Raw genomic sequence first — 284,072 nt, 5'->3', positions numbered from 1 at the left:
ATTTTATATTCAACACATCAGATTCTCTTATAACTTGTTTTTATCATGAGAGTCTTTTGGGTTTTCTAATAACAACAAAAACAATAAAAAGAAAAAAAAAACAGTCATAAGCATCAGGAACTTTATCTCTTTTCCCTTTATTTATTCCGGTTTATTTTACTTACCTTTGATAGACTCACCAATACAAGTCATTAGAGAGATGCCTTTCTGATTTCTGGTTTTTAGTAACTTATTTTTTGCCATTTAAGGTAATGTTTGTTAGTGGACTTATTTTTATTATATAAGTAATTCCCCTCTATTCTTATTGAAGTTTCCTTTGGCATTGATCACTTGACCTTTATCTGATGTCTTATCACCACATATTGATAATAGTTGGTATTTTTTTCCCTTTAATTTTTAATTTTAATGTAATCAATTAGTTGATAAAATTCCTGGAACTGAACTGCCCTTTCATTCCTCTAATAAAGACTGTTTTATCATAGTGTACTACTTGTTCGATTCATTCCTCTATTAGGTTCCTCAATATATTATTTAAACATTTGGCTTCATAGTCATAGATGAAATCGGCCTGCGCTTTTGTTCTTGTTGCACTCCTTCTTCAGCTCTGGTATTGGAGGTGTTCACGTAGAATTAACTGGTCTCACACACACACACAAAACTTTCGGCCGTTTACTAAGACCCACAATAGTTTAAACAGTATTGAAAATTATCTATTCTTTAATGGTTAGATTAAAAATTCACATGTGAATCCATCTGCCTAATGCCTCTTTTGATAGTAGATCATTTATCACTTTTATAATCTCATCTATAATAATTGGTCTATTCAAGTTTTCACTTCTATCTCATTTGTGATCAGGTATATTTCCTAGGAAAAAAAGCCTTCTAGGTTTTTTTTTTTTCTTTTAAATACTATTCTAGTCAGTGTATATGCTTGGAATTTTTAAAAATTCTTTCCTACTTTCACATTGTTAATCTTGTCTAATTTTTACTGTATTCTCTTTTCTTATCATGCTCAAATGGTATTTATCTATTTTATTGGTCTTTTTTAAAAGAATAGATCTTTGAATTTGTTATTCTTTTCTGCTATTTTATCTATTTTAATAATTTCAGCTTTTACCAATATTAGTTCTTTCTTAAAAGTTTCTTTGGTTTTGTTTTTATTGATGTTGTTCTTATCTGTATTCATTAAGATGAATATTTAGTTCTTTTATTTTTACCTTTCTGCTTCCATACCTCTGAGTTCAGTTTTGCTGTTTCCTATTATTTTAGTACAAAGTGTTTGTTTTGCATTGCTTTTAGGAATTTCCATATTGTCTTTTCTATCATCTAAATGTTTATGTCCCCTTCCAAATTCATACATTAAAATCTTAACCGCGAAAAGATGATGGTCTTAGGATGTGGAGTCTTTGGAGAATGCTTCAGTTATTGTGGTGAATTCCTCATGATTGGGATTAGCGCCTTTATAAAAAGGGTTCTAGAAACATCCTATTCAAGAAATAAAACGTTCTATATTTCTATGTCAAATCAAGTTTATAAATTGCATTATTTATTTCCTCTGTCTCCCCTCTATAGCTTTTTTGGGGGAGAGGGAAATCCATCAAATTATTTCAATTCTTGGAAATATACTGAAAAATTCAGTACAGTTGGGTTTTTATTGTGTTCTTTTATAGAAATAAATGTCCTCTTGTAAGCCTAAAATTATTGTTTGTGTATATAATTTATTTTATTTAATGAAAACAGTGCATTTAATCAATTGGTAATCTGTGTCCTTATCCTCTTTGGTGTTTTTAACCTTCTATTCCAGTTTGCTATTAATGGTGCCTCTCTTGATGTCTTTCTATCCATTTCCAGTGTTTTGTTTGGTTTTGGTTTTCATGGTTCTTTTTTTACCTTTTATTACTGTATTTTAAATATGTATTTTGCAAAAAGCAAAAATCTGCTCTTGTTTTAAAAAAACTATAACAGACTTTTAAATAAGAGAATTTGAGTCCTATCACATTTTATGTAATGCTTGACATGCATCAGTTTATTCTTTCCATCTTATTTTTTACTTACTTAGATGACCATTATATCTACTACTGTGGGCAGGAATCCCTAAGAAGAAATGGAGTAGCCATCATGGTCAACAAAAGAGTTCAAAATGCAGTACTTGGATGTAATCTCAAAAACGACAGAATGATCTGTTTGTTTCCAAGGCAAACCATTCAGTATCACAGTAATCCAAGTCTATGCCCCAATCAGTAATGCTGAAGAAGCTGAAGTTGAATGGTTCTATGAAGACCTACAAGACCTTTTAGAACTAACACCCAAAAAATATGTCCTTTTCATTATAAGGGACTGGAATGCAAAAGTAGGAAGTCAAGAAACACCTGGAGTAACAGGCAGATTTGGCCTTGAATACAGAATGGAGCAGGGCAAAGACTAATAGAGTTTTGCCAAGAAAATGCACTGGTCATAGCAAACACCCTCTTTCAACAACACAAGAGAAGACTCTACACATGGACATCACCAGATGGTCAACACCGAAATCAGATTGATTATATTCTTTGCAGCCAAAGATGGAGAAGCTCTATAGAGTCAGCAAAGACAAGACCGGGAGCTGACTGTGGCTCAGATCATGAACTCCTTATTGCCAAATTCAGACTTAAATTGAAGAAAGTAGGCAAAACCACTAGACCATTCAGGTATGACCTAAATCAAATCCCTTATGATTATACAGTGGAAGTGAGAAATAGATTTAAGGGCCTAGATCTGATAGATAGAGTGCCTGATGAACTATGGAGTGAGGTTCGTGACGTTGTACAGGAGACAGGGATCAAGACCATCCCCATGGGAAAGAAATGCAAAAAAGCAAAATGGCTGTCTGGGGAGGACTTACAAATAGCTGTGAAAAGAAGAGAAGCGAAAAGCAAAGGAGAAAAGGAAAGATACAAGCATCTGAATGCAGAGTTCCAAAGAATAGGAAGAAGAGATAAGAAAGCCTTCCTCAGTGATCAGTGCAAAGAAACAGAGGAAAACAACAGAATGGGAAAGACTAGAGATCTCTTCAAGAAAATTAGAGATTCCAAGGGGACATTTCATGCAAAGATGGGCTCAATAAAGAACAGAAATCGTGTGGACCTAACAGAAGCAAAAGATATTAAGAAGAGGTGGCAAGAATACACAGAAGACCTGTACAAAAAATATCTTCATGACCCAAATAATCACAATGGTGTGATCACTGACCTAGAGCCAGACATCCTGAAATGTGAAGTCAAGTGGGCCTTTAACAAAGCTAGTCGAAGTGATGGAATTCCAGTTGAGCTATTCCAAATCCTGAAAGATGATGTTGTGAAAGTGCTGCACTCTATACACCAGCAAATCTGGAAAACTCAGCAGTGGCCACAGGACTGGAAAAGGTCAGTTTTCTTTCTTTTTTTTTTTTTTAAAGGTCAGTTTTCATTCCAATCCCAAAGAAAGGCAATGCCAAAGAATGCTCAAACTACTGCACAATTGCACTCATCTCACATGCTAGTAAAGTAATGCTCAAAATTCTCCAAGCCAGGCTTCAGCAATACATGAACCATGAACTTCCTGATGTTCAAGCTGGTTTTAGAAAAGGCAGAGGAATCAGAGATGAAATTGCCAACATGTGCTGGTACATGGAAAAAGCAAGAGAGTTACAGAAAAACATCTATTTCTGCTTTATTGACTATGCCAAAGCCTTTGACTGTGTGGATCACAATAAACTGTGGAAAATTCTGAAAGAGATGGGAATACCAGACCACCTGACCTGCCTCTTGAGAAATCTGTATGCAGGTCAGGAAGCAACAGTTAGAACTGGACATGGAACAACAGACTGGTTCCAAATAGGAAAAGGAGTACATCAAGGCTGTATATTATCACCATGCTTATTTAACTTATATGAAGAGTACATCATGAGAAATGCTGGACTGGAAGAAACACAAGCTGGAATCAGGATTGCCAGGAGAAATATCAGTACCCTCAGATATACAGATGACACCACCCTTATGGCAGAAAGTGAAGAGGAACTAAAAAGCCTCTTGATGAAAGTGAAAGTGGAGAGTGAAAAAGTTGGCTTAAAGCCAACATTCAGAAAACGAAGATCATGGCATCGGGTCCCATCACTTTATGGGAAATATGCTCTAATAAATGGGGAAACAGTGGAAACAGTGGCTGACTTTATTTTTCGGGGCTCCAAAATCACTGCAGATGGTGACTGCAGCCATGAAATTAAAAGACGCTTACTCCTTGGAAGGAAAGTTATGACCAACCTAGACAGCATATTCAAAAGCAGAGACATTACTTTGCCAACAAAGGTCCGTCTAGTCAAGGCTATGGTTTGTCCAGTGGTCATGTATGGATGTGAGAGTTGGACTGTGAAGAAGGCTGAGTGCCGAAAAATTGATGCTTTTGAACTGTGGTGTTGAAGAAGACTCTTGAGAGTCCCTTGGACTGCAAAGAGATCCAACCAGTCCATTCTGAAGGAGATCAGCCCTGGGATTTCTTTGGAAGGAACGATGCTAAAGCTGAAACTCCAGTACTTTAGCCACCTCATGCGAAGAGTTGACTCATTGGAAAAGACTCTGATGCTGGGAGGGATTGGGGGCAGGAGGAGAAGGGGACGACAGAGGATGTGATGGCTGGATGGCATCACTGACTCAATGGACGTGAGTCTGAGTGAACTCCGGAGTTGGTGATGGACAGGGAGGCCTGGCATGCTGCGATTCATGGGGTCACGCAGAGTCGGACACAACTGAGCGACTGAACTGAACTGATCAGACCACACTATTATAAGTGAAATAAGGGGAACCCATTATCATTTTATGCTTGCTTGTCTGATCACGTTTTATTCATTCATTTTCCCCTTGTTTAATGCAAGTTATGCCTTTTTGTAATTTTTTTCATAAATAATTGTCTTTCCTTCTCTTTTTCTCATAATCAGATAGTACTACTGGACTATTATATGACAGCAAGATATTATTTTCCTTACCAAGGCTCTATATATTTCCCCCTTTTCCACTTCGGTAAGGTCAGTTTTTTAGAACAATACTTTCACTTTCTTTCTCTTCAACATTTTTTCTCTCCTATACTCCAGTTCTATTTTTCTCTTCATCTTTTTCCATCTTGAGATCTCTATTTTGGTCTGTGTCTTGTGTAGTGAAAGCCTTTTTCTGTAGATTTGTCTCTGATGTAGTACATAAGCAGTAAACTCTTTTTTTATTATCTTCAAATATCTACTCTCATGCATGTCCAGGTATTAAATTCTTTGGTTGTGTTCCTATTCTGAGAAAAATCTATAGATACTCATTCACTCTTTTTTATAGCTTCCATTATTACTAAGAAGTCTGGTGTGTTTTTGTTTTTTGGATTTTTTTTTTTTTAGACAATTTCATCAAAAGAGCTAGGAAACTTGTCAGATTTTCCCCTATATTATTAGAATTCAGGAATTTGAGAAGACTTAGGTCTTAAAATAGGGAAGTTTTAATAAGAACAAATTTTAAATTTGTTCTTTCTTCTCCCTTTGAAATTCCATAGGTTTTAGATCCCTTGGACCAGACTTCCATTTCCTTTTGAGATTCACTTTGCTTTGCCTTATTCTTCAAGATATTTCTTAGCAGTTGATATTTCAGACCATTGATTCAGATTTTAACAGAGACTATCTTCTCCCTCAGTTCTTCTCCTGAATTTTTTATTTTAAAAGTCACGTTTTCAATTCCAGAAAGAATTTTTTATTCTAGTCTTGAATCTTAGTTCAAAATGTCACCATCATCTTCAATAGCACTCTATCAGTGGTGTGTTTATTCTGATGACTGCTTTTCTCTCAGCTATTGGGTGGATTTTTTTTTTTTTCTTTCTTTCTTTTTTTTTTTTTTAGCTGCACCAGGTCTTCACTGCTCCAGTTGCAATGCATGGGCTTGTTTGCCCCACAGCATGTGGCATCTTAGTTCCCAGACTGAGTATTGAATCCACATTTCCTGCATTGGAAGGTGGATTCTTAACCACAGGACTCCAGGAAGTCCCGGGTAGGTTACTTTTCTATGTGAACTCATTGGAGTTCAGATGCTAAATGACAAGAATCATGAAAGATGAAGCTAACTATAAGAGCCTGCCAGACCCTGCTGCTGGTCTTGAAGAAAACTCCCTCCCTGCTCTCAGATCTCTCTCAGCCTGCAGAACAGGGAGATCCAGTCTTCTTGCACAGCTTCTGCTTCACCTTGTGAAGGTAAGAGGATCTGAGCCAACATTGTCTTCTCTCCGGAGATTTACAGATCTCTGACCTCCCAGAATCTCCCAGTATTCACTGATGCTGCTGCCCTTCCCAGAAGGGAAAAAGCATTGGACTAATTTCCCTCTGCTAGAATCTCAGCGGAGCCTGAGACCTAACTTCTCCCCAGCTTCCCATGGAAGCCAGCAGCCATTAGAACTTTTGAAAGGCAGATAGCCTAGACCTGAGGCTTAAGGGAAGAGGAGCTGAGTTCTTGTCAACGTAATGACCAGACTCTCCCTTAAGCCTATCTATGTTTTTCTATAACTCACACTAACTTTTATTTAAGTCTCTCACTCCATCAGGTAATAAAGATTTAATCTCAGTCAACTCCAGATCCTCCCTTTTTTTTTTCCTCTGGAACTGGATCCTGATTCTGGAGTTCTTACATGGTGCTGAGATAGTTGAACAGAAGTGAACATCTGATCTGAGTCATCTATACATTTTGCAGACTCCACCTGTGTAGAGCCAGACTGTCTATGTTAGTGATTATTACATGTTCTAACACCTATTTTGTGTCATAAAAAGGACACAAAAAGAGCAATGAAACTGGGGTTCTTGGCTAAGCTCAGGTAGTCCGTGCTTTGAAGCTCAGTTAGGGCTTGTCTACAAGACAAATGTCTACGAAGAAGATACTTCACTGGGTGGACTGAGGAGTCTCCCAGTTAAAAACAGAGGGGTGGGGTTGAAGGGTCAGGTTCAAAAGCTGTTTCAATAACCCTGCCTCTGTGCCAGACTTCGAATGCAGCTTGGTATCTTTTGGTCACATTGCACCCCAGCCCAGCTCTCAGGTGCAAATCCTGGGAAAGTGAGGGCTCAATAAAAATTGTTTTACTGACAATTCAGGAAGATGTTGAAAGCATAAAACAGTAATAATTGGGACCTCCAAGGGAAAAAAGGAGCAGGAGTCTTTCTGTTTAATTTTGAGGTTTTTACTGCTTGTTTGTTTTGCTAATTTCAGTTGTGTCCATTTTGAGGACGCATTTTTGAGTCACCTATGACAGGCATCAGCAATACCAGCACTACAGGCAGCAATAGACTGATTTCTTGGAAACTCAAGCAGAAGGAAAGGAAAATGGCAAGTGCTCTAAGATAACTGGGCATCACAATTTTTCAGTCAACTCTTCACCAGTCCTATTTTTCTCCCTGAATACACTCTGAGTAAAACTCAACATATCTCAAAAGAAGATGGGTGAAAATCTTAGAAAAGATGGAGAAAGAAAGCAGAAAAATTTACTGTGTCTCTGTTTTTACACACAGCTCCTGAAACTTGAGGAATTTTATAATCACAGCTTTAAAATCACATTTTTATAATCAAAGCTCGATGGAGAAGGAAACTGAGTCACACGACCACTTGCCAGAGTCACATCAGAAGTCAAAGATGGTTCCAAGGACTAAAGCTAGTTCATCTATTTTGTTACCCATGATGTTACTCCTCTTTTACTTAAGGAAGGAATGATTCAACATAAATCACAACAAAGCAGATAAAAAATTGAAACCGTCAAGTGTTTGTCCTACTGAATAATTTTTTTTGTTTGTTTGTTTTGTTGTTTAGTCACCAGTCATGTCCAACTCTTTCATGACCCCCATGGACTACACCCTGCCAGGCTCCTCTGTCCGTGGGATTCTCCAGGCAAGAATATTGGAGTGGGTTACCATTACCTTCTCCAGGGCAGGGATTGAGCCCATGTCTCCTGCATTGGCAGGCAGATTCTTTACCACTGAGCCACCTGGGAAGCTACTGAATAATAGTTTCATGATTTTATAATTGGATTTGAAAAACTACAGACTCATCAGGCCTTCAAGCAAAGAGAGTGATTTCAGTCTTGCATAAGGTTTGCACACAACAGTGATATGTTTTGAAGAAGGAACATGGCCCTTCCTACCCAATGCAACCCCACCTCTTCACTGGGTCAAGGATGTGGCTTCAGGTTTTCTGTTTACTATTCCTAGTAACTGACACTTCTTATTATTACTCTTATAATTGTAATTTGCACAGTTGGTTGTTTAAGATTATAGCATTTCTAGTTGATAATGACAGTAAATCCATGTGTTCATAACAGAATTTCAGTGTATCAAGTTCATTTCCAGAATAAATTATAAGCAATTCAACCTAAATTATCCAGAGAGAATACCAGCCTGTTAGATTTTTATGGTAACAGAGCTAACAATAATAGTATTTTTTATTGAGCTTTCAAGTAAAATACACTACACTAAATACTTCATTTAATCTTCATTTAAACTCACGAAGAGACCATATTATTCTTATATTACTGATAAAGAAAATAAAAATAGGTATTAAATAGCTCCCACAGTGTTACAAAGCTAGAAATTGCCAAAGTGGGATTCAGGTCCAGGTTTGTCTAAATCTATTTTGTTCTGATTCCTGAGCTCCCATCCCACTCTCCCGCCTCACTGAAGAAGAGAAGCCAGTATATTCTGTCCAATTTGTGGACCCAAGTATCCTAGACATAGAACATTTTATCATCAGGCTTCCTTAGGAAAAGTTATTCCATTTGCCAAACAAATAATACAAAAGTAAACTTGCAAACTGTTTGGCCCATTCTCAAATTTAGAGAAGAATAATTTCTTTAGAAGTACAAGGAATGAAAATCTGACTCACTATAAATAATTCTATCAAATGTACTCCTGTACTGCCTCTGACCTTGGCCTTTTGCCCTAAGTCACTGCCAAGATTACTAGATCCTACAGTATTTTCAGAATATAGAGAATACTTATTGAAATTCATGTAATTATACAAAGATTTTTAAAGCATTTTTGTTTCTAGACAGAACATTTCTCTTCTAAAAGATATTCTGTCTCTTAAAATATCACATAATAATCTGCATGATACTTTCACATTTTCAGTCAGTAAAAATATGTTTCCTAGTACGATTGTTTCAGTTCAGTTCAGTTCAGTCACTCAGTCATGTCCGACTCTTTGCGATCCCATGAACTGCAGCACGCCAGGCCTCCCTGTCCATCACCAACTCCCGAGTCCACCCAAACCCATGTCCATTGAGTCAGTGATGCCATCCAACCATCTCATCCTCTGTTGTCCCCTTCTCCTCCCAGCATTAGGGTCTTTTCAAATGAGTCAGCTCTTCGCATCAGGTGGCCAAAGTATTGGAGTTTCAGCTTCAACATCAGTCCTTCCAATGAACACCCAGGACTGATCTCCTTTAGGATGGACTGGTTGGATCCCCTTGCAGTCCAAGGGATCCTTAAGAGTCTTCTCCAATACCACAGTTCAAAAGCATCAATTCTTCGGTGCTCAGCTTTCTTTATAGTCCAACTCTCACATCCATACATGACTACTGGAAAAGCCATAGTTTTGACTAGACGGACCTTAGTTGGCAAAGTAATGTCTCTGCTTTATAATATGCTGTCTAGGTTGGTCATAACTTTCCTTCCAAGGAGTAAGTGTCTTTTAATTTCTTGGCTGCAATCACCATCTGCAGTGATACCAAGGGAACATTTCATGCAAAGATGGGCTCAATAAAGGACAGAAATGGTATGGACAAAATGGTATGTTAATGGTAACAGAAGCAGAAGATATTAAGAAAAGGTGGCAAGAATACACACAAGAACTGTACAAAAAAGAGCTTCACAACCCAGATAATCATGATGGTGTGATCACTCACACTCACCTAGAGCCAGACATCCTGGAATATGAAGTCAAGTGGGCCTTAGGAAGCATCACTACGAATAAAGCTAGTGGAGGTAATGGAATTCCAGTTAAGCAATTTCAAATCCTGAAAGATGATGTTGTGAAAGTGCTGCACTCAGAATGCTGGCAAATTTGGAAAGCCCAGCAGTGGCTACCAGACTGGAAAAGGTCAGTTTTAATTCCAATCCCAAAGAAAGGTAATGCCAAACAATGCTCAAACTACCATACAATTGCACTCATCTCACACACTAGTAAAGTAATGCTCAAAATTCTCCAAGCCAGGCTTCAGCAATACGTGAACCGTGAACTTTCAGATGTTCAAGTGGGATTTAGAAAAGGCAGAGGAACCAGAGATCAGATTGCCAACATGCACTGGATCATGGAAAAAGCAAGAGAGTTCCAGAAAAACATCTATTTCTGCTTTATTGACTATGCCAAAGCCTTTGACTCTGTGGATCACAATAAACTGTGGAGAATTCTGAAGGAGGTGGGAATACCAGACCACCTGACCTGCCTCTTGAGAAATCTGTGTTCAGGTCAGGAAGCAAGAGTTAGAACTGGACATGGAACAACAGACTGGTTCCAAATAGGAAAAGGAGTACATCAAAGCTGTATGTTGTCACACTGCTTATTTAACTGATATACATCATGAGAAACACTGGAGTGGAAGAAGCACAAGCTGGAATCAAGATTGCCAGGAGAAATATCAATAACCTCAGAAATGCAGATGACACCACCCTTCTGGCAGAAAGTGAAGAACTAAAAAGCCCTGCAGCCTGTTTTGCCCTGGAGATCAGCACTCCCCACTACCACACACACTTCCAGGCTGAACGGGAAGACCACCCTATAAAGAATATTTTCTTTATCGTTTCAAATCAGGGTCCTCCACTTCCTCCTCAGACAGGCCAATACTCTTGAAGGAAACCCTTGCTCTGCCCATTTGTTTACCTCTTCACAGGGCACTCCACCCCTGCCATGACCCCTCATTCTTTCCAAAATTCAAAACCAAACAAGAAGTAAAGTACTTTATACCTTTTGTAATGAAAGATTTATGAACCATAAAGAATTTTTCATGTTTGTGCAATTAATTATTAAGGAGCTCTTTTATGTCTGTCAGATAAGCTATTCAGATAAGGGTTTTAGAGGGTTTTGTTTGTTTTTGCTGTATCATGAGTCCTGTGGGATCTTGCTTCCCTGACCCAGGCCCTCGGCAGTGATAGCATGGAGTCCTAACCGCTGGACCATCAGGGAAACCCCTCAGATTAGTTTAACATTTGGTTTGAGGTGTGAAGAAGAAAAGGGTTTTGTTCTCCAGCAGTGAGTCTTACTGTCAGCTTTTACTTTAAGAAAAATGAAGGAAAATGTGTGCAATTTTTTCTGTTTTGTGAGCACATTCGTGCTTTGCTTTTTAGTTGCATCTGTGGCTTTCTTGCCATTTTCAGGCTTGGGAGAGGAGGTGGCTGTTGTGATTGCTGATCCTGTGAGAATGTGAAACTAGATAATATATGAAATGCAAAATTACAAAGCATCCAAAGTTTATTAAAAAAAAAAAAAAAAAAAACAACAACAGAGAAAGTTCCACCTCCCAGGCCCAACTATGCAGGACCTGACAAAGAGTAAGGCTCAACAGGACCCCAGGAGCTCCTCCCTACCCCTGGGTAAGGGGCAGGAATGTGGGCAGAGACTGAAAGGTGAGGGAGGAGGAAAACCATGAGAGAAACTCTTAAGCCCTCTGTATCTCCTTCCAAGCATAAGGGAATAGTAGCCCAACTGTTAAAAGAATTTGAAGCCTGAGGTACACTGAAGAAAACAAAAGGAAAACAACACTCCAAACCAATTCAACTCCTGACTATATTGATTCAACCCTACACTAAAAGTCTGACAGAGGAGGTATTCCCATCTCCAGGACTCAACACTGTTTATCTTAGTCTCTACTGCCTTACACATGATATCCAACAGTCAACACAAAATTATAAGTCTAACTAGCAAGAAAAACAATCCACTGAGTAGAGATAAAACAATCAATGAAAAAAAGATTCAGAAATGACTCAAATGTTACAGCCATTTTTAGAATAATTATTACTAATAAACTAAAGGAACAAATGTAAAAGTTGCAAAAATCAATAAGGAATTTCAGCATAAAAAATAGATCAAGAGCCTTCTAAAATTTTGAGGAAATCATATTGCGAAAGAGATTATGAACTCTGACTAAAACAGTATTTAACTAACAGAAATTTAAAATCAACCTTCAGGCTCCCAAACTTGCAATCAGAAAAAAAAGGAGCAGCAAAAGCTGGACAGGGCTGTCCAGAAGAATTTCCTTATGTATTAGATGTGGAATGTGAGAGAAAGAGGGGAGTCTTGACTAATTTGATGCATAGAATAGAGAAGCATCAACCAATCTGTACAAGCATACTGAAGTAGAAGATTTGGTGATGGTGTGTGCACGGATTGGAGAGTGGAAAGACAGAGATCCATTTTAGACACATTAAGCTTGAGATATTTAATGTTGAGCAGTCAAGTAGAAAGGTACTTCTCAGGTAGCGCTAGTGGTAAAGAACCCTGCCTGCCAATGCAGGAGGCATAAGAGATGCAGGTTCGATCCCTGGGTCAGGAAGATCTCCTGAAGGAGGGCTGGCAACCCAGTCCAGTATTCTTACCTGGAGAATCCCATGGACAGAGGAGCCTAATGGGTTATAATCCATGGGGTCGCAAAGAGTTGGACACTACTGAGCACTTGCACAAAGATTTTTTAAATGTACATAGTAGTTAGGGTTGTTTTTAGGGTTTTTTGGCTATAACATGCAGTGTGCAAAACTTACCTGACCAGGGTCAAACCTATGCCTTCTATAGTGGAACTTCAGAATCTTAACCACTGGACAACCAGGAAGATCCAATAGTTAATTTTTAAACAAGTTGCCTTTAGGCAGATGTCATGCCATTTTATACATTTGTGAATGTAACAAATGATATAAGAAAAGCATAAATAAAAGTTTTGTAGTAGCTATACAAGAACTACTTCAAATGGTATTCAAGAAAGTAAACTTGCAGTTAAAATGAAACTATGACTTCCACATGGGTTTCCCTGGTAACTCAGATGATAAAGGATCCACATGCAAGGTAGGAGACCAGGGTTCTATCCCTGGGTCGGGAAGATCTCCTGGAGAAGGGAATGACTGACTACCCACTCTAGTATTCTTGCCTGGAGAATCCCATGGACAGAGAAGCCTGGTGGGCTACAGTCCATGAGTTGGACATGACTGAGCAGCTAACACACTATGACTTCTACATACTGATGAAAACTTCAGTGTTTTTCAGAGTTTTGTTTATTTTCAGTATGAATTTCGGCTGTGTTTTTTTAATTTTTCAGTTATTAACTATGACATGTTTCTGTGTAATTATCATATTTTCTACTTTCTGTATTTTGATGTTTGACATCTGAGATCTTACTGAACCAGAAAGACTGCCCCTCCCAGAGATAGTTAATTTCTAGAGACAGCAAGTAATTCACCTCCACTAGCATCATTACAAACAAAGCTAGTGGAGGTGATGGAATTCCAGTTGAGCTATTTCAAATCCTGAAAGATGTTGTTGTGACAGTGCTGCACTCAATATGCCAACAAATTGGGAAAACTCAGCAGTGGCCACAGAACTGGAAAAGGTCAGTTTTCATTCTAATCCCAAAGAAAGGCAATGCCAAAGAATGCTCAAACTACCATACAATTGCACTCATCTCCCACGCTAGTAAAGTAATGCTCAAAATTCTCCAAGCCAGGCTTCAGCAATACGTGAACCGTGAACTTCCAGATGTTCAAGCTGGTTTTAGAAAAGGCAGAGGAACCAGAAATCAAATTGCCAACATTCGCTGGATCATGGAAAAAGCAAGAGAGTTCCAGAAAAACATCTATTTCTACTTTATTGACTATGCCAAAGCCTTTGACTCTGTGGATCACAATAAACTGTGGAGAATTCTGAAAGAGATGGGAATACCAGACCCACCTGCCCTGCCTCTTGAGAAATCTGTGTTCAGGTCAGGAAGCAAGAGTTAGAACTGGACATGGAACAACAGACTGGTTCCAAATAGGAAAAGGAGTTCGTCAAGGCTGTATATTGTCACCCTGCTTATTTAACTTATATGCAGAGTACATGAGTAATGCTGGGCTGGATGAAGCACAAGCTGGAATCAAGATTGCCGGGAGAAATATCAGTAACCTCAGATATGCAGATGACACCATCCTTATGGCTGAAAGTGAAGAACTAAGGAGCCTCTTGATGCAAGTGAAAGTGGAGAGTGAAAAAGTTGGCTTAAAGCTCAACATTCAGAAAACTAAGATCATGGCATCCGGGCCCATCACTTCATGGCAAATAGATGGGGAAACAGTGGCTGACTTTATTTTTCTGGGCTCCAAAATCACTGTAGATGGTAATTGTAGCCATGAAACTAAAAGACACTTACTCCTTGGAAGGAAAGTTATAACCAACCTAGACAGCATATTAAAAAGCAGAGACATTACTTTGCCAACAAAGGTCTGTGTAGTCAAGGCTATTGTTTTTCCAGTAGTCATGTATGGATATGAGAGTTGGACTGTGAAGAAAGCTGAGCACCAAAGAATTGATGCTTTTGAACTGTGGTGTTGGAGAAGACTCCTCAGAGTCCCTTGGACTGTAAGAAGATCCAACTAGTCCATCCTAAAGGAGATCAGTCCTGGATGTTCAATGGATGACTGATGTTGAAGCTGAAGCTCCAATACTTTGGCCACCTGATGCTAAGAGCTGACTCATTGGAAAAGACCCTGACACTGGGAAAGATTGACGGTAGGAGAAGAAGGGGACGGCAGAGGATGAGATGGTTGGATGGCATCACTGACTCAATGGACGTGGGTTTGGGTGGACTCTGGGATTTGGTGATGGACAGGGAGGCCTGGCGTGCTGTGGTTCATGGGGTTGCAAAGAGTAGGACACGACTGAGTGATTGAACTAACAATGTGTCTTTCACATGCAAACCAACCAATCCAGAGCCCACCTCCACCCCCACCACTTTCTCTAAAGGGTTCTCACACTCAGGGATACCCTGCCCTGTCACCCCAGGGCCAGGGACCAGACAACCAGTCCCTGTCCCCAACAGCCTGCTGAAATGCCTCATACCAGCCAAACTTAAACCTGCTCACCCCACCTTACTTGTTTATTCCCTCAGAAACCACAATGAAGATTCTTGCCTGCATTTTGCCTTCTTCCTTTTACTTCCTGTGTGGCACCTGCTGTATCTTCTCTCTCCAGAGACCTAGGAGTGTCAACTCCCTTCATGACAACCATTTCTATGCCAGGATCTTACCATACATGATTAGAACAACCCAGGTACCTGATTTCACCTCACAGTATGAGCTTTACTAGCAGCACCAAAAACAAACAAATGGAAACTAGTTCAGAAAAGGCAAATCTTCCCAGTTCTAACTGTCTGGCTGGCTTCTTTCTCTAGAGAATAAACAATACATTGTCATCTCTGGTTTGCTGCAGGGAATATTAACTAGGAGAATAATGCTTTCCATATTCATCATGTAGCATAACTGAAGATCTCAAAATAAAAGGTTTTCAGGACAAATTTTGTCGTTTTTCCCTTTTTTTCCAGCAGTTTTTTATTCATCTCTGAAATGGTTTTGAACTTGCTACAGTACTAACATATTTTCCAGTTTTCTGATAATTCTGTGCAGCCACTTTATTCTAACCCCTCTTATGTAGATCTCAAATTAATGCAAGTTGAGTGTTATTGAATTGCTCCTTTGACATCCTTTTATTGAAGTCATTAATGGAGAGATTAATGACATTTTTCTACAGGGAAAGGGATGTGGAGAGCTTTTGCCCTTAGTTCATCTCTTGTGAGACAGGATTACAGGCAGCTTCAATGTTTATTTTTTGTGAGTGGGTTTTTAAACACATGAAAAAAAAAAAAAAGAATTGCCTGTAAGTCCTGTCATCATAAAAAAAAACCATTAACAAAAGATAAACATTGGAATGTTAGTTGCTCAGTCATGTCTGACTCTTTTTCGACCCCATGGACTGCAGACCACCAGGCTCTTCTGTCCATGGAATTCTCCAGGCAAGAATACCAGAGTGGAGTGTCATTCCTTTCTCCAGGGAATCTTCCCAATTCAAGGATTGAACTCAGGTCTCCTGCATTGCAGTCAGATTCTTTACTGTCTGAGCCACCAGGGAAGACCATCTTTAGCACTTAGAAGTTACTCAATAAAAGTTTTTTTTAATATTTTTAAACTCTCATAATTATGCAATATTCATTTTAAATCATATTCAAACATGCAATACATACACTGTCTCCAATGAATTCTGCCTTTACATATGTACTTCATGAGCTAAATATGCTGAAACAAAAATTTTAAATCCATGTGAATAGAATCCCCTTATGACATATGTTGGAGAAGGCAATGGCACCCCGGAGCCTGGTGGGCTGTAGTCCATGGGGTCGCTAGGAGTCGGACACGACTGAGCGACTTCACTTTCACTTTTCCCTTCCATGCATTGGAGAAGGAAATGGCAACCCACTCCAGTGTTCTTGCCTGGAGAATCCCAGGAACGGGGGAGCCTGGTGGGCTGCCGTCTATGGGGTCGCACAGAGTCAGACATGACTGAAGTGACTTAGCAGTTGCAGTATGACATATGTATCTGTAGAATCACAGAATATGGCCATTAGGAAACCATGTAGTTCTGTTCTCTCATTTAAAGATTAGGACCCAGATTGACTATGTGACTAGACCAAAGTCACATAATTATGCATAGCAGAGGTAGAACCAAAAGCCAGACTTCTCAGTTTGTGACCTTTTGAAGTCCACCTGTCATTAATTCAGTTGACAGTTTTCCATCTATGGAAATATAAACTCAGGGATTTTTTGATTACAGGGGGAAATATCTGGTCAGTTGCATTTCAGAGGACGTAATATCATGTGTACATTTAGAGAACTTAGGAGATGAAAAAAGTGTCAGAATAATACAGGCTGAATCCTTTGGTGGATTCAATACATTCAATGTCAAAGCATAGTGAAGAAAAGACCAGGTGCTGGCATAGGAGTGTTGGTAATAAACTAACAAAAGAAACATGGCCTTCTTTGTAAACAGAAAAGTACTTTTTCTCTTTTTAACTTTGCATTTAGCTCCCCTGTAGCTTCAGCACTGTGGCCATCATTGCATTACTCTACTTGAAACCCTTCCTAAACATCCAGCATACCTCATGAGGGAGCAGACGCCATGCCCTGTCTGGGTAAATAAATAGGAGTCCTGTTGGTGCTGGTGCTAAGACAAATACCCTGTGATCTGATTTCTGAGGGCCAAGAGAGCCACAATACTAAAAAAAAAAAAAAAAGTGAATCTCTAAAACATATTTGAGAATCCCCTACTTTCACTCACAAAGTATTCACTCAAAAGTGAAATAACTTTGAATGTGTGAAATTCAAAGTATAGATATGCACATTAGGCAAATGTGATGATTTCTGTACCAGAAAATTAGAAGTTAATTGTAGTCACATTTTAGACACCATCTTTAATGGTATATTTTAATCTTTTTAAAATGTGTTATTTTTTTTTTTTTTTTAGACATGCTGCCATTCATTTATCCTCTGCTTCACAAGCCTTGATCTGAATAGAACACTAGGGAATGAAGGTAGCTCATCCAAGAATATTGGGGTCGTAGAATGGCTCACCTCCTTAGGGATGACCTATCACAAGGTATCTAGTCACTTCTTAACCTCCCTCTGAGACAGGTGCCCAAGCCAGACTTTTTTTTTTTTTTTTTGCATCTCAGAAAAAGTCATTACTTTCCATCCATGTCTCAACTCAAACACCTAGGAGTCATTCTTGACTAATTTTTTTCCTCTTCTAGAATAGTCGATCTGTAAGTCTTAACTACCACTACCCCAAAATTATTTCTCTGATTTATCAACTTCTCACCAATTCCACTGTAATCAGCCTTGAGAGTGATTATTCTCTCAAGTGTAACAACTTCCCACCTGGACTCCCAATTTTCACTCTTTTTCTCTTTGCCATCCATTATTTTTTTTTTTTAATTTTATTTTATTTTTAAACTTTACAATATTGTATTAGTTTTGCCAAACATCGAAATGAATCCGCCACAGGTATACCCGCGTTCCCCATCCTGAACCCTCCTCCCTCCTCCCTCCCCTCCCCTCCCTCTGGGTCGTCCCAGTGCACCAGCCCCAAGCATCCAGTACCGTGCATCGAACCTGGACTGGCGACTCGTTTCATACATGATATTATACATGTTTCAATGCTATTTTCCCAAATCTCCCCACCCTCTCCCTCTCCCACAGAGTCCATAGGACTGATCTATACATCGGTGTCTCTTTCGCTGTCTCGTACACAGGGTTATTGTTTCCATCTTTCTAAATTCCATATATATGCGTTAGTATACTGTATTGGTGTTTTTCTTTCTGGCTTACTTCACTCTGTATAATAGGTTCCAGTTTCATCCATCTTATTAGAACTGATTCAAATGTATTCTTTTTAATGGCTGAGTAATACTCCATTGTGTATATGTACCACTGCTTTCTTATCCGTTCATCTGCTGATGGGCATCTAGGTTGCTTCCATGTCCTGGCTATTATAAACAGTGCTGCGATGAACATTGGAGTACACGTGTCTCTTTCCCTTCTGGTTTCCTCAGTGTGTATGCCCAGCAGTGGGATTGCTGGATCATAAGGCAGTTCTATTTCCAGTTTTTTAAGGAATCTCCACACTGTTCTCCATAGTGGCTGTACTAGTTTGCATTCCCACCAACAGTGTAAGAGGGTTCCCTTCTCTCCACACCCTCTCCAGCATTTATTGCTTGTAGACTTATGGATTGCAGCCATTCTGACTGGCGTGAAATGGTACCTCATAGTGGTTTTGATTTGCATTTCTCTGATAATGAGTGATGTTGAGCATCTTTTCATGTGTTTGTTAGCCATCTGTATGTCTTCTTTGGAGAAATGTCTATTTAGTTCTTTGGCCCATTTTTTGATTGGGTCATTTATTTTTCTGGAGTTGAGCTGTAGGAGTTGCTTGTATATTTTTAAGATTAGTTGTTTGTCAGTTGCTTCATTTGCTATTATTTTCTCCCATTCTGAAGGCTGCCTTTTCACCTTGCTGATAGTTTCCTTTGTTGTGCAGAAGCTTTTAAGTTTAATTAGGTCCCATTTGTTTATTTTTGCTTTTATTTCCAATATTCTGGGAGGTGGGTCATAGAGGATCCTGCTGTGATGTATGTCGGAGAGTGTAAAATGTGTTATTTTATAGTTGATTGGCACCATACCAGGCATTTTATTTCCTGCATTATAGTATCTTGTCATAAATGATGAAGAGACTGAAAAATATAGTGGCTGAAAGGAAATTAGTGCTCTCACATGTAAGAGTCTGGAGGTAGCTTGGCTATTAGTGGCTTTGCCCTACAAGGCCATCCAAGTCCTTAGGGTTCTTTATCTGTGCTTCCCTTGTTCACATAGTTGACAGTTAATTCTCATGAGAAAAGGAACAAGAAAGTGAAGGGCAAGCAGTTTCCTCTCAAGAATGTCACCCGGAGGCCATACTTGCCATTCATACTCTAGTCCTTGACCAGACAGTCACATGACCTAACCTAGCTACAGAGTTGACTGGGATATATAGTCATTGGCTGAATCTAAAGTCAGGGAGTCCTATAACCAAGAGAAAGAAGAGGAGAATGAATATTGAGGCATAAATATTAATAGCAACCATAGATATCACTCATTTTATGTATACAGAGTAAACGGATACAAACATATTTTTCCAGTTTGACTTTTCTATTTTGATCCTTTATGTATACCTCAAGAAATCTGAATAATCTTTAACAACACTTCAGCTGGTCATCTATCCTTCATCATCATCATCACAAAAGTAATAGCTGCCACATAGTCATTGTTTATCACAGGGTGGGCAATCCGTATTAGGGTGGTATTATGGTATTAAGGCTGGTGTGCTGCAGTCCATGGGGTCACAGAGAGTCAGACACTACTTAGCAACTGAACAACAACAACAAAGTATTAAGGTTAAATATTCTCTGAAAAGTATAGGGGTTTATTGTCACAGTTGATCCAAAATTTTTAAAACTTACTGCCGACTTTCTATGCAGTTTCTGCTACTGTTAAACAAACCATTAATCCTGAAATGTGTCACCATTCCTCCCCAATGGATGTATAAGATCTATACTAGTTCTGAGCACTGAGAACCTGGAGTTGAGTGAAGGCTCAAGCTCTAAGGCCTCTATTAAGGAACTAAAGAGAGAAGAAAAGTCCTCAAAGATAAGCATTTGTGAAATCAACTAGAATAGACACAGTGGCAAAATGAAAGGTTTTTAGCTTTCTTGTATAAGCGTTTCTTAGAATATCCATTTTGAAGCAAGACTGGCAATGTTCCTGATGAATTTCAGGTTCTTGCTTTGTTGCAAAAGAATTTGGAGATGAAGTGATAGGTAAAAAGGGGATTTATTTAGAAAGAAACAGCATGGGCCGTCTCAGAGGTGAGAGAGACTTGAAATATGGCATAGCTAGTTTTCATAGGCTGGGAAATTTGATAAGCCAATGAGTGGGAGGATTATTCCAATTACCTAGGGGAAGGGGCAATAATTTTTAGGAATTGGGCCACCATTCACTTTTTGACCTTTTATGGTTAGCCTCAGAACTGTCATGGTTCTGGTATGTAATTTATATGCTCATGTATTACAGTGAGCCTATAATGAGACTCAAGGTCCCCAGAAGCTGAATCTTCTGCCACCTTGTTTGGGTCTAATCAGTCTGTGTCATGTCCTATAGCTATATATTTCTCTTAAAGGTTGTGCCTTGCCTCCTTCCCTCCTGTTTCAGACACATTCACACCCTGTTGTCCATATGGCTTATCCATTCCAGGAATAAAATATCAATCTAGATGGCAGGCTGTCTATCTTAATGTGTCTGCAAGCCTCAAAAATGCCTTAGAGTTTCTCTGAAAGCTTGCACTGGTCACAGTGTGTAAATTCTCACAACAGCTCTATGATAGGAGTATTATTATCAGCTAAATTTTACAGATAAGGAAATGGAGATTGGCAAGATAAAATAACTTGTGTAAGATCACAAATATAAGTACCAATGAGGGCTTAACTCAAACCCTGATTTCTATATTTGCCTGGCTGCACCAAGGCCCAAATTTGGCAGTCGTCTGAGTGTTCCTTCTCATTCAGCCTCTCACCCATCAGCCAACAAGACCTATTTTTTTTACTCTATAAATAGTTTTGCATTTGTTCTCACTTTCTGTTACTACTACTCCTGGCCTACTTTCAGAGTCTTTCACTTCTAGCCTGCATTACTCTAGTTCTAATAGTTACCTAGTCTTCCCTCAAATTTTGTTCTATTTCCAATCCATCCTCCATATTATTGTCTGAGTAATTTTGATCCTGAATCTTCCCTGCTCAAAAGTTTCCATTAACTCTTTAGAACCTCCAAAGTAAATCCAGACTCTTAGTTTGGTATGAAAGAGTCTTAGATATCTTCCCTCTTATGTCTTTCATTCTGGTCTAAACCCAACACCAACTCCTCTACCTAGCTGCACAGCCCACACAAGAAGCAGGGTCATATCTGTCTGCCGTCACTCACAGTTGTGGTCATGGACTTCCAGAACATTTTCTGTCTCTGTGACTAATTATTCAAAATTTTATTTTTAAAGTACAATAAGTTTTACCAACTATGTATGGTAGCCATGGATATGAATATTCCTAAAAGGCAAGGATGAAGTAAAAGATTTTTTTTCCCTGCAACTCTACAAACATGCCTCCTGTGAATTCCTGGGAGATCCATCTTCTTTTTCTGCAGTGAAATTAGTAGTAGGTTTTTAGATTACTCGACCCTTTAACAAAAACACGCTTCCACAATATACGCTATTTAAAAAGTTTTTTCTTACTCCCTAGAGATCATTTCGGAGAAGGCGATGGCACCCTACTCCAGTACTCTTGCCTGGAAAACCCCATGGACGGAGGAGCCTGATGGGCTGCAGTCCATGGGGTCACGAAGAGTCGGACACGACTGAGCGACTTCACTTTCACTTTTCACTTTCATGCACTGGAGAAGGAAATAGCAACCCACTCCAGTGTTCTCGCCTGGAGAATCCCAGGGACAGGGGAGCCTGGTGGACTGCTGTCAATGGGGTCACACAGAGTCAGACACGACTGAAGTGACTTAGCAGCAGCAGCAGCAGAGATCATTTATTTCATTGTGTGGAATTGTCAAATATCAAACCATGATTACAAGATTTGATGTAGTACATTTAAATATAGTTAAAATATTTCCTCCCTTTCAGGGCAATTCTTCCTGCTCTTTTGATAGCAGGCTTAGCATAATATCTTGCTGTGACCAATGAATTGGAGTGGAAATGGTGACTTCAGCTCCAAGGAGAAGTTTTAAGAGCCTCTACATGGTTCCATGATCCCAACAATGTCTAGATACAGGCTTCTTTTTCATCCTGGATGCCAAGATTAAAGAAAGGTGTCTACATTTTTGTTGATCAACGAACATATAAGACGAGTAAGAAAAAAAAAAAACCTTTGTTATCGTAAGCCACCAAGATTTGGGGATTAATTGTAACTCCAGCATATCTTAGCCAAAGTGAACTGATACCCTTGGGACTTTGACATTTTCCTTCTCCATACTCCACCATGTGGATTATTTATACAGTGTCATCCATAATCATTTAAGCATCTTTGGTTGGTTTCCACACATAAGTATGTATCTTTAAAATTCTAAATGGAGGATATTGTTTCTCAAAAGTCTGATGTATGGGAGGGGCCCTAATGTCATTTGATCAGATTCCCTATACAGTTTGGCCCTTAGTCTCCTCAGATTCAATTAACCTGAGCTTCAAAATATCCATCCCCCCTAAAAAATTGCAGAAAGTTTCAAAAAGCAAAACTTAAATTGGCTGCACAGTGACTGCTATTTATATAGCATTTACATTATGTCAGGCATTTTAAGTATTTTAGAGATGATTATATCTGCTACTGTGGGCAAGAATCCCTTGGAGGAAATGGAGTAGCCCTCATACTCAATAAGAGTCTGAAATGCAGTACTTGGGTACAATCTCAAAAACTACAGAATGATCTCTGTTCATTTCCGAGGCAAACCATTCAACATCACATTAATCCAAGTCTATGCCCCCAACCACTAATGCCAAACAAGCTGAACTTGAATGGTTCTATGATGACCTATAAGACCTTCTAGAACTAATGGCAAAAAAAGACGTCTTTTTCATTATAGGGGACTGGAATGCAAAAGTAGGAAGTCAAGAGATACCTGGAGTAACAGGCAAGTTTGGTCTTGGAATACAAAATGAAGCAGGGCAAAGGCTAACAGAGTTGTGCCAAGAGAATGCACTGGTCATAGCAAGCATCCTCTTCCAACAGCACAAGAGACGACTCTACACATGGACATCACCAGATGGTCAATACCAAAATCAGATTGATTATATTCTTTGCAATCGAAGGTGGAGAAGCTCTATACAGTCAGCAAAAACAAGACCAGGGAGCTGACTGTGGCTCAGATCATGAACTCCTTATTGCCAAATTCAGACTTAAATTGAAGAAAGCAGGGAAAACCACTAGATCGTTCAGGTATGACCAATATCAAATCCCTTATGATTATACAGTGGAAGTAATAAATAGATTCAAGGGATTAGATCTGATAGACAGAGTGCCTGAAGAACTATGGACAGAGATTTGTAATATTGTACAGGAGGCAGTGATCAAAACCATCCCAAAGAAAAAGAAATGCAAAAAAGGCAACATGCTTGTCTGCTGCTGCTGCTAAGTCACTTCAGTCGTGTCTGACTCTGTGCAACCCCATAGACAGCAGCCCACCAGGCTGTCCCTGGGACTCTCCAGGCAAGAACACTGGAGTGGGTTGCCATTTCCTTCTCCAGTGCATGAAAGTGAAAAGTAAAAGTGAAGTCGCTCAGTTGTGTCTGACTCTTAGCGACCCCATGGACTGCAGCCTACCAGGCTCCTCCGTCCATGGGATTTTCCAGGCAAGAGTACTGGAGTGGGGTGCCATTGCCTTCTCCGATGGTTGTCTGAGGAGGCATTAAAAATAGCTAAGAAAAGAAGAGACGCAAAAGGCAAAGGAGAAAAGAAAAGATATATCCATCAACTAGAAAAGGTCAGTTTTCATTCCAGTCCGAAAGAAAGGCAATGCCAAAGAATGTTCAAACTACCACACAATTGCACTCATTTCATATGCTAGCAAAGTAATGCTCAAAATTCTCCAAGCCAGGCTTCAAAAATATGTGAACCAAGAACTTCCAAATGTTTAAGCTCGATTTAGAAAAGGCAGAGGAACCAAATATCAAATTATAACATCTGTTGGATAATAGAAACAGCAAGAGAATTCCAGAAAAATATATGTCTGCTCCACTGACTACACTAAAACCTTTGACTGTGTGGATCACAATAAACTATGGGAAATTCTTAAAGAAATGGGAGTACCAGACCACCTGACCTGCCTCTTGAGAAATCTGTATGCAGGTCAAGAAGCAACAGCTAGAACCAGACATGCAATAACGGACTGGTTCCAAATTGGGAAAGGAGTATGTTAAGGCTGTATATTGTCACCCTGCTTATTTAACTTATATGCAGAGTACATCATGTGAAATGCCAGGCTGGGTGAAGCACAAGCTGGAATCAAGATTGCTGGGAGAAATATCAATAACCTCAGATATGCAGATGACACCACCCTCATGGCAGAAAGTGAAGAGGAAAGAGCCTCTTGATGAAAGTGAAAGAGGAGACAGAAAAACCTGGCTTAAAACTCATCATTGAAAAAATGAAGATCAGGCATCTGGTCCAATCACCTCATGGCAAATAGATGGGGGAACAGTGGAAACAGTGACAGACCTTATTTTCTTAGACTCCAAAAACACTGCAGATGGTGACCACAGCCATGAAATTAAAAGATGCTTCCTCCTTGGAAGAAAAGCTATGACCAACCTAGATAGCATATTAAAAAGCAGAGCATTACTTTGCCAAAAATGGTCCATCTAGTCAAAGCTATGGTGTTTCCAGTAGTCATGTATGGATTGAGAGTTGGAACATAAAGAAAGCTGAGCACTGAAGAATTGATGCTTTGGAATTGTGGTGTTGGAGAAGATTCTTGAGAGTTCCTTGGACTGCAAGGAGATCAAACCAGTCAATCCTAAAGGAAATCAGTTTTGAATACTCGTTGGAAGGACTGATGCTGAAGCTGAAGCTTCAATACTTTGGCCATCTGATGTGAAGAGCTGACTCACTAGAAAAGACTCTGATGCTGGGAAAGATTGAAGGCAGGAGAAGGGGAGGATAGAGAATGAGATGGTTGGATGGCATCACAGAGTTGATGGCCATAAGTTTGAGCAAGCTCCAGGAGTTGGTGAAGGACAGGGAAGCCTGGCGTGCTGCAGTTCATGGTGTTGCAAAGAGTCAAACATGACTGAGTGACTGAACTGAACTGAACTGATATGGGAAGATGTGTGTAGGTTATATGTAAAGGCTACAAGATTTTCTGTAACAGACAGGATCCTGGAAACAATCCCCCATGGATACCGAAGGATGATTGGATAACATTTGAATATTTTATTTGATATCCTAGACAAATTTCTGCTTAACCAACTCTAGTGGTGAGGAATTCACTCCTTCCTGAGGCAGCCCACCTCATTTGAGAGACAGCTTTACAAGTTAGAAATTTCTTTCTTTCTCCAGTGGTATTTAGTTTTCCTTTAACTTCATACAGACAGTGGTTCTATTATAATTCTATACTCTCTGTGGTCATGTGCCTCTCACTACTCTCTCTCTCTCTCTCTGTTGTCCTCCTCATGATCCATGAAAACAATAGTTGATAAGCTGGACTTTATCAAAATTAAAAACTTCTGGACTTCACTTATGATCCGGTTGTTGGTCACCTGATGCTAAGAGCCAACTCATTGGGAAGGGCCCTGATTCTGGGAAAGATTAAGGGCAAGAAGAGAAGCGGGTGGCAAAGGATGAGACGGTTAGATAACATCACTGACTCAACAGACATGACTCTGAGCAAACTCCAGGAGATAGTGAAGGACAGGGAAGCCTCACGTGCTATAGTTCATGGGGTTGCCAAGAGTTGGACAGTACCAAACAACAACTATATGACATTTTGGAAAAAATAAAAACTATGGCAACAGTAAAAAAAAAAAAAAAAAGGTCATTGATTGCCAGCAGCTGGGGTTGAGAGAGAGATGAATAGGCAGAGCACAGAGGATTTTTAGGGCAGTGAAAATACTTTGTATGGTACTATAATGATGGGTATGTGTCATTATACTTTTGTCCAAATCCATAGAACACACAAAGCTAATGTAAACTCTGGACTTTGGTTGATAATGTGTGTCAATGTTGGTTAATTGATTGCAATAAATGCTCCAATCTGGTGGAGAATGTCGATAATAGGGGAGGCTAGCATGTGGGGAGAGGTGATATATGGGAGATCTATCTTCTTCTTAATTTTTCTGTGAACCTAAAACTGTTTTAAAACATAAAGTCTTCAATTTTAAAAAATATTTCACTCAAGACTCACTTCCTACATCTGTAATATTCACCACAAAGAATTGTTGACATCTTATTTCTTCTTCTTCAGGTATGTGCATATATGTGTGTAGACAGCATGGGTAGAGGGTAGGGAGATGTAGGGATGGAAGAGGGAGGAGTAAGTCCAGGTAAATTAAAATAAGCTGGACTGCTAGTGACTTCCTTATTATTCAGTTTTCTGAGGCAGGCAAGCAGGCTAGGCCAGTCCCCAGCTCCTCTGCCATAATTTGTTGTTGTTTTTCAGTCACTAAGTCATGTCTGACTCTTTGCAATCCCATGAACCACAGCATGCCAGGCTTCTCTCATAATAATCTATTGTAACAACTTTAAAAAAAAAAAAAACTGATGTTTAGGGAGGATCAGGATGGGAAACACATGTACACCCGTGGCTGATTCATGTGAATATATGGCAAAAACCACTACAATATTGTAAAATAATTAGCCTCCAATTAAAAAAAAAAACTGATGTTTTAAGAATCTGTGCTGGTGAACTAAAATCTTACTTTATGCCTTTCCACTAAAATATGCCATGCTCTGATGGTGGCTGACAAAACATTAAATGTAGTTAAATGGAATAATTTAACAGAATTTATAACAATTTGGTTAATAGCATTAAGTGGGCTTCCCTGGTAGCTCAGCTGGTAAAGAATCCGCCTGCAGTGTAGGAGACCTGGGTTCAATCCCTGGATTGGGAAGACCCATGGAGAAGGGAACGGCTACCCACTCCAGTATTCTGGCCTGGAGAATTCCATGGACTGTATAGTCCATAGGGTCACAAAGAGTTGGACACGACTGTGCAACCTTCCTTTTCACTTTCAATAGCTTTAAATAAACTAAGGAATAAGAGGGGAAATGGAGAGGAATACTTTGTTTAACTTGAATGGTTAGCCTAGAAAAGAAATGGTCACAGTCAAGCAAATATAGAGACTCCCCAAGGCAAAGGAAGTAATCCAGATGATATTGGAACAACAGGCAGGGATGAGGACTTGTTATGGAATACATGTCCATATGTGTGTCTTGTCATATGTGTACAGATGAGCAGCAGTACAATCATTTATTTGTTTGTAACCAAAATTAACTTTCTCTTTTCTTCCCCAAAACCCCATTTATGTCAATCAAGAGGAAAACACTCAATCTTGCCACTAAGTATTATAACACATCGATCCCCTGACCTGTGGCATGAGGGCCATGATGACAAGAAAAGCCAAATAGAAGCTACTAGAACTGTCTCTACCTAAGAAAATAGTAAACCAAAAACAATGATACATTCTTAGACTGATTGCAGAAATTAGTGCCACCATCAAGAACTTGAAGGATACAGGGGCAGTTCCCACCACATCAGCATGCAACGTGCCTATTTGGCTGTGAGGGGACAGGCAGCAGAGACCAACACTGAGCCTTCAACATGACACCATTTCCCAGGGTGATCAGTCAGCTAGCTGGTGGCAGGCTGACTGTTTTCTTCAAAGATTTTCTCCTTATTTCTCCCTTCAGTAGTGTTTGGATCCATAGAGGATAAAAGCCTGAATCTGCCAAATTCTAGAGATATACCATGAATTTTCTGTATTTTACTGCCTCATCTTTACAACAGAGATAACACTACCAATCTCATAGGTTATTATAAAATCAAGTTAGATAAAGCATATAAATGCTTAAAACATAGTAAATCCTCAGTAAATATTATCCAACATCATTGTAGTGGAAGCGGGGCTTTGGATCTCTTGATGCCCTCTGGTCCTTACTTGCCTCCCTCACTAATACTGTAGCTTGTTGTTTGATGCCTGGGAATGAGTAGGACTGCATGATTACCCCAGGCATCACTCTGGCTCTCACAGGCTTACTGATTCTTTGAGACTCAGATGAGCGCTCCATATGGACCCCCTTTGGAGTGGTCTACCTGAAGCTTCTGCTACAGTGTTCCCTTTCCTCCTGCAGTAGTGACTCCCTTTAGATACACTGATTTATTGATTGTTGGTTATTTCCTGTGCTTCCTAAGGTGCTAATATATTCAGTATTTTGCCTTACTCAACATTTATCATTTATAATATCTATGCTCTTGCAGGCTCTGGCTTTGATGATCCAAGCTAAATCATTTTAGAAATCAAAACAAACAACTTTCCTCTGAAGTCTAAGCCCTTGCATATCAAAAGCTCTTTGGTTTCAGACTGTTTGCCTGTTTGCCTGTTTAAAGAATGCCACTTAACATCTCTACAAACGTCTTTGTTGTAGAACCTTATCTGCTTTACCCTGAGGCAATGAACATTAGTCTAGTGGGTGGAGAATTTACGAACATAGAAAATAATTTCAAGGAAAAAAATTCCCAAACAATAGAAATTGGTAAATATGATGGACTGACCTTACATGGAAGATAGATACACCATATACATGCTTTAAACACATAGAAGCACTGCTAAAAATTAAAAAATGCAGCTTTCAATTTTTTTGTGAACTCAAAATTAAGAAAGGGAAAATGCAAAGGGCCAGAATTGAGCAGGAAATCAAAGTTAGAATAGTGAATAATAATTATAAGTTTATCAAGGCAGTGTACAGTTCATAAAAGCAGTGGACTAGAATTTTAATGTTTCTATAAGGAAGCAAATCCATATTATGGGTGCCATGCATGGATTACAACAGAGTTGAGGGAGTTACATTTGGCTGGCAGAAACTATATGCTGCCTTCTCTAAGGACTACCTCTGGTTTGGGATAAAACAAAGCATACATACTAATACATATGAAACAAACATGGAACCAAGTGAAAAACTCAGAATATATGGAATCTTGGTAAGTGACAAGTGGGCAATAAGAAATCATTGGTGGAATGACAGACTATTCAAAATATAGAATATCAAAAAAGGTCTTAATGAACCAGATAACCACGATGGTGTGATCACTTACCTAGAGCAGACACCTTGGAGTGCAAAGTCAAGTGGACCTTAGGAAGCATCACTACAAACAAAGCTGGTGGAGGTGATGGAATTCCAGCTAAGCTATTTCAAATCCCATAAGATGATGCTGTGAAAGTGCTGGACTCAATATGCTGGCAAATGGAAAGCAAAGCAGTGGCTACCAGACTGGAAAACGTCAGTTTTCATTCCAATCCAAAAGAAAGGCTATGTCAAAAAATGTTCAAACTACCACACCACCGTACTCATCTCCAAGCTAGGCTTCAACAGTACATGAACTAAGAACCTCCAGAAGTTCAAGCCTTTTTTAGAAATGGCAGAGGAAGGAAAGTTCCAATTGCCAGAGTCTGTTGGATCATAGAAAAAGCAAGAGAGTTCCAGAAAAATATCTAAGTCTGCTTCATCAACTGCGCTAAGGCCTTGACTGTGTGGATCACAACAAACTGTGGGAAACTGTTAAAGAAATGGGAATACCAGACCACCTTACTTGCCTCCTGAGAAACCTGTATTCAGGTCAAGAAGCCACTATTAGAACTGGACATGGAACAACAGACTGGTTCAAAATTGGGAAAGGAGTACATTAAGGCTATATACTGTCACCCTGCTTACTTAACTTATATGCAGACTACATCATGTGAAATGCCGGGCTGGATGAAATACAAGCTGAAATCAAGACTGCCAGGAGAAATATCAATAACCTCAGACATGCAGTTGACATAACCCTTATGGCAGAAGGCGAAGAGGAACTAAAGAGCCTCTTGATGAAAGTGAAAGAGGAGAATGAAAAAGCCAGCTTAAAACTCAGCATGGAAAAAACAAAGATCATGGCATCTAGTCTCATCATTTCATGGCAAATAGGTGGGGAAACAATGGAAACGGTGACAGACTTTATTTTCTTGAGCTCCAAAATCACTGCAGATGGGACTGCAGCCATGAAATTAAAAGACATAGCTCGCTCCTTGGGTTAAAAGCTATGACAAACCTAGATAGCATATTAAAAAGAAGAGACTTTACTTTGACCATAAAGGTTCATCTAGTCAAAGCTAGGGTTTTTCCAGTAGTCTTGTATGGATGTGAGAGTTGTACCATAAAGAAGGCTGAGCACCCAAGAATTGATGCCTTTGAACTATGGTGTTGGGAAGGCTCTTTAGAGTCCCTTGGACTGCAAGGAGATCCAACCAGTCAATCCTAAAGGAAATCAATCCTGAATATACATTGGAGGGGCTGATGCTGAAGCTGAAACTCCAATACTTTGGCCACCTGATGCAAAGAGCTGACTTACTAGAAAAGACTGATGCTGGGAAAGATTGAAGGCAGGAGGAGAAGGGGATGACAGAGGATGAGATGGTTGGATGGTATCACTGACTCGATGGACATGAGTTTGAGTAAGCTCCAGGAGTTGGTGATGGACAGGAAAGCCTGGTGTGCAGCAGTGCATGGGGTCATAAAGAATCGGACATGGAGAGAACAAGATGGCAGAGGAGTAGGTGGACGTGGAGTATATCTCTCTCCACAGATACATCAGGAATACACTGTCAGACACAGAAGTGCATGCAGAACACCAGATGAGAACAGACAGGAGTATCTGAGCAGTGGAAAAGAATATACAGAACCATGCAAACTCAGTATGACAAAGGAACTAGGGGGAAATAACAGGAGTGTTAGTAGGACTGGACTTGCCCTCAGCGGGTTGGGGAGCTGAAGCAGGGGTCTGATCCCCACATCAGGGGAATCGTCTGAGTCAGAGGAGAAACATTTAAGGCTGAGAGTGAAACAACTGACCTGCGGCAGCCTAAATGGAATGAGGCTCCTTGCCTCATGTATGGCTCCTTGTTGTAGCCATACCTACCCGGACACAGGTCCCCTGGAAGGTGCAGCGAGGAGCTGGGAGCTGGAGTTTAGGGATTGTGGAGCAATCCCAAGGCAAGGGCTGCTGTTGACTGTAGAGAGATGGATCAAGGGGATGTCAGGGAGGAGATTGTGGTGGGAAATGCTTGTTGAAGAAAGCCGGGCAGTCATGGAAGCAAGCAGATGCTGCTGAGTCACGTGTAGAGGGTGGAGCCATCACCATAGCCTCTCTCTCCCTACATGCCAGCATCAGCAGCTGAACAATAGACAGGCTGGCCTATCAAACACCTGATGCACTGAACTAAAGAGTAGGACCCCACCCAGACTGCTCCTTTAAGTGACTAATGTGCCAGATGACAGAGTAGGACCCCACCGAGGGTACCCGTTTAAGTGCCTGATGCACCGATCTACAGAGTAGGACCCAGCCAGGGGGGTCCCTCTATATGCCTGATGTGTAAAACAACAGAGAAGGACTCCAGGCAAGGGAGCCCTCTAAGTCCCTGAACGGGCGGAGCTACAGAGAAAGACTGATCAAAGAGGTCTTCTGATCACCAGCTACAAGAGGCTCGAAAAAAGATTCTGATAGGGCCATCACTCCTTCTGTGGAGGCAGTCCATGTCCCTGCACACTTGGCGCCGTCAGTGACCCCACAAGCCAAGCAGCTGTGCCACCTTCATGCTCAATTCTCACTGGGGCAGAGCTGCCACAGGCAAAAATAGTCTTGCGTCTATGCGCACAGGGTCACTTTGGTTGTGTCCAACTCTTTGCAACCTTGGTAGACTGTAGCCTGCCAAGCTCCTCAGTCAGGGGGGTTCTCCAGGTAAGAATACTACAACATATTGGCCAATACTGGTTGTCATACCCTTCTAGAGCACTATATTTCCTGCTGCCCTAACCCCAACTCCCCTGAGTACCTAGTGCTGCCAGAACCCCTGCAACCCAAACAGCTGCACCACCTCCACACCTGGCCCTCACAGGGGCAAACCCAAGTCCTCCAGAGCAGCCTCAGGAGCAAACCCCAGTGGACAACCCACATGCACAGGTGGAAATAAAACCACAGTTGAAACCAGGAGTAGTGTGACTAAGAAAGAAGACCCAAAACCTTCCCACCAGCTGTACAAGCTGCAGATTAAATCCACACAATCAACTAGGCAGACTCTATGTCTATGGAACATACAAAAGGACATTGAGAGCTCCCACAAAAGAAAATGCACTTGTTCTGATAGGTGTGGACATTGGAGGCAAGAACACACAGGAGCAGGACCAGATTAGAATCTGAGTGGCCCCCACAGCAGGTCCAGAGATCAATACAGTGTTGGAGGGCACCCTAGAGAGGTGTGGTGGACTGACTCCTAGTGAGGGAAAGGCCTGGGACAGCACTGACTCAAGAAAAACATTTGTTATTCTTATGTTTTGACTTGTTCTGTAGATTCTTTGAGATTTTTTTTTCTTTTTTTTTTTCCCCCTCTGTTGTAGTTGTCAACTTTATTGGCACTATGAAATCTAATTAAACTTTTGAGCTTTCTTTATTTTTTTTCTCACTTGTTTATTGTTATAAACCTGTGTAGTCACAGGTTTATATGTTGGACTTTTGCAGTTTTGTGCAAAAAGAAAAAGGAGTTTTCCTTTTTCATTTTTTTTCTTTTCTCTTTTTTAAATTTTAATTTTTAAAAAATATTATTTTTTTCTACATTTATTCCTTTGCTTGCTTCTCCTACTGTTCTTTTCTCCTTGCAGTTAATCTTTAATGTATATAAATCTTCTTTATCTACCTCTATTTAACTTTGCATATCTGTTCTTTCTTTCTTTCCTTTCCTCTCAACATATTTATTAGTTTTATTTTCATTGCTTTTATTCCCCAATGGGCACCTTACTTTAATTTTGTTTTATAGTTTGTGTTTTAATTATTTTGTTAACTGGTAAACATAATTTTTGGTTTCCTTTGTTAGCCAGGTCAATCTATTGTACTCTATTTTTGTTGGATTGTTTTGACTTTGCTTATGGGTGTATATGTATATGTGTATATTCAGTCACACTTTTTATTGTTGTTATAAACCTCTGTCTCTACATTGGGTTTTTGGAGTTCTGTAGAATTTTCCTTTTTTTTCTTTTTCCTTTTTTCTTCCATTTTTATTTACTCTTTTTTATAATTTTAATTTTTAATTTTTTCAAACCTATTATTTTTTTATACATTTATTCCTTTTTTTGCTTTTCCTACTGTTCCTTTTCCCTTGCAGTTAATTGTTAATGTATATAAATTTTCATCTACCTCTATTTAACTTTACATATCTATTCTTTCTTTCCTTTCCTCTCAACATATTAGTTAGTTTTGGTTTCATTGCTTTCTTCGCCACTGGACACCCTGCTTTAGCTTTGTTTTACAGTTTGTGCTTTAGTTAGTTTTGTTCTTAACTGGTAAATATAATTTTTTATTTTCTTTGTTCGCTGGGTCAATCTACTGTACTTTATTTTTGTTGGGCTGTTTTGACTTTGCTTATGAGTGTATATGTATATACACCATTATTTTAATTATCATTTGCCTGATTTTGTAACTGCCATTTGTCTAGGCTTCCACTTTGGTTTCTCATTTTTGCGTATTTGTTTTAATTTCACTTAATGCCATGACAAACTACTTGTGGAAACTTCATTCCTGACCAGAGATCAAGCCCTGAGCCTTTAGAGTAAGAGCACTGATTCCAAGACCCTAGATTACCCAAGAACTAACCCTAGGGAATATCAAATAGTAAGAACTCACACAAAGGATATCATTTGAATTCAAGACCCAGCATCACCTGATCACCAGTAGCACCTGACCACCTGACCACCATCCCTATGCAGGATGCCTCATCTAAACAACAAACAAAACAAAAACACAAACCCAATCATCAGCAGACAGGAGTACCACTGCACTCAGCCTTGACCATCAGAGGAAAAACAAACAAACAAAAACTCAGCACAAATCTCAATGTATACAAAGCTTGCACAAACCACTGGACCAAAATTCAGTTCATTCAGTTCAGTCGCTCAGTCGTGTCTGACTCTTTGTGACCCCATGGACTGCAGCATGCCAGGCCTCCCTGTCCATCACCAACTCCCAGAGTTTACTTAAGCTCATGTCCATTGAGTCGGTGGTGCCATCCAACCATCTCATCCTCTGTCGTCCCCTTCTCCTCCTGCCTTCAATCTTTCCTAGCATCAGGGTCTTTTCAAATGAGTCAGCTCTTTGCATCAGGTGGCCAAAGTATTGGAGCTTCAGCTTCAGCATCAGTCCTTCAAGTGAACACTCAGGACTGATCTCCTTTAGGATGGACTGGTTGGATCTCCTTGCAGTCCAAGGGACTCTCAAGAATCTTCTCTAACACCAGAGTTCAAAAGCATCAATTCTTCAGTGCTCAGCTTTCTTTATAGTCCAACTCTCACATCCATACATGACCACTGGAAAAACCATAGCCTTGACTTGACTTGACTAGCCTTGACTAGACGGACCTTTGTTGGCAAAGTAATGTCTCTGCTTTTGAATATGCTATCTAGGTTGGTCATAACTTTCCTTCCAAGGAGTAAGCGTCTTTTAATTTCATGGCTGCAGTCACCATCTGCAGTGATTTGGAGCCCCAAAAATATAAAGTCTGTCACTGTTTCCAGTTTCCCCATCTATTTACCATGAAGTAATGGGACCAGATGCCATGATCTTAGTTTTCTGAATGTTGAGTTTTAAGCCAACTTTTTTCACTCTCCTCTTTCATTTTCATCAAGAGGCTCTTTAGTTCTTCTTTGCTTTCTGCCATAAGAGTGGTGTCATCTGCATATCTGAGGACCAAAATTTGGAGGGCAGAAATCACAAGGAAGAAATAATTCAACCTTGAAGCCTGGGAAAAGGAGACCTCAAACACAATAAGTTAAAAAAATAATGAAAAGGGAGAGAAATACTACACAAATGAAGAAAAAACTAAAAACATAGATGTGCAAATAAATGAAGAGGAAATAGGCAAACTACGTTAAAAAGAATTCAAAATAATGTAGTAAAGATAATCAAAAAACCTTGAAAACAAAATGGAGAAAATGCAAGAATCAATTAACAAAGACCTGAAAGAATTAAAGAGTTAACTAAAGTTAGTTAACTAAAGTTAACTTTAGTTAACTCTAAAAGTTAGAGTTAAACATACAGAGACAAACAACACAATTACTGAAATTAAAAATACTCTAGAAGGAATCAGTAGCAGAATATCTGAAGAAGAACGAATCAGTGAGCTGGAAGACAAAATGGTGGAAATAACTCCTGAAGAGCAGAATAAAGTAAAAAGCTGAAAAGGACTGAGGATAGTCTCAGAGACCTCTCAGATAATATCAAATGCACCAACATTTGAATTATAGGGGTCCCAGAAGAAGAGAAAAAGAAAGGGTATGAGAAAATTTTTGAAGAGATTATAGTTGAAAATTTCCACAACATGGGAAAGGAAATAGTCAATCAAATCTAAGAAGCACAAAGAGTCCCATACAGGATAAACCCAAGGAGAAACATGCCAAGACACATACTAATCAAACTAACAAAGACTAGACCCAAAGAAAGAATATTAAGAGCAGCAAGGGAAAAGCAACAAGTAACATACAAGGGAAACCCCATACGCTCAACAGCTGATCTTTCAGCAGAAACTCTCCAGGCCAAAAGGGAATGGCAGGATATATTTAAAGTACTGAAAGGGGGAAAATCTACAACCAAGATTACTGTATCCAGCAAGGATCTCATTCAAAATTGATGGAGAAATAAAAAGTGTTCAAACAAGCAAAAGTTAAGAGAATTCAGTGCCACCAAACCAGCTTTATAACAAATGTTAAAGGGACTTGTATAGTCAAGAAATACAAGAGAAGAAAAAAGATCTACAAAATCAACCCCAAACAATTAAGAAAATGGCAATAGAAACATATATCTCAATAATTACTTTAAACGTAAATGGATTAAATGCTCCAACCAAAAGACACACACTGGCTGAATGTATACAAAAACAAGACCCACATATATGCTGTCTACAAGAAACCCAGTTCAGAGCTAAAGACACATATAGACTGAAAGTGAGAGGATGGAAAAATATATTCCATGCAAATGGAAGCAAAAGAAAGCTGGAGTAGCAATCCTCATATCAGACAAAATAGACCTTAAAATAAAGAAGATTACAAGAGACAAGGAAGGACACTACATAATGATCAAGGGATCAATCCAAGAGGAAGACAGAACAATTGTAAATATCTATGCACCCAATACAGAAGCACCTCAATACATAAAACAAACACTAACAGACATAAAAGGAGAAATTGACAGTAATACAGTCATAGTAGGAGACTTTAACACCTCACTCACACCAATGGACAGATCATCAAAACATAAAATTAATAAGGAAACACAAGTCTTAAATGGTATATTAGATGAGATGGATATCATTGATATTTTCAGAACATTCTATCGAAATGCAGAAGAATACACCTTCTTCTCAAGTGCACATGGAACATCTCTAGAATAGACTACATCTTGGATCACAGATCAAACCTCAGTAAATTTTAAAAAATTGAAATTGTATCAAGCATCTTCTTCAACCACAACACTATGAGTCTAGATATCAATTGCAAGAAAAAAAAAAACTGTAAGAAACACAAACACATGGAGATTAAACAACATATTTCTAAATAACCAACAGGTTACTGAAGAAATCAAAGGGAAATCAAAAAATTTCTAGAAAGAAATGACAATGAAAACATGACAACTCAAAACCTATGGGATGTAACAAAAGCAGTTCTAAGAGGGAAGTTTATAGGAATACAATCCTACCTCAAGAAACAAGAAAAGCATTGAATAGACAACATAACTTTGCACCTAAAACAACTGGAAAAAGCATAAAAAGGAAAAAAAATTACTAGAAGGAAAGAAATAATAAAGATCCAAGCTGTAATAAATGAAAGAAACAACAGTAAAGATTAATAAAACTAAAAGCTGTTTCTTTGAGAATATAAACAAAATTGACAAGCTTTTAGCCAGGCTCATCAAAAAAAAAAAACAACAACAACAAAGAGAGAGAGAGAAGAATCAAATCAACAAAATTAGAAATGAAAAAGGAGAGGTTACAACAGACAATGCAGAAATACAAAGGATTATAAGAGATTACTATGAACAAATATATGGCAATAAAATAGATAACCTGGAAGAAATGGACAGATTCTTGTAAAAGTTCAATCTTCCAAGACTGAACCAGGATGAAATTGAAATTATGAAGAACCCAATTAGAAGCACTGAAATTGAAGCTGTGATAAAAAAAAATCTCCCCAAAAACAAAAGCACAGGACCAGATGGCTTCACAAGAGAATTCTATCAAATATTCAGAGAAGAGCTAATGCCTATCCTTCTAAAACTATCAAAAAATTGCAGAGGAAGGAACACTTCCAAAATCATTCTATGAGGTCACTATCACCCTGATACCAAAACCAGACAAAGACCACACAAAAAAAGAAAACTACAGGCCAATATCACTGATGAACATAGATGCAAAAATTATCAACAAAATTTTAGCAAACAAAATTCAGCAATATCTCAAAAAGCTCACACAGCATGATCAAGCTGGGTTTATTCCAGGAATGCAAAGATTCTTCAGTGTACACAAATCAATCATTGTGATACACCATATTAACAAATTGAAAGATAAAAAACCATATGATCATCTCAGTAGATGCAGAAAAGGCCTTTGACAAAACTCAACACCCATTTATGATTAAAACTCTTCAAAAAATGGGCATAGAAGGAACCTACCTCAACATAGTAAAGGTCACATACGATAAGCCTATAGCAAACATTACTCTCAGTGGTGGAAAACTGAAAGCATTCCCCCTAAGATTAGGAACAAGACAAAGGTGTCCACTTTCACCACTATTATTCAAAATAGTTCTGGAAGTCCAAGCTACAGCAATCAGAGAAGAAAAGAAATAAAAGGAATCCAGATCAGAAAAAAAGTAAAGCTCACTGTTTGCAGATGACATGATACTGTACATAGAAAACCCTAAACATAGTATCAGAAAATCACTAGAGCTAATCAGTGAATTTAGCAAGGTTGCATGATACAAAATCAATACATGGAAATCACTTGCATTTCTATATACTAACAATGAAAAATCAGAAAGAGAAATTAAGGAATCAATCCCATTTACCATTGCAACAAAAAGAATTAAATATCTAGGAACAAAATAACTTAAGGAGACAAAAGAACTGTATACAGAAAATTATAAGACACTAATGAAAGAAATCAAAGATAACATAAACTGATGGAGAGATATTCCATGTTCCTGGATAGGAAGAATCAATATTGTGAAAATGACTGTACTACCAAACTCAATCTACAGATTCAATGTGACCCCTATCAAATTACCAATGGCATCTTTCACAGAACTAGGATAAAAAATTTCACAATTCATATGGAAACACAAAAGACCCTGAATAGCCAAAGTACTCTACAGAAAGAAGAATGGAGTTGGAGGAATCAACCTTCCTGACTTCAGATTACACTACAAAGCTACAGTCATCAAGACAGTATGCTACTGGCACAAAAACAGAAATGTAGACCATTGGAACAAGATAGAAAGCCCAGAAATAAACCCATGCACCTTTTGGTACCTTATTTTTGACAAATAAGGCAAGAATATACAATTGGGCAAAGACAGCCTCTTCAATAAATGGTGCTGGGAAAACTGGACAGCTACAAGTAAAAGAATGAAATTAGAACACTTCCTAACACCATACACAAAGATAAACTCAAAATGGATTAAAGACCTAGATGTAAGACCAGAAACTATGAAACTCAGAGGAAAACATAAGCAGAACACTTGATGACATAAATCAAAGCAAGATCCTCTCTGACCCACCTCCTGGAGTAATGGAAATAAAAACAAAAGTAAATGAGTGGGATCTGATTAAACTTAAACGGTTTTGCTCAGCAAAGGAAACTATAAGCAAGGTGAAAATACAACCCTCAGAATGGGAGAAAATAATAGCAAATGAAACAACTGATAAAGGATTAATTTCCAAAATATAGAATCAGCTCATATAGGTCAATATCAGAAAAACAAACAACCCAATCAAAAAGTGAGAAGATGTAAACAGACATTTTTTCAAAGAAGACATACAGATGGCCAACAAACAAATGAAAAGATGCTCAGCATTACTCATTATCAGAGAAATGCAAATCAAAACTACAATGAGATATCACCTCACACAGGTCAAAATGGACATCATCAAAAAGTCTACAAACAATGAATGCTGGAGAAGGTGCGGAGAAAAAGGAACGTTCTTGCACTGTTGGTGGGAATATAAATTGATACAGCCACTATGAAAGAATGTATGGAGGTTCCTTAGAAACCTAAAATAAAACCACTGTGTGACACAGCAATCCCACTCCTAGGCATATACCCTGAGTGAGTGAGTGAATGAAAGTTGCTCATTTGTGTCAGACTCTTTGCAACTCCATGAATTCTATAGCTCATGGAATTCTCCAAGCCAGAATACTGGAGTGGGTAGTCTTTCCCTTTTCCAAGGGATCTGCCCAACCCAGGGATCGAACCCAGGTCTCCCACATTGCAAGCAGAATCTTTACTAGCTGAGCTACAAGGGAATAATCCCAAGCAAACCAAAACTGAAAAAGAAACATGTATCCCATTGTTCATTGCAGCACTATTTACGATAAATAGAACATGGAAACAACCTAGATGTCCATCGACAGTTCAGTTCAGTTCAGTTTAGTCCCTCAGTCATGTCTGACTCTTTGGGACCCCATGGACTGCAGCATGCCAGGCTTCCCTGTTCATCACCAATTCGTGGAGCATACTGAATCTCATGTCTATTGAGTCAGTGATGCCTTCCAACCATCTCATCCTCTGTCTTCCCCTTCTCCTCCCACCTAAAAACTTTCCCAGCATAAGGGTCTTTTCAAATCAGACAGTTCTTTGCATCAGGTGGCCAAAGTATTAGTTTCAACTTCACATCAGTCCTTCCAATGAATATTCAGGACTGATTTCCTTTAGGATAGGCTGACTGGATCTGCTTGCAGTCCAAGGGACTCTCACAAGTCTTCCCCAACATCACAATTCAAAAGCATCAATTCTTGAGTGCTCAGTATTTTTTATATTCCAGTTCTCACAACCATACATGATCACTGGAAAAACCATAACTTTGACTAGACGGACCTTTGTTGGCAAAGTACTGTATCTGTTTTTTAATATGCTGTCTAGATTGGGCATAACTTTTCTTCCAAAGAGCAAGCATCTTTCAATTTCATGGCTCTAGTCACAATCTGCAATGATTTTGGAGCCCCCAAAATAAAGTCTGTCACTGTTTCCACTGTTCCCCCTTCTATTTGCCATGAAGTGATGGGACAAGATGCCATGATCTTAATTTTCTGAATATTGAGTTTTAAGCCAGCTTTTTCACTCTCCTCTTTCAAGTTCATCAAGGGGCTCTTTAGTTCTTGTTCACTTTCTGCCCTAAGGGTGGTGTCATCTGCATATCTGAAGTTATTGATATTTCTCCCGGCAATCTTGGTTCCAGCTTGTGCTTCATCCAGCCCAGCATTTCACATGATGTACTCTGCATATAAGTTAAATAAGCAGGTAGAGACATTATTTTGCCAACAAAATTCCATCTAGTCAAGGCTATGGTTTTTCCAGTAGTCATGTATGGATGTGAGGGTTGGACACAGTGAAGAAAGCTGAGCGCCAAAGAATTGATGCTTTTGAACTGTGGTGTTGGAGAAGACTCTTCAGAGTCCCTTGAACTGCAAAGAGATCCAACCAGTCCATTCTAAAGGAGATCAGCCCTGGGATTTCTTTGGAAGGAATGATGCTAAAGCTGAAACTCCAGTACTTTGGCCACCTCATGCAAAGAGTTGACTCATTAGAAAAGACTCTGATGCTGGGAGGGATTGGGGGCAGGAGGAGAAGGGGGCGACAGAGGATGAGATGGCTTGATGGCATCTCTGACTCGATGGACGTGAGTTTGAGTGAACTCTGGGGGTTGGTGATGGACAGGGAGGCCTGGAATGCTGCAATTCATGGGGTCACAAAGAGTTGGACAGGACTGAGCGACTGAACTGAACTGACAATATACAGCATTGACATACTCCTTTCTCTATTTGTAACCAGTCTATTGTTCCATGTCCAGTTCTAATTGTTGCTTCTTGACCAGCACACATATTTCTCAGGAGACAGGTAAAGTGGTCTGTTATTCCCAGCTCTTTTAATTTTCCACAGTTTGTTGCAATCTACACAGTCACAGCATTTGGCATAGTCAATAAAGTTGATGTTTTTCTGGAACTCTCTTGCTTTTTTGATGATCCAACAGATGTTGGCAATTTGATCTCTGGTTCCTCTGCCTTTTCTAAATCCAGCTTGAACATCTGGAATTCCACAGTTCACGTACTGTTGAAGCCTGGCTTGGAGAATTTGAGCATTACTTTGCTAGCGTGTGAGATGACTGCAACTGTGCAGTAGTCTCAGCATTTTTTGGCACTGCCTTTCTTTGAGATTGGAATGAAAACTAATCTTTTCCAGTCCTTTGGCCACTGCTGTGTTTTCCAAATTTGCTGGCATACTGAGTGCAGCACTTTCACAGTATCATCTTTCAGGATTTGAAATAGCTCAACTGGAATTCCATCACTTCCGCTAGCTTTGTTCATAGTGATGCTTCCTAAGGCCCACTTGACTTCACATTCCAAGATGTGTGGCTCTAGGTGAGTAATCCTAACATCATGATTATCTGGTTCATGAAAATCTTTTCTGTATAGTTCTTCTGTGTATTCTTGCTACCTCTTCTTAATATCTTCTGCTTCTGTTAGGTCCATAGCATTTTTGTTCTTTATTGTGCCCATCTTTGTATGAAATGTTCCCTTGGTATCTCTAATTTTCTTGAAGAGATCTCTAGTCTTTCCCATTCTATTGTTTTCCTCTATTTCTTTGCGTTTATCACTGAGGAAGGCCTTATCTCTCCTTGCTGTTCTTTGGAACTCTGCATTCAAATGGGTATATCTTACCTTTTCTTCTTTGCCTTTTGCTTCTCTTCTTTTCACAGCTATTTGTAGGGCCTCTTCAGACAACCATTTTGCCTTTTTGCATTTCTTTTTCTTGGGGATGGTCTTGATCCCTGCCTCCCATACATTGTCACAAACCTCTGTCCATAGTTCATCAGGCACTCTCTCTATCAGATCTAATCCCTATTTGTCACTTCCTCTGTGTAATCATAAGGGATTTGATTTAGGTCATACCTGAATGGTCTATTAGTTTCCCCCACTTTCTTCAATTTAAGTCTGAGTTTGGCAATAAGGAATTCATGGTCTGAGCTACAGTCAGCTCCAAGTCTTGGTTTTGCTGACTGTATAGAGCTTTTACATCTTTGGCTGCAAAGAATATAATCGATCTGATTTAGGTATTTACCATCTGGTGATATTCCATGTGTAGAGTCTTCTGTGTTGTGGGAGAGGGTTTGCTATGACCAGTGTGTACTCTTAGCAAAACTCCATTAGCTTTTGCCTTGCTTCATTCTGTACTCCAAGGCCAAATTTGCCTGTTACTCCAGGTATTTCTTGATTTCCTACTTTCGGATTCCATTCCCCTGTAATGAAAAAGACATCTTTTTTGAGTGTTAGTTATAGAAGGTCTTGTAGTTCTTCATAGAACCATTCAACTTCAGCTTCTTCAGTATTACTGGTGGGGCATAGACTTGGATTACTGTGATATTGAATGATTTGCCTTGGAAACAGAGATCATTCTGTTATTTTTGAGATTGCATCCAAGTACTGCACTTCAGACTCTTTTGTTGACTATGATGGCTATTCCATTTCTTCTAAGGGATTCTTGCCCACAGTAGTAGGTATAATGGTCATGTGAGTTAAATTCACCCATTCCAGTCCATTTTAGTTCTCTGATTCTTAAAATATCAATGTTCACTCTTGCCATCTCCTGTTTGACCAGTTCCAATTTGCCTTGATTCATGGACCTAACATTTCAGGTTCCTATGTAATACTGCTCTTTACAGCATTGGACTTTGCTTCTATCTCCAGTCACATCCACAACTGGGTATTGCTTTTGCTTTGGATCCATATCTTCATTCTTTCTGGAGTTATTTCTTCACTGATCTCCAGTAACATCTTCGGCATCTACCGACTTGGGGAGTTCATCTTTGAGTGTCCTATCTTTTTGCCTTTTCATACTGTTCACGGTGTTCTCAACACAAGAATACTGAAGTGACTTGCCATTCCCTTCTCCAGTGGACCACATTTTGTCAGAACTCTCCACCATGACCACTTTGTCTTGGGTGACCCTATAGGGCATGGCTCATAGTTTCATTGAGTTAGAGAAGGCTGTGGCCTTCTCATGTGATCAGAGTGGTTAGTTTTCTGTGATTGTGGTTTTCATTCTGTCTGCTCTCTGATGGAGAAGGATAAGAGGCTTATGGAAGCTTCCTGATGGGAAAGACTGACTGAGAAGGAAACTGGGTCTTGTTTTGACAGGTTGGGTGTGCTCTGCTGCTGCTGCTACTGCTGCTAAGTCGCTTCAGTCACATCCAACTCTGTGCGACCCCATAGACGGCAGCCCACCAGGCTCCTCTGTCCCTGGGATTCTCCAGGCAAGAACACTGGAGTGTGTTGCCATTTCCTTCTCCAGTGCATGAAAGTGAAAATTGAAAGTGAAGTCACTCAGTCATGTCTGACTCTTAGAGATCCCATGGACTGCAGCCCACCAGGCTCCTCTGTCCATGGGATTTTCCAGGCAAGAGTGCTGGAGTGGGGTACCAATCTTTAATCCAATTTTCTGTTGATGGGTGGGGCTTTGTTCCCTCCCTTATTTGACCTGAGGCCAAACTATTGTGGAGATAATGAAAATAATGGTGACCTCCTTCAGAAGGTCCCATGCACACATTGCTGCACTCAGTGCCCCCAACCCTGTGGCAGGCCACTGCTGACCCACACCTCTGCTGCGGACTCCTGTACACTAACGGGCAAGTCTGGGTAAGTCTCTTGTTGGGATCGTTGCTCCTTTCTCCTGGGTCCTGATGCACACAAGGTTTTGTTTGTGCCCTCAAAGAGTCTGTTTCCCAGTCCTGTGTAAGTTCTGGCAGCTCTATGGTGGGGTTAATGGCAACCTCCCCCAAGAGGGCTTATGCCATACCCAGGTCTGCTGTACCCAGAGCTCCTGCCCCTGCAGCAGTCCACTGCTGACCCGTACCTCCACAGGAGATACTCAAACACAGTTCTGGCTCGGTCTCTGTGGGGTCTCTGCATCCTGGTGTGCACAAGGTTTGTTTGAGTCTCTGAATGTCTCTGGCAGGTTTGGGGTTTGATTCTAAACACAGTTTTGCCCCTCCTACTGTCTCGTTGGTGCTTTTCCCTTGCCCTTGGACATGGAGTATCTCCTCAAAGTTGCTCCATCAACAGATAAATGGATAAAGAAGTTGTGGTACATACATACATTGGAATAACTCAGCCATAAAAAAAAATGCATTTGAGTTAGTCCTAATGAGATGAATGAACCTAGAGACTATTGCACAGAGTGAAGTAAGTCAGAAAGAGAAAGATATCATATTCTAATGCATATATATGGAATCTAGAAAAATGGTACTGAAAAATTTATTTACAGGGCAGCAATGGAGAAATAGACATAGAGAATAAATTTATGGACATGGGGATAGGGGAGGAAAGCGTGAGATTATGGAAAGAGTAACGTGGAAACTTACATTACCATATGTAAAATCAGTAGCCAACAGAAATTTGCTGTATGGCTCAGGAAACTCAAATAGGGGCTCTGTATCAACCTAGAGGTGTGGGGTGGGAAGGGAGATGGAATGGAGGTTCCAAAGGGAGGGGATATATGTATACCTATGGCTGATTCATGTTGAGGTTTGACAGACAACAAAATTCTGTAAAGCAATTATTCTTTAATAAAAATATAAATTAATTAAAATAATAATAAAAAAATAAAAATAAATAAAAGAGTCAGACATGACTGAGTAACTGAACAACAACAATTCAGTAAATGTTTCTGAAAAAAATTGCTACTCATATGAAAAAATTTCGTATTTACCTACTCCATATATTCAAAATAGAGTCAATTCACTAAGAGGGAAAAACTCTAAAAATACTTTAAAGAAAACATGAAAATAATAGGTTTTATTTTATGTGAGGCTGAGGATTTTGGATTCTGTCCTGTAGGTTGAGGGAGACGTTGGTGTGTTTCAAGCATAGGAATGACATGCCTCATGGAGAATGACAGTGAGCTATTGTGAACTTAATCAGATGATAACAACAATTGCAGCTCCTACTCTGTATGAAATTTTGTTGCTGATGCAAATCACACATCCCTAATGCTTTGCATGCAATTTGTTCATCAAGCTTATGTTTTTATTCTCTAAACCTACTAAGAAAATTATCAGAAACTGTTTCTTTTTAACTACTAAGGCCAGCAATACACCTTCATGCTCCTATCTCAAGGTTATAGTAACTCTTCAACCCATGCCAAGATTTGGTCCTCAAGCACCTTGATTGCCCCTGCATTCCATGCTGCTGCTGCTAAGTCACGTCAGTCGTGTCCAACTCTGTGCAGCCCCATAGACAGCAGCCCACCAGGCTCCTCCATCCATGGGATTTCCCAGGCAAGAGTATTGGAGTGGGGTACCATTGCCTTCTCCGCTGCATTCCATAGGATAGTATAATTAATACTATAGTCAGTTTTGTTGATGATGTCATGATGATTTGTCTGGTATGCAGGAAGTAGAAACTCTTCTAGACACTTTGGTAAGACGTATGAATGTCAGGTGGTGAGAAATAAAGTCACAAAAACTCAGAGGCCTGACACTTCAGTGAATTTCTAGGGCTCCAATACTTTGGGGGACACACTAATCTACCCCTTTCAAAGAAGTAAAGGACAAATTGTCTCTGGCCCCTTTATTTCTAAGAAAGAAGTGTAACAATTATTAGGCCTCTTTGAATTTTGCAGGTAATGCATATATTCACTTGGGTATACTATTCTGAAGTATTTACTGTGTAATGGGAAAAGTTGCCAATTTTGATGCAGTGTTGAAGAAATAAAGGTTCTGAAATGCGCCAGGCTGCCACATAAGCTGCTCTGCTCCTTGGGTCATGTGACACAACAGACATGATACTTAAAGTATGTGTGGCAGGCAGGCATGCTGCATGGAGCCTTTGACAGGTGTCTATAGATGAATTACAAGGCAGACATTGAAGATTTTGGAGGAAAGCTATGCCACTGTCAGCACATAACTAACTTCTTCCAAAAAAGACCATCTGGTTTGTTATTGAGCCCTTGTAAAGATGGGATATTGACTTATCCTGAATCACACTTTCATGCAACGTAAGCTGCCTATTATGAACCTCTAAGTCATAATATTGGACATGTATAATAGCACTCTGATGGAAAATACAAGTGGTATATATGAGACCAGACTTGAGAAGTTCTTGAAGGAATAGTAGTTTGTGTCAACAAGTAACCCGGGTTCAAGGCCCTATAGTTGCTATAGTTCCTTCTTCCTTTTACAGGGTGTTTTCCATTGCCAGTTAACTTAGGGGAAAAAGAGCTTCATTTTACATTTGGTTCTGCATGGTATCTGACACACAACAAAAGAGGACTGTAGACAATTTAGCGCTAGTGTCCCATTCTGGAGAAGCCTTGAAGGGAAATCCTTCCAGCAGGCAGGACTTCAACCAATGTACTTGTTTTTTGTATTCTTCCTTGAATACCAAATGTAGAAATCTACTCTAAATCATGGTCAATGGCTAATAATTTTGTTGGGTGGTCAGGGAAGTGATAGAGACACAGCTGGAAAACTGGTGACAAGGAGATCTGGATAAGAAGTCGGTGGATAGATGTTTTTGAAAGCAAAGATATTTTTGTCCTGCTGCTGCTGCTGCTAAGTCGCTTCAGTCGTGTCCAACTCTGTGCGACCCCATAGAGGGCAGCCCACCAGGCTCCCCTGTCCCTGGGATTCTCCAGGCAAGAATATTGGAGTGGGTTGCCATTTCCTTCTCCAATGCATTTTGTCCTAGGTACTACTAAATGCTTATTAAAGAAAAAGCTCAGCAGAAAGTTCTGTTAATTATCAAGTGGACAAGATGACCAATTCTGTAGCCATCACTCAATCTCTTTCCCTAGCCACTACATCTTTGCCCAGTGCAATCATGACTGTCCAAAGCAGCAAGAATTTGCTAAGCAATAGAGACGTTTGATCAACCCAGCTGAGGCTGGGTTGGCAAAGTAATCTACCAACAGTAGGGAGCCACTCCCCGTGAAAACCACAAAAAATCCTGATTGATCACATTGCCTATTTCTCTCATTGAAGATAGAACACTTTGTTTTCATTGTAATAGATACTTATTCTGACTATGGATTTGCTTTCCCTGCCTACAGTGCTTCTGCCAAGGCCATTACCTATGAATGTGGAAAACACCTTATTCATCAACATTATATTCCACACAACTTTGCTTCTCACCAAGGAGTTCACTTTATAGCAGTACTTCAACAAAGTTTTAAAAAATAAGTCAGTGGAAAACTACAACAGCCCAACATAGCCAGGGCTCCTAAAGACAGACCATTTAAGAATGAAAATCTGAATCACCCCACCAAAGAAGGAACCATGAACTGCCAAGCTACTTGCTCTGGGCAAATAGGTAGCCAAAGGAGATACTATACAGCTATAACTATGTGACTAGTTATAGAAAGGAACAATATAACAGTTATTAGTATTTTTCATTATGTTTGATATGAATATGTTTGTGTATATATTGACTAAACTTTTCCCCTTCTTCCATTCCTCTTTTATCTAACATAAGATGTTTTAATAATAGTCTGATATCTTAGAATTTAAGTTATAAGCTAACAGAAGTGTGTGATTCAGCTAGAAAAGAAATACACAAGATCTATTAAAATATATGAGGGGAATTTTCATCTTCTTTATAAAAATGGTTTGCATAACAGGAGATATTTGCATCATGCTTGATTGGTGTTTGATTTTGCTGTCTCCTAAAGTTTAAGTATAGTTTTAAAGAAGTGTGGACAAAATACCAGGTCTCCCTGGTGGCTCAGATGGTAAAGAATCTGCTGCAATGTGGGATACTTGGGTTTGATCCCTGGGTCAGGAAGATCCCCTGGAGAAGAGACAGGAGGTGACCTGTGGTGTTTTTACTGTTTCAGCTTAGTCAAGCTGGATCTGTTTTTCCTGATAATCCCCTTCCCTGTGTAGTACCAGGTTAGGAATGGTCACAAAAGCAATTTGCTTAAAACTTATATGACAGAAAAAATTTTAAGCTGCCACTTTAGTGTTCTAAAGTTTGGTGTAGGGTGTCAGGGAGTATGGAAGCTCACACTCGTTGTTACTGATCTTCTAGTTAACCTTGTTGGTGTGGGATACTTCTGGAGCTTACAGCTTCTCCAGCTGTCCCCAGATCTCTTCTCACTGTCTGGGGCCAGGTATGTCTGAAACTCCACCATAAAGAACACCAGCTTTTCCAGTAGGTGCCTTACACCATTGAGGTTCCTGGTATCCTCACAGAATCCAATTTATTATCATGGATTCCATTTATATTTCCAAGATGTAGTTTGTCCTTATTCTCCTCTCCCCTCCCTGCTCACATCGTTCTCAAACAATTCTCTTCAACTGCTGGTCCAGTTAACCTACACTGACTTTGGTCCCAACACCAGGTATAAAGGCCATATAGGCTGGCATAAACTTCCTGGCTAGCTTCTGCATTTGTGTAAGGCCTATATAATCCATATAATAAATCTCTTATGCTGTATAATTCATAGTGGCTTTTCTTCTCTGAATTAACTTGGTTGATGCAGAAACCATAGTAACTATGCTGGCAAAAAGTAACCGACATTTTTATTTAGCATTTACTTAGCTCAGACGGTAAAGCATCTGTCTACAACGTGGGAGACCTGGGTTCGATCCCTGGGTTGGGAAGATCCCCTGGAGAAGGAAATGGCAACCCACTCCAGTATTCATGCCTGGAAAATCCCAGGGACCAAGGAGCCTGGTGGGCTACAGTCCATGGGGTTGCAAAGAGGCAAACACAACTGAGTGACTTCACTTGCCTCAGTTATGCTTAAGCACTTTGCATGATTTATCCCATTTTAATCTTTTCAACAGTATCAGAAAGTAGGCACTAATTTCTCCCATTTTACTGATGAAAGAGATGAGGGTTAGACAGTTGATGGAATAGAAGTGCAGCGCACCTGATCCAGCACGAAGACTGGCCTTGGAAGCAGTCTGTATCTTTGACTCTAGAGTTGCATCTCTGTACTTATGCCCCACTCATCTGCACATTTCTCCTGTCACTTTCTCAGTTTAGCAGACTCTAATTACTTCTGAAATTTCCAGAACTAGACACAGCCTATGACTTTGTGCCTTTAAAGACTTGTTTTGTAGAATACTTTACCTAGCCTTCCAGACATTATCAAGGTTCTTTAGGCCATGACCCATGCGCTACTACATGGTCAACTACTTGCTACCCCAGAGACATACTGGCTTAAAAATACCATCCTAAGAGGATGCATGAACTAAAAATTCATGAACCAGACCTCATTTTCTTTATTTTGTAGAATGTTTTTTTAGTTATTAATTCTGGCCTGGAGAATTCCATGGACTGTATAGTCCATGGGGTGGCAAAGAGTTGGACATGACTGAGTGACTTTCACTTTCACTGCATGGAAAAATTATATATAATGTCCTTTCTAAAAGCAGAATGTTTTTCTCTAGTTGAATTATAATATTCCAGATATGTTGGTATATTAACACTGTTCCTTGCCTTGATATTTCTAGAGAAATAGATTTATCCAAATTTTCTTATTCTAGAAATTGTTATTTTTCTATTTTTCCCAATTATTTAAGCCACTTTTATTATCTAAAAGATAAAAGTGGAAACTTTTGGTATTTTTAGAAAAACAAAAAGCTATATAAATTACTTACATATTCTGTCAATTTATTTCTTGAAGAAGCTAAAAAAAATGAACTTAGCTTTCAGAAATTAGATCCAGCAAGTCCAAGAAATCACAAAATCACCACTCTGAATCATTTTTCTTATAAATATTGTGTGTGTGTGCTCAGTCCTGTCTGACTCTTTGTAACCCCATGCATGGACTGTAGCCTGCCAGGCTCTTCTGTCCATGAAATTTTCCATGCAAGAATACTGGAGTGAGTTGCCACTTCCCACTCCAAGGGATCTTCACAAACCTGGGATCAAATCAGGGTCTCTTGCATCTGCTGCATTGGCAGGCAGGTTCCTTACCACTAGCACTACCTAGGAAGCCCCCTTATAAATGTGTCTTTAACTGAACTCTTGACCTGTTAAGCCCAAAGAATACAGAAATTTTATTTCATTCAAAAACTATTTTTCATCAATTTAGCAAAGACTTTGAGATTATGGAGATGCAAGTTGTCCTAAAGTAGTTGACATAATACTGCAAAAAAAAAAAAACCTTCAAAAGCATTCTGTTCTAGTTAACTTTAACGAGTATCTACATTAACTAAAACCAAAACTTTCCTGCCTTTGCAATTGTCCTCAGACCTGGAGTCACTCAGTCGTGTCCAACTCTTTGCGACCCCATGGACTATTGCCTACCAGACTCCTCCATCTGTGGGATTTTCCAGGCAAGGGTACTGGAGTGGGTTGCCATTTCCTTCCCCAGGGGATCTTCCTGACCCAGGGATCGAACCCAGGTCTCCTGCGTTGTAGGCAGACTCTTTACCATCTGAGGCACCAGGGAAGTTAACTAAAGCCAAAACTTTCCTGCCTTTGCAATTGTCTTCAAACCTAGTATCACACACACATACACACTCCACTCTCACACACACACTCCCAAAATGATGAGTAAATCAGTCTTTATGCTTATTTTTAAGCTTCAAAGAAAATGTTATTTTAAAAATACACCAAGGCATGAGTCCAGAAAAGACATTATATTGATTGTTCACTGTCATATTCTGTGTGTTCCCTCAATGAGACTATATGTGAGGCTTCTCATTTTATCAGAACTGCAATACTAATCAAAAGAAACAGATATATGCCATTAAATAAACTACAAATGTTACTTGGTGTTTCTGATTTACTTTACTAAATTGAAAGCCTCAAAAAGAAAGTATAGTCTCTGAACCAATCTAATCTGCAAATATAGTATGAATCATGTTCCTAAAGGAGAAGTTTTATCATTGTATTCTCCTTTCCAGATGCCATAAAATGCTCTTTAAATATCAGTTCAATTCAATTAAAATACCTCATAAAAGCCATCAGGCCCTCTGGAATTGAATCCCACACAAGTTACTGTCTTCTGTATTCTAGCCCCACATTTTGTACTCCAACCCCAGTTAGGTCTTCTTATCATTCAGGCTGTTCCCACCACAGAAAGTTCTTCTCTAATCCCTCCCTTATATAACTATGTCATTTAAAATATATCACTCTTGGATCTTCTTCCCTGTGGAGCACCAAAATCTAATATTTCTGAGCAACTGAAGTGAGGCTATGGAATTTGGAATTAATTTTATAATCACTGAGAAAAAGACTTTAGGTAATTAAGCAAGGGAATACATAATAGGCTTAAAAATTTCCTGTCTATACTTTAATAATGTGACTTAAGTAAAAGGAGGTGTTTTTGAGAAAATGATTTAAATTCTGAGCTAAAGTAAATAGGTGGCTCAAGGGTAAAGAATTCGCTTGTGATGCAGGAGATGTAAGAGAGGTAGGTTTGATCCTTGGGTTGGGAAGATCCCCTGGAGGAGGGCATGGCTACCCATTCCAGTATTCTTGCCTGGAGAATCCCATGGACAGAGGAACCATCAGACATGATTGAAATGACTGAGCACAGCACACAAAGTAAATAAATAAGAATTTGTTCTAGACAATGATTTAGAACATATGAAAAGATCGTTTAAGCAATCTTATTGGGAATGTAAAGCAAAGTTTGTATTTAACTATGTTACCAATTTTCTTATAACAGATTATTTCTTAATATAGTATCTACTAACATTCTAACAGTATTTATCAAACTAAAGTTTTGACTGAATCACAATGAAAGCATTGAAAGAGGAATCAGGGGAATAGTACTGGCATGAGAATTTAATCTTAGTAGTTACCCTGGGGGAGTAATAAATCAATATATCAAGGTTAGGTATAATTCTTCGGAAGGTTTATATTCTTCTAAAAAATTTAGTATCTGCTTTTGCTTGTCCCTGTTCTACCTGATACGTGTCATGCTGGTACTGACCCAGCCTCCTCTGAGGAAGTATTGATCAACAAAAAAGACATGACTCCATTGTTAGGGCTAGTACTTGCATCCTCTTGAGTTATCAGGAAGCAGGACACAAACATTCTTTTTATTTCCTAAGGAGTATAGCAGATGGTGAAGAAAGAACAAATAGAGGAGGGGTGGGGGGCAAATTTTGGTCTGTTGACAGAATTTGAAGGAGAGACAATTTCGGATGCAATATGCAGTGAGTTGTCTCCCTAAAAGTCTTCTACACGTGTTTCATGGAACTCTTGCCAGGTTCTTAAGTGTAATGATAAAGTCCTGTAAGAGACTTGTACATTAGGTGCAATAATTGTTCTAACTTTTCACGTGAGCTCTAGACTCATGTATGTGGTTGTCTCCTTGACATGTATACTTGGGTGTTTAATGGTCATTTCTAAATTTCAGTTCAGTTCAGTTCAGTTGCTCAGTCGTGTCCAACTCTTTGTAATCCCATGGACTGCAGCACGCCAGGCTTCCCTGTCCATCACCAACTCCCGGAGGCTACTCAAACTCCTGTCCACTGAGTCAGTGATGACATCCAACAATCTCATCCTCTGTTGTCCTCTTCTCTCCCGCCTTCAATCTTTTCCAGCATCAGGGTCTTTTCAAATGAGTCAGTTCTTAGCACCAGGTGGCCAAAGTATTTCTAAATTTAATGTGTCCAAAACCTAACTCTTGATTTCCACTCTCCTTTCAGTGCCCTCTAAATCAGCTCCCCTTCTCTTCCTTGGCCTTACTACATTTAATACATTTCAAGTTTTATTCTTTGAGTTACTCTGTCTAAAAATCTATGTGTCTTCCTTGGTTCCATTCTTCCTCTCACGTCATCCCATTGATTCCTCAGCAAATCCTGTTATTGATTTCTAGTTTCATGCTATTATGCTCAGGAAAAATACTTGGTATGAATTCACTCTGCTTAAATTTAAGATGTGTTTTGTGATTGATCATGTGTTCTATCCTGGAGAATGTTCCACGTGTACCTGAGAAGAATGTTCATTCTGCTGCTATTGGATAGAATGTTCTATTTTGTCTGTCAAGACAATCTAGTATCACATATGGCTCAATTTCACCATTTCATGGTTAATTTTCTATCTGGTTGATCAATCCATTGTTTAGAGTGGATACTTAAGTCCCTTACAATTCGTGCATTGTTGTCTATTTCTCCCTTCAAATCTGTTAGTAGCATTTGCTTAATATATTTAAGTGTTCTTATGTTGGGTGCATTATGTTTACAATTGTTTTATTTTCTAGATAAATTGACCCTGTTATTATACAATGACCTTCTTTGTTGCTAGTTATTGTTTTTGCCTTAAAGCCTATTTTGTCTGATAAAAGTATAACTTCCCCAGCTTTCTTTTGGTATCACTTCCATGATATACCTTTTTCTATCCCTTCACTTTGAACCCATATGTGTTCATAAAGCTGAAGTGAGTCTCTTGTAGGCAGCATATACATGGGTCTTGGTTTTTTTTTTAATCCATCCATCTACTCTATGCCTTTCAATTGGAGAATTCAATCCACTTATGTTTAGAGTAATTATTGGTGAGTATGAAATTAAAAGATGCTTACTCCTTGGAAGGAAAGCTATGACCAACCTAGATAGCATATTCAAAAGCTGAGGCATTACTTTGCCAACAAAGGTCCGTCTAGTCAAGGCTATGGTTTTTCCAGTGGTCATGTGTGGATGTGAGAGTTGGACTGTGAAGAAAGCTGAGCGCCAAAGAATTGATGCTTCTAAACTGTGGTGTTGGAGAAGACTCTTGAGAGTCCCTTGGACTGCAAAGAGATCCAACCAGTCCATTCTGAAGGAGATCAGCCCTGAGATTTCTTTGGAAGGAATGATGTTAAAGCTGAAACTCCAGTACTTTGACCACCTCATGCAAAGAGTTGACCCACTGGAAAAGACTCTGATGCTGGGAGGGATTGGGGCAGGAGGAGAAGGGTATGACAGAGAATGAGATGGCTGGATGGCATCACTGACTTGATGGACGTGAGTTTGAGTGAACTCCAAGAGTTGGTGATGGACAGGGAGGCCTGGCGTGCTGTGATTCATGATTCATGTCCGCAAACAGTCGGACATGACTGAGCGACTGAACTGAACTGAGAGTTAATACACCACATTACAATCTTAGAGTATTCTAAATTTGACTATATATTTACCTTTATCAATGTGTTGCATTTTTTCATATGTTTCATGTTACTAATGAATTCCTTTCATTTCAGCTTGGAAAACTCCTTTCAGCATTTTTTCAGCCCTTCTCTTTATTTAAAAAGTTTTTTAATTGAAGTATTATTGATTTACAACATTATATTAGTTTTACATTAGTGTATAGCAGAGTGATTTTATACTTTTATAGATTATACTCCATTTAAAGTTATTATAAACTATGGGCTACATTCCCTGTGCTGTACCATATATCTTTGTAGTTTATTAATTTTATATACAGTAGTTTTTGCCACAACCCTTTACCTCCACCTTGCCCCTCACCTCTCCCCTGTCCCCACGGGTAGCCACTAGTTTGTTCTCTAAATCAGTCAGTCTGTTTCTGTTTTGTTATATTCACTTATTTGTTTAGTGTTTAGATTCCACATATAGGTGATAACATTCAGTATTTGTCTTTTTTTTTTTTTTCAGTATTTGTCTTTCTTTAACTTATTTCACTAAGCATAATACCCTCCAGGATCATCCACGTTGTTGCAAATGACAAAATTTTTTTTTTTTTATAGTTGAGTAATATTTATGTATGTATACACCTCACCTTCTTTAACTATTCATTTGTTGCTGGACACTTAGGTTGATTCTGCATTTCAGCAATTGTCAATAATATTGCTATGAACATTGGGGTGCATGCATGTAGTGGGGTAAGTGTTAAGGTACTCGTACAAAAATAGAAACATAGATCAATAGATCAGAGTAGAAAACCCAGAAATAAATCCACACACTTATGATCAATTAATTTACAACAAAGGAGGCAAGCAGACACAATGGGAAAAGACAGTTTCTTCAATAATTGGTGCTTGGAAAACTGGACAGCTCTATGTTAAAAATAAAAGTAGGACATTTTCTAATGCCATATACAAAGTAAACTCAAAATAGATTAATGACCTAAATATAAAACCAGAAGATCATAAAACTCCTTGAAGAAAATATAAGAGGAATATCTTTGACATAAATCATGGCAATAATTTTGGATCTCTAACCTAAGAAAGAGGAAACAAAAGCAAAAATAAACATATGAGATCTAATTAAACTAAAAAACTTTTGCACAGCAAAGGAAATCATCAACAAAACAAAAGATAACCTACTGAATGGGAGAAAATATTTGCAAACAACATGATTGATAAGCGGTTAATATCCAAAGTATATTAACAGCTCATACAACACAATGCCAAAACAAAAACAAATAAAAAAGTGCACAACCTCATTAAAAAATGAGCTAAAGGCCTGAACAGACATTTTTCTTAAGATATATAACAGGCACATGAAAAGATGCTCAGTATCATTAAGCATCTGAAAACCAAAATCACAATGAGATAACACCTTACACTGTCAGAATGACTATCATCAAAAAAATAACAAATAACAAATGTTGATGAGGATGTGGAGAAAAGGGAACCTTAACACACTGTTGCTGGGAATATGAATTGGTGAATTGGAGCAGCCACTATGGTAAACTGAAAACCACAATCACAGAAAACTAACCAATCTGATCACATGGACCACAACCTTCTCTAACTCAATGAAACTTAGACCATTGCCTGTAGGGCCACCCAAGATGAAATGGTCATGGTGGAGAGTTCTGAAAAAATGTGATCCACTGGAGAAGGAAATGACAAGTCACTTCAGTATTCTTGCCTTGAGAACACCATGAACAGTATGAAAAGGCAAAAAGATAGGACACTCAAAGATGAATTCCCCAGGTCAGTAGGTGCCCAATACGCTACAGAAGAAGAGCAGAGACATAACTCCAGAAAGAATGAAGAGACGGAGCCAAAGCAAAAACAACACCCAGTTGTGTATGTGACTGGTGATGGAAGCAAAGTTCAGTGCTGTAAAGAGCAATATTACATAGGAACCTGGAACATTAAATCCATGAAACAAGGCAAATTGGAAGTGGTCAAACAGGAGATGGCAAGAGTGAACATCAACATTTTAGGAATGAGAGAACTAAATGGACTGGAATGGGTGAATTTAACTCAGATGACCATTAAATCTACTACTGTGGGCAAGAATCTCTTAGAAGAAACAGATTAACCATCATAGTCAACCGAAGAGTCTGAAATGCAGTACTTGGATGCAATCTCAAAGCTGATAGAATGATCTCTGTTCATTTCCAAGGCAAACCATTCAATATCACAGTAATCTAAGTCTATGCCCCAACCAGTAATGCTGAAGAAGTTGAAGTTGAACGATTCTATGAAGACCTACAAGAACTCCTAGAACTAACACCCAAAAAAGATATCTTTTTCATTATAGGGGAATGTAATCCAAAAGTAGGAAGTCAAGATATACCTGGAATAACACACAAATTTGCCCTTGGAATATAGAATGAAGCAGGGCAAAGACTAATGGAGTTTTGCCAAAAGAATGCACTGGTCATAGCAAATACCTTCTTCCAACAACACAGGAGAAGACTCCACACATGGACATCACCAGATGATCAATACCAAAATCAGATTGATTATATTCTTTGCAGCGAGATGGAGAAGCTATATACAGTCAGCAAAAACAAGACTGGGAGTTAACTGTGCCCCAGACCATGAACTCCTTATTGTCAAATTCAGACTTAAATTGAAGAAAGTAGGGAAAGCCACTAGACCATTCAGGTATTATCTAAATCAAATATCTTATGATTATACAGTAGAAGTGACAAATAGATTCCAGGGATTAGATCTGAAACACAGAGTGCCTGAAGAACTATGGACACAGGTTCCTGGCATTGTACAGGAGGCAGGAGTAAAGACCAGCCCCAAGAAAAAGAAAGGCAAAATGGTTGTCTGAGAGGCCTTACAAACAGCTGTGAAAAGAAGAGAAGCAAAAGGCAAAGGAGAAAAGGAAAGATATACCATTTGAATGCAGAGTGCCAAAGAATAGCAAGGAGAAAAAACAAAGCCTTCCTCAGTGATCAATGCAAAGAAATAGAGGAAAACAATAGAATGGGAAAGACTTCAGAACTTTTCAAGAAAATCAGAGATACCAAGGGAATATTTCATGCAAACATGGCCTTGATAAAGGACAGAAATGGTATGGACCTAACAGAAGCAGAAAATATTAAGAAGAGGTGGCAAGAATATACAGAAGAACTGTACAAAAATGATTTTCATGACCCAGATAATCATGATGGTGTAATCACTCACCTAGAGCCAGACATCCTTAAATGTGAAGTCAAGCGGGCCTTAGGAAGCTTCACTATGAACAAAGCTAGTGGAGGTGATGGAACTCCAGTTGAGCTATTTCAAATCCTAAAGGATGATGCTATGAAAGTGCCGCACTCAATATGCCAGCAAATTTGGAAAACTCATCAGTGGCCACAGAACTGGAAAAAGTCAGTTTTCATTCCAATCCCAAAGAAAGGCAATACCAAAGAATTCTCAAACTACCACATAATTGCACTCATCTCTAATGCTAGTAAAGTAATGCTCAAAATTTTCCCAGCCAGGCTTCAACAGTAAGTGAACCGTAGACTTCCAGATGTTCAAGCTGGATTTAGAAAAAGCAGAGGAAAGAGATCAAATTGCCAACATCCGCTGGATCATGAAAAAAGCAAGAGAGTTCCAGAAAAACATCTACTCCTGCTTTATTGACTATGCCAAAGCCTTTGACTGTGTGGATCACAAAGAACTAGAACATCCTTAAAGAGATGGGAATGCCAGACCACTTGACCTGCCTTCTGAGAAATCTGTATGCAGGTCAAGAAGCAACAGTTAGAATTGGACATGGAACAACAGACTGGTTCCAAAAGGGAAAAGAGTACATCAATATACTGTCACCGAGCTTATTTAATTTATATGCAGAGTACATCCTGAGAAACACTGGGCTGGATGAAGCACAAGCTGGAATCAAGATTGCCTGGAGAAATATCAATAACCTCAGATATGCAGATGACACCACCCTTCTGGCGGAAAGTGAAGAAGAATTAAAGAGCCTCTTGATGAAAATGAAAGAAGAGGGTGAAAAAGTTGGCTTAAAACTCAACATTCAGATCACTAAGATCATGGCATCTGGTCCCATCACTTCACAGCAAACAGATGGGGAAATAGTGAAAACAGTGACAGATTTTATTTTCTTGGGCTCCAAAATCACTGCAGATGGTAACTGCAGCCATGAAATTAAAGGACGGTTGCTCTTTGGAAGAAAAGTTATTACCAACTTAGAGAGCATAATAAAAAGTAGAGACATTACTTTGCCAACAAAAGTCCATCTAGTCAAGGCTATTGTTTTTACAGTGGTCATGTATGGATGTGAGAGTTGGACTATAAAGAAAGGTGAGCACTGAAGAATTGATGCTTTTGAACTGTGGTGTTGGAGAAGACTCTTGAGAGTCCCTTGGACTGCAAGAAGATCCAACCAGTCCATCCTAAAGGAAATCAGTCCTGAATATTTATTGCAAGGACTGATGCTGAAGCTGAAACTCCAATACTTTGCCACCTGATGTGAAGAACTGACTCATTTGAAAAGACCCTGATGTTGGGAAAGATTGAAGGCAGGAGGAGAAAGGGATGACAGAGTCTGATGGTTGGATCGCGTCACCAACTTAATTTGATGTGAGTTTGAGCAAGTTCCATCCATAGTTCATCAGGCACTCTGTGTATCAGATCTAGTTCCTTAAATCTATTCCTCACTTCAAACTGTATAGTCATAAGGGATTTGATTTAGGTCATACTTGAATGGTCTAGTGGTTTTCTCCACTTTCTTCAATTTCAGTCTGCATTTGGCAATAAGGAGTTCATGATCCGAGCCACAGTCAGCTCCCAGTCTTGTTTCTGCTGACTGTATAGAGCTTCTCCATCTTTGGCTGCAAAGAATATAATCATTCTGATTTCAGTTTCAACCGTCTGGTGATGTCCATGTGTAGAATTCTCTTGTGTTGTTGGAAGAGGGTGTTTGCTATGACCAGTGCGTTCTCTTGGCAGAACTCTATTAGCCTTTGCTTTGCTTCATTCTGTACTCCAAGGCCAAAATTGCCTGTTATTCCAGGTGTTTCTTTACTTCCTACTTTTGCATTCCAGTCCCCTATAATGAAAAAGACATCTTTTTTGGGTTTAGTTCTAGAAGTTCTTGTAGGTCTTCATAGAACCATTCAACAACAGCTTCTCAGCATTACTGGTTGGGGCATCAACTTGGATTACTGTGATATTGAATGGTTTGCCTTGGAAATGAACATTGATCATTCTGTTGTTTTTGAGATTTCACCCAAGCATTGCATTTAGGACTCTTTGTTGTCTATGAAAAACAGACTGGTTCCAAATAGGAAAAGGAGTATATCCAGGCTGTATATTGTCACCCTGCTTATTTAACTTATATGCAGAGTACATCATGAGAAATGCAGGTCTGGAGGAAGCACAAACTGGAATCAAGATTGTTGGGAGAAATATCAATAACCTCAGATATGCAGATGACACCACCCTTAGAACAGAAAGTGAAAAAGAACTAAGGAGCCTCTTGATGAAAGTGAAAGAGGAGAGTGAAGAAGTTGGCTTAAAGCTCAATATTCAGAAAACTAAGATCATGGCACCCAGTCCCATCACTTCATGGCAAATAGATAGGGAAACGTGGCTGACTTTATTTTTCTGGACTCCAAAATCACTGCAGATGATGATCGCAGCCAAGAAATTAAAAGACGGTTACTCCTTGGAAGGAAAGTTATGACGAAACTAAACAGCATATTACAAAGCAGAGACATTACTTTGCCAACAAAGGTCTGTCTAGTCAAGGCTATTGTTTTTGCAGTAGTCGTGGATGGATGTGAGAGTTGGGCTATAAAGAAAGCTAAGCACCAAAGAATTGAATCTTTTGAACTGTGGTGTTGGAGAAGCCTCTTGAGAGTCCCTTGGACTATAAGGAGACTCAACCAGTCCATCCTTAAGGAGATCAGTCCTGGGTGTTCATTGGAAGGGCTAATGTTGAAGTTGAAACTCCAATACTTTGGCCACCTGATGCGAAGAGCTGACTCATCTGAAAAGACCCTGATGCTGGGAAGGATCGAGGGCAGGAGGAAAAGGGGACGACAGAGGATAAAATGGTTGGATGGCATCACTGACTCAATGGACGTGGGTTTGGGTGGACTCCAGGAGTTGGTAATGGACAGGGAGGCCTGGCATGCTGCGGTTCATAGGGTCACAAAGTGTTGGATACGACTGAGCGACTGAATTGAAGTGAACTGAGCAAGCTCTGGGAGCTGGTGATGGACAGGGAGACCTGGCATGCTGCTGTCTGTGGGGTTGCAAAGAATTGGACACGACTAAGGGAGTGAACTGAACTGAATTATGGTAAATAGTTTGGAGGTTCTTTAAAAAGCTAAAAATAAAACTACTATATGATCCACCAATTTCACTCCTGGGTATACATCTGAAAAAAATGAAAACACTAAAATTCAAACTGAACCAGGAAGAAATAGAAAATCTTAACAGACCCATCACAAGCACAGAATTTGAAACTGTAATCAGAAATCTTCCAGCAAACAAAAGCCCAGGTCCAGACGGCTTCACAGCTGAATTCTACCAAAAATTTAGAGAAGAGCTAACACCTATCCTACTCCAACTCTTCCAGAAAATTGCAGAAGAAGGTAAACTTCCAAACTCATTCTATGAGACCACCATCACCCTAATACAAAACCTGACAAAGATGTCACAAAACAAAGAAAACTACAGGCCAATATCACTGATGGACATAGATGCAAAAATCCTTAACAAAATTCTAGCAATCAGAATCCAACAACACATTAAAAAGATCATACACCATGACCAAGTGGGCTTTATCCCAGGGATGCAAGGATTCTTCAATATCTGCAAATCAAGCAATGTAATACACCACATTAACAAATTGAAAAATAAAAGCCATATGATTATCTCAACAGATGCAGAGAAAGCCTTTGACAAAATTCAATATCCATTTATGATAAAAACTCTCCAGAAAGCAGGACTAGAAGGAACATACCTCAACATAATGAAATATGACAAACCCACAGCAAACATTATCCTCAATGGTGAAAAACTGAAAGCATTTCCCCTAAAGTCAGGAACAAGACAAGGGTGTCCACTTTCACCACTACTATTCAACATAGTTTTAGAGGTTTTGGCCACAGCAATCAGAGCAGAAAAAGAAATAAAAGGAATCCAAGTTGGAAAAGAAGAAGTAAAACTCTCACTGTTTGCAGATGACATGATCCTCTACATAGACTCCACCAGAAAATTACTAGAGCTAATCAATGAATATAGTAAAGTTGCAGGATATAAAATCAACACACAGAAATCCCTTGCATTCTTATATGCTAATAATGAGAAAATAGAAAGAGAAATTAAGGAAACAATTCCATTCACCATTGCAATGAAAAGAATAAAATAGTTAGGAATATATCTACCTAAAGAAACTAAAGACCTATATTTAGAAAACTATAAAACACTGGTGAAAGAAATCAAAGAGGACACTAATAGATGGAGAAATATACCATGTTCATGGATCAGAAGAATCAATATAGTGAAAATGAGTATACTACCCAAAGCAATCTATAGATTCAATGCAATCCCTATCAAGCTACCGACATTATTTTTCACAGAGCTAGAACAAATAATTTCACAATTTGTATGGAAATACAAAAAACCTCGAATAGCCAAAGCAATCTTGAGAAAGAAGAATGGAACTGGGAGAATCAATCTGCTTGACTTTGGGCTCTACTACAAAGCCACAGTCATCGAGACAGTGTGTTACTGGCACAAAGACAGAAATATAGATCAATGGAACAAAATAGAAAGCCCAGAGATAAATCCACACACCTATGGACACCTTATCTTTGACAAAGGAGGTAAGAATATACAATGGAGAAAAGACAATCTCTTTAACAAGTGGTGCTGGGGAAACTGGTCAACCACTTGTAAAAGAATGAAACTAGAACACTTTCTAACACCATACACAAAAATAAACTCAAAATGGATTAAAGATCTAAATGTAAGACCAGAAACTATAAAACTCCTAGAGGAGAACATAGGCAAAACACTCTCCGACATAAATTACAGCAGGATCCTCAATGACCCACCTCCTAGAATAGGGAAAATAAAAGGAAAAATAAACAAATGGGACCTAATTAAAATTAAAAGCTTCTGCACATCAAAGGAAACTATTAGCAAGGTGAAAAGACAGCCTTCAGAATGGGAGAAAATAATAGCAAATGAAGCAACTGACAAACAACTAATCTCAAAAATATAGAAGCAACTCCTGCAGCTCAATTCCAGAAAAATAAACGACCCAATCAAAAAATGGGCCAAAGAACTAAATAGACATTTCTCCAAAGAAGACATACAGATGGCTAACAAACACATGAAAAGATGCTCAACATCACTCATTATCAGAGAAATGCAAATCAAAACCACAATGAGGTACAATTTCACACCAGTCAGTGAAAAAGTCTACAAGCAATAAATGCTGGAGAGGGTGTGGAGAAAAGGGAACCCTTTTATACTGTTGGTGGGAATGCAAACTAGCACAGCCACTATGGAGAACAGTGTGGAGATTCCTTAAAAAACTGGAAATAGAACTCCTTATTACCCAGCAATCCCACTGCTGGGCATACACACTGAGGAAACAAGAACTGAAAGAGACACATGTACCCCAATGTTCATCACAGCACTGTTATAATAGCCAGGACATGGAAGCAACCTAGATGTCCATCATCAGATGAATGGATAAGAAAGCAGTGGTACATATACACAATGGAGTATTACTCGGCCATTAAAAAGAATACATTTGAATCAGTTCTAAAGAGGTGGATGAAACAGGAGCCTATTACACAGAGTGAAGTAAGCCAGAAAGAAAAACACCAATACAGTATACTAAAGCATATATATGGAATTTAGAAAGATGGTAATGATAACCCTGTATGTGAGACAGCAAAAGAGACACAGATGTATAGAACAGTCTTTTGGACTCTGTGGGAGAGGGAGAGGGTGGGATGATTTGGGAGAACAGTATTGAAACATGTATAATATCATATAAGAAACGAATCGCCAGTCCAGGTTCAATGCAGGATACAGGATGCTTGGGGCTGGTGCACTGGGATGACCCAGAGGGATGGTGCGGGGAGCGGGGTGGGAGGGGGGTTCAGGATGGGGAACACGTGTACACCCGTGGTGGATTCATGTTGATGTATGGCAGAACCAATACAATATTGTAAAGTAATTAGCCTCCAATTAAAATAAATAAGTTTAAATTAAACAACAACAACAACAAATATATATATGTACCCCAGTGTTCTTAGCAGCACTGTTTATAATAGCTAAGATAGGGAAACAGTCCAAGTGTCTTTCAACAGACAAATGGATAAGTATTTAGTTCATTCAGTGAATATCTCAGCTCCAGAATTTCTGTTTAGTTCTTTGTGTGTGTGTGTGTGTGACTTATCATTTCTTTGCTAATTTTCTCATTTTGTTGATATATTGTTTCTGTGATTTTGTTGAATCATCTTTCTGTGTTTTCTTGTAGCTCATTGAGTTTCCTTCAAGCTATTTGGGATTTTTCATTGGGTAAACCACAGATCTACATGTCTTTGAGTTCAGTTACTGAAAGACTATTGTGATCCTTTTGTGGTTATGTTTCCTTGATTTTTCATGTTCCTTAGAGCTTTGTGTTGCTGTCTTTGCATTTGAGTAGCAGGCCCGTCTTCCAGTCTTTACTAACTGCTTTTGGGTGAGAATTACCTTCCATCAGTCCTACTAGAGATTTTAAGGCTTTAGCAGACCTTCTGTGATTACACCTGCTCCCTCTTGTGGCAGAATTCTTAGTGGATTACATAAAGTAATATATTTTCAGGGTTTAGTGCAGAGCCTGGTACACAAAGAATATTCTATGCATTTTAGTTATGATTATACTGGTGGTGGTGGTAGTGATGGTGGGGTGACGGTTGTTGAGCTATTTAATTCTCTATAAAACATTGATTTAAATTCCTGTTATGTGGATTTTAGTATCCAAAGCCCTCCTTATGATTTTGTACACACTTCTCCTGGGCTTATGTTTTCATAGACCACTCTGACTTTGATTTCCTGTCTCTGAGGAATTTTTGTTCCTTGCTCTAAAATAACTAATGGCTAATCACTTCTTATTGGGTGGGGTCCCATTCATTTTTGACCCACACGAAGCCTTCCTGTTCATGTGCAGACAGAGAAGTCTTCCTTGACCTCAGGAGTGGGCACCTTATCTCTTTACTTTAGTAAAACTCAGCTTTTGCCACTAGCTTTGTCCTTGGAGTGTTTGGGTGAGAACAAAGCTTGCATTTTACTCTGCTTGACAAAAACCAGGTGTCTAGCCCAGGGGCCTATCTATCTCCTACCTCACTCTGAAGGAAATGATGACAGACAATCTTGCCTTTGACTTAAAAGTATGATGGAAAAGTGAATAGCCATTAGTTATTTCAGAGCAAGGAACAAAAATTCCTCAGAGTCAGGTCTCTGCAGTGGGATCCATCTTAGAAAAAAGCTGTGCGCGCATTTTGGAGAGGATCCAAAGACCAGTCAGATGTGAAGAAAGAAACAAGGTAATGGGCCCAAGGTAACGAAGACCCAGAAGGATCACCTCTTTACTGTGCTCTTCCTTACTCAGGACACCGGCACTCCTTTCTGGGTGTGTATCTCTGCCTAACTTCAGACTTAAGAGGCTACTCCTTATTAAGGGGGGATGCCCACACACTTTCTCTCTGGTTGTGTATTTCTGCCTAGCTTCTCTCTTAAATAAACAAACTGCCTTTCTGTGTGCTCTCCCATATATGTTAGGCTGTGTCTCTAATTATAAACTTTACACCTGTTTTTACAATTTTTGCCTCTTTGAAACATTCTTGCTTTCAAATGAGGGAAAGAGCCAGGGCAACTTTGCTGCTAGTGCCTGGTGGTCTGGCAGCCAGAATACTTGGTTTTCATCTAGGTTACCCAGGTTCAGACCCTGGGCAGGGAACCAAGATCTCTCTACAGGACTCGCTCTCCCTCCAAGATCAAGAGCAACCACCAATACAAAGCTGTTTCATGTAGCAGAAATCTAGTTGAAGATTTGGGGGCTACCTTACATGTTAAGACTCTATACATGCCCATCACCAGATGGTCAACACTGAAATCAGATTGATTATATTCTTTGCAGCCAAGGATGGAGAAGCTCTATACAGTCAGCAAAAACAAGACCAGGAGCTGACTGTGGCTCAGATCATGAACTCCTTATTGCCAAATTCACACTTAAATTGAAGAAAGTAGGCAAAACCACTAGACCATTCAGGTATGACCTAAATCAAATCCCTTATGATTATACAGTGGAAGTGAGAAATAGATTTAAGGGCCTAGATCTGATAGATAGAGTGCCTGATGAACTATGGAATGAGGTTCGAGACATTGTACAGGAGACAGGGATCAAGATCATCCCCATGGAAAAGAAATGCAAAAAAGCAAAATGGCTGTCTGGGGAGGCCTTACAAATAGCTGTGAAAAGAAGAGAAGCAAAAAGCAAAGGAGAAAAGGAAAGATATAAGCATCTGAATGCAGAGTTCCAAAGAATAGCAAGGAGAGAAAACAAAGCCTTCCTCTGTGATCAATGCAAAGAAACAGAGGAAAACAACAGAATGGGAAAGACTAGAGACCTCTTCAAGAAAATTAAAGATACCAAGGGAACATTTCATGCAAAGATGGGGTCGATAAAGGACAGAAATGGTATGGACCTAACAGAAGCAGAAGATATTAAGAAGAGATGGCAAGAATACACTGAAGAATTGTACAAAAAAGATCTTCATGACCCAGATAATCACGATGGTGTGATCACTGACCTAGAGCCAGACATCCTGGAATGTGAAGTCAAGTGGGCCTTAGAAAGCATCACTACGAACAAAGCTAGTGGAGGTGATGGAATTCCAGTTGAGCTGTTTCAAATCCTGAAAGATGATGCTGTGAAAGTGCTGCACTCAATATGCCAGCAAATCTGGAAAACTCAGCAGTGGCTACAGGACTGGAAAAGGTCAGTTTTCATTCCAATCCCAAAGAAAGGCAATGCCAAAGAATGCTCAAACTACTGCACAATTGCACTCATCTCACATGCTAGTAAAGTAGCACTCAAAATTCTCCAAGCCATGTTTCAGTAATACGTGAACCGTGAACTTCCTCATGTTCAAGCTGGTTTTAGAAAAGGCAGAGGAACCAGAAATCAAATTGCCAACATTCGCTGGATCATTGAAAAAGCAAGAGAGTTCCAGAAAAACATCTATTTCTGCTTTATTGACTATGCCAAAGCCTTTGACTGTGTGGATCACAATAAACTGTGGACAATTCTTCAAGAGATGGGAATACCAGACCACCCGATCTGCCTCTTGAGAAATTTGTATGCAGGTCCGGAAGCAACAGTTAGAACTGGACATGGAACAACAGGCTGGTTTTAAATAGGAAAAGGAGTACGTCAAGGCTGTATATTGTCACCCTGCTTATTTAACTTATATGCAGAGTACATCATGAGAAACGCTGGACTGGAAGAAACACAAGCTGGAATCAAGATTGCCAGGAGAAATATCAATAACCTCAGATATGCAGATGATACCACCCTTATGGCAGAAAGTGAAGAGGAACCAAAAAGCCTCTTGATGAAAGTGAAAGTGGAGAGTGAAAAAGTTGGCTTAAAGCTCAACATTCAGAAAACGAAGATCATGGCATCCGGTCCCATCACTTCAGGGGAAATAGATGGGGAAACAGTGGAAACAGTGTCAGACTTCATTTTTTGGGGCTCCAAAATCACTGCAGATGGTGATTGCAGCCACGAAATTAAAAGACACTTACTCCTTGGAAGGAAGTTATGACCAACCTAGATAGCATATTCAAAAGCAGAGACATTACTTTGCCAACAAAGGTCCGTCTAGTCAAGGCTATGGTTTTTCCTGTGGTCATGTATGGATGTGAGAGTTGGACTGTGAAGAAGGCTAAGTGCCGAAGAATTGATGCTTTTGAACTGTGGTGTTGGAGAAGACTCCTGAGAGTCCCTTGGACTGCAAGGAGATCCAACCAGTCCATTCTGAAGGAGATCAGCCCTGGGATTTCTTTGGAAGGAATGATGCTAAAGCTTAAACTCCAGTACTTTGGCCACCTCATGCGAAGAGTTGACTCATTGGAAAAGACTCTGATGCTGGGAGGGTTTGGTGGCAGGAGGAGAAGGGGACGACAGAGGATGAGATGGCTAGATGGCATCACTGACTCTATGGACGTGAGCCTAGGTGAACTCCGGGAGTTGGTGATGGACAGGGAGGCCTGGCGTGCTGCGATTCATGGGGTCACAAAGAGTCGGGCACAACTGAGCGACTGTACTGAACTGAACTTACGTGTTACATAGGAAACAACTTAAAGTTACAGTTAGAACTTTTAGCTGTCGTTGTCTGCATCACTCCATATAAAAACTCATCTTCTGACGTCTTGCTAATTCTTCCTTTCTTATCTCTCCTCTTCACTCCTTTCCTCTTGGATTACTCTGGACTTTTGAATTTTCTCTTAGTTACACTGAGCAGCTCAGTTACTCTAGCCATTCCTAAACTTGCACAATTATTCTTAAAAAGTAAATAGCACCTTTTATTTAACAAGAGTCAACATTTCTCAGAGAAATAAGTAGTACATTGTTGTTGTTGAGTCATTAAGTCATGTCTGACTGTTTGAAACCCCATGGAACCCCATGGACTGCAGCACACCAGGCTTCTGTGTCCTTCACTATCTCCTGGAGTTTGCTCAAACTCATGTCCATTGAGTCAGTGATGCCGTCCAACGATCATATCCTCTGTCTCCCTCTTCTCCTCTTGCCCTCAATTTTACCAAGCATTAAGGTCTTTTCCAATGAGTCAACTTCTACATAGTATAAGCTAAAACCTTTGGAAATAAATATTGAGAAGAGTGATTGCCGGATTTAAAGTAATAAACAAATAAATAAAAATCCTTAATTTTCAACCATGGTTCTGTCACATTCCACAGATGTTATTTAAATACCCTTTAAACTTCCAGATCAGAAAAACTAAATTTTACTTAAACTTCCTTCTCTTTAATAAGACACTCAATAGTCATTTAACAGGATCATTTAGGAGGAAATTAAACTTCCTTTTCCTTCTTTATCCTGTTTCCAGGAAATCAGTGTTTCCAAATAATGAGGTTCAACGGTAAGAATTTCTAATACTCTTGGGTGAAGTGCAATGAACACTAGCTAGAATCTAGAGCCTGGGTTTCAGTTTGGATAATTTAGCAAATTTTTTAACCTAGCTCCCTCTATTTTAAAATGGTGTTGGATGTATTAATTTTTTATTGCTGCTGTAACAAATTACCATAAAATTGGTGGTTAAAAACAACACAGAATTATCATCTCACAGTTCAAGAGGTCAGAAATCTGACTCTGATCTCACTGGGCTCAAGGTCTCAGGAAGACTGGGTTCCTTTCCGGAGACTCTGGGAGAGAATCTTTTTGTTGTTGTTGTTAATTGACTGCACCAGGTCTTAGTTGAAGCACATGGTATCATTAGTTGAGGCATGCAGGATCTTCAGTTTAGGTCTGCAGGATCTAGTTCTCTGACTAGAGGTTGAACTCCGGCCCCCTGCATTAGGAAAGGAGAGTCTTAGCCATTGGACCACCAGGGAAGTCCTTCTAGGAGAGAATCTTGCTCTTACCAACTCTATTGGCTGCCCACATTTCTTGACTTTTGGTTGACATCTTCTTCCCTCTTCCACTTTTTTACCTCTGTATCATTATTGTGCCCATAGGGATAGTCCAGAATAATGAGTTTTAGTGGTAAGAATTTTTTTCCAGCTAATTATCAACTTCAATTCCTTCTGCAACCTTAATTTTCCTTTGCCATTCCAGGTAACATATTCAGATTCTGTCGATTAGGACATGGACATCTTTTGGAAGGGCATTATTCTGCCTACCACATCAGGTAACAAAATATTTCTGGTATATTCAAATGAAGAAAGTCTATGATATTTTTTTTAACAAAATCCAGTACATATTTTTGGAGGAGAGAAAGGGTAATTCATTACACCTCTACTGAAGAGAAACATTTGTCTTTACTAACACTGTTTAATAAATCCTCTGCAGTGGATATTGCTGTCCTACTGAGTGCTCAGTTTCTATTCCATCTTGTTTTGTTACTGAGAAACTTCTGCTTCTCCACTAATGAGTCCCATGGGACTGCAAGTCGGTTGCCTTGTTCTGCAGAAGAAGCAGAAATTTAACCCAAGGTGGCAAGTGAATTCTCTCCTTAGAAACTGAATTGTGGGAAAGGAACAAGACTGAAAATAGTGTATGTTTTGTTGTTCCATTAGCTATTTTAGGGAAAAATGTCCAAGCAATAACTACTATTTGGACTCTGTGGGGCTGCCTGGTTCTTGAGCACACCAAGTCTGGTTTTTCAGTTTTCTTATTCTTCCTATAAGCAACTGTATTTTCTTTCAATAAATTTCTGTTTTGCTTATTTTAAATGGAGTCGATTTCTAGTATGCAGTCAATCTAAATGATAGTCCACTTTCTTTCTTGACTTGTATAAATACATTTGCTGGTTCTGTTTCAGCTTGTCTGACCACTCCAGGCTCTTACATCAGGATTGTTTTAGCATTCCTCTCTCTTCTCTGTTCTGTAAGTGTCTGTTCCTGTTGCTTTTTTCTCCACCATTCTATTTTCTCCCTACGTGATTTCTTTCAGAGCTGTGGCTTTGACTCTCATCTTTACACTGATTCATGACTCCTGAACTGATATAACTCTGCGTTTGCCCACTATTCATCATCCCCACATATTAATAGATGCTACGCAACCAACTTTAGGATTGGAATGAAAACTGACCTTTTCCAGTCCTGTGGCCACTGCTGAGTTTTCCAAATTTGCTGGCATATTGAGTGCAGCACTTTCACAGCATCATCTTTCAGGATTTGAAAGAGCTCAACTGGAATTCTATCACCTCCACTAGCTTTGTTCGTAGTGATGCTTTTCTAAGGCCCACTTGACTTCACATTCCAGGATGTCTGGTTCTAGGTGAGTGATCACACCATGGTGATTATCTGGGTCATGAAGATCTTCTTTGTATAGTTCTTGTGTGTATTCTTGCCACCTCTTCTTAATATCTTCTGCTTCTGTTAGGTCCATACCATTTCTGTCCTTTATTGAGCCCATCTTTGCATGAAATGTCCCCTTGGTATCTCTAATTTTCTTGAAGAGATCTCTAGTCTTTCCCATTCTATTGTTTTCCTCTACTTCTTTGCATTGATCTCTGAGGAGGCTTTCTTATCACTTCTTGCTATTCTTTGGAACTCTGCATTCAGATGCTTATTATCTTTCCTTTTCTCCTTTGTTTTTCGCTACTCTTCTTTTCACAGCTATTTGTAAGTCCTCCTCAGACAGCCATTTTGTTTTTTTGCATTTATTTTCCATGGGGATGGTCTTGATCCCTGTCTCCTGTACAGTGTCACGACCCTCAGTCCATAGCTTATCAGGCACTCTGTCAATATTCATACCAATCCCAAAGAAAGGCAATACCAAAGAATGCTCAAACTACCACACAACTGCACTCATCTCACACGCTAGTAAAGTAATGCTCAAAATTCTCCAAGCCAGGCTTCAGCAATATGTGAACCGTGAACTTCCAGATGTTCAAGCTGGTTTTTAAAAAGGCAGAGGAAACCAGAGATCAAATAGCCAACATCCGCTGGATCATGGAAAAAGCAAGAGAGTTCCAGAAAAACATCTATTTCTGCTTTACTGACTATGCCAAAGCCTTTGACTGTGTGGATCACAACAAACTGTGGAAAATTCTGAAAGAGATGGGAATACCAGACCACCTGATCTGCCTCTTGAGAAACCTATATGCAGGTCAGGAAGCAACAGTTAGAACTGGACATGGAACAACAGACTGGTTCCAAATAGGAAAAGGAGTATGTCAGGGCTGTATATTGTCACCCTGCTTATTTAACTTATATACAGAGTATATCATGAGAAACGCTGAACTGGAAGAAGCACAAGCTGGAATCAAGATTGCCGGGAGAAATATCAATAACCTCAGAAATGCAGATGACACCACCCTTATGGCAGAAAGTGAAGAGGAACTAAAAAGCCTCTTGAAAGTGAAAGAGGAGAGTGAAAATGTTGGCTTAAAGCTCAACATTCAGAAAACGAAGATCATGGCATCTGACCCCATCACTTCCTGGGAAACAGATGAAGAAACAGTGGAAATCGTATCAGACTTTATTTTCTTGGGCTCCAAAATCACTGCAGATGGTGACTGCAGCCATGAAGTTAAAAGATACTTACTCCTTGGAAGGAAAGTTATGACCAACCTAGACAGAATATTAAAAAGCAGAGACATTACTTTGCCAACAAAGGTCCGTCTAGTCAAGGCTATGGTTTTTCCAGTGGTCATGTATGGATGTGAAAGTTAGACTGTGAAGAAAGCTGAGTGCTGAAGAATTGATGCTTTTGAACTGTGGTGTTGGAGAAGACTCTTGAGAGTCCCTTGGACTGCAAGGAGACCCAACCAGTCCATCCTAAAGGAGATCAGTCCTGGGTGTTCATTGGAAGGACTGATGTTGAAGCTGAAACTCCAATACTTTGGCCACCTCACAAGAAGAGTTGACTCATTGGAAAAGATCCTGATGTTGGGAGGGATTGGGGGCAGGAGGAGAAGGGTATGACAGAGGATGAGATTGCTGGATGGCATCACGGACTCAAGGGACATGAATTTGGGTAAACTCTGGAAGTTGGTGATGGATGGGAGGCCTGGCGTGCTCCGATTCATGGAGCCGCAGAGTCGGACATGACTGAGTGACTGAACTGAACACAACCAACTTAAACACAGTACGACCCAAATCATGCATCTCTCACTGATTTAAAAACTAGTTTTCTCTCCTTCATTCTTGATATCTGTTATCCAATCACCCAAGAAGGAAGATTGATTGAGAACTTTACATTTTTCTTATTTCACTGTATTAAGTGTCTATTGCTTTTGTCTATCCTATACAATAACTTCTTCCAGAAAATGCATTTCTTACATTCCATGCCAATCATAGTATCCTCCCTCCTCTCTTCACAGGAGTGGTCTTGTGATCCATACAAAACAAATATTAGAATATATCTATAATAGATGGATACTGAGAAAGAAAAGGGATTGTTCTTTAAGTTGCTTACCTGGAAGTATATAAATCTGTCATATGAAGAAAGTCTATTTAGCAGAATACACTCAATGTATAAGCAGAATTATGGTGAATAGGTGGAGATACAGCCTTGAATCTAATACTAAAGTCGAGTCCAATCTAGACTTTCCAGTTCTTTGTCACAATACATTTTATTTGTCCTTAAGCTAGTTTGAATTGGGCTTCCATGACTTTTATTATGCTAAAGAGCATAGTATTTAGCAAGAGTATTATGCTAAAGAGCTTTCAGTTTCCAAATCCTCTTGCTCTTAAATTCAAATGCCTCACATGCATTCTTTCCTTCTCTTCTATTACTGCTAAACCACCCAATGATTTCAAATCATTTTTCTATTACAACAGCTGCCATATGGCTCAGCTTGCTGCCAATCTATAGTTCATTCAATATATCCATCACATTGTTATCAGTTAGCTTACTAATAAAATGTGAATATTACTCTTTTCTTTAACTATCTTCAATGTTTCTCTATGACATACTGAACAAAGCCCTCACTTTTTAAAAGTCATGTAGTTGTTGTTCAGTCGCCCAGTCATGTCAGACACTTTGTGATCCCATGGACTGCGGCACACCAGGCCTTCCTATCCTTCACATCTCCCAAAGTTTACCCAAGTTCATGTCCATTGCATCAGTGATGCCATCCAGCCACCTAATCCTCTGACGCCCTCTTCTTCTGCCATCAATCCTCCCTAGCATCAGGGACTTTTCCAATGCGTCGGCTGTTTGCATCAGAACACCAAAATACTGGAGTTTCAGCTTCAGCATCAGTCCTTCCAGTAAGTATTCAGGGTTGATTTCCCTTAAGATTGGTATGATTTCCTTGCTGTCCAAGGTACTTTCAGGAGTCTTCTCCAACACCATAATGTGAAGGCATCATTTTTTCAGCATGTAAGGTTACCCCAAATGAGTATGATGTAGTCTGAGATTACCATTCATTCACTTATTCATTCATTCCACAAATGTTTATTGAGCTCCACTTTTTTTTTTTTCCAGACATCATTCTGGATAGAGTTGACATGGTGATGACAAAATAGCTTACATCCTGGTGGGAAGATTACGACTCTTAACAACATCCTTCCATAGAATATGATCTGGTGTGATCTAAGGATAGTTGTATAAGCCTCTGCTCTTAGTTTGCTGTTCTTAGTTTTGGTTGATCTTCCCCACCTGCTTAAGAGCAAAATCCAGTTCTAAATTCTCTATTTGGTTGATCATTTAATAGTACTTATCTTTAAGTCTCCTTGGTGATTTATTTATTAGTCTTAATTAGTCTTATTTTACATAATTACTTCCAGGTCCTTCTTGCCATAAACAAAAACTTCTTGAGGGCAGGGAACAGATTGTATTCATTTTTGTACCCTTATCATGCTTAATGTAAAAGAAAAATTTTTTAATATTTATTTCACTGCTCCAGGTCTTAGTTGCAGCATGCGGGATCTTTGATCTTTAGTTGCAGCATGTGGGATCTAGTTCCCTAAGCAGGGATGGAACTCAGGCCCCCTGCATTAGGAGTGCAGGGTCTTAGCCACTGGAACACCAGGGATGTCCCCTCATCATGTTTTGCATATAATAAAGACTCTTCAAATTTGCTTTAATCATATCTGTTGAACAATCACTGTTGAAACATAAATGCAAAGAATACACCGTTTTATTGGGTTATTGTACCTATTATATAACAAGTTACCATAGATGCTTTTCATAGATGATTTAATGTTAAATCATTAAAAATAATCATAATTTTATGATGGTTAAATAAATTCTCATTTGCACTTATTTGATGTAAAATACAATATAAAAACAACAAAATGACCTGGTCATATTTCCAACAATTATTTCAGCTTTATCTGTCCTGGTGATTATAAAGGAAAAACAAGTATTTATGACATACATTGCTTCTCAGGGTGCTTTACTTTAAAAGGTCTTGGAAATCTAGTTTATAATTAAGCAAAAACTACAAAATAAACAGGAATAACAATTTACTAATTTTCCCCCATTTTCTCACTCCTTTCTGAAAAGGTGACTCTTAAGAAGAACAGGGGGCTCTTTGTTCCTAAGCCTTAGTTTTCTCATTTGCAAAATGTGGATAATAAAAACTAATCTTAATGAGATTGAGATTACATTTGTCTCTCATGGTAATGGTATATAATCTAGTACTCCGCTAATCTAGTACTCCGCTACTTACCATTTGAGTGACCTTGGCCTAGTTACATCACTTCTTTGAACTTTTTTCTCATTTGTACAGTGTAGCTAATATAATGTAGGTTTGTAGTGGGAATCAGATAAAAAATGACACGTGAAAACGTTTTTATAAAGTACTAGAAAATGTAAGGATAGTTATTTCCAAAGCAACTATCACTGGTTCAATTTTCCCTGTGACAGAATGTTGCATGTTCTTAGATAAAATATTATATGGAAGGTAACTCAATGTCTTTTCTCCATATCACTTCCTTCTCTCTGCATCTGCTTTCCTAGGGAAACAAGATATAGTTCTTCCTCTGTACTTGTCTAGGTTATAGAAAAGGCATTAGTGGCAAAGAATAGCAGTTGCCCTATGCTAGTCCCAATCATTCAAGAATAAGAGTTAATGAAATTTCTGCCCCTTCTACAAGTAAAAAAAAAAAAAAAAACAGTAACAATTCTTAAAACAGTCTTTTAGATGCTATATAAATAATGGATTTCTAAAGAGAACTTTCTCTAATAGTGAAAAAGCAATTTTTATATAATTACAACTAGATGATCGTGAATGTTTACTAACTGAAAATCATTCATTAAACTAAACTCAGCGTATAATCTTCCCTGAACAAATTAGCAGTGTAATATAGCAGTTTTTATTATTAACATAAAAAACAGAAATAATAGTATACAGAAAAAAGAAAATAAGATATTTCCAGTTGTTGATCATTTTTTCTTAATTAACAATTTCTTAACCAATGAATGATAAAGTTAAATTAAGAGAGAAAGGGAGAAATTTCTAAAGTTGAATTTTTGCTTATTAACTTTCTAGGATGTAGTTATAAGGTATCTTAACTCTGTAATCCCCGTCAATAGTCTCTTCTGCAAATTAATAATTTACTAAACAAATGGCTGTCCTCTTGTTAGAGACCTAGAATTCAAAATCATGTTAAGGATAGGGACAAGTTATGCACATAAACCTGTTTTATTATTAAAGTGGAAGTGTTAGTTGATTAGTCGTGTCTGACTCTGAGAGCCCATGAACTGTAGCCTGCCAGGCTTCTTTGTCCATGGAATCCTCCAGGAAAGAATATTGGAGTGGGTAAGCCATTCCCTTCTCCAGGAGATCTTCCTGACCCAGGGATTGAACCCTGGTCTCCTGCATTGCGAGCAGATTCTTTACCATCTGAGTCATCAGGGAAGCCCATCAGCTCTGTTACTAAAGCTGGTCTCTGAAAAGGTATACATTTTAAAACTCATACCAATGAGGGCAGCATGAGCATTCCAGGATTCCAGAACAAAGTATATCAAAAAGTTGTTCTTAATTTGGTATGTGGCTTAATGCTATTTGGGGGCTTCCCTAGTGGCTCAGTTGGAGAAGGAAATGGCAACCCACTCCAGTGTTCTTGCCTGGAGAATCCCAGGGACGGGAGAGCCTGGTAGGCTGCCGTCTATGGGGTCGCACAGAGTCGGACATGACTGAAGCGACTTAGCAGCTAGTGGCTCAGATGGTGAAGAGTCTGCCTGCAATGTAGGAGATCTGCATTGGGTCAGATCTCCTGACCCTGGTCAGGAAGATCCCCTGGAGGAGGGAATGGCTAGCCACTCCAGTATTCTTGCCTGGAGAACTCCGTGGGCAGAGATGCCTGGTAGGCTACAGTCCATGGGGTCGAAAAGAGTCTGACACAACTGAGCAACTAACACACTTCTAATGCTATTTACTGAACTTGCTGTGTGGGTACGGTGAAATATCACACCCACAACACAAAACTAAATGTGACTGGAAGGATATGACATTGTTGCAACATTGTTGCATGCTGACACAAACCTTACACCTAGTCCAAATCCTCCTCTACAATTTTTATATTACTTGGATTTAGTGGAAACCCAGAAAATGATATAATGAATTTCCCCCCCAAAATAAACTCATTATGCATGCATCTTTTCAAGTCAAGGGGATTTAAATGGAGAGAAAGCAACTTACCATAACATCCACATAACACTATGGATAAAAAGTCATACTTTGGAGCCCCATTACAGAGGTTCAAATCCTGCTTCCACAATATACTAGCTGTGTAATCTAGGGCAAACTGCTTAACATCTCTGTGCATTAGTTTGTTCATAAGTGAAATCATGATAGTAAAACTCCATCTCATAGAGTTCTTGAGGATCCAATAAGTTGCTATCTGCATGGTAGTACTTGGAATACAGTACATGATATAAACCTTTGATAAATTAACAGAATTAATTATAAGAAATAGTGGGAAGAACTTACTGAGAAATTTCTACAGTTACCACTCTGCTTTTGTCAGTAATGAAAGCTATTTTTAAAAATTCTGAGAGATTTCCAATGCTGACTTTGAAATCTACAAGTATCCACTAAATATCTTCTGTGCCTAGTGTCTTGGGGACCCAAAATAAATTTATGTAGTTTCTGTGCCTCCTTAAGTTATTCTACACTAAATTTAGAATAAGGACTTGCCTGGTGGTAGAATAAATGCACACAGCGCAAAGTTCAAAGAAATATGCAACAGAAAACACTGGAGTGCCACATAAATTACTTGGTTTCAGTTCTGTTTACTATTCACAATTCAAGTGCTCTAAGATGTATACTAAGGAAAACGCCACTACCAATTGGGAATGCATTTATTTTGACATCTACGCAGTTGCTAAATACAATGACTCACATCAACAGACATTCTCCAGAAACAGCAATACTTCCCGTTCTTTCCGCTTGGGGTATCTGACAAAACCTGAGAGCAATCCCGCAAAACCACAGCGGATGAAAGTTGCACGGGAAACATCAAAGGGATAGTGACCGACGATCTAAGAACCGGGAGGAAAACGTGGTGGGCTAGGCGAATACCTGGATCTGGGACGCAAAGAGAGGCTCCGAACCACGATCGGAATTAGGGACGAGGTTGTTCCCATGGCTTGATACTGATCAGTCCGCAAAGCCCGGAGGCGAGAACCAAGGGGTTCCCCTCCTGTGCCCTGTCCTCCCAGACCGTGCGATCCTCTCGGACCGGTGGGGCTGTGGGGCCACGGAAGCTTCTGAGCGAGGAGCCGCCGCGATGCGGGGCACAAAGAATGCAACGCAAACCGCTTTAAGGCCTCCCGCGGCCCCGCTCCAGGGCATGACCAACGCCATCTAAGAGACGACAGGTTCCTGAAAGCTAACGGTCCCCACGCCGCCTCCCATATCTCTGGGATGGACATCCGAGAGTAAGCCCGGGCCACCACACGCCAGCCCCGTGGGCCGCTGAGGTGCCAGGCCGGGTTACCCGGACCGAGGCTCCCCTCAGCCCGCCGCCCGCGTCCCGGGCCGGCACGTCACTTCCGGCGCGCGCGCCCGCTGGCGAAGAGGGACAGGGTCCCGGGCCCGGGTGCGCGACTGCCCGGGGCGCGCAGGGGGGCGGGGGGGGAAGGGGGAGTGTCTGCCCGCCGCCGCCGCCGCTGCCGCCGCCGCCGCCACCGCCGTTGCCGCCGGGGCTGAGTTCGCTGAAGCCTTGGCTTCAGAACCTGCCTAGTCTTCCCTCCCGCATTCTCGGCGCCAGCCCCAGGAGCACTGAGTGCTGTGACCGGTGTAGAAGCGGGAGCTGCCGTAGCCTGTGGAGCGGCGGGGACGGTGCCAGCCCCGCTTCCCTTCCCTTCCCTCACCCCTTCCTCCCATCGCCCCAGTCATGGGGAACGCGGCGACCGCCAAGAAAGGCAGCGAGGTGGAGAGCGGTGAGTCAAGGGCCGGGTCTGGGGGCTCGCTGGGCGGGCTGGCGCGGGGTCGGAGCCGGGAGGCCGCAGGCATGGTCCAGGCCTCAGCGGCCGCCGGGAACCACTCAAGGGGGCCCTGGGGACCAGCTGCCTTCCTCCTCCACTCCCTCCCCCCAGCTCCGGCGAGAGAGCTGAGCGTCGAGGGCCGGATGGAGAGGGCGAGGGAGGAGAGAGGTCCCCGTGACTCCCTTTTACACTAGAGCAGGGGGACTCCCAAGATTAGACACTTCCCCAAATATGGTCGGGATAAAGAAGTCTCGTGGACCATCCCAAGCCGTCTCTCCCTTCCCGCCCCCCGACCCCGTCCCCCGCTTTGGGAGCCACAGGTAGTGTTGTCTCTCTTCCCTCCATCACTTGGGTCTAACCCAATTTTATCATCAGGTGAGGGACTGCTGCTCTGGTTCTCCGCAGGTGAGGTTAATCCTAAATGGGTAACTGTTTTAGAGATCCTCCATCTCTTCAGGTTAGGAGCTGAAAATATATTAAGAGTGAGCAGCAACTTTTCCCATTAGAGAAAAAAAGCAGGACAGATTTGCCTTCTCTTAAGACATTCAAAAATTTGCTACAATGTCTAAAACTTAAAGGTTACTCCGAGTTGAAGTGCTTCCAGAATACCGTGGATTTCTTCTGAGAGCTGCAAGTGCAGGCACTCTGCACTTTACTGTATGGCCATATGGTTTTGTTTATTTATCTGTGAGTCTGTCTATTAGTCAATCAGTAAATCTGGATGGTTTTTGCCTTTGCCCAGTACAACTCAGATCTTATAGTTCAGAATGAACAGATAACAAGTATTTGTTTTGTCACTAGGAGTAAATGACATGTAAGCCCTTGAGGCAATGCCAGATGAATAGGAGATACCTGATGATTTATTCCAATTTGTGTAAACAGTATCTTTTAATGTTTCTGTGTTTGTAACGTGTTTTAAGTTAATTTCATAATTTAGTCTTCCTCCCACCCCAAATCAGGGCTTCTCTTATGGCTCAGCTGGTAAAGAATCCGCCTGCAATGCGGGAGACCTGGGTTCGATCCCTGGGTTGGGAAGATCCCCTGGAGAAGGGAAAGGCTACCCAGTATTCTGGCCTGTAGAATTCCATGGACAGTAAAGTCCATGGTGTTGCAGAGTCAGACACAACTGATAGACTTTCACTTCACTTCACTTCCCCCATATCAGTAAAGCAGGATCAATTTGGAAAGATCTAGTCATTCATTTTGTTTAATATGAATAGTTAGGTCAAATTATGTGGTTTGTGTTTCACCAATAAGATCTTGGTGTTAATTTTCAGGAGCTCCAGAAAAGTTGAATGTCTTCAATACGTGAGATGGACATTTTTTAAAAAATAATGTAGAGGTGGAACTTCAGTGGTCTTTTTTCTTATAATTGCACAAATGTAACTTTATAGAAAGTATTAAAAATGAGGGAAGTGTAAAGAATTGTTTCTGCCTTTTGTCATTTTCCTAATTTGAAGTTCTATTAACATAAAGATAAAATATGTATTAATGTATTACAAAATGTGCTTGGTAATTGAATCGTATCAGTGATTTTTTTTATTAACAAGTACTGGCCTGTACAATGTTTATATTTTTAATGGTGATAGTAGACTCTTTTGTGATCTATATATTTCCATTATTAAGGTTATCAAACAATTTCTCCCCTAGACATTTGAAGCTCCTAGCTATGAGATAATCTTAGAATATTTACTGGAAACAGAATGGAAACTTTAAAAATGTTTGAGTAAATTCTTTCATAAGCTTTAACTGTTAGTGACAGCCTAGTTCTTAAGTATGTTAGCCAGCTTTTTATAGAAGTTTATTTATGGAAACTGAAGGTCATTATAGTAGTTTGAATACATATTCTGAAGTGATAAGAGAAAATAACTGTCTCACTGGACAATCATTTGAAATGTCACATGTTGATTAGTTTGTAATTTCATTTGGAGCAATGTTATCAGGTACATGTTGCTGCTGGTCTACCATGGTGAACAAAGACATTTTAATCTATGTATCTTAATATTTAATGAAAGAATAACTTATACCATTATATAGCTAACTGATTTGTATAGTTTTTAAAAATTACTTTTGAAAATATATGGCTTTCAAAATTTGAATATTTAAACTTCAATATATGCCTTTCAGACTTTGAATGTAGTTATTTAAACCTGGCATGCTGTCATCCATGGGCCAAAGGGTAGGACACAACTGAGCAACTGAGTTGAATTTAAACTTCAACCAATACATAAAAGTGTAAGCTTTTAGAAATGTAAGTGGTCCTAGAGATCAACCTATGTAATCATTCCTTTTCAAAGCCAGAGAACTTGACCTTTGAAGAAGCAGGAGCTGAGATCATACTGTTAGTGATATCAGAGTAAGGAATTGAATCTGGTCCCCTGATCCATTCTGCATCACTAACTAATCAAGTAACACAAATATTTTCAAAGTGTCTACCAAGTGTATTAGTTTCATATGGAGACCCTGTAAGTAAAAGCTCAAGAAGTTTTACTATCTAATGTGAAAGAGAAAATATACATATAAAAGTTAACTGAAAAGCAAAATATGACAAATGCTAACATTATGGAATATGAGATTAAAACTCTGAAAACTACCAATAGGAAAGTGTTTGATTTGAAATGATTTAAAAATATCAGATCAGTTAGGATTTGAGGTTTGACTCATGCCTCATACAGGTGACTCTGGACCTTAGTTCTAAAAATATTCCAGAACAATAAAGTTGGGCATAAAAATATTTGAGAAGGGTCTTAGTTAGCTTGGACCATCTGGTGCTTATGTTATACTGTATTGAAATCTGTACTCCAATGCTTACTGTACTGCGCTCAGTCATGTCCAACTCTTTGTGACCCCATGGGCTGTAGGCCACCAGACTCCTCTGTCCATGGAATTTTCCAGGCAAGAATATTGGAGTGGGTTGCTATTTCCTTCTCCAGGCGATCTTCTCGACCCGGGGATTGAATGCATGTCTCTTTTGCGTCTTCCCCATTAGCAGGTGGATCCTTTACCACTGTGCCACCTGGGAAGCCCAACATTAAGTTGGGTACCTATTCTACTGTGGTAAACTGGGAAATTGTATTGAGATGTCTTAAAACTTAATGAAAGAGCAACTCTTACTTTTACATACCTGCTTGTTTAGTATATTTAAAAAAAAGTTATTCTCATAAATATCAGTCAGTTCAGTTGCTCAGTTGTGTCCTGCTCTTTGTGACCGCATGGACTGTAGCACGCCAGGCTTCCCTGTCCATCACCAACTCCTGGAGCTTGGTCAAACACATGTCCATCGAATCGGTGATGCCATCCAACTGTTTCATCCTGTCATCCCCTTCTCCTAAATATAGTAAATAAATATAGGAGTCTTCTCATAAATATAGGGGTCTCAAAATTTGAATGTAGTTATTTAAACGTCAGCTAATAGGCAGAAGTATAAATTTTAGAAAAATAAGTGAACATATAAAATTCTCTGAGAAATTTTAAACTTGTCATTCAAAATTGTTTCACTTATCCTGTCTTTCACTTTATTCACAGTCCCCAACATAAAAATCATGTCACCTATTTTGACCTGAAAGTTTTTTTTAATTTCATGAAAAAAAAAGAAAAGCCACACACACACACAGTGGATTTCCGTTCCCCTCGCATGTTGCCTGTGGGCTTTATGTGTAACACTGTCAGAACCATGGTGCTGAGGCCTGTGGTTACAGTGTTGGTAGAGGTTTGGATGCACATTCTTCTGTGACTGCAAGTGCTAGAGCCACTAGTGTTCATACAATGATTTTTATTTTTATGTTTTCCAGAGTGTTTCTCTGTCTTAAGAACTTTTGAAGATGAAGCTAAAGAAAGTCACCCACTAGTAGACTAGGTTCAACCAAAATGTAGGTTTCATAAAAACCAGCATTTTTTAAGGGTTTACTATGTGCCAGATTCTTTCAAGTTTGCATGCATGATTTTCTTAATCTTTTCAGCTATATAACATAGTTCAGTTATTCTCCATTTTATATTATAGATGAGAAAAAGGAGGCTCAGAGAGCCTAAATGACTTGCCTAAGGTTGCACAGCTCGTTCAGTGAAAGGGTAACATTTGAACTAGGCAGGTTAACCTTAGAACCTGAAATCCTAACCACTGTGCAAACATCCTCTGTATGTAACAGAAAAGCTTATTCTCAGACACACAGAATAGCTTAGACTTCACTTTAATCAGTATTATTATAGGAAATTTTGGTTGTTTTCAATAGTGACTATTTGGATATAATAGATATCTTAAATGAAAGTTATTTTTTTTTCCTTGTGCTGTCTTCTAGATTCAATTTCTATAAAATGAGGATGAAGGATTAAATTACCTTGAAAGTCTTTTCAGATTTAATATGGTATAATTTCAGAGTAAGCCATAGAAAATTGATTTTATATACTTAAACCTTCATTAATATTTGTATTTAATTTTTTCTTCTCATTCATATATGTATAGTTTCCCTTTCTGTGAAATAGCCAATTGAAAAATTACTTTTTGAACTTGTACTGCCATTTTAAAAGTATTTGGAAATTTGCATTTTATACCATGGTTTGCATGGTTTGGCACTATCCGATCAGACTTTCTGCTGTGATAGAAATGTTCCTATCTATATTGTCTTCTGTGGTTGCCACTAACTGCCTGCAGCTATTGAGCACTTGAAATGTAACCAGGGCAACTGAGAAACTGAATTTTTAACTTACATGCGGCAGTTAGTGTTTGATATATTGGACAGCACAGGTTTAGAGCATAGCAGAGTTTAGAGCATGGTGGTGGTGGTGATTTAGTCGCTAAGTCGTGTCCGACTCTTGCGACCCCATGGACTGTAGCCTGCCAGGCTCCTCTATCTATGGGATTCTCCAGGCAAGAATACTGGAATAGGTTGCCCTTTCCTTCTCCAAGTTTAGAGCATAGCATGTAATAAAAACACCAACCTATCTTTCCATCATCTTTGTAATTTGTAGATCCTCACAAGCGTTCATATATGAACAAAATGCTATATTTATATTTTCTCATACTAGACATTAACTTATTTCTTCAGTTTTTCCTCTAAATAAGCTTTTACAAACCTAGTGAACTAGTAATTTGTATATAATCTGTAGAGTTAGGTACAAAGTTAATTTCCTTATTGGACTCTACTAGAAGTAGAATTTTTTAGTTTTTAATACTGGAACTCAGTGAATATATTTCAATGAAAATTTTTATAGCTTTGAATAAGAACAAATTTAGTGATCTCATATCTTATTCATGTCTTTAAACTTTCAGTTAGTTTTTAAAGGAAAATTGGTAACGTTCCATTTTAATAGATTCGCAGAATTTTGAAATAATCTTCATTAGTTTAAAAAATAAAATCAAAACAAACAGCCACACTATTTGGATGATAAATACATTTTATTAATATCACATTCAGTTCCATGATTCTGTGATTCAATTTTGTGCAGATTATTTACTGTATAAAGTTACCTCCTGTTCATGAGTCATTTTTCCCATTCTCCTGGTCAGTGTCCTGCACTTAGGATATTGTTGCTTTTCATTGCCAGCAACAGGATAATTAGAGCCATGAAAGCTAGTTTAGAAAAGTAAGCCATGGCTGAGTGGCAGAAGCAGCACATGAAAAGATCCTAAGTAAGTCAGCATATAGCTATTAAGATTCTTTCAGATAGTGTATGCTAAGTTACTTCGGTCATGTCCCACTCTTTGCGACCCCATGGACTGTAGCCTGCCAGGCTCCTCTGACCATGGGATTCTCCAGGCAAGAATACTGGAATGGGTTGCCATGCCCTCCTCCAGGGGTTGGAAAGGTATTGAACCTGCGTCTTTTACCTCTCGTGCATTGGCAGGTGGGTTCTTTCCCACTAGCCCTAGCTGGGAAGCCCAGATAGTCAGGAGTTGACCATAATCATTCTCATATTCCATTAAATTAATAAAATAAGTAATTAGTATAGTTTATAAAATTGTCTGTATACTTATGTGATAATAAATGCTAGTACACATATATGTCCAAATTTCCTCAAAGGAATAAATCTTAGGTTTTTAGTGGGGAAAGAAGAAAACTACGTTAAATAGAAAAATGTGGAATTTATGCGAGGTAAATATACCTAGGTGAGTACCATATAATATTGAGTATTTTTCTTAATTTAAAAAATATTCCTTCAAGAGTATCTTCTGTTGTTCTTTCTTTGTTCATTCAGTCATGCTTTCATTTATTCATTCTAATATATTGAGTGCCTAAAACATGACAGACTTTATGCAAGTCTGTGGGAATAAAGATTGAACAGGACCCAGTACCTGCTCCAGAATGCCCGTATTTCAGAAGAGGGAGACAGACATGTCAACAACTTAATTAAAAAAAAAAACAAAAAACAAAAAACAACTGTTAAAAATGGCTTCTTGAGTTCACTGGGGGAACCAGTAGAAAGTATAGTCATTTCCACTGAGGTGGGTGGGGAATGAAGTCCAAAAAGGACTTTAAAGAAGAGGTGAGCCCTGGGTTGAGCATTGAAAACGGTAAGTGTTCAACAGTAGAATTACAGGAAGAAGTGTGTTCTGAGAAGACGGAACACACAGAGTGAGCAAAGATCTAGAGGGTTGAAACAGCATGACATATTCTAGGAAGAAAGTAAGTTGTTCATTATGACTAAAAAGGACAGGGTTGGTGGTAGGGAAGAGGGGAGATTGTACGATGCAAGATTAGACTCAAGAAATGGACAGAGACCATAAAATGCAGAGTTTAAATTTCATCCTATGGGATAAAACTATCAAAGCTACTGTGGACTCTGAAATAAGAGAAAGATATGATAAAATTTGGATTTTAGAGAGATTATTTAGATGGTGATGTGAAAATGGCATATGGAACAAGTGAAGTGGAGGCAGGAAATCTATTAGAAGACTCTCTCTCTCAAGTGAGGGACTTTGAGGGTCTGGATCAAGATGGTAAAGGTAGGGTACAGGAAGGACCTAAAATGTAAGAAATTTGGAAACTAAAAATGAGCAGACTATGCTTTACTGATTGCATTTGGGAAATGAAGTAAAGGAGGGATTGGGAGTAACTCCCAAGTTTTTAGCTTCTTTGCCTTGGTGGGTGGGTTGTGATGCCAGTAATGGAGTCAGGAAATAAATATAAGGGAAGAAACAGATTTGGGGGGGGGGGCATGTTGAACCTAGGGTGCCTATGGAATTTCTGAGAAATGATATCTGATTGGTTATTTCATATATGGATTGTCTATAATTCTCTCAACCGTGGGGGAAAAATGACCTTGGATGATCGGATGCTCTTTTCTGATCATCTCAGGGGATCGGAGCATCTCAGTTTGCTCCCCTTCTAAGGCCAGCTGTTTAGAATCTATAGAACTGTGTATGACATCTGATGTAACTTCTATAAATTAAGAACTGTAGAAACCAAAAGTTTAGCTTTTTTTGAAAAAAGTAAAAGCCAGAGCACTGATGAGAACAGTGTAAGTTTTAAAGAAACAAAATTAAAGTCAGATAAAATGTGTTACTTTCATAATTAAAGTATGCATCCTGTAAGCTATTGAACTTTGTAGAGTCATGTGGAGTAGCAGAAAAACATGTAAAATATTGTACCAACATATATTGTACTAAGTATCAATATTCTTCTCCCAGAGATCTTTAAAATAGATATTGAAAAGTTAAAGTGTGATTTAATAGTAAGAGTGTGAACTCAGAGTAAGAAAAATCTAAATTCTATCTTCTAATTCTTTCCATTAGTTCACTTTAGATAAGTGTTTTAATACCTCCAAGCTGTACTATAAAATTAAGGACAAATTTGTTACAGAGGTTATGATCTTTTCTGGCCTTATAGTTCAGTGATTTCCATATATGTTTATTAAAAGAAAGAAGGTTTATTTTTAAAGTAGCAAGACTTGAGAATTAAAGACTATCACAAAATTATGTGGGTAGAGAATTGGCAAATGAGCCTCAGTGTAAGCAAATACACAGTAATATATTTAGGGGAAATTTTTTGATCTGTACTTAAAGAATTATAGTTTCTGAATTTTGGCCTAAGAAACAAATTTTGAATCACTGTATTGATCTTTGAAGATATTCTCATGTTCTACTGTAGGTAAAGAGACCATCTAAATATTGGTCATCAGGGGAGTAGATTCGAAACAAGACATAAAACATTCTATTCTTAGTGAAAAACCCTTAGGATGTTATGTGTAGTATTGATGTTTTGTGTATAGCAGAAGTGGAGAAAAGTTAAAATCAGGGACAGCTAATGGGAGCAAGAGAATCGAACATCTGTTGTTTAAGGATAAACTAAAAACAAACCTGGAACTCTTTATTCTGTAATAGGTCTACATGATTGAAGTATATAAACCAAATAGTATGGGTAGAGAAAATTGTTCAGATCAGATCAGATCAGTCGCTCAGTCGTGTCCGACTCTGTGCGACCCCATGAATCGCAGCACACCAGGCCTACCTGTCCATCACCAACTCCCGGAGTTCACTGAGACTTACGTCCATGGAGTCAGTGATGCCATCCAGCCATCTCATCTTCTGTCGTCCCCTTCTCCTCCTGCCCCCAATCCCTCCCAGCACCAGAGTCTTTTCCAATGAGTCAGCTCTTCGCATGAGGTGGCCAAAGTACTGGAGTTTCAGCTTCAGCATCATTCCCTCCAAAGAAATCCCAGGGCTGATCTCCTTCAGAATGGACTGGTTGGATCTCCTTGCAGTCCAAGGGACTCTCAAGAGTCTTCTCCAACACCACAGTTCAAAAGAAAAAAAAAGAGTAAAAAAAAAAGCATCAATGTTTTCCAGCAATTTTTAGGTTACTAAAGATACTAGCTGAATTCATAAAAACAAATGCTTTTAAGCACAATCTTGTGTTTAAAGGTAAAAGCATTTGTTTTTATAAATTCAGCTAGTATCTTTAGTAACCTAAAAATTGCTGGAAAACATTAATGCTTTTTTTTTTTACTCTTTTTTTCTTTTTTTTTGTAGATTTTGTAACCCTTTCAGTCCCTTACAGCTTCAAAAATGCTCATCAATCGTAACAAATAGACTTCTTTCTCGTTAATATTGAGGTTATACTGCTACTGCTAAGTCGCTTCAGTCGTGTCCGACTCTGTGTGACCCCATAGACGAAAGCCCACCAGGCTCCCCCATCCCCAGGATTCTCCAGGCAAGAACACTGGAGTGGGTTGCCATTTCCTTCTCCAATGCAAGAAAGTGAAAAGTAAAATGAAGTCGCTCAGTCGTGTCCGACTCTTCACGACCCCATGGACTGCAGCCCACCAGGCTCCTCCGCCCATGGGATTTTCCAGGCTAGAGTACTGGAGTGGGGTGCCATCGCCTTCATAATGCAAATAATAAATTATTTCCCCTGATTGAAGGTGTAACTTAAATTGCTTAAATAGAAATGGAGATATAGCTTAAATTTTTATATTTTAATGTATTATAATTCGTCTATTCATTTATATATATTTTTTATTTTGGAGGAGGGTCATGAAGGAGATAGAGAGTTGCCTGCTTGTTGCTCATAGTATAGTGAAAGCTTTAAATAAGCAAATGTACAAACACGAGAATTTTGTTGGAAGTACAGTATAGAGTATTTCCTGTGGTAATAATTTGGCTTTTCACTTTTTGATTATAATATAAATTAGATTCAGTAATGTTCTGTATCTTTGTGGATAGTTTTCTGAACCAAATTTGGGACTCCTTTAGAGAAATGAAATAATTGACAGTTCACAGTGAGGGCTGATTCTGTGGCACATTTGACATTAGGACTGCCTCACAAAATCCAATGTAAATTCCCTATCTTTAGCTGACTTGCTATTAAAAGGTATAAAGTCCCAGGCTTTATGGCCATTGTTTTAAGGTTGTATTCCCTGTTGCCTACTGTTCATATAATGTTAACTTTTCAATGACTTAAAACTTTTGTTTTCTAGTAAAACAACTGTTGAATCTAAACCTGTAAGTCCTTGGGAAATCTGTAATATCTGTATTATCCATCTGGACCTTGACTCAAAAAATTAAAGATATTGTGTTGAGATCTCATTATTTTGGGGTCCTACTTAATAAAATAAGTATTCAATTTCTGTACCACTTATTCGAGTAGAAGACTATAGAGCATCAGCAGACCACTGTGGTATGTGAGCCACAAAGTTGAGAGAACATGTTTGTACAGATGTTACTTAGCTTCTTTTGTAAGAGTCAGTTCTGTTTATAATTTAGCTCCTCCTATTCTAGTTCAGCTTGCTAGATGTATCATGGATAGTAAGTAGTCAAGCTGGAATTTGAACCTAGGCAGTGTGGCTCTAGAGTCTGTGTTCTTAACCACCATGTCATATTAGCTACTTCATTAAAAATTTATAAATGCTTTAGTTATCTCTTTCATAATAATCTTACCAGTGCTAGAAAACTCAGTCCTATATTAGCAAGGGTTCTGCCAGAGAAACATTGTTCATAGGCTATATATTAAGAGCTATACTGCAAGTTGGGGGCTGGCTAGGCAAGTCTGAAATCCATGGGGTAGATTGTCAGGAAGAGCATACTGGAACTCTCAGATATAGGCTGAAGCTGCAGTCCACAGGCTGACTTCAGGGAGGCTTCAGTTTTGCTCTTCCAAGACCTTTCAGTTAATTGAATCAGACCCACTCAGTTTATCTAGGATAATCTTCTTTATTTCAAGTGACCTGATTATGGACTTTTCATCACATCTACAAAATACCTTCACAGCAACACCTAGATTAGTATTTGATTATCTGAAGACTGTGCCCTAGCCAGATTTATCTCAGACATCTTTTTCTTTTTTAACCCTGAGCTGGAGGGTGGGGGAAGCTTTTCCTTTTCCTAAGCCAGAAATGGAACTTTCTATTTTATTGTCAGTCTTCATTTATTTATTAATCACTCTTGGACCTCCTCAACATCAGCACCCCCAGCCCCCCTTGCTATTACCACAGCTAAAGATTTCAAATGTTTTGCTAGAGAAGGCATTTATATGAACCATGTTATCTTTAAAGTAGAATTTAAAAAAATAAACAGGAGTCTCAAAATAAAAGGCAGAGAAAGATTGAACCAGAAAACTGATAGTGAGATTAGTTACTATATTTGAGCATAAAATTTAGCACTTTTTACATGGCAAGGGAGTTACACAGTATAGAACCTCTTTTGAATTCACTGAAATTCTAACAGGAATTCAGTATTGAATTCTAACAGAAATTTAATCTATCTAAAAACAAGGAGCTTTGGTCTACATAATTCATAAGATAACTATTGTTTAATAAAAGAGAGAAATCTCTCTAGAATCCTAGATACAAGAAGGAGGGTTTCAGAAAGTTGCCTGCAGTTATTACTACTTTTGGGGGAGTAATTCTTATTTGGGGGTAATAATAATAGTGTAGTACTTATAATGTACCAGACAGTATCATAAGTGCTTTAATCCCATTTATTTTATCTGATCCACCTCACAGCCCAATGTGGTCTGTAATTTCATTAACACCATTTGCAGGTGAAGAAACTGAAGCAGTTAACTAATTTGCCCAATAGCATATAAACTGGGATTCAAATTCAAGTAGTCTTGGCTGCTCAGTCACTTCAGTTGTGTCTGACTCTTAATAATCCTATGTAGCCTGCCAGGTTCCTCTGTCTATGGGATTTTCCAGGCAAGAATATTGAAGTGGGTAGCTGTGCCCTCCTCCAGGGGATCTTCCTGACTCAGGGATTGAACCCATATCTCTTATGTCTCCTGCATTGGCAGGTGGGTTCTTTACTATTAGTGCCACTTGGGAAGCCCAAGTAGTCTTTAGAACCTGCAGTTTTAACCATTACCTAATCTGCCATCTATAGTATACATTGTACTTTTTTCATTTTTATGTCATGAATTTTCCCATACAGTCAGATGTCATTCTGTAGGGAATTTTTAACGTACAGTGTGTTAAATTTATTAAAATAATAACATTTATAGAACTATTTCTTAACTCTTCACTTCAATAGTAACCATTCTCCCTACTTCCAATAGCATTGATTAGTTTTGGTTACTTTATAAATGCAATCATACACTGGGTAATCTTTTGTGTCTGATTCATCCCTACTGTTGAGTATAGTTAGAAACTGTCCATTCTCTTGGCTGTATTGTATTCTATTGTTTGAGTATATCACAATTTACTCATTCTGTGTTGTTATATGTTAAGTTTCTATTTGAAGGCTATTATAATGGTGCTCCTCTAAACATTCTGGTACATGTATACAGGTGAACATATGTATGAATTTCTATTGAGTATATACATAGTTGTAGAATTCAGTTTTAATAGATATGGTTAATAGTCTTCTGAGGTTGTGGTGCCAATTTGCATTACTATCAGCATTGTATGAGCCTTCTCATGTTGTACAATCTCAACAACTTTTGGGTTTTCTTTCCTTTTTTACTGTAGCAAAATACTTGTGTTCCATTGTATGATTATGTACTATCTTTTAAAAAAGGCAGCTCCTGTTGTTGGACATTTAAGTTGTTTTCATTCTTTTTTGAAAAGTGTTGAGATTAGTATTATTGTAGATTTATTTTTTAAGACTCCTGATACATGTTTTCTATGTACATAAATGTACAAAAACATGAGGGTTTGTTTCATTGAAATACAAGAATGTTACTGTAACTTTTAGATTTTTAGTTACTCAGTGTAAAATAGCATCTCATATTTTTCAGTTGATTTTATTGCCCGCAAAAGTTGAACTTTCTGTTTTTTAGTCATTTTTGTATTTTTAATGAGTAACCTGTGCTTATATTTCAGTTGAAATATTTGAGTGTCTTTATTACCATTATTAACCTTTTTCTGGCTCTGTGTTATAAACTTTTCCTATTTATCTTTCAGCTTTACAAAAATTTAAATTTTTATGTAATCAAAAGTATGTTTCACAGTTTTTATCTTTGGTATCATGCTTTAAAAGACCTACTCATATTTTCAACTATTCAATTCCACTCTCTTCTTCCACTTTATGTATGTATATGTGTACATATATACATGTACTATATGTATATGTGTACATATATACATGTACTATATGTATATGTGTACATATATACATGTAATACATGTACATTACATTTGTACTGTAAATATATATATGTATATTCAAGTTTTATCATTTGAAAAATAATATGAAAATGTAAACTTGCTTCCTCTATGCTGTGTTCTCTCATTTTTATCAAATCTCCTTCAAAACCAAACTTCTTAATAGGCTGATTTCACAGTTTCTACTTTCTTTCCTTTTATACTTCAAATCCTAAGGTTGATCTCTATTCCTGCCTGCTTTGGTAAGTATCATCAGTAATCCTCTTTTTGACCTTTTTTCTTTAGTTTCTCTGTTCGTGGTGTTTCCCCAGTGAGTCATCCACTCAAGTTACTTCAGGTGCTGCCACTTCCTATTCCTATCTTTGTGCTAATAGATGTCTTTCTTCAGTTCTCCAGTCATGTTTAATTTTTACTTGGGTATGTTACCTGGAAAGTCAAGTTGAGGAAATTTTCTTTCCCCTAAATCTGTATCCCCTATTTTGGTGAAAATGGAGAAATAAGTCATGTAAGCCAGAAATCTGGGAGTCATTTTAGATTGTTTCATTGTCCTTTTCCCCTACCTCTCATTGGTAACTGAGTCTTGTCAGTAATTTGTCCTCTCATTTCTCCTTATAGTCCTCCTATCTTAGTTCAGTTATCATCCCTTTCCAGGATATCTAAAAATATTTGTTTCATCAGTCTCCTTACCTTTGGTTTTCTTGTGTGTATGTGTACGTTTGTGCTCAGTTGTGTCTGATTCTTTGTGACCCTATGTACTGAAGGCCGCCACACTACTCTGTCCGTGGAATTTCCAGGCAAGAATACTGGAATGAGTCACCATTTCCTCCTCCAGGGGATCTTCCTGACCCAGGGATCGAGCCCTCATCTTTTGTTGCATCTCCTGCATTGACAGGCGGATTCTTTACCACTGTGCCACCTGGGAAAACCTCAGTTTTCTTAGCTATCTCCCAAATCTGATCTGGTTGCTCCCTACTTAAATAATTTTTATTTTACTCCATTGAATGTACAATAGAATCTTTTCTTAGCATGGCGTATAACGCCTGTCATAATTTGACCCTTGTATCTTGTTTGACTTCCTTCCTATCACTTCTTATAGCGCATTTTAAGATACAATAAGACATTGTTATTACTATGATTACCTTGGCATTGTTACTGACTTTAACACCCAAAGCTGTAGTATTCAGAAGCATGCCCCAAATGCAAGATGATTGTTTTGCTAGCTAATGTTTATTAATATATTACAAATAATTAGTTTGAGCAAAACAAATCAGTCTACTGTGGGAAAAATGTATTGGGTTAATTCAAAACTAAATCAAGATAATTTTGTCTGCTATTTCTTGCTTATCTATATTAATATCTCCCATTAGTATGGATTATTGAAAATTTATTGTGCCAAATTTCTTCTTCCATTTTCTGATTTTATATAAACCTCTCAAAAGAGAATTGTGCATGTCTCAGATGGTAAAGAATCTGCCTGCAATGAAGGAGACCTGGGTTTGATCCCTGAGTTGGAAACATCCCCCGGAGAAGGGAATGACAGCCCACTGCAGTATTCTTGCCTGGAGAATTCTGTGGACAGAGGAGCCTCTCAAAGGAATTAACGAAAGATATAAATAGTACCTATACATAATTACTGATTTCCTGACAATTAAAAATACCCTTTTTAAGCTATAATTTCTGAAATTCACCCTGATATTTTTCTTTTATAAGACCTTTACCCATACTGTTTCTTGTCTGAAAGTCTTTTTTTCTCTTTTCCTTTCACCTTATTAATGCTTTATCACATCCTTCATATTTTATTTCAATTATTATGCTTTCAGGAAGATGTTCTCTGATATCCCCATACTAGATTAAGGTCTCCTGTTATATATTTTCATGGAATCATGCCATTTTGTTTTAATAGTACAATTTTCCCCACTTAATTATAATGTCAGTTTTTGCTGTTGACTGAAATCTATCACATGGTGATATGCTCAGCACATAGTAGAGACTCAGGAAATACTTGGTGAATAGAGGAATACAGTTTCTTGATAGACAGAAGAGGATAAACTGGCAGTGTTTTTTTCTGAGAGATGCTTGTTTTAAATATAGTCATAATAATCTTGATATATTTAAAAATTACTGTAAAAAATATCTACTGATCCTATAAAATGATGTGCCAACTGTGCTTATAGTTTTTATTTTGTATATATTTCTAATATAAGATTGGAGAGATAGCCCTCAAAATACTTCTGCTGGGTGGTAGAGAAGACTAATTATGTTCCTTGAAATAATTATATCTTTGTACTTGAACCCGCCTGCAATGCAGGAGACCCTGGTTCGGTTCCTGGGTTGGGAAGGTCCCCTGCAGAAGGGAAAGGCCACTCACTCCAGTATTATGGCCTGGAGAATTCCATGGACTGTATAATCCATGGTCGCAAAGAGTCGGACATGACTGAGCCACTTTCACTTTTACTTGAACTTCAGGCCTGGTTTACTTGTTATATTAGAAGCAATGTCTTAACAAGAAACTAATATTGCAAGTGAGTCTTGTGAGCTTGACTCAAAAACAGAAGATCAAACGGAGATTTATTTTGCAGAATTGAGAATATAGTGGTATAGCAATGAATATCCATTGACGGCATTGCCATCAGATTGGAGGTTGAGTATCTGTCTATTCATAATAGACAATATATTCAGTGCTTCTTGTTGTTGTTCAGTCGCAAAGCTGTGTCTGACTCTTTGCAGCCTCAGGAACTGTAACACACCAGGCTCCTCTGTCCTCCACTGTTACCTGGACTTTGCTCAGATTCATGTCTGTGATGCTATCTAACCATCTCATTCTCTGCTGTCCCCTTCTCCTTTTGCCTTCAGCCTTTCCTACCATAAGGGTCTTTTCCAGTGAGTCAGCTCTTTGTATCAGGTGGCCAAAGTGTTGGAGCTTCAGCAACAGTCCTTCCAATGAATATTCAGGATTGACTTCCTTTAGGATTAAGTGGTTTGATCTCCTTGCAGTCCAAGGGACTGTCAAGAATACTCTACAATACCAAAGTTTGAAAGCATCAGTTCTTCAGTGCTCAGCCTTCTTCACATCTGTATATGACTACTGGAAAAACCATAGCTTTGAATATACAGACCTTTGTCAGCAAAGTGATGTCTCTGGTTTTTAATATGCTGTCTTAGGTTTGTCATAGCTTTCCTTTCAAGGAGCAAGAGTCTTTTAATTTCATGGCTGCAGCCACCACCCACAGGGATTTTGGAGCCCAAGAAAATAAAATCTGTCACTGCTTCCACTTTTTCTCCTTTTATTTTCCATGAAGTGATGGGGCTGGATACCATGAGCTTAGCTTTTTTTTTTGATGTTGAGTTTCAAGCCAGTGTTTTCACTCTCCTCTTTCACCCTCATCAAGAGGCTCTTTAGTTCCTCTGCATTTTCTGTCTTTAGAGTGGTATCTGCATATTTGTGGTTGTTAATGTTTCTCCTGGCAATCTTGATTCTAACATGTGTTTCATCTAGCCTGGCATTTTGTATCCATATACCCTGCTTATAAGTTAAATAAGTAGGGCGACAATATACAGCCTTGCCAAACACCTTTCCCAGTTTTGAGCCTGTCAATTCTGTGTCCGATTCTAACCGTTCCTTCTTGACCTGCATACAGGTTTCTCAGGAGACAAGTTAAAGTGGTCTGGTTTTCCCATCTCTTCAAGAATTTTCCATAGTTTGTTGTGATCCACACAGCCAAAGTCTCTAGCATAGTCAATGAAGTAGAAGTAGATATTTTTCTGACACTCCCTTGCTTTCTCCATGATCCAGCAAATGTTGGCAGTTTGATCTTTGGTCCCTCTGCCTCTTCGAAACCCAGCTTGTACATCTGAAAGTTCTCAGTTCATATACTGCTGAAGTCTAGCTTGAAGGACTTTAAATATAACCTTGCTAGCATGTCAGAGAAGGCAATGGCACCCCACTCCAGTACTCTTGCCTGGACAATCCCATGGGTGGAGGAGCCTGGTAGGCTGCAGTCCTTGGGGTCTCGAAGAGTCAGACACTACTGAGCGACTTCACTTTCACTTTTCACTTTCACTCATTGGAGAAGGAAATGGCAACCCACTCTAGTGTTCTTGCCTGGAGAATCCCAGGGACAGGGGAGCCTGGTGGGCTGCCATCTATGGGTTCGCACAGAGTCAGACACGACTGAAATGACTTAGCAGTAGCAGTTGCTAGCATGTGAAATGAGCACAATTGTATAGTAGTTTGAATGTTCTTTGGCATTGACCTTCTTTGGGATTGGAATGAAAACTGGACCTTTTCCAGTTCTATGGCCACTGTTGAGTTTTCCAAATTTTCTGACATATTGAGTGCAGTACATCTTTTAGGATTTTAAATAGTTCAGCTGTAATTCCATCATTTTTGAGATTGTACGTAAATATTGCATTTTGGACCCTTTTGTTGACTATGAGGGCTGCTCTTCTTCTAAGGGATCCTTGCCCACAGTAGTAGTTACAGTGGTCATCTGAATTAAATTCACCCATTCCTGTTTATTTTAGTTCACTGATTCCTAAGATGTTGATGTTCAGTTGTGCCCTCTCCTGCTTGACCACATCCAGTTTACCTTGATTCATGGACCTAACATTCCAGGTTCCTATGGAACGTTGTTCTTTACAGCATCAGACTTTACTTTCACCACCAGATGCATCCACTGTTGGGCATCATTTCTGCTTTGGCCCAACCACTTCATTCTTTCTGGAGGTACTAGTAATTGCCTTCTGCTCTTCCCCAGTAGCATATCGGACACCTTCTGACCTGGGGGGCCATTCTTCCAGTGTCATATCTTTCTGCCTTTTCATACTGACCATGGGGTTTTCCAGGCAAGAGTATTGGAGTGGGTTGCCTTTTCCTCCTTCAGTGGACTGCCTTTTGTCAGAACTCTTCACTATGACCCATCTTAGGTGGGCTTGCATGGCATGGCTCATAGCTTCATTGAGTTATGCAAGCACCTTTGCTATAACACAGCTGTGATCCATGAAGGGGGTCTTAAATGCATTGCTTCTCAATTGTGGATTACCTCCTTTGGTGCCTGCCTTAATCTGATGTTGTTTTCCTAACCATTCTATACTCTACCCATTTAATGAATTCCTTTTTTTTTTTTTTTTCTTAAAATACGAATATCAGTTTTTATGTTGTTGTTTGCTTTTGGTTTTTTTTTTAATAACCTGACTAGTACATGTCCAAAAGTAGCCTAATTCATTTGTCCTCCCAGGAAAGGCAGCTAGAGGTCTTATTTGTATGCATATTTCATAGGACTCCCAGGGAAACAATGAAATGTACTCTTAGCATGGATAGTTAAGTTCTTAGTCACAGGAATCAAGGAGCATAAGACTGTAATTGATAGTAGTTGGGAGAAATGTTTTGCATAGAACTCTGAAAGATGTTACTCCAAATTTCTTAAGAGATTGAGAGGAAATATTTTTAATGCATAAAACTGACAGGATTAATATCCAGAATAAAAATTATTTTATAAGTCAACAAAAAAGATATATAAATGAAAGAAAAATACAGTAAAGGATATGAATAGGTACATTACTGAAGATGAAATCAGGTGATCAATTGACATATGAAAGGTATTTGACTTTAGTAATAATCAGTGAAGTGTGATTTAAAATGAGATGTCTTTTTTTCATTCATCAGATTAGCAGAGATGAACAGGTCACACAGTATTATGTACGGCAAGCATGTTGAGTGTAAATTGAGGTAGCTCCTCCTGAGATGATATGGTTCTAACTATTACAACTGAAAATGGGTATAAACAATAATCCAGGAATTCCCCTTTTAGGTATCTTCTTGATGGAAACACTTACACATGTCCAAAAATAAATTTGTATTTTTAATAAAGACAAGTATTGGCAAAAGTGTGAAGAAATTGGACCCTCATACACTTCCAGTGGAAATGTAAGATGGTGCAGCCACTTTGGAAACTGTTTACCAGTTTCTCAAAATGTTAAGCACCAAATTACCATACCCAGCACTTTTTACTCTTAGAAATTTATCCAGGAGATTTAAAAACATATGTCTACCCAACAACTTGTACATGAATGCTCATAGCAGCGTTATTTATGATAGCCATGAAGTGGAAACAACTGGTGAAACAGAATGTGGTGTATCTGTACAATGGAATACTATTCAGCAATAAAACTTAGCAAAGTATTACATGCTACTACATGGATGAACCTCAAAAACATTATGCTAGGTGGAAGAAGTGAGACACAAAAGACTGTGTATTGTGTAATTTCGTTTATATGAAAGTGAAAAAAATCTATAGATAGAAAGTAGCATAGTGGTTGCTCAGGGCATGTGGTGGAAATGGAGAATGACTGCAAATGGGCATGAGGTTCCTTTTGGAGTGATGGGTATCTAAAATTTAGTAGTGGAGTTGGTTGTACAACTATAAAATTACTTTAAAAACCCCACTGAACTGTACACTTAGTACTGGTTAATTTATGGTATGTAAATTATATCATTAAAACTGTTAAAAATTATTATTGGCTGGGGACTTTATAAACATTGTAACCTAAGATGGTAGGCAAACACTTGCATGAAGGATTGTGGAAAAAATTAAGACCAGAGGTATAGCATGTCTTTTATTAGGAGAAATAAAATGAGAAACAGAGGGAAGAGATGAGGGGGAGAGGAAGATATAGAGAGAGGAGAGGGAAGAGGGAAGAATACAGATGTTCCTTACACTTTGTTCGTAACAATGGAAACTGAATAACCTAAAGGCATCAATAGAGAAACAGCTAAGTGAAATATGATGGATTTGAAATAAGTAACTTGCAAAAAGGTATGCAGATCATGATACCATTCAGGTATATTAAAAATTAGTATATATGATATTTGTGGAAACTACATATGTAAAAATATAAAAAAGGAACTTTAAGGCTACAAGAAAATTTAGAATAGTGGTTGCTTCTAGGGAGCAGAGCAGGAGAATCGGGATAGGGTGGAAATCAAGAGGGCCTTTAGTACTGTATATGATCTAATTTCTAAATAAATACTACATTCAAAATAGTATAATTTTTTACAGTATAAACAGAAAAAATTGACTTTAAGCAAATATTCTAAAATATAAATAGCAGTATTTCTGGATAGTCAAAACTATGGTTTTTGCAGTAGTCATGTAGAGATGTGAGAGTTGGACCATAATGAAGGCTGAGTACTGAAGAACTTAAGCTTTGTAATTATGCTAGAGAAGACTCTGGAGAATTCCTTGGACTGCAGGGAGATCAAACCAGTCAATACTAAAGGAAATCAACCCTGAATATTCATTGGAAGAACTGATGCTGAAGCTCCAGTACTTTGGCCATTTGATGTGAAGAGCTGACTCATTGGAAAAGACCCTGATTCTCGGAAAGATTGAGGAGGGGAGAAGAGGTGGCAGAGGATGAGATGGTTGGGTAGTATCACCGAGTCAATGGACATGAATTTGAGTGAATTCCTGGAGATAGTGGAGGACAGAGGAGCCTGCTTTGCTATAGTCCATGAGATCACAAAGAGTTGGACACGACAACTGAACAACAATATTTCTGGATGGCGGAAATAAGGATGAGGAGAGAACTAAATCCAAGAAACAAATATAAAAGAGCATCCTTCTTTTTAATTAGCTATTGTAGAGCTGTAGAAAATTATTGAAAATGTAAAAGTGAAAAAAAAAAAAAAGTCTGAGAAGTGGCACTGATAACCCTGCAAGCCCAAACACAGGCGACCTGAGGAAGAGGAGAGGAGCAGAGCAACAGCTTACCATCAAGGTCAATGAGTCTTGGAACAGAACATCATTTCAGTTCAATTCAATCACTCAATCGTGTCTGACTCTTTGCGACCCCATGAACCACAGCACTCCAGGCCTCCCTGTCCATCACCAACTCCTGGAGTCCACCCAAACCCATGTCCGTTAATTCACTGATGCCATCCAACCATCTCATCCTCTGCCGTCCCCTTCTCCTCCTGCCCTCAATCTTCCCCAGCATCAGGGTCTTTTCAAATGAGTCAGCTCTTCGCATCAGGTGGCCAAAGTATTGGAGCTTCAGCTTCAACATCAGTCCTTCCAATGAATACCCAGGACTGATCTCTTTAGGATGGACTGGTTGGATCTCCTTGCAGACCAAGGGACTCTCAAGAGTCTCCTCCAACACCACAGTTCAAAAGCATCAATTCTTTGGCATTCAGTTTTCTTTATAGTCCAACTCTCACATCCATACCTGACCACTGGAAAAACCATAGCCTTGACTAGACGGACCTTTGTTGGCAAAGTAATGTCTCTGCTTTTTAATATTCTGTCTAGGTTGGTCATAACTTTCCTTCCAAGAAGTAAGGGTCTTTTAATTTCATGGCTGCAGTCACCATCTGCAGTGATTTTGGAGCCCAGAAAAATAAAGTCAACCACTGTTTCCCCATCTATTTCCCATGAAGTGATGGGACCGGATGCCATGATCTTTGTTTTCTGAATGTTGAGCTCTAAGCCAACTTTTTCACTCTCCTCTTTCACTTTCATCAAGAGGCTCTTTAGTTCCTCTTCACTTTCTGCCATAAGGGTGGTGTCATCTGCATATCTGAGGTTATTGATATTTCTCCTGGCAATCTTGATTCCAGCTTGTGCTTCATCCAGCCCAGCATTTCTCATGATGTTCTCTGCATATAAGTTAAATAAGCAGGGTGACAATATACAGCCTTGATGTACTCCTTTTCCTATTTGGAACCAGTCTGTTGTTCCATGTCCAGTTCTAACTGTTGCTTCCTGACCTGCATATAGGTTTCTCAAGAGGCAGGTCAGGTGGTCTGGTATTCGCATCTCTTGAAGAATTTTCCACAGTTTATTGTGATCCACACAGTCAAAGGCTTTAGCATGTCAATAAACCAGAAATAGATGTTTTTCTGGAACTCTCTTGCTTTTTCCATGATCCAGCGGATGTTGGCAATTTGATCTCTGGTTCCTGTACCTTTTCTAAAACCAGTTTGAACATTTGGAAGTTTTGGTTCATGTATTGCTGAAGCCTGGCTTGGAGAATTTTAAGCATCATTTTACTAGCGTGTGAGATGAGTGCAATTGTGTGGTAGTTCGTGTATTCTTTGGCATTGCCTTTCTTTGGGATTGGAATGAAAAACTGACCTTTTCCATTTACCACAGCAGGAAAACCTAGGATTCTTTCTGGAAACAGAGGGAGTTTAGGGATCATGGTATTTTATTGGCAGGGGCCATTATAATCCATATTATAATACTTTGAACATTTATAGCCACATGTGACACACTTGCCATTCTCCATTTTTATTCAGCAATAATCTTGCTTATAAAATTTGACAGTGTGTTTGAAATCACTGTAACACTATTTACTTTTTCAGTTCAGGAAGTTGGGAACTCGCTTCTCATTACCTAGCTGCTCTTAAAATGAGTTTATATATAGAAAATTGCTGATTTTTATAAGAAGTGAGATAATCAAAAAATTATACTTATTTTCAGAATATGTATTAAGTGAGTGTCTTTCAATTGCAAGAAGCAGAAACCAATTCAAACTGATTGAAACAAAGAATATTTTAAAGGAATTTGAAAGTTCAGATGATAATCTGGCTTTAGGTATTGCAGAATCTAGGACCTCAAATGATACTATTAGATTTATCTTTCTCCCTGTCTTCTTATATGGTATAGTGTTGATAGGATCTTTTTCATGGGCAGAAGCTGGATGTCATGGAATCACTACTTCTGGGAAACCTTATTTTCATGACCATGCTTGCCATCAGAAAAATACAAAAAAGGGGTTCCAGTTCTACCTTCCAAATATCTTACAAGGACATCTAGTGGGAAAAATGTTATTTGCATCTCAAACTTTGGAATAGGAAGTCCAGGAGGTATATTTTATAGCCTTTCAACCTCTCCTATTATAAATAGAAAATAGAAAAAAGCTTATCCATTTTATAGCTTTTCAGCCTTGTCTGAATGGAAAGTATGTTACAAGAGCCAGTTTGCAACATGTAATAAAGTCCACTTTACTGTTTAGCACCTTACATATACCCTTCTACTGACATTCCCATACATAATGGCAATTGCAATATGCTACATCTAACTTAATGTTACTTTGCCAATAAAGGTCCATCTGGTCAAAGCTATGGTTTTTTTCTTAGGAGGGAGAGAGTCAAAATTCCATCAATCCTTGTGTCAATCTCTAGATGATACTCATCTCAGTTAGCCATGATATCACTGTAATTTTCTCCTCCCTGTGCTACATTGTAAAGTCCACCATCTCTATCATGACTTACATAAAATTGCTAAGGAAAGGAAAGAAGGATATTGATGTGTTAGATATATGCACACACACATATACATACACATAGCAGAGCAAGGTGCTATTTATAAGTAGCTGTTACTATCATTATTCTGTCTAGAAATTGGGATGGGTGTGTGTGTAAATATATATATATATATATATATATATATATATATGTATGTATATGTAACATCTTCACAGCACCTTCACTGTTATTCCCTCTGCCAGCATATAAAGTAGAAGGGGTTCTATTTCAGAATAGTTGTTCGAAATTGTAGTTTAGACCATCGTTCTTGAGTTATTGAGACCTTGATAGTGTTTCCTATATTGGATTGTGAAGTATCCTAGCCTTTTCACCACTCAGTATGGAAATTATAAGAATATACTCCCACAAGATCTCTTGGGTTCCAGTCTTTTTCTTCCCTGCGTACATTTTGTAGCAAGAATGTATAACCAAGATTATAGATAACCAAGATTAAATACCTAAACAATAATAACTCCTTTTTTTTTGCCTCTTCTCTTAAATATAAAAATTGTAACAAAGCATAACGTTGTAATTTAATTGTTACACTTTCTTTCTTAGTGGCATAAAATAGTGATGAGTCTTATAATGGCAGTCTTAGATTCAGTGAAGTAAATGGTGAGGTCTGCCACTCTCAGCTCTATTCCAGTGATTCCCATATCTGTGTTTTCTGGTTGAAGAAGCACCACCGCCATATACTGGTGACTGACATTTCTTTTGTATATGAGTTGTAAGATTTCAGGAAACTTCAGGTTTTCTTGGCAGTAATTTTTAAGTTTGAACTAACTGTTCATTTATCATTTTTTTCTTTGGTGTCCTCATGGCACTGGCTATTGGGAGTTTTATGTATCTCCATCAGTGTTAGAATTTTGTGTTAAATCAGCAAGAAACTTAAAAATATTTCATTCTGTTTGTTAATTTGATTATGAAATAATTCAGGTGCCTAATCATTATTTTACTTAGAATTAAAAAAATAATTTAGTTCTTTTGTTTGATCTAGAAACTTTTTATGATTTACTTTTCTAAATAAGAATAATTTTTATTTATTCAAAGGTATTTTTCATCTTCTATTATGTTTGTGTATTCCATTATGTTTTATCTAAGTTTTATCTTTTTAAAATATACATTAATTTAAAGATTAAAAAAGCCAAGATGCTTTTCAAATATGTTCAAATCATGAGTTTGTAATTTCTTTTTTTATTGAAAAATTCTCAAATTTCTTCCTAATTACAGTTAGAATGACATATTCCTATCTCAGTTTTACTTTAGCAAAGTCTCTAAAATGCTTTCAGTCATTCCTGACATAATAGGAAGTGTAAAGGAGGAATGGTTGGAATGAAAAGAACAGTTTGAACAGATTGTAGTTAAAATATCTTTGCAAATTTTACAAAATCATATATCTTTGTGAGCACAATACTAGAGTCTCTCCCAGAGTGTTAGAATTTCCCCTGCACCTGAGGGTTTCTGAATTTTAAGCTTCTTTAGCTTCACAGTATACCTCTGTGAATTTTGGGTTTTAGTTCTGTTGCAGCAAGGGGGACCCCTTCCAGGGCTTGGAAGTGGGCTCTTGTCTAACACTCGGAAATGAATTGTCCAAGGAGACACATGTACTGACAATGCAAAAGATTTTATTGGGAAGGAGAGCCAGGCAGACAGCAGTAGGGTAAGGGAACCCAGGAGAACTGCTGAGACTGCTCTGGTCACAGTCTCAGGTTTTATGGTGATGGGATTAGTTTCCAAGTTGTCTTTGGACAATCATTCTGACTCAGAGTCCTTCCTGGTAGCTCACACATTGCTCCACCAAGATAGATCCCAGCGAGAAGGATTCTGGGAGGTGGTTGGACATGTGGTGTCACCTTTGACCTTTCCTGAACTCGTCCAATTGGTGGTGGCTAATTAGTTCCATTTTCCTTACCAGGACATCTTGTTGTAAAACAACTCATGCAAATTGTTACTATGGTGTCTGGCCAGGGTGGGTGGTTTCAGTCAGTGTACTTCCCCTAACAGTTCCCTTTATGAGATAGGAATGCCTCTCCTCTGCTTGACCACTTATGACTGCTTTCCTCACCCTCCTTTTTCTGAGATCCAGAGGATAGAGATGCATTTTCCCTGCCATTGCAAAGGGTGGTCTGACAAGTCTTTAGTCTGCCACTGGGCTTAGGTGGCTCCATCCACCATTAAGTATCTACATTTAATACATTTGGTGAGTCTCTGTAATAGCTCCTAACTACTGTCAACTCTTGAGAATGTCAAATCTTTGAGTGGTTCCCTAGAAGCACCTCATTTGATTTGAGATGAGGGTGAAACACCTCTTCTCCTAAACGATGTTGCCTATCTCACAACTTAATCCACTACAGTTGTCTCCCAGACTCTTCAGCATCTATCTCTGATGTAAATTGGCTAATGTTAATATATCTGGTTTTATGATCTGTTAGTTTGTAAGTAGCCTAGTCCTTAATTGAGAGGAATTAGTACCTATTATTTTGTGTTCTGTTTGAGGGCTGGTCACCTGATGGAAAAATAAAGAAAACAGGTTAGATATCTGCTTCATTGCTTTTAGCCTTCTGTTTTCTCCTTGATACCCTGCTTATGTGTTCTAGGTCCTACAATAAGTACCATGAATGCAAAGGTAAATGGTCTATTGCATGTGTGTTTAGTTGCTCAGTTGTGTCCGACTCTCTGTAGCCCCATGAACTGTAGGCCACCAGGCTCCTCTGTCCATGGGATTTCCAAGGCAAGAATACTGGAGCGGGTTTCCATTTCCTACTCCAGGGCTCTTCCCAACCCAGGGATTGAACCCATATCTTTTGTGTCTCCTGCAGTAGCAGGTGGATTGTTTACCACTGGCTCCACCTAGGAAACCCCTTGTGAGCATTCAAATACAATATGAAGAGTAATGTGGTTAACCTGCCATATGTTAAACCATAGTGCTTAAACCCCATTTTAAAAACCCAGTGTAAAAACAACTGTTTTATTTGAAGTTATATGAGATTTTACAGAAGATTTCACTTTTCCACATTGACTTAAAAATAGTCATAACCTAAAAGTTGAAAGTTATGTTTTATTTGGTGGGAATTTTTAGGACGTCAAGCCTGGGAGAACTGCTCCCAAGAGGCAAGGGGAGGAGCCTGATTATATAAAAGTTTTACAACAAAGGGCAGGTAGTCTGAGCATCAAAAGATTATTGTTAATTTAAAAAAAACAGATAAGTTAAGGAATTTAGCACTTTTCTATGTATGGGAAGATTCAAGAGTCTGGGCTCGCCGAAATCATTCCTTTTATATGTTTCTCAGCTATCCTAGAGCCAATATCCTGTCTTTTTCACATCCTGAGCTTCCTTGGGGCTCACCATAGGGAGTGGCTGAAGTCTGTAGGCTGCAAGATCACAGGTATTATTCTCCTTCCTGAGTGCCCCCAGGGGTCACCAGGCCACACTGGAGGCCTGCAAGCATTGATGACTATGACATCCTTGCTTACTGATGCAGGAAATATTCCATTTCTTAGCAGCTGTTAGTAACTATGATTGAACTTATGAAATTAAATATATTACATAATAAAACATTTAGTAGTAGTTCTTCATCAGATTGTTAGTGAATTCAGATGTGATATTGGAATAATATGGGTGACTTTGAAAGTCAGTGCTCAGTCTTGTCTGACTCTTTGTGACCCCATGGACTATACAGTCCATGGAATTCTCCAGGCCAGAATACTGGAATGGGTAGCCTTTCCCTTCTCCAGGGGATCTTCCCAACCCAGGGATTGAACCCAGGTTTCGCACATTGCAGGTGGATTCTTTACCAGCTGAGCCACAAGGGAAGCATGGGTTACTTTGGAGGGCTTCATTTTTTCATAGTGTGAAAATAGGGAAAACCTGTCAAGGGGGGAGAATGAAGATTCATTTCTAATATGGTTGTCTATGTGGGAGATTAATAGTTTGCTTTCTATACATGAAATAATGCTTTTGCATATATCTAGTACATAAAATTCTTACTTATATAAGGATCTAAAATTGTGATTTTTGTGTACTGTTAAAACCTAAGATAATGACAACAAAAGATTTTTGTGGATTTGTATGTGAAGCATAAGTGGCCTCATTCTGCCACCTTCTGGCTGACTCCATATCTTATAGTGCTATGAATTTAGTGTCATCTAACTGTTTCTGCTATGGCTGGCATCAGATCATCTATTTGGGGACCCAGAGATTTCAGTTGTAGTCTGGTTAAACTGTAATGTGGTTCTTGTGCCTTAGGCTCATGTTTATTTCATAATTCTAAAACGTCAGAGCTTATTGAAATAGGGTACCACATGATGATGTGTTGGGTTATTTCCTCTAACGTTATATGTTTACAACTACTATTGCTTTTCCATCGATACTAAAACTATATCAAGTTTGTTAGATGTTTCTCATGGTCAAAATAAGAAAAATACTTGGAGAATGAGAGAGAAATCAAAGTTGCTGAAATTGCTGCTAAGTTCTTATAGAGAAACATGTCACATTCAGTAATCACTTATCAAAGTTCTAAAAGGAAAAATGTGTGTGTTAATGAAATCTTGGTATTTTATACACTAGGTTTTATGACTCTAAAGTCTACTTTCATTTATTACAAAAGATTTTGGTAAAGGCTTAAAACTTAAAAATGTAATTCATTTTTTTAAAGTATGATATTCTTCCTGGGGGAAGGTAGGAAGTAAGACTTAATAAAGAAGATTGCAGTATTGTCACTTTTTACAACATGCTTTACCTCTCTGTACCTCTGGAAAATTAGATAATAAGACTCAGTTAGAGGTGAGTTGTGAGGAATAAATGTTATTTCATATAAAATGCTTAAGAACAATACCTAACATACTAAGAAGTTAACATTATCAACAATTTTACAACATTCAGAATATATTACATATTTTATATAATTTATAAGTAAATAGATTCCAAAATACCCTAGACAGTAAATTTTGTATTTTCTTATAGTTTTATATCCAATATTTTTTAAAATTAGAGAAATTGAAGATAGTGGAAATAGCGTAGAAATAGATGTGATGTACTGTAGCCTAATGAAGGCCCTCTATTTCCATGTACAGGGCTTCTCAAGTGGCACTAGCGGTAAAGAACCTTCCTGCCAATGCAGGAGACAAAAGCGACTCACGTTTGATCCCTGGGTCAGAAAGATCCCCTGGAGGAGGGCATGGCAACCCACTCCAGTATTCTTGCCTGGAGAATCCCATAGACAGAGGAGCCTAGTTGGCCACAGTCCACAGCGTCGCAAAGAGTCAGACATGACTGAAGCGAATTAGTACGCACACATGCATTTCCATGTACAACTCATCTTTGACTTGAGAAACCTAAAATTATCCCCAAAAGAGCTGTGGTGCTCTAAAAATTTAATCAATTCAAAACCATTTCTTAAATGTTTTTTATGTGGTTACTATTGTGTTAGATTCTAGAAGTAGAAAATTATGGAAGAAGCTCAAAAAGAGAAGTATAAGCATTTAATTATTGTACAATGTGTGAGTACAATAATGTGGGTGTTAATACATTTTAGGAGCTAGAATAGAGGAAGTAACATTTAAATAGACTTTTAAGTAACAGCTGAGAATTTGCTGGGAGAAAATCATCTTACATAAATAAAACTTTTAGGTTGATTTTTTTGGACTACTGGTTTTTCTGTACATTCTAAAATTTCATAACAGTGCTACTATACTTGGGGCTTCCCAGGTGGCTCACTGGTAAAGAATCTGCATGCTAATGCAGAAGACACAGGTTCGATCCCAGGGTTGGGAAGATACCCTGGAGAAGGAAATAACAATCCATTCCAGTGTCTTGCCTTGGAAATCCTATGGACAGAAGAGCCTGGCAGGCTATAGTCCATGAGATCTCAAAAGAGTCAAGCACATCTTAGTGACTTAAAAACTATACTATAACTGCATTTCATATCCACATTCCCTCAAGAATGAGGTTTTCAAGTATTTGTGTTTTAATAGGGAAGACTGGACTTACATCATAGTAATTCTAGGTAAAGGTGAACTGTATCTTTCTGGGCGGACATTTGCGGTGTGCTCTCTGAGCCAGTAGCTCCCTGCATTCACTCCCTGTTCTGTGGAGCCAGACCTACCATGCTATCAGTCAGGTGCCTCAGGCCTAGAACTTGCCCTTGTGTACACTGATGAGGACACTCATGTGGGTGAGAAGAGTGACTTCATTTGTATAGTGGTGGTGGGAGTTGAGAGGATAATTTTCATCTTCTTTATTTCTGTTCCAGGTATTTAAAAAGTCCTTAAGTGGAAATTTAGATATGGGGCTGCCTGTACGTTATCTTGGGTAATGTGTCAGTAGTGGTCAATGGTAAAGTGCTAATCTCCATGAAGAACTAAAGGGCTAGAGGGAGAGAGTGCCTGTGTCAATCATGATTAGAAGTTTTATATTTTCATACTTCATATAGTTTGGTACTCTGGAAATAGAATACCACTTTTGCGATCCTTGTCACCTCATTACATTTAGATATGGTATTTTCTACTGCTGCCATAACAGATTACCATAAATTTAAAAGTTAAAAGCAATACCCATTTATTATCTCAATTCTATAAGTCAGAATTCTGACAGGCTCTTATCTAGGGTTTCTGGGGAAGAATCCACTTCCAAGCTCATTCATATTTTGGCAGAATTCAGTTTCTAGTGATTATGGGATCAAGGTCTCTGTTTCTTTGCTGTGTCACCTTGGGACTGCCCTTAACTCCTAGAGGCCTCTCTCTGGTCTTTACACACGGACCCTAATATTTTAGAGCCAGGAGTGGTGCAGTCAATCATTTTCATCCATGGAATCTGACAATTTCTTGGCTAGGCTCTTTTCTGCTTCAAGCTGGAGAAGGTTCTCCACTTTTAAGAGCATGTGTAATTAGATTGGGCCCACCTAGATAATCCACCAGGATTTATTTTAAAGTGATTCATTAGTAACCTTACCTGTACCTGCAGCATTTCTTTAGCCATGTATTGTAGCATATTTACAGGTTCCAGGCAATAGATAGGACAAATTGGGGGAGAGGAGGGGATTTTTGCATATCACAAGTCTGTTAGCTTTCAAGTATGGTTTTTGAACCAAATCGGAGATTGTTTATGCAAATGCACAGAGTTAAGGAAAGGGTAAGAAATGTTCTCAAGAAATGGCTGTTAATTTGGTACTATTATTGTTGAGATATAAACTGGTAAAATGGAGCTAAATGGAGATCTGTTGAAGATTCCCAAAGGTCCTGGATTAATATGCTAGGAATTTGGATTTTTTAGGCCATGGGAAGTCAATTTGAGTTTGTTTTCCTTGGGAATGACATGGAATCATGTATGACAAATACGATGAGAATCAGATCGAAGATGTTGGGAGTTTGGAGAGAAGAGGAAGTACAGAGAGACTGACCTTTGGAATGCATATCAGACTCACAGTCACCTTGAAAGGAGGATTTATTTAGTAGTTAAAAGTAAAATTAAGCCATTCTTTATTTCCCTGAATAACCAGAAATGTTGAACAGTTGATAACAGATATGCTGTAGGTAAAATAAAACTTAGAAAACAATGATGTGTTCTAGACTCATATCCTGCTCTCTTTTTGGAATCTCCAATTTGATGTCTAATAAATGTGTTTAACAAAATCTTTCTTTATTAGAACATCCTTCCAACCTCTTCGTTCTTCACCCTTCCTCCTCTTAGTTATTGGCATCACTGTTTACCCAGATACTCAAGCCAAAAATATAGGTAATATTTTTTGATAATGTCCTTTTATTCATTCCATCTATCAGCAAATCCCCCTATTACTCCAAAAAATATATATATAATGTGTCCATTTTTCTCTCTCCCACCAGTATCTCAGTTCAAGTGGCTACCATCTCTTATTTGGACTGTTACCAGTACTCTCAGTGGTTTTCTCTGTTTCACAGTCCATTCTCAGCCCAGTAGCTATACTGTTTCTGCCTCATTTTTCTTTCAAAATATTTAACTCATTGTTCCTTCTGCCTAATGTACTCTTTTTCCATCTTCCCTCAACTTTCTCCTTTTAATAATACTTCAGATCTTACAATGCAAAAAAAGTCATGTTATTCTGACATTTCTTCTCTTATTTTCTTTTTTATGTTTCTTAATGTGAAAAAGAGAGTGAATGGGGAGAATAGAGTGTGTCATTCTTGCCTTTATTCATATATTTTTATCTTCTTGAATTACACTTTTTACTTTTTCTGGCCTATCTAAATTTTACCTGTTCTCCAAGACCCTTCTCAAATTTCATATAGTCCATTGCATTTTCTCAAAACCTAGTATACACAGAACTTACCTTTCTAAAGAAAGCTCCTTTCTTTGTGGAGCTTTAAAGTTTCCTTAGTCCTTTAAAACCCCTTAAATTGAACATACTAATGGTCAGGGGTATTAGACTTCTAAAATTACCAAACTTTATATTTGCTATAATGTCTTCCATACAGATCGAGTGGCTGGCGTTCCTTGATATGTCAGAAGTTATTTCACAAATGTGTTTGGATTAGTGTATCATTAGAGTTACTTTGTTAAAAATTCTTCAAGAACAAATGTTTAATTATCCCTTGAGCGACTTCACTTTCACTTTTCACTTTCATGCATTGGAGAAGGAAATGGCACCCCACTCCAGTGTTCTTGCCTGGAGAATCCCAGGGACGGGGGAGCCTGGTGGGCTGCTGTCTATGGGGTTGCACAGAGTCGGACACGACTGCAGTGATGCAGCAGCAGCAGCAGCAGCAGCAGTGTATTACTAGTGGACTGTATCTGACTGTGGTATAAGTGAAAAGTTTGTGTTTTTTTCTTTTTTTCTTATATTTGATAGCCATACACAGCAAGTTTAGTCCCTGTTGGACTCTGACTCTTGAAGATATTTTAATAACACGTTGAATTGTCTGTATTGGCTCTTTTTATCTGGAGATTTATTAGTTTTCAAAGTACTTCCAGTGAAAACATTTTGTGTTTTGAATAAAACATAAAATTTCTTATTTTTATATCATAGAATTATATTAAAGATAAATATATATTCACTGAGAGTTTTTATTTTAAGAAAACTGATTTGCAGAGTTTTTCATTATGCAAACAAAAGGCTTTGCCCAGGACAGTTCAGAATCTAATCTATTTTTTATTACAATTATTTTCATAATATAGGTGTCTTACCTTCTAAAAAGCATGATTTTAAAAAGGATGTCTTGATATGTAAGATGTATTAGACAGTATGGGACACAGAAAATTGACACCTCTCATATATTAAGAGCAATTAGTTTGCCAACAAAGGTCTGTCTAGTCAAGGCTATGGTTTTTCCAGTAGTCATGTAGGGATGTGAGAGTTGGATCATAAAGAAAGTTGAGCGCTGAAGAATTGATGCTTAACTGTGGTGTTGGAGAAGACTCTTGAGAGTCCCTTGGACTACAAGGAGATCCAACCAGTCCATCCTAAAGGAGATCAGTCCTGGGTGTTCATTGGGAGGACTGATGTTGAAGCTGAAACTCCAGTATTTTGGCCACCTGATGCAAAGAGCTGACTCATTTGAAAAGACCCTGATGCTGGGAAAGATTGAGGGCAGGAGGAGAAGGGGACAACAGAGGATGAGATGGCTGGATGGCATCACCAACTCAATGGAAATGAGTTTGAGTAAACTCCTGGAGTTGGTGACGGACAGGGAGGCCCTGGGGGTCCATGGGGTTACAAAGAGTCGGACATGACTGAGTGACTGAACTGAACTGAACTGATTGTCTTGATGTCATTGGACTTTCTAGTCAGACCTACAGTGTTCTGTCCAGACTGCATAAATTGACTGCTATGGCACACCAACCGCTTTCTTATTTGTTGTTGTTGTTCAGTTGATAAATCGTGTCTGAATCTTTGCGACCCCCATAGATTGCATGTAGCATGCCAGGCTTCCCTGTACTCCACTATGTCCTGGAGTTTGTTCAAACTTACGTCCATTGAATCAGTAATGCTATCCAACCATCTCATTTTTCGCCACCATCTTCTCTTTTTGCCTTCAAAACTTTCCCAGCATCAGGGTCTTTTTCAATAAGCCAGCCAAGCATTGGAGCTTCAACTTCAGCATTAGTCCCTCCAATGAGTATTCAGGGTTGATTTCTTTTAGGATTGACTGGTTTGATCTCCTTCCTGTCCAAGGGACTCTCAAGGTCTTCTCTAGTACCACATTTCGAAAGCATCAGTTCTTCAGTACTCTGCCTTCTTTATTGTCCAACTCTCACATCTCTACACGACTACTGGAAAAACCATAGCTTTGACTAGACAGACATTTGTTGGCAAAGTAATGTCTCTGCTTTTTGATATGCTGTCTAGTTTTGTTATAGTTTTCCTTTCAAGAAGCAAGCATCTTCTAATTTCATGGCTGCAGACCATCCTCAGTGATTTTGGAGCCCAAGAAAATAGTCTGTTACTGTTTCCATTGTTTCCCCATCTATTTGCCTTGAAGTGATGAGACTGGATTCCATGATCTTAGTTTTTAGAATGTTGAGTTTTAAGCTGACCTTTTCACTCTCCTCTTTCGCTCTCATCAAGAGGTTCTTTAATTCTTCTTCATTTTCTGCTATTACAATATTACAACACAATAGTTTCAAAAAAATCTTACTTGCACCTTTTGGTATTTGAATGCTTCCAGCATCTAGACATTAAAAGATGATACTAAAATATACTTTGACCTTCCTTAATCTAAGTTAATAATTGCCATATATTATTAACCAAATATGTTAATGTAATACCAGTCTGTATTTTTATAATATTACAAAGCCATTTCACTTACATCATCTTATTTGAGTCACACATAAAACCAATGATATAGTCAGGTAAGGTATTAATGATCTTGTTTTGTGGAAGAGGAAACCAAGAATTGTAGAAAAAACTGACTAGTTTAAAATGTCATAAACCCATCTCTCAGCAAGCATAACAAATCCTAGGTTCTTTAAAATACTCAACGTGAAAGGAGTCAGTTAATTCATAGAAATAACTAATCCTGGTTTCCATAGTTCTTCCCATCTATAGTATTCTCTTCAAATATTCTATTCAGAACGCTTACAAAAAGTAATATCTATCAGCGGTTTATTAAAATATTATCAAGATGTTTATGGTTATTCAGTGATTAAGTGGATAATCAGCACAGATAATACAACTTTCAACATCTTTTTTCCTATATCGTTTGATCCTGGGTATTTAATCAAATATGTTTTGTTATGTTTGTTTTTATTTCTAGTACAGATGGCCCCCCTGACTTATGATAGTTTGACTTAATAACTTTTCAGCTTTATGATGGTGTAAAAGCATTCATTAGAAACTGTACTTCCAAGTTTTCATATTTTCCCAGCATGGCAATATGCAAATACATATGCGAATACAATACTCTGTCATAATGCTAGCCACCAGCAAGCTGCAGCTCCCAATCAGCCACACTATTGTGAGGGAAAACAACAGACGCACTTACATCTGTTTTGTGCCCATATAACCATTCTGTTTTTTACTTTCAATACCGTATTCAAGAAATTACCTGAGATATTCAATACTTTTTTATACAGTAGGCTTTGTATTAGATGGTTTTGCTTAACTCTAAGTAAATGTAAGTTTTCTGGTAGGCTAGACTATGATGGTTGGTAGGATAAGTGTATTGAATGCATTTTCAGCTTACAGTGGGTTTATTGGGGTGTAACCCTAGTTAGTTGAGGAAGATCTATTATAAAATTCTATTATAAAATTTAAGTGATTTTAATGTCATTTAATAATTTATTTGGTTATTTAATAAGTCAAGCATTGACTCAAACATATGGCTTGATGAAATCACAGGTTAAATAAATCATAATATGCAAGAAGTCCTGAAAATAATTCCAATGGGAAATTCAAAAATAAGTTTATATTTAAAACATAATAGTTTAAAATTCTTCTCACCCTAAGTGTAAACTAGTAAGGGCTCACAGAGTTCTGGCCTATGGATATCTCAGGAACTCCATAAAATTCTGAATGTTTCTATTGCCCAGTTCTGTCTAATAGAACTTTCTCGGATGATGAAAATGTTCTATATCTATATTATTTAAAAGGCAACCACTAACCAAATATGGCTATTCAGCATTTGATGTATAACTAGTGTAATTGAAAATAGAGTTCAATTTTGGTGAATGTTGGTGAATTTTAATTTAGACAGCCACTTGTTGTGACTACCATATTGGACAGTGTATTCTAGACTCAAACGTCTGAATAAAGTAGTTTAAAATCTTGAAAAAGAAATTACAGAATATTTCTCTTTCAATGTAAAAATATGCTTTTTGAGCAATTATATGTTCTTACATTAATATTTCAAGATTCATATAATGTGGATTGTGGATTCAAATGTGGAATCAAATCCTCATTTGATGTAGATTAGTAAAATACTATCTTTGTTTCTTGTACTAATTTATCTTATTGCTTACCATTTAGCAAGATTATAAACTTCTTTAGATTGTTATACACTGGGATTTATGTGTTATCTTTAGGTGTTATGGGTAGCTTAAGAATGAAAATATGGAGTATGACCATGAAATTTTGTTTATTTTTTTAAATTTGTTAATTTTAATTGGAGGCTAATTACTTTACAATATTGTAATGGTTTTTGCCATACACTGACATGAATCAGCCATGGGTGTACATGTGTTCCCCATCCTGAACCCCCGCTCCCACCTCCCTCCCTATCCCACCCCTCTGGGTCATCCCAGTGCACCAGCCCTGAGCACCCTGTCTCATGCATCAAACCTAGACTGGTGATCCATTTCACATATGATAATATACATGTTTCAATGCTATTCCCTCAGATCATCCCACCCTCTCCCTCTCCTACAGAGTCCAATAGACTATTCTATACATCTGTGTCTCTTTTGCTGTCTTGCATACAGGGTTATTGTTACCATCTTTCTAAATTCCATATATATGCGTTAGTATACTGTATTGGTGTTTTTCTTTCTGGCTTACTTCACTCTGTATAATAGGCTCCAGTTTCATCCACCTCATTAGAACTGATTCAAATGTATTCTTTTTAATGGCTGAGTAATATTCCATTGTGTATATGTACCACAGCTGTCTTATCCAGTGGTCTGCCAATGGACATCTAGGTTGCTTCCATGTCCTGGCTATTATAAACAGTGCTGCGATGAACATTGGGGTACACGTGTCTCTTTCGATTCTGGTTTCCTCAGTATGTATGCCCAGCAGTGGGATTGCTGGGTCATATGGCAGTTCTGTTTCCAGCTTTTTAAGGAATCTCCACACTGTTCTCCATAGTGGCTGTACTAGTTTGCATTCCCACCAACCGTGTAAGAGGGTTCCCTTTTCTCCACACCCTCTCCAGCATGTATTGTTTGTAGATTTTTGCATAGCAGCCATTCTGACCAGCATGAGATGGTACCTCATTGTGGTTTTGATTTGGATTTCTCTGATAATGAGTGATGTTGAGCATCTTTTCATGTGTTTGTTAGTCATCTGCATGTCTTCCTTGGAGAAATGTCTGTTTAGTTCTTTGGCTCGTTTTTTGATTGGGTCATTTATTTTTCTGGAATTGAGCTGCAGGAGTTGCTTGTATATTTTTGAGATTAATTCTTTGTCAGTTGCTTCATTTGATGCTGTTTTCTCCATTCTAAAGGCTGTCTTTTCACCTTGCTTATAGTTTCCTTCGTTGTGCAAAAGCTTTTAAGTTTAATTAGGTCCCATTTCAGAGAAGGCAATGGCAACCCACTCCAGTACTCTTGCCTGGAAAATCCCATGGACGGAGGAGCTGGTAGGCTGCAGTCCGTGGGGTCGCTAAGAGTCGGGCACGACTGAGCGACTTCACTTTCACTTTTCACTTTCATGCACTGGAGAAGGAAATGGCAACCCACTCCAGTATTCTTGCCTGGAGAATCCCAGGGACTGGGGAGCCTAGTGGGCTACCATCTATGGGGTCACACAGAGTTGGACGCAACTGAATTGACTTAGCAGCAGCAGCAGCAGCAGCAGCAGCAGGTCCCATTTGTTTATTTTTGCTTTTATTTTCATTACTCTGGGAGGTGGGTCATAGAGGATTCTGCTTGTGATTTATGTCAGAGATTTATGTTTTCCTCTAGGAGTTTTATAGTTTCTGGTCTTACATTTAGATCTTTAATCTATTTTGAGTTTATTTTTGTATATGGTGTTAGAAAGTGTTCTAGTTTCATTCTTTTACAAGTGGTTGACCAGTTTTCCCAGCACCACTTGTTAAAGAGATTGTCTTTTCTCCAGAAATTTTGTTTATATATTTGAAAATGTATCAGTTTTCCAGGCATGTAAGTTAATTCCATATTAATGATGGTACCGTCTTTGTTATTAGTAAATTTTATATGCTATATTTTTCAAAGAAATGTATGCATTTAACTTTTTTGTCACATGAAGTACAGTAGCAAAATACTACAGTGTTATTGTGGGTTTATTTAGAGGATATATTTGTTAATTGTACACTGATCAAGGTGGAGCATATTGAAAGTTCAGTTGTATCCTTTAAATTACTATTAAAATTAAAAGTGGTGAAATTGCTTGCTAGTACCAATTAAAGTGGAATAAGCATATATAATGCTGTCTATCCTACTGATTACACCTAAACTCATTGAACATAACATGTTGTGTAGTTATGGGAAGATTTTGAAAATAGTAGTAAGCAGATGAGAATGGAAATCCAAATTTGAAGAAAGATACAGTAGTGAATTTCCTTGTTTTTCTGTTTCCTCTCACATATCGCTGTTTAGATTCAAGGTAGTCTGCATCCCAGAACTGAAGCTTTTTCAGGAAGTAACGTGTGAGGAAAATTTTTTTTCCATATCCTGTCTCTAAGTAACACTGCACTCCTGTGGCAGTGGTGGGAACAACAGCCACTGTACAGCTGCCTAAAGCTCTCAGAGAGAATGAGATGACAGAGAATTAGTATAGAAGGTCCAAAGAATTTTTTAAATGTAAATAACAGAAAATCAATAATTTTAAAAGAACAGAGCTTTAGAAACTGTGGGACAATAGAAAAATATCTAATATACATGTCATTTGGTGACTGAAAGTTATGCACAACCTGAAAGTTGAGAATTATGTCTTATTTAGCAGACAAAACTGAGGACTTAAATCTGGGACAAGCCTCTCAGATAGCTCTGAGAGACTGCTCTGAAGAGGTAAGGGAGGAGCCAGGACATATAAGAATTTTTGCAACAAAGGCCAGGCAGTAGGAACATCAAAAGATTCCTGTTAAAGAAAACCAGGCATCTCTAGTTAATGATGTAGTGCTTTTCTATGTATGTGAAGATGAAAAGTCTGGGCTTATTGAATCATTCCTTTGACATACACCTCAGCTATCTGGGGCCTGTGCTGTCTTCTCAGGGTTCACCACTTGAGGGTGGTTATAGTGGCTCATGGCTTGGTGGCAGGCATCCTGTTTCTATCCGAGTTTCCTCAGGGCTCACTGGAGGGGCAGCTATATGTAATGGCTTGATGGCTGCAATATCCTTTGTGTATTGAGATGGCAGGCACAATTTTTTCATTGACACATTAAAATTATAGTAGGGGAGGAAAAAGATTAATGCAGAAAAAAATGAAGAAATATGTCTTAAAATTCCCCAAATTTGGCAAAACATAATTTAAAAATTTAAGAAGCTCAAGAAAATCACACCCAAATACATCGTAGTGAAATTACTAAAACCAAGGATAATTTTTCACCAGAAGTTTTGCTCTAAAAGAAATGGTAGATGAAGTTATTCAGGCAGAAAAGAAAAGATACCAGAGAAAAATTTAGAACTTCATGAAAGGACAAGGAGCAACAGAAATGGTAAATATCTGGATAAATGTAACAGACTGTTTTTCTCTTGGGTTGATTGAAATATGATGGTTGAAATAAAAAATTATAATGTCTTATGGGATCTCCAATGTATGTTGATGTATAAACATGACAACTGCAATATAAAGGAAGAATTTAAAGGAAACCAAATGTTTATAAGGCTCATAAATTTCACTTGAAGTAAAATTTTAATCTAAGTAGACTATGAGAAGTGAAGTATGTATATTGTAATCTCTAGAAAAACACCAAAAAAACCCCCAACTATATAAATGTGCAGTATTCAAGTAAGAAAGAATGCAAGAACAAGGAAACAGGAATAAAAGAGGAAGGAAAGAGACTTCTAGTTTCAGCTCTGATGGTATTACAAAGCTAGAAGTCATCACTCCTTTTTTTTTTTTTTTTAATTTTTAAAGAGCTTTTATTTATTTTTGGTTAGGTTAGATCTCACACACATAGTGTGTGGGATGAGATCTTAGTTCCTCAACCAGGGATCAAACCTATGCCCCCTGCAGTGGAAGCACAGAGTCTTAACCAGTGAACCATCACTCCTGATCTTACAAGAGCTGCCACCAACCTGAAATCTGGAGTGAGGCAAATCCAGAGACTTGCAGCAAAGATGAGCTTACGAAGTTGAGAGCAGAAGCCACTGGAGCCATACATCATCATTAGGACATTTAAATGATAATATTATTAAGTTTCTGGAGGCTGAGTATGGACTTGCATGAGAGTGTAAAACTTGTGAGAGCAAGTCTTTGGAATCAAAAGAAAATGGTAAACGTAAAAAAAAAAATACAGTAACAGAAATAAATGTTTTGATGGGTTCATCAACAGATTGGACAGAACAGAGGAAAGTATCAATGAGGCTGAAGATTGGTTGATAGAAACTGTCTAAATTGAAGTACAATGAGAAAAAAGAATGGAAAGAAACCCAGAATAGAACATCCAAGGATTATGGGACAGTTTTGAAAAGTGTAACATACAGCATAATTGGAATACCAGAAGGAGAAGTAAAAGCAGCAAAAGAAATTTTTGAAGTGATAATGGCAGAGAAAGTGTTACAAAATTAATGATAGACATCAAAATACAGGCCCAGGAAGCCTAGTTTGAAAGTATCAAGCAAAGTAAATACCAAAATAACTACACTTGGGCACATCATTAAATACTGCAGAAAACCAAAGACTAAAAGAATCTTGAAAGAAGTCAGAGGAGATGGAAAAAAACTTATTTGAAGAATCACAGAATAAGAATTATGGCAGGCTTCTCATCACTATGCAGGCAAGAAGAGAGGGCAGTAAAATATTTAAGAGGAGAAAGAAAAAACCCACTAACCTATAATTAATTTTATATCCAGTGAAATTATCCTTCAAAAGTGAAGGACAGAGACTCTCTCAGACAAACAAAAATGAAGGCTATTCATTGCCAGCAGATCTGTCTTGCAAAAATTGTAAAAGTTCTTCATGGAGAACAAAAATTACATAGGTTAGAAATTTGGATGTACATAAAGAAAGGAAAAGTATTGGATAAAAGTGAAGGTAAAATAAAAATCTTTTCTTATTCATCATTGCTCTAAAAGGCAACTGTTTAATAATGGTAACAATATACAGGGTGATTCTAGCATATGGCTAAGGGAGATGAATGACAGCAGTGTCATAAGGGATAAGAGAAAGGACTTGGGAATACACTGTTAGAATGTAGCTGCACTACAAATGAAGCAATATACAGTTATTTAAAGATGGACTTAATTCAGTTAAAAATGTATATTGCAAACACTAGGACAACAACTAAAAAATTTTGAAAAGAAGTATAATTGATGTGTTGAGAGGAGATTAAAATTGTATAAAACATCAAATAAAATCAGAGGAAGCAGAAAAATAGGGGAAAAAAAGAAAAGTGCTACAAGAAGTAGGAAACAGTTACAAACAACAGTGAATATTAATCTATTTCAACAGTCACTTTAAATATGAATGGTATAAATACATCAAAAGAGATTGTCAGAGTGGATTAAAAAACAAGACCCTCATGTATAAAAAAAGAAGACCCAGCTATCTGTTGCTTGTAAGAAATTCACTTTAAATACAAGGAATCAGGTAAAAAGTGTCAGGTTGTTATATTTCTGTCTCTTGGATCTTGTCTCCTCCTAACAAAGATTTGGAAGGCTGGACCACTTGTAGCTCAAAGAGGCAGGATTTGTATTAAGTGGGCAGCAGGCTGTGTTCCTAGGACAAGCTGCTGCTGCTGCTGCTGAGTCGCTTCAGTCGTGTCCGACTCTGTGCGACCCCATAGATGGCAGCCCACCAGGCTCCCCCGTCCCTGGGATTCTCCAGGCAAGAACACTGGAGTGGGTTGCCATTTCCTTCTCCAATGCATGAAAGTGAAAAGTGAAAGTGAAGTCGCTCAGTCCTTTCCGACTCCTAGCGACCCCATGGACTGCAGCCCACCAGGCCCCTCCGTCCATGGGATTTTCCAGGCAAGAGTACTGGAGTGGGTTGCCGTTGCCTTCTCCTAGGACAAGCTAGTTACAACTTAGTTACAGGTCAACTGGGCAGCAGGCTACCACGAGGCAAGGGCACAGTGGCCCAGGAGGCAGCTCCGTGTCTTCTTGGCTCCCCCTTTTATACTTCTTGTCTCCTCCCCATAGTTCCTGATTGGTTACACTGTATGCAAAATAGGGGATGGGTACCAGTGTTCACCTGATTGGTTACAGCCAGGACTAGTCACAGGAGAGGGTGTGTTTTCCCAGTTTAGGTCCTATGCAAATAGGGAGGGGTTGGTACCAGCATTCACCTGACTGGTTATACCCATGACCACAGGTTCTCATTCAGGTTCTTGATTCCCCTCTTATAGGCTTGTTCTCCATTTGTGTGATTGCACTATCTTGGACTCCCTTTTTTTTTATCTACCTGACAAAAGAAAATGAAAGGAGAAAAGATATGCCATGTTATCGCTAACCAAAAGTTACTTGGATTACCTATATTAATTTTAGACAAAGCATATTTTAGAACAATGAAAATTATGAGGAATACAAAGGAACATTATATAATGATTTGGTGGTCAGTTCTCCAAGTTTTAACAATTCTAAAAATTAGCTTTTAACAACAGAGTGTCAAAATACATGAGGCAAAAGCAGATAGAATTGAAAGGAAAAATAGACAGATGCACTATTATAGTTGGAGACTTAGATCCCTGTTTTGATACTTGATATGCCAAGCAGGCATAAAAATCAGTAAGTATGTTGATGACCTACAACACTATCAATTAGTCAACTTGAGCTAATAACATGTATAGAATATGCCAACAACATATTTAACAGAATGTAGATTTTGTCGTTTCAACAGAATCTACATTCTTCTCCAACTTGCATGGAAAATTCACCAAGATAGAGCACATTATGGGCTGTATACCACACCTTGAAAGTTTAAAAAATAGTACTCATGCAAAGTATATTTGTAGATCACAATGGAACTGAATGAAAAACTGATTATAAAAAGTAAGCTAGAAAAATTTCCAAATACTTGGAAGTTAATTACAGACCATACATCTAAGTAATACATGGGTCAAAAGACGAGGTCTTGAGAAATTTAAAAAAAAACTTTGAACTAATTTTTTATTATAAAAATACAACTTATCAAAATTTGGGGGATTTAGAAAAAGCAGTACTTAGAAGGCAATTTATAACCTTGAATGCATGCACTGGAAAAAATAATCATCTAAATTCCCTAAAGATGGCATATAAGCATATGAAAAGATGCTTAACTTTGTTACTACGGATTTGAAAGTTAAAACAACAATGAGATACCACTGTACATCTTTTAGAATTAGAATAATTAAACACATACACACACACACAACTGCAAATTCCTGACAAGGATGCAGAGCAATAGGAACTTTTTAGCGCTTCAGTTCAGTTCAGTCGCTCAGTCTTGTCCAACTCTTTGTGACCCCATGGACTGGAGCACGCCGGCCTCCCTGTGCATCACCAACTCCCGGAGTTTACACAAACTCATGTCCATTGAGTTGGTGATGCCATCCAACCATCTCATCCTCTGTTGTCCCTTTCTCTTCCTGCCCCCAGTCTTTCCCAGCATCAGGGTCTTTTCGAATGAGTCAGCTCTTCGCATCAGGTGGCCAAAGTACTGGAGTTTCAGCTTCAACATCAGTCCTTCCAATGAACACCCAGGACTGATCTCCTTTAGGATGGACTGCTTGGGTCTCCTTGCAGTCCAAGGAACTCTCAAGAGTCTTCTCCAACACGACAGTTTAAAAACATCAATTCTTCAGCGCTCAGCTTTCTTTATAGTCCAACTCTCACATCCTTACATGACTACTGGAGAAACCATGACCTTGATTAGATGGACCTTTGTTGGGAAAGTAATGTCTCTGCTTTTTAATATGCTGTCTAGGTTGGTCATAACTTTCCTTCCAAGGAGCAAGCCTCTTTTAATTTCATGGCTGCAGTCACCATCTGCAGTGATTTTGGAGCCCAAAAAAATGAAGTCAGCCACTGTTTCCCCATCTGTTTGCCATGAAGTGATGGGACCGGATGCCATGATCTTCGTTTTCTGAATGTTGAGCTTTAAGCCAATTTTTTCACTCTCCTCTTTTGCTTTCATCAAGAGGCTCTTTAGTTCCTCTTCACTTTCCACCATAAGGGGGGTGTCATCTGAATATCTGAGGTTATTGATGTTTCTCCCAGCAAACTTGATCCTAGCTTGTGCTTCTTCCAGTCCAGCGTTTCTCATGATGTACTCTGCATATAAGTTAAATAAGCAGGGTGACAATATACAGCCTTGATGTACTCCTTTTCCTATTTGGAATCAGTCTGTTCCATGTCCACTTCTAACTGTTGCTTCCTGACCTGCATATAGGTTTCTCAAGAGGCAGGTCAGGTGGTCTGGTATTCCCATCTCTTTCAGAATTTCCCACAGTCTGTTGTGATCCACACAGTCAAAGGCTTTGGCATAGTCAGTAAACCAGAAATAGACGTTTTTCTGGACATTTCTTGCTTTTTTGATGATCCAGTGGATTTTGGCAGTTTGGCCTCTGGTTCCTCTGCCTTTTCTAAAGCCAGCTTGATCATCTGGAAGTTCATTTTTATTGCTAGTAGTAATGAAAAGTGGTATAGCCATTTTGGCAATTTCTTGGAAAGCTAAACATAGTCGTTCTACAATCTAGCAGTCACACTCCTGGGAATTTATTACAGAGATTTAAATACTATGTTCACACAACAACCTGCACATGAAAGATGGTGGCAGTGTTATTCATGATTGCTGAAAACTAGAAGCAACCGAAATATCCTTCAGTAGGTAAATGTATAAACAAGCTGTGGTATATCCATATAATGGAAAATTATTCAATGATTATTAACAAATGAACTGTAAAGGCACAAAAAGATACGTACAAATTTTAAATGCATACTGCTAAGTGATTACAGTCTGAGAGATTCTATGGAGTATGATTTGAGTTAAATGACATTCTGGAAAAGGCAAATTTCTGGTAATTATAAAAAAAAAGTCAGGAGGTGCCAAAGATAGGGATGTGTTGGAGATTTATTAATACTAAGGTGGTAGTTTATTCTGTATGATGCATAATTGTGGATACATGACAGTATGTATTTATTCAAACCTATAGCTTTTGAAGTACAAAGAGTAAACTTTAATGTACGCAAAATTAAAAAGAAATCATTTAATAGGCTGAGGAATCCAAGAATGAAAGGCAGAATGTGAGAAAACATTCTAACTGTATTACAAATGTGTGAAACAGCTTCACTAAACATGACACAGTAGGTGCTGACCTAAGTAAATTTGGAAGTAAGTAGAGTCTCTAATAGCAGAGGCTAAAGAAACTGCATAGTAGTGTACTCTGGTTGATAAAGTTGTTTCCCATGGGGATAACGTTTTTAACTGGATCATATTCACAATGCTGGTGTTGCCATGTGTGTATACTGAAATTAAACAAGTAAGTAAATGGATGGCTCATGGTGGAAGCCAAGTTTCACTATTGAAGTGGGAGTTTTCAGGTAAGCAAGGGAGGAAGCTAAAATGAATTGTAGAGTAATGAATTAGAGTTAGCAGTACCAGGAAGAACTTATGTTTATCTTACTTTAGATGTAGGTGGTTACATATAGAAATATTTATAAAAATGGATATACATATATGTTAGTATTCACATACATTTCTCTCTTTCACAGCTAAGAGGGCCTGGAAGCAACAACATCCCAGTAGCTGTAAGCACACCTAGTTTGAAAGTCTTGATTTCTAATACTATGCTCTAGTAAAGGAAGTAGGGCTTATTGGAGAAATGACTGATTTGGGGACTGGAGCAGTAAGTACAGAAAATGAGCATGGCCCATTTTATAGTGACTTAGCAGCAGCGGCAGCATTTTATAGTGGTAGAAAATAAGTAAGTGCTCAAATACGCATGCATGCACATGTGTGTATGCACACACGATTACGTGTCAAAAGACATAGAGGCAATTGAGTTTCCAGTGCTCAAAGCTTGAGTAATTTTAACAACAAAATAATGTAGTATTGGATTAGGGTCCAAAGTATAGAATAAATATCCATGAGTTCATGTTGATGTTAATAAGTGATTGAATAAATAAATAGGCAGAAGAGATACATTTCCTAGGCAGAATTCCACTATGCCTTCAATGAGATAGTATAACTCCCTATTCTTGAAGTGTGCCCTGGGCATAGTGAGTTTATTTCAAAGAGTACAGTATGGAAAGAAACGGGGAAAAGTAATTATAAGTGAAGTCAACTGATAACTACTTCAGCTAGGTGATCAATGCATCCAGGTCAGCATCCACAGTGATAAGCCTTGTTGATAGTATATAGCTTTGATATGATATAAATGCAACTTTGCTTCTGTTGTCCTCTTCCTCTTATTAAGAACCATAACCCTAGCTAATCATAAAAAAAAATCACACAAATACCAACAGAGGTATACTCTACAACATACATGACCAAAGCTGAAAATTGTCAAGATCATCAAAGCAAGGAGAGTTGGAGAAACCATCACAGCCAAGAAGTGCCTAAGGAGACTTGAACACTAAATGTAATGCAGTATCCTAGAGGAGATCCTGGAACAGGAAAGGAAATTAGGTAAAAACTGAAAAAGGAAATCTGAGTAAACTTTGGACTTTAGTAACAATACGGTATTAATATTGGTTTATTAACTGTACAAATCTACCATGTTAATGTGAGATGTTGATAATAATGGAAACTGATGTTGGGTATATGGTACCTGTCTGTACTAGTATCTTAGCAATTTTTTCTGTAAATCTAAAACTATTCTAAAATAAGTTTCAGTTCAGTTCAGTTCAGTCGCTGAGTCGTGTCCGACTCTTTGCGACCCCATGAATCGCAGCACGCCAGGCCTCCCTGTTCATCACCAACTCCCAGAGTTCACTCAGACTCACGTCCATCGAGTCAGCGATGCCATCCAGCCATCTCATCCTACATCGTCCCCTTCTCCTCCTGGCCCAATCCCTCCCAGCATCAGAGTTTTTTCCAATGAGTCAACTCTTCGCATGAGGTAGCCAAAGTACTGGAATTTCAGCTTTAGCATCATTCCTTCCAAAGAAATCCCAGGGCTGATCTCCTTCAGAATGGACTGGTTGGATCTCCTTGCAGTCCAAGGCACTGTCAAGAGTCTTCTCCAACACCACAGTTCAAAAGCATCAATTTTTCGGCGCTCAGCCTTCTTCACAGTCCAACTCTCACATCCATACATGACCACAGGAAAAACCATAGCCTTGACTAGACAGACCTTTGTTGGCAAAGTAATGTCTCTGCTTTTGAACATGCTGTCTAGGTTGGTCATAACTTTCCTTCCACGGGGTAAGCGTCTTTTAATTTCATGGCTGCAGTCACCATCTGCAGTGATTTTGGAGCCCAGAAAAATAAAGTCTGACACTGTTTCCACTGTTTCCCCACCTACTTCCCATGAAGTGATGGGACCGGATGCCATGATCTTCGTTTTCTGAATGTTGAGCTTTAAGCCAACTTTTTCACTCTCCTCTTTCATTTTCATCAAGAGGCTTTTTAGTTCCTCTTCACTTTCTGCCATAAGGGTGGTGTCATCTGCATATCTGAGGTTATTGATATTTCTCCTGGCAATCTTGATTCCAGCTTGTGCTTCTTCCAGTCCAGCATTTCTCATGATGTACTCTGCATATAAGTTAAATAAGCTGGGTGACAATATACAGCCTTGACGTACTCCTTTTCCTTCTTGGAACCAGTCTGTTGTTCCATGTCCAGTTCTAACTGTTGCTTCCTGACCTGCATACAGATTTCTCAAGAGGCAGATCAGGTGGTCTGGTATTCCCATCTCTTGAAGAATTTTTCACAGTTTATTGTGATCCACACAGTCAAAGGCTTTGGCATAGTCAATAAAGCAGAAATAGATATTTTTCTGGAACTCTCTTGCTTTTTCCATGATCCAGCGGATGTTGGCAATTTGATCTCTGGTTCCTCTGCCTTTTCTAAAGCCAGCTTGAACATCTGGAAGTTCATGGTTCATGTATTGCTGAAACATGGCTTGGAGAATTTTGAGCATTACTTTACTAGCACGTGAGATGAGTGCAATTGTGTGGTAGTTTGAGCATTCTTTGGTATTGCCTTTCTTTGGGATTGGAATGAAAACTGACCTTTTCCAGTCCTGTAGCCACTGCTGAGTTTTCCATATTTGCTGGCATATTGAGTGCAGCACTTTCACAGCATCATCTTTCAGGATTTGAAATAGCTCAACTGGATTCCATCACCTCCACTAGCTTTGTTAGTAGTGATGCTTTCTAAGGCCCACTTGACTTCACATTCCAGGATGTCTGGCTCTAGGTGAGTGATCACACCAACGTGATTATCTTACTCAGCCAAAAAAAGGAACATATTTGAGTCAGTTCTAATGAGATGGACAAACCTATAGCCTATTATACAGAGGTGAAGTAAGTCAGAAAGAGAAAGATAAATATCGTATACTACTGCATATATATGGAATCTAATAAGATGGAATTGATAAATTTATTTGTAGCACAACAATGGAGAAACAGACATAGGGAACAGACTTATGGACATGGGGAAGAGGGGAGGAAGAAGAGGGTGAGATGTATGGAGAGAGTAACATGGAAACTTACAATACCATAAATAAAATAGATATCTAATGGGAATTTGCTGTATGACTCAGGGAGCTCAAATAGGGACTCTGAAACAGTCTAGAGGGATATGATGGGGGAGGAGATGGGAGGGAAATTCAAGAGGGAGGGGACATATGTAAATCTATGGCTGATTCATGTTGATATTTGGCAGAAAACAATTAGGTTCTGTAAATCAATTATCCTTCTAATAAAAAAAGATAATACAAATTCAATAAAAGAATCCTCTATTTTATGCAGCCTTTCTTAATCTGATGTCAAAATCATGCAAAGACTGTACATAAAAATAAAACTTCAAAACAATATATCTTGTAAACATATACCAATCTTTAATAAAATATTACTAAATTGAATTCAGCGATTTAGAAAAAGAATAGTACACCAAGACCAAGAGGTATTTATGTTGGGAATGCAAGTCTGGTTTCAGTTCAGTTCAGTTCAGTTGTTCAGTCGTGTCCGACTCTTTGCAACCCCATGAATCACAGCACGCCAGGCCTCCCTGTCCATCACCAGCTCCCTGAGTTCACCTAGGCTCACGTCCATCGAGTCAGCGATGCCATCCGGCCATCTCATCCTCCATCGTCCCCTTCTCCTCCTGCCCCCAATCCCTCCCAGCATCAGAGTTTTTTCCAACGAGTCAACTCTTCGCATGAGGTGGCCAAAGTACTGGAGTTTCAGCTTTAGCATCATTCCTTCCAAAGAAATCCCAGGGCTAATCTCCTTCAGAATGGACTGGTTGGATCTCCTTGCAGTCCAAGGGACTCTCAAGAGTCTTCTCCAACACCACAGTTCAAAAGCATCAATTCTTTGGTTCTCAGCCTTCTTCACAGTCCAACTCTCACATCCATACATGACCACAGGAAAAACCATAGCCTTGACTAGACGGACCTTTGTTGGCAAAGTAATGTCTCTGCTTTTGAATATGCTATCTAGGTTGGTCATAACTTTCCTTCCAAGGAGTAAGCGTCTTTTAATTTCATTGCTGCAGTCACCATCTGCAGTGATTTTGGAGCCCCCCAAAATAAAGTCTGACACTGTTTCCACTGTTTCTCCATCTATTTCTCATGAAGTGATGGGACCGGATGCCATGATCTTCATTTTCTGAATGTTTGAAAATTAGTAACTGTTATCCACCATATTAGCAGACTAAAGAAGACTAAAGCCATATGATCAAACCAACAAATGTGAAAAACCATTTAATAAAATTCATCCTTTTTATATAAGCACTCAGCTAACTAGGATTACAAGTGAAGTTCTTTATCTCAGTACGGAGCATCTACAAAAAATTTCTACAGCTCACATCAAAATTAATGATGAGAAACTGAACCCTTTGTTCCTAAGATTGGGAATAAGGCAAGAATGTTCAGTCTTACCACTTGTTTAACGTGTTCCCGGAAGTCCTAGGCAGTACAGTATGGCAAGAAAAGTAAATAACAAAGGAATTAAAAAGGAAAAATAAACCAAACTGTATCTGTTCAAAGGTAACAATTTTCTACAAAGAAAATCTCAAGCAATCTACAAAAGGAAAAGATCCCCAAAGCTTAATAAGTGGGCTTAGCCATGTTCCAGTACACAAGGTTAGCATACAAAAATAAGTCATATTTCAATATACTAGCAACGAACAGCTGCAAACATCTTTCAAAGTACCACTTATAATAGCTCCAATTAAAGAGCAGTAAGTACTTAGGTATAAGACTGACAAAATATGTACAGGATCTGTAGGCTGAAAAATATAAAACATTGATGAAGGAAACCAAAGGCCCTGAAAAATGAGATACGATATGATCATGGATTGAAAGACTCAACCTCTTGTTATCATTTCTCTCAATAAACAATCTCAATTAAGTTCTAGCAACATTCTTTTTGTAGACATGGACAAACTTTTAAAATTTATATAGAGAAGTTAAGAAACTATAATAGCCAAAACAATTTACAAAAAAATGTTGAAAGATTTATACAATCAGTTTGAAGACTTACTTAAAAGATACAGTACCCAACACAGTATCCCACTGATGAAAGAACTGGCACATAGGTCAGTAGAACAACGTAGAAAATCTAGAATAGACCTACTCAGTTATGGGTAACTGATTTTTGACAAAGGTGCAAAGGCAATTTGATTGTACATGTATATATAAATTGTGGTAAGTCCATACAGTGGAGTACTAGTCAATAAAAAATTAGTAAGCTATTGAAAAACACAACATGGATGAACCTCTGTTGTTATGCTGTGCTAAATGCAATCAGCCAGTCTTAAATAGTTGAATTCACTTATAAAAGGTATGAATCCATTTTGGGAAAGGCAAAACTATTACTCCAAAACCTTTGTTTGTATAGCAGGGGTCATGGTCATATCATTTCCTCTCTGCCTGCAGCAGATATATTATTTACGTATCAAATATGCTTCCGTGTTTGTTTTTTTTTAATTTAACCTTCAAACTCTAAAGTATATAGTTCTACTTGGCCCCAACATGATTATAAACATAAATGTGGACAGTGAAATTGCATGGCTAATAAGGTAACCATCTGAATGAACATTTTCTCGTAGCAGAATCTCAGACTTTGGAAACTATTTCCATCTCCTACTAGCCATTAATCTCTACTTCCCTACCCTTGTTTGAAAAAGTCTTTACTGTGGGAATCATTTTGTCAGTACAGATAACCTTGATGGGGTCTCACAGAGTCGGACACGACTGAAGCAACTTAGCAGCAGCAGCAGCAGGAAGCAGAGGACATAGGTGACTTTTGGCAAGTCACTTAATATTTTATATGTTTGTTTTCTAATCTTAAAATAAGGATAATAATACCTGTCCTGTTTGCTTCTTTTGAAATCAGTGGAAACCATTTTATATGTTGTAAAAGGTTTTTGTAAATGTAAGGTATCATCATTACTATTATTAAACATCAGAAATAAAGCAATATTTTGTGATATGGCAATCAAAGGAGGTTCAACTCTGAAAATTATTATGAATTTTAGAATTAATGCAGAATGAATAGTAAAGATTTTATAACTTCTAGGTTGATTACTCTGTAGTTTTATTATCGTAGTGAAAGTGTTAGTCGCTTAGTCATGTCAGACTCTTTGTGATCCCATGGTCTGTCCATGGGATTCTCCAGGCGAGAATGCTGGAGTGGTTTGCCTTCTCTTCTCCAGGAGATCTTCCCGACCCAGGGATCAAACCCAGGTCTCCAGCAATGCAGGCAGATTCTTTACCATCTGAGCTACCAGGGAAGCCCTGGTATAATTTATTATCATACATTATTTAAACTATTAATAGAATATAAGATATGTTGTTACAGCAAGTTTTGGGTAGATGGCTAGACATCTTAGCACAAATTCAGGTTATGAAGATACTATCAGGGTAACAAGCAAAATACTTCTTAAGATTAATTTGAATTATGAAGAAACTCAGTTTTAGTTAAAGCTGTAGTTATTTCTTTCTAGCAGTAGATGACAGTAGAGTTCTTTGTAGTAAGAATCAAATTGCCTAAGTACTTATATAACAACAGCTTCCTGGTCACATTACTATATATAGAAATACTGCTGTAAGGACTAAAGATTTTGCTTTCTATAAGGACTTTGTAACATAAAAAAGAGTTTTATTGAAGAAAAAGGATAAATTTTAAATGTTGAAGATTACTCCCTTCTCTGCTTCCTCCACCTCCTCCCCCTCCTTCCTATGGTAATTTTGTTATAAAGTTTATACATTGCTTTAAATAAATTAATCTGAGTGTTATAATTAGAAATCTGGAATATTTGTACAAAACTCCAGCAATGTTGGATCTGTCTAGCTAGACATGTGTTAAAAACAAATATTTTGGGCTGAAATATTAGAATTAGCTTGTACTTTTGGCAAGGGAATACTGTGAGTGTAATATTTGGGGAGGTTCATATGTCAGAGATGAGTGATTGCAAGGAGTGGCTGGAAGAAGGGAAAAGAAGTTATTTTAGAAATCCACATTTGCACTAATAAAAATGAAACTCAAAGAATGAATAAAATTTTGTAACAGATTAAATAGAGAAGTTAAATGACATTACTTCCATTGCTGTTGTCTCTATATATAAACAGCTAGGTGGTTGTTGGATAATTTACAAATATGATCCTATCATAAGTAAAATATTTTCAAGTGTTTGATTCTACTTAGACCTTTAAGTTATTAAAAATGAATGAATACTTTTATATGTATGTTTATTATGTAATATGTGCATTGCACAATTTGAGACATAAATTTATAAACAAATTTTAACACAAAATTCCAAGATTATTGGAAACAGTGGAGAGAGCAGTTTACTTTTCCAGGAAATGTGTGGGAAACATTCCATGAAGAGGTGACATCTTTGCTGAGCCTTGAGGATGAATAGAATTTATCCCAAGAAAGCAAGTGAAAGATTCAGGAATTTTATCCACTTTACACCCATAAAGAGACAGCTCATAGTCTGCTAAGCTAAGTCACTTCAGTCATGTCTGACTCTGTGCTACCCCATAGACAGCAGCCCACCAGGCTCCCCCGTCCCTGGGATTCTCCAGGCAAGAACACTGGAGTGGGTTGCCATTTCCTTCTCCAATGCATAAAAGTGAAAAAGGAAAGTGAAGTCGCTCAGTCATGTCCGACTCTTCGTGACCCCACGGACTGCAGCCTACCAGGCTCCTCCATCCATGGGATTTTCCAGGCAAGAGTACTGGAGTGGGGTGCCATTGCCTTCTCTAATAGTCTATAGATGTTTATTAAAGACTGTAGACACCTGTTGATGGTGTGTTTTGTGTAAAGTCGGTTGTTAATAAAGAAATTATCTATTATATACACACATTTCTCAGAAAGCTACAATTTAAGAAGTTTGGTCTTGTAGATACTGTTGCCTGTTTGTTTAGATTGGTACTAATTTTATTGCACAAATAAAATGTACACAAATGAGCTCTTTCTTGGCAAAATGCATTAGTCAGTGTTTCCTTTGTATGCGTGTGTGTGTGTGTGTGTGTGTGTGTGTGTGGTATCCTAATTTGATTACATATTATTCCTTTTTATTCTGCTTGTCATTATTGTTTCTATTTATTTTGTTTGCTAAGCAGTAGGCAGGAAATCATAAGATTTTTTGATAGATTACTTTATAATTTATTTATTTTTTAATTGAAGGATAATCGCTTTACAGAATTTTGTTGTTTTCTGTCAAACCTCAACATGAATCAGCCATAGGTATACACATATTCCCTCCCTCTCGAGTCACCCTTCCATCTCCCATTTGATTTTTTTTAAAAGATCTTTCCTTTCGCTCCTTCCTCCCCCCTTATCATCCTTAAATAAAAATGTCACAAGGCAAATACCCCGAATCATTTTTAAATGTCACAGGTTACTTTTTTGTGCAAATGGACAGTTTACTTTTACCTGAAGGAGCTGTTTCAAAGTGAGATCCCTAAATCAAGAGATCAGGTAAGAGCAATCCTCAGTGTCAAGTCTAGAAATGAACATATCTCAGTCAACTAGAAGGATTTTTTCCCTCTCAATTGAAATTTCTTGCTGTGACTGATTTTATATATTTTAAATCTTAATATTTTTTCAAATCATAGAATGTTTTAAAATGTACTGCTGATGTCCACTTGTCAGCAAATTATGTTTGGTAAGCAAAGAATCCCAGGGACAGAGGAGCCTAGTGGGCTGCCGTCTATGGGGTCACACAGAGTCGGACATGACTGAAGTGACTTAGCAGCAGCAGCAGCAACTACCATACTAAGTTTTTGTAATTTCTGTATGTATTAGATTTAAGTCAGTGAGTTAGCAATGTTGAGGTTTTTTAAATTATAGTTCACATTTTTTTCATTAAAAGTTATGTTTGTTTTTTAATGTTTTGCAATATCTGTTCCATACCAGTTTTCAATGAAAAGTTAACTGTTTATAAGGATCTATAAAGTCTATACTAGTCTGTATTAGCTGATTTGCTGGGGGAAAAAACCATACAATCTTTTAAACATTATATTCAGAGAGTGGTTTGACCTTCAGTTATTTATATAGGGTTGTAATGTATGTTTAAATAGTTTTTCTTTTTAAAATTTTTTTCAGCTTATTATTTGTATTTAAAGCTTTATATTTAATGTTCTTATTAACCTGTGTGTTAGTATTAAAACACTCAAACATAGACCCTTTTAGGATGATATTGCAAGTCTTTAAAATCTTCATCTCTAGTTGGACAGTTTTAAGGCTCAGTAATGTGCTGTTTTATATTAACAGGAAACAGAACAGCAGTAGTGGTTTGAATACTCTGCAAACAGGAAGTTTGACACATGCATAGCTCTTAGCTTCTGTGTAAGTAGTTGTTGAGCTCCTTCTGGAAATATTTTCAGTTACGATAAGTTAAGTGTAAATACACGTGAATGGCAGCTTACAGAGAAGTACCCTGTAACCAATATACAGGTACTACTGCTCTTCAGAAATTGGAAGGTTTTGCTAGCCGATTATTTCATAGACACTCCAAAGGTACTGCACATGATCAGAAAACAGCTCTGGAAAATGACAGCCTTCATTTCTCTGAACATACTGCCTTATGGGACAGATCAAGTAAGTTTTGTTTTTGTTTTTTGATACATTGTAACTAGAAGCTAAAATACTAATTGGAGTTTTAGAATCACTCAGAGAACTATGGGGGTGTTTTTTAGTTGTCTTTTTTGTAATTTGCACAAATATATTTTGCAAGGTAAAGTTGAAAAAAATCCACAAAAACTTGATTATAAATTGAGCTGAATCATATAGCTCATGGTTTTGTTTTAAATACAATCAGTTAAATTGAGTATCAGTGGGAAAATTTTCTGCAAGATTTAAATTTCTAGTGTGTATTATAGTTTTGTTTCTATTTTTTGTTTTTATGTAAAAGTGAAATGCTTACATTTGAGAGATAATCAGTTTATTTTTTTAAATGTCATACATTTTAAGCCTTAAAATTCAAAAGGGGGTAAAAGAACCCTTGAATTTATAATTAAATTTTTATTATGTTTGCCATATTTTATTTTTAAATGCATGTGTAAAAGTTACTTTAGTTTAACAAGCAGGATTTATAATATGAAAGCATACTATGATTACTCTATGTATTCTATGTGAAATCTTACATTTATAACATTAAAAATATCAGAAGCTTTCTTATAGTGGAGGGTACTTGTTTATGCATGCATCACATTCTTTCCAGACATGGTAAAGTGTTTGGACTTATTGCTTGGCTGAAATGGTGATACGTAATGATTTTTTGTGACATGCAATTTTTAAAGGATACATTTCAATTATAAACAATACCAATGCTGCCATTCCACATCTCACCTTGGACCTTCCTCACAGTATTTTTGTCCCTCTGATTAAAGGAACAATAGAATTACTCTTGGTGCTTTTTAGTGTCTTTGATCACCAAATAGCACTAGGTTTTGCCTCTTTCTGTTTATATACTCCATAGCAGTTAAGAAAACTCAGCTCAAAAAGCAACAACAGAACAAGAATGGCTTGCAGAATTGATACCTTTGTTTATATAGTAGCTTCATAGTTCCACGGAAGCTTATTTGAATTCTTTTTAATCACGTCAGAATTTTTTTTACCTTTAAGTTATGTTAAGGAGAAAGTAAAAAACATGTATTTGTACTTTTTTTCCTTCTAGAGATTTTGATGATTTATAATTAATCCTTACTATGTAGCAAGTTGGTAATGAGAAATTGCAAATATCTTGAAGGTAATGAACTGTTGAATATTGAAATAGGAGTACATTATTAAAATTTACCAAGCAACAAAAGTTTGCTGTTCATTCTACTAGCCTTGTTCTGTTAAATTGCAGTCTCCTAAGGCCTTTTGGAAATCATTTTTATGCATTTCAGGGATCTTTTAATTAAACATTCAATGAGGAATGAGGACAGCACTGGATTAGTACAGTAGCCCCTATTTCTACAAATAGAGGGTATTTAGTAAATGTGTCACAAATAATGAATGTCATGGGCTTTTAATAATGAAAAGTTGTGTTTGAGCTGTACCCTCAACATTTAAAAAAATGGGTGGGGCTTATAACACTTTCTGAGACACATATTAAAATCTAGCAACTGAAGGTAATATCAGGAACTATGATTTCTTTTGGAGAAACAAATAAAATGCTGTTAACATTTTTCTTTATTGTGATGTCACAAAATAATAGGATCATAGTGCACAGTGAGAAGGAAACAGCAACCCACTCCAGTATTCATGCCTGGAAAATCCCATGGACCGAGGAGCCTGGTGGGCTACAATCCATGGGGTCGCAAAGAGTCAGACACAACTAAGCGACTTCTGTGTGTGCACAGTGAAATGAAGTACAAACTTTGTAGCCATTCAAATAATAGATGTGATATAAGAAATACTTAAAGAGTGACTGTTCATTAATCAAGCATTCTTTCACTTTCTATTTCATATCCCAGAATATCATAGACAAAATAATTGTATATATGTAGTGATGAGTATGGTAGGCGTGGAGTTCTGGTTTCCTATTATGAAATGTTTTGATGTAGAGGAGAAAATAAGGATACAACAGAAACAGAGGAATCCTTTTGTTTCAAAATTCCAAGGTTTATTTTTGGTGGAAACGCAAATTTTTACTCATTTATAGTGTGAGTTATGGAAGGCACTTTGACAGTATGCAGTTTTCATGCAAACTACATTCTTTATGCTATTTAGAACAGTTTACTTGCATGATTTGTTTGATAAGAAAAAAGAATGTAATATCTCCTGCTGATAAGCTCTCTGAGTATGCTTGTTTCAAAAGTTCTATTTAGGAAATAAGATAAGCACAGAAACTACATTAAATTTTAGTAAAAATTAGATTTCTGAACTATTGAGTAAAGATTATAATGATCAATTTAGGCATATATGAAATGTAACAATTTTAATACAAGTTTCTTTATTCTTCAATGACATTAAATTTAAGAAGAAACAAAAAATAAAGGCCATATAGTGGTTTCCAGGTGCCTTAAATGTGTTTTATCTTTTACTACTAAAGTAACAGGAATTCCTGTTTGATAACATAAATATTTAACAGCTGATTCCATGAACATATAAGTACATGAAGTTCAAAACAAAAACATGAAGGAATTCTTTTTATTCTAACTCAGAATGAAAGGGAATATTGACATTCCACTGAGTTTTCTTTCCAGCAAATTTGTTATGGTTAGCTTCTAAATCTTTCTTTGATCATAAATGGTGTGTTGAGTTATACAATGCTGAACTTGATGGAAGTTTTGCACATTTTAAATGTCGGACTTTATATATTTAATGTCTAATTGCAACACTTTAAGCACTGAATAGATGAATACCATCAAATACTTTACATATTCTTTCCTGTGAATTGATGGGTTATTTCTCTGGCAGATACAAATCCATATTAGTGAAGTTTAGATAAAAATACTGTATTGAACAAATGAGCAATTTTGTATATGGATTTTTTTCAGATAGAATCAGAGCTAAGTTCAGTTCAGTTCAGTCGCTCAGTTGTGTCCAACTCTTTGCGACCCCATGAACCACAGCACGCCAGGCCTCCCTGTCCATCACCAACTCCCAGAGTTTACCAAAATTCATGTCCATAGAGTTGGTGATACCATCCAACCGTCTCATCCTCTGTCATCCCCTTCTCCTCGTGCCCTCAATCTTTCCCAGCATCAGGGTCTTTTCAAATGAGTCAGCTCTTTGCATCAGGTGGCCAAAGTATTGGAGTTTCAGCTTCAACATCAGTCCTTCCAGTGAACATTCAGGACTGATCTTCTTTAGGAAGACTGGTTGGATCTCCTTGCAGTCCAAGGGACTCTGAAGAGTCTTCTCCAACACCACAGTTCAAAAGCATCAATTCTTCAGCGCTCAGCCTTCTTTATAATCCAACTCTCACATCCATACATGACTGCTGGAAAAACCATAGCCTTGACTAGACAGACCTTTGTTGGCAAAGTAATGTCTCTGCTTTTTAATATTCTGTCTAGGTTGGTCATAACTTTCCTTCCAAGAAGTAAGTGTCTTTTAATTTCATGGCTGCAGTCACCTTTTCCTCCTCTGAGTCTCAAAATTCATTCTTCAGTATACTTGAAAGCTCCATCTTCTTCTTAATGCTAATTTCTTCTTCAGTGCTAAACTCCCACAGAAAGTTACTTATACATTTTTAAGCTACTATTTCATTGTTCCTTGACTACTATGTTGTCTGTATGTTTGCTCTTTCTGCTCTTGTTTTTGAGGGTAATAATTCAATCTTATTTTTCCCATAGCCTAGTTTTCAGGCTATAATATTGTAAATCCTCAAAAACTTAATTACTACCAAGAAGCAGTGGAATATTGCAGATGAAAAAAGTAGATGAAAAGATAATGTGGGAGGTCTTTTAGCTTAGAAGTTACAAAGATACAGATATAGTACACTAAAGCAGCTGTCTCCAACCTTTTAGGCACCAGGGAAGACAGTTTTTCCACAGACTGGGGGAAGGATGATTGAAGTGCATTACACTGACTGTGCACTTTATTTCTATTATTATTACATCAGCTCCACCTCAAATTATCATGCATTAGATCCTGGAAGTTGGAGACCCCTGCACTAAAGCATGGGAGTAAACTGCCTTAAAGACTGTATGAACTTTGGAAAGTTAAAACTGCCTAAACTGGTCTATTATAACTGCTTTAGCTCTTTGCAGATTCTATTCCATTATCAAGATACTGGGTATAATTCCCTGTGCTGTACATTAAATCCTTGTTGCTTCTCTACTTTATATATAGTAATTTGCATATGTTAATCTCATACCATTAATTTGTGCCCACCCTTTCCCTCTCTACTTTGGTAACCACAAGTTTATTTTCAATGTCTGTGAGTTGGTTTTCTATGTCTGTGAGTCTGTTTCTGTCTGTGAGTCATACTTGTCTTTCTCTAACTTACTTCACTAAGCATAATATTCTCTAGGGCCATCCACGCTACTGAAAATGGCAGTATTTCATTATTTTTAGTAGCTGAGTATTATGTATGTTTATATTTATATATATATTTTATATACACATGTACACCTACATATATATATACACACACACATATACACATTCACACACATATATGCACACGTTCATATACCATACCTTCCAGTTGTCTATTGATGGACATTTGGGTTGCTTCCATGTCTTGGCTATTGTAAACAGTGCTGCTATGAAAGTTGGGGTGCGTGTATCTTTTTGAATTATTATTTTCATTTTTAAAAATGTTTTTGGGTATATATACCCTAGAGTGGAATTGCTGGATCATATGGTAGTTACTGTTCCCCCTAGTGGCTGCACCAGTTTACATGCCCATCAACAGTTTACGAGACTTTCCTTTTCTCCATATCTTCTCCAACATTTGTTATTTGTACATTTTGGATTATAGCCATTCTGTGAGACATGAGGTGATAGCTTTGTGTGGTTTTGATTTTTGCATTTCTCTTAATAATTAGCTATGCAGAACTAACACTTTTGGCCACTATGTGAACATGATAACGAGTAGTCAGACGGTGGAATCCCATTATAACAACAATGTAAGGTGTTTATTCTACTTGGAATTTCCTTTTCCTACTACTGCCAATGATGGGGATATATCCTACTTTAAGCCTCTGCTCACATACTATCTCTGTAACAAAATCACTGAAGCATTCTGTTCCTCTGACGTTTATCCTTTTTAGAATTCATGATCTCTTCCTGTGTTCTATAACATCTATACTCACTTCTGTTATGCTTTATTATATAGTATTAAAATTATGTTACATTAGTCCTCAAGTTACCTCTCTCCCCTATTTGATTTTAAACTCCTAAAAGGCATAGAATTTGTCAGTTTGTTTTTGTATTGCCAGCGTATTTCTCAGTTAATGTTGAATTGTTAGACCAACATTAAATATCACTACAGTCTTACAGTAACAAGCTTTCTCTAAAAAATTGTTCTATTGTGATCTTCATAATCTACATGGTTAGAGAAGGAAGACTGAGTATATAATATTATATAGTGTCTTGCTCAAGTTTCATCCCAGTCTAGTAGCATTAGCATCACCCAGGAGCCTGTTAAAAACCAGGCCCAGATCTAGATCTAGTGAGTCAGAATCTGAACTTTAATAAGATTACCTAGCTGATTGATATGCACATTAAAGTTTGAGAAACACTTTATCTGATTACAAATATTATGCCTTCATTGGAGAAAATTTTCAAACTGTAGAAAAGAACAAAGTAAAAAATCACATGCAATCCTACCAAAAGATAACCTTGTTCTATGCATATCTGTTTTATGCATAGGTACAGAAATTTCCACTGTAAATTGGAATCTCTTGATACATATGTCATAACATTTTGCCTTATCATAGAGATTGTTCTACAGTACAAATGGCTTTTTTGTATTCAGTCTTAAGGATGTACCACAATTTATACCATCACTAGCTATCTAGACTTTTAATTTTTTGCTGTTTTATAAAAAAACTGCTGTGATAAACATCTTTGTAGCTAAATCTTTGTGCATTTCATTATATTTATATTTTATAGAACAAATGTAGAGAATTGTTATAACCATTTTAAGACTTTTGTATTAAATTCTGTCCCAGATACACATGTACTGTATTCTTTCAGAATTAAATTTGTTTCAAATTGGTTGCATCCCAATACAAAATAAAAAGTTTGAAGTTTATTAAAAAAGTGCTAAATGCAAAGAAAGATTATTAAAAGCAGCAAAGGAAAAGCAACAAGTAACATACAAGGGAAAACCCATATGATTAACAGTGGATCTTTCAGCAGAAACTCTGCAGGCCAGAAGGGAATGGTAAGATATATTTAAAGTACTGAAAGAGAAAAATCTACCACCAAGATTACTATACCTGGCAAAGATCTCATTCAAAATTCATGGAGAAATCAAAAGCTTTACAGACAAGCAAAAGTTAAGAAAACTTAGCACCAGCAAACCAGCTTTGCAGTGTATACTAAAGGGACTTACATAGCCAGTAAACACAAGAGAAAGGAAAGAACTGCAAAAGCAAACCCAAAACAATCGAGAAAATGCCAATAGTAACATATATATCAATAATTATCTTAAATGTAAACAGATTAAATGCACCAACCAAAGATACAGACTGACTGAATGGATATAAAAACAAGACCCGTATATATATATATATACATGCTGCCTACTGGAGACGCACTTCAGAACTAGAGACACATACAGACTGAAAGTAAAAGGATGGAAAAGATCTTACATGCAAATGGAAAGCAAAAGAAAGCTGGAGTGACAATCCTTATTTCAGACAAAATAGACTTTAAAATAAAGAATGTTATAAGAGACAAGGACAGTACATAATGATCAATCCAAGAAGAAGACATAACAATTGTAAATATTTATGCACCCAACATAGGAGCACCTCAATACATAAGGGAAACACTAACAGGCATAAGAGGGGAAATTGACAGTAACAAAATAATAGTAGTGGACTTTAACACCCCACTTACACCATTGGACAGATAATCAAAACAAAGAATCAATAAGGAAACAGAAACCTTAAATGAAACATTAGACCATATGGACCTAATGGATATCTTCAGGACTCTCCATCCAAATGCAGAAGAATATACTTTCTTCTGAAGTGCACATGGAACATTCTCCAGGAGAGACCACATCTTGGGCCACAAATCAAGCCTCAATAAATTTAAGAAAATTGAAATTGTATCATATATCTTCTCTGACCACAGTGCTGTGAGACTAGATATCAACTGCATGAAAAAAAAGAAAACTGCAATAAATAAAAACTCATGGATATTAAACAATACATTACTAAAAGTTACTGAAGAAATAAGAAATCAGAAGATTCCTAGAAACAAATGACAATGAAAACATGATGACCCAAAACTTAAGGGATTCAGCAAAAGCAGTTCTAAGAGGAAAGTTTATAGCAATACAGTAATTCATTAAGAAACAAGAAAAGCATTGAATAGACAACCTAACTCTATATCTAAAGCAGCTGGAAAAAGAAGAACAAATAAATCCCAAAGTCAACAGAAGGAAAGAAATCATAAAGATTAGAGCAGAAATAAATGGGGAAAAAAAAAAGAATACCTAAGATTAGCAGATAGCAAAGATTAATAAAACTAAAAGCTGTTTCCTTGAGAAGATAAACAAAATTGACAAACCACTAGTCAGACTCATCAAGAGAAAAAAAAGAGAAAGATCAAATCAACAAAATTAGAAATGAAAAAGGAGAGGTTACAACAGAAAACACAGAAATATAACAGACCATAAGAGAATATGAGACAACCTAGAGGACAATCTAGAGGAAACGGACAGATTCTTAAAATAGGTCAGCCTCCCAAGACCGAACTGGGAAGGAAATAGAAATTATGAACAACCCAGTTACAAACACTGAAATCGAAACAGTGATCAAAAATCTCCCAAAAAACCAAAGCCCAGGGCCAGATGGCTTCCCAGGGGAATTCTATCAAACATTTAGAGAAGAGTTAATGCCTATTTTTCTGAAACTTCCAAAAAATTGCAGAGGAAGGAACATGTCCAAACTCATTCTGTGAGGCCACCATCATCCTGATACCAAACCAGACAAACACAAAAAAAGAAAACTACAGGCCAATATCACTGAGGAACATAGATGCAAAAATCCTCAACAAAATTCTAGCAAGCAGAATTCAGCGACACATTAAAAAGCTCATACACCATGATCAAGTCAGGTTTATTCCAAGGATGCAAGGATTCTTCAATATATACATATCAATCAATGTGATACACCATATTAGCAAATTCAAAGATAAAAACCATATGATCATCTCAATAGATGCAGGAAAGGCCTTCAAGAGAATTAAGCATCCATTTATAATAAAAATGCTTCAAAAATGGGCATAGAAGGAACCTACCTCCACATAGTAAGGCTATATATGAAAAGCCCACAGCAAACATTATTCTCAGTGGTGAAAAACTGAAAGCATTCCCTCTGAGATCAGGAACAAGACAAGGGTGTCCAGGCTCACCACTATTATTCAACATAGTTTTGGAAGCCCTAGCTATGGCAATTAGAGAAGAAAAAGAAATAAAAGGAGTCCATATCAGAAAAGAAGAAGTAAAACTCTAACTGTTTGCAGATGGCATGATACTATAAATAGAAACCCAACAGAAACTATCAGAAAATTACTAGAGCTAATCAGTGAATTCAGCAAAGTTGCAGGATACAAGGTCAGTACACAGAAATCACTTGCATTCCTATATACTAACAATGAAAAATCAGAAAGAGAAATTAAGGAATCAATCCCATTCACCATTGCAACAAAAAGAATAAAATACCTAGGAATAAACCTACCTAAGGAGACAAAAGACCTGTATACAGAAAAATTATAAGACACTGATGAAAGAAATCAAAGATGACATAAACAGATGGAGAGATATTCCATGTTCCTGTGTAGGAAGAATCAACAGTGTGAAAATGACTACACTACCAAATGCAGTCTACAGACTCAACGTGATCCCTATCAAATTACCAATGGCATTTTTCACAGAACTAGAACAAAAATTTCACAGTTCACATGGAAACACAAAAGATCCCAAATAGCCAAAGCAGTCTTGAGAAAGAAGAATGGAGCTGGAGGAATCAACTTTCCTGACTTCGGTCTATACTACAAAGCTATAGTCATCAAGACGGTATGGTACTGGCACAAAAACAGAAATATAGACCAATGGAACAAGATAGAGAACCCAGAGATAAACCCACACACTTATGGGTACCTTATTTTTGACAAAGGAGAAAAGAATATGCAATGAGGCAAAGACAGCAGCTTCAATAAGTGGTGCTGGGAAAACTGGAGAGCTATGTGCAAAAGAATGAAATTAGAACACTACCTAACATCACACACAAAGATAAACTCAAAATGGATTAAAGATCTACATGTAAGACCAGAAACTATAAAATTCTTAGAGGAAAACATAGGTAGAACACTCGACATAAATCAAAGCAAGATCTTCTATGACCCACCTCCTACAGTAATGGAAATAAAAACAAAAATAAACAAGTGGGACCTAATTAAACTTAAAAGCTTTTGCAAAGCAAAGGAAACTACAAACAAGGTGAAAAGACAGCCCTCATTATGGGAGAAAATAATAGCAAGGGAAGCAACTGACAAAGAATTAATTTCCAAAATATACAGCAAGCTCATACAACTCAATACCAGAAAAGCAAACAATCCAATCAAACAGTGGGAAGGGGACCTGAAGAGAAATTTCTCCAAAGAAGACCTGCAGATGACTAACAAGCACATGAAAAGATGCTCAGCATCACTCATTATTATAGAAATACAAATTAAAACTACAATGAGATACCATCTCACACCAGTCAGAATGGCCATCATCAAAAAATCTACAAACAATAAATGCTGAAGAGGATGCTAAGAAAAGGGAACACTCTTGCGTTTCTGGTGGGAATGTAAACTGAAACAGCCACTATGGAAGATGGTATAGAGATTCCTTAAAAAGCTAGGAATAAAACCACCATATGACCCAGCAATCCCACTCCTAGGTTTATACCCTGAGGAAACCAAAATTGAAAAAGACACATGTACCCCCGTGTTCATTGCAGCGCTATTTACAACAGCTATAACAGGGAAGCAACCTAGAAATCCATTGACAGATGAATGGATAAAAAAGCTGTGGTACATACATACAATGAAGTACTGCTGCTGCTGCTAAGTCGCTTCAGTCGTGTCCGACTCTGTGCTACCCCATAGATGGCAGCCCACCAGGCTCCCCAGTCCCTGGGATTCCCCAGGCAAGAACACTGGAGTGGGTTGCCATTTCCTTTTCCAATTCATGAAAAATGAAAGTGAAGTCGCTCAGTCGTGTCCGACTCTTCGCGACCCCATGGACTTCAGCCTACCAAGCTCCTCCGTCCATGGGGTTTTCCAGGCAAGAGTACTGGAGTGGGATGCCATTGCCTTCTCTGCAATGAAGTACTACTCAGCCATAAAAAGGAACACATTTGAGTCAGTTCTAATGAGGTGGATGAACCTAGAGCCTATTACACAGAGTGAAGTATACTAACATATATATGGAATCTAGAAAGATGGTACTGATGAACTTATTTCCAGGGCAACAGTGGAGAAACATAGAGAACAGACCATGGACATGAGGGTAGAGGAGGAGGGAGAACAGGAGATATGTGGAGAGAGTAACATGGAAACTTACAATACCATATGTAAAATAGATAGCCTGTGGGAATTTGCTGTATGACTTAGGGAGCTCAAACAGGGACTCTGTGACAGGCTGAAGGTTGGGATGAAGAGGGAGATGGGAGGGAGGTTCAGGAGGGAGGGGACATGAGTGTACCTATGGCTCATTATTGTTGATGTATGACAGAAAACCACAAAATTCTGTAAAACAATAATCTTTCAATTAAAAAAAATTTTATGCTAAATGACTAAATATTTTTTTTCAGTATTCAGAGAAGACGTTTAAATTCTATAGTATAATTTTCTGGTACACGGTGTGCTTTATTTTCTTTTTTATGTTAGTGTTTATCAGAAACTTTCCTCCTTTTCAAAATTGGTCAATTATTAGCAAATGGTCTGAGAGACATGTTTTAGTTGTTGAATAGAGCATTATCTTTAGTAATCAACGTGATAATCTGCTTGGGTTGGAGATTCATTCATATTATACAGTATATTTTCTAGTTCTGATTGTGCAAAATAGCAGCGATTCATACCACTCCACTCCCACATTTCCAGGGTAGAATATTGTCATATACATTATTACATGTATATAATTACATGTATAATATATAATTACATGTATAATACATTATTACATGTATATGACAATATTATTATGACAATAACAATACATTATTACATGTATACATGCAACATTTATTTACTGTCAGGCATCATTCTAAGCACATTGCGTATATTAGTTTATGTAATGCTTTAAAAAAACCCAATAAAATAGATTCTATTATTATTAACATCTTATAGATGAAGAGACTGAAATACATTGAGGTAAAGTAGTTTTCTCAAGGTAACATAACTAACAAGATAAAATCTGAACCCAGACAGTCTGAATCCAGGGCCCATATTCTTGATCACTGTTCTGTAAAATCTTTCTGTAAGTTTATAAGAAAAATGCAGCCATCATTACAATTCAGCTTTAGAACATTTTCATTACTGCCAACAGTTCTTCTGTACTCTTTTGCAATCAATCGCACTTTCACCTCAGCCTCAAACACTGATCATGGGCTTCCCTCATAACTCAGTTGGTAAAGAATCCGCCTGCAATGCGGGAGACCCCAGTTCAATTCCTGGGAAGATGTGCTGGAGAAGGGATAGGCTACCCCCTCCAGTATTCTTGGGCTTTCCTTGTGGCTCAGCTGGCAAGGAATCTGCCTGCAATGCGAGAGACGTGGATTTGATCCCTGGTTTGGAAGATCCCCTGGAGAAGGGAAAGGCTATCCACTCCAGTATTCTGGCCTGGAGAATTCCATGGACTGTATAGTCCATAGGGTCCCAAAGAGTCAGACACAACTGAGCGACTTTCACTTTCATGGACTTCCTTTTCTGACTGTTTTATAAAACTGGAATTAGACAGTATATGTAATCTATTGTTTCTGGTTTCTTGAACTTATAATAATGCTTTTGAGGTTTGTCCATGTTATGGAATATATCAATAGTTGGTTCCTTTTTATTTATGATACTGTGTTGTGTGGATATAACATCTGTTTTTCTGTTTATCTGTTCGGCAACTGATGAACATGAACATTAGGTCTGTTTTCAGTTTGGGGTTTATTTGGATAGTGTTGCTGTATCTATCTGCATGCAAGACTGGGTGGACATGCTTTCATTCTTGTGTTGATATCTAGAAGCATTACTGGGTTATATGGTAAATTTATGTTTCTCTTTTTAAGAAAATTCTGAATTATTTTTCTAAGAAGCTTAATATTTTATATTCCCATCAACAATGTTAGGAGGGTTACAGTTTCTTCACATTATTATTAAAAACACTTGGTATCATCAGTCATTTTTATTTTAGCCATTCTGTTGTGTGTGAATTAGCAGTTAATTATGGTTTCAGTTTGTATTTTTCCAAGGATTCATGATAATGAGCATTTTTTCATGTTCTTATAAATCACTGGTGTATCTACTTTGGAAAAATATATTTTCAAATCTGTTGCCCAATTGAGGGTGTTTTTCCTATTTCAACTCTTTAAAGTTCTTTATAAATTCTGAACACAAGTTCTTTGCCAAATAGATAACTTTCAATTATTTTCTCCTCATTGGTGGCATGTCTTAAGTTGTGGTGCACAGGCTTAGTTGCTCTGAGGCATGTGGGACACATTTCCCTGACCAGGGATCGAATCCACATTCCCTGCATTGCAAGGCAGATTCTTAACCACTGGCCCATCAGGGAAATCCCCTTGTCTTATCTTCTTAAAAGATATCCTTGAAGAGCAAAAGTTTGTAGTTTTAATGAAGTCCAGTTTATAATTTTTTCTCTTGATGGTACTGTTGGTACCAAATATTAAGAAATCTTTATCCAAAAAAAAAAAAAGAAACTTGTATCTAACTCAAGGTAATAGAGATATTTTTTCTATGCTTTCATTTGGAAATTCATTTTTTGAGTTGTTTTGTATATGGTGTGAGGTATGGAGTGGAGTTTGGGGTTTTGTTTTTATTTTTCTTTTTTTTACTCACATAGATATCCAATTTTTACTGCATTTGTTGAAAAGACTTTTTTCTCCATTAGTCATCTTGGTACCTTTTATCAAAAGTCAATTGACCATAAATGGAGGGATTCACTTTTGAATTTTCAGTGTTTTCCAAGTGATCAATTTATATCTGTGCTATGCTAATATCACTGTCTTGGTTACTGTAACTTTAAACAATGTTTTGAAATCAAAAAGTGTAGGTCCTCAAGCTTTGTTTTTCCAAAATTTTTTGGCTGTTCTGGGTCCTTTACATTTGCATATAAATTTTAATGTCAGCCTGTCAGTTTCTAAAGACCTGCTGGGATTTTCATAGACATTTCATTCAATCTATGGATTAATTTGTGGAGAATCCTCTCTTAAAAATACTGAGTCTTACAACCTATGAAAATGAAATAACTCTCTTTATTTAGAAGTTCTTTAATTTCTGTGAAATGTTTTCTTTTTCATTTTTTTTTTAGTGAACAAGTCATGTTAAAGTGGATTCCTGAATAGTTTTTTTCTGTTAATACCATTGTGAATGGAGCTGTTCTTTTAATTTCATTTTTGGATTATTTGTTCCTAGTATATTAAAATACTATTGATTTTTATATATTATATCCTGTGATATTGATTACCTTATTTATTAGTTCTTTATAGATTCTAAAGAATTTTATACATATAGAATCATCCACAAAAAAAGACAGTTTTCTTTCTTGTCTATTTGTATACCTTTATTATTTTTTTTCTTTAATATCTTTTTAAAATATCTTTTTCTTACCTTGTTGTACTGGCTAGAACCTTTAGTACAAAGTTGCATAGAAGTGGTGAGTTCAGACATCTTTGCTTTATTCCCATTCTTAGGAAAAACATTCCATCTTTCACATTTATCTTTCTTTATATATAATCTAAGCCATAGGGTTCCCCTCCCCACCTCACCCCCACACTCACCCTTTATCAGCTTGAGGAAATTCCCTTCTAGTCACAGTTTGTTGAGAGGTTTTATCACAGGTATTGGATTTTGTGGAATGATTCGGCTATATACATTGAGATGTTATGTAGTTTTGTCTTTTATTCTATTATTACTTTATTCTATTCCATTAATTAATTTTCAGTATTGAAACAACCTTGTCTTCCTGGGATAAATCCTATATGGCCCTGGTGTATAGTCTTGTTTATATACTGCTGAATTAGGTTTGCTAAGTTTATGATAAAGATTTTTGTACTGTAATGGATATTTACTTGTAATTTTCTTTTGATCTTTGACTAGTTTTGGCATAAGGTCTCAGAATAAGTTGGAAAGAGTTAGATTCTCCTTTATATTCTAAAAAAGTTTGGGTCAGGTTGGTATGATAGCTCTGAATGTTTCATAGAATTCCCCATTAAAGCCATCTAGACCCAAGCTTTTCTTTGTGGGAAAATGTTTAATTACTGACAGTGTTTTTATTTGTTTCTGGGTATTTTTATATTTTCTATTTCTTCTTGAGTTAATTTTGGTAATTTGTTTCTTTCTGTGAATTTGTTCAGTTTGTCTAAATTATATAGTTTGCATGAAGTTGTTTATAGTATCCTCTTATAATCCTTTTAATTTCTCTGGCATCAATGGTGGTGTCATCTTTTCATTCCTGACCTTGGTAATTAAGTATTTTGTCTTGTTTTGTTTTATCTTTATTTTGGTCAGTCTAGGTAAAAGTTTATCAGTAAGACTTTTGGTCTCTTCATTTTCTCTGTTGTTTTTATGTTCCATTTCATTGAATTTTACTGTGATCTTTTTGGTTTTGGTTTAATTTGCTCACTCTAAGTTTCTTAAAGTGGAAACTTAAATTGATTTGAGACCTTTCTTTTTTGGGGGGGTTTAAAGTTGTGAATTTCCTTTTAAGCTATGCTTTATCTATATCCTAAGCACGTTGATTTCTTGTAGGTTTTTTCCATTCAGTTCAAAATATTTTCTAATTCCAAACATATATATATATATATATACACACACACACACACACCTATATGTGTGTGTGTGTGTGTGTATGTGTGTGTGTATTTCTGATTTCCTTTCAGATTTCTTTGTTATTTAAATCCAGTGCTGGTATTTCCAAAATTACTCTCTGTTGTTGATTCCTAATTTAATTCTGCTATAATGAAAGATCATATTTTCCATTCCAATTATTTTGAGATTTGTTATATTGCTTAGCATATGATTAAATGGAGAATTTTCATGTCTACCTGAAAAGAATGTATTCTGCTGATGTTAGAAGCTGTGTTTTATAAATGTTATTTTAATTATATAATTCGTTTTCTATATTCCATTGATTCTGTTTTTTCCATGAATTATTGAGAGGAATATTTAAATTTTCAACTGTAATTGTGGAATTACTCAGTTCTCCTTTCGATTCTGTCATTTTTGTTTTAGCATTTTGGAGACTCTTGTTCAGTGCCTATACATTTTTAATTGTTAAATCTCCCAGAATTATTGGCCCTTTATTATGAAATTTCCTTTTTTTTTTTTTAACTTTAGTAATATTTCTTGTCTTGAAGTCTATTTTGTCTGATACTGATACAGGTATTCCATCTGTCTTATGGTTACTCTTTATATGGTATATCTTTTTCTCTCCTACCTGCATCCTGTTTTTATATTAAAATCTAAAGTGTGACCATTGTAGACAGCATATATATCTTTTTTATACACTCTGATAATTTCTGCCTTTGATCTGTTTATTCCATTCACATTTAATGTAGTTATTGATATGGTTGGATTTACATCTTCCAATGTGCTGTTTGTTTTCTATATGTCTTAGGGCTTTTTGTATTATTGTTCCTCTCTTCCTTCTTTTGTGTTAAACAGATACTTGTAGGAGGCCGTTTTAATTCCTCTCTGATTTTTAAACTATATTTTTAAAAGACATTTTCTTAATAATTGATTTAGGGGTTAAATTATGCATTTTGTCTTATCAGAATCTACTTAATTGGCTTAATTCTAGGGAAATGTAGCTACTTTGATCCAATATAGCTCCATTTCTTCTCCAATATTGTATTAATGACTAATTCTAGTAAAATATTGACTTAATTCTGGGTGCTGTGCTTAGTCACTCAGTCGTGTCCAATTCTTAGGACCCCATAGACTGTAGCCTGCCAGGCACCTCTGTCCATGGGATTCTCCAGGCAAGAATACTAGAATGGGTTACCATTTCCTTCTCCAAGTAAAATATAGCTACTTTGATGCAGTATAGCTCCATTTTGTGGAGCTATAGTATTGACTTATTCTAGTAAAATATAGTTACTTTGATCCAGTATAGCTCCATTTCTTCTCCAGCTTTGTGTTATTAATTTCACGTTGCATTTATATTTTTATGAACCTAGAAATGCAGTGTTACAATGATTGCTTCATACAATTGTAAGATCTTTAAAGAAATTAAGACAAGAAAGATAAATGTGTTTATATAGTTTTTTACTTACATATTTACCATTTCTAGTACTCTTTATTTCTTCCTGTCAATTTGAGTATTGTCCAGTGTCTTCTCCTTTCATCTGGGACAACTTCTGTTAACTATTTCTGCTAATAACACATATCTTCAATTGTTGTTTATCTGGAAATATCTTTATTTCACCTTTGTTTTTGTAAGATAGTGTTACTGAATAAAGAATTGTAAAAAGGTTTTTTCTTTTAGCACCTTGAATATGTTATTCCACTGCCTTCTGGCCTCTCTCATTTTTGTGAACAAGTCAGTATTAATCATATTGCTTTCCCTTGTATATGATTAGTCATTTTATCTTGCTGCTTTGAAGATGTTTTCTTTGTCTTTTAACAACTTGAATATGAGGTGTCTCTGTATGAATTTCTTTGTGCTTACCATACTTGGCATTGTTTGAACTTCTTGAATTAAAGGTTAATGTTTTTCATCAGATTGGGACATTGTCAACCATTATTTCTGCAAATATTTTTTCTTTGCCCTTTATCTCTCTCCTTCTAAGCTTCTTATTACATGTATGCTGATACTGTTTATATCCTACAGGATTCTGAGGCTCTGTTCATTTTTTTTTTTTTCGTGTTTTTTGTTCTCCGTATTCTTCAGACTGGATGATCTCTATTGATTTATCTTCAAGTTCTGACTGAGTCTGAGTCTTTTGACCTCAACCTGCTCTTGGGCTTAAGGAGTGAGTTTTAAAGTCTGAGTTATTGTACTTTCCAAGTCTATAACTTTTATATTTTAAATAGTTTCTCTTTCTATATTGAAATTCTCTTTGTTGTGTCATTGCCATCATATCTTCCTTTAATTCTTTAAATATAATTTCCTTTTATTCTTTTGACATATTTATAATAGCTGTTTTGAAGTCTTGTCTGCTAAATCCTATATCTGGGCCCATTCAGAGACATTTTCTATCTTTTTTCCTTCATTATGGATTACATAATGTTTTTGTCAGAATTTTGACTTTTAAAAATAATATTTCAGAGCAACTCTGCACTCTGATTATTTTTTCTTGAGGATTGTTTTTATTTATATTGTTTTGTTTTAATATCTTTCTTGGTTGTAATCTATGGACTGTTTCTGCCATATTGTCCAGCTGCTGATTTCTGTACTAAGGATTACACTGTGTCTGCATAGCTTAGTTATTATTCAGTGATTAATCAGAGGTTGTGCACAAACACCGTGATCCAGTCTATGCTGATGGGGCTGTTTGTGTGTTGAAGAGCATATTCAATATTCAGGCAGTTTTCAAGTCTTCTGCAGTGAGTTTTAAAGCTTGGGTTACCCCAGTGTTCATCGTAGCACTGTTTATAATAGCCAGGACATGGAAGCAACCTAGATGTCCATCAGCAGATGAACGGACAAGAAAGCTGTTGTACATATACACAATGGAGTATTACTCAGCCATTAAAAAGAATACATTTGAATCAGTTCTAATGAGGTGGATAAAACTGGAGCCTATTATACAGAGTGAAGTAAGCCAGAAAGAAAAACACCAATACAGTATACTAACGCATGTATATGGAATTTAGAAAGATGGTAACGATAACCCTGTATGCGAGACAGCAAAAGATGTATAGAACAGTCTTTTGGACTATGTGGGAGAGGGAGAGGGTGGGATGATTTGGGAGAATGGCATTGAAACATGTATAATATCATATATGAAACGAATCGCCAGTCCAGGTTCGATGCATGATACCGGATGCTTGGGGCTGGTGCACTGGGATGACCCAGAGGGATAGTACGGGGAGGGAGTGGGGTTCGGGATGAGGAACACATGTATACCTGTGGCGGATTCATGTTGATGTATGCCAAAACCAATACAATATTGTAAAGTAATTAACCCTCAATTAAAATAAATAAATTTATATTAAAAAATAATAAATAAAAATAAAGCTTGGGTTATTGTACTTTCAAGTCTGTATCAGTTTAAACTTCCCTTTGGGCCCTCTTGGATCTCTCCTATGGAATAGTTTCCTTGCCAACCTGGGATATATGAAAAGCTTATCTGGGCCTTCTTTGCCTCTCTTGTTTACATTTTTTATATTCACTTTTTTGCTAGACCATCTGTCTACTCGTCACCCCTACTAAGGCCACAATTTCAGACTAGCAAAGCTGGATACTTTCCCTGTTCATTCCCTACAGTTGCTTTTTTTTTTTTAATAGACAGTATCACTTATATGGGTTTTTTTGGCTGCTTCTCTAAATCATGTCAACCCTCTCTGGCAGTAAAGCTCCTGCTTGTCATGGAGCCACACCCTGCACTGACTGAGCTGTGGAGGAACAGGAGCAGCACTAAACAAGAACACCACAGACTCCCACTGTGCTCATGCAGAATTTAGCAGTTTTTCGTGAAGAAATGCTTCTCAGATTGTTGTTTGTGATTATTAGATGTCCAGGACCATGAAGTTATTGCTTTTGATAATTTTGTCCAACTTCATAATTATTTCTTAGAAGATTTGCTGACTTACCTATTCTGTCATCACTGGAAGTCCTGTCTCCCTGGCAACTTTTAAAATGGCATGTTCACTTAAAAAGAACCATTCTATAGAGCCTTTGTACCATTTTGGTACAAATTTTCAGTCTCTGGAAATCAAAACAGTTGTTAACCATACCATCCACCTTGCTGTACAATCTGTTATCTTAATCCTGTTTAAGGGATTTTATACTTCAACAATAATTTTTAGTAACTTTTTTGTGTATTCCCCTCTTTTGAAAACCATATAAGTGGCATCTGACTCTGATGCTGAATTTAATGGAAGTTTATAAATAAGTTGCTTTAAAATTTTCCTTTAATAGTGAAGATATATATATATATATATTATATTTTGTCTTTTCCATAATATAGAATGTTTAAATGGTTAACATTTGTGCTGCAGTATAGCTTTCTGGCTCATGAAAAATGAAAGCTATCAGCGATCTGGGCAATAAGATTCATCGCCAATAGTCACTAGCAACAGCACACAGCATTTTAATATCAGTGAGGTCCACAGCTAGCAGTAAGAGCTGGTGTAATTGAAAGACGTTTAGGTGCAATCATTCTGCTGTTTGTTCCTTGCCAGGTTCAACATGGGATTGTGTGAGTATTTGAAGAAAATAGCAATTTAAAAAAATCTTTGAAATGTAAAAGGGTGGATGAATGCTTAGATTTAAGAAATGTTGTAATTTTTAAATCATGTGGCTCTAAAATAAAAGGGATTTTATTTGTCTTGGTTGATTAAAGCTTTAGAAAAGCTACTCCTTGGTTACAAGTGAACCGATAATTCTGGTCTAATGTTGCCGTGGTAACAACTCATGCTGATATAATTGAGAACATCTTATACATCCTGGTTCGAACATTTTCTCCCTGCCATTTTGAGTTGTTCTAGCGGTATATGAAGGAGGCTAGAATAGCTTGAAAGAAATCAAATCTAGTTATACACATCTTTGGCATTAATCTGATGTTTATTAGTGATCTCTTGCACTGAACAGTTAAGCTTTGCTTCTAGAGGCTTTTCTTTTTAAAACAAAAGAAAGCTCTTTTCATTTTCTCTGTGCTGCATGCTCTAGTGTATGTGTTTACACCATCGGTTCTTCTACCTCTAGAGATTAGCATAACTCCCTTTGCTGTTGGATTGTTGTTTTGAGCAATATGTTTTGGAAAGGTTGATTTTCATCATGAGTGGTAAGTATGCTCTCTGAGACTCTCTAACTTTGTATTTTTAAAAAATATTTAACTGTAAGAGGGGAAAAAATGTTTTTCAGAGGGGTAATTGTAAAGCCAGAGCTACAATGAGTTACATTTTCTCTTGATGCTTTTTCATTTAGGGCTTACAGTAATTTGCCTTTTAAATCCATTAAGAACTGTGAACAATTAATACCACTATTAATAGTCAATACCAGGAATCAGTTTCTAGTCTATCTTATGGTTTAATTTATTATATTCACTAATATGTTGTTATTAATTGTGTTATAAATTAGTGAGTAAAAGATCCACTATGGTAAAAGGAATTTTTTTTTAGTATCTAATCCTGAAAATAATTAAACTTCCCATTTATTGGCTTTGTCATTCTAATATTAATTTTTATCAATTTCTTTTTGGTTATATAAAAAATACTCAATCTTGAATAAGATGTTGCCAAAATTTTATTGATTTATTGGTTGCTTTTAACTGTAATTCATTGAGAAATAGGGATTTAATGATGAAATAAATATATGCCTTTTGGTTTTGGAGGCTTGGCTAAAATTTTTAGGATAATTTTTAGGGAAATAATTTGTTAGAATAAGTACTTTTGGGATGATTTCCTTTTTGTTTTATAACATGATTTATTTTTTTCTAAACATTTCTAAAAAATGTTTTTTGAGAAAATATACTACAGTATATACTGCAGTTTATCAGAGGGTAAAAGCTGTTCACTTTAAGCCAAACCTGCAGCTAAAAATAGATACCCTGTTGTTAGAGTGAGTAATATTTGCTTAGAGCATAATTCATTAGCATCTTTTTGCTTAGCTAAAAAAAGAGGATGTTTATTAGGTTAACCTTTGAATCAGATGCGTGTTTAGGAAAGGTATTTTATGGTTATTCATAACTGTCTTTAATTTATACTTAAAAGATTTGGATTGGAATTCAGAACCTGAGAGAGATGGATTTTTGCTGTATAGTGGTAGAATTCAAAATAAGTGAACCTTTTCTTCCATAATTAGAGACCACCTTATTGTTGCAAATAAACATCTAGCTGTATAATATACACCTCTTCAGTGCTATTAGGTATTTACTTATAAAGTGATATTAGACATTAAAAGAACATTTTTACATGCAGCATATTAAGAATTAATTGTTATTATTATCCTGTTATTTTTCTGTTAGATGTAGATGTTTCTGTTCTAGTGTGTTAAATTTGGGCTAATATTACAAAAGCAACATGTTAACATTTCTTAGGACTTCTTAGATATCGATCAAAACTGAATATACCTGGTTATCATACTTAAAATAATGGATTTCTTTGAATCCAGGCAGTGTGTTTTTCTATTTGACAGTGTTTTAGAAGTTTTACAATTGAATGTGTTGGTTTTAGCTGAAGAAAATTGTTACTGCTTCTCTATTGCTTGACTTTTCTTTCAAGAAAGCTATGGATTTTTCAGATAGTTTGATATACTTGATCATATTGGTCTGCCTTTATAGCCTTTTCTACCTCAGGAATTATAGTAGTGACAGCTAAACATTCTGACTTTTTCAGAATTGTCCAATTTCAATTAATTTTGTACATAAGTGGTTACATGCCTTAGCCATTTCAAAATATGGAAAATTTCAAGTGAAGCGTGGTTTTATTTGTAAAAATAAGCAAGTGCCAGACCCTATTACCTCAGTCTTTAGCAATATATATGTGTGATATTTATGTGTATGTAGTACTTTTCTAGTTAAAAAGCGATTTCTTTTCTCCTTCCTTGCCTATCAAATATCAGCTTTGGGGGGAGGAATAGTTTTCTCTGGGAATCTATCTTTGGCCCTCTTTTAATGCTGCGTTCCCTCTGAAAGCTCTCATCCATGCCAGCATCTTCAGTAGTTACCTGAATGTTCAGTGCAAAGTGCGTTTTCTCTTTCCATCCCACGGATCTGCTCCTTTTTCATTCATTCTGGTTTTTGTTAATGATCCCACTCCCCATGTAGGAACTTAAATAGAAACCTTGTAGTAACTCTGAACATGTTTCTTACTCCCCAGACCTGCACTCAGCCATTAATTTCTATTGGTTCTACATTAGAAATGTCTCAAAAATCACTCAAATTTTTCTATTATCACTGACACTAAGAATGCCTTTAGATCAGGAACTCTATATATTTTCAATCTTATTGCAGTAACAACTTCACTGGTCTCAGCTCCAATTTTATATCTCTTCAGACCATTTTCCATACTGCCATTTTAAAATTGCAGATATGTCCATTTCTTAATCCAACATTTTCAGTTACTCCTTTTTGTCTCTCAGATAAAGGCTAAACTCCTTAGTGGGGCATACAAGATCAGTGACCTGCCTTTCTAACTTTATCTGCATCATTCTCATAAAATTCAGATCTAGTTATATTATGCTATGTATTATTCCTTGCTACCTTTCCATATTTATACCTTTTATCATAAAAATTCTGAAAACCAGCTATGCTTTTCAGTGCCTCCATTATTGATTCTCTAGAGTTAGATGATTCCTCTGTACTCTCAAAGCAAACTTATAAATTATAACAATTACTTGTATTATACTGAATTTATGTACTTGCATATCAATTTCCACTATCTATCCTTTGAACTTCTTAAGTCAGGGTCAGTTCAGTGTTCATCCATGTGTTTCCAGCTGTTACCTTGGTACCCCAAATATAGCAGTGAATTTTTAAATTCATGTGCAGTAAATGAATGATTAAAACTTATCCATTTTTTACATACTTGAACACTTTTATTACTTTATTGGTGAAGAATATCAGTCACGTGTTTTTATTTTTTTGGTTCATGTGCTTATTGGAACATAACTAGCATCATGATACCAAAATCTCAAATAAAAACTGTTTGCCCTGCTGTAGTTGAGGGCAAATCTCTGAAAAAAAAATGTTTTGCTATGCTTTGAATTACAGGAAAGTTACAGATTTGAGCAAAAGCATTTGATTAATTCCCCTTTTTAGATATATACTTTCTAGATTGAAAACTTAAGAACACAGTACTGGGGAAGCAGTATATTAGTGGTATTAAAGAAGGGTACTTGCCTGGAAATAAACAGTATTAGATTGAAGATCAGACACCAAAGTGTAACAGTTTTATTTTGAGTGGCTTGCCTTCATGGAAAAGAAATAAAAGTAGTTTCACCCTTATTAACTTGGATGGATAAGGCTTTTAAAAAGAAAGACTGTGGGAGAGAAGAGAGAAAGATCCAACACTGCTGATTTCTTTCATTCTAAAACAGTTAATAGTGGGACAACTAGAAATTTGTTAGTCTACTCAAGTTGAGAAAAGTGACTTTTCTTCTTCCAGGTGTAACAGGGCTCTTACCTGATGTAGTGGGCATCACTACCAGTGAAGAACCATATAGTCCTGGCTCCTTTCCCATTTTTGAAAGTTACTGGATTATTTAAATGATAATATAAATATGTATATGTATCAACTAAAAGATCTGAAAAGTTGATTTTAACATACCCAAATAGGAGACGGGAGGATCCAACTTTTTGGGGTGGGAGCAATTGTAAAATTTTGAAAAGCTTCTCATTGTTCATGAATGAATAAACAAGAAATGCAACAGTGTGTAGCCTATAAAAGAGATAATGCTCAAGGATAAGTTCATAGCCTTCAAGAGGAAGAGAATGACCTTATGTTTAGAAAATGTTTGTGGGGAGGATTTAAAATAAGAACTTATAATAGCATCTATGTGGAGTTCTTAAAAATTTCAAGTGAACATGGACTCTATAAATAAGATGTGAAAGATAGAAAGATGAAACAAGAGACTAGGATGAGAGGAGAGCTGGGTGAGAGGCAGGAATAGAAAAGGAACAATAATGATATGGTAGGAGAAGATTATAAGAAAATGAACCTGGTATTTGTAGAATATAAAACTGCATTAGAAGCAGTAAAGAGTAAAATAATCACTGCACAAAGGTGAATTAATGATGTAAAGAACTAACTTGATAAAACTTACGAGAATGTAGGGAAAATGGATAGGATAAAAATTTCGAGGTGAAAAGTATGTTAGATAAAGTAGGAAGCTCTACAAATCGGATGGATAGCATTCCCTCAGAACAGATAATGATGAATAGAACAAAAACAATAATAAAAATTAGGATTTAGGAAAACTTAGTTGAAGAAAAACTTAAATGTATAACTTGGAGCTCATTGTTGACAAAGTTTAACAAAAACACCAGCACCTAAATATATCCTGATGGAAGTTTTGAATTACATGGATAAAAATAAGGAATTCCACAAACATCCAGGTCTCTTTGCATCTTACAATGTAACACACAGTTTGTCTTATAAAGAAAAAAATTCATAATTGGAGACTGGATAATTTGAAAATTCTTCTAGACCAAAAATTGACAAAGATACAAGAGCACATAGAAGAAAGTACTAAATAAAATGTAACAAGCATCCCTTTCAATGAATACCTGAACTTACAGGAATATAATAGAAATCCCCAGTGTGCAAAAAGTCAAATGGTGAGTGAAAAATCAGAGCTGTAATGGAGAGCATACTTGAGTATCCTGAGGAAATTTTTATACCTTGGTCACCAAAGGGCTTTTGTTTTAAACAGCCTCACAGAGACAGAAGATGATTTCTTTGATCCATTCAACTTGGGATATCTTAGATTCCTATGTAAAGCCAGGATCCACAAAGGATCATAACCTCAGTGAAAGCATAGACTAAAAAATAAAATGTCTCCTCTGACACAGGGTGAGAATACGGAAGCTTGCATTTCCTGGCTTTGGTTCCTGGGGAACTGGGAGGGCCGTGTGTGCATGTGTATGGGATTCTTCTCCTGAGAGTTTATAATCAACTGCTTCTCCTCCAGTAGATTTCATGTTTTAATCTGTATTAATTGTGTGGTTTAATAATTTTAAGTAAAATACCTTATAGTAACAGTGTCAGGCTGGTAACATCTATCAGATGCCAGGCAGAAGCTAATATGAAGCATATCCTCAAATCAAACCCTGTGGTTTTCTCACAGATAAAGGCCAACTAAACTTTGAACTCACAATCCAAAATCAAAATAGATACACAACACACACACACACACACACACACACACACAATCTACAGCAAAAGATAGTCAGCAGGTACTGCAGCATTAGATCCTACCAAGAATGTCAGAGAATAGAATTTTCATATTCAGACTACTGTTCAAAATTAATAATCACGTAAAAAAGAAATATGAGGAAAAAATTATATATGCCTCCCACAGAGCTTCAAAATACATAAAATTGACCCATTTAGAAAGAAAAATTATAACTGTAATATTTATAGATATATATAAAGAATTGTTACCCAGTAATTGGAGAGTACACAGAAATATTTAGAACACTTACAAAATTTGACTACATATATTTGAAATACTTTAAAGAATTGAGATATAGGCTTTGGTCTCTGGGCTTCCCTGTTACTTCAGATGGTAAAGAATATGCCTGCAATGCAGGAGACCTCGGTGCAATCCCTGGGTCAGGAAGATCCCCTGGAGAAGGGAATACCAACCCACTGCAGCCATTTATTATTATTATTATTATTATTATTATTATTATTATTATTGCCTGGAGAATTCCATAGGCAGAGGATCCTGGAGGACTACAGTTCATAGGGTTCTCAGTGGGTTGGACAATCCTAAGTGACTAACACTTTCACTTTTTCTTTCACTGTGGTCTCTGACTGCAAAGCAGTAAAGTTTAATCAATAATAAAAGACTAATTAAGTAAACACAAATATTGTATTTGGGGATTTAAAAAATTCCAGTAACACACAGGTCAAGAAATAACTAATAAACTTAAAATTCAGTATGTATCAGAACTTGTAGAGTACAGCTAAAGTGGATTTAGAGACAAATTTTTAAATGTGTATATTAGGAAAAGGGAAAGATATTTATGATATAAGTGTGCAAGTAAAGTTAGGGAAAACACAGCATGGTTAATCAAAAGAAGAAAACTAATAGGGACATGAGCAAAAATCAGTGGAATAGAAAATAAAGATTCATCAGAGCCAAAGGTTAGTTCATGGAGAAGACTTTTTAAAAATTTGATTACAAACTATTTAAAATTTAATCATAGTTAAAATAAAAACTTAACAAAATTAGGACTGGACAGTTTTATAGTCAAGTTCACAAAGAACAAAAATTTTGATCTTGTGCAAAACTTCAAAGAATTAAAGAGGATATATTCTTAATTTCTTAAATCTGTGTATTCTAGTATAACTTTACAAGTAAAGTATGGGAAAGAAATCAATTAGAAACATGTTCTCTGAAGTTAGTAACAGGAACAGGATTCTCATTGTCTGTACAGTATTACACTGTGACTCATAACTTGAACAGTAAGACAAGAAAATGTTGGAGGAAACCAAAGTATCATTATTCATAGATATGATTATCTACATAGAGAATTCAAGAAACTCTACCAGTGTTATTTTAGAATTGATAAGAGAGTCTGCCATGTAATAAGACCACTATATAAACATCATTTGTGTGTTATACATCAGCAACAAACAAATGGTAATTAAAAAAAAAAATCTCCTTTTTACAATAGCCACCAGAGCTCTAAAGACCCTAGGAATAAATCTAATAAAAGAATAATAAGACCTTTAAGAGAAAAATTATAAAATTCTATTGAGATATTTATAATCTTTAACAAGCAGTTAAAATTTCATACCCACTAGATTATCAAAAATTAGAAAAAACAGTAATGCATTTTGTTGAGGTATGGATCATCAAGAATATGGTGGTAATATAAACTGGCACAACCATTTATTGAGCCATTTATTATTATCTAGTTTAGTTGAAAACGTACATACCGTATCAGCTAGGGATCCACTCCTAGCTCTATATTGTCCAGCAACAAGACAAAATATTTGAATTCAGAACCAAATGTAAAATCTTTAGCATATATTGTGGTAGGTATAATATCCTCTGAGAAAAAGCCTCAGTGAACAGTTATGCAAGTATAGTGCATTTCAAAGAGCATTTCAAAAATTTTCTGGGTCATTTGTTTTATGACTGTAAATTTAGTGATATTTATTATTATAAAATCCTATTGGGAACATCTTCAGTCAAACATGGTTTGGATGGTTAGAAAATCCACAGCATTCCTAGATAGAAAGTTGGGAGAGAAGGCATATGTGTGTGATTAGTAGTGAATTAGTACACTGTGTGGATTCCTAGTGTATCCATCTGCCCATGATTGATAAATAGATACTAATCAAGTAAGTTAGTGTGTGTTTCTATAGTTTGATCATTTATATATGTCTCACCAAAAGTTTTAAATTTTTTTAGCCGTGTAGTGAAAGAGTGAGTCAATTATGATGTTCACTTGTAACCAAGACTTGATAAAGAATTAACTAATAAAAATCATAAGGAGAGGACAGAACAGTAAAAATTAGTATTGCAACACAAAGTAGAGCCTTTAATGCCTATTAAGTTTCCAGCCACTCATCCATGTGTGACTTTGTGCAAGACTAATTAATATCTTAGAAAACAAAAGTAGGCATGGTCTCATCCACTGAACTGCACAAATACAGTTGTAGTAGTTAGAGTTGTTTTTTATATCCATGCTCATTTTAAGGTTACAGTGAATTTGCTTTGAATAAACATGTTTGAATATGTTGAAGCAACATGTCTCTTCAACAAAGTGAACACAGTTGCTTTTCAGATTAAAAGGATAGAAATATGGTGTTTCATTAATATATTTGCAGAGTAGAGTTTTAACTGGTTTTAAAAAATATGTATCCAAAGAATTAATTGTAATCATGGTATAAAACATTTTTGAATATGTGGTTTTCATTCTGTTCCTATTTGTGAATATCTAATGAACATACATGGATTGATAACTTCTTGTGTATATGTTATTTTATGTTATTTAATCTGTTATTTATTCTTTTTGATCAAGCACGCAAATCATCAGAAGCATCTGGTAGGAATCCAATTTTTACAGAATAATTCTGTTGGTTTATTGCTCTAAGTTAGATTTTTATGAGGTATTTTGTGACTAGAATATTTTATGTATTAGCTTACTGAAATTTTTTGTACAGCATGTATGTGTGTGGGGGGTATACTTAAAAATAACAGATACAGAGCTCTAAAGAGGTGGGTGTTTGAAGTAGTGATGGTAAAAGACAAACTATTACAGTTTACTTGATTTATACTTCCTTCAGGTTTTGAAAGGGATTGTACTGTTATTTGTTGATAGAAGTTGGTATTTTTATAGGTAATTTACCTTCATTCCTATCCTATTTTGTGCTTTCTGACATACACTGAATAACTCAAATAGAATATGCTTTTATTTAGGTAAAGAATGAAAATGAAAGTAATTTAATTACAAAGAGATTAGGGAGGGAGGTCCATGAATTATAATTTGCTCAGTAAAAAATTTTTTAACTTATTATAAGAAAAGATACTAGTAAGAAACAATTGCTTATAGTACCAAATACTTAGTCTTTCCCTAATAGAAAATTTTAGAGGGACAGCTCCTTCTTCTGTTCCCTAAATGTATGCCATCAAGATTTAAAATATTCAGACCTGCAATCTCCAGTGGTATTCCTGCTTACTCTATCTGGTTCCCCTCATTCTTTAGCAAGTTATCTTGCCTCCTGTTTCCCAGGAGTAGAGTATAGCAATTGGGAATAACAGTTTATTCCTGTTCCTTCCCACACATTGTAAAGAGTTGCTGTGGTAAAGAGCTACCTGCCTGATTGGGCACTTGCTTGCTACGCATTCACTTGCCACTGCTGCTGTACACCTTTACCCTGTCTGCAAGTCTGTTGCCATTTCCTGAATAAACCATGCTCTTTCCTCCATGCCTTTTATTCAAGATCATCCCAGCCTGTCCTTCTCCTCAACTTTATCTGCCAGAGGAACTGTTTATCCTTCAGGATTCAGCACAAATGCCACATCATCTTTTATGACTTAACTTACTACCCAAGAATTTCCTCTTTTGCACTAGACTAGCACCTATAGATTTCTTAGTTGTAATCCTTGTCACATTCCATTACAGTGGTTCATCTATCTCCCCTTTAGCTTCTCATCTGCTTAATAGTAGCGATATGTTTATGCTTTATTGTGTTCCCCAATTGTGACTCAGTTTCTGGTACCATTGAACAATGCTCTACAAATGTTAAGAAGATGGTTAAAACAGCACCAATGAAGACACTGTTTGTCTGGAAGACATTATTTGTCTCTCAGAAGGGACTTAACGAAGTATTACAGTTCAGTGTCTTTGCCTACAGTGAAGTTTTGAATAAAGAACAAAAGTCCAGAGATAGCACTGCAGTGGTTATAGGATGTATATTTAAATTTAGTATTATTAGTGCAATTGCTATGAGGAGTTAAACTTTTAGTTGTGATCTTAAGGAAAATTAGAAAATTAGTATTGATGTTGGCACTAAACACTTATTATTGATTTTGTTTGCTTACCATTTAATCCTAAAATATTCTATTTGAATATATTCAGTCAAATAATTGTTTCTACATTAATACTTTATTCTGTACAAAATATTCTGTGAAAATGTGTATAGGTGATTTCATGCTAATATGCTGTCCTGTGTCATTTAATCATTGTTTATTTTTCGGATACAAGCTTGCTCGTCTTCAGAAGTATCTGGTAGGCAACTACTTTTAATAAAACAAATGTTACCTTTCAAGACTTTTTATTTGGTTGTTTGCAAGTTGTTATGCTATTAATATAGTTATATTTTTATAAAATATTCTGAGTTAATAAAATATTTTAGTTGAAAGAAATGGCTTATTTAGTTTTGTGTTGAGTTTTATCTACAGAAATGATTTATATTATGGTTTCTTATATGATATTTTAGAAACAACATATAGTACTGTGAAATAGTGTACATGGTACACTTTATATAGAGGGTAGCACAAAACTGATAAGCACACACCACTTAAATTAAATAACCCAGGTTAATGAAAGGTTTTTGGCAGATAATTATGCTATTGTAAATTTTGGAAAAAAAAAAAAAAACAGCTAATATTTTAATTGGGTATTTACCCTAGGAAGTTTATATTCTATTTTGTCCTATTTTCTGTTTCTCTTCTATTTTCTGACACCCATTAAAAGAAGTTAAATAAAATTGTCTTTTTACTGCAAAAGAGGGAGGTGACATTTATCTCATTACAAATAAAACTGGAGAATTCACTGTCTGGAGTAGTTGTAATTTGTACCATAAAAGATTTCTAAACATTTCTTATAAAACGTGAATGATAACCTCCTTTAAATGTTGCATAACAGCATACTGTAACTAACAACATGCTCTTTTTATAATAGGTAGCAATCTCGAATCTAGCAGCAACACAGAACCAAAAACTGCCTAATAAATAAATATACTACCTATAATTAGTGAAACATTGCAGAATTATCTGAATAACATAAAATATTTCATACTTGATTTTCATAACATGGAATATTCCATACTTAAATTTTTAATAAATTTTCCTAATGTTTAAAATGAACTCAAATTTTTAACAATAGCCTATGTGTAAATATATTCAAAAATACTTTGAGGGTGGTAAGAATTAAGTTTTTTTTAATGTACTTGTGGATGTTCATAAAAATTATCACTTCCTTCATCTCATGAATAGGGGTAAATATTTCTACAAATCAACCCTAGGTGAACATATATATTCATTTGGTATGCTCACTTCTTAAACTGAGAAGAGAAAAGAGAAAAAGAGAAAACTTTATTTGGAAAATAAATATAATTGAAATATATACTTCTGGGAAGAAATTGAGTTAATTTTTGGTGTCTTCATTTTTTTAGCACCTAGCTTGCTCCATTATTGACCATTCCCAGGTAGGTCAGGTGGTAAAAAAATCCACCTGCAATGCAGGAGGCCCCAGTTCGATTCCTGGGTCAGGAAGTTCACCTGGAGAAGGGATAGGCTACCTACTCCAATATTCTTGGGCTTCTCTGGTGGCTCAGACCATAAAGGATCCGCCTGCAATGTGAGAGGATTGGATTCAATCTCTCCATTGGGAAGATCCCCTGGAGGAGGGCCTGGCAACCCACTCCAGTATTCTTGCCTAGAGAATCCCCATGGACAGAGGAGCCTTGCTGGCTACTGTCCATGGGGTTGCAAAGAGTTGGACACGACTAAGCACAGCACACAGAACAAAATATATTTGCAGAAAAATCCTTTGTTGAGATGATTTTTCCTAAGGAGAGTTAGGAATCACTGTGTTTTTAAATAGGTATTTATGATTACTAAGAAGTATTAGAACCAATTTTACAGCATATATGTATGTCGTGTTAAGTCACTTCAGTTGTGTCTGACTCTTTGTGACCCTATGGACCTTAGCCCTCCAGGCTTCTCTCGAAAGAATACTGGAGTGGAGTGCCATGCCCACCTCCAAGGGATCTTTCCAACCCAGGGATTGAACCCATGTCTCTTGTGTCTCCTGTATTGGCAGGCAGATTCTTTACTACTGCACCACCTGGGAAGCCCATAAGCCATATCTACATTTAAACTTAATTAAATCATTGTGATATCCTGCTACAGCCACAGGCTTTGGAGCTCAACACATGTGAGAGCTTCCTGGGTGGAGCTAATGGTAAAGAATCCGCCTACCAACACCAGGAGACACAAGAAATGTAGATTTGATCCTAGGGGTTGAGAAAATCTCTTGGGGTAGGAAATGGCAACCCACGCCAGTATCCCCTGGAGAAGGGATACACTACCCACTCCAGTACTCTTGGTCTTCCCTCATGGCTCAGCTGGTGAAGAATCTGCCTGCAATGCAGGAGTCCAGGGTTCAATCCCTAGGTTGGGAAGATCCCCTGGAGAAGGGAAAAGCTACCCACTCCAATATTCTGGCCTAGAGAATTCCATGGACTGTATAGTCCACAGGGTAGCAAAGAGTCGGACACGACTGAGTGACTTTCACTTTCCATTATTCTTGCCTGTTAAGTCTCATGGACAGAGGAACCTGGCAGGCTGCAGTCCATAGGGTTGCAAACACTCCGAACGACTGAAGTGACTTAGCACACACACACCATCAGTGATTATAAGCTTTAAAAATAACTGAAGATAAACATTTAGAAAGTTAAGTTTACCACTGTTTAATAAAATGCAAAGCAAATATATGTGTCTCTAGATTACCTATTGTTTTAGAATTATTCCTAATCTAGCATGTTGTGAAATATTTTTTGTTTATATTTATAAAATATATATTTTGGTTAACTAATACTTTTAAAAAGAGTTAACTATGTCATCTTTGTATCTAAATAGTCCACATATAAACTAGAGATTTGTGTATGTGTATATATATACTTATGTAACAAAAAGTGTTTCAGGAACAAGATTGTCTTTGTGGAACTATCTAATGACATTATAATTAAGGCTTATCCTTACTCTAAAAGGGAATCTCTTTATATGTTGAAATAATTTGTAAAATTCAACATCTTTAATTCACATAGTTTCTGATAATTTTTATATAAGGCCTTTATGAGAATTGTTATTTACTTTCTACAGTATTACTTGACAGTAAACTCAGAACACTGATGTATTTCAAAGATTTTCCTGAATATCCTATTAGTGCATGAAATTAAGCAGTACTTAAAATTTCTCCTTTAGTTTATTCACCAAGCAGGAAAAAGGAAATTTTCCTTCAACTTACCATCTTTGGCAAATACTGCCAGTCCTTCCTTTGACCAGTTACTTTTTTTAACTCAAGATCCAATTAGCAAAAAGTGACAGGAGAAGCTGAAACAGGATGTTAGGGATTCTTTTTTCTTTTCCTGATTTTCTTCCATGTCTCCAAATTATCTATACTCATGTAGGCATCTGGAGAGTTTATACTGCAATTTGATATGCAAAAAGTTCTATAGATAGAAGATAACTAAAAATATTTTTCAAAAGAAATCAGGGGTATATTTTGGGAATCACAAGTTGTTTCTTAAAAGCCACAGTTGCATTTAGCAATAAATTATGTTTTTAACTTATTTTGTAGCTGTCATTTCCAAGTCAATGCCATGTGCAGATATATCTGTTTTATGCAAAAAAGAAAAGAAAAATTTTTCAAAACCACTCTTCTTCCATTGTAACTAGTACATTAAGTTTTAGAAGTAGGATGACTTGAACCTTCCTAAAGTCAAAGAAAATGTAATAATTTTCCACGCCCCAAATCCACCCTTGGGAGAAATTAGATCATATGTGCATAATTAGGTGCAATTTTTTGATTCATTGTTTTGGTGAATGAGATTTTTATACAATGGGAAGATTCTAATTTTAAAAATTATTTTTCTCATTTCCTAAAATAGGCATTTTGAGAGTATTTTCCAGCAAAATACAAGTGACAGTTTATATAAAGTAGTAAAATACTATCTTCAGACATGCACACTAGTGAGTGTTACATAAAACTAATGTCTGCTTTTGGTGCCTCTTAACACCATTTTGAAATCTCAAAGCAAATGTCAACAGGCCTCTTGATTAACAGTGTTTTGCCAAAGGTACTTCATCAGGGGAATGTATATCTTAAATATCTTACTTAAATAGTAGTTTAATAATACAGTATCAGTAGATGATCTTATTAAATTATTTGTGAACCCCTCACTTGAACTTTTAATTTTGTCTTTTTATCATCCCTTTCATCATTCTTATAACTTCTGAAATAAATGCCGATGTGCCACTTTTTTGCCCTTTACTGTTTAAACACTATTTAAATGCTATTTACTTGTTTCTTTATAGATTCAGATATCAGAGGAATATTGGGAACTCTCCCTTCCCCAAAAAAGAAAGACTAAAAGATTTACTTCTTTTATAGTTACGTTTTTATCTCAAACTTAACTATGGGAACAATGATAAATTTTGTTAATGCCATTTTATATCTCTGGAATTTTTTTCCTATTCGTTTCTAAAACCCTGAAGTTCTTTTGTAAACAGAAGTCACTGTTAATAGCTTTGTGGGAAGACTATGAAAAAGAATTCTTTTAAGTGTTTCATCATTTAGCAAATCTAAAACTTCAAACCACAGCTCAATAAAATAATGTGACTATTATTGATCACTATATAACCATCTGATTTTGAATTACTTTAGTTTACATTATGAATTAAGCATTCAGGCATTTAGTTTTGCTCCCAATTTAGAATGAGATTTTTAAGCTGTTTGGGTTTTTTGGTTGTTTTATTTTTAAGTCTTTGTGGCTATTCTTGTGTTAGTCTGTGATTTTCCCTCTTTCTCTCTACCTTTAGTAGAGAAGATACAAATGTAATAATGTAAATCCTTATGCCTGAAAACAGCCCTTTATCAAAGTCAATTATTTTTGAAATTCCATAAATGAATAAATTCACATTCTATAGATGTTTTCACTTCTTATGTTTAAAGGCTCTGTTAATATCTGGTGGCTTTTTTTTACAATAATTGTTTTTCCCTGTATTCATTTCTAACATTTTTCATTATTTTCAGGAACCATATTTTTATTATTAGATTATTATCAAGGTGACCTTCATATAGAACAGAATTAAATATTCTTAGAAACTTGAGAAAATGTTTGCTTCTTCTTTAAAGAAACTAAATAGCTCTCTAGTATACCATGGTTGTGAATATATGTTTCGTGACAACCATAGTTAACCTAAGTCTATGTTTTTGAAGCAAGTATACTTATGTGTATTTATATATATGTAGTATGGATATTCTTACAAGTCAATTTTTTTTAATATATTTTCAGTGAAAGAGTTTCTAGCCAAAGCCAAAGAAGACTTTTTAAAAAAATGGGAAAATCCTGCTCCGGTAAGGAACATTTAAAATTTTCTGTGATTTAAAATCTCGCTTTAAGTAAAATCATGATACTTGCCTAAATAACTTACTATTTTGGAAAACTTAATTTCCAAGTAGCATCAATAAATATAAGCTGAATGTAAGAATTTTGTTATAACATTAGGTTTTGATTCATTACTAATTTTATGTATACCTAAATTGGAAAAGGAACTAATTTCCAATATAATACCCAATGGTACATTTTGATACTAGTTCCAAGTTCCTACAAACTGTTTATAGTTTCTGATAGTAATTTTGATTTATGTCTTTGATAGAATATTTATTATTTTTATGAATTATGACACTAGGGATCATATTGTATAGTTTCAAATTCTTAATCACAAATGCTTGGCTATTGACAACATACCAAGTACACAAAGATTCATAAATGTTTTGATGGGTTAAGTTCAATATAATTTAAGTACTTTAGATCTTAAGATCTAAAAACTGTATATAAGAAGAACCATCTATACTTGACAAAAACTTTTTTGAATCTATTTTTATAAATAATTAATGACTTTTAGTAGCAGTTTAAATTTTAAAAACTTTTTTCCTAGCATAAAAATCCTTTTCAAATTTTTTTTACTAAAAAATATTTAATTCTAGGTAAAATGCTTTGTTTTAAGAAGATGCTATCATTACCAAGATGTAGAGCATGAGCCATAAAACACAGTCACTCTGATGATTAAAAGAAGTTAGACATTGTCTAATTTGAAACATTAAGGGAGGTGAGGCTGCTGCTGCTGCTAAGTCGCTTCAGTCGTGTCCGACTCTGTGCGACCCCATAGACGGCAGCCCACCAGGCTCCCCCATCCCTGGGATTCTCCAGGCAAGAACACTGGAGTGGGCTTCCATTTCCTCCTCCAATGCATGAAAGTGAAAAGTCAAAGTGAAGTCGCTCAGTCGTGTCCGACTCCTAGCGACCCCATGGACTGCAGCCTACCAGGCTCCTCCATCCATGGGATTTTTCAGGCAAGAGTATTGGAGTGGGGTGCCATTGCCTTCTCCAGGGAGGTGAGGAAGATGTCATATTTGTATGAAAAGCAATGACTGGCAGAAAGAGATATTCTGTTGTCTATTAATAATGTTTATTTTCATTATTAATTTGGGAATTTTATTAAACATTTCAATCCATTGTTGATAAAACCAAAAATTAAATATTAATCCATAAAATTAATTCAAACAGAATTATAAGGACTTTTTCTGTATTGATACAGAATCTCATAGCAATTTAAAATTGAGAAATAGGAATGAATACAAGTTTTATAAATAAAAACTTAGAGTCACTTGCTTTCTCCTTAATGATTTACTAAGAAGCTCTGAGCAAAGGCAAGGTTTGATTTGCAAAAGATTAAGTTCAACTACAGTGAATTCCAGTAGCAATTCAAATTCCTTACTTATAAAAGAACCATATTGCATCATATATTTCTTAAGCTTAATGCTATACAGACTGGTCCTTGGAATTATTTTTTCCAAGATTTTCATGAAGACATTTATAATGAAAACCTATTAAACAAATGGGTCAGCAATTACTGTTTGATGCTATTAAGCGCATAATTTGTTCCCTGTAATCTTCATTCTGTTGTGGCAGCAACAAATTCAGTAGATTGATGCCTCCAATTTTTTGCTTCTATGCTATAGTTAAAGCCAAACAAAGACATTTTGCTTGTAACAAAGCATCTATTCAAGGAGAAAAAGAGACTGATTATTGTTCTGGGATTCCAACTTTTGGTTATCTTTGTGGGAGTGAGGAATTCTTTTTACCTTATTGTTACTTTTTAAGGTAATACAGGGTTATTATCACATAAGAGAGAGAAAATTATTTGGATCTCTCATGCTGTTATTATCTAGTTTATATAAGGATAGAAAGACATAGAAAGGATAGTAAGACACTGCTTTCTTCAGAGATAACTGGTGAAATGACTGATGCTCAGCTTATCTATTCATTACAATTTTTTTGCAAATGTACTGTGTGGCTTCCATGATTACATACTTCTGGTCACTTTTCAATTACCAAAATATGTATCTAATTTATTATAAATCCAGTACTATGAATTCATATTGGAATGTGACCTTTTATATTTCAACTGAGGATCTTATTTCCTCACATTACTATTACTCTTTGTTTATGATATAAGTCTCTCCTCAAATGTAAGATCCTTTCTTATTCAAAGGGAAAAACAGAATCAATAAACTGGAATTTCTGTAGTCTTTTTATATTGTTTTTAAATGGATAGTTATAAATTGTCTATTCTGATAATATATTATTAAGTCTATTATAGTTATCATATTCTTCTTATGAATACTTCTAATTATAAAATATATTTTTTCCTGTATATTTAGAATAATGCTGGGCTGGAGGATTTTGAAAGGAAAAAAACCCTTGGAACAGGTTCATTTGGCAGAGTCATGTTGGTGAAACACAAAGCCACTGAACAGTATTATGCCATGAAGATCTTAGATAAGCAGAAGGTTAGTGTATTTATTTGTCTGGTTTTCTTTTGGAATTTTTTAAAACTTTTTTAAATTTTAAATTGAAATACAATGCTGTTAAAATGTTGTGTTAACTTCAGGTATACAGCATAGTGATTCAGTTTTATATGTTATATATATATTTTTTTCTTTTTTAGATTCTTTCCCATTACAGGTTATTACAAGATATTGAGTATAGTTCTTGTACTATACAGGTTCTTGTTGGTAATATATTTTATATTTATTAGTGTGTATTTTTTAATCCCAAACTCTCAGTTTATCCCCCAGCTTTCCCCGTTGGTAACCATAAGTTTGTTTTCTATTTGCTTTCTATGTCTGTGAGCCTATTTCTGTGTTGTAAATAAATTCATTTGTATTATGTTTTTAGATTTCACAAGTAAGTAATATAATGTGATACTTGTCTTTATCTACCTTGCCTACTTCACTTAGTGTGATAACCTCTAGGCAGAACATAGGCAGAACACTCTTTAACATAAATTACATTAATATTTTTTGGCTCCATCTCTTAGAGTATTGGAAATAAAGACAAAAATAAACAAATGGGACTTATTTAAAGCTTTTGTACAGCAAAGGAAACCATAAAATAAAAAGACAACCTACAGAGTGGTAGAAAATATTTGCAAATGATGTTTGACTGCCAAAAATTAATTTCCATAATATATAAATAGCTTATACAGCTCAATATATATGTATATAAAATCCGATCAAAAATAGTGGAAATGTAAATAGATATTTCTGAAAAGAAGACATACAGATGGCCAATAGGCATGTGAAAGGATACTCAGTATTTCTAATTACATATTCAGATCAGATCAGATCAGTCGCTCAGTCGTGTCCGACTCTTTGCGACCCCATGAATCGCAGCACGCCAGGCCTCCGTGTCGATCACCAACTCCCGGAGTTCACTCAGACTCATGTCCATCGAGTCAGCGATGCCATCCAGCCATCTCATCCTCTGTCATCCCCTTCTCCTCTTGCCGCCAATCCCTCCCAGCATCAGAGTCTTTTCCAATGAGTCAACTCTTTGCATGAGGTGGCCAAAGTACTGGAGTTGCAGCTTTAGCATCATTCCTTCCAAAGAAATCCCAGGGCTGATCTCCTTCAGAATGGACTGGTTGGATCTCCTTGCAGTCCAAGAAGTCTCAAGAGTCTTCTCCAACACCACAGTTCAAAAGCATCAATTCTTCGGCTCTCAGCCTTCTTCACAGTCCAACTCTCACATCCATATATGACCACAGGAAAAACCATAGCCTTGACTAGACAGACCATTGTTGGCAAAGTAATGTCTCTGCTTTTGAATATGCTGTCTAGGTTGGTCATAACTTTCCTTCCAAGGAGTAAGCATCTTTTAATTTCATGGCTGCAGTCACCATCTGCAGTGATTTTGGAACCCAGAAAAATAAAGTCTGACACTGTTTCCACTGTTTCCCCATCCCCAGTCAGTGATGCCATCCAGCCATCTCATCCTCTGTCGTCCCCTTCTCCTCCTGCCCCCAATCCCTCCCAGCATCAGAGTCAGAACAGTATTAAGGTTCCTTAAAAAACTAAAAATGGAGATTCCATATGATCCTGCAATCCTACTTCTGGGTATATATCCAGAGGAAACCATAATTTGAAAAGGCAGATGCACCCCAATGTTCTTTGCAGCACTATTTATAGTAGCCAAGAAATGGAAGCAACATAAATGTCCATCAGCAGATGAATAAAGATGTGGTATATATGTACATGATGGGGTATTTACTCAGCCATAAAAGTAATGAAATAATGCCATTTGCAGTATCTAAGTCTAGGATGGACCTAGAGATTATCATACTAGTGAAATAAGTCAAACAGAGAAAGAAATATTACGTGATATTGTTTATATATGGAATCTAAAGCAGTGATATTGGTATATTCATTGTTACTTACCTAAAGAGTAAATTTCCATTTTATCAGCTGAATTATTAAGCACATGCACTAGAATGACTTACATTGACACCAGGCTTCAACAGTACATGAACCGTGAACTTCCAGATATTCAAACTGGATTTAGAAAAGGCAGAGGAACCAGAGATCAAATTGCCAACATCCGTTGGATCATCAAAAAAGCAAGAGAGTTCCAGAAAAATATCTACTTCTGCTTTAGTGACTAAAGCTAAAGCCTTTGACTGTGTGGATCACAACAAACTGTGGAAAATTATTAAAGAGCTGGAAATGCCAGACCACCTTACATGCCTCCTGAAAAACCTGTATGCAGGTCAAGAAGCAACAGTTAGAACTGGACATGGAACAACAGGCTGTTTGCAAATCGGGAATGGAGTATGTCAAAGCTGTATATTGTCACCCTGCTTATTTAACTTATTTGCAGAGTACATCATGAGAAATGCTGGACTGGATAAAGCACAAGTTGGAATCATGATTGCAGGGAGAAATATCAATAACCTCAGATATACAGATGACACCACCCTTATGGCAGAAAGTGAAGAACTAAAAAGCCTCTTGATGAAAGAGGAGAGTGAAAAAGTTGGCTTAAAACTCAACATCCAGAAAACTAAGATCATGGCATCTGGTCCCTTCACTTCATGACAAAGAGATGGGGAAACAGTAGAAACAGTGATAGGCTTTATTTTGGAGGGCTCCAAAATCACTGCAGATGGTGACTGCAGCCATGAAATTAAGAGACACTTGCTCCTTCGAAGAAAAGTTATGACCAACCTAGACAACATATTCAAAAGCAGAGACATTACTTTGCCAACAAAGGTCCATCTAGTCAAAGCTATGGCTTTTCCAGTAGTCGTGTATAGATGTGAGAGTTGAACTATAAAGAAAGCTGAGCACCGAAGAACTGTTGCTTTTGAACTGTGGTGTTGGAGAAGCCTCTTGAGAGTCTCTTGGACAGCAAGGAGATCCAACCAGTCGATCCTAAAGGAAATCAGTCCTGAATATTCATTGGAAGGATAGATGCTGAAGCTGAAACTCTGATACTCTGGCCACCTGATGCAAAGAACTGACTCATTTGAAAGGACCCTGATGCTGGGAAAGATGCTGGGAAGACAGGAGGAGAAGGGGTCGACAGAGGATGAGATGCTTGGATGGCATCACCGACTCAGTGAACATGAGTTTGAGTAAGCTCTGGGAGTTGGTGATAGACAGGGAGGCCTGGCGTGCTGCAGTCCTTGGGGTCACAAAGAGTTGGACACAACTGAGCAACTGATCTGAACTGACACCTCCAGATGATTTTATTGTCACATTTAACTTGCATTCCTATTTATTGTGACTATATGGCACACAAAGGTAATAGTTTGAGTGTATGCGGATTGTATCGCTGATCCTGTTCACACTGTTCACTGAACTCAGGGTAGGCAAGGCTTTAGCTAAGAGGCTGGAAGAAGACACGAGCAGCTGTAAGAATTGCAGACACATTTATTCTCTCCTGGCTCACACAGTGGCCATAGCATAGCCTCTCCTCTGGCTGACGCAGCAGTCATAGCAGCAGCTACAGTATAACCATAATGTAGCCATAATGTAGCCAGAACATAATCTCACATAACATAACCATGATGCTGCCCTAGAGTAGCCCCAAAGCAGCAGCAGCCAGTGCTTTCATGTGAAGCTCATACAGGCATACCACACAAAATTGCCAGTGACCAAGCAAGTATCTTATAACACGCATGAGTAGTGCTATAAGTTATCTCAGCTGTTATTAATGCAGCAAAGTCATGTTGACAGATCATAGGGCGAGAGGGCTAGAGAGCATGGGGTGAGAGAGCCTGACTGGTGCCATCTTGTTAATTTCCCCACGGGGATATATTATTATTTCAATAATAATTTATACATAATCAGATCAGATCAGATCAGTCGCTCAGTCGTGTCTGACTCTTTGTGACCTCATGTATCGCAGCACGCCAGGCCTCCCTGTCCATCACCAACTCCCGGAGTTCACTCAGACTCACGTCCATCAAGTCAGTGATGCCATCCAGCCATCTCATCCTCTGTCGTCCCCTTCTCCTCTTGCCCCCAATCCCTCCCAGCATCAGAGTCTTTTCCAATGAGTCAACTCTTCGCATGAGGTAGCCAAAGTACTGGAGTTTCAGCTTTAGCATCATTCCTTCCAAAGAAATCCCAGGGCTGATCTCCTTCAGAATGGATTGGTTGGATCTCCTTGCAGTCCAAGGGGCTCTCAAGAGTCTTCTCCAACACCACAGTTCAAAAGCATCAATTCTTTGGCTCTCAGCCTTCTTCACAGTCCAACTCTCACATCCATACATGACCACAGGAAAAACCATAGCCTTGACTAGACGAACCTTTGTTGACAAAGTAATGTCTCTGCTTTTGAACATGCTATCTAGGTTGGTCATAACTTTCCTTCCAAGGAGTAAGCGTCTTTTAATTTCATGGCTGCAGTCACCTTCTGCAGTGATTTTGGAGCCCAGAAAAATAAAATCTGACACTGTTTCCACTGTTTCCCCATCTATTTCCCATGAAGTAGTGGGACCGGATGCCATGATCTTCGTTTTCTGAATGTTGAGCTTTAAGCCAACTTTTTCACTCTCCACTTTCACTTTCATCAAGAGGCTTTTTAGTTCCTCTTCACTTTCTGCCATAAGGGTGGTGTCATCTGCATATCTGAGGTTATTGATATTTCTCCTGGCAATCTTGATTCCAGTTTGTGTTTCTTCCAGTCCAGCATTTCTCATGATGTACTCTGCATATAAGTTAAATAAACAGGGTGACAATATACATAATAGGTTTGTATATATTTTCTAACAAAATACTGAATTCTATATGTAAAGAACAAGCATCTCTATTACATTTTGTCTTGTGGAGAAATTCAGGGACCAATTACTAGATCCTTAGATTGAGGTAACAGAAATTTAGTGATTTATTTTATGACTTATTTTAATTGACAGTTGAAGCCTTGTTGTTTAACATGATTGAGTTGTTTAATTTAAAATGTAAGTTAAGCAGGGAAAAATTTGAAAACCTGCATACTGTAACAAATATCAAATCTTTATATTGTACACATCAAACATAATGTTATATATCAGTTATAGCTAAAAAAATAATTAAAAATTAAATTTGAATATTTATAATATATTGCCACTACCTAATGAATTAGAAGGTCTTCCCAGGTGGCTAAGTGGTAAAGAATCTGCCTGAGATGCAAGAGATGTTGGTTCGATCCCTAGTACAGGAATATCCCCTAGAGTAGGAAATAGCAACCTTCTGCATATTATTGCCTGGAAAATTCCATGGACGGAGAAGCCTGGTGGGCCACAGTCCATGGGATTGCAAAGAGCTGGACATGACTGAGCACGCACAAATGAATCAGAATGTCTGAATTATTCATGCTTTAAATATTAAGCTTCTATTTTTCTAGTAATCATGATTGAAGGAAAGTAAAAGAAAAATGGCAAATCTTGGTTTGTTATCTTACAGACGTTATGTACCCAAGAATGACATTTTGGCTTATTGGAGTATAGATAGGAAAATATGGAGGAAACAGTACTTAGCTAGTAATCAGGGTTATAGATGGTGGATAAAACTAGTAGTATTCAACAGAAATACAATGTGAGGCACATATGTCATTTTAAGGTTTTTAGTAGCTCCATTTTTAAAAAAGTAAAAATTAATCTTAATTAATAGAACTTTATTTAGCCTGAGGTATCTAAAATACTATCACTGCCATATGTAATTAACATAAAAATTACTGAGGTGTTTTGTATTCTTTTTTTCATATCAAGTTCCAAAATCTGATGTTTATTTTACACTAACAGTACATTGCCCTTCAACTTGGCACCTTTCAAGTGTTAAATAACCTCATGTGGTTAGTGGCTACCATGTTGGACAGCACAACATTAGACTGGTTTGAGGTTTCAGTCCAACCTCTACTTTAAAACAAAAACAAAATTAACTTCTAACATGAAAAGGAGTAATGACTTAAGTCTCTAAAATTAAATACACTCATACACACATTTGTGTATCTTTGTCTTCTGCCCTCTTTCACATATCTTTTCTAGCTATGCTTCTTGAAAAAATAGTTTAATCACCCTGCCCACTAACCCACTTCCTTTTAATCTTTAACCCATAACAATTTAGCTGCCTTCTTGTTTATCTCCTACTTCTTGCTACTCCACTGAAATAACATTACCATGGGTCACCAATCCAGTGACTTAATCACCAAGTCCAGTGGACTCTTTTTGCTCATCTTATGTGACTTTTCTAGAGCCTGTGACTGTACAGACTGCTGTCTTTAAACCGTCTTGTCCCTGGACTTTTGGAACCCTATGCTCCTGATTATACTGTTTTCTCTCTGGGCTCTTCTTTTTCATGTGGTTTTTCATATTTTGTTCTATTTTTTTTTTCTTCTGTCTTATCTGTAAAGACTGCTAATCTCAATCTCTGGACTATCCACTCTTTCTACTTCATGTTCTGTATGCTTTCCCTGTGTACTCTTGTCCAAGCTTCAACTCATCCTTGAACTTTCTGCTCCTGATTTATATAATCTGAGCATGGAGCTCTTAGAGAGCCATCTCAACTAGTTCTTAACCTAATTATCTAGATGAGATAATTGGATCTGAGACAGGATAAGTGACTAGTATACTTGTATTGCTAGCACAACAACAAAATGTTTCAAATCTGTTTGTTTGAAGCATAATAGACCTAAAATACTATATAAGTTACAGGTGTACAACATAATGATTTGATATGTGTATACATTATAAAATGATCACTACAATAAATCTAATTACCATCTGTCACTGCACAAAGTTATCATAATATTATTGATTATAGGTGGCTCAGTGGTAAAGAATCCACCTGCCAGTGCAGGAGACGCAGGTTCAATCCCTGGCTCAGAAAGATCCCCTAGAGGAGGAAATGATAACCCGCTCCAGTATTATTGCCTGGAAAATCCCATGGACAGAGGAGCCTGGTGGGATACAGTACATGGGGTCGCAAAGATTTAATTGACCAACCAAGCACAGCACAATGAGCACATTTTCCGTATGGTGTACTTTATACCTGTGACTCATTTATTTTGTAACTCTTTCTTTTGTAAGCTCTTAAAGTTTGTATCTCTTAATCTCCCTTACCTGTATCACTCATCCACCAAACCCCCTCCACTCCTGAGTTCTCTGTATCTATGAGTTTGTTTCTATTTTGTTTTGTTTGTTCATATGTTTTTTAGATTCAACATATAAGAGATATCATAACAGTATTTTTCTTTGTCTGTCTGACTTATTGTACTTAGCATAATACCCTCATACCCTCTAAGTCCACCTATGTTGTCACTAATGGCAAGATTTCCTTCTTTTTTTATGGCTGAGTCAATCCCATTTTATTCCATTTTCTTTAACAGTCCATCTATTAATGGACACTTAGGTTACTTCCATATTTTAGCTATTATAAATAACACTGCAGTTAGCATAGAGGTGCATATATCTTTTTGAATTAGTGTTTTTGTGTTCTTTAGAAAAATACTCTGAAGTGGAATTGCTGGATTATGTAATAGTTCTAATTTTTTTGCAGAACCCCATTACTGTTTTCCATAGGGACCTTACCAATTTATCTTCCCATCACCAGTACAGGAGGGTTCCATTTTCTCCATGTCCTTGCCAACAGTTGTTATTTGTGTCTTTTTGATAATAGCCATTCTAATAGGTATATGGTGTTAGCTCATTGTGATTGTGATTTGCATTTCCCTTTTGGGGCTCCAAAATCACTGCAGATGGTGATTGCAGCCATGAAGTCGGAAGACGCTTGCTCCTTGGAAGGAAAGTTATGACCAACCTAGATAGTATATTGAAAAGCAGAGATACTACTTTGCCAACAAAGGTCCGTCTAGTCAAAGCTATGCTTTTCCAGCGGTCATGTATGGATGTGAGAGTTGGACTGTGAAGAAGGCTGAGAGCCGAAGAATTGATGCTTTTGAACTGTGGTGTTGGAGAAGACTCTTGAGAGCCCCTTGGACTGCAAGGAGATCCAACCAATCCTTCCTGAAGGAGATCAGTCCTGGGTGTTCACTGGAAGGACTGATGTTAAAGCTGAAAATCCAATACTTTGGCCTTCATTGGAAAAGACCCTGATGCTGGGAGGGATTGGGGGCAGGAGGAGAAGGGAGCGACAGAGGATGAGATGGCTGGATGGCATCACCAACTCAATGCACATGAGTTTGAGAGAATTCTAGGAGTTGGTGATGGACAGGGAGGCCTGGCGTGCTGTGATTCATGGGGTCACAAAGGGTCGGACACAACTGAGCAACTGAACTGTACTGAACTGATAATTACTGATATTGAACATTTTTTCATGTACCTGTTGACTTTGTGTATGTCATCTTTGGAAAAATGTGTTTTTGAGTCCTCTGCCCATTTTTCAATCTGATTGTTTTTTGATATTCAGTTGTATGACTTTTTTGTATATTTTGGGTATTAACCCTTTATCATATAATTGTTTGCAGATATTTTCCTCATCTAGTTGGCTGTCTTCTTGTTTTGTTCATAGCTTCCTTTACTGTGCACCAGCTTTTCAGTTTGATGTAGTCCCATATGTTTATTTTTGTTTTTGCTTCCCTTGCTTGAGGAGACATATCCCAAAAAATATTTCTGAGACAAGTATCAAGAGCATACTTTCTGTGTTTTCTTCTAGGTGTTTTATAGTTTCAGGTCTTACAATAGTCTTTAATCTATTTTGAGTTTATTTTTGTATATGGTATGAGAAAATAATCCACTTTGATTCTTTTGCTTATAGCTGTTCAATTTTCCCAACAGTATTTATTGAAGAGACTGTCTTTTTCCCCATTGTAGATTCTTGCCTTGTTCATTGGTAGATTAATTGACCATATAAGTATGGGTTTATTTCTGAGCTTTCTATTCTGTTTTGTTGGTCTGTTTGTCTTTCTTTATACCAGTACCAACTGCTTTGTTTACTATAGCTTTGTAGTATACTTTGAAATCAGGAAGCATACCTGCAGCTTTGTTCTTTTGCAAGATTGTTTTAGCTATTCAGGGCTGTGTTTACCAATAAATTTTAGAATTATTTATTCTAGTTCTGTGAAAAACACCACTGGTATTTTGATGAGAGATTGCATTGAATCTGTAAATTACTGTGGGTAGTATGGCCGTTTTAATAATGTTAAGTCTTTCAATCCATGAGCACAGTGTGTCTTCCCATTTGTTTGTGTCATTTGTAGTTTATTTCATCAATGTGTTTTCATTTTCCAAGTACAGGTTTTTATCTCCTTGGTTAGATTTATCTGGATGTTTTACTTTTTTTTTTTTTTGATGCAATTGTAAGTGAGACTGTTTTGATTTCTCTTTGTGATAGTTTGTTTTTAGTGTATTAAAACACAAAATATTCTTATTTATTTTATATTGTGAAACCTTACTAAAATAATTTATTAGTTTTAATACGTCTTTTGTGGCATCTAAAAACATTAAATGTTTAGCTGCTGCTGCTGCTGCTGCTAAGTCGCTTCAGTCATGTCTGACTCTGTGCGACTCCATAGACGGCAGCCCACCAGGCTCCCCTGTTCCTGGGATTCTCCAGGCAAGAACACTGGAGTGGGTTGCCATTTCCTTCTCCAATGCATGAAAGGGAAAAGTGAAAGTGAAGTCGCTCAGTCGTGTCCGAATCTTAGCGACCCCGTGGACTGCAGCCCACCAGGCTCCTCCGTCCATGGGATTTTCCAGGCAAGAGCACTGGAGTGGGGTGCCATTGCCTTCTCCGTAAATGTTTAGCAGGGGGAAGTAAAAATGTGGGATTGTTAGAATGCATTAAAATTTAAGAGATGATTGATTTAAGTAACTATATATATATATTTCTATATATAAACCTACTTGTATCCACAAACCAAAAATCTATAATACAGACACACAAAAAAGAGGAAAGAATCCAAACATAACATTAAAGATAGATATCAAATCACAAGGGAAGTTAGCAAAAGAAGAAAGGAACAAAATAAAACCTGAAAACAGTTACCCAATGGCAATAAGTACATACCTATCAATAATTACTTTAAGTGTAAATGAACTAAAAGCTGAATGGATTAAAAGAGAAAACAAAACCTATGTATATGTTGCCTACAAGAGACTCACTACAAATCTTAAAGACACACACAGACTGTAAGTGAAGAGATGGTAAAAAAAAAAAAAAAATATGCCATGCAAATGGAAATGAAAAGAAAACTGGAATAGGAATATTTATATTAAGACAAAATAGAGTATAAAACAATGACTATAATAAGAGGCAAAGAGGGAATTACAAAGGGGGTTAATCTAAGAAGAAGTAATGACAATTATACATGTATATGCACCTACCATGGGAGTGGAGAAGAAAATGGCAACCCACTCCAGTATTCTTGCCTGGGAAATCCCTTGGACAGAGGAGCCTGGTGGGCTGCAGTCCATGTGGTTGCAAAGAGACAGACACAACTGAGTGACTGAAGAACCATAGGAGCAGCCAAATACATATAGCAAATATTAACAAACATAAAGGAAGAAATTGATTGTAACATATTAATAGTAGGGGACTTTAATATCTCACTTATATCACTCAATTGGAGTGAGACAAAATCAATAAAGAAACACTGGTGTGAACTGATACATTATACTAGATGAATTTAATACCTATATACAAAAAATTCCACCCCAAAGTAACAGAATAAACATTCTTTTCAAGCGCACATGGAAATTCTCCAGGATAGATTAATGCTGCTACTGCTAAGTCACTTCAGTCATGTCCAACTCTGTGTGACCCCATAGACGGCAGCCCACTAGGCTCCACCGTCCCTGGGATTCTCCAGGCAAGAACACTGGAGTGGGTTGCCAATTTCCTTCTCCGATGCATGAAAGTGAAAAGTCGAAGTGAAGTCGCTCAGTCATGTCTGACTCTTAGTGACCCCATGGACTGCAGCCTACCAGGCTCCTCCACCCGTGGGATTTTCCAGGCAAGAGTACTGGAGTGGGTTGCCATTGCCTTCTCCAAGGATAGATTAATGCTAGGCTACAAAATAAATCTTAATAAATATAAGAATGTTGAAATCATATCAAGCACCTTTTCTGCCTACAATTATATGAAATGAGAAATCAACTACAAAAAAAGTGCAAAAAACACAAACAACATGGAAGCTAAACAGTGTGCTACTACACAACCACTGGGTCACTGAAGAAATCAAAGCAGAAATGAGAAAATACCTGGAAACAATGAAAATGAAACACAATGATCCAGAATCTGTGGGACACAGCAGAAGCATTTCTAAGAAGGAGGTTTACAGTGATACAAGACTGCCTTAGGAAACAAGAAAAAAATTTCAGACAACCTAATCTTACACCTAAAGGAACTAGAAAAAGAAAAATAAACAAATCCCAAATTTAGTAGAAGGGAAAGAAATCATAAAGATCAGAACAGAAATAAATGAAATAGAGACTAAAAAAAAAAAAACACGGTAGAAAAGATTTCTGAAACTAAGAGCTGGTTCTTTAAAAGATAAATAAAATTAATAAGAACTTTTAACCAGACTCATCAAGTAAAAAAGAGAGAAGACTCAAATAAAATCAGAAATGAAAAAGAAGTTACAACTGACACCACAGAAATACAGAGTATCACAAGAGATTACAATGCTAATAAAATGGACAAACTATAAGAAATGGAAATCCTAGAAAAGTACACTCTCTCAAGCTTGAAATAGGAAGAAATAGAAAATATGAACATACCAATTACCAGTAATGAATCAGTAAATAAAAAAAAAAAAAAAAAACCAACTTCCAACAAACAAAAGTTCAGGACCAAATGTCCTCACAGATGAATTCTACCAAATATTCAAATAAGAGTTTTCATCCATCCTTCTCACACTATTCCAAAAAATTACCGAGGAGGGAATGCTTGTGACTTCTTTGAATGAGGCCACCATCACCCTGATATCAAAACCAGTGAAACTACTCTGTATATTATAATGGTGGGTACGTGTCATTACACATTTGTTCAAACCCATAGAATGTACAACACCAAGAGTGAACCCTGATCAAACTAATGGAGATAATAATGGGTCAGTATAGGTTCATTGATTGTAGCAAATGTCCACTCTGGTGAAGAATGTTGATAATAGGGGAGGCTAGGCATGTGTGGGGCAAAAGATATATGGGAAATCTTATACTTTATGTTTGATTCTGCTGTGAACCTGAAACTGCTTTAAAAAAATAATAAAATCAGTCTATGAATAAAAAGTAAGCACAAAGCAACAATAATTCTCCAGCTAATGTTATATAATTTATTGTAATAAGTATGGACTAATAGTGATTCAGCCACTTCATATTTTCAGGTAGGAAAAAGTAGTGAGTTGCAGTATCTCCAGTGTCACAAAGCTGGTTGAATAGAAGGTCTAGACTAAAACACAGGTCTTCTGACTCTCAGTCAACTATTCTTTACTCAGCATTATTTTTATACTGTAATTTTATATCCTAATAATGGACAGTGTCTTTGATTACCTTTTTTTATACAAAGACTTTAAAGAATTTTTTATTTTTTGTTTTTGGCTGTGCTAGGTCTTTGTTGCTGCACTCGGGCTTTCTCTAGTTGCAGTATTTGGGGCCTACTGTCTAGTTGTGATGCACGGGCTTCCCGTTGCCGTGACTTCTCATTTCGGAACACAGGCTCTAGAGTTGTGGCGCATGTGATTAGTTGCTCCAAGGCATGTGCAGTCTTCCTGGACCAGGGATCAGTGGGTCTCCTGCATTGCAAGGCAGACTTCTTAACCACTGGACCACCAGGGAAGCCCTTTAATTACCTTTCGTATTAATGTTCAATTCAGAATAGAACCTCTTTTGGTATAAAATAACAGTCTTCATGAGGTCAAGATAAGTTGCTTTCCCTGCTATGGACCTGATTGATTAGACTATCCAGTGGAATAGATCAATTGATCAATCCTAAATGACCTATTTGTTATAAAGACAGTCATTTTTGTCAATAGTTTGTGGCTATGCAAATTGAAGTTTTAGAATTTGTTCTTGTATTTATTCAGATATAATGATATTAACAGATTGTTCATTTTTACCCACTTTTTAAAAATCATTGACTTTTCCTTAATCTTTAATTTTCTTGCTTATCTTCTCAAGATTTAAAATCAATACCTACTTATTACAGTTATTTGTACCAGTTCTTTTAGTGGCCAATAAGTCATTAAGACCCAAGTATTGTCATGTATTAACTTTTTAGGTAATTTATTATGAACCTCTTTCTTCATAGCTCTTGCTTCTTAACTGAAAATTATATTTGACATTCTGAGACTAAATTTTAAACCCCTGTTAGGTATTTCATTTGAATCTGATAATTCTCATTGGTAGTTATTATTCTTATTATCTGTATTTAAATTGGCAATCCTGCTTCTGCAAGTTCATTATTATATGGAAAACTTTCTTCTTTTAAATTATAGCAACTTTCCTGAAACCCCCTCCCACCTCCCTCCCGATCCCATCCTTCTGAATTGTCCCAGACCTGTATTCATGTCGATGTATGGCAAAACCACCACAATATTGTAATTAGTCTCCAATTAAAATAAATTATTTAATTTTTTAAATTATAGAAACTTTTAAATTTTGTTCAAATACATTAATATATCTTTTCCTCTCAATTACAGGTTGTTAAACTGAAGCAAATAGAGCATACTTTGAATGAGAAAAGAATATTACAGGCAGTGAATTTTCCTTTTCTTGTTCGACTGGAATATGCTTTTAAGGTAAATTTTACTTCTATCAAAATAAAATATTTTCAACTTCATATTTTTTTAAAATATGAAACTATAGTAGGATTCTAATCTATATGATAAAGCTGGAAAATATGGATAAACAAAAAAGTAATATATTTAGATTTTATGTAAGTCCTGTTGTGCTTAAAAACTTAGCTGACATTTGAAAAGGTTTTTACTGTTCTTGAGGAAATTGTTAAAGATAATGTGTAATTTTTCATGAAATGGTATTATAAGATCAAGTATTTCAGTTTATTAAAATTCATAGTGACATCTTATTAAGCATATCTTACACTTATGCAAATGGATACACCCACATAGCTTCTCCTCTTGAACCTTTTCTGCTGCAGTCTCACTGTCTTCTTTTACTTGTAATTTGTGTTCTAGCCTCTTCATTTATTGAAGCAAAATAGTCTTTGGCCCTCTGCTCAAGCACCTTATAAAGTTGCAAAAGATTTATTCTTTAAGTTGGCAGCTTTTCAGCTATTTGGGATGATACTTGGCATCTATCTACCAGTGGATTAATATGGAACATTTTAACCTTTCTCCTTTGTCCTCTTTATTCGTTAAATCAAGTGAAGACCTGTGTATTTAGAATGATGTTCAAAATTATTAATCTCTCTGACCTTATTTAGGTGCATAAAATGTAAATATTATTTTTCAAATTATTTTTAAACTTTTGCTTACACTATAGCATTAAGTCATTACCCCAGTGTTTAATTGTTCAAGAGTTAAGTATTTCCTGTAAGAGCAGGAACAGCAAAAATCCCAGACCAATCTGTGGCAAGAGTACCAGGGAAAAAAATAAGTGCCCCAGTGTACAAAAGTGAGAGCATGTTCCATTTATTCTCTATTTCCTGATGTTAGTAATCTATCAGATTTTTAACTTGTCTTTTTCTAATTGTACATGGTGTCATCTTAAAATATTTTCATGAGAAATAATCTAAGTTTCATAGTTTTGATTTATTTATTCTTTTTACTTAATAGGATAATTCTAATTTATACATGGTTATGGAATATGTTCCTGGTGGTGAAATGTTTTCACATCTAAGAAGAATTGGAAGGTTCAGGTAACTAATACTTTATGCTTCTCAAATACTTATATGCTGTGTGTTTGTTTTAAACCAAATAAGTTTTTGTCAATGCTAAAAATTTATTTCATTTAAATTAGTAATATTTTAGCTATACAAACATTATTGAGTTTTAAAAGTTAACTAAAAACACCATTATAGCAGTGTAAATATTCTAGCATTAGTAGGTATCATGAGGGTCCATTATTTGAAGAATTTCCAGGTACTGTAAAAATTAATTGAATTTAAACTAATATTTAGTGAATAAATATTAGTAATATCTCTCTGAGGAAAAGGCTTATGTAAGTATGAAGACAAGTAAGAAATATATTAATAAATATATAGAAAAGATAATCATAGTATCATGGTGGTAAAATTATGAAAGTTCATTTTGCACAAATTTATTCTCCTAATGTTGCCATGTTGAGTTTTAAACACATGTATGTAACTTACACATATCTATATGTATAAATATGTAACAAACATGTATATACATAAACATATGTATGTTTTAAATATATGTATCAGTTTTAAACATATGTATATAATTTTTTTAAAAAGCAGTAGCTTACTAAGTTATTGCTAATAAGGTCACACAGTTATTAAAATAGTTTTTAGATTCTATTAGCTTTACCTGTGCATAATACTTTGTAAACTCCTACTATTCATTAATAATCACTTTTAGAATTAGGCTAAAACCAAGAGCAAGTTCAACTTCACTCAATATACTATATATTGATATAATTAAAACATCAGTATGAATTCAGATGACTGAAGATGATAATTCAATTCATATTATAAAAATATGAATTGAGATTAGCATGAGATTATATTCATAATAGGCCAATATGAGAGTTATTTTAGCTTCCTGAGGCCTAAACCACAATTCATTTATTAACCTAATGTTTGGGCATCCAATATGTGTCAAGCACTGAGCTAATGCAGAGTAACTTCTATTTAATGATTTTTGTTTTAACTCCCTGTTGTCCTGTCTTACACTCCTTGTCCAGGCAGTCCAGGATTGCCCTATGATAATTTCAAGTTTAACACTGAATTACCATACCTAAGCCTGTCTTCAAAAAATAGTTTATCCATTTTCTGTGACTACTTCCTTTCTTTGCAACTCCCCACACTCTTCTTTCTTTAACACTTGATAAATAGGAAGGCAAGTGGTTGGCATAATTCGCACAGAGACACTATCTTTCTAACCTCTCACACATTATTTATACACTTGAAAGGTTGTTAACTCCAGCCTTAGAAACTTTGAGACACGACTGAATTATTGTTGAGCGTAGCATTAATCAGAATCAATGGAGTCGTTACGATTCTCTACTTACATAGTAGCTGTCTAGACTTAAAGCTGCTACAGCATTAAACTATCCTTATAGAAATATTTTGCTCTTACGTTTCAACAATTTGATTAAAAGTCTGTGTAATGTTTATGTACCTCCAATCAAATATTAATGTGGACATAAATACAAAATGCTGAGTGCATCTTATGTTTATGATGATAAATATAAGATAAAAGTAGATCTTATACAAACAGGCATATTAATAAAATAGGAAGGGACTTCCTAGGTCAATCGTTTCCAGAATTGGGGATAAATGTTTCAATTACCAGGGTGATTTTTCTAGTCTCCTTTACAGTATTCTCATTTCTTGTCATAGGACATGTGTTGTAGCTTGTTACAGTGTTGTGATAGGGCTGGAAATGGAAGGATATTATAAAATATTGCCACAGAAAAGTTTTCCTTCTCATATTCATTCATTAATTTAACAAATATTTGCTGAGCACTTGGTATGTATCAGGCTAGGACCTTGGAAATGTAGTACATGACAAGCAAAAGGAACAGCATATACAATCTTTTTTTTAGAATTCCTATTTCTGGTGCTACCAAATCAAACTCATATGAACCATCTTGAGGGAAATTCTATTCATAGTTAAGGTTGTTCATTGAGGACACAAATCTGAAAGTCATTGCAATATACTAGGAAGATTAGCAGAATTCAAATGAAGATGAACCAGAAACTCAAACTGGAAAATCAGTACATCCTTTTGGAATAATACTTAGAATGTGGCATCAAGATTACCCTAATCTGTCAGTTAATCTGTGCTTCCCTGGCAGCTCAGTGGTTAAGAATTCACCTGCCAATGCAGGAGACTTCCCTGATAGCTCAGTTGGTAAAGAATCCACCTGCAATTCAGGAGACCCCTATTCGATCCCTGGGTTGGGAAGATCCCCTAGAGAAGGGAAAGGCTACCCACTCCAGTATTCTGGCCTGGAGTATAGTCCATGGGGTCGCAAAGAGTTGGACACGACTGAGCAACTTTCACACACACACATCAGTTCAATCCCTGGGTCAAGGAGATCCCCTGGAGGAAGAAATGGCAACCCATGCCAGTATTCATGCCTGGAAAACCCCATGGACAGAGAAGCCTGGTGGGTATAGTCCATGGAGTTGCGAAAGAGTTGGACATGACTAAACAACAGAAGCAGCAACAAATCAGTTAATCTAATCTATGCATCCAGAATTGTGTGTATTTATGTAAATATACAGATTATACCTATGTTTAGATATTTGTAGAAACATGCATAGTGAAAGATTTGGAAATTCAAACACCAGGATTGAATCTGGTTTCTGAATGAGATTATTAGTATCTTTATTCTTCGTTAATATTTTATGGCTTTTTTCCTATAATGAGCATATATCCCTTTTGTAATAGTAACAGCATGGGTATAATGGCTTAAATCTGCAGATAAAAGCAGAAATTCTTTAAGTACTAGAAATTTATGGGAAAGGTATATGGAGCTTATCAACAACAGCAATGGCCCTGATAGACAATCTAACTGGTGCTTTTCATTCTTAGTATCTTGTAGTATGGCCAACAATAATTTAAATTACAATGGCAATCTGAGAGTTATCGTTTTCTTCAACATATGCTGCTCACTAAGCATATAAAAGCATTATTTGAAGATGATTTATAGATTTAAAAATATTTAGAAACTAACAAGATTCTTTACATATGTTTAAAAGAAAAAAAGTATCTTTTGCTCCCAAAATGCCTCTACCTCATGTTATTTTTTGTGTAATCTACTAGTTGCTATATGTTAACCCATTTTACCAAAAATCAATGTTTTGTTTCTTCGTAGTGAACCCCATGCACGGTTCTATGCAGCTCAGATAGTGCTAACATTCGAGTACCTCCATTCACTAGACCTCATCTACAGAGATCTAAAACCTGAAAATCTCTTAATTGACCACCAAGGTTATATCCAGGTATGACTTGAACACATTATGTGTAATTTATTTGAGAACATACTAGGTAAGAAGTTATATATATTTAACCACAACTACCAAAATTGGATTTTTTTTCCTTTGAGGGAGACAGTTCTTCCTAATAGCTTAAATTGAATTAACAGTTCTGTTGCTATTACAGAGGACCAAAAGTTCCATCAAAGATAGAACCTGTTTATATCTCCTTTCATTGTGAACTGTGCACAGGTTGTGCACAGGCTCCTGCATAAAGGAAGAATAGCCAAATTTGTGAGTACTCATTTAGTGCCAGGCATCGTTCCAAGTGTTTCACATGTGTCACCTCTTTTAATTTTGATAACAGTATGAAATGTAAATACTACTGTTATTCTCATTTTAAGATTAATGAAACTAAGATACTGCAAGGTCACACAGGTAGAGCATAATTTAAATCCCATCAGCTTGTCCTGAGACTATGCTTTTTAACTCTACAGTGCAGTTACCAGAGGATCCCCAGCTACCAATACTGGACTGGTGGCAGTGTTTCCTTTCCGTTTCTACTCTCAGTGCATCAGGAGCACTCCTTTTTACACAGTTAAGATTCTCCCAATGATGCTTTGCAACTTCTGATGATATAATTAAGGGCAGAAGACAATGTTGAACTTCAGGAACACTTCTAGCACTGCTTCATGTTTATTGAAACTTTTTGGTTCATTTGTTTCGTTGAGTCAGGGAACGGTTTTCCAGGTTGGTGTTGCATTAATCTTTATTCACTAAATAGTGGCCTTAATGGATTAGTCTCAATTACATGGACTTAATTTTTTTTCAGGGTGTTAATTTTAACCCTGATTTTTAACTTTCAACTTAGGTACAGTAAATATATTTATTATGAAATAACAAATGTTTACAGGCTTTTTATCTTTTATAGGTCACAGACTTTGGGTTTGCCAAAAGAGTTAAAGGCAGAACTTGGACATTATGTGGCACTCCAGAATATTTGGCTCCAGAAATCATTCTCAGCAAGGTATATTTATAGTATCATTATGTAAGAAGTAAAAATATAAGGCATGCATCACTGTGGACTTTTATTTTTAAAAAAAGTTATGATCTAATTTTACATGTTTATTTAATCTACATATGAATTTAAATCTTTGTGCATAATTACTAAAAATCAATTATTTAGAGTCTACCACTAATCTCATAAGCTGTTGATTTTAACTCTAAAGCTGAGAGAATTAGTTTAAATAAATAGGGCCTTTAGATCCATGTTTTGAAACCAGAAGCATAGCCTTTTCATAATTATTCCCAGTAACAGGAGGGCAGAGAGTCCTTGCTCTGGGTTACACCAAGAGGCAAATTAAAGATGATGTATATGTACTAGTTGTCTATTCTTCCTTTTGTTAGGTAGTTAGAACGAGTTTTTTAACGTCCATTGCTTCAAATTTTTATTAAGAAGAGACAGAATGGAGGAGATTACACTCCCCTAACACATTGTTTCAATTTTACCACTTAAGTGGAAAAAAAGTATGTGAATTATTTTTTAAAATTTTAGTTTAAAAACAGAAACATTATAGCAATTAAATAGTTATAATCTTATTGAAGACAGTTATAATCTTATTGAAGACAGTTCTACTTTTTCTCAACAGTGAAAATGTGGTGAGAGAAATTTTTAATCATTTCTAAAAGGGTAGTTTAACTTTCATTTTCCTTTCTACTTCCATCCCTTGGTGGTAAAAGTTAGAAAGGAGAAACTGATAGTAATGGTTCAGACAGGAGCCAGGAAAGAGAAAAGGATAAGATATATGTGTTGATATTTATACATTAATTAACTACCCTCTGAATAATTGAAATTTGGCTAACTGCAGAAGTGTTAGAACAAGAGAATTCTTTCAGCTTTCCTTTCATTATCTTTCATAATTTAAATCATCTATAACTTTTAATCTTTTATAATTAAATGTCATTGCCACTAACATTTCTTTTCTTTAAGTACATTTAACAGATAATGTGATGCCACTGTAAGCACCAAAACCTGAAAAAATGTGTGTGTGTGTGTAGAGAAATAGATATTCATTGTCTGAAATTTGGGAAATATAGAAAACCATAAAGAAAGAATCAAAAAACTTTCAATCTCACTACCCAGAGGTAGCCTTTTTAAAAAACATTTCAATATATTTTTCTATGCATGTTTCAGTGAATATACAATTTTGTATTCAGCTTTTCTCACTTGAGTAATAATTATCCTGCAAACGTAATTTAATTGCTTGTTTTAAAATGCACTATTTTGTATTTTGTCATTCTTCTGTTGTTGAATATTCAACTTGTTTCCCTTTTTTTCTTTTGTAAAAGACTGTGATAAATGTCTTTGTCCATAAAGCTTTTTTCTATATTTTAAATTATTTTTAAGATAGATTCCTAAAAGTGAAATTACAGGGTCAGAAAATATTTTTAAGGTTTTCAATACATATTGAAACATACATATTCATACATATATTCAATACATATTCAATACATACATATTTTTAAGGTTTTCAATACATATTGCCAGAGGACTTTCCAAAAAAAAATTGTAACATTTTACACTTCTCAGTAGTGTTTAAGGAGTATCTATTTCACCACACTTTCTCCAGCATTGGGTATTCTTGTTTTAAAAGATCATTAGTAATTTGATAGATAGTAACTGATAGCTAATTATTTTAAGTCTCATGACTTTGATTATTAGATTTTTTAATGCTTAATAACAATTTGGTATTGCTTTGTGTGTATGTATGAGTCCTTAGTTCATGTCCTTTGCCCATCTACCTATTATAATTTAGTTTTTCTTATTGATTTAATTGTCTTTAACTAGGGTATTAAAAGCATCTGGCATACTTATTATAAACATTAGCACACAATCTAAAACAAAGAAATCAGAACTTGATAAAAGGATCTATTTTAACAGTATATGCTTTTGTTATAGCAAAAAACATTGTAATTACATTATTAGTGAGTTGCATTTAAAGAAAAGCATAGTTAATGCCCATTTCTATTAGCAAAACAAAGTGTTATCCCTATTTTACTAGTCTCTCTCTCTTTAAAACATATAGAAGCAGGAAATAAAAAGAAAAATAGAATCTCTATATCATTATATTTTAACCAGTAATTTGAAAATAAAATTATTTGTAAAGCTAAAATTTTAATGAAAAGTTGGAATAGTGGGAGTGGTGAAGGTAATTAAGTGGGTAGACCAAAAGATCTGGCAAGAACTCAGCTCATTTCTATCCATGATAAAGTTGTATTTTTTTTCCCCCATAATCTTTTGTGCCAATTGACACTGATTATGGTTTATCAAACTTTATATAAACATATTAATTTTTTTCTTATTTTCTTATCAATACTTCTAGATCTTCATTTTAGTAAGTTTAACATGAAAAGAAAAACTCAATTAAGAATAACCTTAGAATTGTACATTTGGTTTATAACACACTTTTGTATTAATTATTTCCTTTCACTTGATGTAGTCCCCATAAAACTCCATGAATTAGGTATCTTTCCTGTATACCTTTTAGAGATGAGAAACAAAAACAGTGGATGGATAAAGTTTACTTAAATATTTACATTCATTAGGTTCCACATTAAGCTTTTGGTTTTAATAAGATCTGATGGGATTATCCCTAATATATTTACCCTCCTAAACCCACCAATATATTTTGAAGTCAACTTTAGCATTTATCATGAAGTACAATATCTACTCTCATTTCAAAACTTTTGACCTTTCTTAAGTATTCTCTAGAAAATCTGATTCATAATATTACACAATAGATTAGGCTTTAAAAGGTAATTTCATCCAATTCCCTTCCTACTGTTGAACAAAAACTAAATTATCCCAATTAAACAGGGCATATTTTATTGTCTCTAATACTCTTAATGATTTTAGGAAGAAGATTTAATAGTATTTCTTAATATTCAGTTTCAATATTTGGAATATATTTTCTTTTTTATTTTATCCTGAATAACTGCTCAGCAACTGCCTTTTTGAAAATTTCATGTGCTTGAAGATCATTTTGAAATAAATTGACTTCATTCTCCTCTGAGAGAATTAAGTAATGATTGCCATTTGGTGTGGTTTATCTTAGGGCTACAATAAGGCAGTGGATTGGTGGGCGTTAGGAGTGTTAATCTATGAAATGGCGGCTGGCTACCCCCCATTCTTTGCAGACCAACCAATTCAGATTTATGAAAAAATTGTTTCTGGAAAGGTAAGTAATACATTTTATTATTCCTTAATTATTGATTATCTCTCTACATGAGTTTTAAGCATTATAGATTGAAACTATTTGATATCATCTGGATATTACCCTAAATTGGGAAAAATATAGAAATATCCATAGAGTCTGCCTTTATATCTAGCACTCATTTAAGATACAGTAAATATTGAATCATTGAAGTCTTTTAGGTAAAAAAGGGCAATTTTACAAACAATGACAAAATAATAAAGCAGTTTCCATCATTATTATCATTATCAGTTGTAAAATTCAGGATCATAGCCATAGTTCTTCTATCTTTCTTCAAATAAATAAAAATTGTTAGTTACTTCATGTTGATATCTGCTTGGAGAGTAATTTTAGGGGCTGTTTTTATATGCCCATGCTTTTTTAGGAGAGACTTGTTTAAATTATGTCAAACAACACAAAATTGAAAATAATTATAAAATGTGTGTGCTACATCATTTCAGTCGTGTCTGACTCTGCAACCCCATGGACTGTAGCCCTCCAGGCTCTTCTTGTCCATGGAATTCTCCAGGCAAGAATATTGGAGTAGGTTGCCATGCCCTTCTCCAGGGGATCTTCTGGGCCCAGGCATCAAACCTGCATCTCTTATGTCTCCTGCAGTGGCAGTCAGTTCTCCTGCAGTACCACTCACTTCACCTGGGAAGCCCCAATTTTAGAATAGATAAGCCTTTTAAGATGAGAATTCAAAGAAATGATGTTAATGGTTTTTCACGTTAATATGATTACAATTGCCATTGATCTTAAGCAAATATGGAAAAACATTAGTTCTTCTTGAATATGAGTAGATATAAGTTGGAATATCTTACATTTTGAAGTACTATACTAACCTTTCTTCTTTTGCATTTATAATTCCTAATTTTTTTTCCAAGTGTATTTTGTTTAAAGTCAGCCATAGACCCTTGTCTTAACTCATACCTCTGGTCCTTTTTAAAAATACTGCTGTCAGTTTAAGTAGAGATGAGCCTGATTCTTCCCACCACGAAGAAAAGAAACTAAGCTTTCAAAAATTCCTGGAAGACCTTCTATACATTTTTGACAGAATTCATGGGAAGGAAGTTTCCTCCTTTTTCTTATTCCTCCATGTGGTATGCTCTATTAGTTTTTGTTTGCTTGCTTGCTTGCTTTTGATCATATAACATCAATCTTGACATGACATTACCTTGAGATGTGATTCAATTGGCTGTTTTTTATGTTGTAACTTTCTAAACTTCCCTGGTGGCTCAGATGGTAAAGAATCTGCCTGCAATACTGGAGACCCAGGTTCTAATCCCTGGGCTTGGAAGATCCTCTGGAGAAGGGAATGGCTACCCACTCCAGTGTTCTTGCCTGGGGAATCCCATGGACAGAAGAGCCTGGTGGACTACAGTCCATGGGGTCACAGAGTTAGACATATCTAGGTGCCTAAACAACAACAATATCAAGGTGAAAATTAATCTGATCAAACTTTTAAAGAATCTGGAAAGTGATAGAAAAAAAAAAATCTGTTTCTTTGTATCTCAACCAGATTCATCCTCTATATTTAGTATGAAAGTTGACCCTTTGCATTCATGAACTTAAAATTTATAATGTCAGCTATTCAAAAGGTACCCTGATTATTCATAATGTAGTTATTTTTTTACCAAGACTCAAATTTAAATTTTGGATGCTGCATAGCTAGAGCTTTAGGGATAAGACACAGATAGGATGAGTCTCTCCAGCCACCTAGAACCCACATCCAACACAATATTGTTCATATGTCATAGTGTATATGCAGTCTACAGAGATCACAAGGTTTTCAGTTCCAATTTACTGCATTTTAAGGGGGAAAGTTCTACATTGTGGCAGTGTTCACAAACTAGGGGACTTACTAAAGAGCACATACTTAAACTATGTCGAAGGTAAAAAATGAATACCTCTTATAGATAATTAAGCTAGGTATTGAAAGATTTACACTAAAGTAATATAGAAAGGCAGAATGAAATATTTAGGTAATTAAGTATTACTCCTGTCCTTGCTACACTTGTAGATCTCTAGGTTTCTGATTTTTTATCTTTGTAATTGCTTTCACCCAAAAGAATATTAAAAGTCAAAAGAACTTTTGAGATTAACAAACAAAAAAATCAAGAAAAATTAATAGACAAAGCAGTGATTTATTTTTTTAAGAATTTGAGAAGTAATTATGTAACATCTCAAGAGAAAATAAAGACCAAAGGCTATATACTAAAATACTTTTAAATAACTGAATGGGAGAAGTATATTTTACTAATACAAAGACTAAGAGTACAGAATTTATAGTAATATTTCCAAATAATTTAATTACAGTTAATTACAAAGTTCCTGAATCTACTATATTGCTTAAACATCTTTAACTTCATAGTGAAAGTGGCTCAGTCATGTCTGACTCTTTGCAACCCCATGGACTGTAGCCTGTCAGGCTCCTCTGTCCATGGAATTCTCTAGGCAAGAATATTGGAGTGGGTAGCCATTCCCTTCTCCAGGAGATCTTCCCAACCCAGAGATCAAACCCAGGTCTCCCGCATTGCAGGCAGATTCTTTACCGTCTGAGCCTCCAGGGAAACTTCATAGGAGAAGTCAAACTTTCTGATAAGGATGCTATTGTCATAACTAAATTTTATCCACTTAGGAAAACTACTTTCATTAAAACAAGTGTATCTTCATCTGTGTGAATAGGCCTCTATTTGTCAGTCAGTATACACTGTGTAAAATTTTTTGGCTATTTATGAATATGTTCATATCAAACTTTAACATTTAGGATCCAATGTTTGCGTAAAATTTAAATCTGCAGATATTCTAAAATTATAACAGTTTAAATCCTGGTTATCTTAGAAAAGAAGAGTAGGAATATAGAATTTTATATCACAATATCTGACTTTTTTTCTTTTTTAACAGATATGATAAGGTGTTTGGTGTACTGCTGTTTTTAACTAAAGGTGCCAGATTATCTCTCCCCATAATGGATATAGAGTTGTTTTCATTTCTTATTATCTTTTCTCATCCAAAGTAGAATCCATGAAAATAAAATATTATTATTGAGTGATCTCTAGGATCTGTATTATGTAAATATGAAATCATGTTCACATTTTCCACTAAAACCATCTGTTTCAGCACTCAGATTCAAACTAGAAGTTGTCTCTATCCACATTATAAAGCATTATTGTCTCTCTGTTTAGCAGCTAAAAGTCAAATTGGAGATTAACTTGTTTTCAAGTTTTTTAATTGTTCAGATCATTGATAATCCAGTTTTGGTCTTACAGATCCTGTATTTGTATTTAAATTTTCTTAATGGTTTTAGTGATGTCAAATAGTTAAAAACATACTTTTCATTCAGAATTTTTCAGATTTTTTTAAAAAACATGTTATTTTATGCAACAGTATTTTATGATGAGTATATTTTTGAAACCATGTTATTAATATAAAGATTATAGGAATTATTGACTTATCAAAGTTCAAATAAGTTTAATAAAGTGATTAGTTCACTAACATATGTATATTTGAACATTCGATTGTTACATTCTTTCTCTATTTACAGTATTTTAGCTCAAACTAATATTTTTCAATGTACAGAAGGATGATCAATCAGCTTGTTAGATTCTCTCCTACACATATTTTGCCTTTAATAAAAAACAGAGCAGGTGGTATTTAAATGTCAAATTATTCATACAGTATTAAGATTCAGGTTTAGAAATGCCTAGTTAACAGAAAACTCTTATAATTCCCACATTGACTATGCCTCATCCTAGCAATACATATGCTGAGTTTCTGTATATAGTCTTTAAATTTAATACCTCAGTGCCATATACTCTATAACAAGAATCAGTGATGGTTTCCACAGCAACTCTATCTGGCTTCATTACTCTTAGAAATGCAAAAGTTGACACTACTGAAAAATGATATTTGCAAATGAGGTAGCAAGCGAGTAATAGCTGTGTGAAAACCAAGAATTTTTTATTTATGTAATTAAAAAAAAATTCTTAGCTCCTAAAGTATGATTCCATTTTTAATGACCACCAAATATGTACAAGAAAACACTATACAAAATATCAACTTATAAACCTAGGTATACACAGAATAACCGAAAGAATTGGTTAATTTTTTTTCCTAAAGGGCCATCCACATTCACATGAAGTGAAATATGGTTGATTAGCAGCCAAATGACTATTCCCTTTTGTGTCTAGGGTCCCCAAGACAACCCCCAGATTAGGTGATTCACTAGGAAGATTCACAAAGTTCATCATATAGGGATATTCAGGGAATGAATATCTTACATTGTAATAAGTACCTTCATTGTAAGGTATCTTACAAGAAAGTTTATAAAGTGAAATCAGCAAAGGAAAAAGGCATTTATGGTAATGTCCAGAGGAAACCAGCATAAACTTTCAAGAGTCCTTGCCCAAAGGGGTCAGAAGGCAAACTTTATTTCTCCAGCAATGAATTTTGGCAACATGGATAAAATGTTGTCTACCAGGGAAGTACAGTAAAGACTCAAGGCTCAAGGATTTTATTGGAATCACATATACATCTTCTATCTGGCACATACCAGAATCTGAGATTCCCACAACAAAAGCAAATGTTCAGCATAAGCCATATCATTTGTAGTAAATCTAGGTGTAGTGAGCCACTTGTGTCACTTAGGGAAATTTCTTTTCAGTTTCTTGAACTGTGACCATTCCAATTCCCAGATACCTGCCAAGGGCCAAACTTGCCGACAGGCCTTCCTCAAGGGTAGCAGTCTCAAGCCTGCTATATTATCTCTTTTCTGTATATTCCTAAATAACATACACATATGCAGATATACCACTACACTTTTTTGAAGGCCCCAGTGCTAATACTTTTTTGAGAAATTAAAATGCCATTTTCTATTTGGCCATGGCTATAGTCAAAGACACTTATAGTACTCAATAGTTATTTTCATAAAATACAAAAGCAGTTATAATATATCCATAAAATCCAGGGCAGTTTTTTAACACCTTGCTGTGAACATTTAAAATTCTTAATACCTGCTGTGAGACAGTCCTTACCTTAGGAGTCCTATCGGCAAATGATTGCAACTTGTTTTGCATATGGAATGAGGATGGGGTGGATAATAGCCTTATGCAACCATCTGAATTCATTTTATCTATGCACTGTTTCTGCATAGGTGAGAACAGATCAGAGAGCCCACAATCATGGTACTAATATAAGTATTTTGTTAATGTCCTAGATGTTTCCTTTTATGTATATAGGATCCAGTCCTATGAGACTGAGTCCTATGAGATAGTGTGGAACTTATCACCATATCTGCTAGAAAGTATGTATGAAAAGTTATGTGTTCTGAAAAGTTAACTAATGTATATGCTCAGTTTTGCTAGATAATTTTTTAACTAGGATCATAGATTTCTTAGAGCTATACTAATTTAGAGAGAGAATTTCTTAAAATATCCCAGTATGCAATGTGGGCAGAAGTTGACAGATTATTGACTGTGTACAAACTCTTTTGAGTCATCTAAGCCCAGTAAATTTTATCCTGATGCAGGATAAAATATTACTAGTTGAACAGTCTTTTCCTCCATAACTGCAAAAGAATAGCAGTAAAAATTTTCTCCTCTTCAATCAGAGATCAACTTTGTAATTTCTGTGATTAAGCTAAAAGTAGACAAATTTGACTTTTGTCTCACTTTGTTTCTAAAATTTAAAAAGAGTGAATTTAAATCATCCTGTTTGGATGGATACTATAACAATATGCACTGATTTTCTTCTTGGATATAACTTCCTCTTAAATTTTTAAAAGGTAACAGTTATTCCTAAAACCAAAATGCACAAGACTTTATAACTGACGTTACAGCCGAACAAATATTCGGTTGTTTGCTCAATTCAGACTTAATTTCATAGTTATTTTAACACATTGTGTAATATAATTTTACAGAGTTAAGGTATCAGCTATATTCACAATTTTGTCCTTATAAAACAATGCTTTAGTTGTCTATTTTCTCCCTCACTCTATCAAATTTAAGTGCCTTAAGAAGAGAATTTGTTGTACAAATTTAAAAGGTGGAGCATGAGAAAAGAAGAAAAGAGGAACTTATTATACTCTGCAATGACTTTTCTAGTACACTCTGTCCTTGAGTAGTCTGGAAACATAATGAAAAATATTGCTGACTTCTAGGTTCCTTTTTTGAATCGGAAATTCCGCTTCAGATCATTAAGATATTATTCTAAAATGAAACATGTATTGAATTAGTGCCTATAAGATACTAGGCCAGTTTCATAGGGAATTCCCTGGCAGTCCACTGGGTAGGACTTGGTGATTTCACTGCCGTAGTACTCAGTCGCTCAGTCATGTCTGACTGTGTGATCACATGGACTGTAGTCCACCAGGCTCCTCTGCCCATGGGATTTCCTAGGCAAGAATCCTGGAGCGGGTTGCCATTTCCTTCTCCATCACTGCCGTAGACCCAGGTTCAATTCCTGGTCAGGAAACTAAGATCTCACAAGACATATAGCATGGCTGGAAAAAGAAAAGGCAGTTTCATAAAAGTCACCTAATTCATTTTCATACCTGCCAGATGAAATATACTTTTATCATTTTATGGATGAGATAAGTGAGGTTATCTCACTTATCAGAAAGGTAAAAGTTTGCCTAAAGTATAAAGAACTAGAGTTGGGATTGGAACCCAGGTATTCTTTCTACCAAAGAAATAGCTTAGTAGAATTCTTGAGGTGACAAGAATGTTCCGTTTTATTTAGTTTAACTCCCTTATTCTATGTGTAGGTAAATCAGGGCTCTGAATAGCCCAAAGATAAAAGCTGCTGCTGCTGCTAAGTCGCTTCAGTCGTGTGTGACTCTGGGCAATCCTATGGACAGCAGCCCACCAGGCTCCTCAGTCCACAGGATTCTCTAGGCAAGAATACTGGAGTGGGTTGCCATTTCCTTCTCCAAGATAAAAGCCAGTTAGTGGCAAAGCAAGAAATAGAATCTAGTTCAGTGGTTTTTTCATTACTCCTTCATTTGGCTTCAGTGACTCTTCATGATCTTGGCTTTATTTCTGAATTACTCATGTTTCCTTTTTTTTTTAATTGGCTTAAAAAACATATAATTCTCATGAAACTCTTTAAAAAGGGGATGCTAGAATGCTTGGATTTATATCTTCATTCTTTTTCTTTTTAAAATTTATTTTAATGGGAGTATAATTGCTTTGGCCACCTCATGCGAAGAGTTGACTCATTGGAAAAGACCCTGATGCTGGGAGGGATTGGGGGCAGGAGGAGAAGGGGACGACAGAGGATGAGATAGCTGGATGGCATCACTGACTCAATGGACATGAGTTTGAGTGAACTCTGGGAGTTGGTGATGTACAGGGAGGCCTGGCATGCTGCGATTCATGGGGTCGCAAAGAGTCGGACACGACTGAGCGACTGAACTGAACTGACTGAATTGCTTTACAATGTTGTGTTAGTTTCTGCTGTACAACAACATGAATCAGCTGTATATGTACATGTATCACTACCCTCTACTCATCTTTCCTTCTAAATCTCTTTGGCTCGATCTTCTTTTTTTGCACATCTTTCATTGGTGGGCACATCCTCTGTATAACTTTTAATACTGGCTATAAAGAAAGAAAGTGAAGTCACTCAGTCGTATCTGACTCTTTGTGACCCCGTGAACTGTAGCCTACCAGGTTCCTCCATCCATGAAATTTTCCAGGCAAGAGTACTGGAGTGGGTTGCCATTTCCTTCTCCAGGGGATCTTCCCAATGCAGGGATCGAACCCAGGTCTCCCTCATTGCGGGCAGACCATCTGAGCCACCAGGGAAGCTTAATACTAGCTATACGTGACTCGTAAGTTGCATAATTTTGTATCCAACTTCCTGAGATCTCCACTAAGAGGTCTAATGAAAAGTGAAAGTGAAGTCCCTCAGTCGTGTCCAACTCTGCGACCGCGTGGACTGTAGCCTATCAAGCTCCTCCGTCCATGGTATTTTCCAGACAAGAGTGCTGGAGTGGATTGCCATTTCCTTCTCCAGGGGATCTTCCCGACACAGGAATCGAACCCGGGTCTCTGGCATTGCAGGCAGATGCTTTACCGTATGAGCCACCAGGGAAGCCCAAAGGTCTAATAAATATCTCAAATTCAACCTGTCTAAAACTGACAGATTTTTGTTTTCCTTAGCAAATCTGTTCCTCTCACCATCTTTCCCATCTCATTTGATGGCAGCATCATCCTTTCAGTTACTTTCAGCTACTCAGGCCAAAACACCCCGACATTCTCAATCCGTATTTGATGCATAGGAAAACCATATTGCCTCTATCTTTAGAATATGCACAGAATTCAGCTACTTCTTACCACCTCCACTGATACTGCTCTCTTTTGAGTCACTAGAGTGGTTCTTTAAAAAACATTGTCAGATCTTGTTACTCCTTTCAGAACCTTGCAGTGACCCCCATTTTGTTCAGAGTAAAAAATTAAAAACCTTACAAAGAAAGGTTTTGCCAGGAATGATGGATGACAACATTTTTAGAAGGTCATGTTTGTTGCTAAGTTTCTTTCTCACTAGAAGTGAACACTGTGGAGGCAGGAATCTTTGTCTTACTTTGGTTTTTCTACTATACCCCAAGCACATCTGTGCCTAGCATATAGATGGTATTGAATCAGTGTTTATTGAATTTAAGTCCATGCATTTGTTAGATATTTATTAAGCTCATAGTATATGAGCAGTGCTAGATAATAGCAAATCAGTTGCAGCCTCTGCCTTCATGAAGCTTTCATGAAATAGATGCCCACTCTCAGAGATACCAGTTCAGTTGGTCTTCTGTATATTCCAATTATATATATATATTTTTAAATTATTTCAGATGATTTTCATGCACATCATATATTGAAAGCTTATGTGTGTACACCTCACTGCAGAAGTAGATTTATTCTTAAGAATATATCATTAGGAAACTCAGAAATAACTTGGTCTCTAAAGGTTGAAAAAGAATCCTAAGCAGGAAATATTAGAGGATAAACATCCAGTAAACACTTTAGGGAGCACATACTGCACAAAGCCCTCTTTCATGTTAAATGATCCCAGTTTCCAATAACCTTACCACTTAGATCCACCGGTTTAATGGGGTTAAACTGTCTCTTTTCCAAATCTAGCTTTTTACAGCTGCTTTCACATTTTTTGCCCTATCACATATTTTGTGCTATCCTGGCCTGAAGAAAGATGTAGGAGTGAAGAGAATCAAGTTATTCTCCCAACAATGAAACTGAGTTGATAGTCTCACTGGAGCTCAGGTTCCTTATTTTTATTTCTTTTTAAAAAAAGTTTCCTTATCTTTAAAATGAAGCTTTAGACTAAATTAAACTCCCTCTAGCTGCAGTATTCTAGAATTCTGATTTTACTTTCTATATCTACATATGTTAGAATTGATAATAGTTAAAGAAACAATCAGAGAAGGCAATGGCACCTCACTCCAGTACTCTTGCCTGGAAAATCCCATGGGTGGAGGAGCATGGTTGGCTGCAGTCCATGGGGTTGCTAAGAGTCAGACACGACTGAGCGACTTCACTTTCACTTTTCACTTTCGCGCATTGGAGAAGAAAATGGCAACCCACTCCAGTGTTCTTGCCTGGAGAATCCCAGGGACGGGGGAGCCTGGTGGGCTGCCGTCTTTGGAGTTGCACAGAGTCAGACACGACTAAAGCAACATAGCAGCAGCAGCAGCAGCAGCAGCAGCAAAGAAACAATGCATATCAGAATTTGATACAGTTTTGAAGGAAGAGTTCATCATTTTTCTCATTATAGAAGTCTTTGGTGTTTCCAGGTTAACATACTATAAATAAAATTCTTCCATTTAAAGCATCAGTCAGTTCAGTTCAGTTCAGTCTCTCAGTCGTGTCCGACTCTTTGCGACCCCATGAACCGCAGCATGCCAGGCCTCCCTGTCTATCACCAACTCCCAGAGCCTACCCAAACTCATGTAAAGGATATGACAGATACCCATCATTAATATGGCTTACTGTGGGAGTGTGGGCTACCTATCATAATCTCTGGGGGAAAAGAAGGTGTGATGTGGAAGTGAGGAGGACACGTATAGAATTTCAGTTTCCCAAATGATTCTAATATCTATCATCACAACCCCCTACCACTACTTCCCACTTGAGAAACACTGTTCTGAGGATTAAACGAATAAACATACTCATTAACTAATTCAGAACCATCACTGTATTTGCATTCCAAGTAAGGAACTGTTTTATTTAGGTGTCTGTATTCTTTTTTCACTTCATTGCATATTACCTGAATTCAAAAGATTTATTTGTAGTACATCACTATCTACCATTCTGAACATCATGAAGGGGAGAATAACTGACACATTACATTGAACAGTTCATGAAACCTCTATTCTAAATGAAGATGTCTACTTCAAATAAGGTATTTCTTAAGAATCTAAACAAAATTAGAATATAATCATTTTATAAATAATTGTGGTATTTTTCAGGTGGATGGGGTGTCTTTGAATACCTTGTATTCTCTAGTTTTTACTCCAAGTAGGATAAAGAAATGTGCAGATATTTTTTAAGATAAAATTTCAGTCTTCTATAAGGTTCCTGACAGTAACCTGAAGTTAAAGTATATACCCTTAAGTCAGAGTCCTGGTTTGCTATTATAGCTCTGCCACTTACTAGCTCTGTAATCTTGAGCAAATTGCTTAATCCCTGTAGGTCTTAATTACATCAGGTATAAAATGAGGGCAATCATACTTAGATGTTATAGTTTGGATTTTATGAGCCAGTGCATGTAAAGTGTTTGGCACAGTGCCCAACTTCTAATAAGCCATTGTGTCAAAAGTAGGAACTAGAGAGGGTGGTAGTTCACATGTCTTTTTTTTTTTTTTTTAACATATAACCTCTTATAATCTGTACTAATACAAGCTTTGCAAAAATGAGGTTTTTTAGTCACTACTATGAGTTGATGCCAAACCTTCAACTTTCAAATAGTCTTTGGTTACTTGACACAAGTACTAGTTTTCCTCTGTTATGATGGTGATTTTAGTTTATTATTTATACTAAAATTGTTTTTTAATCTGTCACTAGCAGAAAAAAAAACAAAAACTTCTCCTTAATGTAGTAAATAGCATTGCAAATAGTGTTTCCCAAGCTTTCACATATAGATGAATTGTTTAGAGACAGAAGCTCAGATTTTCAGGCCAGTACCATTATCACCTTTGAAGTAAGCCCCAGGAATCTGCATTGTTATCTTCTGCTTCCTAGTAGATGAAAGTGATCCCTGGAACCACACTTTGAGAAACGTTTGTTTACAGAATAGCTGTGAGTGGCAGTCAGAAGACTATGATGATGAACCTAGTGTTGCCATAAATTTCTAGCTCTGCATCCTCTTTTAACTTCTGTTTTGAGAACGTAAGAATCTGTGTCGAGCACATTGAACTTTTTCAAAGTCAGAATATAATAAAGTAAGAAGTTCTATACATTTGGAGTGTAATAAAGAGTAAAATGCATGGAGCTGGGATTTGTAAGACTACGTTTCTAGTCTAGTTCTGCTGCTTTCTGGTGTGATGATTGGGTAAGGCATATAATATCTCTGAATCTTAGTCTCTCTGTATTTATTAATAGAATATAGGTAATACTGTATTCATCAAGAATGTCATATTGGATTAGGATATAAGTGCCAAGAAATCAGAGACTTGTTTTCGTTCACTGTTGTGCATCCAGCACCTAGAATAGTACCTAGCACATAGTAGGTACTCAATACACTATTGTCAGATGGGTGAACTGTCTTACTTAAAGTGATCTAATAAATCCTGGAACTACAAACACAAAAATGACACAGTATCTTCCCTCCGGAAGTTCACAGGCTGGGTGAGACATACATGCACGAATACTGCAGCATAGTTAAATGAGTGAGTGCATGGTGAAGATCACCTGAGGTAATGTCATGATACACAGTGCACGTTATAGGGGCTGCTGGCACTTGTAGAGAACCAAAGAAAGAATGCAGGTTCAGAAATGTATCTATTAACCCTTTAAAGCATTTCTTCAAAATTTATGGTCAGTTTGAAGTTAAGGCCCTGATAATCCAGACAATGGTGTTTGTGTTTAGTGAAGGTGGGAGCATGAAATTGGGCACACAACAGGAAAATGGGATTAAAATGAAAGTGCACGTGCTCACACACAGGTAGCTATATGCATACATATGTGTGTGTTTGATGGGGAAAAGAGCAGTGGAAATGAGTGAACACAGATCCATAGGACAATGGAGAAAAGGTAATAATGAAAGAAAATAGTAAGGAGGCATAGGTATAGCTATTCATTCTAAAATCATCCCTTAATAGTACCCATTTTAATTTTTCAGTACTCATATTAATAATAGGGTGAGAACTGGGAGTTAGGTCGGAATAGAGAGTTAGAGGAGAAGAGTGTTTAAACAAAACAGAAAGTAGGCCTAGGTCTCCAATGACTGGCACTTTATTTTATTGATTACCTGATTTATAACATCTTCACTTATTTGGAGTTTTTTTCTTTGTTTTTAAGGCTGGAGGCCAATCAACTAATTATAAAATCTTCACAATATAGAAAGTGGAAACTGCTTTTAAACCAACCTAAATCATTTTTGTACTATTGCATAATAGCAGAATTATGCTTAAAAGTCACCCACTAGTGAAAGAAAAGTGGTTTCCTATGCTATGAAAGGCAGTGTGGGTTTTTATCATCATTTTTAGACTGCTTTTTTGATCATCTCTTTAAAAAATGTGCATACTGATATCTTTCATATGCTGCTTTTTCTATTTAAATTACAAGTTTAAATTTGTTTCTAAGACAAAAGTTTATAATATGGGATCCAAGGGGTCTCTCTTGAAGATGGGTAAACCTTCTGACATTTCTGGAAAAGTTCTGTAATTATGCACATTTTTCTGAAGAGGGGTCCATTTTTCTGGAGTGAAGGTAAAAGTCACTCAGTCATGTCCCATTCTTTGCCACATCAACAGTAGCTCCAAAGTTTATGAACAAAGCAAGATCTTAAAAGAACAGTTTTAATTCATTCACTTAAATAATTACCTTTTTTAAGGACTACTATGGAGACTGAAGTATGTAGTTAAAAGTATTTGAAAGTCATCACTACATATTTTTGTTTATATAATGATCTATCACATTAAAAAAAATACCTTTCAGAAGTATCTTGAATCTTAGAATGCGTGTCTTACCACATGGTCTGTTTTGCAGGTTCGATTCCCTTCTCACTTCAGTTCAGATCTCAAGGACCTTCTAAGGAACCTGCTGCAGGTAGACTTAACAAAGCGGTTTGGAAATCTAAAGAATGGTGTGAGTGACATAAAAACTCACAAGTGGTTTGCCACAACAGACTGGATTGCTATTTACCAGAGAAAGGTGAGCCTGTTCTTTCTTTAATTTAAAAGCTTTTTAAGTTACTACTTAAATTATATGTAGTAGAGGTATCTTCAACTTAGCACAAAGTTTTAATATTTTTTACCTTTTGAATTAATCTTATGTAGGACTTAAAGAACTTTTATAGGACTTCCTTGGTGGCTCAGTGGTAAAGAATATGCCTGCTAATGCAGGAGACAGTCCACTCCAATGTTCTTGCCTGGGAAATCCCATGGATAAAGGAGATTGGCCAAGTACAGTCCATTGGGGTTGCAAAAGAGTCAGATATGACTTAGCAACTAAACCACAAAGAACCTTAGAGCTCACAACTTAAATGAGTTTTCTCCTTGATAGAAGGGAAAGTGTATAGTCTGTATGATCATTTGGAAATATTTTCCTTGTCAAATTTTTCCTACCCATACCTTTTACTTTTCATATGCCATGGCAAGTACATATTAGTGTCCTAATAATCTGCACTTCAAAGCTGATGTAAAGTCACAGTAGTAAGACAATATGTAAACAAATATATCCACCTACCCAGAAGTACACAGCCAGATTTAATAACATTTAATTGTTGGATTCATTAAGATATTTTTCAATCATCATTACTTTACCTTTGGGATAAATTGAGACATTTAAGAAAACTTTTGTTATGCTGAATTACCTTTATCTCTCCTTTTCCTTCTTAAATGCCCAGTTAAAGATAATTTATATGAATGAAGTGTTTTCATCTTGAATATGTTAATTTTTTCTTTTTCTTTTCCTATAAAAGCAAAACATCTAATGTCTCTGAAATTTGCCATATCTAATAATGCCATGAAGCAAGCCATATGAGTGAATTTCCTTGGGAAAAAAAATGTAAATGCTCTAATTGTAAATAGTCATTTTTCTAATTTATATTCTTATAAAAGATTTTTTTAACACTTAAAAAAAAATTTTAATTCAGTAAATAAAAAACATAGCAAGACCAAAGCAATGTGAGTGCAGTACAGCCTTTGTATCTCAAAGAGGGATTCAGATAATCTCTTAACCATTAAATTCATTAAACATTGCTGTTAGCATTATTATCTCAACTGAATGTGTTATATAGTCAAGAACAAAGTCCAGAGCAACTTAAAATAGATTTTAGATGTAGTGAATAAATAATGTGCTTTCATGCTGTCATGTCTAGCTCTTTACCACCTCATGGACTCCAGTCTCCTCTCTCCATGGGATTTTCCCAGGCAAGGATACTGGAGTGGGTTGCCATTTCCTCCTCCAGAAATAAACAAACATATCATATTTTCCCTAAATTTGCCAGCACCAATGTAGTGCCCTAAAATTTATAAAAGCAACACTGTAATGTCTCATTTTAATCTTTGAAGTAATTATATGGGATAGGTGATGCCATTTTTCCCAATTAACTGATAAGAAAATCAGCTTAGAAAGGTTAAATGCTTTAAATTGTTTGAGCTGTTAAATAACATCTATATTAGCTTCCCTGGTGGCTCAGTGGTAAAAGAATCCACCTGTCAATACAGAAGACACAGGTTTAATCCCTGGCTCGGGAACAACCCCTGGAGAAGAAAATGGCAGCTCACTTCAGTATTCTTGCCTGGGAAATCCCAAGGACCTTGGGGGGCTACATTCCTTGGATTTGCAAAGAGTTGGACGGGACTTAGCAACTAAATAACAACATATTTAATTCTGGATTCTTCAAATTCCCAATTCCAGGACCACATTAGTCCTTTCAGTTCAGTTCAGTTCAGTTCACTCGGTCGTGTCCGACTGTTTGCGACCCCATGAACCACAGTATGCCAGGCCTCCTTGTCCAGCACCAACTCCCAGAGTTTACCCAACTCATGTCCATCGAGTCGGTAATGCCATCCAGCCATCTCATCCTCTGTCGTCCCCTTCTCCTCTTGCCCCGAATCCCTCCCAGCATCAGGGTCTTTTCAAATGAGTCAACTCTTCGCATCAGGTGGCCAAAGTATTGGAGTTTCAGCTTCAACATCAGTCCTTCCAATGAACACCCAGGACTGATTTCCTTTAGGTTGGACTGGTTGGACTCCTTGCAGTCCAAGGGACTCCTAAGAGTCTTCTCAACACCACAGTTCAAAAACATCAAATCTTCGGCGCTCAGCTTTCTTCACAGTCCAACTCTCACATCCATACATGACTACTGGAAAAACCATAGCCTTGACTAGATGAACCTTTGTTGGCAAAGTAATGTCTCTGCTTTTTAATATGCTGTCTAGGTTGGTCATAACTTTTCCTTCCAAGAAGTAAGTGTCTTTTAATTTCATGGCTGCAGTCACCATCTGCAGTAATTTTGGAGCTTAAAAAAATAAAGTAAGCCACAATTTCCACTTTTTCCCCATCTATTTGCCATAAAGTGATGGGACCGGAAGTGATGGGATCTTCGTTTTCTGAATGTTGAACTTTAAGTCAACTTTTTCACTCTCCTCCTTCACTTTCATCAAGAGGCTCTTTAGTTCTTCACTTTCTGCCATAAGGGTGGTGTCATCTGCATATCTGAGATTATTGAGATTTCTCCTGGCAGTCTTGATTCCAGCTTGTGCTTCATCCAGCCCAGCGTTTCTCATGATGTACTTTGCATATAAATAAGCAGGGTGACAATATACAGCCTTAATGTACTCCTTTTCCTATTTGAAACCAGTCTGTTGTTCCATGTCCAGTTCTAACTGTTGCTTCCTGACCTGCACACAGGTTTCTCAAGAGGCAGGTCAGGTGGTCTGGTATTCCCATCTCTTTCAGAATTTTCCACCGTTTATTGTGATCCACACAGTCAAAGGCTTTGGCATAGTCAATAAAAGCAGAAATAGATGTTTTTCTGGAACTCTCTTGCTTTTTCAATGATCCAGCGGATGTTGGCCATTTGATCTCTGGTTCCTCTGCCTTTTCTAAAACCACCTTGAACATCCGGAAGTTCACGATTCACATATTGCTGAAGCCTGGCTTGGAGAATTTTGAGCATTATTTTACTAGCGTGTGAGATGAGTGCAATTGTGCGGTAGTTTGAGCATTCTTTGGCATTGCCTTTCTTTGGGATTGGAATGAAAACTGACCTTTTCCAGTCCTGTGGCCACTGCTGAGTTTTCCAAATTTGCTTGCACATTGAGTGCAGCATTTTCACAGGATCATCTTTCAGGATTTGAAATAGCTCAACTGGAATTCCATCACCTCCACTAGCTTTGTTCCTAGTGATGCTTCATAAGGCCCACCTGACTGCACATTCCAGGATGTCTGGCTCTAGGTGAGTGATCACACCATCGTGATTATCTTGGTTGTGAAGATCTTTTTTTGTACAGTTCTTCTGTGTATTCTTGCCCCCTCTTCTTAATATCTTCTGCTTCTGTTAGGTCCATACCATTTCTGTCCTTTATTGAGCCCATCTTTGCATGAAATGTTCCCTTGGTATCTCTAATTTTCTTGAAGAGATCTCTAGTCTTTCCCATTCTGTTGTTTTCCTCTATTTCTTTGCATTGATCACTGAGGAAGGCTTTCTTATCTCCTCTTGCTATTCTTTGGAACTCTGCATTCAGATGTTTATATCTTTCCTTTTCTCTTTTGCTTTTCGTTTCTCTTCTTTTCACAGCTATTTGTAAGGCCTGCCCAGACGGCCATTTTGCTTTTTTGCATTTCTTTTCCATGGGGATGGTCTTGATCCCTGTCTCCAAACCTCAGTCCATAGTTCATCAGGCACTCTATCTATCAGATCTAGTCCCTTAAATCTATTTCTAACTTCCACTGTATAATCATAAGGGATGATTTAGGTCATGTCTGAATGGTCTAGTGGTTTTCTCTACTTTCTTCCATTTAAGTCTGAATTTGGCAATAAGGAGTTCATCATCTGAGCCACAGTCAGCTCCCGGTCTTGTTTTTGCTGACTGTATAGAGCTTCTCCATCTTTGGCTGCAAAGAATATAATCAGTCTGATTTTGGTGTTGACCATCTGGTGATGTCCATGTGTAGAGTCTTCTCTTGTGTTGTTGGAAGAGGGTGTTTGCTATGACCAATGTGTTCTCTTCGCAAAACTCTATTAGCCTTTGCCCTGCTTCATTCCGTATTCCAAGGCCAAATTTGCCTGTTACCCCAGGTTTTTCTTGACTTCCTACTTTTGCGTTCCAGTCCCCTATAATGAAAAGGACATCTTTTTTGGGTGTTAGTTCTTAAAGTTCTTGTAGGTCTTCATAGAACCGTTCAACTTCAGCTTCTTCAGCGTTACTGGTTGGGGCATAGACTTGGATTACTGTGATATTGAATGGTTTGCCTTGGAAACGAACAGAGATCATTCTGTCATTTTTGAGATTGCATCCAAGTACTGTATTTCAGACTCTTTTGTTGACCATGATGGCTACTCCATTTCTTCTAAGGGATTCCTGCAGTAGTAGATGTAATGATCATCTGAGTTAAATTCACCCATTGCAGTCCATTTTAGTTTGCTGATTCCTAGAATGTGACATTCACTCTTGCCATCTCCTGTTTGACCACTTCCAATTTGCCTTGATTCATGGACCTAACATTCCGGGTTCCTATGCAACATTATTCTTTACAGCATCGGACCTTGCTTCTATCACCAGTCACATCCACAACTGGGTATTGTTTTTGCTTTGGCTCCATCCCTTCAGTCTTTCTGGAGTTATTTCTCCACTGATCTCCAGTAGCATATTGGGCACCTACCGACCTGGGGCGTTCCTCTTTCAGTATCCTATCATTTTGCCTTTTCAGACTGCCTCAGAAGGCAGTAAAGTGTGAGCGTGAACTCTGGGGTTATGTAGACATTGATTTGAATCCCAAATCAGCCAACCATTAGGAGTGAGAGCTCAAGGAAATTACTTAACTACTTTAAAGCATCAGATTTCTCATCCTCAACATTTAGGTTAAAGTAGAGAATGCAAAAGAAGGTAGTTTGGAGAGAAAAAGTAAATAGATTGGCTCTATTTTTCTTGCTGGTTGAGGTGTGTTTCATACAGTTGTCATGAGGTAATTTGTTAAGTAAATAGATTTTAAATCATCATAATTCCATCATTCAGACAGTACCACTGTCAACAGTTGGCATATTTCTTCCTTTTATTTCTGTACTTTTCCTCACTACAGTCCATTCCCATGACTTTAGTAACCACCTTCAATAGTAAATCTGCATCCTTCAGGCCTTCACTTTCCCCTCAACTTCAGACTGTGCATGCATACATAGTCATGTCCAACTCTTTGCAACCCCGTGAACTATGTAGCCTGCTAAGCTCCTCTGTCCATGGGACTTTTTAGGCACACTGGAGTGGATTGCCATTCCCACCTCCAGGGGATCTTCCCTACCCAGGGATCAAACCTGAGTCTTCTGCAGCTCTTGCATTGCAGGAAGATGCTTTACTCATTGAGCCATCAGGGAACCACCACATCATTTTATGTAGGTTTATAATGTGATTTTTTTCAATTTTCAAGATACTTATATATTTAATATGTGGAATTTTTATAAATATTTATGAAAAATACATATTTCAGTTTTCTCCAGTTTTATTGTAGTAAAGTACACATAACATAAAATTCAATATGCTAACCAAATGTAAGTGTTCTGTTCAGGGACATTAAGTACATTCATACTATTGTGCCACCATCACTGCCATCCATCTCCAGAACGTCCTCCTGCAGAACTGAAACTCTGTACCCAATAAGCAGTAATTCCTTTGTTTTGTTGGTCTTCCCAAAGATTTATTTTGTATTGGGGGATCTTAATTGGGATTACGTGTATTAATTAGAAGAAAACCAAAATCTTAAAAATTCTTCATAATGAACATATTATATTTTGCAGTTATTCAAACATTTTCTGTTATTTGGTAAGGTTTTAGAAACCTCTTCATACAAGTCCAATTTCTTTCTCAAAGTTTTTCCTTAAATTTATATTTTGGTTGTTACTGTGAGTATGTTTCTTTCCCATTAAGAGTATGGGGGAGAAAACATTTCTATGTTTATTATGATTGGCCACCTTACTAAGTAAATTCTGTTATTGATTTCCTTAGATTTTACTGGAAGATCATCACAGTGGGTAGAGGTGTCATTTGTCTTCTTTTTAATATCTTTTATTTCCATTTTGTTATATGCTAGAATGTCTAGAACAATATTTCAAAATAGTGGGCCTGTTGAACAGTCTTATCTTGTTCTCTTTTGAATGGGAATGCTTTTTATGCTTTACCACCAGATATGATATTAGCCATTTGTCTTGGATAAGTATTCTTGATCAGGTTAAGGAAATATCCTTGAGTGCCAGTATATTGTATTTTATCTTCTTTGACATGTTAGTATAAAGAGTTATATTAGTGAGATATCCTAACATTCCTGAAATGAATATCCTTTAATCATAGGGTATTATTATCTTAATATCTGCCTGAAATTAATTTGCTAAAGCTTTATTTAGGATTTTTACTTCCGTAGTCTTAAATTTTATCAACCTATAGTTTTTGTTTTTCTGGAGTTGAAATTATATAGATTCATAAAATTAAGTTGGAAATTTTCCATCTTCCTTTGGGAAATTTAAGAAAGATAGGAATTATATTTATACCTTGGAAATGAAAACAAATTAATTCTGTGGATATTGGCCTCTTCAAATTTTGCCTCTTATTGAGTTAATTTTAGAATTTTATATTTTCCTATAAACTCATTTATATACCTTTGTAATTATCGCTATATTATCTTTATGTTATAGTATTATTAATGCTATATTTAGATGAATTAATTAAATTTCCTTGAGGTTTGTCCTTATTAATATTCTAAAAATTTATGATGTATTTTGACTATTTTAAAACTTATATTTAGAAATAAACATTTCTGTTACTTAGCCAATATTTACTATTCTATACATACCATGTATTTTAAACAATTACTCTTAAAAGGGGTAGAACTGCTACTGCTCATCCAAATGATGAATCTAGGTTAAACAGCCTATCTGCTGAGAAGTAGCACAGTATAACTTGTTATTGTATTGGGCAAATTGATTAATAGTAAATCTTGATGATTAACAGAAATGAACTTGGGAATCTCTGAATAATTTACAAATAGAAATAATTCAGTACTTTAAAATAGCCATTTGTTTTAGTATCATGTCAGTGATAAGTATGTAGATAAGTACAAAAATAATAGTAAATTTGAATAGTTTTCATAGTCTGTAGACTTTGACCAAGTGCTCATGAACAACAAATAGTCAAAGTCATCTGGCAGAAAGACAGAAATGGAAGAAAATGGCCTGGACAGCTCATACTGTACAGTCATTTTCTAGAGATGATTGTCTCAGTAGGTGTGATCCTAAATTACTGCCTGGCTAGACATGAAGCGACTGTCTGCTTAGCTCATTCTTCTGTGTGGTGCAGACCTGCAGGCCCCCATACAGGGCACACAAGGCAACCAGTTAGACTTCCCATTCCTACTTATTTTTTACCTTATTTTTTTAGATGTCTTGTTTGTGTGTATCTTGTAATAATTTAGCCATGTGTGTAAATTATTTATAAATAAAAAACTGTATATTTATTGGTGATATATACTCAAAGATGTTCAGTTCAGTTCAGTCGCTCAGTTATGTCCGACTCTTTGTGACCCCATGAATCGCAGCACGCCAGGCCTCCCTGTCCATCACCAACTCCCGGAGTTCACCCAGACTCACGTCCATCGAGTCAGTGATGCCATCCAGCCATCTCATCCTCTGTTGTCCCCTTCTCCTCCTGCCCCCAATCCCTCCCAGCATCAGAGTCTTTTCCAATGAGTCAACTCTTCGCATGAGGTGGCCAGAGTACTGGAGTTTAAGCTTTAGCATCATTCCTTCCAAAGAAATCCCAGGGCTGATCTCCTTCAGAATGGACGGGCTGGATCTCCTTGCAGTCCAAGGGGCTCTCAAGAGTCTTCTCCAACACCACAGTTCAAAAGCATCAATTCTTCGGCACTCAGCCTTCTTCACAGTCCAACTCTCACATCCATACATGACCACAGGAAAAACCATAGCCTTGACTAGACGAACCTCTGTTGGCAAAGTAATGTGTCTGCTTTTGAATATGCTATCTAGGTTGGTCATAACTTTCCTTCCAAGGAGTAAGCATCTTTTAATTTCATGGCTGCAGTCACCGTCCACAGTGATTTTGGAGCCCAAAAAAATAAAGTCTGACACTGTTTCCACCGTTTCCACATCTATTTCCCATGAAGTGGTGGGACCAGATGCCATGATCTTCATTTTCTGAATGTTGAGCTTTAAGCCAACTTTTTCACTCTCCTCTTTCACTTTCATCAAGAGGCTTTTGAGTTCCTCTTCACTTTCTGCCATAAGGGTGGTGTCATCTGCATATCTGAGGTTACTGATATTTCTCCCGGCAATCTTGATTCCAGCTTGTGCTTCTTCCAGTCCAGTGTTTCTCATGATGTACTCTGAATATAAGTTAAATAAGCAGGGTGACAATATACAGCCTTGATGTACTCCTTTTCCTATTTGGAACCAGTCTGTTGTTCCATGTCCAGTTCTAACTGTTGCTTCCTGACCTGCATACAGATTTCTCAAGAGGCAAATCAGGTAAAAGATGTAAAGGCATATTAATCAAAACTCATTGAAAATCACTGGTATAAATATTAGAAACAGCTCTGGACTAAAAGTGAAGACTTATGAATTTGAAACCTACTTTAGCTACTTACTAGTCATATGAACTTGATCAACTTTCTGTTTTATAATCTGTAAAATGGGAATAAGGCTACCTGCCCTGCCTCTCTCATGGTGTTATTTTGAGAAAGAAATGAAACCACATGCATATAATTATTTATAAACATTATAGATGCTGTGTAAACTGTGATGTTATTTTTTCAGCTTTTAAAATCTTTTCCTCAGACATATTTAACACACAACATAATCTTTATAAAGACTTATTTTAAATAATGGAAAGACATTTTATTTTTAGGATCCAAAGAGAAAAATGTTCAGAATTTAACACTTTTGTAATTCTAAAAGACTTTTTTTTCAAATTTCCCAGAAAGTTTGATAGCCAGATATTTTAAACAAAATAATCTTGGGAATAAAAAAAAAATAAACAGGAAGGAATTAAGGAAAGGAGGATAGAAAAATAGACTTCAGAAATAAGAAACTGATAAAGGAAAACTAGAGTTCTGTAACTTTCAATTCGGTTCAGTTGCTCAGTTGTGTCCAACTCTTTGTGACCCCATGAACCACAATATGCCAGGCCTCCCTGTCCATCACCAACTCCCAGAGCTTGCTCAAACTCACATCCATCAAGTCGGTGATGCCATCCAACCATCTCATCCTCTGTAACCTTAAGTACCAGCATTTTGATGGCAGCAGTGAATTATCCTAGAAATCTCAAGTTTGTTGGCCTGTACCATATTTTGAATGAAAATGTTAAGATTAACAGCAAACCTATAGTTAGTTTCTTCTTTTAATGTTCTTATCATTTAGGGACTTAAAGGCATTTAAAGATTGCCACTGCATTAGTAATAATAAGAATTTATTTTCGTTAGTGTTTGGAAATTCTCAGGCCTTTCTTTTTCCTGTTTTTCCATGCAACCAAGCAACTAACACTTCTGACACTTCCTGTCTGGAGATACCAACTGCAAGTCCAGTTTGTGCTTCTAACTAACAAGCTATAGATCAAGATTCCCCCAAAACCTTGGGGTTCAATTAATTTGCTAAACTGGCTCACAGAACTGAGAAAAGTTGTTTACTGGGTGACCAGTTTATTATAAACGGTGTAACTCAATAATAGCCAGATGGGAGAGAGGCCTAGGACAAGGTGTGTAGAAAGGGGATCCTAGTTTCGTGCTCTGTCCAGGAATGCCATTCTCCCCAAGTCCCCACTGGTTCACCACCCCAGAAGCTCTCCAAAATCCAAACGCTTTCCTTTTGGGGTTTCATGAAGACCTCATTATATAGGCATGATTGACTCAATTACTGCCCTTTGGTGTGAGTGTTCAGTTGCTCAGTCATGTCTGACTCTTTGCTACCCCAAGGACTACAGTCCTCCAGACTCCTCTGTCCATGGGATTTCCCAGGCAAGAACACTGGAATGGGTTGCCATTTCCTCCTCTAGTGGATCCTTTCAACCCAGGGATTGAACTGGTGTCTCCTGTGTCTCATGTATTGGCAGACAAATTGTTTACCACTGAGCCACCAGGAGAGTCTAATTGAACTCAATCTCCAGTCCCTCTTCCCTCAGATCAGGTTGTGGTTTTAGTCACTCAGTCCTGTCCAACCAACTCTTTACGACCCCAAGGGCTGCAACACGCCAGGCTTCCCTGTCCTTCACTATCTCCCGGAGTTTGCTCAAATTACTGTCCATTGAGTTGGTAAAGCCATCCAACCATCTCATCATCTGTCATCCCCTTCACCTCCTGCCTTCAGTTTTTCCCATCATCAAGGTCTTTTCCAATGAGTTGGCTCTTCGCATCAGGTAGCCAAAGTATTGGAGCTTCAGCTTCAGCATCAGTCCTTCCAATGAATATTCAGGACTGATTTCCTCTAGGATTAACTGGTTTGATTTCCTTGCTGTCCAAGGGACTCTCAAGAGCCTTCTCCAGCACCCCAGTTTGAAAGAATCAATTCTTCAGCACTCAGCCTTCTTTATGGTCCAGCTCTCACATCAATACATGACTGCTGGAAAAACCATAGCTTTGACTAGATGGACCTATGTCATCAAAGTAATGTCTGCTTTTTCATACGCTATCCAGGTTTGTCATAGCTTTTCTTCCAAGGAGCAAGCGTCTTTTAATTTCATGGTTGCAGTCACCGTCCACAGTGATTTTGGAGCCCAAGAAAATAAAGTCTGTCACTGTTTCCATTGTTTCCCCCATCTACTTGCCATGAAGTGATGGGACCAGATACCATGATCTTAGTTTTCTGAATGTTGAGTTTAAGCCAGCTTTTTCACTCTCCTCTTTCATCTTCATCAAGAGGCTCTTTAGTTCCTCTTCACTTTCTGCCATAACGGTTGTGTCATCTGCATATCTGAGGTTGTTGATATTTCTCCCAGCAATCTTGATTCTAGCTTGTGCTTCATCCAGCATGGCATTTTGCATGATGTACTTTGCATATAAGTTAAATAAATAGGGTGACAATATACAACCTTGATGTACTCCTTCCCCAGGTCAGGTAGTAAACTGAAAGTTCCAACCTTCTAATCACAGTGTTGGGTACCCTGGCAACCAGCCACCCTACTTAAGTTACCTATAGGCTTTCCCAAAGACACCTCATTAACATAAAAAAAGACACCTTTGCCATGCTCAACTCAGGAGATCCAAAGGCTTTAGGAGCTTGTGCCAAGAACTGACACTAAGACCAAATATATATATGTATTTCTTATAATAAATCATAGTATCACTCTTCTTTTCTCTGTTTCTCAATTATAGGTTGAAGCTCCATTCATACCAAAGTTCAGAGGCTCTGGAGATACCAGCAACTTTGATGACTATGAAGAAGAAGATATCCGTGTCTCTGTAACAGAAAAATGTGGGAAAGAATTTTGTGAATTTTAGAGCAACAAGATGACATCGGAGCTCACACTCAGTCTTTGCACTCTGTTAAGAGATAAGGTAGAGCCGAGACCCTCCTTGTCAAAGCAGTTACCGAGTTCCTTCATTCCAGCGACTGAGTGAGGTCTCTATTCCCGTCATCCGTGTGTGCACTCTGCATCCACCTCTGTAACAAGGCACCGCTAAGCAAGCATTGTCTGTGCCATAACACAGAACTAGACACTCTCCTGCTTCCCTTTGGTTCGTCATTCTTCTCTTCTTCCACATCCATTCCGTCCTGTTTCATTTCCATTAATTTTTCTGCAAATAGTGCTCATTTTATTTTCTTGGTGTTTCAAATGGGCAGTGTTATGGCTATGTGACTTGGAAGGGAAGGATAAATGTTGCTTTTAGTAACTCTTAACCAATATTTGTGTTGGTCAGTTGCTTGAGGATATGCTTTCTAATAATTATTTTTACTTTGAATAGCTCATACTCAGTTTTTGCCAAAACGCTGGACAGTTTTTAAAGATAGAATGTCTTTTCACCAAGGATATTTACACAAATAAAACATTAACTTTCCTAGAACTCACTAATGCAGAGTAGCTAGACCCAGCAGTTTGGATTCATACAGATCAGAAGCTCTGTGTCACTTCACTGCCTTTTCTGTCATCCTCCCCTTGAGTAAATACGTGACCAACCTGTGCAGTGTGACAGTCTCATTTGCAGGAAAAACTAATAACATGGATCATAATCATCCAGATTCTCTCACTTGGTACCAGCACTTATGTAGGTATCAAGAGAAGAGGTCTAAGATTTATAAACTTTAACTTTCCATAAGGATTTTAGACAGTATTTTAATAGAACATGACTAATGAAAGTGACAAATTTTTAAGTTTCTCAAAAAGTCCCCATTGTAAACTTTTTAAAGGAAGAGAAATGAACTAAAAAGAACATTGATGTGAACAAATACTCATCTAAGCCAAACAAATGGCTGGATTCTTGTAAATGATACAGAGGCACTTTTGTTTAGAGGTATTTTGTTTGTTTTGCTTTGCTTTGCTTTGTCACAGTTAAGAACAAAATTTGTTGCCAGGTGATTATGCTGGTGTACTGTATGTGTCAGCCTGAGATAGAGGCGCTGCTGCAACTTCAGCTTTCGTCCTGTGCCTCGGCAGTGAGGAAAGGGGACAAAACTGCCACAATTGTATTTTAATTTTGAGGTGTGGTATTTTTAGATATGTCATAATTTCTAGCTTCTTTCAGTAAATGGAATTATGATCATGCAAATACAATTTTAGTATTTGTTTTTTTATGAATATTTTTTTGCCAGCTGACTTAATAACATTGCTATCATGTGGAAATTTCAAGCATTTTTGCCCATTTCGTTCACTGTTTGTTGAGAATCCATGGCTTAACTCAATTTTTAAAATTTTTTTTTTCTTTGCTTTTAAATTTCCTGTCTGGTTTTATCTCTGTGTGTCAGTGACCTATCTTAAAACAACACACCAAAATAGTTGAAAATAAACTGTGTTCATTTTTATGATCAATTTACATGCATATAAGATGGGTTGTGTTTAATCAGATTGATCTTAATGTATATAAACACTCTGCTTCATTATCAGGGCAGGTAGGTCACCGATTCTACTTCTTTTCATGTGTACCACACCTTTGTAAACCCTTTGAAGATGCTGAAGAAATGTGTCTGAGATGTTCTCTGCATCAGTCTGTACGTCTTTGGCTGTCGAGTGTTTCTGCATGGTCATGTCACCTAAAGCTGATGCTGATTTGTTGGCCCACTTATATTTAAAATGTGCAAGGAAAATATGAAATACTTTGCTGTAGCAAATTTTATGTAATAAATATCATGTTAATAAATCTAAAACATCATTTGTATAAAATAATTTAGGTTTTTTGTATTTCATTTAGACCCAAGAACATGCTGATCATGTATTCAATATGTATGCTATAAATGCTATGGTACCTATGTTGTATATTATTGTAAAATTATTACATAATTTTAGTAAATCATGGGGTGACGATTTGATTATTACATTTTTAGTTTTCAGTAATTAAAAAGATTTCTGTGAATTCTTAAAAAAACAAAAAGAAAATCATTGAATTACTGTTACCTGGCACAAATTTGCTATAAAATCTGCCTGGGTGGATGACCCGTAGGCATGCATTGGTTTTGAGGGCTAGTTAGCCATTCCATTGAACTTCCATTTGAAAGATATGAGCAAGCTTTGTCCCAATCCATCAAGGGAGTCTGTTTCCAACCACTCAAATACACTGAATTAGAATATCTTAGAATTATATAAAACTCCCAGTTTCAGCCACAATTTAGCCAAAAATAAGATAAAAACTTGAATAAGAAATAAGTGGAATGAATCAGTATTTAATCTCAGATTACATTATTTGAAACAGAAGACATAGTAAGGAGATGACATTGTCAGGAAAGGAGCCATAGACTGAAAGTCAAGGCATCTGAGTGTCGAGCCTTGTCTGTCACTGTCAGCAGTGATCTTGGCCTCAGTTCTCTTATCTGTGAAATGGACACGTTCCATTAGGCAGTTTCTAAGGTCCCTTCTAACTTCCCCATGTTTGATGATTTTTGACATTCTGAGGGGATAACATGCTTTGAAGTAAGTCTCAGTAAGCCGATATTCTAGGGCATCTTTCTTCTCCTTAATTCTTGCAGTGTTCTTACAGTTCTTTGAATATCATGAGAACCTCATGTCTGTTCTGATTCCTTCCTCCTTCACTGATGCTAATTATCCAATTGATATCAAACTGTCAACCTACCAAAATGATATTGTGGCTTGTGGGCATTGCTGTCTTGTTCTGATATGTTCCTGTGGTGAGTGCCCATTGGCCTGAAAATACTCATTGTAAACCTAAAAAAATCATTTTTCTTTCCTACTGTTTTTTCTGCTTGTTGAAGAATCAAATGAAATAATGTATGTGAAAGCACCTTGTAAACTGTAACCTATCAATGTAAAATGTTAAGGTGTGTTGTTATTTCATTAATTACTTCTTTATTTAGAATGGAATTTCCTATGCACTCCTGTAGCTAGGAAATGCTGAAAACAACTGTGTTTTTTAATTAATAACTGCAAAATTAAAGTATCTTAAAAGGATAGAACAATTTGAGTCTTGGATTCTATTTAGTACCCTTATTTCCTGATTTATTTTCTGTGTATACTTCAGATGCTTATGGATTCCTAGTTCTTATGTATTTGGGTGAGAACAGAGCAATAAAGGGTCAAATGGCCACTAGCCTATTCTAACTGGGTGTTCACTGAGAAACTACTAGACTTATTCCATAGTCTCTAAAGTGTTTCTCCTTTTTCCTAATACTGTTAGTCTATATTACTCATAAAATAATGTTGAAAATATTCATATTCTAAAGATTAACACTAGAAAAGCCCTCACCCTTACTTGGTAATAATGAACTATGAATTTATATATTTTTTTCCTTTAGAGGTGTTTTTGAGCTTCACCATTACCTCTTCTGGTTTCAGCCAGATTAATTAATGTGTATTACTACAGTTGTCATTTACCTCAAGAAATACCTTTTTAGGTAATTAATAACTTACTATTTTTTGTTACTACAAACGTTTATAAACATTGATGCATTGTATAGCCAGTGACTGCTTCATTTTATCATTGTTAAGCTTGTGTAAATTCTCGTTTCTTCATTTCTGTATGTAACTGGTTCTAAAGATCTGGGCATATCTTCACTCCAGAACTATCATCATTTGAAATTCCCTCAACTTTTCTCTTACAAATATTGGATATGACGTTAAATACCTTCAGTTTAGCTTTGCTGAACATTTTCTATATGCCTTCTGATAAGGGTTGAATTGTGTCCTACCAGAATTCCTATGTTGAAGTCCTAACCCACAGTACCTCAGAATATCGTATTTGAAGGTAGGCCCTTTAAAGGGATAATTAAGGTACAATTAGGTCATATGGTTGGGCCCTAATGCAATAAGACTGTGTCTTTATGAGAGGAGATTAGGACAGAGAACACACAAACTGAGGGAAGACCATGTGAGACCATAAGAGGAAGAGGACCATCTACAAGCCAAAGAGAAAGGCCTCAAAAGAAGCCAACCCTGCTGACACCTTGGTCTTGGACTTCTAGCCTCCAAGAATGTGAGGCAATACATTTCTGTTGTTTAACCACCCAGTCTGTGGTACTTTGTAAAAGCAGTCCTAACAAACAAGTACACCCAATGAGTATACTCCCATGGTGAATGGCTTCCAGTCATCTCCCCTCAAATGCTTTATACTTGGCTAATACTGGCTTCCCCCATGGCTCAGTGGTAAAGAAGCCATCTGCAATGCAGGAGACACCAAGAAGCAAGTTCGATTTCTGGGTTGGAAAGATCGTGTGGAGGAAATGGCAATCCACTCCAGTATTCTAGCCTGGAGAATCCCATGGACAGAGGGGCCTGGCGGGCTACAGTCCATGGGGTCACAAGGAGTCAGACACAACTGAGTGACTAAATAACATCAAGACTCACCATAAACCAAAAAAAAAAAAAAAAACTATGGTCACAGACCTCACTTCACCTGCTGCTTGTTTCTATTCTTCCCTGGGGTATTGGCAGGAAACAGTAGCTAATGAGAGAGAGGGTAGTAACTGAAACCATGACTAACTCCTGGTCTGACTTACCCTTGGCATCAAACTATCTTCTTGATAATACAACATAAAATTGAACACACCAGACTCATTGAGTTGAGTCTTTCAGTTCAGTTCAGTCGCTCAGTTGTATCTGACTCTGCAACCGCATGGACTGCAGCACACCAGGCCTCCCTGTCCATCACCAACTCCCTGAGTTTACTCAAACTTATGTCCATTGAGTTTGTGATGCCATCCAACCCTCTTATCCTCTGTCGACCCCTTCTCTTTCTGCCTTCAATCTTACCCAGCATCAGGGTATTTTCTAATGACTCAGTTCTCTGCATCAGGTGGCCAAAGTATTGGAGTTTCAGCTTCAGCATCAGTCCTTGCAATGAATATTCAGGACTGATCTCATTTAGGATGGACTGGTTGGGATCTCCTTGCAAGGGACTCCAAAGAGTCTTCTCCAACACCACAGTTCAAAAGCATCAATTCTTCAGTGCTAAGCTTTCTTTATAGTCCAACTGGCACATCCATACATGACTACTGGAAAAACCATAGCTTTGACTAGATAGACCTATGTCATCAAAGTAATGTCTGCTTTTTCATACACTATCCAGGTTTGTCATAGCTTTTCTTCCAAGAAGCAAGCATCTTTTAATTTCCTGGCTGCAGTCACTGTCCACAGTGATTTTGGAGCCCAAGAAAATAAAGTCTGTCACTGTTCCCATTGTTTGCCCATCTCATGAAGTGATAGGACCAGACACAATGATCTTAGTTTTCTGAATGTTGAGTTTTAAGTCAACTTTTTCACTCTCCTCTTTGTTTATCTCTTAATGCTGATGTTAATGCAACAGCCAAAAGGAAAGTGGGATGGGGATAAAGGGCTGGTGAGAGAAACCCAGTTGGTTCATTGATTATTGATGGGGTAGTAATACTCACAGCCAATGATTACTTTAACATGTTAGTTTTTCCTTGGTTCCTGTAACAAATTACCACAAAATTTGTGATTTAAAACAACACAAATTTATTATCTTAGAGCTGACATACGAAGTGAGTCTTTCTAGATTAAAAATCAAAGCATTAGCAGGCTTGTATTCCTTTCTAGAGTCTCTAGGTTTCCTTGCCTTTTCCAGCTTCTAGAGGCTGCTTACTTTCCACATAGAAATGATAGAATATATTTTCAAATATCTTTAAGGATACATTAATAGATTGCACTCAAAACAAGACAAACATCTCCACAGACAGAAAAGATGAAAATCCACAGTGCTAAGTGGGGGCTAAAGCCACAGACATACTAATAGGTAAGATTTTTATTACAGTGAGATAATGATACTAAATGAAAACGACATTCAAATTCAGAGGTGGTCATGGACACTGTGAACAAAGATAATTCACAAGTGGCATCCTTGAAATAAGAAACTATAGATGAAATAGTGTGTGAAAAAATACCTTTTCAGGAAAAACTGACACACAGGTTTCAACACCAAACCATAGTCCAGTGAAGGTTTTGAACTACAAGGATTAAAATTTTTATGCATAAAATTAAGACCCTCCAGGTGATGGCAGAATCTGGCTTATCTCAGATGTCTCCTTAGTATTAGTTGGTGCCAAAAGACAGTGATGGTGTGAAATTCTAAGTGAAAGACAATGTGAGCCACGAGTAGTATATCCAATCAAGTTGCATTTAAGTTAAAGGCACAAAGTCTCTTTGAGTAATTAAAAGAAAACCTATGGCCCCTTCACATCCAACTGGATCTTTGAAAAAAACTCAGTAATGAGGAAGCAGAGATACAAAACCCATGGTGAACACTGAATCTCTTTGTCCTACTAACCACACACACAAGAGTGGGAATTAAAGTTACAGAACCAGATGTAAATGTTTTAAACCTTAGCACAATTAGAAAAAGATAGCTAACAAAATTGGAAGGTAGGAAAGGGAAGTAAGACTGGTCATTTCCTTATCTTTTATGGCAGGAAGTCAACTAATAGAATCTAAAACTAGTGCATGTGGTACTATAAGATAATGACTCTAACTTCTCAGTGATTCTTTTTATAATTTCGCAATTATTTTGTGGGGAAAGAACATTTATCAGCAGCTTTCATTTTTACTTCAGCTTCTTGTGTTGAATCCAATTACATTTATTTTCATTTCAGTTTCTTCTACTAAATTGGATTTTATAATATAAGTAAAATTAAATGGGAGATGTTCTATTAAAAAGTATGATATAATTTTTATTAAATAAGTGCTGTCTAGTTAGTACCTCTCTGTGTCTCTAGCCTTCTGTTTCTGTTCGCACATGGAGGAAAGCCCAGCATGGTACTGCTGCTGCTGCTAAGTCACTTCAGTCGTGTCTGACTCTGTGTGACCCCATAGACGGCAGCCCACCAGGCTGCCCCGTCCCTGGGATTCTCCAGGCCAGAACACTGGAGTGGGTCAGCATGGTACTAACGGTGTGGAATTTGGAGTGATTTTATAACTTCTCCTTTGCACTTTGCTGAATTGCTTGCATTCTTTATAATGATAAAGTAATTCTTCAAAAATAAACATGCCCCATGTCAGAGCGTTAATATCTTCATCCATTTTAAAAATTCAATTATTATGATACTTACTCCTAGCAATTAAGCCTGTTCCATCAGAGTTCAGCTTTCTAAAGAAATCCTGATCCATTCCTTTTATGACTGAAAATAATACTTTTGAGCAAGCCATCTGATGTCACTGAAATGGCATCACCAGCAGTATCATTGCCGTGAAGAAATATTTTCATCTCATTCCTCATTTCCCAAGCTCAGGAGCAATCTTCCTTTTAACACCCAACATCATTGTCATGTGGAGAAAAAACTCTTGTCTTTGCTGCCCGTTCCTTCATACAGTATGCTAAAAACTCATACTCAGTGACCACAAGCTCCCTGTTATTAAATTTTTCACTATTTTCTGTAATAACTGTCAAAGTCAAGAAATACACAGTTAAGTGCAGAACATTCTCCATGAATAAATATGGTTACTAGCATCCAGAAAAAAGCCTTTTTCATTCAAGTAGCAATGTTCTTCTTTGTCACTTACTGATCTGCAGATAACCTCATTTCTATCTGTACTGTGGCTAAGAAAACAATCACTAACCAAATAAAAGTTTTCTTCCCTGGGATAAACAAATGAAAAAGTTGCTGAACCTTTTTCCTTCACGTACAATTCAACACCCAAAGCCCAATGTAGAATCTCTGGTCAGTGGCTTTACCTACATTGTTCTAGATAGTATGCCACCAATTTTTTTCTCACTTTGCTTTCCCTCAATACATACTTGTCATGTATTTGGGGCTGATTTTGCACAATTCTTAATTTAGTATGCTCAGTACAATTTTTGCTATAAGGCGGAAGACTGAATCTTGCTTTTATACTTTGGGAATTGATACTAGTCAAGGCTTGCTCTCTCAGCAAGTGACAGACCACTCAATGCAAAGTAGCTTTAACAAAAAAGGGAAGCAGTGGACTCAGAACCAGGAAGTCCAAGGGTGGGTTTTTGTCACAATATAAGATCAAACTATATATCACTGGAACTCTGCCTCTCTCTCACTTCACCTCTTAACCCTGCTTTCCTCAGAATTGACTTCAGTTTCAGGAGACACGCTCCATGGGGCAGAAAATAAAACCACCAGCACTCTAGGCTTGCACTTTCAGAAGAGTTCATAGTCCTTGATGAAGGAGAAGGTCTCGTGAATTATGTCAATACCTGAATGGGACTAGGGGTCCTGCCTGGGTCAGAACCTACCTCTGTGCCCAAGTAAGGGGATATACATGACAACAGCCTCACTAGAATTACATGGGTTGCGGGAGGTATAGTTCTCAGAAGAAAGATGTGTCAGAAAGGAGGAAAAAAAAGCTGATATTCACTAAAATCTGTTCTACACCTTCACCAACAAAAACCAAAAAATTTGTTTGGGAAATAATTATTTTGTGCATTGTGGAAAAACTTGATAGGTCTACCAGAATGAGAGGCACAGAAGCACTGGCACCATACCACTTATTAAGAAATTATCCTAGTAAACAACATCAGTGGCTGGGGGCAAGGACTGACCAATCCCACAAAACTCTGTTCTCAGAGACATCTGAGTCTTCCCTCTTCTCATTTTCATTGTCCCACAGCTTTGCCACAATTATAATTTAGGAAACCATCAATCTCAAAGATTTACTTGTTCCAATACACTGATTCCCAATTCATATTCTCACTGAAATCTACTTCACTATTTAAGATATTAAAAGTATTATGAAGTACTTATTTTGTTATTTTCTATTTTTATCCTTCAATAAACTTTTTGGAAACATTTAATATCTTTCTATAAAAACATGAAATTTAAGAATAACATGTAAAATATTATTTAAAATAAACTATACCCTGTTAACTGAATGTTATCTTAGAGAAAATGACTGAACAGCACCTGTGGGGGGTGACAGCCATTCTAAACATGGTCACAAACTCTTTGATGTTCTTCCCATTGAGAAGCGAGGTCTGTGTCCCTTCCCAGTAAAGATGCTTTCAGGTGGCACCTGTCCCCTCTGTGGAGATGCTTCCAGCTGCATAATATTCCCAGTTAATGCCCCAGACATCTTAATGGCGAGACAAACCATTTCTGCTCCTATCTGTTTGAATTTGTGACCCATGAAACATCTGAACTTAGTAAATGGGTTGCTTTAAGAGCTAACTTTTGGGGTGATTTGTTATGCAGGAAAAGATACATGTAGCAGGCATACCATCATAAAGTGTTAAAAACGTAATGGCTAAAACCACAGTAAGACTATCACATGCGTGTCAGTTGGGAAAAAACTAGAAAGTTTAACATATAATTGTAGCAAAAATGTGGAGCAATCAAAATTCTCTTATACTGAATGATATATGTATAACTGATTCACTTTGTTGTACAGCCAAAACTAACACTGTAAATGAACTACACTGTAATAAAAATTACTTTAAAAAATAAATAAAATAAAATAAATAAATAAATAAATAAATTCTCTTATACTGCATTGGAGATATGAACTAGTCAACCATTTTGGAAAGCAAACCCAGAAAAGTCTAGTAAAATTGCCCGTATACGTGCTCTGTGAGCCCCAGTTTCACTCATACAATAGAGCCTAGAGAAACTCATTTGTCCTGTAGGAGATATGTATTTAAAAAATCATTGCAACATTACTAGTAACAGCAAAAATTTGAAAATAATCTAAGTATCCATTGAAATGAGAATGAACAAATAAATAGAGGTAACTCCACAGGGTTGAGCTCTATATAGGAGATAAAATGAATAAACTAGAGCTACAAACCTTAATGTGGATGAAGCTCAGAAGTGTAAAGCTACAGACAGTTTCAAAAAAAATAAATAAATAAATAAGGGAAAGAGCACAGTGCTAGAAAACAAGAGGAAGCTCAAAACCTGACATGAGAAGGCACTAATGTCAGGGTGGTTCATGGAATATCAGACTAGCTCGAAGCTCTAGGACGGCCGATGGGGTTTTATTGCCCACTAGGGTCAGCAGAGAATATGCAGCCTTAGGCCACATTAAAAAAACAAACAATCCAATAAAAAAATGGGCAGAGGACCTAAATAGACATTTTTCCAAAGAAGGCATACAGATACAGGCACAAGAAAAGATGCTCAATATCACGAATTATTAGAGAAATGCAATTCAGAACCATAATGAAGTATCACCTCACACCAGTCAGAATGGCTACTTTCAAAAAGTCTACAAACAACAAATGCTGGAGAGGGTGTGGAGAAAAGGGAACACTCACACACAGTTGGTGGGAATGTAAACTGGCGCAGCCACCATGAAAAATAGTATGGACGTTCCTTAAAAAACTAAAAGCAAAGCTGCCATATAGTCTAGCAATCCTACTCCTGGGTGGGTGTGTATCCAGAAAAAAAAAAAAAAAAAACAACTGTAAGACAAAAGGGCTTCTTCAATGGTTCAGCAGGTAAAGAATCTGCCTGCAGTGCAGGAGACACAGGAGACATGGGTTAGATCCCTGGGTTGGGAAGATCCCCTGGAGGAGAGGATGGCAACCCACTCCAGTATTCTTGCCTAGAGAATCCTCATGGACAGAGGAGCCTGGAGGGCTGCAGTCCATACAGCCGCACAAAGCAGGACACCCCTGAAGTGACTTAACACAGCATGCGTACATGGAATATAAAACGATGTAGTGAATATAACAAAGAAGAAACAGACTCACGGTTATACAGAACAAACGTAGTGTTTACCAGTGGGAAGAGGGAAGGAGAAAATGTAGGGGGTTAAGAGGTACAAACTATTATGTACAAAATAAATGCCTTGAGGACGTATTTTACAACACACAATATTTTATAATAAATAATGAAGTATTACCTTTAAAAATTGGGAATCACTATGTTGGACATCTATAACTTTTAAAATATTGTGCAACAAATATACCCAAATAAAGAAAAACTTTCATTAATATATATATATATATATATATATATATATATATATATATCCATTGAGGAGAGGAACAGAAAATCATTGCATAGTAATCTACACACTGCTGAAGAAAGAATTTGAGAACTGGAAAGTAAAACGGAATGAATAACTCAGAATGTGGCACAGAGAGATAAAAGCATGTAAAAGTTTAAAGGAATTATAGGATAAAATGAGAGGATCCAAAATACATCAAAGGGAAAGTAATAGAGACTCAATTGTCATAGCAACAGTGACTGAGAATTTTCTACAATTGAAGAAACATGAGATTTTAGATTGATAAGTACATCAAGAAAGGTAAATAAAAGCAAATTCACACTAAGCAGCAGAGAAAACTCTAGAGCATCAAAGCATAGAAGAAAATCTTCAGAGTAAACAGAAAGAAAAAAACAACCTACAAAAAAGGCAATTAGACAGACTTTTTTTTATTAGCAAGTATACATGCTGGAAGATCACAGAGTAATATTTTCAAGAGCTGAGAATAAGTATCTGTCAGCCTAGACTCTCATTTCAAGCTAAGCTATCCTTGAAGAGAAGGAGAAACAGAGAAGACATTTTCAAAGTCAGAACTAATCACTCAGTCCCTCACTGACAAATCTTTTTTAAGTACTTCAGTAAGAAAGAAAGGAAATCCAGGAGAAGGAGTGGATGGATATAAGAAGCAATAGTGAGCAAAGAAATTAGCAAATATCTTAGTAAGCATTAATAGATAAAAGGAAAATTTGTGAAATGAATATGAAGCAGATTATATCATAGATCTTTCCTTTTAAGCCACGAGCAATTTCTAAGTACACTTTGAAAAACACTCAAATAGGTTTTCCTCCAATAATTCAAAGGAAGTTCAACCCTAGTAAATCAATTATTCTATTATTATAATTCAGTACATTAGCATTCACACCTAATTTTAAAATTCTTAAAAAAATCTTAGTATTAATAAACTATGAATAGAAGGAAGCTATAGTAACATGATGCTGGTAACTACAAAAACCTATCACAAAACATTTACTTCACAGTGAAACAGTGGAAGCACTTACATTTAAGTGAAGAACAAGACACCATTTATTATTCAACCTTTTCCTGAGACCTTAACAAAACAATTCCAAAAAAATAAACAGAGTTTGAAATATTGACACCAAAGTGGAAATTCATGACCCAGATAATCACGATGGTATGATCACTCACCTAGAGCCAGACATTCTGGTATGCGAAGTCAAGTGGCCCTTAGGAAGCATCACTACGAACAAAGCTATTGGAGGTGATGGAATTCCAGTTAAGCTCTTTCAAATTGGGAAAAAAGATGCGGTGAAAGTGCTGCACTCAATGTGTCAGCAAATTTGGAAAACTCAGCAGTGGCCACAGGACTAGAAAAGGTCAGTTTTCATTCCAATCCCAAAGAAAGGCAATGCCAAAGATTGCTCAAACTACTGCAAAATTGCACTCATCTCACATGCCAGCAAAGTAATGCTCAAAATTCTCCAAGCCAGGCTTCAACATTATGTGAACCATGAACCTCCAGATGTTCAAGCTGGATTTAGAAAAGGCAGAGGAACCAGAGATCAAATTGCCAACATCCGCTGGATCATCAAAAAAGCAAGAGAGTTCCAGAAAAAAATCTACTTCTGCTTTATTGACTATGCCAAAGCCTTTGACTGTGTGGATCACAACAAACTGTGGAAATTCTTAAAGAGATGGGAATACCACACCACCTTACCTGCTTCCTGAGAAATATGTATGCAGGTCAAGAAGCAACAGTTAGAACTCGACATGGAACAATGGACTGGTTCCAAATAGAGAAGGAGTCATCAAGACTGCATATTGTCACCCCGCTTATTTAACTTATATGCAGAGTACATCATGAGAAATGCTGGGCTGGAAGAAGCACAAGCTGAAATCAAGATTACCAGGAGAAATATCAATAACCTCAGATATGCAGACGACACCACCCTTATGGCAGAAAGCTAAGAACTAAAAAGCCTCTTGATGAAAGTGAAAGAGGAGAGTGAAAAAGTCAGCTTAAAACTCAACATTCAGAAAAGTAAGATCATGGCATCCAGTCCCATCACTTCATGACAAACAGATGGGAAAACAATGGAAACAGTGAGAGACTATTTTGGGGGGCTCCAAAATCACTGCAGATGGTAACTGCGGCCATGAAATTAAGACTCTTGCTCCTTCAAAGAAAAACTATGACCAATCTAGGCAGCATATTAAAAAGCAGAGACATTACTTTGCAAACAAAGGTCCGTCTAGTCAAAGCTATGGTTTTTCCAGTAGTCATGTTTGGATGTGAGAGTTGGACTATAAAGAAAGCTGATCACCAAAGAATTGATGAATTTGAACTGTGGTGTTGGAGAAGCCTCTTGAGAGTCCCTTGGACTGCAAGGAGATCAAACCAGTCCATCCTAAAAGAAATCAATGAAGATCTTTTTTCGTATAGTTCTGTATATTCTTGCCACCTCTTCTTATCTTTTGCTTCTATTAGGTCCATACCATTTCTGCCCTTTATTTTTCTTTATTTCTGACCTGATGCTGGGAAAGATTGATGGCAGGAGGAGAAGGGGATGACAGAGGATAAGATGGTTGGATGGCATCACTGATTCAATGGACAGGAGTTTGAATAGGCTCCAGGAGTTGGTGATGGACAGGGAAGCTTGGCATGCTGCTGTCCATGGGGTCCCAAAGAGTCAGACACGACTGAGTTGGACTGAACTGAACTGAAGTGGAAGTGGAAAAACATGCTTAAAATCTAAGACAATGAATTGAAAAATGACTAAACTTAATAAGAGAGAAGTATAAAATGGCTAAACACAGAATCAACCTACAGAAATCAGGTTTTCCCATATGACTCAAATAAAAAATAGGAAATGTAATTTTTAAAGCATCACTCATAATATTAACAAAAACTGTATCATACTAAAGAATAAATATAACAAAAAAGGAGTGAGTTCTGATTAAAGAAACCTGAACCTTTTTAGAAGTACATAGTATGTAATTTGAGTAATATAGAAAACCATTATGATTCTGGATAGGAAAAGTGACAAAAACTCCCTCTCCGACCAAATTTTAGACCTTCTCCTCTGTGCCCTTTTTCACTCAGCCTTATCTTTGGTACCTGTCTTTAGCCTGCTTTGCCCTGCATTAAAAGAAACTTGCAAAGTCAGATTAGTGAGAATCCCCCCAACCGCTTGATATCTTATCACTATTACCTTCCTGCAGCAAGAATCCTGTTAAGCCAGTTTACAAGAACCCCTTCTCCCTCAGTGTCTCGTCTTAATAATTTTTCATCCACTGACACCCCTCATTCTGCTCATTGGCTGTAATCTTCGCTTGTCTTTGTTGTGTTTAGAACTGAACCTGATCTCTCTCCCGTTTTGTGATAGTCTTGACACCTATTGCAGTAGTCCTGAATAAAGTCTTCATTACCATTTTAACAAGTGTCAGAATGATTTTTTCTTTCAGTTCAGTTCAATTTAGTCGCTCAGTCATGTCTGACTCTTTCCGACCCCATGAATCGCAGCACGCCAGGCCTCCCTGTCCATCACCAACTCCCGGAGTTCACTGAGACTCACGTCCATCGAGTCAGTGATGCCATCCAGCCATCTCATCCTCTGTCATCCCTTCTCCTCCCACCCCCAATCCCTCCCAGCATCAGGGTCTTTTCCAATGAGTCAACTCTTCGCATGAGGTGGCCAAAGTACTGGAGTTTCAGCTTTAGCATCTTTCCTTCCAAAGAACACCCAGGACTGATCTCCTTTAGAATGGACTGGTTGGATCTCCATGCTGTCCAAGGGACTCTCAAGAGTCTTCTCCAACACCACAGCTCAAAAGCATCAATTCTTCGGTGCTCAGCTTTCTTCACAGTCCAACTCTCGCATCCATACATGACCACAGGAAAAACCATAGCCTTGACTAGATGGACCTTTGTTGGCAAAGTAATGTCTCTGCTTTTCAATATGCTATCTAGGTTGGTCATAACTTTCCTTCCAAGGAGTAATCATCTTTTAATTTCATGGTTACAATTACCATCTGCAGTGATTTTGGAGCCTCAAAAAATAAAGTCTGACACTGTTTCCACTGTTTCCCCATCTATTTACCATGAAGTGATGGGACCAGATGCCATGATCTTAGTTTTCTGAATGTTGAGCTTTAAGCTAACCTTTTCATTCTCCTCTTTCACTTTCATCAAGAGGCTTTTTAGTTCTTCTTCACTTTCTGCCATAAGGGTGGTGTCATCTTCATATCTGAGGTTATTGATATTTCTCCCAGCAATCTTGATTCCAGCTTATGCTTCTTCCAGCCCAGCATTTCTCATGATGTACTCTGCATATAAGTTAAATAAGCAGGGTGACAATATACAGCCTTGACGTACTCCTTTTCCTATTTGGAACCAGTCTGTTGTTCCATGTCCAGTTCTAACTGTTGCTTCCTGACCTGCATACAGGTTTCTCAAGAGGCAGATCAGGTGGTCTGGTATTCCCATCTCTTGAAGAATTTTCCACAGTTTATTGTGATCTACACAGTCAAAGGCTTTGGCATAGTCAATAAAGCATAAATAAATGTTTTTCTGGAACTCTCTTGCTTTTTTGATTTTTTCTTTACATATGGTAACATATATTTGTCAGTGTTACTTTCTCCGTTCACTCCATTCACTCTTTCCTTCCCCTGCTGTGTCCACTCATCCATTCTCTATATCTGCATCTCCCTGCAAATAGGTTCCTCAATACTGCTGCTGAAACCAACACAACATTGTAAAGCAATTTTCCTCCAATTAAAAAAAAAAGTTTTAAAGTCAATATTGTGAGGTTTCTTCAAGTTAATCTATAAATTCAATGTTATCCAATCAAAATCCTAGATAATTTTTATGGAGTTTATCAACCTTATTCTCAAGATTTTATAAGAATTCACATATACAATTCATTAAGATGATTCAGTAAAATAACAAGGAGAGGTTAAGTTGTCCTGAGTATCTAGAGTTTAAAACTATTGTAATTAAAACAACACAGTACAGCTGAGGAACCAGATCAACACAAAACAATAGTTCAGAAATAGTCCAAAGAACAGACAAGCTAATAATCTAATGCAGATTGTATTTCAAACAGTGGAGGAAAAGATAAACTGAATATCTAAATGGTGTTGATTTGTTTGAAATTTGTAACAAATTATAATAAACAGAATCAAATTCAAGATGGATTAAAACTAAACAATAAAAGTACATATTTATTAGAAAAAAGTCAGAATATTTGTATAACTTGGAATACATAAGTCTTTCTAAACAAAACCCCAAAAGCTGAAGTCATAAGAGATTGAACACTATACATTTAAAAGATAAATTCTAAATATACAAAATAAAAAGATTCACAAAAATATTTTTTAATAACTGTTATACTGGAAGAAAATTTTGCAGTATTTATTACAAAGGATTAATCTTCACTACATATAAATATAGCTCTAGCAAAAGATAATCCAACTAAAATTTTGAAGAAAAAGCACAAATAATTCACAGAAAAAATATAAATGATAATTTTCTTTTTAGAAAGCCAAATTATATTAGAAATCAGAATCGAGGGAGTACAAGTGAATACAACAAAGCAACGCAAAAGATTCAGAGAGGTCATTTTTCACATCTAAGGACTCAGAGATGCTCTCTTCATCGTTTCATGAAAAGTTCCTTGGGAATTAGAGTGAAAAACAACAAATATAAAAATGTAGAGTATAAGTAGTGGGCTTTACCAAGAATTCAAGGACAAGAAACCCAAGGTGAAGACAGAACGGTAGGCCTAGAGCGCAACTGGTCCAAACTAGAACAAGAATCAGGTGAGCTCAAAAAATAACTGTTTTTTTTTTTTAAAAAGGAAAAAAAAAATACTCAATCACACTTCAATCTTTAAAAAAAATGAAAGATGCAGATGATTAATAATACAGAAAAAAGTAGGTAGGTATTATTAAGGATTTGGTAAGGAGAAAATGCACTTCTTCTAACAAAAGTCTTTACTAAAAATAATAAAAAAAACCTAAGTAGGAAAATTGCAATCCACAAATGAAGCACATTAAAAATGTGGTGTGAATTTTGAGCAACTGATGAGGCCTAAAAGGTAGAATCTATTTTTTCTCAACATCAGGAACATTTCATTTTGGGTGGTAGGCAGGACAGTAACTCCTCAATGATGTCCATGCTCTAATCTCTGGAACCTGTGCTCATCTTACCTTACAGAGCAGAGGGATTTTGCACATGTGATTAAAATTATGGAATTTGAGATGGGCAGATTATCCTGGATTATCCAGGTAAACCCAATCAAACCATATAAATCTTTAGTAACAGAGGACTTTTACGGGCTATGGTCAGAGAGAAATGTGGTGAGTGAAGAAGGACCAGAGAAATACTGCTTTGAAAATGGAGGAAGGTGCCACCAGCCAAGGAATTTTGGTGACCTTTAGTAGCTGGAAAAGGCAGGGAAACAAATTTTCTCCCTTGGAGCCTCCAGAAGAAACCAGCATTGCTGACACCTTGATTTTAGCCCAAGGAGACTCACGGAGGACTTCTGACTCCCAAAACTATAAATCTTCGTTGTTTAGCAAGCCATTATGCAACCATGGTGTGTAGTAGGTGCTAAGCTTAATTTGTTACAATGGCAGCTGTGACCCTGAAGGTGCTGGCATCGTGATATTGACATGTATTTCATAAAAAGTATTTCATACTCAAAGTAACAACTTTATTTTTGATTCTTGACTATTTTGATCAACCTATATATAATGTATAATAAGACTCAAATATAGTTACAGAAGATAAACATTAATTATCCAAATGACAGAAATTAGAAGGTGGAAGATTTGAAGTGCCCTTATCTTACATCATAGAAAGTTGGGGCATCACTGAAAGTAGATGGGACAAGAAAGGGAGATTTAGGCATGTAATCCGAAGTTGAATAAAGGTACCAATAGAAAAACTAAAGATAGTGTTATTAACTCTCAGAAATTACGATGAAAAGGGAGAAAACGCCATGGAGTGGTATAAGAGAATATCTAAAATTGGAATACCAGCAAATAGCAATATAAATGTTACAATGTCACAAAATTAATTTCACACTCCACTCAGGGCAGAGAATATGTAGCTCCTTTACTTTATCCCTTTTTAATCTCACCTCCTGCCACTCCACCTTGCCTCTGGCCCCTATTCTCTGGCTAAGGGAGAAATGAGTTTTCATGTTATTCAATTTAAAACATAGTCCAGTCTGATAGTTCCATGCAGTTCCTTTAGAAAATTCAGTCTGCCTGATTCACTGAGATAATGAAGCTACAGGGAGGGAGGTGGGGGTGTTACCTGTCTGTCTGCATTGAAGGAAGGAGGTCCTGCCTTGTGCTGGACCTTGGATGTGACTGGCCAGGATTTGCAGGTCTTTGGTATTGTTGCCCTGCATTTTTCAGTTCAGCTCATTTGTGAGTCTCCATATGTCAGGAACAACGCTAGACTTGAGTCTGCTGCTAAGTCACTTCAGTTGTATCCGATTCTGTGCGACTCCATAGACGGCAGCCCACCAGGCTCCCCCATCCCTGGGATTCTCCAGGCAAGAACACTGGAGTGGGTTGCCATTTCCTTCTCCCATGCATGAAAGTGAAAAGTGAAAGTGAAGTCGCTCAGTCGTGTCCGACCCTCAGCGACCCCATGGACTGTAGCCTTCCAGGCTCCTCCGTCCATGGGATTTTCCAGGCAAGAGTACTGGAGTGGGGTGCCATTGCCTTCTCCGACTTGAGTCTATAGCATCTGCAATTTCCTACAAGACACCCTAGTGTGCTTCAGCCCCATCAAGGCCCCCCTCCTCTCATCTCACAGTCTCCACATGAGACCATTGGCAGTCCCCTGCAGTGATTCTTGGGCTCAGCAGCTCCACACACGAGTGTCCTGTCATTCGTTGTGAGGTTGCAACTGATATTTAGTTACTAATAATTAAAATGCCAAAGATCCTTTCTGATTGGAGTGATCTCTTTGACAAAATCCTTGCAATTATTTGCAGTCTAACACACTTTATATTACATTGAATTTAACATTCAAAAAACTAAGATTATGGCATCTGCTCCCAACACTTCATGCCAAATAGATGGGGAAACAATTGAAACAGTGACAGACTTTATTTTCTTGGCCTCCAAAATCACTGCAGATGGTGACTGCAATCATGAAATTAAAAGACGCTTGTTCCTTGGAAGAAAACCTATGACCAACCTAGATAGCATATTAAAAAGCAGAGACATTACTTTGTTGACAAAGGTCCATCTAGTCAAAGCTGTGGTTTTTCCAGTAGTCATGTTTAGATGTGAGAGTTGGACCATAAAGAAAGCTGAGCGCCGAAGAATTGATGCTTTTAAACTGTGGTGTTGGAGAAGCCTCGTCAGAGTCCCTTGGACTGCAAGGAGATCAAACCAGTCCATCCTTAAGGAAATCAGTCCTGAATATTCATTGGAAGGACTGATACTGAAGCTCCAATACTTTGGCCGCCTGATGCAAAGAACTGACTCATCAGGGTCAAAAGACCCTGATGCTGGGAAAGAATGAATGCAGGAGGAGAAGGGGACAACAGAGGATGAGATGGTTGGATGGCATCGCCAACCTGATGGATATGAGTTTGAGTGAGCTCCAGGGCTTGGTGATGGACAGGAAAGCCTGAGGTGCTGCAGTCCTTGGGGTCGCAAAGAGTCACACACGACTGAGCAACTGAACTGAACTGAACACACTTTAAGTGGGCAAAAGAGGGGATGTGACAGCTACGACCCCACAAACACCCAGGAGAGTGTATCACACATTGTGAGTGTCACAGTAGAAAGATCCAGAGTTGCTGACATGCTTACTTGCCACAGTTCCTATGCTATCACAGTGCTCTTGTGTTTCTCTTTACTTTCTTCATCTCTTCATACAGCCTGTAAGTACTGGCAAGCTAGGGTTGAGTCTTATGCCTCTTTAGATCAATCTGGTAGCCTCTTTACACAATGTGTGTCGATTGATTGCCTGAATATTGGCCTAAGAATACTTTAGACATATTAGTCCAATAAAACCATAAGCTGGATGAGATAACATAAGCTGAAGTTTCTGGTACATAAGCACAAAAATTAGATTTTACAACTATTTTCCTGTATCAGCAGTATCATAAGTGGAATGAGCATGGGCTTTAAAATAACACCTACCGGGAATAAACCTCAGCCCTACCATCTCCTGGTTGTGTAGAATTGAGCGAGTTACTAGGCCTCACTTGTCCTGTCTCCTCACTTGTAAACTGGAGATTTAAGAATGCAAATAAAATTAAAATATGTTAAAAGAAGAAAGCTTCTATAGCATCTAATGCACTTCCTAGTTTGCATTAGGTGCGCAGTGGGTGTTAATTCTTCTTCTTCTTGTGCCTTTCCCTCAAGGAGCAGGGGGTATATCTCCCTGATATACCAGGGAGATAGGAGAAGAGGAAAACCTCAAACAACAAAACAGTGATTGCTGTGTAGCTCAGTTCAGTTGCTCAGTCGTGTCTGACTCTTTGTGACCCCAAGGACTGCAACCTGCCAGGCTTCCCTATCCATCACGGAGCCCCAGAGCTTGCTCAAACTCACGTCCATCAAGTCGGTGATGCCATCCAACCATCTCATCATCTGTCGACCCCTTCTCCTCCTGCCTTCAATCTTTCCCAGCATCAGGGTCTTTTCCAATGAGTCAGTTCTTTGCATCAGGCGGCCAAAGTATTGGAGTGTCAGCTTCAGCATCAGTCCTTCCAATGAATATTCAGGGCTGATTTCCTTAAGGATGGACTGGTTTGATCTCCTTGCAGTCCAAGGGACTCTCTAGATTCTTCTCCAACATCACAGTTCAAAAGCATCAATTCTTCGGTGCTCAGTTTTCTTTATGGTCCAACTCTCACATCCATACATGACTACTGGGAAAACCACAGCTTTGACTAGACGGACCTTTGTCAGCAATGTCTCTGCTTTTTAATATGCTGTCTAGATTGGTCAAAGCTTTTCTTCCAAGGAACAAGCGTCTTTTAATTTCATGGCTCCACTCACCATCCATAGTAATTTTGGAGACCCCCAAAATAAAGTCTTTCACTGTTTCCATTGTTTTCCCATCTATTTGCCATGAAGTGATGGGACCAGATGCCATGATCTTAGTTTTTTGAATGCTGAGTTTCAAGCCAGCTTTTTCACTCTCCTCTTTCATCAAGAGGCTCTTTAGTTTCTCTTCACTTTCTGTCATAAGAGTGGTGTCATCTGCATATCTGACATTATTGATATTTCTCCCTGCAATCTTTACCAGGCAGTCTGTCTGGTAAGTAACTGAAAAGTGCTGTGGGTCCAGGAGCTGAATGTTCACTTTTGCCCCTGGAGTCTGCCCTGCTCCACTTGGGTCAATGGTAAGTGACTGTGAGACTGCCCTTAAGGCTGGTCTTCAGCCCAGCTCTTCCAGTCGGTCTACAAGGTTTGCTGGCCAGGCTCCCCAAGATGAAAAGTGCCGCTTTGTGCCTGTCCTTCCATTTTTAGAAAACTAATCTGCTCCCTGTCTGAGAGAAAAACGCCTTGTAAATTGTCATCCTTGCCCAGATCTATGACTATATTGAAGGAGGCTGCAAGGTTCACAGGTCCCTGGCACTTCCTGAGGTGGCGTCACTGCAGTATTAAATACCTGATGTGGTGTGGCTTTCCCCTGCACATCTAGACAGGAAAGAGTCTTCACACCTGGACAGGAACACCTACAGAAGACCAAGGAAATGAGAAAAACTAAAATTCACTCCCCTTAACCCTCCTTTTACCAAAAAAATCCCCTTTATATGAAACATTAGCCAAGGGTTGTTGCTTCGTCTGGGTCACGGGGGAAAATCACGTTATTTTAGAAAGGAAATGAAGTGGCATTTCTTGGCAGCCAATTTTGAATTCTGCATTTTAAATCATTCAAAGAGCTTCTGCAGCTGGCGGAAGATAGAAACTTATTTGAAGGGAGAAATGAGAAACTCATCAAAGAATTACAACTCCTTGGGGTAATTTTGATTATAAATAGGACAGATGCCATCTGTCTAGCATGGCTCCTTCATTCATTTGTTCATTCAGAAATATTATTAGGCACCTCTGTTGTGAGGCCCAGGGTTAAGTACTCGTGACAAAAAGATGATACGACACAAAGATGGGAGACGTATGTGTGAACAAATTCTTGAAGTCACATGAGACAAGTTCAATAAAAAATGCATAAGCAAAGCAGTGAAATCTGCAAGGAAGGGCTGTGAAAAGGCAGAGGGAAAAGAGGGGACATCTCACAGAGCAAGACCTGAGCTTGGGTTTAAGGATGAGTAGGTTTCCAGGTATATCAGTGGGGAAGGGCACTTCAGGCCAAGGGATGAGCAGGTGTTATACCACATCAAGTACAGAGGGGCTACAGTGACTGTTCTGTAATATAGAAATCCCAGCCAGCAATTAGAAAGCAGTAAGAGAGGAGGTTGGAGATGTAATGCAGGCTCTTATCATGACAGGCATGGAAGACCATACTGCAGACTCTGGACCACATCCTGTGGGATACTGGAAAGCACAGAGGATGTTAAGTAGATGTGAAAGTTCAGGTGGCCTGTTGCCTTTTAGAGCTTAGGCTGCAATCAGGTCAGGATGAAGAATGAAACCTACAGAATGAGTATAAAGAGTGGTAAAAAAAAATGAGTATAAAGAGTGGGACAATAATCCAGCAAAGGGATAATCAAGGACCCCTGTAAAGTGCAAAGGTAGAATGAATTATGGGGCCATTGAATCAGAAAGTAAGGGACCCCCAGGTTTCAAGCTTGAGAAGCAGATTTTTCCAGGGAGCTCATGAGTGGGTATGGCCCTGGGGAATGTAGTCATAGATGCTGTTCTCAGCTTATCAGAGAGGTCTAGATGGACTCAGAGGTTTGGGAGTCATCCCGCATAGTGTCAGGGGTGGTTGAATGCTTGGGCTTAGTGAGATTGTTTCCGGTGATAACAGACAGGGCAGAGGTTACAGATGGACAGCTCAAGGCTGCATACATCAGTAGATGGGTTTGGTTTGGCTTGTAAGATACCTTTAAATATTTAAACTCTTAGCCAACATTGAAACGCTGGAGGATATAATAAAGAAAGGAAATCTAAAATTCCAGATTAAAGAAAAGAAGATCTGGCAAATCTGGGACCACATTCTCACATAGTAACAAATGACGGGAGTGGATTAACTGCTGCCCGTTTAAAAGGGACATCCAGTTCACTCTGTCTCTCTGTCCTGCCTCACTCACTCACGTGGCCTGTTTAGCCTCCAAAAATTGCAAAGAGAGAATAAACAACAACAACGAAGGGCCCTGCAGCCGCAGAGTGATGCCCTCCCCCAAAGACATCCACATCCAAACCCTCAGGAGGCTGCACACCAGCAGACCTTAAAATAGAGGATGGTAGATTACCCATGTGGGCCCAACATAATAACAGAAATCTTTCAAAGTGGAAGCAGGAAACAGAAGACGAGGTCAGAGTGACACAGTGTGAGAAGTGCCGGCTTTGAAGATGGAGGAAGGGAGGAGCCCCTTAAAGCAGAACAGGAAGGAAGGAGGAGCCCCAGAAACAGAGATGTGACTACAGATGCATGGTCAGAACAACGTGACGTGAGAAAGACTCAACCAGCCATTACAGACTTTGAAGATGGAGAAGGGCCACCAGCCGTTAGAAGCTCAAAAGGCAAGGAAGTAGATCCTCTCCTAGCATCTCCAGAAAGAAACGCAGCCCTGCTGATATTTTGGTCTTTGCCCACAGAGACCCACATCGGACTTCTAACCTACAGAACTGTAAAATAATGAATCTGTTTTATTTCAGAACACTAAATTTGAGGTTTTGACAGCCATAGAAAGCTAATATGTGGCTCGTAGAAAAGAAGTAGCAGGGGAAAAGGCTGAGAAAAAGGGACAGGAGGGAACCAAAGGAAGTACGGTTAGAGAATCCAGCGAGGGAATGTGAGCATGCCTGCTTAGTTGCGTCCAACCCCTTTGTGACCCCATGGTCTGTAGCCCACCAGGCTCCTTGTCCATGGGATTTTCCAGGCAAGAATACTGGAGTGAGTTGCTATTTCCTACTCCAGGGAATCTTCCTGACCCAGGAATCAAACCCCCATCTCTTATGTCTCCTGCATTGGGAAGCGGATTCTTTACCACCACACCACCTGGGAAGTCCAGAGAATCAAGAAATGACCCATTTTCAAGAAGGAGATACCATTAAACAACCCCTAGATATCAAGTCCAGTTCTGAAGGCAAAGGGCGAAATGGATCCATGATAAACTTAAACATCAGAATCACTCAGGGGCATTGTTAAAAATTCCAGGGTCCACCCCAAACGATGGCGCTAGACTCTGATATGGAACCAAGTTTAGTCATCATGGAATGAGATGACCTGGTTTACCAGATTAAATGAGTCCTTCACACTTGTTGACTTAACTCTTAAGTCTCCATGTGGCCTTTAACAGAAGGAAACCTATTTAAAATTTAATAGCACATTTTATTAAAGCTATTTATCCGCATGAGTTTTGTTTTTATATGGATAATAACCCCCTTGCAGGCGGTAGACACTTGCCAAATGTTTGCTGAATGGATAAATGAAAGAGATGGAGCCACGAGAGGATGTGGTGGTTTTCCAAAGCCAGCAGGATGAACAGAGATCATTTACCTCTTAAGCCTTTATAAATTATTCATTTGTGCGCATTTGCTTGTTGTATAGACGAAGTCATGCTTTTTGACTTAGATGCCTGGAATCCTCCACCACCTGTTAGGTCATCAGAACCAGCCAGGATTAACCTTCAGAGGGATTCCTGGATCAGGAAGACAAGGCACTTCCTTTTATAGTCTCACTCCTGAAATGGCCTTTGGTGGTTGTTGTTCCAGCTATTGCCTTAGGTAATAGTACAATAACCTGAATAAAATGAAACTTCACTCTAACCTAATCCAAGAGGTGGCAGAGAACACTCCTAGTTCAATACCTAAAGGGCTGACCTAGAAGACTGGCCACCCCTGAAAATGATTGAGCTGAGAGTGCCAGCTGTGGTATAAGACTTGGCATAAGTCTAAAGGTCAATATGTGACACGAATGTGGGCCTTGAACACACTGGATGACTGAGGCCTGACCTACCTTGCCACCAGGGGAAAAATACAAAGGCCAAGGAGAAAGCTTGTGCCACGGCAATTCCAAGGCAGGAAGGAAATTTCAGATGCTCTAACGGAAGGCCAGACTTCAAGCAGAGTTTTCAGGCAAAAGGAAGAGCCGTGAGCTGAGATTCAGTGGGAAGAGTCTGAGATTCTGAGGGACATCCTGCCTCTTAGAAAGAAGGGGAATCAGCCCGCTATGCAGATATAATGAGGGGCTGCAGAGTCTTGACTACATTCTCTCATGTCGGTGATAAGCGTGACATTGTTTAAAGAGTTGGGACAGAAGCCAGGTTGCTGTGAGTTAAGAATATGTTTCTGAAGAGCTCAGATGAGATGGAAAAGTAGGTCAGGGTGCTAGAAAGAAATGCCATAAGGAAGGAAGATTTTTTTATTTTGTTGTTATGTGCTTGGTTTTATTTTTAGGATTAAGGGCACATGAACATTTACAATGTCTGAGGAAGGGAGAGGCTCCAAACACGGGAAGGGAAATGATAAAGAAAGATGGAGGTGCGGTGAAGAGAAGGGATCACCAGCCCTAGTCACAGGCAATTTAGTTAATATTATTTAATGAAATATTTACTGAGTACTGACTTATGTGCCAGGCACTACCCTGAGTGCTGGAATGAAAACACAGACAGAGATATAATCCTTTTCTAGTGACATTAGGGTTTAAAGGGGAGGGTGTTTTCTTTCAGGCCTCTTTAGTTGAAAGTGCCAGTAACTCAACCCACTTAAGAGAAAGAGAACTCACTAATTCATGTAACTGAAAAAAATCCAGGCATTGCTGCCTCCAAAGACTCAACAAAACGTTGTCAGGCATCTCCCTCTCCCTCCGCCTCCCCTTCCCAGCTCCACTTTCCTCAAGCAGTCTGCACCCATGTAGCAGCAAATATGGCGCCCCACCTCCATCATTATATGACCCATAAGCCTGATGGGCTCAGTAAAATAAACTACATCTCAGTGGCTCTGGACTGATTCTGAGGGCCCAGGTTTCATTTATGTGCTCACTCTGACCTATTTCTGTGGCCAAAAAGTTGGAGTGTTTTGAGTGGCTCTAAATTGGTTACCTGTCCTCTCTGGAACTGGGGTGGGGTCAATGCCAACTCAACCATGTGAACAAAGAAAGAAAGAGGATGGTTCCAAAGAGGCAATGGGGCTTCTTCACTAGAAGAAGGGACACAGAGGAGAAAAAAGAACACAAGTTCACTACAGAAGGAGTGCCCTTGAGCAGAAGGCAAGGCCTCCCATCTCTTCAGGCTGGAGAGGAGGAGGGAGGGCCTGCTGCCAGATGAACAACGTTGAAGATGCAGGCTGAGAATGCGAAGGCAGCATCTGGCACCTGGTTTTCCTGGAACAGTGGAGGCCAGTGCGTGTGCAAAGAGGCCGAGGGCAGAGGCAAGTTAGGAGACTTCCGGGCAAGGGTTAAGGTTTGGAAGAGCAGCTGAGGGAACACAGGAGAAGGAGCTGGCCTGTGACAAAAGGATTGTTAAGGGTGGATTTTGAAAACCATGAAATTTGTCATGGCCCTAATCTGCAGTTACACGATTTTCTCCACAGGCTCAGCCCTGCATAATGACAGCTGTGGTCATTTATAGAGAAGCACACAGCAAGGAGCCCAATCTTCCTACTCATTCTGGGACAATCTGGCCATCAGGCAGACCCCCAGGAACTGTGATTGAACCAGGGCTCCTATGCCTCCCAGGAAAAGTGGTTAAGGAAGACAGAGGATGGGCCTACAGGACACCAACTCTAGCTGCTACAGCCCTCCCACACCCCAGGAAAACACCAAGGACAGGAGACTTGCTGGGTGGCAGGAGGGTGCCCAGTGCTTGGACCCCAGCTCCACGGAGATGAAGAATGGACAGGCTGCTCCTCAGGCATGTGCCTGGAAAATGCCTCTCAGCCCTGCCCCTGGTACTTTTCTCCACCTCTAAGTTGAAGAACTAACTTTTTTAAGCTTACCCCGAATACCAGGCCCTTTAAATTTGCTGTCTCTTTTAGCCCTCTCATCATATTGAATAGATATTACCACTCTAACTTTATAGAAGGAGACACTGAAGCTCAAGATGCTGATGAACTTGCCCAAGGTAACCCAGACAGCAGCTCTGTCCTAGCACAGCCTGGAAGCGGGGAGGGTCTGGGGCGTGGAAAGGCCATGCCTCCATCACTGGGTCTCCAAGAACACTGCTCCCTCCACCGAGACCCAAAGATTCCTAGAGGTCCTCAAGTGTATTCTCAGGATCTGTGAGAAGGCGTTCTGTCTTTAGAGACTTTGACCTGGACAACTGTGCTCGCTTGTCGGGGGGTACCTCTGAGCCCTGGGCAGGGGTGGGAAGGAGTTTTAAGAGCAAGTACTGGGCTTGTCCTGGGGTGGGTGGCTGATGACCGAGGCCACCCTGGCTGCCCCCAGCAGTGTCTTTGCCAGGGTGTGATAGAGAGGAATGGCTGTAGCTTCCCAGCAGGTCAGGAGGACGCTCGCAAGCTGCCAAGTGGAAAATGTCAAGGACAATAATGATAACAGCAGAAAAAAATCTGATTGACCTTCAAGAGGCAAGGTCCAGGGCCCTTGGTGCTCAGTGTTAACACTCAAGGAGGCTCAGACCATATTTCAGGTCAAGCATTCCCCACTCCCAAGCTTGTTCCCAGGACTAGGAGGATGTGGAAAAAGGACAGTTTGCATCTAAAGAGCACTTCCACTTTAAAGACCTTTCATACCTTCCACAAACCTCTCCAAGGAGGGGTTATTAAGCCCATCTTATCCAGGAAGAAATAGAAGTCAATGAGGCAGGTCAGACAGCAAGACAGTAGCAGGGAGAGAAATCAGCCCCAGGACCTTCCAGTCCAGGTCAGTTCCACTGAGCCCACTTACAGCACCTTTCCCAGCAGTGCTGGAAGAGATCAGTGTTGGTCACTTGCTGTCTCCTTGAGTTATCTCATTTAATATACTTTCATATAAATGTGCCATTTTCTCTTCCTGTAAACAGTGAATCAAATACATGTTTTATAAAGGAATATTCTTCAGTGGAAAGTTGTACAATTAAACAAAGTCTTTAATACTTCACATTCTGTTGATGAGAAGCTTTCTCTGACTCCTCACCAGGTAAAGCCCTTTATTAAATAAAGTTAAATACATCATTTGCTTTCATTGCCATGGTGAGCACACGTGAGGCATATGGATTTCGGCTTTGGTAATAAAAAGGAAGAAATGGGGCTTTGGGCAACACTGTGCTGTGCTGTGCTGAGTTGCTCAGTCGTGTCCAACTCTTTCCAACCCCGTCAGGTTGTAGCCCGCCAGGTTCCTCTGTTCATGGGGATTCTCCAGACAAGAATACTGAAGTAGGTTGCCATGCCCTCCTCCAGGGGATCTTCCCAACCCAGGAAGGGCTTCCCGGGTGGCTCAGATAAAACACAACCTGTTATAAACAGTGAATGCTCTCCATTTAGTCCTTCCCACCAGGCTCTGCTTTCTGGACAATGCCCCTCAGAACCATCCGCACTTAAGGCCAAGACAGTGACCAGACAGTACTTGGGCAAGAGCCACCTGACTAATGGAATTTGGCCTCCATAGTTTTTTCCACAGTATTTTAAAAAATATTTATTTTTTAACTACTATTTGACATTTGGCTCAGACAGTAAAGCATCTGCCTACAACGCAGGAGACCTGGGTTCAATCCCTGGGTCGGGAGGATTCCCCAGGCAAAGGAAATGGCAATCCACTCCAGTACTCTTGACTGGAAAATCTCATAGATGGAGAAGCCTGGTGGGCTACAGTCCATGAGGTTGCAAAGAGTCAGACACGACTGAGCGAGTTCATTTTCTCTTCTTTTTTTAAAGACCATTAAAAAAAAAAATCGGATTTATAACCCAACTCAAAAACCAATAAACTCATTAGAAAATGGACAAAAGACTTGAATAGACATTTCTCCAAAGATATACATATACAAATGGTCAATAAGCACATGAAATGATGTGGAATATCATGAGGAATCATGAGGAAAAAGCAAATCAAAACCACAACGAGATACCACTCTGCACCCATTAGGAGGGCTATTACCATTAAGGCAGGGAGGGAAGAAGGGAGTGAGAAAGAAAGAGGGAGGAAGAGAGAGAGAGAAAGTATTGGTAGGAATGTGGAGAAATTGCTGTGGGGTACAATGTAAAATGGGATAGCCATTGAGGGAAATAGCATAACAATTCCTCAGAAAAAACAAAGGTTACCATACAGTCCAGCAGTTCCAATTCTGGGTCTATACAGAAAATAACTGAAATCATGAATGTGAACATATTTGTACATCCATGTTCATAGAGCTTTATTTATAACAGCTAAAAGGTGGAAGCAACCTAAATGTTCAATGAGGGATGAATGGTTTAACAAAATGTGGTAGGAAGGAAATTCTGACACATGCTGTAACTTGGATGAACCTTGAGAACATTATGCTAAGAGGAACAGGTCAGTCACAAAATGACAAATACGGTGTGATTCCACCCATATGAGTTACCTATAGCAGTGAATTCACAGAGACAGAAATCAGAATGGTGGTTGCCAGGAGCTAGGGCTGGGAGGAATGAGGAGTTAGTGTTTAATTGGTATGGAGTTTCCATTTAGGAAAAGGAAAAATTTCTGAAGATGGATGGTGGTGAAGATTACACAACAGTGTGAATTAATGTATTTAATGCCATTAGATGGTTGCAATGATACCTTTTATGTTATACATATTTTACCACAATAAATAAGTAACCATTTTTCCATTTTTTCCTGGAAAAAAAATAGAATAAGAGTAGGCAGTGAAATTGGGCCCACATCCTCTTGGTCAGCATATTCACGACAATAAAGGAAGCATCTGAACAGAGTGGGTAACGTGAGCCCACACACCCAAGCAGCAGATTACTCTGTCAGCCAAGAAACCTACAGTGAAGTTTCAAAAGCATTAAAAGGACCTACGCAGTAAAAGTGGATATAAATGACAAAGCCTGGGGACTCTAGGTGTTATTTCTGGGCATTTGAGTTTAATTCTCAAGGCTCACAGGATTGATGACTGACCATGTGAGCATTCACTGTCTGGCCTACATTATACAATCAGCTCTCTCTATCCACAGGTTCCACATCCACAAATTGAACCAGGACAAAAGAAAAAGTTTTAATTAAATTCTAGAAAGTTTCAGAAAGCAAACCTTGAATTTTCTGCACTCTAGCAATGATTTATATGTAGCATTTACAGAGGTGCTGGTGGTATAACAGTTAGCATAGCTGCCTTCCACAGCATTTATGTTGTATTTACAACCATTTACAATAGCATTTACATTGTATCTGGAGAAAGCAATGGCACCCCACTCCGTTACTCTTGCCTGGAAAATCCCATGGATGGAGGAGCCTGGTAGGCTGCAGTCCATGGGGTCGCTAAGAGTCAGACATGACTGAGAGACTTCACTTTAACTTTTCATTTTCCTGCATTGGAGAAGGAAATGGCAACCCTCTCCAGTGTTCTTGCCTGGAAAATCCCATGGACAGAGGAGCCTGGTAGGCTGCAGTCCATGGGGTCGCTAAGAGTCAGACATGACTGAGCGACTTCACTTTCACTTTTCATTTTCCTGCATTGGAGAAGGAAATGGCAACCCTCTCCAGTGTTCTTGCCTGGAAAATCCCATGGACAGAGGAGCCTGGTAGGCTGCAGTCCATGGGGTCGCTAAGTGTCGGACACGACTGAGAGACTTCACTTTCACTTACATTGTATCAGGTATAAGTACTCTAGAGATGATTTAATGTATTCAAGAAGACATGTGTGCTATATGCCATTTTATATAAGGAACTTGTGTATCCTCAGATTTTTCACATTTGCAGGGAGTCCTAGAACCAGTCCCTCACAGATCCCAAGGGACTGCTGTATATCCACAGGTCTTATCCCAGGCAGGATCCCATCTTATTTTCTGAGCAGGAAGACTCTCCTGTATGCAAATGTTTCTCCTGGGCCTGAATGGAAAAGCTTATAACACACAGTATGTCTCAGCTGGGACCCAGGTAGCCTAGAGACTCATAAATCCCTCCAGCTAGGGCAAGAAACCCACAAATACCATTTTCAGTCCTGAATATAAGGACCTTACAATCACCACTGAGGGCTAACAAGTAAAAAGCTAAGTGGGAATTCCCCAGTGGTCCAGCAGTTAAGACTCCATGCTTCTACTACAGGAGGCCCCCAGTTCAATCCCTGGTGGGCAAAGTTCCACAGGCCACACAGCACGGCCAAAAAACAACAGCAACCAAAAAACTGAATGGACTGAAAAATAAGCAACTCTCTGGGATTCATAAGAGAGGGAGAACACAGAACAAACCACTGCTCCTAATAATGGGGAGAGAGACAGGCAAATAAAGGGAGTTACAGCTTACCTGAGCAGAGATTCTTGAGCAGAAGCTACCGTGGGAACCAGTGACGGGATAGAAAACCTGAAATGCACTCAATGAATTAAAGAAGGCTCAATGTGGACAAATCTGAAAGTTGAAAACTACAGGGGACCCAGTCTTAGGGGGAGCCCCAAATTTTTGGAAGTTTTACCTTCTAGAACTTGAGCAGGTTCTCACAGCAAACCTTGGAGAAAAACTCCTTTAGGCTTCCTGCAGGGGAGAGGCAAAAAGGAACCATTTTGAACTATGTCAGAGCACAGCTGTTCTTAATAAGGCTGATCAGGAGATTGGATACAGGGGAAACTCGTTAACCAGAGCAAAGGCCTGAGGTCTTATCAGGAGCCTAACTGGACTTGGGGAAGGGGTATACTCAACTCCATCCCATCCTGTCCCACCAAAGCGTGGAGAAAAATACTTGTGAAGTTCAAAGTCCAGACACACAGGCTCACCAAGAGACTGAGTCCTAAAAACAAGACAAGACTATAGAACTCTCCATCTCTTCCCACACCTCACTGCCATACTCCCAAAGGCCGATTTACAGAAGTTTCTTTTAACCGGTACATCAGGCCCAGTTATCAAGAAAAAAACTGCAAGCCATACTAAAAAGGAAAAAAAAACACACACTTTCTTTGAAGAGACAGATCAAACGTGTAAAACACAAAACTATGAAAATCCTAGAAGATAACATAGGAGAAAATCTAGATGACTTTGGGTAAAGTGATGACTTTCCACATACAAATCATGTTCCATGAAAGAGATAATTGATAAGCTGGACTTCATTAAAATTAAAAACTTCCATTCCGCAAAAGAAAATGTCAAGAGAGTGAGAAGATGACCAAAAGACAGGGAATATATTATGCAAAACATATATCTGATAAGGAACTGTTATCCAAAATATACAAAGAACCCTTGCTGCTGCTAAGTCACTTCAGTCGTGTCCGACTCTGTGCAACCCCGTAGACGGAAGCCCACCAGGCTCCTCTGTCCCTGGGATTCTCCAGGCAAGAATACTGGGGTGGGGTGCCATTGCCTTTTCCGAAAGAACCCTTAAAACCCAACAATAAGGAAGTAAACAAACCAGTGAAAAGTGGGCCAAAGACCTAATAAGACTCACCAAATAAGATACACACATGGCAATTAACCATATGAAGCCTTTCCACATCTACTTCAAGTATGAAGACCATTCTCAGCAGACTGTCCACATTTCAGAAAATGTTGACATGTTGAAGTGACACAGTTACTATGAAGGCCCCCAGAGGAGCCCTGCAGAAGGACGTCAATCATATCAGTGTAGAACTGTTTCCCTGGAAAGAAGCAGCTCCAGGCTGAAAAATGGTAGGGAAATAGAAAGGCACTGGCTACTGTTCACACTAACTGTAGTCATGACCAAGAGTGTCACACTGGGCTTCCGTCACAAGATGAGGTCTCTGTGTGCTCACTTCCTGTCAATGCCATTATTCAGGAGAACAGGTCTATTCTTGGAATACAAAATTTTTTAGGTGAAAAACAGATCCACAGGGTTTGGATGAGGCTGGGAGTTTCTTGCTCTGTATCTCAAGCCTTGAAAGAGTTAATTTTTGCAGGAAATATCACATGTCATCAGGGAAATGCAAATTAAAAACACAATGAGATTCCACTATACACGAAGAAAAATGACCAAGATCCACAACACTGGCAACAAATGCTGGTGGAGCAACAGTAACTCTCACACGCTGCTGGCGGGAATGTAAAATGTATAGCCGTTTGGAACACAGATCGGCAGTTTCTCACAAAACTAAACATAGTGTAGGTCATTCAGTCATGTCTGACTCTTTGCAACCCCATGGACTGTAGTCTGCCAGGCTCCTCTGTCCATGGAATTCTCCAGGCAAGAATACTGGAGTGGGTAGCCATTCCCTTCTCCAGGAGATCTTCCTGACCCAGGGAACAAATCCCAGTCTCCTGCATTTCAGGCAGATCCTTTACCATCTGAGCCCACCAGGGAAGCCCACACTTACCACATGATCCAGCAGTCGTGCTCCTTGGTATTTACCCAAGGGAACTGAAAACTTACATCTACACAAAAACCTGCATGTGGAAGTTTATGGCAGCTTTTCTCATAATTGCCCAAACTTGGAAATAACCAAGATGTTGTTTCAGTAGATGAATGGATAAATAAACTGAAGTACATCCAGACAATGGACTATTATTCAACACTGAAAAGAAATGAGTTATTAAGTCATGAAAAAACACAGAGGAAACTTGAATGTATATCATTAAGTGAAAGAAGTCAATCTGAGAAGGATACATACTATTTGATTCCAACATGGCACCCCACTCCAGTACTCTTGCCTGGAAAATCCCATGGATGGCAGAGCCTGGTAGGCTGCAGTCCATGGGGTCGCTAAGAGTCGGACACGACTGAATGACTTCACTTTCACTTTTCCCTTTCACGCATTGGAGAAGGAAATGGCGGCCCACTCCAGTGTTCTTGCCTAGAGAATCCCAGGGACGGGGGAGCCTGGTGGGCTTCCGTCTATGGGATCGCACAGAGTCGGACACGACTGAAGCAACTTAGCAGCAGCAGCATCTGACATACTAGAATAGCAAAACTATGGATAACCCGTAACCAGGGGCTAAGAGAGGGATGAATGGAAAGAGAGGGATGAATAGGTGAATCACAGCAAATTTTTAAGGCAATGAAAACACTATATGAAATATGTCATTATACATTTTTCTGAACTGGGAGACTGTATAACACCAAGAATTAACCTTAATGGAAACCATGGACTTTGAGTGATTATGATGTGTCAGTGCAGATTTAGCAGTCATAGCAACAGTACCTTCTGGCAGGGGATGTTGATGTTGGGGAGGCTACGCATGTGTGGAGTCAGGAACATATACGAAAAATCTCTGTGCCTCCCTCTCAATTTTGCTATAAACCCAAACTAATCTGATAAAAAAAAGAGTCTTGAAAGAAACCCAGGAGCTGGGTGAGATCTCCCTGATACACTGAGATGGACCTCAAAGGGCAGAGGCCAGGAGCCCCCTGCAGCAGCACCCAGGGGTGTATTGTGAAAGTGATCCTGGACTGAGCAGGAGAAGTTAGTTACAAAGACAGTATTTGACGCAAGTGCCAGATCAAAGAATAGACCTGAGAAAACAGATAAAGGATATGGAAGAAGGAAGAAGAAGGAAGCCCATCAGGTGGAATAGCTACTATTGGACAAGCTAACAAGACAACAATTGGAGGCAAAGGTAGAAGTTAAACTAGAGTCAGAGTCAGGTGCTGGGGCTACTAAACTGGTTCCATTTGTACCTCAGAAACACCTAGCCCCAATCTGAGTACTCCTGTCACATATGGGTCTGGGGCACTTCCTCTCCCTATAGATAGCTGCATGTGTCCCTGAAAAGGAGGAGAACATCAAACACGTCAGAGGCCAGCCAAAAATACATTTACAAAATTTTAGTTCTCTTTAAACCTCTCAGACAATGTCTATTTCAGTAATATTACTTCTTCAACAGGCATAGTTTATAACAGTAAAATTAGAAAGACAATTACAGGGACCAGTCATGCCCCTTAGGAACAGAATATTTTTCCTTAGGTCTCACGCAGTCAACACTGACTAATATCCTGATCTTATGTCCAGTAGGCACTGACTCTACAGTGCCTGAAAGGTTTCTGTGATTGTGGCAGATGGAAAAGCTTCAACCCAAAGGCTGAATTTGTTCTTAGACTGACTTCCTTCTGGCTCTGAACCAATTTCCCATGACTGACTTAGTAATATAATTTGTGGTAATAATCTGTTAACATGTCATATAAATCTTCATATATTCAGCACTGACTTCATTATTGTGGGCCTCCTGGGGTGTGGCTTCATTTCCTGTTAAGCAGTCTTTCCATGGTTTTTACTTTCCTTAGCCCATTTGTGTGAAATTGTGCATTTTTACAATGTTCATACAAAGAAGCGTATGGACAGGCATTATATTAAGGTAAATATCATATTAATTCTTAACTTGGACCAGAGAAGTTACATAGTTTTATTATACATTTCATTGCACAGAAAAATAAAAATGAGAAGGAAAAAATCATTATGAGTTAAATTAGTTAGAAAACTCAGTGATGTTTTAGGTTGGTTTTTAAACAATTTTTTTTTTTTTTGGATGTGGACCATTTTTAAGGTCTTTATTGAATTTGTTACACTATTGCTACTCTTTTATGTTTTAGTTTTATGGCTGTGAGGCATGTGGGATCTTAGTTCCCTGACCAGGGTTCGAACCTACACCCCCTGCATTGGAAGGTGAAGTCAACCACTGGATCATCACAGAGGTCCCTGTTTTAGGTTTTAATTAAATCAATTTTATTTAAGTGCCAGTATTTTAAAACCAAAACTAGAACTAGAAATTCTGTTAAGGCATATGAGCTAAACACAACTGGGAGAGCTGTGTTCTGGAATTTGAATAATGACTTAGGGCTCCCCCAGATTCTGAGTTGCTTTACTTACCTAACTGCTGCTGCTGCTGCTGCTAAGTTGCTTCAGTCGTGTCCGACTCTGTGCGACCCCAGAGACAGCAGCCCACCCGTCCCTGGGGTTCTCCAGGCAAGAACACTGGAGTGGGTTGCCATTTCCTTCTCCAATGCATGAAAGTGAAAAGGGAAAGTGAAGTCGCTCAGTCCTGTCCGACTCCTAGCGACCCCATGGACTGCAGCCTACCAGGCTCCTCTGTCCATAGGATTTTCCAGGCAAGAGTACTAGAGTGGGGTGCCATCGCGTTCTCCAACTTACCTAACAAATATCAAAAGAAATTAGGATAGAACCCATATTCCTACTAACACTGATGCCTGCTAGATAAACACAGAAAGTCTGATGTATGGCCAGGTATCAATAAAGGCAAAGGCCTGAGTCCTAACTGAACAGCTACTACGTGCTGGTTTCACCAGGTTCTGGGTATACTGTGTGGGGAGTGGGGTGGGGGGGTGCATCAGGTCAGGGAGATGGGGAAAGCAGTTCTCTGATGTCCAGAGTTGTCTGGGCATTTCTGTGGCTGAGTTCTCTGAACTCATTGCTCACTTCCCTACTTCTCTAGTTTCAATAAGCTTGTTGCTTGGAAACTCACAGAAAATGTGAAGTAGGAGCATGGCAAAGGAACCTGTCATAACCCACCATGCCCTGTTTTATTACCTTTATGGCGTTTCAAGGTGAAAGTCTATATTTAGCCTTGTCTTCTGCTTTCTCGGGGGAAATTCCAGAGGCTGCAGAGAAGCTGTGACACTTTCCCTGCCAGTCAGTGAGATCCTGTGCTCTCACACCCTGATCTGCGAGAAGCAGGTCTGGGGTCAGCTCTTCTCTAGGACAGGGAATTTGCAAAGCTGGGCACGACCACCAGTCCCTTTATCTGTTCTTAAATGTCACAGTACAATCTTAGATGTGAGAATATATTTTTTTCTTTTTTAATCTGAGTTTTACATAAAGAAATGGCTCGGAAGCTATTTCCAGACCAATTTATCTGCTGTTATGGGAACCTTCTTGAAGGAAAAGACATAATCTGTCTGACATCCTTCATCCACCCACTCCCCTATCTCTTTTCTAATGAAAAATGTGCTGTGGTTAAATTCCCTCTGCATCCAAAGGCCATCTGGCTAACGCAGGATGCTATACTTTCCAGAAAATGAACAATTTTTTTTAAAATGAATGAAAGCAATTCCTCACATTTTTTCAGATATAGCAAAAAACAAAAACAAAAAAATTGGAAGAGAGTCCTAAGAAAGAGCTAGCAAACATTGTCAGTAGGCCAAAATCTCTCCATGTTGAACAGGAAGAGGGTGTCTGACCTTTCCTCCACAGCACTGCTATGTGGATTTCTGACTTTGCCCCTGCTTTCCTTATTTGCTATCTCTTGTATGGCGGGTGGTAAATCATCACTCCCTAACCCCACCCTGCTTGAAAGTGTCTCTGACTCTAGAAAGCACCTTGTAGGTGACTGTTCAATTAAAGGCCCAAGGTCTGCAATCAAAAGATCTCAGTTTGAGACCTGTGTCCATCAGTACTCACTATATAACCTCGAGCCGATGTTACATATTCACAATGAATTGTATATTGTACAATATATATTCTGCATCTGAAAAAAATGGGAATAGTTGCACCTGCTTTCTCATCTTTTAAAAGGAAGTAATAACATTGTTGTTATTTAGTCACTAAGCTGTGTCTGACTCTTTTGTGACCCCATGGACTGTAGCCTACCAGTCCATTGGGATTTCCCAGGCAAGAATACTGGAGTTGGTGGCCATTTCCTTCTCCAGGGGATCTTCACAACCTAGGGATTGAACCCGTGTCTCCTGCATTGACAGGCAGATCTTTACTGCTGAGCCAACAGGGAAGCCCATGATAATATCACGTATCTCCATAACATTCATCTTAGTGTGAAGATGAAATAAAGAACACAAGGTGCATAGCACAGAGTGTGATATACAGCAGGCAATAAACAAACTGGTAGTTTTAAGGATGATGACCTTATGAGGATGGCATCTAAAAAGTGACCTTCAGTTTAGTTTAGGATGTAATACCAACTCAGAGTAAGAAGAGCACTCCTCTGGCCAGAATACAGTTTCTCTTGGAAAATGCCCAGAAGGGCTTACTGTTGTTAGTCTAAACAAGGTTTATTCCTAACTAGCCATCGGTTGTCTTTATACCTGTAAGTCCTACAGGCAGCTCAGATTCAATACATTCAAATATAGGCAGGTTACGAAACTATTTTTGGCTCTCATGTCAACCATATCCTTCCTTCTGTACTATTTTAATGTTACCTAAGAGTCAGACATGACTGAGCGACTTCACTTTCACTTTTCACTTTCGTGCATTGGAGAAGGAAATGGCAACGCACTCCAGTGTTCTTGCCTGGAGAATCTCAGGGACAGGGGAGCCTGGTGGGCTGCCATCTATGGGGTCGCACAGAGTCGGACATGACTGAAGTGACTTAGCAGTAGCAGCAGCATGCATCTTGAAAACCAGCAGCCTGAGAGTCACCCTGAGGCCTTCCCTGACCCTTTGCCTCCCTAATATTTCACTTCCTGATATGCCTTGAATCCGTCATCCTCAGCTCTTCCATATTCTTGCCTTATATGAAGCCTCCTCCCCTCTCTCCTGCACTATTGCAATAACTTCTTAGCCACTCCTACTCTCTAATCTATTTTCTCTCTGCTTCACCCTCCATACATACCACACACATGATCATTCTAAAAAGCAATTTGATCACGTCACTTCTCTAAGCCCCTGCAATAATTCCCTATCAATAAAAGGATTATCTCCAAACCCTTGGCCAAGGGTATAGGTCCGCCATGCTCTAGCCCTCCCTTCCCACATCAACCTCATCCCCACCAATCCTTCATGATTGTCAAACATTCGAGCAATGAGAAACTCTTATCATCTCAAGAATATTCCAGGATCCAAACTTCAAGATGGTCCTCATGATCCCCACCTCCTGGTGTTCATGACCTTGTGTAATCTTCTCCCACATTGCACCAGAGTGGGTCTGGGTGATCAATAGAATGGTCGAATGATGATAATCTAACCACTCCTGAAATTCAGTTATAATGACTAAGGCTTCTATCTTGAACTGTCTTTCTCTTGGATTACTTGCCCTCCGGGAAGACAGCTGCTGTGTCATGTGAGCAACACTATGGAGCAGCCTCAGCCTCCTGAAGAACTGAGACCTCCTGCTGACAGTCACGTGAGTGACCTTGAAGACCACTTCTCCAGCCCCTTCAGATGACCACAGTCCCTGCCAACACTTAAGAGCAACCTCACAAGACACTATAGGGCAGGAGGATCCAGATTCATGACCCTCAGAAGCTATGTGAGATCCCAGACATTTACTACTGTAAGCTGCCAAGTTTCAGAGTGATTTGTTATATAGTGATAGATCATTATTGCAAAAATTATCTTCATTTAAGCCTCCTTTCCCTTGTGCATTCTGTAGACATCATACATGCCACCCATCCATTGCCACCATGCAAGCCTCAATTAAAACGTCACTTACTCTATAAAGCCGTCCCACTTCTCCACATTCTGTCTGCAGTGTCATTTATATTTACAAAGAATCTGGTACTTAACTCCACTGTGACCCTTTGTCCTCCACATTGTCCTCTGTGGTATACACTGAATAATGTTGCCTCCGAAATGTCAAGGTCCTAATCCCAAGAGCCTATAAATGTTACCTTATACGGCAAATGGAACTTTGCACATGTGATTAAGTTAAGGATCTTGAGATGAGGAGTTTTCCTGAATTATCTAGATTTCATGGGTTACCTGGTTATCATCATAGAGACCATATAAGAGGGACCTAGGAGGAGTCAGAGTGAAGGGAGAAGGCAATGTGACCATGGAAGCAGACATTGGAGTGATGTGCTCTGATGGTAGAGGAAGGGACCACAAGCCAGGAAGACAAGCAGCCATTAAAACCTAAAAAAAAGGCAAGAAAACAGATACTTCCCTAGACCCCCCAGAAGGATGTGGCCTCCTGGCACCTTAATTTTAGCCAAACAAGATTCATTTTGGATTTCTGATCTCCAGAACTGTAAGAGAACAAATGGGTATTATTTTGAGCCTCTAAATTTGTTACAGAAGCTATAAAAACTAACACATCCTGTATTTGTTCATTTACCTTGCCCTCTGCCTCCTCCCCTGCCCCCATATACAATAGACTGTTAACTCCTTGAAGATCATGTCACATTTATCTGCACCCAGGGCCTAAAATGATGCCTGGCACATATCCATAAATATGTACTGGTTAGTCAAATAAATGAACCAGTCTAAACTCTTCAGGTTATAACAAGTATTTCATTATAGAATTGCCCCTCAGTATCCACAGGGGATTGGTTGCAGGATGCTTGCATATACCCAAAGTTCCTCAGATGCTCAAGTTCCTTACATAAAATAGTGCAGTACAGCCACCCTCTATATCCACAGGTTCCTCATCTGCAAATTCAGAAAGCTGACTATATTATCAAAGGTAATGACTTCCTTCTAGCAATCTTTTTCCTGGTAAAATGTTACTAGTTTTCACAGATCCACAGAGAAATATAATTCTTGTCTAGAAAAAAACAAAAACAAAAACTCAAAGGTTTATCCTTGAAGTAAAAGAGAATGTTAGAGGTTATCTCCTGGATTTAGTAACTGAGGTAGAATATTTTTTCTGGAGTACATCCTTCTCTCAAGCACAAGTCCTAAAAGTGGCATGAAATTGTGGGCATAGTCCAATGAAGTAACACAAATGCAAGCAAAGGGCTGGGATCTAGCTGGTGGCACCTGCACTTCTGGTCATTAACACTTGATCTACAGAGGGTGCTTCCACTCTGCCCTTCACTCTCCATGAGACCCTGAAAGAGCCACTCGTCCTCAGTTCTTGACCTGTATCATTAAGTGGTTGATTAAAACTCATTCAGCCTTTCATTCACCAAATATTTTTTGAGTACCTACTATGTTCTAAGCATAGTTCTCGATGCTAGGAGTACAGCTTTAACAAGATTCCCCACCTGCATGGATTCTAGAGACTCAATTAGTTAATAAACAAAATAAATGCAAAATATATATATACTATGCTGTGCTGCGTGCTTGCTAAGTCACTTCAGTCATGTCTGACTCTGTGCGACCTCATGGACTGTAGCCTGCCAGGCTCCTCTGTCCTTGGGATTCTCCAAGCAAGAATACTGGAGTGGGTTACATGGCAACAAATGCTATGGAAGAAAATAAATCAGGGAAGGGGCTCAGTGAATACAGGAGTGGAGGTGGATGAGGAATTTAATTTCAGCAGGGTGGTCAGATAAGGCTTCATTGGAAAGGTGAAGCTTGGATAAAGTCCAGAGAAGGTTAAAGAATAAATCATCCGAATAATTCGAGGGAACATTTTCTAAGAGTGGAACTAGCAAGAGCCAAGGCCCTGAGGCAGGAGGATGCCGGATAGAGTCATGTGTTTGAAGAACAGTAAGGAAGCCAATGCAGTTGGATTGGACGGGAGTGAACGAGCACTGAAATGAGCAGTTGACAAGATGAGAAAAGTTTTTAGGGAGGGATGGGAGAGTGTAGACCGGTGCTGTCTGATATAAACTGTAAATATAATTGAAGCCAGAAAAGTGAGCTACCTATGTCATTTTGTTTTCTCTTAGTTATACTAAAAAAGTAAAAGAAACTGGTAAAATTATTTTAATAATAAATTTTGTTTATCAAATATATTAAAAATAGTATCATTTCAATATATAATATATGCATCCCAATGTTTATAGAGGATTACTTATAGTTCCCAAGATATGGGAGCAACCTAAGTTTCTATCAACAGATGAGTGGTTTAAGAAGATGCATAACATACGTGGAATGTGACTATGGAATACTGCTTAGCCATAAAAAGAATGAAATTCTATCATTTGCAACAACACGGATGGACCTACAGGGTATTAATGCTTTCGTGAAATAAGTCAGATGGAGAAAGATGTGAGATCTCACTTGCATGTCAGATCTAAAAAAAGAAACAAACAAATGATATAACAATAGAAACAGATTCACAGGTACAGAGAACCAACTAGTGGCTACCAGTGGGGAGAGAGAATTGGAAGGACAATATAGAGATAGGTAGAAAGCATTGTGTATAAAATAAATAACTACAAGGATATATTGTACAGCACAGGAACATAGCCAATATTTTATAATACCTTTAAATCAAGTGTAATCTATAAAAATGTTGAATCACTAATTTGTACGCCTGAAACTAATATTTGTAAATACTCATGCAACTAATAGTTGTAAATCAACTATCAGTTCAGTTGCTCAGTTGTGGCCGACTCTTTGCAACCTCATGAAATGCAGCACGCCAGGCCTCCCTGTCCAGCACCAACTCCCAGAGTCAAAAGAAGAAAAGAAGAGAAGTAAAAAGCAAAGGAGAAAAAGAAAGACATAGGCATCTGAATGCAGAGTTTCAAAGAATAGCAAGAAGAGATAAGAAAGCTTTCCTCAGCAATCAATGCAAAGAAATAGAGGAAAACAACAGAATGGGAAAGACTAGAGATTTCTTCAAGAAAATTAGAGATACCAAGGGAATATTTCATGCAAAAATGGGCTCGATAAAGGACAGAAATGGTATGGACTTCACAGAAGCAGAAGATATTAAGAAGAGGTGGCAAGAATACACAGAACTGTACAAAAAAGATCTTCACAACTCAGATAATCACAATGGTGTGATCACTCACCTAGAGCAAGACATCCTGGAATGTGAAGTCAAGTGGGCCTTAGAAAGCATCACTACAAACAAAGCTAGTGGAGGTGATGGAATTCCAGTTGAACTATTTCAAACCCTAAAAGATGATGCTGTGAAAGTGTGGCACTCATTATGCCAGCAGATTCGGAAAACTCAGCAGTGGCCACAGGACTGGAAAAGGTCAGTTTTCATTCCAATCCCAAAGAAAGGCAATGCCAAAGAATGCTCAAACTATCGCACAATTGCACTCGTCTCACACACTAGTAAAGTAATGCTCAAAATTCTCCAAGCCAGGCTTCAGCAATACGTGAACCATGAACTTCCTGATGTTCAAGCTGGTTTTAGAAAAGGCAGAGGAACCAGAGATCAAATTGCCAACATCTGCTGGATCATGGAAAAAGCAAGAGAGGTCCAGAAAAACATCTATTTCTGCTTTATTGACTATGCCAAAGCCTTTGACTGTGTGGATCACAATAAACTGTGGAAAAAGTCAACTATACTTCAATAAAAAAAAAGAATGAGACCCTTGGAAAAACGTTATGGATGTTTTCATGGGCTTTAATCACTTGGTCAAAGTGCTGTGCTTTTCTGAACCCATGTGTCTTTTTCTGTAACATGGAGACAGCATATCAGGAAGAGGAACCTCAAATGCAGAGGCCCCAAGGCAAGAGTGAGCCGGATTGACTCAGGGATGACCAGTGTGGTTGAAAAGGAGAAGCAAGGAGGAAAGTGGTAGGTGGTCAAAAAGTAACGGGAGGTGGGTGATAAGGAGCCATGTTACTGTCACTGTTTCTCCAATGTCAAAGAAATGGAATAACAACAAGTAAACACCAACTAAGCCTAGGCCACTGTGCTGTGGCTAAAAACTCAGCTCCAGACTCTTCTGGGCCAAAACTATCTATTTCTGGAGGTTCCCCCCTTTACATTTCCACAAATTCATCTAGTAATATACATGGAACTCATAGACGATTTGAGTAACAGTGTTCTTTTGATTTGCTCCAGAAGGAGAAATCTGCTCAGAGACAGAACTGCTGTACAGGTGATAAAGTTTAAACTTTCAGGTTTTTTGCAAGCAGAAGGCTCTTCCAAGGCTATCTTGAATGTTGTATTCATACTTTAATCTTTCTTTCCTTTAACAGTATCTCTAAATTATAAGCTTCAGGACCAACAAAACCTAGATCTCTTGTACTTAGGAAGAACATTCCATCATAGACCTGTGTTAGAAATAAAAGTAACTGACTTGGGTAAAAGTTGTGGAGGGACTTGGACACACCTGTCTGCTAAGCATACCTGGGAAAGGCTGCTCATTTATGCTGCAGAAAAGGAGCTGCCCAGCAACCGTCCTTCAGAAAGGAAAAGTTAAACAAAGAGAATTATGCAGGAAGAGCTCTGTCCTTCCCAAATCTGTTTGATCATAAAATCAGGTGTGTTGCTTCTAAAATGTAGATTTCCAGGCCTTACTCCAGATCTACTGATTCAGACTTAGTGGTAGAGCCTGGGAATCTTTAAGAAAACTCCACCCATGGGCCCCAGTGTGTTAGGGTTTCTGAAGCATAATTTTGAAATAATGAGGCATAACCCGGAACATTTCTGGAAAGAAGAGCAGCCTCAGTCCCAGAAATGGGGTGGGAGAGTTCCTGCTTGTTGTGGACAGAGACACTTGATCAATGATTTACAATCTGGGTAGCTCTTCCCCTACACTCCAAAGTACATCCAGTTAAATGAAGGCCCAGCATCAGCTCCCTAAACCAGGCCCAGGTAAGAGGAGACAGACTCTAAGAGGCTGCCTTCAGGTGGCCTCCAAGAACATGGTCATGCACATCTCCAGGAGGAGTACTGCCCTCTACACCTATGGGGACCTGCATCAGAGCAGTGGGAATCATTGCCTCCTGGACTCCGAGTTCTCGCACCTGTCATGAGTCTGGGGGCCACAGGGAGAGGCTGAGGAGAGCAAGCTTAAGGCGTCCACATACAGGACAGAGCTGCAGTTTAGAAAGGCAAAGTGATGCGCTCAGGGTTGCCCAACCAGTAGATGGTGGTAGATCTGGGATGATGTAAACCTGCAAGTGTCAGGAGAAACAGACAGGCTTAGTTACATACAATGAAGAGAGTTTGCATCACAGGGAATTAAACGCACAGAGCCTAACCAGTTGATGAAAATCCAAAATGAGCTGAAAGCAGTCATCTCTGCGTAAGTCTCATAGTTCGATGGGGAGGAAGGTAGGTGGGAGATGGGGAAGCAGAAGCCTACTCATGGCTTCTCTTAGAGGTGCAGAATGGAGAAGAGGGCCTGACTGGCTAGAACACAGAGGGAGCTGGTGCAGGTGCTGAGAACTTGCAGCCTTACCACTTCCGATCAGATAGGCGTGGAGAAGTCCTCGTTAACAGTTGCTTAAAGGGAAGACATTAAAGGAGAGAGGGTAGAGAGGAGCCTTTAAGAGGGCTCAGCAAGTCACAGAGAGCTGAGAAGGCTAATCCAGAGGCAGATCCTCACTCCCTGCTAACTGAGGTGGGATGGACCCCAAGGCAGTGGCTTTAACAAACGCCTTTACTTTATTCAAAAGAAGCACCATAAGGAATGCCCCATGACCTTGTATATCATTAGTGAGGTAACATAAAAAAAAATACATATTTCCTTTGATTCACAAGACACCCAACTTCCAGGGATGAATTAAAGAAAGTTTAAATCTCTCTGTAATAACTCTCAAAGTTTGCAAATCTGACACATAGCAAGGAATCAGATGGGTCAATACTTTTAGGACAAATGAACCAGAAAGAACATGAGGTGAAAGAGACTGAGTCAGAGGCAGTGTCAGCTTCTATTTTCAGACAACAGCAGCCTTGGACACAAACCAAAAGGCAGGCAATGTGCAAGCTCCGGCCCTGAGACCAAGCCCACATCAATCTCTGGTCACAGCTGCAGACAGAGATAGCAAATCACTATTTCCCCATCTGAGGAACCAAGATAAAGACTGCATGACATCACAATTCTTCTGCAAAGAAAACTAGCACTAATGCTATTCTGCCTCTGGGTTAAGACGCTTTTGGCCTCCCCATTGATCTGCAGCCTCTAGTGCAAAGTTCTTTCCCAACCAGAGAAGCCTGCTTGCCATACTAATAGCCTGTGGACATGCTCAGCATTTGGGAACTCGCTGATCTTAGCATCTAGGAAGAGGCAGAGGCAGAAACTAAGCAAGAGCCTTCACACTCTGACTTCAAATTTGCCCTTGTTTTTCTCTGCTTTTTCTTTCTTCTAGGGCTTCCATTGTGGCTCAGTTGGTAAAGTACCTGCCTGCAATGCGGGAGACCTGGGTTCAATCCCTGGGTTGGGAGGATCCCCTGGAGAAGGGAAAGGCTTCCCACTCCAGTATTCTGGCCTAGAGAATTCCATGGACTGTGTAGTCCATGGGGTTACAAAGAATCGGACACGACTGAGCAACTTTCACTCACTCACTTCTTTCTTCTAAACCTGCATCTATGGCAATCCAGGCCATGCATCCATTCACCTTCATCTAACCAGGAAGGTGTCAGCACTCATGCCTCGTGCTGGGGAGAAAGACTCAAAGATATCGCAGAACCAGGTGTGAGTGTGATACTGCCATGATCATGATCTGACTACCTTACTCTCTAAGCCTCAGTTCCTCAACCTTCAAATGCCGCCGAAAATTGAGTTGGATCAAGAATGAGAAATAATATGTGAATTGCCTATAACTGTCCCATAATTGACATTTATTACTATTATTACAGACTTAAAGGAGGAAATATCTGAGTACACTGAAGTTTACAATGTAGTGCCATTACCACCATGAAATATTTATAGGATATTTCAGAAACCATGGGGTATTATGGTAGAGCAGAGGGGAGACTTCTAAATCAATATTGGGCAAAGGTATAAAATGAAGTTTCAGAAATTGGAAGGATGGGTAGGAGTTAGCTAGGTCAAGAGGTTGGAAGAGTGTTTCTGGGGAGAAAAAGCAGCATGCCTGAGGAACAGACACGTGAAATACCATATGCGGTTTTGCAAAAGGGTCTGTGGAACTAAAGAAAGGGTTAAGGGAATGGTTGTGACCCGAAAAGGATGGTCAGGGGCCAGAGAATGAACGGCCTGTATGCTGAGCCAGGAGGGTTGAACTGGAGTCCTGATGCCAGGGAGAAACACACAAGAATTTTAAGTACAGAAGTACAACCGTGTTTGTGGGAGGGTAAATTGGACAGAAGTCAAACTAGTGGCAAATGCTTAAGTGCCACCTGACAATGCAAATTCCAGTGCTCATTTCAAGACCTACTTCAGAGCAACTATGTCACAAGAACTGGCATTTTAACTTAGTGCATGGTGTGTGTGTGCTAAATCATTTTGGTCATGTCCAACTTTTCGTGATCCCACGGACTGTAGCCCACCAGGCTCCTCTGTCCATGGAATTCTCCAGGCAAGAATACTGGAGAGGGTTGCCATGCCCTCCTCCAGGGGATCTTGCCTCAGTGTAAATCTTATGACAATAAAGTTGAGATGCAGTATACAGTGGTGAATAAGAGTATAGGCTCTGGACTCAATCTGTCTGTGTTTGAAACAAGTTTCTGCCACTTCCTAGCTGGGTAGTCTTGAGCAGGGTATCTTTGGGTCTCATTTTGACCATTTGTAAAGTAGAAATAATAATAGTACCTGCTTCAAAGAGTAGCTGTGTGAATTGTACATGGTTAGAACAGTGCCTGGACAGAGCAAGCACGCATTAGTGTTGACCAATAATAAGGGGTGGAGTTGGTGCTAGGAAGGCTGTTTGGTCTCCCAGTTCTCTCCGTGAACTGGTCACCTTCACTCGACTTCTTGGCTGTGACCCTATGGACAAAAATCAGCTGCCAGTTAAGCCACATGAGCCATAAAACTCCCACTTACTCAGTTTATGTAAAAGTAGTATTTCTAATACTCACTTGAGCATCAAGCAGATTGTAATGCCTCAGACACCTCAGTTAATTATTTCAAGCACCATAGGACAAAATCTACATTCTGTCATACTTAGGAATTCTTTATTCCCATCTATTTCTTAATATAGTAAATAGTGCTTACAAACCAACACATACAAAATGTATGTTACAAGGCATCATGACAAACCCAGTGAAATCAGTATTCTAGAACACTGCCAGTGCCACTGAAGCTCCCTGTGTGCCTGCTATGGTCTGAATGTGTCCCTTCTGCAAAATTCATATGTTGAAATCCTAACTCCCAAAGTGATGCTATATGGGAGGTAGGCCCTTTGGAAGGTGTCATGATGGTGAACCCTCTTGGAAGGGATTAGAGTACTTGTAAAGAGGCTTCGTGACATTGTACAGGAGACAGGCATCAAGAGCATCTCCATGGAAAAAAAAAAGCAAAATGGCTGTCTGAGGAAGCCTTACAAATAGCTGTAAAAAGAAGAGAAGCGAAAAGCAAAGGAGAAAAGGAAAGATATAAGCATCTGAATGCAGAGTTCCAAAGAATAGCAAGAAGAGATAAGAAAGCCTTCCTCAGTGATCAATGCAAAGAAATAGAGGAAAGCAACAGAATGGGATAGACTGGAGATCTCTTCAAGAAAATTAGAGATACCAAGGGAACATTTCATGCAAAGATGGGCTCGATAAAGGACAGAAATGGTATGGACTTCACAGAAGCAGAAGATATTAAGAAGAGGTGGCAAGAATACACAGAAGAATTGTACAAAAAAAGATCTTCATGACCAAGATAATCACGATGGTGTGATCACTCACCTAGAGCCAAACATCCTGGAATGTGAAGTCAAGTGGGCCTTAGAAAGCATCACTATGAACAAAGCTAGTGGAGGTGATGGAATTCCAGTTGAGCTCTTTCAAATCCTGAAAGATAATGCTGTGAAAGTGTTGCACTCAATATGCCAGCAAATTTGGAAAACTCAGCAGTGGCCACAGGACTGGAAAAGGTCAGTTTTCATTCCAATCCCAAAGAAAGGCAATGCCAAAGAATGCTCAAACTACCGCACAATTGCACTCATCTCACACGCTAGTAAAGTAATGCTCAAAATTCTCCAAGCCAGGCTTCAGCAATACGTGAACCATGAACTTCCTGATGTTCAAGCTGGTTTTAGAAAAGGCAGAGGGACCAGAGATCAAACTGCCAACATCTGCTGGATCATCGAAAAAGCAAGAGAGTTCCAGAAAAACATCTATTTCTGCTTTATTGACTATGCCAAAGCCTTTGACTGTGTGGATCACAAGAAACTGTGGACAATTCTGAAAGAGATGAGAATACCAGAGCACATGACCTGCCTCTTGAGAAATCTGTATGCAGGTCAGGAAGCAGCTGGACATGGAACAACAGACTGGTTCCAAATAGGAAAAGGAGTACGTCAAGGCTGTATATTGTCACCCTGCTTATTTAACTTATATGCAGAGTACATCATGAGAAACGCTGGGCTGGATGAAGCACAAGCTGGAATCAAGATTGCCGGGAGAAATATCAATAACCTCAGATATGCAGATGACATCAGCCTTATGGTAGAAAGTGAAGAGGAACTAAAAAGCCTCTTGATGAAAGTGAAAGTAGAGAGTGAAAAAGTTGGCTTAAAGCTCAACATTCAGAAAACTAAGATCATGGCATCTGGTCCCATCATTTCATGGGAAATAGATGGGGAAACGGTGGAAACAGTGTCAGACTTTATTTTGGGGGGCTCCAAAATCACTGCAGATGGTGACTGCAGCCATGAAATTAAAAGACACTTACTCCTTGGAAGGAAAGTTATGACCAACCTAGATAGCATATTGAAAAGCAGAGACATTACTTTGCCAACAAAGGTCCATCTAGTCAAGGCTATGGTTTTTCCAGTGGTCATGTATGGATGTGAGAGTTGGACTGTGAAGAAAGCTGAGCGCCAAAGAATTGCTGCTTTTGAACTGTGGTGTTGGAGAAGACTCTTGAGAGTCCCTTGGACTGCAAGGAGATCCAACCACTCCATTCTGAAGGAGATCAGCCCTGGGATTTCTTTGGAGGGAATGATGCTGAAGCTGAAACTCCAGGACTTTGTCCACCTCATGTGAAGAGTTGACTCATTGGAAAAGACTCTGATGCTGGGAGGGATTGGGGGCAGGAAGAAAAGGGGACGACAGAGGATGAGATGGCTGGATGGCATCACCGACTCGATGGATGTAAGTTTGAGTGAACTCCGAGAGTTGGTGATGGTAGCGTGGCCTGGCGTGCTGCGATTCATGGGATCGCAAAGAGTCAGACACGACTGAGCGACTGAAGTGAACTGAACTGAAAGAGGCTTCCTGTTTCTTCCGCCGTGTGAGAACATAGTGAAAAGACGGCTGCCTGTAAACAAGATACCAAATTTGCCAGCACATTGACTTGAACTTCCAGCATCCAGAACTGTTAAAAATAAATGTATGTTGTTTATAAGCTATCCAATTTATGGTATTTTGTTACAGAAGCCTGAATGATGAAGTGTATGTTCTTCGCCGATCTGCAAGTCCCACCTTCACCAGCAGAAGCAACCATTAACGCTGATTTGTATTTATAATTCCTTTGCTTTTATTTAGACAGTATTTTACTATGTATATTTAAGCAACATATTGGACTTTTTTTTTAATTTTATATAAATGACATTCTAACTTATGTATCTGTCTGTCACGTGCTTTTTCATTCAATATCATGTTGATATATGCCTGTGGTTTACTCATTTCACTGATATATATTATTCCACAGTATTTATGGATCTACTCTCCTAACCAGGAAGATCTGGATTATTTTAAATTGTTCATGACTTTGAACAATGCTGCTATATAAAGTTCGCCATCTATCTCCTGCTGCCATTGCACAAAAGTTACTCTAGACTACTGTACCAGTTTCCTATGGCTATAGTAACAAATTTTCTCTAATTTAGATGTTCAGTGGCTTTGAACAACAGAAATGTATTACCCTAATGATCTGGAGGTCAGAAATCTGAAATGGGTCTCTTTAGGATAAAAGCAGGGCTGCATTACTTTCTGGAAGTTCTAGACTTTTCTAGCCTCCAGAGACTGTTTGTGGAGAAAGCAATGGCAACCCACTCCAGTACTCTTGCCTGGAGAATCCCATGGATGGCGGAGCTTGGTGGGCTGCAGTCCATGGGGTCCCGAAGAGTCGGACACGACTGAAGTGACTTAGCAGCAGCAGCAGCAGCAGACAGAGACTGTTCACATTCCTTGGCTTACAGACCCTTCAAAGTCCACAATGACTGATCACTTTCTTCTGGTTTGACTCTTCTGCCTCATCTTCCACTGTTAAGTTTCCTTGTGATTATTGGGCTCACCTGGATAATCTAGGATAATCTCTTTATTTTGATATCAACTGATTGGCAACCTTAATCGTATCTGCACACTTAATTCTTCTTCGCCATGTGACCTAACATATTCACAGGTTCTGGGGATGAGGATGTGGACAGATATCCTGGGGTGGAGGGTGTTAGGTTCTGTCTACCACAGTATAAGCCTAGATGTTGAATTGCTGAATACTAGTTTATGGATCTTTCATTTTATATGATAATGTCCAATTATTTTCCAAAATAATCAGACTAATTTACAATCCAGCAAAATAAGAATTCTGACTGTTCCATACCTCACAACACACTTCTTCAAACTATTAAAATTTTGCCAAACCACTGGAGATGAAACTGCATCTCAGGATTTGAATTTCTATTTTTCTAATATTGAGGTTGAATATTTTAATTTTTTAGCCATCTGGGTTTCCTCTTCTGTGAAATGCCTGTTTTTATCCATTTGATTGTGAGCTTTTTTCTTGAGATTTGGATATTCTTTCTTCTTCTGGATATTACTACTTTGTCAGTTAAATATGCTGCAAGTATCTTCTCATTTGTATTATGTTCTGATGCAGCTAAATTTCTAAGTAATAAAATTAATTAAAATTTCTTCAATATTTTAATTTTATTTTTTAAAACTTTTTATATTGGAGTATAGCTAATTAACAATGTTGTGATAGCTTCAGATAGACAGCAAAGGAACTCAGCCATACATATACAAATATCCATTGTCCCACAAACTCCCTCCCATCCAGGCAATATTTTTCTTTATAAATTATATTTTTGTATCTTTCTAAGAAAATTTTTTATCCTGCTAGCATAAAGTCTCCTATGTTATCAATTAAAAATTTTAAGGTTTTTTTTTCCTTTCATATTTATGTCTTCAATCCACCTGAAGTAGATGTTTTTTTATATGATGTGAGGCAAAGATCCAAGTGCATTGCATTTTTCCCCCAAGTGGATAACCCATTATCACAATGCCAATTACACTTATCTGCAAGGCCACTTCCATCATATATTAAGTTCTCTCATATGCCAGGTCTGTTTCAGGGCTCTCTAATATACTTTGCATCCATTTATCTCTCCCTATGCTTGTATCAGAGAAGGCAATGGCACCCCACTCCAGTACTCTTGCCTGGAAAATCCCATGGATGGAAGAGCCCGGTGGGCTGCAGTCCATGCGGTCGCTAAGAGTCGGACACAACTGAGCAACTTCACTTTCACTTTTTCACTTTCATGCATTGGATAAGGAAAAGGCAACCCACTCCAGTGTTCTTGCCTGGAGAATCCCAGGGGCAGGAGAGCCTGGTGGGCTGACATCTATGGGGTCACACAGAGTCGGACACGACTGAAGTGACTTAGCAGCAGCAGCAGCATGCTTATATCACAGTGTCTTCAGTGCAATACCTTTGTAATACGTCTCATCATCTGATAAGACAAATGTCTATTACCCTTGATCTTCTTCCAGAGTACCTTAAATTTTATTTAACCTTTATATTTACCCAACACTTTGCTTTTTTCCTTTACTAACTTCAGTTTTTTTGCTCAGACTTTCTCAGATTGTTTCCCTTCTTGAAGATGTCCTAAGAGGTTCCTTTATTAAGAGTTCAGTGATGTTAAACTTTCTCAGTGTTTGTTTTCCTAAACTACCTCTATTTCATCCCCATCTTGGAAAAACAGTTGTGGCAGAGAAAATTAGTATTTCTCAAGTATCCACACAGTTCTCTTCATTTACCAATCTCTCGCAATTACTTTGGGACTTTGAGACTCATTCTGATCAAAGGACTGTGACTAGAAGTGATGTGTTTCACTTTCAGACAAAAGCAGATAGAACCTGTGCTCCTCCATGTCCCTCTTTCCCTCCTGAAATGAATGATGTATGTCATGTAGCTCTGAGTGATGCCACTACAGAAAGCAGAGCCTATGTCAGCCTGAGGCCCTGAGTGAGTGTGTGAAGCAGAAAATCCTCTGACCTATACTGGATGCATAATATGAGTCAGAAACTTCTGTGTTAAGCCACAGAGGTTTCAGAGTTAATTTGTTACCATAGCATAATCTAACTTAATCTGGCCTATAGTTTTAAGGGGTGAAAGTGAAAGTGTTAGTCGTTCAGTCATGTCCGACTCTTTGCAACCCCATAGACTGTAGCCCACCAGGCTCCTCTATCCCTAGAATTCTCCAGGCAAGAATACTGGAATGGGTTACCATTCCCTTCTCCAGGGGATCTTCCCAACCCAAGGATTGAACTCAGGTCTCCTTCATTACAGGTACATTCTTTTTTTTTTTTTTTGCTGACTGTTCATTTTTTATTTTTTTTTTAATTTTATTTTATTTTTAAACTTTACAATATTGTGTTAGTTTTGCCAAATATTGAAATGAATCCACCACAGGTATACATGTGTTCTCTCCTGAACCCTCCTCCCTCCTCCCTCTCCATACCATCCCTCTGGGTCGTCCCAGTGCATACAGGTACATTCTTTACCATCTGAACCACTAGGGAAATAATTCTATATGAGTGATGCTATCCCTCAGGACATTTAAAAATATTTTCCTACAATCTTGTCTTTTCCACCTCTGTTGCTGAGAATTCAGCTGTCTTATTTTCATTTCTTTACTGGTAATCTGTATTTTTTTCTTTGACTAATTTTAATAGCTTCACTTTGTCTTAGACATTCTGAAGTTTCACAACAGTGTGTGTAGGTGTGTGTGTGTCTGCTTAAATTTATCTCACTGGGGATCCTTTGGGTGTTAGAATCTGTGGTTACTATCTTTCATCAATTGTAAAAATGTCTCATTGATGTGTCTTCACATATTGCCTTGTCTTTTCCTCTATTATTTCCTCTTGAAATTCTGGTTAGAGGCATACTGAACCTTCTCACTCTATCCTCCATAATTCTTAACATCTCTGTCAATTATCCAGCAATTATCTCTCTGTGCTGCATTCTGTGAAATGTCCTCCAATCTATACTTACCACACCCCTCCCATTGTCTCTTCAGTTGCAGGATCCTCTGCTGTTAATTCTTCCATTAGCCTTTTAATTTTAATCATTTCATTTTTCATTTCTAGAAGTTTTATTTTGTTCTTTTAAAAATATGATAGGTACTTTGATATAGTCTCTTTCTCCATCTTCACATTTTAATTTCCTTTATAATGTATTTTAACATATTAAGCACACTCACTTACTTTAAAATTTATCCATGCATTTAAACAATGACATATATTTCATCACTCATGTTCAGCACTTCAGAGTAAGAGAACTCCTCCACATATTTTAACTTAATATTATTATTATCTGTAATTGCAGACACCTTCAAATATAAGAAACTTCCCACTGGATCCTTCCCTGCCCCTAGATATCGCATTCGCTGTGGACCCAGATCTCACTGTACAATGTTCATTGTTGTAGGTAAGTCACTGTCACCCCACGTCTGCTGTTTAGTGTGTCTTTCCCCTGTTGCTGAGTCTGTCTCCAGTTAACCATAGTTCTGCTGCAAATATCACAATTTTAATTCAGGGATCTGTAATTATTTCTCAGAGACCTACATCCTCCTTTTCATGTTTCTAGACAGCTGCTGGGTTTTGGAGAATGTCCAGAAGTTTGACCTTTGGATAAGGGGGTGAAATTGTACAAATTTTGCTTTCTTAATACCATCTGCCTGGGAATAAAATTCTCTGGACGGGGAAGAAATAAAGGAAGGAAGGAAGGAAGGAAGACAATTTTTGGAAAATCTGTATATATGTCCTTCCTACTATAGAGAATGTGAGACTGTATGCCAATGATGAGTTTCAATGATTATGGGTAGTTTCAACAGATAGCAGAGCTGCTATCCATTGTTATAAATCCTGGCTTATCAACTGTACTAAAATTAACCTGCATTTTTTTTTAAACTGATTTATGGCTTGTAATCATGTGTCAGTCCAATTCTTGCAGTGAGGGACAGGTATCACCTCTTTTGTAAACTTTCTAGAATAAATTATAGCAATGTTCTTTGATTTCATGTGACAAAACAGATCCCACACTGTTAAAAACAAAAAATCCTGGACTTGTTTTCATGTACACACCAGGTATTTCCTACAGGTGTGATGGCCAGCATTACAGATGTAAATCTTAGGTATGACAATGTTCACAAGGAATATTTAGCTGGCACATATTTAAGGGTTTTTCATTTAAAGTATACGGATCCATTCTCAGTATCAGCACATAAAAACTGCATTAGTCCCTTACCAAACCTTCTACTGTCCAACTGCTGGGTTGTACCCTGCAGGTCTGCAATTCTTGTACTTGCCCAGCTTCAAGACCAAACAAAGAGCCTGGAGTCAGCAACAGAGACATCAGTGGTTCCATGGATAGCAGATCTTACATGTCTGAAGTGGCAGGGGAGAGAAGTTACCGATTATAGGCTGGCTCACAGGTTACCAGGGAAATCTGCAGAGGAACACACCCTCCACTGCCCTTTGATGAACTATTAATGTGGAGATAGTTATAATCTAAAGATTAGAACAGTTAACATCTGGGGCCAGGAGCAAGTGTATAAGCATTTACTGATTAGGCTCCATGACTGAGAGGGAAGGTCAGTCTTGTGAGTAGGGCATAGGTAAAGTAGGAACCTGTTGAGCAGGGTATACAAGAGCAAGAGGACAGCCATCCTGAGTGGTCTGGCCACACAACAATGTATACCAAAACTTGATTGAGAGAATAAGCATTTATAAACCATTGTTGAACTTATCTACAAAACAATCTATCTACAAAAGTTATTGTTGAACTTACCTACAAAACAAGCTTCCCTGATGGCTCAGTTGGTAAAGAGTCTGCCTGCAATGTGGGAGACCCAGGTTTGATCCCTGGATGGGGAAGATCCCTGGAGAAGGAAATGGCAATCCACTCCAGTATTCTTGCCTAGAGAATCCCATGGACAGAGGAGCCCATTGGGCTGCAGTCCATGGGGTTGCAAAGAGTCGGAAGCAACTGAGTAACTAACACTTCCACTTTCACAAAACAGTCAGATTCACAGATAGAGAGAACAGATTTGTAGTTGTCAAGGGTGGGAATGTGGGTGAGGGAAGAAAAGACCGGGAGTTCGGGATTAGCAGATGCAACTATTGTATACAGGATGGATAAACAACAAGATCCTACTTCATAGTACATGGAACTATATTCAATATCCTATAATAATTCTTCAAGAGATGGGAATACCAGACCACCTGATCTGCCTCTTGAGAAATTTGTATGCAGGTCAGGAAGCAACAGTTAGAACTGGACATGGAACAACAGACTGGTTCCAAATAGGAAAAGGAGTTCGTCAAGGCTGTATATTGTCACCCTGTTTATTTAACTTATATGCAGAGTACATCATAAGAAACGCTGGGCTGGAAGAAACACAAGCTGGAATCAAGATGCCGGGAGAAATATTAATAACCTCAGATATGCAGATGACACCACCCTTATGGCAGAAAGTGAAGAGGAACTGAAAAGCCTCTTGATGAAAGTGAAGGTGGAGAGTGAAAAAGTCGGCTTAAAGCTCAACATTCAGAAAATGAAGATCATGGCATCCAGTCCTATCACTTCATGGGAAATAGATGGGGAAACAGTGGAAACAGTGTCAGAGTTTATTTTGGGGGGCTCCAAAATCACTGCAGATGGTGACTGCAGCCATGAAATTAAAAGACGCTTACTCCTTGGAAGGAAAGTTATGACCAACCTAGATAGCATATTGAAAAGCAGAGACATTACTTTGCCAACAAAGGTCCGTCTAGTCAAGGCTATGGTTTTTCCTGTGGTCATGTATGGATGTGAGAGTTGGACTGTGAAGAAGGCTGAGTGCCGAAGAATTGATGCTTTTGAACTGTGGTGTTGGAGAAGACTCTTGAGAGTCCCTTGGACTGCAAGGAGATCCAACCAGTCCATTCTGAAGGAGATCAGCCCTGGGATTTCTTTGGAAGGAATGATGCTAAAGCTGAAACTCCAGGACTTTGGCCACCTCATGTGAAGAGTTGACTCATTGGAAAAGACTCTGATGCTGGGAGGGATTGGGGGCAGGAAGAAAAGGGGACGACAGAGGATGAGATGGCTGGATGGCATCACCGACTCGATGGATGTAAGTTTGAGTGAACTCCGAGAGTTGGTGATGGTAGCGTGGCCTGGCGTGCTGCGATTCATGGGGTCGCACAGAGTCGGACACGACTGAGCGACTGATCTGATCTGATCTGATAATAAGCTATCATCAGCTCCTTATAGCAAAATTCAGGCTAAAAGAAAAGAAAGTGCGGAAAACCAGTAGGCCATTCAGGTATGACCTAAATCAAATCCCTCATGGTATACAGTGGAGATGATGAATAGATTCAAGGGATTAGATCTGGTAGACAGAGTGCCTGAAGAACTATGGACACAGGTAACACTATACAAGAGTCAGTGAACAAACCATCCCAAAGAAAAAGAAATGGAAGAAGGCAAAGTCATTGTCTGAAGAGGCTTTACAAACAGCTGAGAAAAGAAGAGAAGTAAAAAGCAGAGGACAAAGGGAAAGATGTACCCAATGAATGCAGAGATCCAGAGAAAAGCTAGGAGAGATAAGAAGGCCTTCTTCCATGAATAATGCTAAGAAATAGAGAAAAACAATAGAATGGGAAAGACTAGAGATCTCTTCAAGAAAACTGGATATATCAAAGGAACATTTCATGCAAGGATGGGCATGATAAAGGACAGAAACAGTAAAGACTTAACAGAGGCAGAAGAAGATGCAGCAAGAATACATAGAAGAACTGTACGAAAAAGTTGTTGATGACCTGGATAACCATGACGGTGTGGTCACTCACCTAGAGCCAGACATCCTGGAAATGAAGTCAAGTGGGCCTCAGGAAGCGTTACTATCAGTAAAGCTAGTGGAAGTGACAGAATTCCAGCTGAACAATTTAAAATACTAAAAGATAATGGTGTTAAAATGCTGGACTCAATATGTCAGGAACTTGGAAAACCCAGCGGTGGCCACAGGTCTAAAAAAAGACCAGTTTTCATCCCAGTTCTAAAGAAGGGCAGTGCTAAAGAATGTTCAAACTACTGGACAATTGGGCTTACTTCCCATGCTAGTAAGGTTATGTTTGAAATCCTTCAAGCTAGGTTTCAGCAGTACTTGAATTGAGAATTTTCAGATATGCAAGCTAGGCTTAGAAAAAGCAGAGGAACCAGATCTGTTTGCAATCAAATTGCAAACATCAGCTGGATCATAGAAAAAGCAAGGGGATTCCAGAAAAATATTAATATCTGTTTCATCGACTATGCTAAAGCCTTTGATTGTGCTGATCACAAAAGAAAACCATGAAAAATTATTAAAGAGATGGGAATACCAGATCATCTTACCTGTCTCCTGAGATCCCATATGCGGGTTAAGAAGCAACAGTTAGCGCCTTACATGGAACAAATGACTGGTTCAAAATTGGGAAAGGAGTATGACAAAGCTGTATATTGTCACCTGTTTATTTAACTTAAATGCAGAGTACATCACGTGAAATGCCAGACTAGATGAGTTACAAACTGGAATCAAGATTGTTGGGAGAAATATCAACAGCCTCAGATATGCAGATGATACCACTTTAATGGCAGAAAGTGAAGAGGAACTAAAGAGCCTCTTGATGAAAGTGAAAGAGGAGAGTGAAAAAGCTGGCTTAAAACTCAACTTTCAGAAAACTAAGATCATGGCATCTGGTCGCATCACTTCATGGCAAATAGAAAGGGAAAAAGTGGAAGCAGTGACAGATTTTCTCTTCTTGGGCTCCAAAATCACTGCAGATGGTGATTGCAGCCATGAAATTAGAAGACTCTTGCTTCTTGGAAGGAAGGCTATGACAAACCTAGACTGCATTATTAAAAAGCAAAGGCATCCCTTTGCTGAAAAATGTCTGTATAGTCAAAGCAATTGTCTTTCCAGTAACCATGAATGGATGTGAGAGTTGGACCATAAAGAAGGCTGAGCGCCGAAGAATTGATGCTTTTAAATTGTAGTGCTGGAGAAGACTCTTGAGACAGCAAGAATATCAAACCAGTCAATCCTAAGGGAAGTCAACCCTGAATACTCACTGGTAAGACTGATGTTGAAAATGAAGCTCCAATACTTTGGCCACCTGACACGAATAGCCAACTCATTGGAAAAGACCTTGATGCTGGTAAAAGGAGAACAGCGGGACACAGGATGAGACGGTTGGATAATATCACAGATTCAACGGACATGAACTTGGGAAAACTCTGGGAGATTGTGAGGGACAGGGAGGCCTGGCATGCTGCAGTCCATGGGCTCACAAAGAGTCAGACATGACTTAGAGACTGAACAACAACAACAACAATAAAACATAATGGAAAGGAATTTGAAAAAGAATATATATATCCATGTATAACAATTACTTTGCTGTACAGCAAAAATTAACACAATGTAAATCAATTATACTTCAATAAAATACATTAAATAAATATTGTTAAAAGAAATACAGTTTATCGTATTAGTTTCTTGAGGCAGTCATAATAAAGGACCACAAACTTTATGAAAACAAGAGAAATAAATTCTTTCACAATCTGGAGGCCAGGGGTCTGACATCAAGTTGTAACAGAGTCAAGTTCCCTTTGGAGCGTCTAGAGGAGTTTCCTGCCTTGCCCCTCCCAGCGTCTTGTAGCCCTAGATGGTCCTTGGCTTGAGGCAGCACAACTCCCATCTTCAACACCCTCTTTCCCTCTGTGTCTCTGTGTCTTCACATAGTCTCTCCTTTCTCTGTGTCTTGCTTTGGGTGCTCAGTTGCTCAGTCATGTCCGACTCTTTGTAACCCCATGGACTGTAGCCCACCAGGCTCCTCTGTCATGGGATTCTCCAGAGAAGAATACTGGAGTAGGTTGCCATGACCTCCTCCAGGGGATCTTTCTGACCGAGAGATCAAGCCCAAGTCTCCTGCATTGACAGACAGATTCTCTACCAATGAGCCACTCAGGAAGGCCTTTCTCTGTGTCTTACTTCTTATGAGAACACCAGTCTTACAGAAGTACGGCTCTCCTCCTACTCCAGGATGACTTCATCTTAACTAATTATACCTGAGATTACTCTATTTCCAAATAAGTCACATTTTATGATGCTGGGGATTAGGACTTCAACATACCCTTCACAAGGACACAATTCAGTCCAGGAAGACCATTTATTCCTCCAAAGAGGAATATCTTTCAACAAGCTTGGGTTATGTTGTCTTAGAGCCACTGGGATTTGTTTTCTCTGGACTATTTTAGATGCCAGGTTTTCAGTTTTCATTAAGCAATGCTGTAAGAAATGGCTTAAAGAGCGACACAGTTGTACTTACTAATCAAAGTCATTAGGAACACTGCTCCATTTGATTTTTTTTTTTCAGAACTCAGTGTGACAAAATATTTCCATCTCACTGACTTATTAGTTTTCTTTTAGAGTCAATGGGAATCATATATTTAATTATGTGGATTATTTTTTTCTTGCTTTGGTTGCCAGGAAACTTAAAGATTTGGTTATAACTTAATTTTAATAACTTTGTAGGATGCTGCATCTACCTATCTGTATTTTTATTTCTCCTCTGGTGTTGATATTTTATTTACATTTGGATGTTAAATTATTTTTAAAATTACTTTTTATATTATTAAAAGTTACTTGAATACTTTGTTTAAAAATGTAGGTAATAGGTAGAAAAAAAAAGTAAATGCCCCTTTATCTCTCTCTGCCTCTCTTTTTTGTCATCCACGGTAGATTTCCCTGTTGTTCAGCTGATCCATCACTGAATGGCTAATCAAAGATTATAAGCCATCAACATTCTATATTCCAGTTTACTTTTTAAGTGGATGATTCACAGGTAAACAGGGAGAGGGGGCAAGACAATGACTCATTTTATTTTTGAGCAATAATTTTAGATCTCACTGACGTCATTCAAAGATTTTTTTGAAAGTCCCCCCCCAAAAAGCATCAGATGTATCACTGAAAATCACACTAAAAACACCAAGAAGTAAACTTAAACTGAAGACAATTGAACTTGGAGGATAAGTTATTGAAAAAAAAATCACACAGAATTTAGCAGAATATGATTTAGAAAGAAAGTAATCACCAATAAGATGAAAGATGTGGACAAGAAACAATGGAGAACTGACATATGAATGACTCTTGTCTTTGAAGATGTGAATGAATAAATGGAACTGTAAAAATTTACATAATAGAAAAATTTTCTGAAATAAAGGAGATCTTGAAATTACACTTTGAAAGGGCTCACCACATTCCAAGAAAATTTAATAAAAGCTTTTTTCTAAAACTTCAGGGACTGAAGAAAAAAATCCTACAGTAATCTAGGCAGAGGGAAAAAGGTCACCTTCAAAAAAAAGAGAAATCATATGCTTAGAAGAAAAAATGTAGAAAACATATACCAAACATTTAATATAAATTACTCTAGAAATGGATTTATTAGGAATTTTTACTTTCTATTATTAATTTCTGATTGTTTTAATTTTTACCACATAGTTTGTCTTCATAATGAATAAAAATTTTAAACATTTCTTTCTTTAGAATCTTCCTGATTAATTCCATTGTCTTTCTTGCCTTTCTTAGGGGAAGAACTGTTCCACCTTCCTTCCAAGAATAAACATCTCATAGTTCCATCACTCTATAAACACAGTTGTCTCCTGTCCCTAAGCCTAGAGCAGACTCCCAGTTCCCACCTGAAGTCTCGTTACAACAAAGCTCCAAACATCCCCTAATGTGTCTCGATCTTCCAGCTTCCCCAATCCTGAAACTCTTCTACAGTGTCCTGGAATTCAAGAGTCCTCGCTCACATCACTTTTCATTGCTACCACTCTGGTTCAAGCCACTATTATTTCTTGCCTCCATTACTGCAATAGCTTCTGGCATATCCACCATTGTTCTGTGATTTATCCTAGAGAGAGAAGCCAGAGTAACCCTTTAAAAATATGCCTGACCATATTATTGTTCCACCCAAAAGTCTACAGTAGCTTTCTGTTCCATTCAGCATGAAAAGCAAAGGGCTTGTAAAGTCTTCCACCCTTCATCCCCTGTTCCAACTCAGTGGTCATCCTCAGTTCTCCTGCTTCTCACCCACAACTCTCTCTAACCCAGACACACTGGCATCCTTGCTATGTCTTGAAAACTCCAGACACATACTCACCCTGTTATTCAGTCACTCAGTCGTGTCTGACTCTGCAACCCCATGGACTGTAGATTTCCAGGCCTCCCTATCCCTCACAATCTCCTGGAGCTTGCTCAAACTCATGCCCATTGAGTTGGTGATGGCATCCAACCATCTCATCCTCTGTTGTTGCCCCTTCTCCTCCTACCTTCAATCTTTCCCAGCATCAGGGTCTTTTCAAATGAGTTGGCTCTTCACATCAGGTGGCCAAAGTATTGGAGTTTCAGCTTCAGCATCAGTCCTTCCAATGAATATTTAGGACTGATTTCCTTTAGGACAGACTGGTTTGAGCTCCTTGCAATCCAATGGACTCTCAAGAGCCTTCTCTGGCACCACAGTTCAAAAGTATCAATTATTCGGTGCTCAGCTTTCTTTATGATCCAACTCTCACATCAATACACGACTACTGGAAAAACTATAGCTTTGACAAAACGGACTTTTGTTGGCAAAGTAATGTCTCTGCTTTTTAATATGCTGTCTAGGTTTGTCATAGTTTTTCTTCCAAGGAGCAAGTGTCTTTTAAATTCATGGTTGCAGTCACCATCTACGGTTATTTTGGAGCCCAAGAAAATAAAGTCTGTCACTGTGTCCATTGTTTCCCCATTTATTTGTGTGAAGTAATAGGACCAGATGCCATGATCTTAGTTTTTTTAATGTTTTCTAAAGATTTTTAGTTTTTTAAACCAGTTTTTTCACTCTCCTCTTTCACCTTCATCAAGAGGCTCTTTAGTTCCTCTTCTCTTTCTGCCATAAAACTGGTATCATTTGCATATCTGAAGTTATTGACAGTTCTCCCGGCAATCTTGATTCCAGCTTGTGCTTCATCCAGCCCTGCATTTTGCATGATGTACTCTACATAAAAATTAAGCAAGCAGGGTGACAGTATACAGCCTGTTGTACTCCCTTCCCAATTTTGAACCAGTCTGTTGTTCCATGTCCAGTTCTAGCTGTTGCTTCTTGACCTGCATACAGGTTTCACAGGAGGCAGGAAAGGTGGTCTGGTATTCCTATCTTTATGCCTCACTCTTCTCTCTCTGAAATGTTTTTCCCTCAAAAATCCACAAGGCCACTCTTTTACCAATACCCATTCTTCCTTTGAAAGTCACCTTCTCGATAAAATTTACTATACTTAACATTTCAACCCACATTCTCTCCTGTATTCTCAGTCTCCTTTGTGTGCATGCTAGGTCACTTCAGTCATGTCTGACTCTGCGACTCTATGGACTGTAGCCCACGGGGCTCCTCTGTCCATGGGATTCTCCAGACAAGAATACTGGAGTGGGTTACCATGCCCTCCTCCCGGGGATCTTCCAGACCCAGGGACTGAACCCAAGTCTCTTATGTCTCCTGCATTGACAGGTGGATTCTTTACCACTAGGGCCACCTGGGAGCCCCAAGCTGCTTTATCCTGCTTATTTTTAAATAACATTTGTCACTTTCTAATATATAGAATTTATTTAGTTTATATTTATCAATTATTGTCTATCTCTCCCCCACACACATTAGAATGTAAGCTCCACAAGGCACTAAAATTTTATGTTTTATTTATTGATGCATCTCAAGTATCTATTAATAGAATGATGCCTAGTACATAGCAGTCACTCAAAAGATATCCGTTGACTGAAAAAAATGGTTCACAGCCTTGTCAAACCTAATGCACCCTTTAACAAGAAATATGGGTTAATATCCTCTAACACTGTGAAAGGGAAGTCATAAGCTACCTACATATGTAGTTTTTTAAAAATTCAAATACTGAAAGGAAAATATAAACATGTGGTTCAATGTGGAACGACTCAGGTATCCCTAAACTAAAAGAACCAATGAAGCAGTCAGATGCTTGCATCCATCCGTAGAATCTTCATGAAATGGATAGCACAAAATGAACTATATTGCTGATTCTAAGTCCAGGAATGGCACTGTCATTTCACTATGTGAAAAACAGTTTATGTTTATATATAAAATAGATTCTAGACTCACATAAATATAAACAGCTTTTTCATCTACACGAATGAGGAGCAGGACAATCAATTCACACAGGATGTGGGACAATTCTTTGCTGAGCAGGATTGTCCTGGGCATTGCAAGATATCCAGTGTCATTGTCCAACCAACTACGTTCCAGGAGTTCCCTACCTACAATCACTGGAACAAGCAAAATCACTCTGGTGAATTTCCAAACCAACTCCTGGAGGTACTTTCAGCCCAAGAGATCTTGATCTGTAAGTCCAGGGGCCTTTGACAAGCTTCTCCTCATTTCTCTTTCCTGCATCTTTCCTTTTCCCCTCCCCCAGTTCCTGCCTGGTGTCATAGTCTCACTCCTCCCCTCCCCCTGCCCTCCTCTGCTGACCTTTTTCCTCTCCACATGATCTTCAACTAAGTCTCAGAGTTCTGTTTCTACACATGGTATCCAAAGTCACACTTCCAACTGCCACTTTGTCACTGAGACACAGAAAGCCTCCAGTTATACGTGTCCAAAGTCAGTCATCTTCCTACAAAACCCGTTATTCCCTCAGTTGTACCTATTTATGTGAATAACATCATCCCCTTAATCTAGAAAGGACAACCATCTTTGTCTCCTACTCCTCACTCCTGAATCCAGTTGATTGTACTGTTCTGTCCATTTGCCCGCTGAGGTGTCCCATATTTGCTTCCTTTTTTATCACTAGTTCAAACTCTCATCACCTATAACTTAGAATATTGTCACAGCCTCCTAACTAGTACTTCTACGCCAATTTATCTTTTGATACATCCACAAAAGGAGTTTATCCAGAAAATATTAATATCTATTAATAATATTATTTATACTTAGCTTTAGGAACTTCCCTGGCAGCTCAGTGGTAAAGAATTAGCCTGCAATGCAGGAGATGTGGGTCAGGAAGATTCCCTGGAATAGGAAATGGCAACCCACTCCAGTATTCTTGCCTGGAAAGTCCCATGGACAGAGGAGACTGACCAGCTACAGTCCATGGGGACACAAAGAGTTGGGCACGACTGAGCAACTAAGCGCGCGCGCGCGCACACACACACACACACACACACACACACACACACAGTACTTGGCATATCATAAACATTCAATTATAATGTTTAATTGAGTGTTCATTATATGCCAGGCATTACACTAAATGCTTCTCGCTTTTAGTCTGCACAGCCACATGACAAAATAGGAATGATTCATTATTCATAGTAGGAATTATTATTTAAAATTTAAAGATG

General features: G+C 37.9%; 1 protein-coding gene across 9 annotated transcripts; it reads left to right on the top strand.

The window, feature by feature from the left end:
• Positions 1-78,813: 78,813 nt before the first annotated feature.
• PRKACB (protein kinase cAMP-activated catalytic subunit beta) lies at positions 78,814-221,644 on the top strand. 9 transcript variants are annotated; one of them, XM_005204374.5, is made up of 12 exons: positions 147,796-153,470; positions 161,973-161,996; positions 163,659-163,682; positions 168,757-168,818; positions 171,189-171,317; positions 184,948-185,046; positions 186,043-186,125; positions 189,278-189,404; positions 190,309-190,404; positions 193,493-193,615; positions 206,851-207,015; positions 218,395-221,644. In XM_005204374.5, the coding sequence occupies exons 1-12, from the start codon at positions 153,461-153,463 to the stop codon at positions 218,518-218,520; spliced, it is 1,068 nt and encodes a 355-aa protein (XP_005204431.2). In that variant the 5' UTR covers positions 147,796-153,460; the 3' UTR covers positions 218,521-221,644.
• The last annotated feature ends 62,428 nt before the right edge of the window (positions 221,645-284,072 follow it).

This window comes from Bos taurus, chromosome 3 (assembly GCF_002263795.3).
Source record: "Bos taurus isolate L1 Dominette 01449 registration number 42190680 breed Hereford chromosome 3, ARS-UCD2.0, whole genome shotgun sequence".
NCBI lineage: Eukaryota > Metazoa > Chordata > Mammalia > Artiodactyla > Bovidae > Bos > Bos taurus.
This window is presented reverse-complemented; position numbering and strand designations above follow the sequence as displayed.

Bases quoted from the DNA above. Each gene is read 5' to 3' on its own strand.
- PRKACB (XM_005204373.5), top strand. From the start codon at position 133,626: ATGGCAGCTTACAGAGAAGTACCCTGTAACCAATATACAGGTACTACT. The intron at 185,047-186,042 runs GTAAATTTTACT...TTTACTTAATAG, and splicing joins GACTGGAATATGCTTTTAAG to GATAATTCTAATTTATACAT. The intron at 190,405-193,492 runs GTATATTTATAG...GGTTTATCTTAG, and splicing joins CAGAAATCATTCTCAGCAAG to GGCTACAATAAGGCAGTGGA.